Here is a 214307-nt window from a genome sequence, read left to right on the forward strand (position 1 = left end):
TAACCCTTTAAAATACATGCCCCAACATCTTCCCCCCAAAACCCCTTTTAAAATTCCCCCAAAATTTCAAAACTCACCTCAAAAATTCAATCACACCCCCCTCTACCTACTACGTCGAAATTAAAAATTTAAACTGCAATTAACCCCTTAAAACCAGCACCCCTCCAAAAGACCCCTTTAAAAAATTAAAAATCAAAAACTAATCTGACAGAAAAATCAATAAAAATATCCCGAACCCAAATATGCAAAAAAAAATTAAAATCTGATAAACCCCTGATTAAAAAAAAATAAAAAACGCATTTTCACAATTTAAAAATAAATAAATTTAAATTCTGGTTCAAAAGACCCCTTACCTGAATCCCGAATTTCTGCACACATGACGCCTGCCCTCCGTTCTGGTCCCGCTGGTCCTGGGGCGAAAACGGATCCAAAAATAAAAAAACAAACAAAAAACCCTTGGAGCTCCATCCGAAAATTTAGTCCCCGGCTTGGGCCGAAACGGAGCTCCGGTCCGGCGCACGGCCCCGATCCGTGCATGTGGCGCGCACCCCCTCGGGAGCGCGCCCGCACGTTTTCCCTACCCGCTGGCCATCTTCCTCAATCTTCAGGCCTCGGAACGGCCCTCTCCCGCTCTTTGGCGTCCCGCCCGCGATCGGAGTTGGACCCTCCGTGTCCGGGGATGTTTCCAATCATCCCCGGACATGCAGAACAATACCCGCTCACCCCATCTGACCGGGAGCTCAAAAATGACGGCGCCCTCCCTGCAGCGCTCCTATAGCACTGCACTTCTGCATTCAGCCCCAACCGGCCCCAAATTCCTCTCACCCGGGGACGTTTGAACTGTCCCCAGGTTTAAAAAAACTCAACGCCGCTCCCTGCAGCGCTCCTCCACACTTTCCTGCCCCCGAGCAGCCCCAACAAATCCCAGAGCCCAAGGTGAGTAAAAAAATATATATATATTATTTTTTTTCTATTTTTAACCCCATATTACATACACAGGGTACAGTGTACAGTGTGAGGGGTAGGGATGAGAGAGAGGGGAATAAAGGGGGAACAGAGTGCTGGGAGAAAGGAGAGGGTGGAGAAAGACAGCACCTGAGAAGTGATAGGGAGGACAAAGAGAATGGGCTAAGAAGAGAAAGGGAAGGATAGAAAGTGCCAGGATTGAGAAGAAAAGAGAAGAAAAGAGAGGGGGAGAGAATGCACAAAAAGGGGGAGGAGAGTGTATGTTCTAGGAAGGGAGGGAGAGAAAGAGAGCTGGGATGGATGGAAAGGTAGAAAGTGAGGATGAAGACTAAGCTTGAAATGAGAAAGCAAAGCCTGATGTTATACACAACAGGACACCAGCTGGCGGTGGTAGATCAATGGCCATTGTCTACAAGCATCAGGATTGAGCATAGCCATGTGAAATGGACACTAAATCCAGGGGCTGGAGGAGATAAGTGAATCGCATCGTATGGGGCAGAGGGTTGTTAGTATTTAACACAGGCTTGCTTACATTTAATGCATTAGTCTGAATTATAGGTTTTTTTAAAGTAAGTTTGGGTACTTTTTCTCACAGTAGTTATTTATTTGAATGGGTTTTTTTGAGGAACCAATAATTTTTCTCTACAAAGTGAGTTTTTTACATTGGTTTGTTTTTTACCCGGTTGAATAATAAGATTGGGATCAGTGATAAAATTTGCTCCAAATATAGATGGGTTACCATATGGCTCCAGAAAAAGGAGGACGGATTGAGCCAGCCGGGTTTTACTGCCATTGCTTTCCATTGAAAGCAATGGAAGTAAAACCCGGCTGGCTAAATTACTTCCATTGAAAGCAATGGAAGTAAAACCTGGCTGGCTCAATCCGTCCTCCTTTTTCTGGAGCCATACAGCTATTATGTATGAAATTGTCTGGCTTGGAAGCTTTGAGGTCAGTGGTTAATAAATTATCTGTTTTTTTACACACTGTGAGGGAAACAAACCAAGTTCTAACTAGTTTAGATAAATTGGTAGTAATTATAGTAATTACCAGTTGGTCCCCGTTGGCATTATCTGAACAATTATAATATACCATTCATCTTCTAATAGACTAATTTGGTTAAGTGGAATTATCATCTTCCTATCCTTTTTGAATCAAGCTCACCAGTTCATAGTAAGTTTAACATATTCCTGAAAATGGGACTAGCTGAAGTGAGCTCAAATCCAAATAGCAAAGGCCTATAACAATGCACCCCACCCCTTTTATCATTGCTTATCTCAATAATATTCAGGACAATAGCTACACCTGCAACATCTTACAAAAGTCCACAAGCACAGAATCACAGCAAAGGTTGCAAATAAATTTTAATTCTGTTAATATTTATACCTAATCAGGCTCTCAGTGGTTTCAAAAATTTCCCTTCAATATATTTTCATTGGTGCGCCAACCCTGCTTTTTAGAAGTTTAATATGAACTATTGAGGTTGACTAAAAAAAAGGTTAGGAAGATTAATAGACAGGGATTTCATTAGGTAAATTATGCAGTAGAATAATTATTGAAATATATTGGCTGGTGCTTTGTTTTCTCATGTATCATGACTTGAGTACTATTTATGACTTTACATTTCTTATAGGGGTCACTGAATACTTTGTACTTTTTCCGGCTGATATTGGAAACAATTATACATAAGAATGGCTGTCTATGTACAAAAATAACTCTTAATGCAACATAACCAAATTTTGCATGGAGAAAAAACAGTGAAAAGGCACATCAAGATGGAAAATTAGTCGGGGGAATCCAGAAACAATAAGCCAGTGCATTTCTGTGGAAGAAGCAGTTTCCAGCTTCTGCAATATTAAACCTTTGAGATAATGAAATAACATAGTAGATGACGGCAGAAAAAGACCTGCACAGTCCATCCAGTCTGCCCAACAAGATAACTCATATGTGCTACTTTGTGTGTATACCCTACTTTGATTTGTACCTGTGCTCTTCGGGGCACAGACCGTATAAGTCTGCCCAGCACTATCCTCACCTCCCAACCACCAGCCCCGCCTCCCAACCACCTGCTCTGGCACAGACCGTACAAGTCTGCCCAGCACTATCCCCGCCTCCCTACCACCAGCCCCGCCTCCCGATCTTGACTAAGCTCCTGAAGATATAGCAGTTAGGAAACTGCTCCTTTCTAACTGTCTCTCCCTTCCTCTCTGCTGTCCAGGGCAAAGCTACAAACAGAGACAATACACCCACAGAAGAAATCATTCTAAGAGAATACTTCCCATGCTATCCACACATCCCATCTTTCTTGATGGGCTGCCTCCTAGTTACATAGTAACATAGTTACTATGTAGTTATTCAGATGTGCATTTAATTTTCTTTGTTGTACATTCTACTGTGAAACCTACTGATTGAACTGAATAATTATGTGTATTGCCAACTAATAATGGTTGCTTACTTCACCACGGAATGCCAAAGGAGTGAACACAGGAGCAGGTGGTGACAAACTGACTTCCAGCCTGGAAGAAGATATGCAGAAAACCTTTATTCAGGTTGGAAGTTAGTTTGTCACCCTCTAGACAGTGGTACCCTGCTTTGTGATTAATCTGTAAAGTCTATCCCTTTTAAATCTGTTGACAGTGACCTTAATGATATGATATCTTGTCTCACTTATGGGGAATTAATCAAGCAGCGTTAGGGCCTTAACATGCATTAAAGGAATTAATGTGTGCTAAATGCTGAGAAACTCATTTTGTATCTATGGGCTTCTCAACATTTAGCATGCGTTAAGACCCTAACGCAGCTTGATGAATCCCCCCCCCCCTAAAAGAAAACAAAATTTCTTTCCAATCCAACAGTATTTGGAAACATTTATACATAAGGGATTAAAATATGTATCTGGGGTCAAAATAAATTTCTGAAAAATTTAACAATGTAACTAAATTTGGCATGGGGAAAAAATCAGTGAATACAGATCTAGTTCAAAAGCAGGGCAGCCTGGGCCTGGAATTCCAGAGAAATAAGCTCCTCAAAATGTCCCACTATATTTTTATGACAGAAGCAGTTCCAGCTTCTGAAGCATAGAAACTCTGATACAGTCGCACATAGCAGTTAGGGGACTTGCTCTTTTTGTATATATTCTAACTATTAGGGGAACGCTGGTTGTTCTATCCCCCTATTGTTTCTACCCATGAAACAGCGGTAGGGTGAAATGTGGCCACTTTGGATGACTGTCTTAATAAAATTGTTCAGCACTTCAGTATTTCTGATCTGCTTATCTGTTTGCTGCTTACATTTGTTCGCGGATCATCGCCTCTTTTTGTCTGCTGATTGTCTCCCCTCTGTTTATACTCTGTTAGATACACATAGGTGAATAGAAATAATTCCATGAGGCATGTTCTTCATGCATTAACCATTATGCTGCCACAGCCCTATCCCCTGATAGGCTGCATCTTAGTAAATTCAGATGTGTATTTCATTTTCTTTATTGTAAATCCTACTGTGAAACCTCCTCACTGAAACCATACAGCTTGCTTAACAGTTGGTATGTGTACTGCCAACTAATACTTGTTCCTGTGTTCCTGGTACCCTATGTTTTTATGGGAGGAGATCCGCCGACAAGCGGAGAACTCAAACATCCCACGGTAAAAACAGAAGAAAGCAAAAAGTGGGAGAGCGACCAAGGATGCCAGAACCTGGAGGATGTTCGTTAATAAAGAATTTTATTAAAAGTTTTGAAGACTCGACACAACGTTGTGTTTCGGCCGTCAGGCCTGCATCAGGAGTCTGCCGTGCAGAATGCTGCAGAGCAATAATGATGGAGATCCTTTGAAGATCTCACAGCAATCTCTTGTGCAGAGTATTACTGGATGACATAAAGGATGATTCTTCAAAAGGAACGTAGGTAGTCTTTAAGAAGACTGTTGAATAATCCGTCAGAAACACTGCAGGTACTGCGGGTAATACAGCCAGGTTCTGGCATCCTTGGTCGCTCTCCCACTTTTTGCTTTCTACCCTATGTTTTTAACCTGTTTTGAACCTTCCACTTTTAAGTAGATGACAGTTCAAACTGACTGACATACAACCCAACCCCAGCTCCTCACCCCCTCTGTCCTTCACCTGAACTTTTGCCCTCTTTTATTATTGCCCTCCCTATTAGTTCCTAGCATGTCCAGAGTCTGTTAGGGGATAAATAACTCCACTGATAGACTATTTTAGCCCTTGTCACCTTCACTGGTAGGCCAATACAAAATCCACTACACAAGTCCCCTTCCATATTTTAATCCCAACCTTCCACTAATCTACGCAGCCACAAGATACGCTCAAAACATCCATGTTCCCCATGCTTAGAGAAGTTTGGGGTTTTTTTAACACAGGTGTGCCATGCACTTTAGCTCATTATCTTCTAGGAAGCGCAACATTTATTATGGTGCAGTTAGGTTCTGTGTGAATTAACCCTATGCTTTTGGGGTAGCACAGGCAGTTAGCTTCTAAACTGCTGCTGTTCCATGCAGGTCACCCTAATTCCTTCCTGGAAGCCTGCTGTGTGGCTCACCCCATGCTTCTGCTGTCTCTTCACTTTACACAAAGAAGGGACCCTTTCTGTTTATCCCATAACATTTTTTTTTGTTACATTTGAACCCCGCGCTTTCCCACTCATGACAGGCTCAATGCGGCTTACATGGGGCAATGGAGGGTTAAGTGACTTGCCCAGAGTCACAAGGAGTTGCCTGTGCCTGAAGTGGGAATCGAACTCAGTTCCTCAGTTCCCCAGGACCAAAGTCCACCACCCTAACCACTAGGCCACTCCTCCACTGTTGAACTCCATTACCATTTTAACTCATTCTAGGAGGGCATATCAGGCACTTGCCACCTTTTCTACACACCTAGGCGTCTTCTCCAGCTGCTGAAATGACAAAACATCTGCTTTCAAACTTCTGGCATAAATTAGTATTTCTTTTATTGGAGTGATTAGCAAAAACAAGTCATAGAAACTGAGTCGTGAGGCACAAGAGGTGTGAGAAGCTGTCTGCAGCCACTGGCATCATTACACAAGGTGGAAAATCTTGTCTAGATGGCATGAGTAGCATCAAACAGGGTAACTGGCACTACCCACGGCTGTAGGATCCATCCTTGTCTATGGATGTGGTGCTGTGGATATCTCTATGCACATATCTGTGCGAGTGTTTCACTTCAGTACAGGCCTCATGCCTGGCAAAATGTTACCCAGAAGTCCCTAGCCTAGGTCATCTTCCTCTTCACACCTTCTCAGCCAGAAGCTTATCCAGTATCAGCTCGCACATGTAGAGGCAACGAGGCACATGGAAACAGCCTGCAGGGGGAATAAGAGCAAATCCAGGTACCAGAAACAATCAGCCCCAGGTGTAAATAGTAGTATTGAACACGTAACAAACATTGGGAGTTTCTTTCAATGCAGGAGCTAGAATTCCAACTTTCTGGCCCAAGGCAGGGGCGTAGCTACAGGTGGGCCTGGGTGGGCCCAGGCCCACCCAATCACAATTCAGGCCTACCCAGTCAGCGCTCAGAAAATCGGGCATTAAAAAAAAAAATCTGTGAAACTGTTTCGCAGGCAGCGCTTCGCATCTGCCCTGCGTGCATTGCAAAAGAAGGAAATCGCCTCGTCGTCGTCGGGCCTTCCCTCACTGTGTCCCGCCCTCCAGGGGCGGGACACATTGAGACGACGAGGCGATTTCCTTCTTTTGCAATGCACGCAGGGCAGAGTAGGAAGGCCTCAGACCATCTAACCCCAGTACCCTTCTGCTAAATGGAAGCAGTGCCTACTCACATTAAATAAATTAATGTTTCTTTCACAGAAGGAATATCACCAGGTCTCTTTTAACAATGAAAATAAGATGCACCATGTTCAGTCAAGCCAATAGTCTAGCCAGTCCAGCCAGCCCAGGTCACTTGGAAGTACCCAGCCGATCACAATGGGGAAATCCCAGAAGTAAGAAGTGGCAATGTCCCACATCTACCTGGCTAATCATTGTTAATGGCCTGTCCTCCAGTGCTTCAGCCAAACCTTTTTTAATCCCAGCTACACCACTGGTCTTGTAACTCCAGCAACAATTTCCATATTTAATTATGCATTGAATGAAAAACAATGCTTTCTTAAATTTAATTATAAATTTAGTTAGTTTCATGGAGTGTCCCCTAGTGCCAGTTTTATTTGAAAAGTTAAACAAGCATCCCTGCTGATGATTTTATGAACCTTTATCATATACCCTCTTGGATGTCTTTTTTTTCCAAGTGGAAAAGCCCTAATCTGTTTATCCTTTCTTCAAGAGACTGGCTACTGAATAGAAATAATTACTCAGATGGGCGATTTCAATTACTTCTGTACTGATTGAGGAAACTGTCTCATCAGGAGATGCTAGGGAAGTAAAATTTCTGGGTGAAATCAGTGAGTGCTTCATGGAGCAGTCGGTCCTGAAACCGATCAGAGTGGCAAGGACTTTAGATCTAGATTTTACTGGAACACAGTGTCGCGTGCTCGAGGACCTTGGCATACTGTCAGGCTTCTTCCCCGGGAGCACTGGGTTCGTGAGTCCTTGGGCCACTACCGTGGAGCGGCAGGCAAGATCACCTTCAAGGTAGAGATGAGACAAAACTGGACCGGAACTCCGGACTGGAGTTCTACACAGGAATACACGGAACTGGAACGCACCGGACGGGTGCGCACTGGAGTGGAGCCCGCTGGACTGGAACACACTGGAGTGGCCCCACTGGACTGGAACATACAGGAGTGAAACCCGCTGGACTGGAACACACTGGAGCGGAACCCACGGGACTGGAACCCGCTGGACTGGAACACACTGGACCTAGGCTTCACCTACGCTTAACCACCTTTCCCCGAGGGTTGAGCCCTCAGGTTCGAGCGGCCGGCAGGACTTACAGAAAAACCAGAACTGGACCTTGCAAGCCGGAACAGCAGGAATGAGGATCCAGGAGTGCCCCCAGGCACCTAGGCGAAGGCAGGGCAGACAGGCAGGGAATGTCTGGGTTCCAGCAGTAGGCAGGTTAAAGCAATGGTCAAGTCAAGGAACAAGACTAAGGCTGGAGCTTCAGTATCACGGAGTACTGGCAACAGACTGAACAAGGGCTGAAGCTCCAGAAGCAAAAGAAACACACACGGATAACCAGCAGGCTAAACACAATGACTAGTAAACTGTACCCAAGCTAATAGGAAAGCTATGCCCAAGCAAACCAGTCATACACAAGAAACATACTCTAAGCAACTCAGGAAAACTAGTAAAGCTATACACCAGCTAACAACCAAAGCTGTGCCCAAGCTAACAAGTCATACACTGGAAACATACACAGAGCAAACTCAGGAGACTTAGTAAAGCTATACACCAGCTAACAACCAAAGCGGTGCCCAAGCTAGCTAGTCATACACTAGGAACAAACACAGAGAACTAGCAAAGCTACACACAGGCTAACAAGCAACGCTGTGCCCAAGCTAGCTAGTCAAACATAGAAACTCACACAGAGCAAACAATGTAGCAGTGAACAGAGCACTCCACATACCAGGGCCCTTAGACGAAATGCAAAGGCAAAGGCTGTAGTCTCTAAGTGATTAATAAAGCCCTTCCACACCAGAGGCACAGCTGCAGCAATCACCTTGCATCCAAACAGAGGCTTGACACACAGAGAAGTCAGCCCAGCGGGAGCCATCTTGGATACTGGCATAGAGGAGTCGGCGGCAGCCATCTTGGAAGAGGCATAGCCCACACAGGTGAGGTTCAGTAGGGCAATCAGCACACAGAGCCAGAGAGAAACTAAGACAGAGACAGACACAGAGACAAGCAGAAGCCAGCACAGACACTGACTCCCAGAAACAGGGTAAGTCTGAGGGTGGTCACGGCCACAGACGTGACACACAGGAGTAACAGCGGTGGAGGTCACTTAGCAATAGTGATTATAAAATGATAAAATCTGACAATAACTGGAGGGAGGACATAAAGGAAAACTGCTGCAATTAACATTTAAAAAGAGAGAACTATAATGAAATGAAGAAATGGAAAGCTGCAAGAGTTAAAAATCTCCATACAGCGTGGAGTCTGTTTAAAATTACCATTTTGGAAGCCCAGATAAATGTATTTCATTTGACGTTTAGATACCCACTCCCAATCTCCATAAGGTCCTTGTGCAATTTCTCACAATCCACTCTTTAAGTACTGTATTTTTTTTAATAATTCTGTATCTATAAATGTGATCACTTCACTTGTTGCTCACTTTCCAAGATCATAAACAAAATAGATAAAATTCTAGCTACTATTCTAGAAGGACTGTGCTACCTTTTATCTGCCATCTGTTACTATGTTATAATACCAGTCCCAGCACAGATCTCAAGGGTAGGCCACTATTCACTTGTCTCCATTAGGAAATCTGACCACTGAGTTCAATCTCTATTTCTAATCTTAAGTAGTTATCAGTCCACAATAAGACACGGTCTATCTAGCAATTTTCTAATTTCCTCATAAGTCTCTCATGAGGTTATCATATATTTTTTGAAAATCCAGATACACTGTGGGGCTCATTTTTGAAAGAGAAAAACGTCCAAAAAGTGACAAAGCAGCATTTGGAAGGATTTTTTCTCAAAACATCCAAATCGGTATTTTCGAAACTTGTTTTGCAGACATTTATCTATCTATGCAATTCACGTGCAGTGCATCCAAATCACAAAGGGGCATGCCGGGGGCGTTTCAGGATGAGGGCGCAAAACATCCAAAGTCAGACATAGATGTCATATTGAAAATGCCCCTCCATGTCAAGTGTCTCCCGTTTATCCACATGTTTACCAGTTACAGGTTTGCAATTTCATTTCTGAGTTCTTTCAGAACCCTGACAGAATACTTTCAGATCTGCGTGATTTGTTACTGTTTATCAATTTGCTCTAGCACCTCTTCTAGAATCCTTGTGATTTTCTTCACTTTCTTTGAATTATCATCTCCAAAGAATGGCTGCCACATGGATATCTCCCCAACATCCTCTGAAGTAAAAACCAAAGCAAAGAATTCTTTCAGTTTTTCTGCTAAATACCATATCCTGTCTGAGGACCTCTTACTTACTAGTTACCTAATGAGCCGATTCCTTTGAAGACTTGTTTTTGATGCATTCAAAAGGAATATTTTTATTAGTTTCTGGCCCTTAAAAGCTTTTCCTACAATTCTTGTCAGGTTCTCAGGTTCAGAGCCCGTGGGGCCGGGCTCTAGAGCAAATGTGAGCCCTTGGGCTGCTGCTGAGGAGCGACAGCAGCAGGCAAAACCCACCAACCAACACTGGGCAAGCACACCGGCAGGGACTGCAGGCACTGCCCAGTGAACCGGAACACATGGACTGGAATCCCCCGGACTGGAGGACACTGGACTGGAACACACACCGGACCGGAACACACTGGACTGGAACACACACCGGACCGGAACACCCTGGACTGGAGCACACTGGACTGGTCCGTACAGCTTCACCTGCACTTGGCCACTACCTCCCCCAAGGGTTGAGCCCTTGGGTTCGAGTGGCCAGCAGGACTTACCGGATACCGGATGACACAGGGACCAGGACTGGAAACAGAAGTACTCCTAAACTGATCTAAGTGCTCCCAAGCCCTAAACCAGCAGGAGTGTTCCTACCAGAAAACTGACAAAAGGACTTCCTAAGCCCTATACTAAACAGGAGCCCCTAAGCCCTGCTCAACAAAGGGACTTCCTAAGCCCTAAACTAACAGAGCAGGGAACTAAATACACAAGCTAGCAAAGGAGCTTCCTAAGCCCCCACGCTACAGCAGTGCACCACTGCACTAACCTAACCCAGGTGCCACTAAGCACCAAGCTACAGGAGAACTTCTCACAGCGAACTGAAGTGCCTCTAACAGCACCAAACCCAGAAGTACTTCTAACAGCAAACTGAAGTGCTTTCTACAGCACCCAAAACCAGAAGTACTTCTAATAGCAAACTGAAGTGCTTCCCACAGCACCAAAACCACACTCAAAGAGAAAGCAGGGGAGCTACAAGGGAAAGGCAGGGAAGCTAAACACTTAAACACAGGACAAATGTGCACACTGCACCTAAACTAACCTGGACCTAAAGCAAACACAAGCAGGGAAGCCAAACACATCAGAAGAAGTGCCCACTGCACTAACCCTACCTCAAGCACGCGTTGCAAAGGCCTTGAAGGAAAGAACACCACTTCCTTATCAAGGCCCTCCCAGATGATGTCACACTCCCTAGCCCCAGACAGCACACTGAAACACAGAGAGCACACTGAACCCCATAGAGGCCCAACCCACACCAATGCAGCACCGTGAAGCACTTGAAGCCAGTACACCCAAAGAGAGAGCAGAGCAACTCAGGCAACACCCACAGCTGCAGTAAAGTGAGACAATTACAGTCATGCTGCTGGAAGCTGCCAGAACAGAGAGAGAGAGCCAGCTCAGAAAGGACAGACAAAAGAAACAGAAGCCAGCTAAACTGACCACCAGGAAAAAGGTAAGGTTGAGAGGGGTTATGACCACAATCATAACAATTCTCTTGCCCTGCCTTATTTATTTATTTTTTTTTACATTCAATGTCAGTGCTTATGCTCCTGTTTTCTTTACTAGGATCTGCTTTCCATTTTTTTTTACAGGTGTAATAGCTTCTTCACCAGCTGTATCTACTTAGTTTACTGGTTTAATAACATAGAATACAACATTTTTTGCACAGTTGGATACTGCAGGGTGACAATATAATAAGACAACCATGCTGTTTTCTATACTTTCAACAAAAACATTTTTGATAGCTGTTGTCAGGCACCAGAAGAGCGAACACACTGTGGGCTATCAAGAGTCTGAGCTTTAGCTATTTGTAATTTTTACTTTATGCTCTAGTCACTCACTACAGAGGTGTCCACACATAGACCAGAATTTGCCAATTCTACAGACAGAACAAGATTTCAGAAGAAAAAGGTATCAGTATGTGTGATAACAGAGCTATTTACTAGGCAAAATGTCAAATTAAGGACCCCCAGCACAAGGAGATTCACTTCAAAAAATAAAGGAGTGGCTATAATCCTTTCCCTCCTATAGGGCCACCGAGAGGGGGGGACAGGGGACAAATGTCCCGGGGCCCGGGCCTCCAGGAGGGCCCGCCGCCGCCGCCTGGCCCACCCTCTGTTGCCGCCTGGCCCGCCCTCTGTTGCTGCCTGGCCCGCCCTCTGTTGCTGCCTGGCCCGTCCTCCGTCACTCCCGGAACTAACCTTAAGCCTCCTTTCACTTCGCAGCAAGCAGCAGGTCAGGCCACTCCTTCCTTCCATGTCCCGCCCTCGCCTGATGTAACGTCCGCGAGGGCGGGGCACGGAAGGAAGGAGGAGAGGTCTGCTGCTGCCGCTGCTTGCTGCGAAGTGAAAGGACGCGTAAGGTTAGTTCCGAGGGCCCGGCCCGATAGCGGGTGGAGGGGGCCCGGCGACCTCGGGTGGGCGGGGCCTGGCGATCTCGGGTGGCCGGCGACCTCGGGTGGGGGGGGGCCTGGGGGTGGCCTTGTCCCGGGCCCGGCGGCCCTGCCCTCCTTCTCTTGTGCCCCTGCATGACAAGGCCTACTTAGGTGCTAATCCACCCACTATCTAGGCTCATTTGAGGTTCATAGAGGCTTTTTTTTTTTTATTTTATTTTACACTATTGCATGTCTGACCACAACCATACTGTGTGTATTCACCATTTCCTATAATCACCATAAAACTGAAGCTATTCCACCTCTGGTCTCCCTGCCACCCAATCAACTGTGCAGCTAGTAAATTCTACAGAAATGGGACAGGAGTCGCAGTTCACCCCACTTGTTCCCTCAACCCATTTTGTTTGCTTACCTTTAAAAGGTCCTCCTTTAATATTAAGGGCCACTTTCCCTTCCTGGCTCAGATAACCAAACCACTCTCCGTGCTCAGGATCTGTAAACTGTTGGGCAGACAGAGACAGACACACAAGAACATAAGAATAGCCACACTGGGTCAGACCAATGGTCCATCTAGCCCAGTATCCCATTTCCAACACAGGCCAATCCAGGTCACAAGTACCTGGCAGAAACCTAAACAGTAGCAATATTTCATGATACCAATCCCAGAGCAAGCAATGGCTTCCCCTTCTCTATCTCAATAGCAGGCTATGGACTTTTTATCCAGGAACTTGTCTAAACCTTTCTTAAACACAGATAAATTAACTGCTGTTACCACATCCTCTGGCAAAGAGTTCCAGAGCTTAACTATTTGTCCAGTGAAAAAATATTTCCTTCTATTTGTTTTGAAAGTATTTCCATGTAGTTTCCTTGAGTTTCCCCTAGTCTTTGTACTTTTTGAAAGAGTAAAAAATCAGTTCACTTCTACTCATTCTACACTACTCAGGATTTTGTAGACCTCAATCATATCTCTTCTCATCTGTCTAGTTTCCAAGCTCTAACCTCTTTAGTCTTTCCTCATGAGAGGAGTTCCATTCCCTTTATCATTTTGGTCGCTCTTCTTTGAAACTTTTCTATTTCCGATATATCTTTTTTGAGATATGGCGACCAGAACTGAACGCAATACTGAAGGTGAGGTCGCACCATGGAGTGACAGTGAGGCATTATAGTATTCTTGGTCTTATTTACCATCCCTGTCCTAATAATTTCTAGCATTCTGTTTGCTTTTTTGGCTGCCTTCACACACTGAGCTGAAGATTTCAATATATTGTCTACAATGACACCTAGATCTTTTTCTAAGGTGTTATTGACACCTAAGGTGGACCTTAGCATCAGGTAACTATGATTTGGATTCATCTTCCCAATGTGTATCACTTTGCATTTGTCCACATTAAATTTCATCTGATCATCACTAGAACCCAGGAAGTGCCTTAATCGTTTCTCTTTGTATTCCCTTCCTTTACAAGGTAATATGAAAGAGGCCCTGGCTGTCACACACTACAGGGTGTGGAGGGTGGGTCTGAGCAGAGAATGTTGGCAATCACATATCCTAAAGTGAAGGAGTATTTGGACAGGAGTGCTGGCTGTCACGTACTCGGGGTGCAGGTTAGGTCTGGGCAGAGATGCTGGCTGTCACATATCCCAGGGGCAGGGGGAGGAAAAAAACATTTCTCCAGGAAGCATTGGCTGCCTGTTGTGTTACCTTGCTGAAGACAAACTCAAACACCTTCTCGAACTGCTGCAGAAGTTTGGCATCACGTTTCTCAAAGTAAGCCATAAGAAAAGCGATCAAGGCCTCGGTGTGGGGCCACCACATTTTCATATTCCACTCCAGCTAAAAACAAATGAATACACAGGAAGGATTATTTTATAACAAAGCCTTTAGCTGGTGTGGCAGAAATATGCATAAGTTAGTCATACTTGTTTTATAAAGGGAACTTACCTGCTTACCTGTCTTTGTAAAACAATCCCTGAAAAATAGGTGATCCTGTCTATACAAGTGGAGAAGCCGCCTAATGGTTAGAGCAGCGACTGAGAACCAGGGGAACTGGATTCATTCTCACAGCTGCTTCTTGTGATCTTAGGCAAGTCACTTAAACATCTACTGCCACATGTACAACAGATTGTAAGCCCTGTGGGGACAGGAAAAACACCTACTGTACCCGAATGTAACTTGCCTTGAGCTACTATTGAAAAGTTATGAACTAAATCCCTTTCCTTCCCTGCTCTCAGGCCCTTGCAAACATATTGGTTTATTTTACGCACATCTGTGTGTATTTTATATCACACGTGCCGTGTCCTAACACCACTCAAATTCCACCCCTGGAAAGATATTTTATGTGTGTTTATTTCATAAATGCCTATTTCTGCAAGTAAACTGCTGGTTTAAGGGTAAGGGGATTTGATATACCACCTTTCGGTGATACAATCTATGCCGGTACTTTTTCTGTCCCTACTGAGTTCACAACCCAAGTTTTGTACCTGGGGCAATAGAGAGTTGAGCGACTTGCCCAAAGTTACAAGGAGCTGCAGTGGGAATTGAACCCAGTTCTCCAGGTTCTTAGTCCACTGCAATAACCATTAGGCTACTCCTGGTTTAGATGCACTTGAAGCTTTGTAACATCTCTGCTACTCCAGCACATGACTTGCAATGTAGATCAGCAACATCATCCCTACCCCAGTGACATCAGTATTGCTCAATTTACAGAACTAGTGACATAGCAGCAGCAGCAGAAAGGCTGGCTAAGAGCAAATGAAAAGCATTAGCATCCTCTTGAGTTTCCAAATATTTCTTAACGTGTGTTACAGGGGCATAGCCAGACAACAGATTTTGGGTGGGCCTTGGCAAGAAGTGTAGGCACCAAGTGTTCTTCCCCCCCCCCCCCCCCCCCCCCCCACACCAAAAACATATCTCAGCTGGCGGGAAAACACTTCTTTCCACCATGGCAGCCTGCAGCAGGAATGCACTGAAAACTGAGCATGTGCAGGTGCCAGTATCGTGGAAAGCAGCATTTTCTTTACCATCAGGAGGAACTCTTCAGCTGGTGGAGCTTGGAATCCCCACCAGCTACCGCTAAGCTTGTGTTACTGTTGGGTGGGCCCTGGCCCACCCAGGCCCACCTCTGGCTACGCCACTGGTGTGTTAATAGCGCAGACAGCAGAAGGTACATACCTGAGTGGGGCAGTGTCCATCTACATCTAAGAACGAGAAGAGACCGCCGTGCTCTTGGTCCCAGCCCGTCTGGAAAGGCTGCACCATGAAGTTCTGTATGGCTACCTTGCTGAGCTCTGGGTCCTGGTGTTTCACAGCATAGCACAGGAGGAACCAGCCTGCCTCAATTGCATGACCTGTACCCAGATGCAGGAGACAGGAGGAAGAGTTGCAGGGTGACTGGCAGAGAGGAACGGTGAGCACCTAGACTGCACCAAGTTCCAGATATGGACAGTACCTCAATCCTTTACTTACCAGGGTTCTGGTGCCGGCCCAAGGAGCCAGGCAACTCGTTACCATCCTCAGACACGTTCTCCAAAACAGCTTTCCCTTTGCGCTGTGGAGGAAACACATACACCTTAATGATCAACAGAGCAGCACACTCGTATGGAAATAAGCAGGTGCTGTAAGGAACGGCTCTTATGAGATAATATGTAGCTTTCTGTGGGGCATGCGATGAAGCTACAAAGTAGTACATTTAAAACGAATGAGAAAATTTTTCTTCACTCAACATGTAATTAAACTCTGGAATTCATTGCCAGAGAATGTTGTAAAGGCGGTTAGCTTAGCAGAGTTTTAAAAAGGTTTGGACCGCTTAAGTCCATAGACCATTATTAAATTGGACTTGGGGAAAATCCACTATTTCTGGGATAAGCAGTATAAAATGTTTTGTACTTTTTTTGGGATCTTGCCAGGTATTTGTGACCTGGATTGGCCACTGTTGGAAACAGGATGCTGGGCTTGATGGACCTTTTTTCTGTCCCAGTATGGCAATACTTATGTACTTATGTGCTCGTTGGATCCTAGGTGCTCAGTAATAAGGCACTGAGGGACCTCATCTCTCATGGACTGTTCTGTGACACTCTCTAATAAGTTACCAGATGTGGTGGGCAGTATCTAGGGGCAGACTGACAAGTGATCTGAGCCCTCGGGCCAGTGGCGTAGCCACAGGTGGGCCTGAGTGGGCCAGGGCCCACCCACTTTGGGCTCAGGCCCACCCAACAGTAGCTCATGTTTAGCGGTAGCTGGTGTGGATCCCAAGCTCCACCAGCTGAAGACATCCCCCTGATAGTAATTAAAACGCTGCTCTCCATGATACTGGCACCTGTGCATGCCCAGTTTTCAGCGCATGCCTACTGCAGACTGCCAAGGTGGAAAGAAGCGTTTTCTCGCCAGCTCAGATATTTTTCTGGTGGGGGGTTGGGAAGAACACTTGGTGCCCACCCATTTCTTGCCTAGGCCCACCCAAAATCTGTTGTCTGGCTTCACCCCTGCCTCGGGCAAAAAGGGTCCTAGGCCTCTAACCACCTATTAAACATGATTAAACTAGATAGAAGTTAAGGCACAGTGCGCCCTTTAATGTTGTGGGCTCTTGGGCACTGCCCTGTTGTCCCAACAGTCAGTCTGCCCCTGGCAGTATCTCTTCTAGCATATAAGTCATAATGCTGGCTGGTTTGTAGGTGTTTTATAATAAGTTATTAGGTATTGAAATGGTACCAATTATGTTATTAAAAAAAAGATTAGGTCACAGAAGCTCCGCTGAATGGTTCACGTAACTTGTTAGTAAGTTAATAGGTTCATGAAGCGTGAGGAAGCCTGGACCCAAGTGTAAGTATGGGTTTAGATTTGGTTAGATGAAAGACTGACTTGCACGGGGAAGAACAAGAAAGAACACGTTAAAAAAGTCCGAGTATGCACAAGCTCTTTATCTGAACGGGAAATGCATAATTAAACTGAAGAAAATCTATTCCAGTTTGCTTACATTTTTTAATCTGGTCTCTCTGCTTAATAGGAGGCTGAATTGTGAGGAACATGCTATCCTCATACTGGGATGCAGAAAATGCACCTGTCACGTACATACCTACCACAAACATGAGTCCTTTCTTTTAGTTTTGATTTGTCTCTGTTCAGTGAGGTTATGCTCATAACAGAATACCTACACACATTTCAAACAGTGCATGTTTTACAAAAGCAGCACAGACACACACATCTTTATTTTAAAAAAATGACTCTCAGAAGCAGCCCCAGAGACCACAAATTCACACCTGCTCTGATGTTGATGCAAATGTGTGCAGGCATGTGTATGCACTCCTGCCATGCCCAAGTTATGCTTCTGAGAATGCCTGCATATAGTGTACGACAAAGGACACATGTATCCCCACTGCCCAATTTTAAGAGCCAAAGAGGTTTAAATGGCCAGCAGAGGCTCCTGCCCAGTCACTGATATTCAGCTGCATTTAACTGGGTAGTGCTGCTGAATATTACCGCTAACCAGCGGTTCCCTAACCAGCTAGAGACAGAGTTTAGCCAGAGCCACAAGTTAGTTAATTAGTGGCGATATCAGTCTGCTAACAGGCTAAAAATGCACAAAGTTAGAACAGCAAAAAGGCTAACCTAACTTTATGCACTGAGTCAATCAGGCACCAGACTGGTTTATTTATTTATTTGGATTTTGCTCACACCTTTTTCAGTAGTAGCTCAAGGTGAGTTACATTCAGGTACTCTGGATATTTCTCTGTCCCAGGAGGTCTCAAAATCTAAGTTTGTACCTGAGGCAATGGAGGGTTAAGCAACTTGCCCAAGATCACAAGAGCAGTGGGATTTGAACCGGCCATCTTTGGATGTCAAGGCCAGTACTCTAACCACTAGGCCACTCCAGTTAACTTCTGGCTCAACGTGCATACCCGGATATTCAATCCTGAGAGCTGTGTATGCCCCAGCATTAGATATCTGGACTGGAAGTGGTTTACAAGCTGGTTGCCGCAGTGGGCTGAATATTTCCCCCAAGTTACATTATGTTATCATGTGCTTCTATTCCACCAACTCCCTATCAAGGGTTCAAAGCAGATCACAGAATAAGGAAAATAGTTCAAAATTAATGCTAGATACATTTTAAACAAATATGTTTTTAGTAAGAATTTAAAGTTGTTAGCTCACAAGGTAGAGAATTCTAAAACTAGACACTCTATTAAACACATACTCCCCCCAGATTCTATATAGCATGACTGAAAAGGCACGTGCAAATCCAGTTGTATTCTGGCTTTGCAGTGGCGTACCAAGGGGGGGGGGGGCGGTGGGTGCGGTCCTCCCCGGGTGCACGCCGCTGGGGGAGTGCCGCGCGCCTGTCCACTATGTTCGTTCTGTGCTCCCTCTGCCCCGGAACAGGTTACTTCCTGTTCCGGGGCAGAGGGAGCATGGAAACGAACGAAGCAGACAGGCGCGCAACACCCCCACCCCCCAGCGGCGTGCACCCGGGGGGGGGGGTTCTTTTGCCGGGGGGGGTGCTGCATCCAGGGGGGGGCGGGGCGCATTGGCGATCTGCCCCAGGTGTCAGCCCCCCTAGGAACGCCACTGTGGCTTTGCGTGTGGAATTTAAGTACTTAACAAGCTAGTCAGCGCCAATAATTACTTCTTAACAAGCAATTATTGACACTAATTGGCATTAATTAGACTTTACACGCACAACTTGCTAGGCACAGGGGTGGCCCGACATTAGACCACGAGGCAGGGGGCCTCAGGCAGCACTCTTCAGGAGCGGCATCTACCCCCTTTGCGGTGTTTATCTCGTCACATTCCAAACCCGGCAGTGGCAGCGATTCCCATATGCAGCCCTGCCGCCGGCACCCGCCTCCTCCCTTTACTGCAGCCGCCTCTCTGATGTAACTTCCTGTTTTGTCAGAGGCTCAGGCAGCTGAACTAAAGGGAAGAGGCGGGTGCTGGCGGCAGGGCAGCATATGGGAATCGCTGCTGTTGCCGGGTTTGGAACGTGACAAGGTAAATGCTGCGACTGAGATGGAGGTGGGAAGAGGGGCGGCATTCTAGCTCCGCCTCAGGCAGCATTTTGCCTTGGGCCGGCCCTGGCTTGGCATATTCTATAAAGTGGAGCATGTAAATTCTAAAGGGGGCGTGAATTGGGTAAACCTTAGGCGTTCTGAAAATTTATGCAGTGTTATGGAACACACCTGCTCTGCGCTAGCTGTCATTCGCTCTTCTTTCTACCTTTATTAATATGTGGAATACGTTTGGTCTGGGCTTCCAAAATGGTATTTTTAAACAATGTCCATGCCTCATTTAAAGTCCTAACGTTTGCAGCTGAGCCTTTCAGTTTTTTTTAAACCATTTTCCTCATTTTATCTTAGTTACCCTTTCAAAAATTAAATGCTGCTACAGTAGATTTCCTTAGTGACTGCACTCCAGTTATAAAGTCAAATTTGATCATGTTATGATCACTGTTTCCCAGCGGACCCGACATTGTTACCCTTGTACTAAGTCCTGCATTCCACTAAGGACTAGATCTAAAAATAGCTCCCCCCTCTTCTCAGTTTCTGGACCAGTTGCTCCAAGCAACAATCATTTATCACGTGTAGGAGTTTTATCTCCCTAGCCCTCACTGATGTAGTATTTAACCAATTAATATTGGGGTAATTGAAAATCACCCATTATTACACAGTTGCCAAATTTGCTAGCTTTTCAAATTTCTATTTACATATCTTCAGCTGTCTGATTGTTGTGGCCTGGTGGACAGTAGTATAGCCCTACACACATATTTTTTCCCTTCACACATGGCATTTCTAGTCATAAGGATTCCATGTTGCTGTCTGTTTTAAAATAGGTGTTAATATAAGTTTATTCTGAAAAGTTGTGAGCCAGGTAATAATGTGAAAACATTTAATAAGAAATGTGCTTTAAAAAGTTAACTTTGCAGTGCGAGGGATCTCTTATAGGATAGGAGATACAACCTGAGTTGGAGGATTGGTTCACAGGTGCTCTATGATAAGTTAGGAACTATGAGAGCACACTGACTGATCGCCAGATAATCTGATACATCTGAGGAGAGGGCAGGGGAGCTGCAGAGGCTCTCAGATAATACCGCTTCTGGTTATAAGAGGACATGTTAGAAGCCTGGAGTTGCAGAGGCTCTCAGATAATACCTCTTCTGGTTATAAGAGGGCATGCTAGAAGCCTGGAACTGCAGAGGCTCTCAGATAATACCTCTTCTGGTTATAAGAGGGCATGTTAGAAGCCTGGAGTTGCAGAGGCTCTCAGATAATATTTCTTCTGGTTATAAGAGGGCATGCTAGAAGCCTGGAACTGCAGAGGCTCTCAGATAATACCTCTTCTGGTTATAAGAGGGCATGTTAGAAGCCTGGAACTGCAGAGGCTCTCAGATAATACCTCTTCTGGTTATAAGAGGGCATGTTAGAAGCTTGGAGCTGCAGAGGCTCTCAGATAGTACCTGCACATGCTGCACAATCTGCTGCACAGCCCAGCTTCCCACCTCCGAGTATTTCACCGTCATCACCTCATCCGCCTCTTCCAGCTGCTGCACCAGGCACAGGAGCATCATCGGCACTGCCATAGCATTCGTAGGCACAGCACCTGGCAAAGCAGGCCGCCCCAGCTCGGACGGATCCTGCCGCACCCAACGGATGATCTCATCCATCATCTTCACAGCTTCTTCCTGGAAGCCGCAGGAGAGAATGAGGTTGGAAGTACACTGGAGCAAAGCCCCTCTGCAGATACAAGCATCCACCTAAACTACTAGCACTACATCCCATCACCCTGAAGCATTTCTGTGCTTACATGCATCCCTGCTCCTAGCTCATACCACTCCTGCCTTCATACACGCCCTTGTCCCACCACCACCCCATGACGCCTACCCTCATGCATGCATCCTGCTCAGCTGTCTCTTTTCCAAGCTGTAAAACCCTCAAACCTGTTTGACGAGACAAATCTCTCTTGCTCTTTTTTTTCTCTCCAGCTTATTTGAAACTACACACTGACTACTCATTCATGACCTCTGCCTGTGCACACACTCACCTTGTACTTTCGCTGCCCAGTGGCTCTCCAGAGCTCATCCATGGCCATCACGTAGAAACACTCACTGAAGACGGTGCGCTGCACCTTCATTGCTTTCCCATCACGGGTCAGCACAAATGCACATTTCTGGGAGTCTGCAGAGATCCGGGCGTGACGAATCAGGAACTCTCCCCCTGGTGTGGAACAGAGACCCACATTACCCTCCAGCTCATTACATAAGACATTAAGGTTTATAGACAAGCAGAGAATAAATGAATAAAAACAAATCAATGAAATTATACAAAAAGTAAAAACATTAAGTAATATAATACTACACATAATATCAATATTGAAAGCCTCTGCTGTACCTCACACTGGTCTTATACTCATGCCAGCTTCATCTCCCAATAGCCTAAAATAAGCAAGTGATTCTAACTTTATTCATATTTGTGCCTATTTTGCAGAACCCATACCTGATTCAGCCCCAACAGCATGAATAAACAGATGACAGCAAGTGCCCTGTATTCCCAGTACCGGTGGCTTTGCTTCCTGGAGCTTCTTAAAGGGGAACGCTACTGTCTTTTGCCTTGAAAGATATACCTGGGTATTGTAGGAGATGCATGCTGGTTTGGACCAATGGCCTCTGACAGCAGTCAGTCTGGAGTTTTTAGAAGTACCTGGCAGATTCCAACAGAAAAGTCTGTTCCATAGCTTACTCCCAAAACTAAGCAGCAGAAGCACCCAAGTCTATCTGACTAACAGGGGCATCTCAAGCTGGAATTGTGCCATGTGCGACACGCCCCTCCCCCCCCCCCCCTGCTGTGCTCACTGTGCCACGGCCACCACAAAGGAAGAGGATGGACAGGGAGCAATTTTTGTGCCCTATCCATCTTCCTTTTGCCCTGTATAGCTGTACCCCCCTGCAAAGCTCTCAGGATAGTCCTGGATCTGTCTTCTAGAAACTTGTCCAAAACGTTTCAAGCTCAGCTATGCTGCTGGACCTGATTCTCTGGCAATAAATTTCATACTAACGGAAAATAATAATTTTTAAAAATCACCTACTCATTTCATGGTGTGTTCCCTGGCCTAATATTATTTGAAAGGTTAAATAAATTTTCCCTATTAACTTGTAACACCCACTCATGATTTTACAGATCTCTATGATAGCTCTGCTCAGCTGTCTCTTTTCCAAACCTGTTTCTTTGACATGAGTGGAATGGAACAGGTAGACGTGAATCGCTTGTTTACTCTTTCCAAAAATACTAGGACTAGGGGGCATGCAATGAGCTAAAAAGTAGTAAATGTAAAATGAATCGGAGAAAATATTTCTTCACGCAATGTGTAATTAAACTCTGGAATTTGTTGCCAGAGAATGTGGTAAAGGCAGTTAACTTAGCAGGGTTTAAAAAAAAGGTTTGGATGACTTCCTAAAGGAAAAGTCCATAGACCATTATTAAAATGGACTTCGGGAAAATCTACTGCTTATTTTTAGAAGCAACAGCAGCATAAAATGTATTGTACTGTTTTGGGATCTTGCCAGGTACTTGTGACCTGGATTAGCCACGGTTGGAAACAGGATGCTGGGCTTGATGGACCTTTGGTCTGTCCCAGTATGGCAATACTTATGAACTTAGCATACTACCTCGGTCAACCCTCATACTTTTCCACTTTGGTGATACCCCCAGCAGAACTTTACGGTCTTTAGACATGCATCAGCAAGTTCCATAGGAGCCAACTTTTCAAAATTATTGGGGGTGCTAAGCCCAGTGGAAATAACCCTTCCTTGAACACATACAAGGAATTTTCTCAATATTGGGGGTGCTCAAGCACCCACAGAGTCGGCTCCTATGGCAAGTTCTACCAGGCCCAAAGTCCACACACTATGAGATTACGAGAAGCTCACCATTTTATTATCTGGCCTCAAAACTGTGGAATGATCTTCCCCCTTATATTCGTATTGAGCAATCCCTCCCAATTTTTAAAAAGGCTTTAAAAACATATTTTGTTCAATTTGGCTTTTAGAGGCGATTGCTGATCCTAGGGAACCGGTTGAATGTATGATATTATGTAGTTCCCTGTATGAATGTGGGTCTCTTTCTAATCCATTTACCGGCATTCATTCTTTTATATTAATTTAGTTTTTATACTTGTAAACTGCCTAGACCCGCTTTAGTTCCTGGATTACTGTTGTGGCCCTTTCAAAAAACTCATATTACATTAACCATCCTCCAGTCCTCAGGCACAGCAGCATATTTTAACAATAGATACAGATTACCAACAGTTTTGTAAGGGATAAAAACCATCAAGCCCTAGTGATTTGCTGCTATCAAACTTGTCAGATTATTAAAAAAATTATAGGATGAATTGGAGCAATCACTTTTAAGCTATTTAGAGCACATTTTGTGACCATGACACAGTCCCTTAAAAGGGAATATTTCCACTTATGATCTAACACGGGCAAGGTTTTTGGATTATTCAACTTTTGTAGAAAGTATGCGTCAAGCCCTCTTTATACATCAAGATTCTTATTTTATATAGTGTGACTGTTGAGTGTGCCTTTCCTGTCATGAAATGGAGGTTTTTTTCCTTGCTATGTTTTTAGTATTGTAATTGGAAACCGCTTTGACCTTCTTAGGAAAGGTGGTATATCAAGTACCAATTAAACATAATTTATCTTGTTCTCCTTCTTTCAATCTGACACATTATATGTAAACTAGGTATCATGTACAATGTTGTATGTGCTTGTATATTTTTATTGTAATCTGACTGACCTACAAATAAAGTATTTTTTAAAAAACCCAAAAGAACAGTTCCAATGCGTGTACCTCCCCATCTTCCTCCTCAGTAAAGGCCACAGTAAAGAAAGTAGCGTATCTGCTATAGCCTTGTGCATCCTGAGTGCCTCTTTACCCCCCCCCCCCCAAAAAAAAAAAAAAAAATTATTTTCCCCCTTCCCAGTTATTTAGTGCTACAGCCAATGCCACCCTCAAAGGCTTCTTGCTTTTGATTTATGATATACTTGAACATTTTGTACTATTTATTTTTGCTTCTATACCAAGCTTCTTTTCAAATTCTTTTTTGACCCGCCTTATTAATGTTTTACATCTAGCTTACTGCCGCTTATGCTCTTTCCTGTTCTTCCTATTTGATTTTGCTTTCCATTTGTAATTTTCTTTTTTCTGCTTCAATGACTTTCGCAGTACAATTTAATCAGGCTTGAAGTCATTGGTCTTTTTTTTTTTGTGGATCCTAAGGATAGGGAAGAGAATGAGAAGCTGAAAGGTTCCCCAGCTACCTGTAATTGCAGCGTTGAGGATTTCAGGGCGGCAAAACCTTGGCAGGGTCCTGTACAGGCGGCAGTATGTCCAGACCTACCAGTAAGAGAGAAAAAGGAGGGGTAAGAGATGGCAGAACTGCATGTGGGGGTGGGAAGAGAGAGACAAACGGACCCTTTTTCTAAACCACATTAAGTACCTAAGGCTAGATTCTATATATGGAACCTAAAAAACTGCCCTTAGTGCTATTCTCTATATTTGTCTAACATTAGGCGTGGTTTATAGAATACATGTAGTGGTCATCCCTTGACTAAAATTTAGGCGCAGGCATTTACGTAAATGAAAACCTTGTGTAAATGCACACGTCTTATTTAGGTGTGGATTGGGCATATTCTGGAACCCTGCATGTAAAGTTTTGGAACGCCCACAACCCACCAATGTCCCTCCCATGGCCATACAAAGTTAACTATTAGATTGTAAGCTCTTTGAGCAGGGACTGTCTTCTATGTTTGTGCAGCGCTGCGTACGCTCTGTAGCGCTATAAAAATGCTAAATAGTAGTAGTAGTAGTAACTATGTTCAGTGGAAAATAAATCTGTTGGCTCAGGCTGCTTGCTATGTGAATATTCAATCACTATTTTGTTATTGCTACCAAGTATTAAACTCCTTTTATTGACCTATAAGTGCATTCACTCTGCAGCTCCTCAGTACCTCTCCACTCTCATCTTTCCCTACATTCCTCCCCGGGAACTCCGTTCACTGGGTAAATCTCTCTTATCTGCACCCTTCCCCTCCACCATTAACTCCAGACTCTGTTCCTTTTATCTTGCTGCACCATATGCCTGGAATAGTCTTCCTGAGCCGGTACATCAAGCTCCATCTCTGGCCGTCTTCAAGTCTAGGCTAAAAGCCCACCTTTTTGATGCAGCTTTTAACTCCTAACCCTTATTCACTTGTTCAGAACCCTTATTTTATCATCCTCACTTTAATATTCCCTTATCTCTTGTTTGTCCTGTTTGTCTGTCTTAATTAGATTGTACGCTCTGTCGAGCAGGGACTGTCTCTTAATGTTCAAGTGTACAGCGCTGCGTACATCTAATAGCGCTTTAGAAATGATAAGTAGTAGTAACCAAATCTGACGCGGCCAGAAGGGTGCAACCAGGATCACGGTTCCGCAGTCTTGCTTGAGTTTCAGCAAAGTCTTCCCTACTAGAGGTATGGGAGGATACGCATACAGAAGGCCTGTCCCCCAATGTAGGAGAAAGGCATCTGACGCTAGCCATCGTGGGCCTGAAGTCTGGAACAGAACTGAGGGACCTTGTGATTGATCTGAGTGGCAAAAAGATCCACCGAGGAGGTGCCCCATGCTTGGAAGATCTTGCGGACTCTCTTCGTAATTCCCAAATAATGAATCATGTAAACCAAATTGTAATCTCCTAAGGTCACTGACTAACCCACTACTTCCGCCAGAGACCTCTACAGACTCCCGCTGTTATCTCTCGAATTGTTAACCCCACTCGTTACCTGTAACCATTGTTCCATGTAAGCCACACTGAACCTACCAATAGGTGGGAAAATGCGGGATACAAATGCAATAAAAAAAGTAAAATAAAATAAATAGGAGGTAGTAGTAAGTGTTCCTAGTGGCGTTCGGAGGGGCGCTGACACCCGGGGCGGATCGCCGATGCCCCCCCCCGGCGAAGGGACACCCCCCCGGTGAAAGAACCACCCCCCCCCGGGTGCACGCCGCTGGGGGGGGGGTGCCGTGCGCCAGTCAGCGTTGTTGGTTTCCATGCTCCCTCTGCCCGGAACAGGGGCAGAGGGAGCATGGAAACCAACGACGCTGACCGGCGCGCGGCACCCCCCAGCGGCATGCACCCGGGGCGGACCGCCCCCCCCCCCTTGGTACGCCACTGAGTGTTCCCATGTTAACTGCGGCCAAGTACCACCTGCAAAATCTCACTTTAATGTAGAATTAGAAAATGCTGATTGCTGTGTAGAATTTGCATATTCCCGTGTTAAGCTGTGATATAAATTTTACTCTGCTTTAGTAAAAGGGCCCCAAAGAGTGAAAACCAGTTAAAAAAGGGATGAGAATTTTGTGTGTGTGTGTGTGTGTGTGGGGGGGGGGGGCACAGCACCACAGTGAGCCAGTACAAAGCTAAGAACAATGACAAAACCAACCAGTCTCTCCACTCACCTGCCTCCCCTGAAGCCAGACATATTTCACTTCCTCATAAACAGCCCCATCTCTGGCAAGGCATGTGAAGAACCCACTGCACACACAAAAACAAGTCGCGGTTAGGTACACATTAATGGCCTGCCTTCCACACATGCCACAAAGAAATCCATTTAAAGTCACCACATATTTCTCCCACGGGGGTCAGTCCGGATAAAGTTGGGCTTTTCAATCCAGTCCCATCGGGTTTTCGGGATATCCACAATGGATATGCACGAGAGATTGGCATACACTTCTTTCTTGGTATGCAAAATCTGAAACATATCCATTGTGGATATCCTGAAAACCTTATGGGACTTGGTGTGCCCCGAGGCCAGTGTTGAGAAGGCCTGGGGAAAGGTATTTTCAGAGTAAAGTGCAGAATGCAGTCACAGAGTCACTCACCCGTATTCCTGGTCATGGGAATGTCTCAGCCAGAAATCCATGGTTCTGTCCAGCTCCTGCTGGATTTGCTTTCTCCAGAGCCTCAGCTGTTGCTGGTCCATCAGGTCCTGAGCAAAGAGAAGAAAACAATAATAAGCTCCACCATCATGCACACCTGGCTCCCAGCCTGCCCTCCACCTCTCCCTACCAACCCTTTACCTCCCCAAACTACAACCCTCTTCCTTCCATTACTAGATATGTGCAGCACTGTACAGAAACACTTTACAGCTGGTCCCTCCCTGCACCCTGGAGCTTACAGCAGAGCTGCCAAGTTACCCAGTACCAGGAGGGGGGACAGTCCTGGATTCAGACAGCCTATTGCATTATGAGATTTGATTTCAATGGGTAGAACCAGGGATTAGAACTACCACATTGCTCTAGAATATCAGTTCAAACCCAGAGCTAGTAAACCGACCCCCCCCCCCCCCCAAAAAAAAAAAAAAAAAAAAAATCTCTCTACTGGAATTGGAAAACTTGGTATCTCTGCTTACAGTCTGGTCAAGAGGGCACACAGGTTACATGAATAAGAAGCAGGAGGGCTAGTGAGTGAAAATGCTGGAAGAAATACATTTCTGCCCTCTAAAATCTGCCTTTATAAGAAAAGCAAAATACACCTCACGCACTTCCCACCTGCTCGTCCCCCCCGTCCCTCTGTACAAGGAGGGGGGAGGGGAACACTTACAGTGCTCTGGGGGAGGGTAATTAATGAAAGCAAGCTCTCTTCTGCTTGCTCCTGTACGACCGAGCTGCGATGGAGGAGAAGCCTGGCTGTTTGTCATGTGAGCTCTGTCCGTGCCAGCTGATCGCTCACTTCCCCCACGCCAACAATGACGGTAAGAAAATCCTCAAAGCTCAGCAGAACGCTTGCTCGGCTGCACTCATTAGCACTGGGAGGGAGGTGAATTTTGTAATAAATTCGAAGAAAATTAAGACAATATTTGCCCCCCAAAGGGGGAAAAAAAAACAACTAAGGTCAAACTGTTGGGACTTATGCAGACGCCTAGTGACAGGAGTTTAAGCAAAACTTAGAATCAGTTTTGATTCGGATTGAAAAGGATGCTAGTTTACTTCAGGTCAACCGAGTAAGCAGATCTACAGTCCTTTGTGGGGTTTTTTTTCTTTTCAGAAGCAGTGCATGGTTTTCTAGTTTGAGTTTGTTAAGGTAGTTCACAGTGAATGAGATTAGTTCTTTGACTGAGTGACAGAAGCATGAATCATGGACGTGCTATAGACGTAATCTACTTAGATTTAAGCAAAGCTTTTGACACGGTTCCCCACAGGTGGCTCTTGAATAAACTTGACAGGCTGAAGATAGGACCCGATGTGGTGAACTGGATTAGGAACTGGTTGACAGACAGTTGCCAGAGGGTGGTGGTTAATGGAATTTGCTTGGATGAGGGAAAGGTGAGTAGTGGAGTGCCTCAGGGATCGGTGCTGGGGCCGATTCTGTTCAATATATTTGTGAGTGAAATTGCCGAAGGGTTAAAAGGTAAAGTTTGCCTTTTTGCGGATGATACTAAGATTTGTAACAGAGTGGACACCCCGGAGGGAGTGGAAAACATGAAAAAGGATCTGCGGAAGCTAGAAGAATGGCCTAAGGTTTGGCAATTAAAATTCAATGCGAAGAAATGCAAAGTGATGCACTTAGGGAGTAGAAATCCATGGGAGACGTATGTGTTAGGCGGTGAGAGTCTGATATGTACGGACGAGGAGAGGGATCTTGGGGTGATAATATCTAAGGATTTGAAGGTGACGAAACAGTGTGACAAGGTGGTGGCCATAGCTAGAAGGTTGCTAGGCTGTATAGAGAGAGGTGTGACCAGCAGAAGAAAGGAGGTGTTGATGCCCCTGTATAAGTCATTGGTGAGGCCCCACCTGGAGTATTGTGTTCAGTTTTGGAGGCCGTATCTTGCTAAGGATGTAAAAAGAATTGAAGCGGTGCAAAGAAAAGCTACAAAAATGGTATGGGATTTGCATTACAGACATATGAGGAGAGACTTACTAACCTGAACGTGTATACCCTGGAGGAAAGGAGAAACGGGTGATATGATACAGACGTTCAAATATTTAAAAGGTATTAATCCGCAAACAAACCTTTTCCGTAGATGAGAAGGCGGTAGAACTAGAGGACATGAAATGAGATTGAAGGGGGGGCAGACTCAAGAAAAATGTCAGGAAGTATTTTTTCACAGAGAGAGTAGTGGATGCTTGGAATGCCCTCCCGCGGGAGGTGGTGGAGATGAAAACGGTAACGGAATTAAAAAATGCGTGGGATAAACATAAAGGAATCCTGTTCAGAAGGAATGGATCCTCAGAAGCTTAGCTGAGGTTGGGTGGCAGAGCCAGTGGTTGGGAGGCGGGGCTAGTGCTGGGCAGACTTCTACGGTCTGTGCCCTGAAAATGGCAGATACAAATCAAGGTCAGGTATTCACAAAAAGTAGCACATATGAGTTTATCTTGTTGGGCAGACTGACTGGACCGTGCACCCTCTTCTCCCACTATATCCCCCTTTTCGTTCCTGCCGCCTTGCATTTAAATCTTTTATTTTACCTCAAGTCACAGTGGCGGCGGTGGCAGAGGCAGTGAAAGCAGCAGGCTCGCCTCCAGCCTTCTCTTCCCTCTCAGTGTCCTGCCTTCCTCTGATGTAATTTCCTGTTTCCGCGAGGGTGGGTCACTGAGAGGGAAGGGAAGGCTGGAGGTGAGCCTGCTGCTTTCACGTCCACCGCCGCTGCTTGACTTGAGGTAAAAAAAGATTTAAATGCAGGGCGGCAGAAAGGAAAGGAGGGCTGTCAGGAAGCTGAGGGCGGGCAGGTGAGGACCGAGAGCTGCCTGCAGCTGGGACTAGACCTGTGAGCCATCCGACGGTGGTAAGCATGGCTTGAGGTGCCCCTCTGCTCTGCCATGCTTACCGTGTTGCGCCAGCCCTGCAATGGCGAGGGTGGGAGGGAGCGCCATGGGGCCCATGGAGGCACAGGGCCCTGTGCGACCACTCCTGTTCCCCTGCCTAAGACCAGCCCTGTGCGCTTAAGAGTATAAATTTGAAAAGATCTGCATGCTTTACTTGGTAAGTCTAAGTGCTTTGAAAATAGGCCTCATTAAAAAATGGAGGGACATTTTAAAAAATCCAAGTCAGAATTGGGACATTCCGTCTTAGACAGGAAAAACGTATGTATGCTGAAAACGTACTGTAGCTAATTGTGCACCACTACAATAGCCTTCCCTGCAGGTGTCTCCTATATGTAGGTACCAGGGGCGTAGCCAGAGTTCGGCGGGAGGGGGGTCCAGAGCCCGAGGTGAGGGGGCACATTTTAGCCACCCCCTGGCGCTGCCAACCCCCCCCCCCCTGCCGCCGCCACCACCACCAACTTTGACGTCAGACTCACAGGAACAGAATGAAGCCTTGCGTCGGAAGAAGAGGACCTTGGCTGGTGAGGGTTGGGGTCCCCCGCCATCAAAGGTAGCCGACGGTGGTGGCAGGGGAGGGTTGGTGGCAGGAGGGGGTTCGAGAGGGTCTTCGGCAGGGGGGTCCAGGGCCAAATCTGTGGGGGCCCAGGCCCCCGTAGCCCCAAGTAGCTTTAGCCCTGGCCCCCTCTACTTTCGCCCCCCCCCCCCCGCTGACCTCTGCCACTTTTGACCCCCCTCCTGGCAGCAGCGGGGGGAGGGGGGTTGAAAGTGGCGGGGGAGGGTTGTTGGGGGGGGGGTCGAAAGTGGTGGTGGTGGGTCAGCGGCTGGGGGAGGCGGGCTAAAATGTGCCCCCCACCTCGGGCTATGGATCCCCCCTCCCGCCGAGGGGTGGCTACGGCCCTGGCACCAAAGTGTTGTCCAGAGTAGCCCCCACACTCTGGAATGCACTTAACACAAGACTATCTGTACTTCAGGAAGCAGGTGAAAGCTTGGCTCTTCAATCAGGCCTTTACTGGAAGAAGTAAGTAATGTGTTAGACACACACACACACACTCGTGCAACTTTCTAATCACCTTGCTGTCTAACTCTTCTTACTCTCTTGCCTGTTCCATCTTTACTTTACCCTTCACTGTCAATTGAAGTGTTCTATTGCGTGTTCTGTTGACACTGTAAGTAGTATACTAACAGGCTCATTTTCAAAAGAGATAGACGTCCAAAAAGCGACATAAGTCAGCATTTGGACATTTATCTCACAGAAACATCCAAATCAGTATTATCAAAACCTCTGTTTGGATGTCTTTCTCTGAAGTCCATCAGAAGGACGTCCAAATCTCAAGGGGGCATGCCACCCAGCTATCTAAATGCCAAATGATCGAAACACCAACTACAACAGCTGTCCTAATCCTTCCCACCTGGCAGAAGATCCTGGAGGCACATCCTCGTCACCAGAGAATATTGCATCCCCTGGTGAGCAGGTCTTGGCTACAGAATTACTTCTTACTTCACAGGGTGATGCTTACCTTTTAGGAGACCTCCTTCCTCCAAGGCAGCACAGGGGCTGCCAGAGTGAGGTGAGACTTCTGTACAATGTTGCTGTAGTTCTTCCCTATGTACCTCTCTGTCTTCCTCAGCTCCTCCAAGTCTGCTACTCTAGTCTCAAGAGAAATGGACTCGTTCTCTGAGAGCTAGGAGCTCTTTGCATCAGGTGTACACATATAACCTCTTGCCAGCTAGGAGATAATTATACATGTAACACTCAGTGTAAAAGACTGGATAGCAGCCCTCTTGCTGCTGGCTTCACTGCTATTTGCTTCTTAGTATTATTGAGTTTTTTAATAATGTAAAACTTGTTAAGGTACTAGGGATATTAGACTAATATAAAAGAGCCTTTAATTATGTAGTATATTGGGTGATTTATTTAGTGTTCGCTGTCTCAGAAAGTAATGAAATATAATTAAAACTCTGTAACGATGACTCCTCTCTTGTTATCCTAATTAGAATGACTGTAAATTAAGACTATAAATTAAGAGATGTGCTAGGGGTGGGCGAGAATGAAGACTTTAATAGGCCTTGCTGTGCCTTCTAGAGACTCTGTGAATGCTGTAGGCTGTGGCAGAAAGTTAAAGTTTTAAAACTATGGGGAAAAAGGTTTTACACTATGGAAACTAAGCTGTGCTGCAAACTAAAGATAAAAGTCTAGACTGGTTGTTACGTGTGTCTATCAGCTCTATATTGCTTTATTTTTTAAAGAGAAAAACGTCCAAAAAGTGTCATAAAGCAGCATTTGGATTAATTTCTTCTCAAAATGTCCAAATTGGTACTTTCAAAACCTATTTTCTCACAGATCAGCTCGTTCGTACCTAAATCTCCATTACCCAGTGTATAGTGGCTTCAAGTACAAGACCACCTACGCATCCACCTTCTTCTATATTAGCGCTTATTTGTGGAATGGTCTACCTAAATTGGTGAAACTTACTCCTGATCACCCGACCTTCAAAAAACGCCTCAAGACCTTTTTATTTGGAAAAGCTTACGCTCAAATCCCGCCTAGCGTCTCTAACTTCTGACCTGTCTCTGTCACGGCGTCATATTGATCACCACAACTGTCTCTTCCCTTCTTTGCTTTTACCCTTTCTCTCTTACACTTCTAAGAAATTGATTGTTTGCTGACTTGATGTATGTTTTTACAGATTGTTGTAAGCCACATTGAGCCTGCCCGTGGGTGGGAAATTGTGGGATATAAATGCTATAAATAAATAAATTTTGCAGCTGTTTATCTATCTTCCTGACTTCAGTCATATAACTAAGGAGAGGAAAAGACTTCAGACGCTTGATACCACTACTAGATATATTGTAGTGGGTATCGTGCTGCTCAGCGTTTACTATTGAAAATAGATTTTTCTTTATGTAAACATACTGGCGAGCATCCTCACGAGTCTAAAAAACCTCTCCAATATGTGCCTTTCTTATTAGTTATGACTGAAGTTATATGACTGAAGTCAGGAAGAAAGACTTGTAAGCAGTGAAATTTGAATTAGACTTCTGAAGTAAAGATCGAGAGATGTTTATCTATGCAATTCGTCCGTCCGCAGTGCTTCCAAATCACAAGGGAGCATGTTGAGGGTGGTTTGGGGGCGGGCTGAGGGTGTTCCTAACACTTGGACATTTTACAGCCATGATAGAACAAAACAAAACATCTAGGGCTATAACTTGAATGTTTTGGTCTAGATCTGTTTTTAGAACAAATAAGGCACAAAAAGGTGCCCTAAATGACCACTGGAGGGAATCAGAGATGACCCCCTTACTCCCCCAGTGGTCACTGGCCCCCTCCCATCCTCAATCCCTCCAAAAGATGTGAATAAAAACAGTACATCCCAGCCTCTATGACAGCTTCAGATGTTATAGCCAGGTCTATTAGAGCAGCAAGCAGGTCCCTGGAGTAGTGTAGTGGTAGGTGCAGTGCACTATAGAGAAGAGGACTCGGGCCCATATTTTATTCTACCTGTTACACTTGTGGTGAAAAGTGTGAGCCCTCCCACACTCACCAGAAACCTACTGTACCCACATATAGGTGACCCCTTCACTCATAAAGGCTATTGTAGCGGTGGGTTTTGGAGGGCCCAGCAGACAAGATAAGGGAGCAACAGTGAGATGTGTACATGGGAGCTTTTATATGAAGTCCACAACAGTGCCCCCTAGGATGCCCCATTGCTCTCCTAGGATGTCTGTGTGACCAGTCTACAAAGAATGCTGTCTCCTCCTACATTCCAATGGCTTGATTGTCTGAGTTTTTCACTTGGACGTTTTTTTGTTTTTGTTTTTTTTTTTCAAAAATGGACCAGAAAGATAAATGCACAGAGCACAAAAAAATGTTACTTGGCCATATTTGAAAAACAAAAAAAGACATTTTGCTTTTTAAAAAATGGCTATATTTCCTATTCGGATTTGGCGCAAAATGTCCAAAGTCCAACTTCGATGTCATATTGAAAATGCCCCTCCACATGTGCTGCAAAATAAGATAAAACTCTAAACTGGGGTTTCCTGTGACTATCTGCTCTACACTGATGCTGTGCTAAACTCTAGAATAGTCCCTTAACTACTAGTCTATGAAACTGTAATGGAGACTTTAAATGCTAAACAAACAAAACCCTGTTCCTTAAACTGCCTTTGCTAAGTAAGTAGAGTAACTTCAAGATTACCTATTTAACTCTTGTCTACCTTTCCCCAAGTTTAAAAGCAATTTCCTAGCAAATAATTTACCAATGAAGTTCTCTCCTGCTCTGAAAGTCTTCACAGACCCTTATCTGGATGATCCAGATAAGTTCTCCCTGCAAATCACATGGGAATGCTTAAGAACAGTACTTTGGGGCAGGGCCGTGGAGAGACTGAGCCGGGCCTGGGGCAAGGCTGCCCCCGGGGTCCCCCCAATCGCTACCACTGTCACCTCCCTCTCCTGCTCCCAGGCCGCCGGCACCACAGACCTCAGTCTTCAACTGCCCACCCCCAGCCTCGTCGACAGCCTCCCTCCGTCCGCCACTGGGCCTCCTGCATTCAAATTGGCAGCGCAGCGCCAGCGAGCAGTGCCTCACCTCCGTGTGAAAGCGGCAGATCGTCTCCCTTCGGGCCCTCCCTCACTGTGCCCCGCCCTCGTGGAAACAGGAAGTTACTTCAGATGAGGGCGGGACACAGTGAGGGAAGGCCCGAGGCGATCCGCCACTCTCAAACAGACGCGAGGCACTGCACTGCCAACTAGAGACTCTCCCTTTTCCAAATGCAGGGGGCCCAGTGGCAGACAGAAGGGGGCCACCGCCGAAGCCAAGGGCAGGTAGGTGGAGACCGGGGACTGCAGCGCCGGCGGCCTGAGAGCAGGAGGAGAGAGACCCCTGCGCCGGGCCCGGGGAATTTTAACCCCCTGCCCCCCCTCTCGGCAGCCCTGCTTTGGGGAGAACTTATTGGAATAGCAGGGGTGAAAAAGAAAGCAAGACTAGAGAAGAACAAGCTTAGGTTAGAAATAAAACTACTAGAGAGCATCAGATAACGAAAGGGGATGCGGGTGTAGGTTGTAGATGAAAACAAGAATGGGCAGAGTTGGGTGAATTACAGGATGCAGAGATCCATTTTATGATGGATAGAGTGAACAAAAGTATTTTGAATCGGACAATAGGGCCAGTAAGCTATTAGCTCAGAGATAAAAATTCCACAAACACATAATAATATAATAAGTATTAAAGGGGCAACAGAAAAAGTATACACAAGGGAGGAGGATATTTAACAACATTTTATTCAGTTTTATAAAGATTTATATACGCCGGCACATCGGGCGAGCGAAGATGACATCAAACAGTATCTCAGTACTATATCGTTTCCATCTTTGAATGCTGCGCTTTCGAGCGTATTAGATGTGAGTGTACAGAGGATGAGGTATTTCAGGCTATTAAATCTCTTAAGGTAGGTAAATCTCCAGGCTCAGATGGATTCACTGGACTGTTTTATAAAAAGTTTAGTCACTTATTGGTTCCACTCTTTTTCAGTCTGTTTAATTCCTTAGAGGAGGGAGAGCGATTCTATTATTACATGAGGTAGGCTGGGATTAGTATCCTTCCCAAACCTGGAAAGGACACCATTCAGTGTGGTGGCTGTTGCCCTATATCCCTGATGGCGAACCTATGACACGTGTGTCAGCACTGACACGCGTAGCCATTTTCGATGACACGCGGCGCCGCTGCAGTGTGGTCCGCCCTCCCTCCTCGCTCCCGGAAACTAACCTTAAAGCCTCCTTTCACGTCGCAGCAAGCAGCAGCAGGGCAGGCCACTCCTTCCTTCCGTGTCCCGCCCTCGCCTGACGTAATGTCCGCGAGGGCGGAGCACAGAAGGAAGGAGGAGAGGTCTGCTCTGCTGCTGCTTGCTGCAACGTGAAAGGAGGCTTTAAGGTTAGTTCTGGGCCCGGTAGCGGGTGGAGTGGGGGCCCAGCGACCTCGGGTGGGCAGCGATCTCGGGTAGGGGGGGGGGCCCGGGGGCGGTCCTAGTAGCAGTGATTTTTCTCGAAGTGACACACCACCCGAGTTATGCTCGGTTTTTTGGCGAATTTTGACACACCAAGCTCAAAAGGTTGCCCATCACTGCCCTATATCATTCTTGGGCATTGACTCTAAGATTCTGGTGGGCTGGCTGAGTGCCACTGCCAACCTTGATCCATCCAATCAGATAGGATTTACCTTGGGGAGGCAGGCTAGGGATGCCATTAGAAGGGTTTTGAATATTATTTGGGAGTGCAGAAAGAGCACCTACTGGCAGTCACAGTAGATGCAGAAATGGCCTTTGACTGGATGTACTGGCCCTTTAATGCTCCAGGTATTGGAGAAAGTGGGAGTAGGCCTGAGATTTATAGACTAGATAAAAACCCTTTATCATATGTTCAGGTGAATGGAAGATATTTACCTGTGTTTCAGCTGAGTAGCAGCAGCCAACAGAGTTGTCCTTTCTCACCACTGTTGTATGTGCTGATGGTAGAACCTCTAGCATAGATAATTAAGGACTGTTCACACCTCGAAGAGGGGGGGGTCCAGAGCCTAAAGTGAGGGGGCACATTTTAGCCTGCCTCCCTGCTGCTCCCCCCCACCACAACACCATATACCTTGGCTGGCGGGGTCCCCAACCCCTGTCAGCTGAAGTGTTTCGCCAGCGATGTTCTCCTTACATTGCCTGCCCTCCTTCCCCTCATGTTGCACATGCTCGATTTTAATGAATTTGAGCATGCGCAAAGTGTCGTGCATGCTCCTTTTCACTAAAACCAAACATGCACACGATGAGAGAGAAGCAGGGCAGGCAATGTAAGGAGAGCAATGCTGGAGAAACGCTCCAGCTGGCAGGGGTTGGGGACCCCTGACAGCCAAATCAGGGGCCCTGGATCCATTTTTTTTGGGGGGGGGGGGGCCAGGTCCTCATGCCCCCCCATAGCTACACCACTGGTCCACATATAGTGAAGTTGGAAGTTCGGGGCTGCCAACGTAAGATCTCCTTGTTTGCAGATGATATTCTTGTCACTGCTCAGGCCTCCAGGGAGGCATTAGGGGCATTATAACATATTATGGGTGTTTATGGCAAAATGTCAGGCTTTAAAGCAAACCTATCCAAAACAGAAATTCTTAATATCTTAGTTCCAGTGGGTGAAGTGCAACTTTTCAAGCAGGATTTCCCATTTCACTGCTGCCCATCACGATAGGTCCAGACCTGCACGGAACTGTCTGTGCATTACTCAGAATGCTCATTTTAATAATAATGAGCTCCTTGTAATGCATTTGCATAGGGTTTTTGGTAGCTACTAACGGCACACGTTACAGCCACAAAAAAACCCTTTGTGCATTGCTAGCTAAATAATGTTTGCTTTAGACTGGCTAGAATCAGTCTAAAGCAAACTTTAACAGTATGGTAAGCTTTGTACATCAGGCCCTGAGAACTAGAGTTGGGATAGAGGTTCTTACAGTTTCAATTCCCAGCTCTTACACTGATGACCTGGACTACAGGGAGGGAGATTTCTGAACTTCAGCAGCAGAATCAAGAGGATTGGAACCACTGAACAATATTAGAAACACATGGTGCTACAGAAATTATGGAAGACAATGTTGAGTCCTGCACAGTTCATTCTGAGTAAGGAGTATCTTGCCAGGCCTCAGCTCATGGGGCGGTGGGAGAGCTAGGGATCATGCCAAGGAGACTTCCGAAGGTTCTGTCGCATGTTAATCAACTCTTGGTTACGTCCTTTCTTCTTCTGTGCCTCATCCCGCTCTTTCTGCGAGAAAAGAAACAGTTGACTGAAGAACTCCCTTGCTAAGGCAGCTCAATCCTATTCCCCAGCACCCTCTGCTATTCCAATATTGTGATCTCTGCCACACACAGCTCTGCCAATGCACCTCACTCCTGCTCTGCAGCAGCCTCATACAGTTCAGTCAGTGCACCCTTATCCTGCCCTACGTTACCTTTTGCTGTTCAATTACTGAAAACCCCCACAGCTCTAACAATGCACCTCAGTCCTGCCTATCAGAGTCCCTGCTATTCTAGTACTGAACTCCTTCTACACTCACACTCTCTCTCTCACACACACACACACGCACGCATGCACGCACACAGCTGTAATTAATTTTAGTCCTGCCCTTCAGCGTTTTCTGCTATTGTTATAGTGAGATACCCCCTCAAACAGCTCCACCAATATATCTCACTTCTGCCCTTCAGCTTCTCCTGCAATGCCAGGATTGACACCTCCCCCACAATTCTGCCCATGGACGTCCATTCTTCTCTGCAGCACCCTCTTGCTATCGTAGTCCATAGAACTCTCTCTCCACCAGCATAGTACTGGTTCTTTCCCCTGCAACCCACCCCAATACCTCCTCTCTCCTCTGTTGCCATTTCTCAAGCTCCTGATGAAGAGACGTCTGGCTCTGGAGTGTTGCCTCCCCATTTTTCTCCTCGGTCCTGCGCTTCTCTAAAACAAGCAGTAGTTCTGGCTTTCTGTGAAGTGCCAAGCCTCTGCCAGGGAAGAGGAGGAAGAGAGGGATAAATGTGAGTCTTCTCACCCTGTATGTAGTGAATTAAATTAACACCACCACAGCTCTGAACAATATCATATGCGCTTCCCCCCTCCCCCCAGGGATGTACTCTGTATCACCCATCATGTGATCTCTACTAACTAATCAGATTACTCTGTCTAGTGTTGTGGAATCCAATTAGAAAATGTATTAAGAATCAACAGTAGGATCATGCTGGGCATATTAGTGCCATTTGTATATTGTGAGAGTGTAATCTGTACTTAACCTCCCTCTATTGCATTCTTCTCTCATCCAGTTCTGCAGTAAAGTCCTGATATAGCCATAAGTTGTCTCGATATTTTAGGGGGGCCTTCTTTATGTAGGATGAGTTCTTTATGTCTGAAGTTTAGGAATTTTACTAGCATAGGTCTCGGTCGTGCTCCTGGAGGAGTATGTTGGCATGGTACCCTATGTGCTCTTTCCACCACGAGGCTATCTGGTAGGGCCGGGGTTGGAAATAGTTCTTTCAGAAGTTGTTGCACAAAGTCTGGTCCGTTCTTGTTCCTCTGGGATTCCCAGGATTGTAAGGTTGTTGCACCTTGATCTATTTTCTGAGTCGTCAATTTTGTAAATTAGTTTTTGTATGATCAGGTCCTATGTTCCTATATTTTGTCAGAGGGAGCTGTAGGTCCATAGGTGCCCGGTATAAGAGGCTTAGACAGGCTAAGCCTCCCCTGCTGTGCTCTGAGAGGTTTAAATTGTTGATTTACCTCCATCCTCGCAGCAGGAGCTGCAGTGAAAGCCCTCTAGCAGTTGTAGAAATTGGTTTATGGTTTGTTTACCTTACTGTTGGGAGAGCAGGGGGAGGGGGGGTTGGCTGGGTTGCCAGGGAGATATTTAACTAGGATGACTTCCTGACCTGCACTGAGAACAGATAGCAGCAGAATCGGACAACCAGACAACAAAGGTAGAAAAGATCATATTATTTTCATTATAGTGTTTGGAATATGTCCACTTTGAGAATCAGGTGCTCAACATTAAAAGTTTATTTACTTATTTATGGCATTTTATCCCACATTAAACATGAATTCGGGTGTTTTGTGGCTCTACCTGAGAATTGTGATGTTATGATCCCTTGTTTCATATTGTTGACGGTCAGCATTTTCCGTATGGGTGGTATATTGGTGTATTAGGTTCTGCCCAGTGTAATATTTATGGTACAGTAAGGTTCAGAGTGTGTTTTTGCACAAAGTTGTGCAGTGTTTTGCAGTTGAGCGATTGTGGTTAGTATATGCTTTGAGCAACCACTTTATTCTTTGACATATGATACATATCTAATATCTAAATTTAATAAAAGGTATTAATTGTGACTTTTATTTTTATTTATTTATTTTTTCTGTGTTTTATCAGACAATTATGGATTTAAGCTCCACCCCTGGCCCCACCCTAACCCCGCCCCCTTTAGCCTCCCCAAACAGTTGGGCCACCGACCGCCTATGTGTAGGTCGTCTTCTGCCGAGATTACCTGTTCTGTTTGCTCTACCCGGTCCACTATTTCTTGCATCTCTGCTCTGGAGCTGAGGTCTGTTTGTATTTGGTTGAGATTTTCTCAGATGGTCGCATTTCCCTCTTTGATGGTGTTTAAGATCATTTCTGTATCCAGCAATGGCTATGTGTCGTTCGGTGTCCCCGGCGGGGTGTGTATACTTATGTTGTTGCTTTCTGTGGGAGTCGGCGTTGATGAGAAGTTTGGGCTTGAGTGTGCGCCTCCGCCATCTTGGGGGTGGTTTTATTCAATTTTGGCAGGGTGTGAACTGATCTGGATAATTTGCGGACATCCTGTCATGTCTGGGTCATCAGGATTGTTAATTCTGGGTTGTTATTAGCAGTATTTCATTCCTTCCATGGGAGCTTCGAGTCACACATGTCTGCTCCTATCTAGCCATCACTTGAAGTCCCTGTGTTAATTTTGACTGGGCTGAGGCTGGAGCAGCAGCTAGGGCTCCTTCCTACTGTGGCAAGCATGGCCGTCTCTATGCAAGGAAGCCCTAAAGTCTTACCTGTCTAATATAAGCACTAATATGGCAGTTGGAGACAGGAAAATTGGAGCCCAGGAAAGAAGACACAGATGCAGAGATGTGGCTTTTTAGGAATGAAGAGCAGGAGGCTGAGGAAGGCCTCAGCTGTCAGTTCTTTGACTTGAAGTAGTACTGATCACAGTAGTCAGCCCTAGAAGCACCAACGGGGGAGAGTCTGAAGTTTTTGAGACCTCAGAAGCTGGACAGTATCCAGTCTGGCTACTTGCTCCCTGGATGGGAGTCCTCATGCGATGCGGCTGGAAAGGCAATGACATATCCTTAGATTTCTGTTAAGGAAAAGCTCACAGATTCCAGTGAGCTGAGTCTCACCACTAAGTGAAGTGTAAAGGAAGCAGGGGCGTAGCCAGACAGCAGATTTTGGGTGGGCCTAGGCAAGAAGTGGGTGGACACCAAATGTTCTCTCTCTCCCACCCCCACATCAAAAAAATATCTCAGCTGGTGGGAAAATGCTTCTCTCCAGGCTCCTCCTTGGTAGTCTGCAGCAGGCATGCGCTGAAAACTGAGCATGCGAAGGTGCCAGTATTGTGGAGAGCAGCATTTTCATTACCATGTACTACTGTTAGATGGGCCTGAGCCCTAAGTGGGTGGGCCCTGGCCCACCCAGGCCCACCTGTGGCTACACCACTGAAAGGAAGGCCTTATCTTTCTGATGTTAAGCAGCTTCCTTTTTTCCCACCTTTGTCCAGGCAGGCTAACCTTACCTGCAGAACATCCCCAAACTGAGATCAGGTTTCAATTATCTCCACCTGGGTACTACCAATTCAGAGATCCTATGGGCTTACTTCCAGGAAGCAGTTCTACTGCTAGAAAAGCGCTGAGCTTGCCACAAGCTGTGACCTGGATCCTGAACAGACCTAAGCAGTCTAGCAAGTGCTTGGAGGCATTGCTGAGGACGATTCAGGAGCTGGATGGCCTAGGCCAAGGGGAAGCCAGACTTGGGTCCAATATTCATCAAAGTTATCTGCGCTGGGGGAGGCAGGTGCTCATGGAAGCTGTCTGTGTTAGGTTGGGGCCAGCCAGACCTCATCTGTGACATTTGTGCTGAGTGGAAGCCAGTGCTTATCAGTGCTTCTGTGTGGGCTGACATCCCCTATCGCTTTTTATATTTGCATTTATATAGTACAATCAAATAATAAACTTTGAAAAGAAATCCAGAATTTTACAGCAAAACCAAATTAAATTGAGTACAGCAGGAAAGAAATTACAAACTACAGTCCACTTGCAGAGAAAGAGAGAACCAAGGTTTAAAAAAAATCCATTGGAAGCTGGAATAGTCAAAAGAAATAAAGTAAAAAAGAAATAACAGAGAGACCTGTTGCTTACAATTCACAGGACCTAACATCTAGGATGCAGAGGGAGATACCATAGGGTCACCTTTACCTTTGAGAAAATATTGTAGTTGCGTGGGTTCATAAAAGATACTGTAGGAGTAGCCTAGTGGTCAGAGCACCAGTCTTGACATCTAGAAGTGGCCAGTTCAAATCCCACTGATGTGATCTTGGGCAAGTCACTTAACTCTCCATTGCCTCAGGTACAAAATTAGATTGTGAGCCCTCCTGGGACAGAGAAATATCCAGTGTACCTGAATATAACTAACCTTGAGCTACTATTGAAAAAGGTGTTGTAACAGGAGACAAGAGACAAATTGGTTCCAAAGACATGACAATCAGTGGCTTCAGAGGCGTTACTGATGATGCCTATACCAAGTAAGCAAAAAGAAATCATTACAATTGAGAATGTATAGCAATATTCCTATATGGACCACCAGTTTAAATGCTGGCCTAGAGTTTAGCAGTCTATCTAACAAAATGAGTTCAACCAAAATCTCCTTCCAGCATTGGTGCAATCTTAACAGAGTTGTTTTGGGATATAAAGGTTACAGTGTGAGCAAAATCCAAATAAAATAAATATCTATTACCCTGATAGCAACTGAAAAGATATAACTGATTGATGAAAAGCCAGGAACTACTTCTGCCTAAGTCGTGTCCATCTAGAGACATCTGGAAATATGAACACTCTATCTCCCATGAAAAAAAAACATTTTTATTTCTATAATAGTCTCCATCTTAAGTAGAGAAGTGTGGTAGCCGTGTTAGTCCACTCTTAAAGGTTATCAATAGAAATCAAACAAAATAAAACATGGAAAAGAAAATAAGATGATACTTTTTTAATTGGACATAATACATTTCTTGATTAGCTTCCGAAGGTTGACGAAGAAGGGCAACCTTCGAAAGCTAATCAAGAAATGTATTAAGTTATGTCCAATAAAAAAGGTATCATCTTATTTTCTTTTCCATGTTTTATTTTGTTTGATTTCTATTGATAAACCTATAATAGTCTCAAAATCGACTTTGTCTTGAAGGAAAACAAATGAGTCCAATAGAATAGATCTACCAATTTCAGATGACTCTAGAAGCCCAGAATCTAGGCCACTTGCTTTAACTACTCTTCCGTTTCAACCCCCGGAGGAGAAGGTGTGATTGGTCCACTAGAGCTCAACAAAACCTCATTGTCCAAGTTGGGTTCCTTCCGTAGCCCAGTAGCAGATTCGTCCTATCACTTTAATTTGTATTTATTTTATTACATTGAAATGACATTCCTTTCTTTTTAATTTTAATATGTAAACTACTCTGCTATGTGCCCAGGAAGGGCAGTATATTAAATTAAATAAACCATAAACCAAAATGGAAGCTGAAGCTCATCAGTGCTGTCTGTGCAGAATGGAAGCTAGTGCTTATCGGTGCTGTCTGTGGTGGGTGGAAGCTAGCATTCAACAATGCTTTGTGCACTGAGCAGAGGTCAGAGATCAATTGAGCTGGTGGTTGTAACAGGGAAACTTTGAAGATGACCAATGGAAGGGACACATGCTTGTGGAACAGGACAGTACTGGATAAGGACAGCGTTTGTCGGTGGTGCATGGACCATTCAGCTCTCAAAGATAAGCTATGATAGCATCAACTGCTCAGAACAGATTGATGAGGCTGTTGAATGCTTACGGCAGTGACTAGGGGAGCTCCCATACAACTTTCTCCATGGTCTGACGTTTATTACTGTGGATTGGGATGTCCATGGAAGGTAAGAAGCCAGGCTGACACTCCTTAATAGTCAGGATACATCAAAAAGGAGAGAGGGAGTCTCAGATCTTCATATCCTGAGGCTTTAGTTGTCAACAGTAGGCAGGCATGAGGAGATCATTCCACCAAAGAATATTGTCAGAGCCTGCTACTTGGGGGGGGGGGGGGGGTAGCTCAATACTTGGGATCAAAGCTTGCTAATGGGGCTTATATGCCTTGGAGAAGTTGTGCATTGTGCAATAATACAAAAGGCAGCAAGTGTCTAGAATAGATAAGTGGAAAAAAAATCAATAATGGAAGTAAAACATACAGTTGCTCAGCAGGTGGGAAACAAGTTCTTGATAATGAGAAAAACAGAAAAATCTGGAGAATTCTAATAGGAACTTAAATCTCTTAGGTTTTTTAATTTTCCAGTCTCCAGATTAATGACTCCTAAGGAATTTTTTCAGACATTTTTTGACAACAGTTTTAAAATCTCAAGAGCCAAATATACCCCCTGTTCAGAAGATATATTAAAGTACACTGAGGGCCGAGACTGAGACAGCAGTTGAAGTGGCCTAGATGATTCTGGGCTTCTAGAGTCATCTGAAATTGAAATTTCTGGTAGATCTACTCTACTGGTCTCATTTGTTTTCTTTCAGGAGAAAGAGTTGATTTTAAGACTTGATTATAGAACTAAAAATGTTTCCTTTATAGGAGTTAGTTTTCATATTTCCAGATGTCTCTAGTTGGACACAACTTAGGCAGAAGAAGTTCCAGGCATTTTCTAGCTTATTTTTGAAAGGGAAGGACGCCTATCTTCCGACACAAATTGGGAGATGGGCGTCCTTCTCCCGAGGTCGCCCAAATCGGCATAATCGAAAGCCGATTTTTTTTTGCGTCCTCAACTGCTTTCCATCGCGGAGACGACCAAAGTTCACGGGGGCGTGTTGGCAGTGTACTGAAGGTGGGACGGGGGCGTGGTTGAGATGGGCGTCCTCGGCCGATAATGGAAAAAAGAAGGGCGTCCCTCATGAGCATTTGGTTGACTTTATTCGGTCCCTTTTTTGTCAGGACCAAGCCTCCAAAAGGTGCCTGAACTGACCAGATGACCACCGGAGGGAATCGGGGATGACCTCCCCTTACTCCCCCAGTGGTCACCAACCCCCTCCCACCCTAAACAAAAAAATTAAAAAACATTTTTTCCAGCCTCTATGCCTGCCTCAAATGTCATACCCAGCTCCATCACAGCAGTATGCAGGTCCCTGGAGCAGCTTTTAGTGGGTGCAGTGCACTTCAGGCAGGTGGACCCAGGCCCACCCCCCACCACCTGTTACACTTGTGGTGATAAATGTGAGCCCTCCAAAATCCACCCAAAACCAACTGTACCCACATGTAGGTGCCCCCCTTCATCCCTAAGGGCTATGGTAGTGGTGTACAGTTGTGGGGAGTGGGGTTGGGGGTCTCAGCACCGAAGGTAAGGGAGCTATGCACCTGGGAGCAATTTGTGAAGTCCACTGCAGTGCCCCCTAGGGTGCCCAGTTGGTGTCCTGGCATGTGAGGAGGACCAGTGCACTACGAATGCTGGCTCCTCCCACGACCAAATGGCTTGGTCATTTCTGAGATGGGCATCCTCGGTTTCCATTATGGCCGAAAACCGGGGACGACCATCTCTAAGGTCGACCATCTCAACATTTAGGTCGACCATCTCTAAGGTCGACCTAAATGTTGAGATTTGGGCGTCCCCGACCTTATTATCGAAATGAAAGATGGACGTCCATCTTGTTTCGATAATACGGGTTTCTCCGCCCCTTCGCCAGAACGTCCTTAGAGATGGACACCCTTAGAGATGGTTGTCCCCGTTCGATTATGCCCCCATTTGTCAATCAGTTATAGCTTTGGGAGCTACTTTTCAGTTGTAGCTTTGGGAGCTACTTTTCAGTTGTGCTTTCCTTGCAAGAGCTTTATTTCCTATCAGGGTAACAGATACACCTTTTATGAACCTGCATAACTACAATATTTTCTTGAAGGTAAAGGTGTCCCTATGGCATATCCCTCTGCACCCTAGATATTAGGTCCTGTGAATTGTAAGCAACGGGTCTCTGTTATTTCTTCTGACTATTCCAGCTTCCAATGTATTTTTAAACCTTGGTTCTCTCACTTTACAAGTGGACTGTAGCTTGTAATTTGTTTTTGTTATTTTTTCTGCAGTACTCAATTTAATTTTGTTTTACTGCAAAATTTCTGGATTTATTTTCAAAGTTTATTCTTTGATTGTACTACTTAAATGCAAATGAAAAATAAATCTCTAGATTAGTCTGGCAGGGATGATTAAGAAGGTGAAATTTATTCTTACCTGATAACTTACCACTAGACCAGTTCAAAATCCCACCCTGGAAGGCCTAGGAAGTACCAGACACTAAGGGGCCAATATTCAAAGCCATTTAACTGAGCAGGAGAGGCTTCTGAATGTTGAAATCATCTGTGCAGGGCTATCTGCTGTTGTTCAGCACCTTTGTACCACCAACATCACGAGACTCCTGAGGCAGGCGTTTTCATGCTGAAACACAGCAGCTGTGTCGAGTCCATTGTGTTGTTTCAATAAAGATCATCCTTTAACCCACGTCTCTCTGGGTCTTTTGGAAGTGTCTATCTACCCTACTCCTTGGATTCTTTCTAGCTGACGCACGTAGGGACAGCGTGTGCCTCCACCTTGTGTGGTTGCATCAGGCTATTAACAGGAGCCTAATGGTTTAGCTCTGTTTCTCTTGCCAGCAGATGGAGACCAATCTATTTTTCTAGACTGGTCTGGTAGGATTCAAGGAACAACAATTATCAGGCGAGCATAATTTCACCATATTCATTGTGGATAGCCCAAAAACCCATTTGGCTGTGGGGTCCCCAAGGCAAGTTTAGGAAGCCCTAACCTAAATTTTGTATCTGAGGCAACAGTGAGTGACATGACTCTTATGTGGTCACAAGGAGCATTGGTGGGACTGGAGATGCAGGATTTGAACCCTGGCTTCCCTGGTTCTCAGCTGCTGCTCTTCCAATCCATCAAAATAGAGTTTCCACTTATTTTAAGTGCTGCATTGTGTCATGATTGTAATCTACTCTGATGCACAGCGAGGGGATGGCAAATCAGGTTAATACACTAAATCAAAGCCTGATGAATCCAAAAACGTTGATCCAGTCCTGGGTTTCTTCCACTGCATGTAGGGAGATCCGGTTATACTTTTGTTAGGAAACTCAGAACTAGGATTGGATCAGCCCATGCAGATGCCCAACCAAGACCAGTCAGCCTCACTAGTGGCCTGTGTGAGTGAGAGGTCCTTAGAGATCTGAAGATTGGGGTGGGATTGGGGGGTAGTCTCCCCTATGAGTGGCATGTGGCATTCCAATGCAGCCACACCAGTTGTATGTCCATAAACCCAGTCCTATTGGTAATCCTGCATCAGAGTTGTGAGGGGAGCTAATAGATAGGAATAGCAGTTGTCTTACAGCAGAGGGTTCTTACTTTCTGTGGATGAGGAGCAGTTCCTTGTGCAGCTCTTGGTGCGTCCTGGAAGCTTTCATGAGTGCAGATGATTTGTCAGGCCTAGACCATTTTGAAGATGGACCAGGAGAGGCATTGCCCAAGTTCTCATCTACAGCTGCAGAGACTTGAAAGAGAGGCAGGAGTGTGTTATGAGGCTGTAGCACAGGGGGAAGAGGGCATCCCCTTCTGCATTGTGCTCCATTTGTAACTCAGACTCACCTGCCCTTGGGTCCTGCATCACCTTCTCCACACCCTGGGTGGGTCTCAGAGAAGAGAGGACCTGTGCCTTAGCCCACAGCCAGAGCTCCAGAGAAATCCTAGCAGGGGAGGCCAGGAAAGAAAGAAGTAGAGATAGACACAGTCATTTTTAACTTCCCTTCTGTTCTCTTTACTTTCATTTGCCTATTGTTACTGCTCTTATGCATTTTTCTCCTTTTTAGCAGATCATGTATAGATTGTTAGGCTAGGCTAATAGTTTCTTGAAGCTAAAAGATAGAGGCAAGAGGAGACACGCTCATAAAGACACAAGTGGAGAAAGACAGACAGACACTTGCATATACAAACACATGCACACATGTATTCTCACCTGCTCCCTCCCAACACCAAGAGATAAAGATGACGAGGGTGATGGGGAAATAAATGGAAAAAGTACAATTAAAGGTGCAGAGCTGGCAGGTGACTCACTTCTATAAACTGTGGGACAAGTATAGAGAATGGAGATCTCTATTGGGGATTGACTTGGATGCCCCCCCCCCCCGGCTGGTGGTCCCCGTGATATAGACAGTGACTCTGATTCTTGGCACCAGGGGCGTAGCCAGACTCTGGCGGGAGGGGGGTCCAGAGCCCGAGGTGAGGGGGCACATTTTAGCCCCCCCTGGTGCCGCCGACCCCCCCCCCCGCCATCGCCGACCCTTCCCCCTCGCCGCCACCACCACCTTGACCCCCCCCTGCCGACGACCCTCTCGACCCCCATCCTGCCGCCAACCCTCCCCCGTCGTCGCCATTGCCCACTTTTGCTGGCGGGGGACCCCAACCCCCGGCAGCCGAGGTCCTCTTTTTCCTTCGTACTGTTTCTGAGTCTGATGTCCTGCACTTATGTGCAGGACATCAGACTCAGAAACAGAACGAAGGAAGAAGAGGCCCTCGGCTGCCGAAACAGAACGAAGGAAGAAGAGGACCTCGGCTGCCGGGGGTTGGGGTCCCCCGCCAGCAAAGGTAGGCGACAGTGACGGCGGGGGAGGGTTGTCGGCGGGAGGGGGGTCGAGAGGGTCGTCGGCAGGGAGGGTCCAGGGCCAAATCTATAGGGGCCCAGGCCCCGGTGGCCCCACATAGCTACGCCCCTGTTTGGCACCCACCTGAACAAGAACTGGAAATTAACATGCAGTGGCCATATGCATATCATCTCTCATGTTAAGGGAGGGGGTTGGGTTTGGAGGGAGGGAGGAATGGTTGAAGGTTACAATGCTTCATATACAGCTGTATAAGATGCTTTGTTGGATGTGTTTATTTCTAAAATTTTCAATAAAAATAATTTGAAAAAAAAAAAAAAAGGGTTCAGAGCTCAAACCTAGACACATAAAATGGGGTTATATCTTTGTCAGAGAGTTTGTGTTCCTGCCACTCAAAGGGACTAATTATAAGGGGGTTTGTGACTGTCAGTTATTAGAACTGACTGGGTTTAGAGCAGAGCTTCCCAAACTATGGGTCAGGAGGACCCCAAATGGGGTCACAAAATTTGTGTTTGGAGTTTGGCAGGCACTTCATAGCACATCATTATCTTGCACTACCTGAGGGCCACACACTTTCTGAGCTGTGCAATTCGAAGTCGCAGCCGCAGAAAGATTGGTGAGCACTAGTTTAGAGCTTCCTCCAAGCAATAAATGCTCTGAGGCCCTCAGAGTGACAACTAGCCCTGGTTTGTTTTCTCTTTAGCACCAGGGCATTCTGGGACTCTGTCCTTGTGTATAATCCTCACAACACTTGAGCCAGAAAGATGGGAGTGGGGATAGAAAGCAAGTCTGCAATTCTCAGACTAAAAGTGGACTGGATTTAAACTATCAGTTTTTGAAAATCCAGAAAGTAGGGAGCTCCTGAAATTTTTAAAAGTGGCACAGAGGGCAGCTAAGAGTTTGTGGGGGAATATGTAGGACTACGGGGCCTCATTTGCACAAGTTAGTAGGGCAGTGGTTCCCAAACCTGGTCCTGGAGGCCCTCCAGCCAGTCAGGGTTTCAGGATACCCACAATGAATATTCATGAGAGAGATTTTCATACAGTAGAGGCAGTGCATGCAAATCTCTCTCATGAATATTCATTGTGGACATCATGAAACCCTGACTGGTTGGGGGTCCTCCAGGACTAGGTTTGGGAACCACTGCTGTAGGGGTTGGAAATTAGCCCCATGTGTGAAAAACACAGTAACTTCCTGGTCAGGCCAGTCCTGAATATGCCATGCAGCCACCTCCTTGTGGAATGAAGAATTAGTACAGGGTTGGGGGAACCAGCCTGCAGCTGTACCTTTCTTGGGGTGGAACAGAGGTCTTCGTTCTCCAGTGATGCTCCCTCCCATGCCGAAGATGCACATTAGGAGAGAAAGAACCAAACAAGAAAAGGATGACTACAGGAAAGCGGCCAATCAGTCCTCCTGTGATTTAACTGAAAAGTATCCCTCTTAAGGATTTTGTTTATTTATTACATTGGATATGCCTCAGCCACCAAGATCAAAGCTTGTTACAATTAATACACAACAAACATGTTTCTCATTATGGCAATTAAATCAAACCTGCCCACAGCACAACTCAACAATCCCATCTAGTTTTTAAAAAGTAAGTGTGGGAAGCCAAGAATCATATGACATATCTTTCTTCTGAAAAGGTATATAGTTTATTTCATGCCTTAAGCTGAAAGGAAGTTCCAGATTGAGAGTGCAACATAAGAAAAGGCACATTGAGTTAGCGCCCAAGGGACTGGTCCAGAGCAGACACTTGGAGTGATGCCTGCTGAGATAAGTATGTAGGTCATTCAGACTCTCTACTACTACAAATCATTTCTATAGCGCTACTAGATATATGCAGTGCTGTACACATTATATGCTGGCATTTTTGTATGCCTAGAGGGCTCACGGTATAAGTTGTTCTACCTGGGGCATTGGGGGGGTTGGGTGGCTTGCCTGGGGTCACTGGGGGCTACAGTGGGAATTGAACACAGGTTGCCAGGATCAAAGCCCACTTCACTAACCATTGGGCTACTCCTCCATTCTCCTCCCCCCCCCCCCCCCCCGTACCCTCAATAACCACACAACACCAATCTGACATAAGGTCACAGCTTTATTGAGTGTAAGGGTGGGGAGGGGAATGGGATATAATATACCACCTTTCTGTGTTTTTTGCAACTACATTCAAAGCGATTTACATAGTATATACAGGTACTTATTTGTACCTAGGGCAATGGAGGGTTAAATGACTTGTCCAGAGTCACAAGCTAGATGCAGTTTGTAGTGTCAGTTCACATTCTGGGCCTCAACCCGGTGTCCAGGGGCCAGCCAGACTGATGCCATAATTAGTATGACCATCCGTGCCAGCCTGCACCCCTTCCAGTTGTATTTCCACTCATGCCCCTCAGGTAGCACTGACCTCTAATCCTCCCTATGCTGCAATCCCTCTCGGGCCCCCCTAGCTCATATCCTTTTATCCCTCACCTGCAGCCCGCCCCCTGGCTGGCCAGATCCTACCCACAGCCTTCTCCTTTCCCTTTGGTGCACAGGGGTAAGTGACCACTGCCCCTTCTCCAGAAAAAGTGGGAAGGAGATGTTCCCTCACCTCCCCCCTGGTGAGAACTGATGGCCCGTGTTACTCTCAGGGAAGAGCGGAGATGGTCAGGGAGATGGCTAGCAAAATGATACCAGTTGCACCTATGGATTAAATTGTATTGATTGACCTGCTGATGCAACTCCTGTGAGCTTACTACCCATCCCCCTGGCCATCTCTGCTTTTCTCTCTTCTTTGACATCTGTGGAGATTGTTTTTCTTTCTTTCTCTCCTCTCTTGGTCACTCCAATCCAGAGGCTTCCTTACACCACAAATCATACTTGGGGTCAGCTTGATGCAGTGGCTTAAGGGGAGGGAAGGCATTTTAGACCTAGTTTGATCCTTTTTTTTTGTAGTATCTCAAGGTAAGTTACATTCAGGTACAGTGGATATTTCCCAGTTCTTTCAGGGCTCACAATCTGAGTTTATATCAAAGGCTATGGAGGATTAAGTGATTAGATAAGGCAGAGAATTTGAAATTGTATCCTCAAATGAACTTTTCCCATAGGTGCCCAGTATAAGAGGCATGAGGAGGCTAAGCCTCCCCAGCTGCAAGTTCTCAACATACAGCAGCAGGATGGATCAGCGGTTTCTCATTCTACGTCTTTATTCTTCTCCGTTCTCCTCCTCCAGACCAGTCCTGACTCCTCTCTCTTCTTTGCAGTGCTGCCTGCGCCCCGCGGTTTCTCTTCTTTCCCTCCCCCACGCGACTCTCACAGTCACTTCAGCCTTCAGGGCTGGGCTGCTGGCATGATCGAGTCCTCCTGAGTGCTCCCGCCTTAATCGCTGCAGTAGCGGTACTGTATAGCAATCGTCGATTCTGTTAGCGCTGCATTCTCGTCACCTGCTGCAGTGCCTCAGCCAGTCAGCCTTCCCTACGGAGGCTCCCGTCATGATGCAACTTCCTGTTCCGCAAAGGCGGGAACGTCACTGAGTAGGGAAGGCTCAAGGCTGGCTAAGAGTGGCTATCTGAGGTGTTCCCACTTCCTTCCCAGAGTGGAAACAGTTACAAAGAAAATACAAATACAACATCAGACATACCAAAAGAACGTACTACAAAACTATAATAGGACCAAACTATTATAAACTTGTAAACAATCTCCTAAACACCACACGGGTCACCTCGAACAGCATAGACACCCCATCGGCAACCAACCTAGCGAACTATTTCAATGAAAAAATCACAAAGCTCCGACGCATGATACCAAGTAACACTATTGAGTACACAAGCATCCTTGAATGCCTAGACCCCAAACCTGGGGAATACCCAGCCGATCGATCATAGACCAATTTTGACTTGATTTCAGTAGATGAACTCACACACTGGCTCAGAAAATATGCCAAATCTCAATGCAAACTTGACATTTGCCCTACCAGCCTAATAAGAGCCGCATCCAAACAATTCAAAAAAGACCTCACGAACCAAGTAAACTATAGACTCCTAAATGGTCTCTTCCCCACAAAAAATGGAAACATCCTGCTCACTCCGCTGCCAAAAGATGCTAAGAAAAGCACAATGGACCTAACCAACTACCGACCAGTCACTTCTATCCCACTCACAACAAAATTGATGGAAGGCATAGTGACGAAACAACTCACGGAATACCTGACCAAACAATCAATTCTACATGAGTCTCAGTCAGGATTTCGATCAAATCATAGCACTGAAACTGTACTAGTGTCTGCAATGAACTCATTAAAAAAAACAATTGCAACCGGCAAGAACATACTCATATTACAATTCAACATGTCTAGTGCCTTTGACATGGTGGATCATGGAATATTATTACAACTAGAATACTTCGGAATCGGAGGCCCAGTTCTCAAATGGTTTGTAGGATTCCTCACCACCAGATTCTACCAAGTAACAACGAATACTGACAGATCACCACCTTGGATACCGGAATGTGGAGTTCCTCAAGGATCCCCCCTTTCACCAACTATTTTCAACCTAATGATGATACCATTAGCCAAACTCCTAGCCAATCAAAACCTTAACCCCTACATATATGCCGATGACGTTACGATTGATATCCCGTTCAAAAGTGACTTAAACGAAATAACCAACGAGATTAACCAGAGCTTCCAGATCATGCACTCTTGGGCAGACTCATTTCAGTTAAAACTTAACGCAGAAAAATCTCAATGTCTAGTTCTCACTTCCCAATACAACACAAACAACTACCCCACTATAACTACACCCTACTGCACACTTCCTATCTCAGAAAATCTGAAAATTCTGGGAGTCACCATTGATTGAAACCTCACACTCAATACCCACGTGAAGAATACAATGAAAAAAATGTTCCAATCGATGTGGAAACTCAAAAGAATAAAACCTTTTTTCCCAAGAAACATCTTCCGCACCCTAGTACAGTCATTAGTAATAAGCCACTTGGACTACTGTAACGCTCTGTACGCAGGCTGTAAAGAACAGACCATTAAAAAACTCCAAACAGCCCAGAACACCGCAGCCAGAATCATTTTTGGAAAACCTAAATATGAAAGTGCGAAGCCCCTAAGAGAGAAACTGCACTGGCTTCCGCTCAAGGAATGAATTGAGTTCAAGATCTGCACGACTGTACACAAAATCATTCACGCAGATGCCCCACTCTATATGTTAAACCTAGTGGGCCTACCGCCCAGAAACGCCAAAAGATCGGCCTGCAAATTCCTCAATATGAACTTCTCCAGCTGTAAAGGAATGAAATACAAACAGGCTTATGCTACTACCTTTGCGTACAAAAGCACACAGTTTTGGAACGCTTTACCCATGGCCCTGAAAACCATGAACAATCTAACCAGCTTCCGCAAAGCTTTGAAAACACATCTCTTCAACAAAGCCTACAAAAGTCATCCTCAATGAAACAAATCATTCCTTAAACCACCCAAGTACACCAAAAAACACCTGTCACATGACCTTACCTAACACCTTTCCATCTAAATCCTCTTATACCTCAGCTTATGATCGACTGTATTTAAATCATGTAACGACTTTATCATAACAATACTCTGTAAGCCACATTGAGCCTGCAAAAAGGTGGGGTACAAATGCAATAAATAAATAAATAGGGTATTTTAGACTTTCAGATCTATAGTCTTCAACCAGAATATACTAATCATTGACTTCTGTGCTATGAGTCTCTTTGAAAGCCCTATTAATTATACCCCTTTTCTCTTTCTAAAGGCCCTGGGACTTGACTTGAGACTAAAGATCCTCTGCTGGGGACCCTCCTGACTCAGAATTTGAGTTCAGATAATCTCAAACAAACCCAGTTACTCAAAACATCATGGATATTAGAAATTATTTTGGCGCAAAAGCCACAGTGAGCTCTGGACAGTGTTCTGGAAACACTAAGTGCAGCGGGAATGAATGTAGAGAGAATGAGAATGAGATACCAAGTGATTCTGAGCAAGATTCAAGTATGTCATTGGCTGGCTGCTCTAGCAATATATTAGTTCCTAATCCACAGGAAGAATTCTCATCAAATCAGCCTTGAAATCTTGCAATTTCAACTGAAAAAAATCTTGTCCTTACTCCTGTATAAGATGTTGGGTCAACTACAATGGGACCATCACAGCCTCATTTACCTGAGTTTCCAAAATCTGTGTTTGGAAAGCAAAACCGTTCCTTCACATCAGAATATTACAAGACATTTTCATTTTTAGAGTACAGTCAGCAGTTAGATGCAGTTTTCTGCTTTCCTTGCAGACAGTTTTCAAGTTCTAGTGTTTTGAAAGATTCTGCTTTTACTGAAAAAGGAGTCAGGGACTGGAAAAATTTAAAGAAAAAGCTTCAGAAACGTAGATTCTGGTATACAGCTCTCAGCTTCTCACAAGAAGTTAGTAGAAGAAAATAGAGACTATGCTGTAAAAATTACTAATTTACTGCTTTACTTGGCCAAACAAGGAATTGCACTGCGGGGACATGATGAAAGAGAAGAATCAGCAAATCGTGGAAACTTCCTGGAATTGTGCAATTTGTTCTCAAAAATACGATGAAGCATTTGCAAGAAAATTGAAGGGCTCTTTCAATCTACTGGGCCACAGAACGCAAAATGAGCTACTACAGATTGCAGCAGTTTTTGTAAAAGCTAAAATCATTCAGAAAGTGCAGGAAAATGGGTTCTTTACTCTTCTTGTTGATGAAGCACACAGTTTCAAACAAGAAGAAATGACAGTGTGTGTGAGATATACAGAAAATCTGGAAATAAAAGAATGCTCTTTGGGATTTATCGATTGTTCTGAGCGAGGAGATGCTAATGCTATCTATCAGCACATTCAAGACATAAGACATAAGCATTGCCATGCTGGGACAGACCAAGGGTCCATCGAGCCCAGCACCCTGTCTCCAACAGCGGCCAAAAGAACAAGCATTTCGTCCTGCCCATCCCAGAAATAGTGGATTATTCCCACGTCCATTCAATTACATTCTATGGCCTTTTCCTCCAGGAAGCCGTCCAACCTTTTTTTAAACTCCGCTAAGTTAACCGCCTTAACCACTTTTTCCAGCAACGAATTCCAGAGTCTAACTACGTGAAGAAAAATTTCCTCCAATTCATTTTAAATTTACTACACTGCAGCCTCATCACATGGCCCCCTGTCCTAGTATTTTTGGAAAGCGTAAACAGATGCTGCACATCAACCCGTTCCATTCCACTCATTATCTTATAGACCGCTATCATGTCTCCCCTCAGCCACCTTTTCTCCAAGCTGAAGAACCCCAGCCTCTTCAGCCTTTCCTCATAGGGAAATCGTCCCATCCCCTGTATCATCTTTGTTGCCCTTCTCTGCACCTTTTCTAATTCCACTATATCTTTTTTGAGGTGCGGCAACCAGAATTGAACACAATACTCGAGGTGCGGTCGCACCATGGAGCGATACAATGGCATAATAATATCCTAATTTTTGTTTTCCATCCCTTTCCTAATAATACCCAACATTCTATTTGCTTTCCTAGCCGCAGCAGCACATTGAGCAGAAGATTTCAACGTATCATCAATGATGACACCTAGATCCCTTTCTCAGTCTGTGACTCCTAACGCGGAACCTTGCATGACGTAGTTATAGTTCGGGTTCCTCTTTCCCACATGCATCACTTTGCACTTGTTCACATTAAACGTCATCTGCCATTTTTTACAAGTATCAGGGATTGCAGATTTGCCAATTGTAGCACAGTGCTACGATGGAGCTGCTGTCATGGCAGGTCATGTCAATGGACTACAGCAAAAAATACTGCAAGATCACCCCATAGCTATATATATACACTGCATGGCCCATAAATTGAATTTGGTTTTAGTAGAGGCCTGCAAAGCAAACCAAGCAGCAACAGGTTTTTTTTTACACCCTGGAAAGCTTGTTCACATTTTTTTCACAGCCTGGTACACATCATGCATACCTAGAGGCCCAGAAGATGCTTGGTGTCAAATTGGAATTGTCCAGTTTAAGTGACACGAGATGGGCCTGTCGATGGAAAAATGTATCTGCTGTTAAAAACTCACTGGGAGCACTTCTCAGCACTTTATTGGGATTGTCGGAGCCTCCATACCGTAGATTCATTAAAGCATCAGGGATGCTGAAAACTGTGCGCAAGTTAAAATTTTTTGTGTGCTTGATTACCAGGTACTTAGTACAATTCATGTCACACATAAAGCACTGCAGGCAGAAGATACAACACTTTCTCGGGCCTCTAGTGTACTCCAGAGAACCATCGACGTATTGTAGAATATGCAAACAGATGCTAAGTGGGCTGATATTTGGGATATTCTGTGAACTGCATAATGTTCCTGACACAGATGAAGAGCACACTTACAAACGTCGACAGTCAAGACCTGTGAAAAGAACAGCTTCCCTAGAATGTTTGTTTATTACAAGCACACTTGGACAACGAGAATATCTCTCAGAGTCGTCAAGTGAAAATGAGAATGCAAAAGAAAAATGGGGAACACAACTGTATTTCTCTGTGCTAGATACACTATTAGGAGTATGTAGTCACAGGTTTTCACCTCAGTCAATGGAAATCGCAAAGTGTTGATGCAGTTCTGAAATGTGATTTGGAGGGCAGCAATGGGCTACTCAGTAAATATGCAAGTGCTCTTTCTCTCAATACGAAACTTGCTCACACAGAGAGGGAATTGATAAAAAGTGACTTACCAAACACAGAAATCACTCTAGAAGCACTGAAAGCAGCTGCTTAAACACCTTTTCATCAAAATTTTACAAAGCTTTTGAAACTGGCATTTACTCTTCCTGTTGGCACAGCTACCTGTGAGAGATCCTTTTCTGCCATGAGAAGTGTACGAAACTGGCAGAGATCCACAATGAGTCAGGAAAGACTGACAACTTTATGTTTACTGAGCATTGAAAGTGATCTTATTGGAGATATTAACCCCGAGCAGATCATTGACACCTATGATGCAAAGTCTAGTCGCCGGATGTTACTTCACTAATGTGACCTTTTCATGTTGGGATTTTCCATGGATGGAAATAGCAGTGTTTAATAATTGATAACATTTTTGAATAGTATACAATGGTTAGTATATGCTTTGAGCAACCACTTTTTTGACATATGATACATATCTAATATCTACATTTAATAAAAGGTGTTAATTGTAACTTTTATTTTTACTTATTTTTTTCTGTGTGTTGTCAGACAATTATGGATGTAAGCCCCACCCCTGGCCCCACCCCTAACCCCACCCCCTTTTGCCTCCCCAAACAGTTGGGCCACGGACCGCCTGCCTATGACTTTTCCTCTGGTTGTACCAGTTTTTCTGCTTTGCAAGCAGGACACTCTGCTGGGTGCTTGAGCACAGCTGCAGTTCATTCATTTACATGTACATTCTTTCTGGAAAATATTCTTTAATTTAATTTTAGAAATGTAAGTACTACCTTTGCAATACAATGCAAATCACAAACATACAAAACGAAAATACTTAAAGTGGAGATCAATAAGTACAATAAAATATGATAAAATATTAAATAGGCAAATTCTGAGCAGAGACTTCTCTGATTTCTAATATGACCCTCACAACTGTGGTTAAAAACCGTCTCAAATATCATTTTCTATCAAACATGATTTGGGAAAATATCATGCTAGTCTTGCACATGTTTGCACCCTACATGTTCTCAGGACCCACAGGAGCCATGTTCAGCCCAGGGGCATAGCCAGATGGCCAATTTTGGGTGGGCCTGAGCCTAAGGTGGATGGGCATGGAATTCATCCCCCCCCCCATTTGCTCCTCTCTCCACCCCTCCCTGCCCACAAGCCCCAAATATTAAATACTTGAACTGGCGGGGATCCCCAAACCCTGCCAGCTGAAGATTTCCTCCTCCTCCTCATGCAGCCAGCACTCTTCCAAATGGCAGCCAGCAGGGCACCTTGCTTCAAATTGATGTTGCTGCCGGCAGGCCGTGCATGCTCAGTGCTTTTGCATGTGCGAAAACTGAGCATGTGCAGAAGGGTCAGTCTCAGCTTCAGTTCAAGGCAAGTGCTACTGGCTGACATTTGGAAGAGTGGGGACTGCCCAAGGACAGAAAATCTTCAGCTGGCAAGATTTGGGGATCCCCACCAGCCACTGCAAGTGTGTCACAATTATGGGTGGGCCTGAGTGCAAGGTGAATGGGCCCCAGCCCACCCAGGCCCACCTGTGGCTACGCCACTGGTTCAGCCATCCTGGGACTTCCACAGGTCCTCATCACAGAGCACCACTTCCATTAAGAGCCCGCTAAGCCTGGCTGCAGTCGGTTACATGAGAACTGGATAGTCTGTGGCACAAAGGGGCATCCATGGAAGGAAAGGGGTTAAACAGGCTCTGAATATTTTTCACCAGAGACTTTATAGCGGCTGACATCCTGTGAAATTTGGGGGAGGGGAGTGCAAAAATTATGCACCAGAACACCACCCACTGCAAGCCAGATCAAACCTTTTTCTTTTTCTGTCTGCAGTTTGAGAAAAAAAATATATATTTCCAGATATTTAGTCATTTAAGAAACCCAGAAATTTGGCAACCACATCCTGGGTCCTCCTCACTCTAAAAGTGGGAAAACAGCCAAGGAAGAGGTAGTGAAGCAGACATGAGAGAGAGGAAGGAGGAGGGGCAAAGGAAAAATGTAGGTAGGAGAGAGGTAGCAGAGAGGAGGGATTTGAGGAACTGCTCACAGGTGCACAACAGTTGACACAAATGCATCAGTTAATTTTCTCTTACATGGTCCCTGTGTCCGTCTATCTGTAGCACTTCCTGGGCTGTGGCGTGTACCCAAGACACCTGGGCAGGTATAAAGTGGAAAGCACAGATCAGGTAGGGGACTGCTGTGTGCTCTCCGTCTGCGGACTGAATCAGAAGTGTCAGGTGTCTTGCAGCCATTTTCAGCCCTGCTGAATTATTTAAACCTTTCTAAGTTTCTGTCCAAAGGCCATGAGAAAGGAAAGTGAGGAGAGGCAAAGATAGTTTTATAAATCCACTAGAGGCTCCTCTTTCACTGTATTCTCACCAGTCTGTGGAGTCCCCCAGGGATCAATCTTAGCCTCTTCACTGTTTAATATCTTCCTTGCTCTGCTAGTGACCCTTGCACAATCTCTTGATTTTACTGTGTACATTTATACCAACGATATTCAAGTCCTTTGTACTGTAAATGCTTCAGATCCACAAGAGATTAATAATATAAATAATAAATTAACACAAATCACCAACTGACTAAAAGTAAACTCATCTTGAATCCCGATAAATCAAAAACTGTTTGTTTTTTTTTTTTTTTGCTGATCAGGATAGGAAAACTTGTCACATCTATTCTTTGCAACACTCCCATTCCACTAGTTACTGATATTTTAGAGCCTCACGGTAATATTTAAGGCCCTAAAATATAGGTAGGATCCTTGTTTTGGAAGTTAGCGCTGGCATGATAGATTTGATCTAGGTCCTGAGTGACTTGTGTTACTTTACACTATATCTGTTATTGAGATTACATAAGAAACAAATATTTATTTGTATGGTGAGTTTTATGAGGAAATGTCCTAGTTCTGCTCTGCATCTATGTTGGGGGAGGGCCAGGGGTTCTGTGGATGCAGAATACATTTGGCTTCAATACCATATAAGGAAGAGCTTCCCCTTCCCGTGCACTCCGCTCCATGGATAAATCCTTCTTATCTGTTCCCTTCTCCACTATTGCCAACTCCAGACTTCGCGCCTTCTGTCTCGCTGCACCCTACGCCTGGAATAAGCTTCCTGAGCCCCTACGTCTTGCCCCATCCTTGGCCACCTTTAAATCTAGACTGAAAGCCCACCTCTTTAACATTGCTTTTGACTCGTAACCACTTGTAACCACTTGCCTCCACCTACCCTCCTCTCTTCCTTCCCGTTCACATTAATTGATTTGATTTGCTTACTTTATTTATTTTTTGTCTATTAGATTGTAAGCTCTTTGAGCAGGGACTGTCTTTCTTCTATGTTTGTGCAGCGCTGCGTATGCCTTGTAGCGCTATAGAAATGCTAAATAGTAGTAGTAGTAGTAGTAGTAATGTCTGTCTGATTACTGCCTTACATTTTATTCTGTAAGCCACCTAGATGGCTTGTCTGATGGGTGGGGTAGAAAGTTTTGAATAAACTTGAAATTTCCCTTAAGCAGAATGCCCAGATTAACATTTCTTTCTAAATTATTTACTAAAGAGCTATGAAGAATGAAAACAAGCATTCTGGTTTACTGCAGCAAAGGGGTGAAAATCAGGGGAGTCAGGATGCAATTTTCATTTTGTCCCTCAATTCCTTTTGAGGGATTTGCTATCTCCTGCTACAGGAGTATTTATCACTAGCCACATTGAGCCTGCAAAAAGGTGGGAAAATGTGGGATACAAATGTAACAAATAAATAAATAATGGACAGCACTATATAGGATCAGTAGTTCTACAGAGTGTCCACAAGATGGCAATAAAATCTCATCTTTTCACCAATTTTGAGACTGGTATTGATGAGTTACATAAGAAAACTTAGTCTGGGTGGAGGGTTTGGGGGAGGGGGTGAAGAAACAAAGTCAAAGGAAAAAGAGGAGAATCAAAGAGAAAAAAACAGGTGACAAAACTATAAAATTAGTTCAGGAGTGGGGGAGGGAAAGAACCAAAAAAGCACAAATGAGAGGGGGGAGGGGAAAGGCAAAAGTAGTAAGGGGGACAGATCAAGAAAAAAAAAAGAATAAGGGAGAACAATTTTTATTAATTTATTTGGATGTAACGCACATCTTTTTTCACTAGTAGCTCAAGGTGAGTTGCATTCAGGTACTCTAGGTAGTTCCCTGATCCTAGAGGGCTTACAATCGAAGGTGGCGATGCTGAAAGCTGAAAGCTTTCTTAAAAACTTGCCCGTAGGTTGTAGTAGTCCTTGATCATGCAAAAAACAGCACAGTAATCCACAGCTCATTGCAAAATGTCACCCTGTCAGTGCATTAGCGGTGATTGGATTATGCACTGAAGGTAGGGTGACATTTAAAAACAAACTGAATATATTTTTTGCATCAGCTCTGCTACTCTAGCAGCCCCTCCCCAACCAATATCCTCCCAACAGCACCCACCACACCCTGTTATATGTTTTTAAAAACTCCCTGGTGTCTAGCAGCACCCCCTACCCCTGACAAGACTGACCCCCCCCTGACTCAACAACTTGTGTCTAATGGCACCACCAACTCCCCAACCCTTCCTCCAGGCCTCCCTAATCCCCATACCTTGAAAGAGGCAGGAGTGATACCCTCTCTCTCCTGCTTCAGCACTGCTATCTTTCAAATTGGGGCACCTGACCCCACGTGGTGCAGCCTGGGATGGGGGAATCAGTCAGGAGGCAGCAGGGGGGGGGGGGACCACTAGACACTAGGAATCGATGAATAAAGCGATCATGAGCAGGCGGGTCAAGTTGGGTTAGGCAGAAGAAGGGGGTGCCACTAGACACCCATTGCTCTCAATTAACTCTTCTATGTTGCCCTGGACTTCATGAAAAGTTTTCTGCTTGCTTTAATGCATTAGAATGGAATTCTTAATGGTCTCATTACCATCCATTTTAATGGATTGTGTGACCATGTCTTCCACACAAGTTAACACCTGTGCTCAACTGCTCTTTGCATTGCTCTGCAGACAACATGGGGCATACAACTTGCAATAACTCTGCCGTTAGGCTTGTGGTAGCTTTCTGCCTCAGCCTCTTATACCTGAGCTAATGGATGGTTAAGTGACTTGCCCAAGATCACAAGGAGCAACAGCAGGATTTGAACTGGGCTTCCCTGGTTGTTAGCCCAATGCTCTAACTACAGAGATACCAAGAGTGGCCCATCCCAAAGCTGGAGATTTAGCACTAAGAAGCTGGAGAGTTGCAGGCCAATAAATGAGGTTTTTCTCACAGGCTCCAGCCAACACTAGCTCTGGCAGATGAACATTCCAAAAGCTTACATATTCTAATCAATACATTGAAAAACATTTTTTTCCCCTACCTTTGTTGTCTGGTCATTTAATGTTTCTAATGATGTTGGTCCAAGTCTTGGGTATCTGCTTTCTTCTGTCTTCTCTTGACATGACCTCCTTGTCCATTTGGTATTTTTTTTCTCTCTCCATGTCCACAATCCATCTTCCTTCTGCATCCCTATTATGGCCTTGTCATCCCTGAATGTCCCTTTTGCTCCTTCATGATCTAAGAGTCCCACAGATTCCAGCACAAGCTTTCTGCTTCTGATATACCTGAAAAAAGTTGTTACTTTGATTTATTGCCTCTATGGCAAGTTTTTCTTTATATTCTTTTAGCCTTTATCGGTGCTTTGCATCTAACTTGCCAGTGCTTACGTTGCTGCTTATTTTCTTCATTTGGGTTCTTTTGGCCCTAATAGAATCTTTTATTTCACCTTTTTACCATGCTGGCTGTTTTCTCTTCTTTCCACCTTTGTAAATATGTGGAATGCATCTGGTCTGGGCTTCCCAGATGGTATATTTAAAGAAACTCCATGCCTGATTTAAAGTCCTAACTTTTGCAGCTGATCCTTTTAGCTTCTTTTTAACCATTTTTCTCATTTTATCAATCACCCTTTCAAAAATTAAATGCTGCTACACTAGATTTCTTTGTGGCGTCACTCCAGATATTAGCTCAAACTCGATCATGTTATGATCACTGTTTCCTAGCGGATTGAACACTGTTGCCTCTCATATTATGCCCCGCATTCCACTAAGGCAGTGATGGCGAACCTTTCAGAGACCGAGTGCCCAAACAGCAACCCAAAATCTAATTATTTATCGCAGGTGCCGGTACTCATTATGGGCGGGGTCACCACATATGACTCCACCCCTATGATAGCCACACCCCTTACACCAGCCATGGCGCATATAAACAGACATCATTGAAACTATTATACTAGTATAGGAGAAAAAAAATAACATGATTTTTTTTTCATTATAAATTATTTCTGTAAGCTGTTACAGCTCCAGTATACCCAGTGCAAAATAAGACATCAGATGTAAATTCTCAAATTGGACATATTCCAAACACTAAAATGAAAATAAAATGATTTTTTCTACCTTTGTTGTCTGGTGATTTTGTTTTTCTATCTATATTGGTCCTAGTCTCTGATTCTGCTGCTCTCTATCTGTTCTCTTAACTCCGTTTCCAGGGCTTCCTTTCCATTTATTTCTTTACTTTCCTCCTTTTTTCTTCATTTTTTGCCCTCCATCCATGTCCAGCCAACGTCCTCTCACCCTGTCCTCCCCTCCCCTCCAGCCACCCATGTCCAGCCACCCTCCTCTCCCCCCTGCCCTCCCAGCGGCAGGCATCCCTCCCTCCCACCCACCCACCCAGCACCAGGCCTCCCTCCCTCGCATCCAGCATCAGGCCTCCCTCCCTTGCACCCCGCACCAGGCCTCCCTTCCACCCAACACCACACTGCTCCTCAGCTGCCCTCCCTCCCTCCGAGCACCAGGGCCCCCCCTCCTCCGAAATTTAAAAGGCATACCTGGTCGGGGTTAAGGTGGCGTCGGCAGCAGCAGCGAAAAGTGTGTTGTTTCCTCGGCGCACCTTTGGCCTTCCCTTCTGTCTCTCAAGCTCTGGTCCCGCCCTCATTTCCTGTTTCCGCAAGGGCGGGACTAGAGCTTGAGAGACAGAAGGGAAGGCCGAAGGCGCGCCAAGCAAACAACACACTTTTCACTGCCGCTGCCACCTTTACCCTGACCAGGTATGCCTTTTAAATTTCGGAGGAGGGGGGGGGGGCCCTGGTGCTCGGAGGGAGGGAGGGCAGCTTGGTTGGTGGAAGGGCGGGTGGACCAGCGACAGCACGCGTGCCATAGGTTCACCATCACTGCACTAAGGACTAGATCTAAAGTGGCTCCCCCTCTAGTCTGTTCCTGGACCAGTTACTCCAAGAAGCAGTCATTTATTACATGTAGGAATTTTACCTCTGTACTATTCCCTAATGTAACATTTATCCAGTCAGTATTGGGAAATTGAAGTCACGCATTATTAGATGTTGCCCGATTTGCTATCTTTCTTAATTTCTGTAAACATTTCTTCATCTGTCTATTCTGCCCTGGTGGACGATAGTACAGCCCTACAAGAATACTCCTTCCTTTCACACATGGAATTTCTATCCATAAGGATTCCATGCTGCATAGAATGTTTATTTTGTTTGACTCATTTCCCTTTTAAACATATACCACAACCCCTCCCTCCAATTTGATTCCCTCTATCATTGCAATATGATTTATACCCCAACACAGTGGCCCATTGCTTGTCCTCCTTTCAGCAGGTTTCAGATGCCTATTATATGTATCTCATCTGTTACCCCCCCCCCCCCCCCCCCATTTACTAAGCCAACGCAGCAATGCCATCACAGCCCATTCAAAGTGAATGGGCTGGGTTGGCATTAGTGCATGGCTTAGTGCTGTATGCTCTAACACTCCCATCTTTATTTTTTAGGGTTCTGGCATTTGTATAGACACTTCAAATTGTTTTTTCCTTGTATCTACAAGCTGCTTAGAAATTAATGGAGATAATGTGCATCCTTTACCCTGCTCTCTCCTTAAACACTCCTGGCTTTCTTTCACCATTGCTGAAACCTCAGGATTCCATAAATTTCCTGTTTCAATAGTATCCTTAAAGGATAAACCACACCAAACCATGCACTCCTGGGTGCTCCCCCTCCCCTATTTTAGTTTAAAAGCTGTTCTATCTCCTTTTTAAAAGTTAGCACCAGCAGACTGGTTCCATGCTGATTAAGGTGGTGTCCTTTCAGAACAGGCTCCCCCTATCCCAGAATGTTGCCCAGTTCCTAACAAATCTAAATCCCTCATCCCTGCACCATTGTCTCAACCACACATTGAGACTTCAGAGCTCTGCCTGCCTGAGTATTACTGAAAATGCTACCCTGGAGGATCTGGACTTCAGCATTCTACCTTACAGCTTAAATTTGGCTAGAACCTCTCTCCCACATTTGCCTATGTTATGAGTACCCACATGTACCAAGACAGCTGGCTCTTCCCCAGCATTATCTAAAATCCTATCTAGGCAATGTGTGAGGTTCTCCAGCTTTGCACCAGGCGATCCTCACGTCCATCAGCCACCCAGCTATAGCTATCTACATGTCTAATGATTGAATCACCAGCTATAACAGCTGTCCTAACCCATACCATCTGGGCAAATATTCTTGGAGACACATCCTCAGTGCAAGAGGATATTGCAGCCCCTGCTGGGCAGGTCCTGGCTACAGGAGTACTTGCTACTTCCCCAGGGTGATGCTCTCTTTGTAGTAGACCTCCTTTCTCCAAGGCAGCACAGGGGCTGCCAGACTGCAGGTAGGACATCTCTACCATGTCGTTGTAGATCTATTCTCCATCTCCCTCAGCTCCTCCAAGTCTGTTACTCTAGCCTCAAGAGAACAGACTAGTTCTCTGAGAGCTAGGAGCTCTTTGCTTTGAGCACACACATATAATCTCTCACCAACTGGGAGATAATCATATGTAACATTCAGTGCAAAAGACTGGTAGCACCCCTCTCACTGCTGTCTGCATCTTAGTTATTATTGAGTTGTTTAATAATTTAAAATTTAAGGTACTATGGATATTAGATTAATATAAAATATCCTTTAGATTATATGGTATCTTGTGTGATTTATTTAGTGTTTGCTTCTCAGAAAGTACTGAAGTGTAATTAAAACTCTGTAATGAAGACACCCTTCTTATTATCCTAATTATAATCGACTATAAATGAGGAGGGTAGATGAAAGTTAGAGAAGGTGGGTGGGAATGAAGACTGAACTAGGCTTTGCCGTGCCTTCTAGAGGCTATCTGTTAATGCTATAGGCTGTGGCAGAAACTATGGGGAAAAGGATTTTACACTATGGAAACTAAACTGTACTACAAACTGAAGTTAAAATTCTAAACTGGGGTTTCCTGTGACTATCAGCTCTGTTCTACACTGATGTTATGGTAAACTCTAGAACAGTCTCTTAACTACTAGCCAAAACCCTATTCCTTAAATTGCCTTTGCTAAATAGAGTAAAAAAGAAACTCTGCTTGATATTTAGCGCTATTTAACCGGTCAGAATGGATGCTGACCAGTTAAATAGTGCTTAACCAGCTACCGACGGTATTCAGTGGGGATAACCAGCTATGCTCAGCTGAATACCTGTAGGTAGCTGCTGGTGGAAAATCAGTTATATCATGCAATATAACTGGCTATCTGCTGATTTTTAAATCATGTTTGGGCAGTCATATTTGGCCACGGCAAACCGTGGTATATCTTTGGCTGATTTCAGACATACCTGATTATCTTTAATACTGACACAGCCATTTATTTTCAAACCGGCAGAAAACCCCCCAGATATTTAATGCCACTCACCTTAAAACAGGCCGGCATTGAATATCCGAGTTCAGCGTGGACCCCGGGAGACAGCCCGGCTATCTCCTGCAGTCTGAATATCAGGGTCACTGAGATTACCTATTTAACTCTAATTTTAGCTTCCCCCATGTTTTAAAGCAATTTCTCAGCAACTCACTTACCAATGAAGTTCTGTCCTACTGTGGAAGTCCTCACAGCACCTCTTCTGATAGAACATCATCATTCCAGGAGCAATCCAAATGATTGTGTATGAAAGTAGTGATACCTATTAAGAGTTGTTTCTGTATTATGGAATTGACAAAAACCTATTTCATTTGGGTGCAAAACATTTTTCTTAGTAATGAAATTGAGTTACAAAGTGGACAATGGCTTCTACAAGTTTTTGCAAGAAATGGTAGATTGGCTATGGGGTAGTAGTTAGTAGGGTCAGTTGCGGGAATAGATTGATCTTTGCGTTTGGGATAGTAGCTGTTTTCCATGTTTGGGGAAATGTTCCTTCAGTTAGGGCATTGTGGATCATCATGTGAGTGAATGAATGAACAGTAACCAAAAACGTCTTGATAAATGTGGATTGAACAGGATCAAGAGGAGCAGTAGTGGTGGTTATGCTTTTAAAAATGGCCTCTAACTCCGCCTGCGATGGAATGTTGAATCTAACAAATAGGCTACTAAGTGAAGGAGCCAAAGGAAATGTCTCAGGATTCAGAGTATCAATGTAAATTTTGATATTAGAAGAATGGACAGCTGGGTGTAAACTTGATCATAAAGTTGTGATCTTCTGGTGGAAGTGTTTGGCTATAGTCTGAACTGAGAGAGATAATTCAGTAGTGGTGGAAGGAGGATGAAAGGTGGTGAGTTTCTTAATGGTTCAATGTAGGACTGCAGTGTTTGGGGCATTAATAATCTTTGCTGAATAGTAGGCCTTTTTAGCTTGAAGCATTGCATTTTTGTAGGAGCAGGCAGAATTTTTGAAGTTAACGAGTGAAACAGAAGATGCCATCGTTGTTCAATCTGACGAAGCTGTCTCTTGTTGGCACAGGTCCTGTGTATACCAGGGCTCAAGTGTGATTGTGGGTAGTGGAAACAGCACGAGAGGTAAGAGGAGCAATGTAGTTATAAGCAGACTTTAAAGATATTCCATTGATTAATTTGATCCTCTAATGGTAGTGGCGAGAGAGTCGATTTCTAAGGTTGATTGCTGAATATAAGAGCAGTGATAGTAATCTTGCTTAAACCACAAGAGTACAAAGGTATGATTGCAAGTTTAATCTGTGTTCCCACAAACCGACAGGGGAAAAGAATTAGGGAATGGTCCATCCATGGTAGAGTACATAATGCACTTAATTGAAGTGTGTGAAATTGGACTGGTATGGAGAGTATAAAATCTAGTGTATGCCCTCCTTTATGAGTGAGGCTGAAATCTGATAAAATGAGAAACATTCTTCGACATAAGGGGCTGAAAAGTCATCATAGTGTATGTTGAAATCTCCTAAATAGGATACAGAGAAGCTAGGCAATGGTCACTAAGAAGAATTTGTAGTTGCTGGAAGGCAATAGTGGTAGGAGGAGGAGGGTGGTAGAGTAGCAAAAAATCTAAAGAAGGGATGTATTGTGATGGAAAAATAAACAATCGATGGACACTATTGAATTGCCTGAGAAGTCAGATTGTCTGGGTAGATGAGTGCCATCCCTGCCATGGCGATGAACTCAATTATGAAAATGATAGTGGTAATGTGGGGGGGTTGGGGCCTAATTCAGATAGGAAGCATCCACATCTGATAGCCAGTTTTCTGTTAGGTAGAGGGCCTCCAGTTTATGGAACAGTGTAAGATCATGTATAAAAGTATTTACCCTGAAGAGAGCAGCAATTGAGGAAAGTCATGGGTATAGAGTGGGAACTTAATCTATAGGAGTGTGAATGGACTGAAGTGGAAATCGATACCAGCTGTCTTATGTGTGCTTTGGGAGAAGTTGTTCTATGGGATGTGGGTCGGAATTGGGTAGCTGAGGTATATGGTGAGGATGGGCCACAAGGTTGTGATAGGGGTAGTCAGTAGAAATATATTTATCTTCCTCAGTGCCTAGATTATAGTGTGCATGAAAGCGCACCTAAGTGGCATGTGCCACTAAAAGGCTTATTGATATAGCAACTACTAGGACGTTGCCTCTGGGGAAGGAAGGGTGCGAAGGCTGCCATGTTCACAGTGACAAGGCAGTGATTTGGCACAGAGAGACCTAGAGCAGACTGCAAGACAGAGCGGGGTACCCCCTGATTTCAACAGCGCTAGCATTTCTCAGCCCCTCATACATACTGCCTAAAAAGCAGTATAAAGGACGGAGAAATGCTGGTGCTGTTTAAATCAGGGGGTGTTTCTTGAAACAGATTCAGGGCAAAACAGTCTATGTCAGATTAAATAATCCCCTGATTGACTGACAATGACTTCATCTTGAGATGAGTATTCTAATTAGGCTAATTTTATTACAGTAAAAAGTTTGAAAAAATTGAACAAACAAGTTATACTAAGGACCAATGAGGAGGTGGGTGTATAAATCTTACTGGTTCAGATTCTATATTCAGTAAGTGACGCTGCTGAGGTCTATGGTATATCTCAACTAAATATAAACATATCTTAGAAACTAATAACTTAAAGTACAATAAGTGAAGAAGCAGAAGCTGAAAGGAAGTTAGATATTTTATCTTGACAATGATCCAAAACATACCTGAAAATCAACCATGAACTACTACTAGCAAAGAAAGAGAAAGCTTTGCAATGGTCTTCATGCTTTTCAGACTGAATATTACTTTTTTATATTTATTATTTAGTTATAAGTTTTGAAACAAATTCCAAGTCAACACTTGTTAAAGAAATACATAGGAGATAATCATATAGAGGAAACAAAAAACAATATCCAGAAACCATATCTAATTCTTCCTTAGACCACTAAGAAGAGGGGGGTGGGGGGGGGGGGGGGAGAGCAAACAAGATTTTACAAGGAGATAATAAAGGAAATAAAAAGAAAAAAGGCAAAGGCCTAACCGAATAATCCGCAGTCATTTACATAGGTCATAACACTAAGATATCAAAGTCCCACTGGAGATCTTAGTATCCAAGAAAGAACGCAAGTGTTGTACTTTAAAAAATACATATTTAACTCCAAGATACCATACAATGACAATGCATTTACATGGATATGCCAATAAGAATGATGCTTCTAAAGAATGTGTTTCAACTCCATGCATATAGACTGTCACTGAAATTCTTTGATGTTTCACTCATGTATTTCTTTGTCTTTTTGGGTTGCTGTTCTTTTTCTATCAATGATTGGAGTTATTTGTTTGTTTGTATGTATGTACGTATGTATGTATGAGAAGTATTTCTTTTTAATGTAAACCGTTCTGGTTTGCAATAGCAATAAGAAACGGTATATAAAATGATAAATGATATATACTGTCATCTACCAACTTTTGCTTATTTCCGATCTGAACAAGGGCAACCTTCGAAAGCTAATCAAGAAATGTATTAAGTTATGTCCAATAAAAAAGGTATCTTATTTTCTTTTCCATGTTTTATTTCTATTGATTACCTTTACAAGTGGACTAACACAGCTACCACACCTCTCAACTCATAGCCAGAAGCAACTTTCTTCTGTCCTGTGTACTCTTAGCAACATTTGACCATAAAACAAGCTGTGAATTTGAAAAAAGTATCATCATGGAATTCAAGTCCTGCTCGAATACAAAAGAGACCAAGAGCGTCACTTGATCTGTAACATCAGACAGAGTTTTCCAGGATAGCCAGATTGAATATTATTGAAAATCTATGGGAGAACTCAAATATAATGCATTAAAGAGACCCAAGAATACTTTTGAGCTTGAATAGTTCTGCGAGAAGAGTAAGGAAAATATCAAAAGAAAGAACAGAAAGATTAGTTGACTACAGAAGCTATTTCTGCCAAATGAAGTGTTGCAAAACACCGATTGAAAGGTATCCAAGCATCTCTGTGCCTGCCATATTTATTATTTTATTTAGAATCTGTAAAAATTATGCATTAAACAACATCTTTCTGCACATTTTAACAAGTGTCATATTGTTGTGGTGTCAGCATTTAGGGATGCACTGAAAACACACAACTGGTGTTCCTAAAAGTTTGCACACAACTGTATGCTATAATCTGATTAGTTTTGGTACACTGTAGTCTGTATAATGAACTAAACTTGATTTTAGCTCTAAGTTTGTTTATTCCTCACCATTACTAGTCATGTGAATATTTCTCCTCACAAATGTGTGACCATCTCTGGGAAAAGGTGATTAAAGTAGCAAATCCAAAATGTTGAGAATAGCCAGTTTTTCATGTCATGGGTCCATAAGAAGTCTGCAAAAGTTACGTTTGAACTTCTTTAACTTTTAAAAATATTTTTTCACATAAAAGGATGAGGTTTGGACCATTGTATTACAAATTTGTTTGCTCTAACAGAATTAATTAAAACCTAATTTTTTTGTTTCTGGAGACTTGTATCACCTTTTCCCAGAGATGGTCATATATGGTAACTGAGAATAAAAGTAAATATGCCAAAGGGTTTAAGCAGGTAGGAGAGGCTCCTGCCTATTTAAACCCTCATCAGCAGGCCGAGAGGGGATATCCATTGGTATTTAACCAAGCAGCACCACTTAATATCTCCACTGACCACCAGTTAGAGCATGGGTGGTCTGGGAGCGGAGTCTGGGTGGAGCCGGCAGATATGCAGGCACCGGCTGTAATCAGTGCTGGCACCCATGTACCTGACCAGATAAGGCCGCACAAAGAAACAGTCCTATCTTTGCCAGTACTTAATACAGGCTGACACCTGCATAACTTCTAGTCCACAGCTGACACTGGATGTTCAGTGCCAGAGCATGGCTGAATATTGACTGGAAAGCTTTCAGTTCAGTCATTCTGGCTGAGCAAATTATAACCAAAGGTTTACAGAAAATTATATTCAGAACACAGTATTCACACAGAGAACAACATATTTAATTATTTCAACTCTTCTTTATTCCATATCAATACAGATTTTAAATGTGACGATACTGCAGACTGTTCAATTTAACGAACAGGTACACTATAGCAATATGACAGTCAAAACAAAACAGTTCTTCGCCTCTGGAAAGCCATTCCCCACCCCCACCCTCCAGTACTGAAAGGTGGGCAAATGCAGAGTGCAAAGAAACAAGTGCTTATACTATGGTAGGGGTTCTCAACCCGGTCCTTGGGACCCACCCAACCAGGTTTTCAGGATACCCACAATGAATATGCATGAGATAGATTTGCTTACAGTGAAGGTGGTGCATGCAAATCTCATGTATATTCATTGTAGGTATCTTGAAATCAGACTGGCTTGATGTGTCCTGAGGACCGGGTTGATAACTCCTACACTAAGGCAATCAACACAGCCACAACTCCACAAGGCATGCTGGTCTGAGCAAGGCTCACCCGGACAGAGGAAAGCACTTCCACCTTGAAACTTTTAAAAACATCTTTATATAATTTTTAAAAAATGCGTGAATGTAAACACACACACACAATATGTTCCTCCTTTCTTCATGCTGACAATAGGAAGAGGATTCTCACCTGACTGTAAAATTCACTTTGTGACCATGAATGCCACATATAGCTTAAGGAGCCACAGTCTTCATCAGCAAAGAAGGAGTCAGAAGAGCAGCTAGGCTGTTCTCCAGCACTTGGACAGCTACTCTAAATCCGCTAGTCTTTCAGCATGTTGTCTCACATATGATTTATTTATTTGTGCGTATAGAACTAATACTTGCTATTTCTTTTTCACAAGGAGAAAAAAAAAACTATCCATTTGGAGGTAGGGTCTACTCCTCCCTTACATGAAAAAAAAAAAAGAAAATGTAACATGCAGTAAATCCACCCCCATTCATTTCCCCATAAACCTTCATGTGTTTTTATTATTAAAAACAGCAAAATGAAAAAACCACGCAGTTTCTAAATGAATAACCCCCCCCCCCCCCCCCAAAAGGGGGACAGCATTCTGCAGAACACACATCCTCAAATGCGGTAAGCTACGTGGGGCAATCCATGAGGTTGTGGTAGAGCTTTGAGTTGCAGGGCTTTGGCCAAGTCAGATCTCCAGAGTATAACTCCCTCTCCAAACCTATGTGCCCCCTTCCATTGGTACAGTACCCATAATCAAAAAAACAAATTTATAGCTAATTGTGTGCATCATGCTTGACAATAAAGATTCTGCACTTTCTGTAGTAAGTTGCTGGTTCTGTCAAGACTAAATATGTTCAACTTAAAGTTATACTGGCTTCAAGTTCTCAGTAATAGCCATTGTATTTAGCATAAGCTGAAATGTCTAGTATTAGGACCACACCCTTATCCCCTGGTGCTTTATGCAGTCATTAGAACACAACTGTTATGTCATAAAGCAGCTCCAGAAGCCATTTTGCAATACAGATTCCACAAAGCACATGGTCAGAAGTCAGCAGCCATTAGGTATGTATAACTCACCCATTCCCATATATTTGCAAAAGTGGGTGTGGCACAGGGTTGCCAACTGGTTCCACATTTCCATAATAAAGTTGATTCAGTTCTGGTTTTACCCAATTGAATGCAGGACTAGTAGTTCTGATGTCCTAATTTCATTCTCTAAGAAAACCAAGGCTACAAGCCCCCAAGTGCCATGGGGTAAAACCAGGCCTGAATCATCCCTCTCAGGTCAATCTGGAGCCACTTGGCAACCCTTTTGGCAAAACAAGTTTTTATGTGCAGAGACCTTTTACCTCCCCGGTAAGATCAATTTCTCTGGCAATCCTTGAAGTAAGCATATGGCAGCCTCCTCTCTTTAGGCTACTCTGCTCATATTGTTCAGACTCCTGCAACACATTCACCCTGGACGGAATTCTTCTGTGAGCTGTAAATTGGTAACATTGTGCAGTGTTGCTGGTCAAAAAGGGAGTAATTTTTGATAAAGAACTTGAGTGTACAGAACAGTTTTAAGTACTCCAGTAGGCTCATAAAATTGCCAAGCAGTATAAGAACATACAGAAGCAGGCACCCAGGCAGTTACTTTCCAACAGGTTAACTAGGTGCAAAGGCTGCATTGTCACCTATTTTTGGTCTACATGTGTTCATAAAATACCAGGGATAAACTGGCAACAATCATAGCTAAGATTGTTCAGGAGTAGCTGTAAAAAAATGCATGTAAATTGTGGCTCTACTTTAGACATATCTACATGCAGGTCGCATAGAATACATTTCTTCTTATTACTGCGTGTAATTTTATGTACATTAACATCTGTGGTAATTTTTAAAAAGTCCTTTTACAGGCATAAAATGTCTTTATATGCTAAAAATCTTATGAAATGGCTTCTTCCATAGTGCCTACTTTTGCATGACAATATACATGTAAGTATCCCTGGGGGTGGTGAACAGGTGGGAGCAGGGTAAAACTGACAATTAACGCTCATACTTTATGAATACATGAACACCTATTCTTTCCAGCCTATAGACACACACCAGGCTCTTCCAAGTGTAGATAAAGTTAATCCTAAATGGGAATTAGGAGCAGAATTCAGGAGTTACATGACAGTACAGCTCACTACCGGAACACAATGGCTCATCCATTCTTAATTTCATCACTAGCAGTTGACCTATAGGTATACTTTATGTACAATACATATCAATAAAACAGCTAATACTGGACAGCTATTTTGAATGGATGGCAGAAACCTGTTTTTTTTTTTTTTTTTACTGCTTGACCCATTGAAGACAGCATTTAAGAATGTCATTAACACCTGAAAAGCGCAGGTTTCCACTCATACTCTCCTAGTCTCGCACAGAAGTGATCAGCAGCTACTGAAAATTCACCTTCTGTGTCATGTCTTAAACCCTATGTAGTTCTGTCAAACTGGTGCCAAAGCATCAGATGAATTTCAGCAAAGTCTTTAAAAAAAAAAAGGGTAGGCACCCTTCCCCCACTCTTTAAACAGATTTCTGTGTTTCCTAAACTGGAAAGTGAATGACAGTTTCTCCCTCTCTCAGCAGCTGTGCAATCACAAAAGCTAGCAAAGAAGCAAGACACTGCAAAACTCAAAAGGTTATCCAGAGCCAAAAAAAGAAGTTATTCCAAGTAAAACCAGATTAATAAAATTTGGCTTAAATTATGCAAATTACACTGAATACCCAGTGTCACCACTGATTGGTACTTCCTTGGCTGAGGTCCCAGGAGAGTCAAGTAATTACCTCTCCTAATCTTGTTCTGTCCACTTTTTGGGACACTGAGTGCTTAAATTCATACTTAAGACCACCACTCGTTTCCATCCTTGTAACAGTCGCTTTCAATCTAATCTGATTTTCTAAAATTCCGTATATAAAAAAAGTTTTCTTCATGTTTACTTATGTGTACATATTTTTAACATCTTTATGGTCCTGTCACCTGGGACATCTCTTTCATCTGAGCCTGATTATAACGACTTGCTCTCTGTCTTTCAGTCTTCTTGAGCTGAGGTTTGGCTGTTTATCGGATGTGAGCCATGTCCTCCAGGAAAGGTGTCTTCATGCAACCAGTGCAAAGCTGGTCCATCCAGAGGGGAGCCTCGTGCTGCAGCGGTGTCCGGCGGGGAAAGAAAGTGTAACTCAGGTCATAATTCAGCAGACAGCTGATGGATGCCATGTACAGGTCAGAAAAACGGCAGAGTCGGCGGGAAAAGTAGGTGGGGTTGTGGCAAGTGCGGAAGATACTACCAAACTGGGGATTGAACAGGTTCTTTGTCATAGCCCTGGTATGAGAAAGGAAGGAAAAAGACAAGAAACGTTACCAACTGAAACTAAGTTTCACAACTTGAAGACTAGGAAGATAAACAGCCAGTTGCACAAACTTAGCCAATTAAGAAAGGAGCTGGGTCAGCATTTTTGAGAGCAAGATTTAAAAAATGAACCTCACAGCACAAAATTAAGCTGTGTACAACTAAATCTGTTGACAAGGTTGCATAAAATTATGCAAGTATATACATTTTGTGGCACTTTTAACTTGATAAGTGCCACTAAATATCTAGATAAAGAAAACCAAGAAAAATGTACTTATTTTTCCAATTTGGCGGGCTTTTCAATCTAGGCCTTTTTCACTTCAGGAAGAAGGCTAATCAAAACTTTGTGAAGAGCTCATAACACTTGACTAAGGAACTAACAGGAGAAAAACAGTTTTTTGTTAAAAGCCAGAATGAAAAATGTATGTGAAATCTTAAGATGCTGCAGTGTCTTCTGGAAACACGTTTGACTGAGCTGCAAAAAAGTGCAGCCCATGTCTAGTAAAGGCTCAAGATTTACCAAAAAGCTCTTGAATGTTCTATCTACCTGGTGCCACATGTGATCATGTGTAACTTGTGAACCTACTTACCCTAAGAGAAGCTAAAATTCTGTTTCATTCCACAACGGGATAGAGAACGTTCTTGCATCCCCAACCTCCTTAGTGAAATACCAAAGTCCTCAACACACGCCCCACACCACAAACAGAGCTCCCAATACCTCAGTTCGTGTCGTTCTTTCATCCATTCTTGAAGGACTAGCTGGGATTCAGGATCCCGAAACACCTAGAAGACAGGAAGCATTCAGTGAAAGGTTAAACCACATGATTTCAGACACAGACTACCTGCATTGGACTAAGTGAAACAGGCTAAATTTCATCACCTCTGACTAGCAGAAAGCAGTAGATTAAAAAAAGGTAGTAACTGCAGTATAATGTTAAAAAAATATATAGAAAACACTGAATCTGGTGGCAGCAGGAGAATGCATACGAGTTGAAGAGGTCCCATAGGATAGTTAAGTTATGGTGTACACATGTTTCTGCATCCTTGAGGCAACCCTTCCCATACCTGCATGCGCTCCAGTAGACCAGTCAGTGCTTGCAGCCACGTCAGTGCCTGTGAGTACTGCTCTGTGTTGACAATCTTTGTCTCCGTTTCCAACTCAGGCACAATGGCACCAGTCCTCCACCCATGACGCAGCATAAGATCCTGGTGGAAGAAGGTGGTAAGGAAGGAGATGTCAATCTTGCCAGTGCTCATGAAGGGATATAGGGTGTAACTGGTCTGGATACTTACTGCCAGGTCACTGTAGAGGTGGTCTCCAAAATATAACACCTTAGAACCACGCCAGCCTGTCAGCCGCAGGAAGTCAAACAAGTTCCCCTGTAGCACATGGGAGAAAGAAGTGGAACTATACTAGGAACATTTTTGGGAGCTATTCCAGAACTCTGGAATTCCTCAGTCACTTCCACAAAACCTTCCCCAGCATTAAGGGATGGCAGCAATAACTTCCCCTATGTACAGTCTTTCACACTCTTCAATTCTCTAGACCAGGGGTGGGCAAACTGAGGCCCATCATTGAATTTAATGCGGCCTGCGAGACCATGGAAGTATACACAGAAAATGTCATTCACCAGAGTTCTGATGATTTTAAATACTGATTTTGCACATATTTTCAGAATAGCCACTCTAGCAGTTTGCTGTCATCATTTTTAGCTAATGTTTTGCTTATTTATCACAGAAGGTCTAGCGAGATCTGTGCATTTGCAGTTCCAACATTATGTAATGTTGTGGCCCACCAGGGGCCACCCTTGGTCTGAATACTGCAAAGACTAATCAGGTGGAGAAAGCACTTACATTTACATTATTATTTTTATAAATTGCAGATACCTAATTAGGTTCTAAGCAGATAACAAGAAGCTTGGATAAACCCAAGGAAATTACAACACAATAATAATTAGCTATAAATGAACCACTTAAGCTATCCTTACTAAGGAACCCAAAGAATTTACATTAGTTAATTAGCTATAAGTAAATCACTTAAGCTATCCTTACTACAAATAAAAAATTCCAATAATGTTTCTGTACTTAATACATATTTCTGAAATAAAAAGTTTTCAATGCTTTTCTAAATTTTTTTTGAATTGGTCCCCATTCAGACTCTTCAGATTGTACTGAATGAGTCTGTGCTTGCCTTGACTCAGTGGATCTATGTCCATGCCCCGAACAGCATTGAGATACAGACCTAACTTCTGACTCTGGGGAAGCTCTCCCTCCTCCTCCCCCCCCCCAACACCGAGGTAGACACACTGTGAGATGCTGGCATTGAGGATCTCTGCAGCAGCATGGAAGGAGCTTCAAGAAGAATCTGGGCTGGATCTGCAGTTGGCACAAGCGCCATCAGTGCCTGAGCGGTTTGCAACTGCAGCTTCTGTGCCAGCTCCTCCCTGAGCATGGCTTGGAACCGTAGGAAGGCATTGGCAAAGGTAGCTTAAGAAGGTGTCTTTCAGACTGGTAGTGGGAACCTGGCTGCTGGGAGACATGCATACTGGCACTTTTTCCAAGGAGGAGAAGTGCCCCTCCCGGTCACGACACTTCTCAGGTACCTACTGTGTGTCGAGGAGGACCGATGCTTATGCTTCTTGGACTTCCCCTAACGCACAGCATCACGGGTCCTTCAGTGTTGATAAACCTGTAAGTGTTCTTGGTGTCAGTTCCAATGCTGATTGGTCTTTGGGGCCTACTCTCAGCACTCAGTGTCAAGGGAGGTGGAGACCTCCTCGATGCTGGTGCACTCCCAGTGGTTTCTACCCACTTAAACTCTGCTCAGAGGGCTATTTCCAGATATTCAGCACCACTTAATCACATAGTTCTACCAATGTCCCCTCTAACTGCCAAAGCACTGTGCAGTTAATGTTGGGCAGTCCACAGGCAGAGTCTGGGGAGGAACCAGCAATATTCAGTGCTGATACCTGTAGAGCTAGTTGGGCAGATGACAAAATTAGGTCTTACCTGATAATTTTCTATTAGTCCTTCCCATTAATCCAGAACCTGTGGGATAGTTGTGTCCATCAACCAGCAGGTGGAGATACAGAACTGAAAACTGAACAGAGACATCTCTCTTGGCATCCAATCCAGCTTCTCAGTATGTATGTACACAAGCAGTAAGGAGAAACTCAGAATAAACACAACCACCTTAAACATCTCACTAACCTAACACCAGACAAGCAAACATGTGTGGATCTCTGTCATCTCTGGACAACTTGTAGAGTACAAGAGATATGCAGGAAGAACCATGTAAGGTGACAATCATTATTTGACCCATTATTTCGCACCGACTAAACATTTCAAGCCAACTTGGGCAGGCCTCTGGAATAGTGAGAAGGACTAATGGAAAGAAAATTAATCAGGTAAGATCTGATTTCTCCATTACATAGCTTCCCACTATTTACGAACCTGTGGGATGTTTAAAAGCAATCCTTAGAGTGGGTGGGATCCTGGCGCCACCAACCTGAGAACTGAAGCTTCTGAGTGCGCCACTTCCACCCTATAGTGCTTTGCAAAGGTATACAGCATCGATCATGTCGTTGCCTTACAAATATCTGCTGGAGATAGTACGGTAGTATCCACCCATGATGTCGATGAACGCCTCATAGAGTAAGCCCGCAAGACCTGAGGAGCCTACTTCCCTGCAAGCAAATAAGCTGATGCGCCTGTCTTCTTCAGCCATCTAGCAACTGTAGGCTTGGAAGCCATGAGGCCAAGTCTCTATATCAAAAAGCACAGTCTGTTCGATTTGCAAAACTAATTTGTGATTTCCAGATATCTACTGAGAACTCTACGCACATCGAGTAGTTTCAAGGAAGAATACTGAGCTTCTTCATCCTCTCTGCAAAAGGATGGAAGCTCCACAGATTGGCCGAGATGAAATGCTGATATCACTTTTGGAAGAAAGGAAGGAACCGTGTGCCGGGAGACTCTCACCTTCAAAAAGTGAAGAAAGGGATCCTGACTAGAGAGCTTGAAGCTCCGAAACCCTGCATGCCAACAAAACAGCCACCAAGAATGCTGTCTTTAACATAAGATCTTTCAAGGAGACCTTCTGGAGTGGCTCAAAAGAAGGTTTCTGAAGAGCTAAAAGGACTAAATTAAGGTTCCACTCTGGACACAGAATATGAAAGGGAGGCCACAAGCGGCTCACTCCCTGGAAAAACTGAATACCTAAGTGAGCCACAAGAGACGTCTATTGTAGTTGGCCCCTGGAACAGGCCCAAAGCCATAATCTGAACTTTAAGAGAACCCAACACCAATCCTTTCTGAAGACCTGCCTGGAGAAACCCTAGGATGTGCATGATCTGAGTAGAGAAGGGAGATAGTCTGTGCTTGCAACACCAGCCCTCAAATATCCTGCACACCCTCGCATACACCATTGATGTAGAGTGTTTCCAAGCCTGACGCAAGGCAGCAAATGACTGAACCAGAATAACATTTTCATCTCAACTGAGCCCTTTCAATGGCCAAGCCACAAGACCAAAAGGGGCATGGATCTTACATGAGCACTGGACCTTGCTTCAATAGGCTAGGTACCTATGGAAGACCGAGGCAAGCCATGGTTCTTCCTATTCTCAGCCCCGCATCCGGTGAGACCCATTTTGCTGTAATCAGCTCCTGAACGTCTGGATGCATTGGGAAGGTCTTAGAAGGGCCTCTAAGCCCCCTCATGATCAATGAAGATGGAACTCCTGATAACAAAGCACAAAGTTCCTAAAAGGAAAGCACTGCCAGTGCCTTAGAAATCAGAGTACTAAGCTCCTCTTTATGAAACAACCTTAATACTTTCGGATCATCCACCTCCTCCAATGGCTCCTCTGAACAGACCGAAGGTCCCATCAGATAAGAAGGGCAAAGCAGAGATAGCCTCATCTGCCCACTCTTGGAGGTCTGAATGAGATCTCTTAGCAGCCGGAGGGCCAGCGGGGTGAAAAACTGAACTACCTTGCAGCAACTCTGACTCTCTCTGCTTTAGTAAATAGGCATGTGTAAGAGCAATATAAACTCCGGAGAAAACAAAGATCCCAATGCCGCTGAATGCTCTGTGATGGAAGGGAAGTAGTAAATTTGCGGGGCACCAGAGACAGGGATCTGAAGGCCTCCGGATATGACTCTGCAGGCTCAAGCCACCTACAAAGCTCAACTGGGGACCAGTTGACCAATGCACTCAGAACCAGAGGCTGAAAAGTGTGTCCATCTACCTGCTGGAAACAGAAAATACTGAGCAGCTGGTGCCAAGAGAGATGTCTCAGCTCAGTTTTCAGTTCTCTATCTCTACCAGCTGGTTGATGGACACAATTATCCCACGGGTTCTGGAATAGTGGGAAGCTACATAATGGAAACAACTGCACAAAAGGCAATCCTACTGTTGCCCCGCTTAGGGATTGGCTCATACCTGCATAATTTTTGGGTTAGTAGCTGACTTGAATATTCAGTGCAGATGCCTGGGCATAGCCCTAGCATTGATGTCCGGGTTAGATTCAGCCTGTGGTGGTCAGCGGATTTAAAATTTCTAACCACTGAGGGCTGAATATCAGGCAGTTAGTGTAAGGTGGAGCAATTACTAGGGCCTGGAGCTCACTAACTCTGCACACTAAAGTAACAGTCACCAAAAATATGACCTTTCAGGTCAGGTATTTCAAATGGCATGTTATCTAGCTCAAAGGAGCTTTCATCAGCTGGTTTAGTAAAACCTTGAGACCCCATGACACTGGAGGAGGCTTGATGGGATGCTTCAAAAGAAGCAGGCCCTGTATAAAGTGAACAACTGAAGGTTGTACAGAGATATACATGCACCAATAAGCTCCAATTGTACGGAGGTGTACCCTAACATAGTTGGTCTTGAGACCTGCCTCTGTCAAATGTAGAAAGTATTCAAGCAGTTTTTGTAGGGGCAAGTAAAAGGATCTATGGAACTGCCCTCATACAACACAGCAAAACTCTTCCATTTAAATTCATATGTCTTCTTATTGAAGTCCCTTCTGGTAGCCAGAAGGCCCGTAAGATAAATGTGAGTGTACAGGCAAGTTCAGGGGAGCCAATGCTAGCCTCTCAACATCCAAACTGTGAGGGCTAGGGGACTATGCTGGGATCTAGTCTCATAGGGCTAAGTAGGAACAGAAGTGGGAACCATGCCTGACTCAGGCAATAAAGGGTTATGAGAATCATAGCCCCTTGATCTTGACTGAGTTTCAGAATGGTCTTTGATATGCAGGGAGACCTTCCCCCAAAGTATAAGGCAAGTATCCAAGGCTAGTTTGCCATGCATTCCTATCATGGAGCAAAACTGAAGAACTTTCTTGTTGAATGGAGTGGCAAAAAGATCAATGTGAGACAATAAATCCTATTAACTCTCAGTTCAGTTATACCACCCTTTTCAATTTACTCTAAAGTGTTATGTTCAATTATATATATATATATATATATATATATATATATATATATATATATATATATATACACACACACACACACAGTGGATAAAGAATAACAAACTATGCAGATATGCCATCATATTATAAATTGAACATGATACGTTAGACTAAATTGAAAAGGATGGTATAACTGAACTGAGGGATAATAGGATTTATTGTCTCAACATAATTGTCTCGCATAATTAACAAGGTTGGGTTACACAGTAATCCTTCATTCTTTCTATTGTACGTCATCGTTGAGATCTTGTGTTATACAGACAATTTGTGCTTTAATGACTACACAAGGGGCACTGGCGTACCAGTGCCCTGAGTTTCGAGAATGCCAGAAGTGCGATGATGGTTCTCTACTCAGCCAGTCACTTTTATAATGACTGATGTGTGAACTGAGCCCTTTTTAATTTAAATGTAATGTTTATAAATGAATAATTTGGTATATATTTTTTGCTGATGTTTTATATACCTTAGTTTAAGGAATTTGCAAGAATAGGTATATGCTAATTAGTTAAGGTTTTTCCTATATATTTTGTGTATTTTAAACAGGAATATAAATGCATTAAAAAAATAAAAAAAAAGAAAACAACTAAGTTGGTCAACGGATCTTGTCTGAGTGGAGCCCTGACTTTTTGCCACTCACACAAGGATTTATGCCTTGTAGCTTGTAACTTTTCCATCTCATAAGGAGAGGGTAATATTTAACAACCTACGTAAAAGAGGTTCCTTCTAGCCTGCAGCCAACACCAGTTTGGCTGCACTCGAAGACGGACCAGAGATACTTTGGAAATATTAAAGCCTGAAATAGCCCTATTATGTAAGAACAGCCCTGAGTCCCATAAGGAGTTGAATTTTAAACAGAATACTCCAAAATGCTTTAGCCTCAGGGAAGGAACACCAGATGTGTCCCATCGTGCCTCTACCACCACAAAGCCTCCAGCACACAGGGAAAACAGCTGGAAACCATTGACTGAGCCTTTCTGGGGTCAGAAAGCATCAATATTAGCATGGTTTTCTTGAACACTGGTAGACAGCTAATCTTGGCAGACCCAATTCCATCTGGAGCCAGTCTTGCGGCTTCACAGCGAATCTCAAGATCTAGCTCCCACTTATATCTATGGGAAAGGTTGGTGTGGGGGGGGGGGGGTCCAGGTCCCACAGATATTTATGTTCAAATCTGCTTATTAAACTTGGAAGTTATACAGATAGAATACATAATAGACAAGAAATACAATAATTAAAAAAATTATTTGGAATGTTCTTGGAATGTACTTGGAATGTTCTGCAAACAACCTTCTCCCTCCCCCCCCCCCAATAAAACTACAACTGCATCTAGAACCTTCAGTAGTACCAGATCATATTTTTTCATGGGCTGCTAGTAATAATAAGGCAACAAATGCATCGTACGTATTTACCAATAGGTAGAGGAAAGTACAGCACAACAGGAATGGATGAAATGAGGAGCTGTATTGTCCCACAGATATATAAAGCTGCAACAAAGTGTTTTGTTGACTGAAAATCCTCATAAAGCTCCTCTAAGGTGGTGGTGTTACTGATAAACTGATTTTTAACGTCCACACACAAGAGCAAGTGGCCAAGCTGAATGTAAGCAAAATGTGTGTTAGAAATAGGATATATATGGGCTACAGAGTCAAATGTTATCAAGGTGGACATGTCAAATAGTTGGCCCCAGCTACTCAGACCATGTCTCTCCCAGCACTTAAAAACAGGAGAAATTGTCCCAGGCTGAAACAACAGATTATCACAAACAGGTATACATTTGGAAAGCTGGAAATCAGGTGTTCTGCTCATAATGACCCAGACTTTCACAGTATGTAGGGTAGTCAGGCAAGTATCTTAACTCTAAGATTTATACCTCTTGCCTGGTTTTGGCTCAGACTGAAAACTCAGTGTTGGTTGTGTGAATGTGAACCAGTGAGGGCTGTTGGGGATTGTCAAAGTTTGCAGTCTGCATCCCTTGGATAAAATCGGTATCTAAGCCAGAACATAATAATTTAAATAATGAAAGACTGTATTGTACCTCCATGCATAGTAGCCTTCATACACATAGACAGCAGCTAATGAAAACTGAAACTAAAAGGAGGACAAACACAGTGAGGAATCGCAGTCAACTTCCAGAGCCAGGCAGTCTTTGTTTCCACCGGTATGGGTAGGATGACCTGACATGGCCGTGTTGTGGCGGAAGCAGTGCCTGCGTCAGGAGTCGATGGGCTTTAAAAATACATGTTAAAAATCATGTAAGCTGTCTCTTTAGATTGTAAGCTCTCGAGTAGGGACTATCCTTCCCCATGTTAAACTTGTACAGCGCTGCGTAACCCTGGCAGCGCTATAGAAATGCTAAGTAGTAGTAGTAGGAAGCCACAGAATGTGTTGCAAGCAAACTGGTCCAAACAGTTCCTGATCAATAGATACCCAGAGCTTGTGGGAATGGTTTTGAAACCATTAACTCATGGCTGGGCTACCTTGTAATACCCAATACACCCTGCCTTCAGAGCATTTCATATTGCTCTTAGATCTAGGAAGCTTATCTGATGAAATCTTTCCTGAGTACACCACATACCTTATCCTTCTGAGAAAATTTAGGCTTATGATCATTCCAAATATATGTTCATGAAGTGAAACAACGTGTCTAGGGACTACTACAGGGAGGACTGGAAAAGGTAGTAAAACATTCATTTTTAAAACAGCAATGCAACTAAACCAGGAAAGAATAAGGCCTTTCCATCTTGCCAGGTTTCTCTATTCTCCCAGGAGCTTCGGGTAGTTTGCATCAAAAAGCCTAGTTCTCTGAACAGCCAGTCACAACCCAACTGTAAACAAAGAATACAAAGAGGGATCATGGTCAGGTCCCAGGTATTGCAGATATGGTCCTTTTATGCTGGGAACACCTGGTCCGAAAAAATAGCTGCAGCAAAATTAAATGACTTGATAAAACCTGTCTAAGAAACTACCTGGGAACTCACAAAAGAGAACCACACAAAGCAACAAGACTTACAGGAAAAAAAGATGATGTATGGAACAATTTCTAGAAAAAGTTGCTGGGATACTAATTTCCACACCAGGCTCTGTCAGTGAAATCATCCATAAGTGAGAATTTTACAGTCTTGCTTGTCCTCGGAGAACTGACAACAGCCCACAAACTGCCCCAACATCCAAAACTATTTCGCACAACTATCCCTACATACCATGGGTAGGGCCAGATTAAGCTCATGACAAACTTTACACATACTCTGCATCCATATGTTTGATGGGGGGGGGGGGGGGGATATGCTCAGAATTCACGTGGTTAGGATTGCCAACTGTCTGGCTTTCTTCAGAGGCTGGCAAAATTTTAACATTTATGTCCAGAAGTTAGAAGGATGGGTAATAATGTTTGGGCTTTTTATTTATTTTCGTTTGAAACCTCTACCTGCAGTTTTCTAGTAACTCCCCCCCCCCCCCCCCCCCGTCCCGTTCCCACACACCTTATGTGAATGAGCCAGCCCCTGCCTGCTTCCATTTATCTAGCAACAGAGACTGTAGGTAAAATGGGAAGACAGCGGGGAAGGAGGACTGGAAGATAGTTCTAGTCACTGGAAGGGAGGCGGCCAAAGAAGAAACATTTCTGAATCTGGTAGCAGGCAGAAATTAATCCCCTCCAAAAAATGGGAAAAGCAGTTCCAATAGCTGTAGTATATATACATTGATTCACTGTAATAGTGATTAAGAAATTGCACCTTTCCAACTGCCTTCCCCTCTCCTCTCCTGATCACAAAGATAGTGCATACATACATAGTAACATAGTGATGACAGATAAAGACCTGAACGGTCCATCCAGTCTGCCTAACAGTCTCATTCATTCTCAATTCTAGATTGAATCAACAATGAATGTGATATTATATATTTGATCATGTTCTTTCATATCAACACACAAACGCACATAAATAGACACACACCCACCTACCACCAAACTAATACATGCATTTACATGTAGAGGAGTTGGAAAGAATTCAATGAGCTATTATCTGCATGCTTTTTCTACTTGTTAAAATGTTATCATGAGAGCCTATTCCAGCAGCAGTGTGAGACGCCTGTGTCACAGAACCATGGGCTGGTCAAACATTAGATTTTTCCAGGAGATGGGGCTGTCATAAGGCTTGATTAGTCATGTTGATATATGGAGTAGAAATCTGGTTGTTTAGTATCTCCAAAGATGGAAAAACTCAACTTTCTCTGGGCAGAATGAGATGGCCACATCCCAATCAACTTTCTACCCCCAGAACGCCTCTGACTAGGCACCAGGAAAGAGAAGACAGGAGTGAAGGTTGGTTGGTCATACCATCCCCCAAAGAAAAGGTATTCCATTGAGGCATATTTTCAAAGCACTTAGCCTTCCAAAGTTCCATAGAAACCTATGGAACTTTGGAAGGCTAAGTGCTTTGAAAATGCGCCCCAACTGCCTTTTTTTACAATATATTTACAAAATTCCCCATTATACTATCAATGCTTAATAAAAGAACCAATCTGTCATATGGTGACATTTAAATGTTGTAAAAGTGCCTCAAGTCTAATGTTCTAGCAGCTCATGAACACATGCATTTTACAAGTGTAATTATGACCAAGTGCTTCTGGTAGCAGCAGGAAGAAAGGGAAGAGCCTTCATAGATTTTTTTGCCTGAATTCCTTGGCCACGCATGCTGAAATCTGATTTGTTTCTACAACTGCAGAAAAACTGCTGACTTAGTGTGGTTTGATTTTGGCAGCTTCCTTAGCCAAGTACAGTGATCAAAACAAAAAAAAAGAAAAGAAAAAAAAAGCAAAGGGAAGGTGTGAGGGTGGAACAAAGCTATCATTATTACAAGGAAGCCTCACAGCCACTGCCATCACTCAAAGTAGATTATTTTTGGAGCGCTACAAAAGATAGAGGTTTCACAGAGAACTCGACAATAGGAATGACTGACAAAATCTGGCAAGCTCTCAGCAAAAGATATATACAAGCTAGGAAATGGTTATGTCTCGCTCCTCCCTTTATGGGAAAACTAAAATGAAATGTTGTCAAAGACTTGCTTACATAGTTTTCTCATCACAGACTGTACTAGATTTAATTTATTTATACATTCTTGTATCCCACTATTATCCAAAACCAAATTTCAGTTCACAGTGGCTTACAATTTACATTTTGGTGGAGTTGCAATAATGTTGTGCAATGTGGAGAGGGCATCTATAGTTTGTGTGGTTATTCATACAGCTTAAGAGACAGAAAAGTTTAACATCACTCACTATACCCTCTTTCCTCCTGTTGACACAGGCCTCCTCTCCCCCTGAAGGCATGCTGTTATTACTGCCCTTCCTAAACTGAAATTCTGCTGGGTCCTAGAGGCAGAACACAAGACAGCTGCACAACTCATTTTTCTTCTAGCTCAGTCTCCAAGACATCTTAGGTACTGTCACAGGAGTTGGGCAGAATCCCAGAACAGGGTTGATGTAGCACTGATAGACTTTGTGGAAGGGGGACTGACTCTCCCTATTGGTAGAGGCATGTACTAAAAATCACTAGCATTTCTGCAACGACCAAGCACACAGATCAATACTTCCTACTCAGCAGGAATGCTCCTGCCATATACATCAAAACACAGGGTGAAGGAATGAAGGTATCAGAGGCTGGCTGGGAATTCTCAGTTACATCTACAGTCACTACACCCTACTGCAAGCTGTTTGTCCCTGGGTCAGGATGATTCTAGGGCTGCACTTTTAACTATCATGTTCTTAACTGAGTTTCCTGTCCATTTTCTCTTTAGTAGCAAGGTATGGTATTGTTTGTTCAGGCAGCAGAGGGTTGGATCCCCTCAAGACAAATCCTGCTCCCTCACAAGACTTCTTGTATACCAATTAAGAAAACCTTGGTGGTCCTGTGGGACCCCTATTAGTTCCCCCCACAGGCTAACCTGATGGTCTAGTGCCCCCCAAACCCCCTCATACTTGGAAAAGGGAGGGAGTAGCACTTCCTCCCTTCCTTCCTGTGAGCAGCATCCCCTGCCTGGAGCATCCTGGGATACACTAGGCAGGGCTTCACTACCATATAAAGGAGAAACTCTCTTATATGATAGTGAAGCCCTGCCCAGTACCATCCCGGGCAGGCAGGAAGCTGCCATTTTGAGGCGATGCTTGCAGAAGGGAGTGCTACTTCCTCCCTTTTCCAGATATGAGGGGAGATTTGGGGGGGAGGGCAGTAGACCACCATAATAAGAACATAAGTGTTGCCATACTGGGACAGACCGAAGGTCCATCAAGCCCAGCATCCTGTTTCCAACAGTGGCCAATCCAGGTTACAAGTATGTGGCAAGATCCCAAACAGTACAATACATTTTATGCGCCTTATCCTAGAAATAAGCAGTGGATTTTCCCTAAGTCCATCTTAATAATGGCTTATGGACTTTTCTTTTAGGAAGATAGCCAAACCTTTTTTAAACCCCGCTGTTACCGTATTTTTTGGACTATAAGACGCACTTTATAGTCCGAATGTAGCGTACTTGCTCGCTGCGGGGGGCAGGGCCAGTCTTAGGCTGAGGCGAGCGTTGCGACCGCATAGGGCCTCACGCTCAAAGGGGCCCCGTGCGGCACGCCTTAACTCCGCCCAGTGCTTTTTTTGTGAGGTCTGGCTCACCTGCCCGCTCCCTTCCGTTCGTGCACCCGTGCTCCCTGTTTCGAAATCTTTAATTTACTCGAAGTCGTGGCGAACCAGCAGTAAAAGCAGCAGGCAGGCTCGCCTTCTCGTCTCGTCACTTCCCTTCCCTCTCAGTGCATCCCGCCTTCCTCTGATGTAACTTCCTTTCCGCAAGGGCGGGACGCGCTGAGAGGGAAGGGAAGCGACAAGAAGGCGAGCCTGCCTGCTGCTTTTACTTACTGTTGCTTTACCATGACTTCGGGTATGTAAATTAAAGATTTCAAGGCAGGGAGCACGGTTGCACAAATGGAAAGTCGGGGAGCTGAGGGCGGACAGGCAGGCAGGGGTTTGAACAAATCGCTGGACATGGAGGGGAGAGAGGAGAATCGTTGGACATGGATGGCAGGGGAGGACAAATTCCACTGCAGAACCACACAGGTTGTGCAAAACTGCTGTCCCCATACAAGAGTGTTGCACAACCTGTGGTCCTCCAGCAGATCTCCGCCACACTTTTTGCTTCAAAATTGTTTTTCCTATTTTCCTCCTCTAAAACCTAGGTGCGTCTTATAGTCCGAAAAATATGGTAACTGCTTTTACTACATTCTCTGACAATGAATTCCAAAGTTTAATTACACGTTGAGTGAAAAAATATTTTCTACGATTTGTTTTAAATTTACTACTTTGTAGCTTCATTGCGTGCCCACTAGTCCTTGTATTTTTTGATTCACGTCTACCCGTTCACTCATTATTTTATAGACCTCTATCATATCTCCCCTCAGCTGTCTTTTCTCCAAGCTGAAGAGCCCTAGCCGTTTTAGCCTTTCCTCATAGGGAAGTCGTCCCATCCCCTTTATCATTTTCGTTGCCCTTCTCTGTACCTTTTCTAATTCCACTATATCTTTTTTGAGATGTGGTGACCAAAACTGCACACAGTATTCAAGGTGCAATCACAACATGGAGCAATACAAAGGCATTATAATATCCTCATTTTTGTTTTCCATTCCTTTCCTAATAATGCCTAGCATGCTATTTGCTTTCTTAGCCGCTGCCGAACACTGAGCAGAGGGTTTCAATGTACTAACGATGAGACCTAGATCCCCTTCCTGGTCAGTGACTGCTAATGTGAAACCCTGCATCACGCAGCTATAGTTCGGGTTCCTCTTTCCCACATGCATCACTTTGCACTTGCTCACATTAAACGTTATGTGCCATTTGGATGCTCAGTCTCGTAAGTTCCTCTTGTGATTTAACAACTTTGAATAACTTTGTGTCGTCAGCAAATTTAATTACCTCACAAGTTACTCTTATCCCTAGATCATTTATAAAAATGTTAAAAATCAGTGGTCCAACCACAGATCCCTGCGGAACCCCACCAAGGGCTTTTTCTTTTGTTTGTTTTTAATTGTTTGGGGAAGGGAGCTGGGGGTCTGGTGGACCACTGGACCTCCAGGCCCTTGTGTTGGGTGGGGGGGCCTGGAAGCATGAAATGCATGCTAGACAGGGTTTTGCCATTTTCCCCCAATGCCCTGACAAACTAACGCCAGCTCTGAGCTGGCATAGGATTTGCCACGGCAGCATCTCTCTTGTTTGGCACGCTGCCTGCTGAGCATTGGCGAGGAATGTTAATGGCCCTGTTTAGCATGCTATTAGTGTTCAGAGCTGGCGATCTCATTGTTACATACGCACACTGGCTCTGATCCTAGGGCGCACACAAATGCAGGTGCTAGTCTGACGCCGACAGCCTCTAGCACAAGTGTTTGACTTTGATCATTGGGGCCTAAGAGACTGCATTTCTGATCTCACCTGTTTGTAAATCTGTCCTTTCTCCAGATTGGTGATCTTATCCCACTGTAGATCACCATTGCTGTCAAGCCGCCGGAAAGGTCTGCGGAAAAGAAAAGGATTCAACAGAGCGGGTTACAGCTTTTCCAATAAACCTTTATTTCACCCTTGTTTGGAGTCTCTGAATGGATTCTTATTTTTATCATCTTCCATCCTTCCATCTAAAACTTTTCTACTTGTTTGGCCGATTCATGTAACGATACCTCCTCGCACCAAGAGCCCCCTACACATGCAAACACATGAGGGCTTTGCTCACAAGTCGGTACTTACTTCACACAATCATTGAAGAAATGTGGTTTGTCAGCCTGAACAATAACCACGTCAAAGAAATCCCTCCAGTCTTTGCCAACCATATACTTCATGCCTTTATCCCTGCAGGATGAGCAGAAGAGGAAGAAAGTGAAGCAATGAGTGAGGAAAGAAGCATGAGCAAGCAGCGAATTAGTCATGCAGATTACATGATGCTAGGAAGGGAAAGGGGTTAGGGTACTTACACAAAACTGAAAGGGCTGTTGGTGATGAGGAAGAGCTTTTTCCCATGGCTGGACAGCAGATGTAGGACCGCATAGGTCTCATCCCCTCGCAAAATGTACTTCTCTGCAAAGACAAGCAAACAAAACTTCATAACTACACTTGAGGAGTATCTGAAAAACAGCTTAATCACATGTACTTGAAGGAGCGCTGAAGGAAAGAGGAAAGGAAAGCTATATTAGATAAATCTGGGATCTCCAAAGAACCATTAACACACTCATAACTGAATGGTTCTCAAGCAGCAACAATCACAAATCTCATCACAGTTCAATATACTAGGAACGTAGGTGTTCTGGTCAGCAGCAACAATCACAAATCTCATCACAGTTCCTTTTCAATATACTAGGAACGTAGATTTTCTGGTCAGTGCTCTCAATATAAGTCCCTCTACACCAGGGGTGTCCAACCTCAGCCCTCACCAGGTCAAGCTTTCAGGATTTCCCCAATAAGTATGCATGAGATCTATTTGCTTGAACTGTTTCCATTGTATATAATAGATCTCATGCATATTAAGTGGGGAAATCCTGAAAACCAGACTGGATTGCAGCCCTCAAGGACCAAGGTTGGACAATCCTGCTTTACACATTGCACAAACCCAACTCTCTTGGTCAAAACAAAGGCACAACTCATCTGAAGAAACTGCAAGCATTTTGGTATGACTTCTGACGATTATTGAACAGAAGAACTAGTGAATCCTGTCCTTTGTTTTTAGTTACTTTGATACTGAGGAAATCTTTTCAAATAACTGAGCCTTTCCCCAAACTCCTCCAAATTTAAAGTTTAAAATAAACCCTAGTAAGCTCTAACACCTGAATAGTTATGGACTCCTGAGCACCGTCCCTCGACGTGCAACTACCGCTAGACGCTTGGTGAAAACTCTGCGAGCTAATGCAAAGTGAAATGCCTAAATGCGGTACTGGAAGTGACGTGTTCCAACCTGAAATCTGAGGTACTTCCTGTGGCCTGGGATTTGAGTATAGACATCCTTTAAGTCCAGAGAGCACAGTCAATCTTGAGCTTGAATCACTGGGAGAAGGGTGACCAGGGAAACCATCCTGAACTGTTTTTTGACTAGGAATTTGTTCAGGGCCCTTAGGTCTAGGATGGACGCATCCTCCTTGTCTTCTTTTGGACAAGGATGTACCTGGAATAAAATCCTCACCCTTCTTCTCCTGGTTGAATGGGCTCAACCACATGCACCTCTAGAAGGGAGGAGAGTTCATTAAGTACTTCCTTGTGCTGAGAGCTAAAGGAAGACACTATCGGAGGGCAATTTGGTGGTCTTTGATGCCAATGCAGGGCATAACTGAGCCGGACTATTTGAAGAACCCACCAGTTGGAGGTTAAAAGGGGCCACCTTTCTTACAAACAAACAAAAACCTCAGCCTCCCTCCCACTGGCAGGTCTGGAACAGTCACTGTTACGGCATCTATGCTCTGCTGGAGCTAGTCAAGAGCTTGCCCCCTGCTTTGACTGGTAAGCCAACTGGGCCTTTGGCGCACGCTTTTGACAAGAATGAGTGCTGGTGCTGAGCCTGGTGAAAAGGAGCATACCTACATCTCTGAGTAGTAGGGATCCCTCCTCGATTTGCCCAATAACCTCCTGGATGAGAAGGGTGCAGAAGGTGTCCAGTGGGAAAGAGCATCAATAGTATCAGTGTGCTTTTTGATGAGGTCTGCGACCTCCTCCACCTTCTATCCAAAAAAATTATCTCCCCTCCCCCAGCACATGGCATCTACCACGCAGCCATGAGTCTCTGCGTATCGCTAAACTCTGGGCAGAAATCCTGGATGCCACATCAAAAGTATCATAAGCACCCCTAACCAGAAACTTAATAGATCTGACCTGCTCCAGTGGCAGAGAATCCACCATATCAGTCATAGTGCACACCAAGATCCGCAAGTAAAGCCTCATGTAGAGCTAGTATGACTGTATACATCAGATGAGTATTGAGGCCTAATGCATCTTCTGCCCAAAAGAGTCCAGAGCTTGAGCTTGGGGGAGCTGAAGCAAAGTCTCTGGAACTTCTGGCTCATTTTGAGCACAGATTCCACCACCAGGGAATGAGAAGGTAATTGTGGCTTATCAAACCCCAGGGAATTCTGGATCTGATACATGGTATCAATCTTCTTGGCAGGACAGGGACCGACAGAGGGGACTCCCAATTCTTCACCTGAACATCATGCAAGATCTTGTAAAGCAAGACAGTCACAGCCTCTCTAGGAGGAGAGTCGCAATCCAGAACCTCAAACATCTTAACCCTAGGCTCATTCTCTGTCTCTAACTGAACTGGAATGGCAGCTGCCATTTCCCTGACAAAAGCTGGGAAGGAGAGGCTCTCAGGTGGAGACTTGCATCTCTCCTCAGGTGACAGATGAGATATCATTAAACTCCTCCTCTGAGAAGTACCTAAAGTCCTCATTAGATGCCCATGAGCGCTCCTCCTCAGTGTCAGCAAAGAACTCCTCATGGAAGCAATGAGATCGAGCCTGTCTCAAGTAGGAGGAACTTGGTTCTTGCCTGGAGACTGTTGAGACGTAGACTTCACCTTCAACTCCGGCAAAGCATCCTCCATCAATGTTGAGGAGGAACTGACATGGGAGGCTGTCGATGCTGGTAGTACACATGGACCCAGTGTCGGTGACCTCACCACAGGCTGAGGGCCCTGCGAGGCAGCAGGCAGAGGCATGGCTGGCACATGCACCCCAGGTGCCAATGCACTCTGCTGTAGTATGCCCGCATCTCCTTTTCACAAACTGCTTCTTCGGGAGACAACCGACTGTATATTTATTTTTTCTTTTTCAGTGCCTGTTCTCCAATCCATATGTCCTAGTTGCTGGCTCGTTAATAATTTTTACTAGCATTTCACCAAAATTTCTTTCAATTCCTCCACATCATCACTCTTGAAAACCATTTCCGGTATTAACGAGCCAGCAACGAGTGAGGTGATTAAATTTGCAGATGATACAAAACTATTCAAGGTTGTTAAAACACATGCGGATTGTGAAATATTCCAGGAAGACCTTAGGAAATTGGAAGACCGGGCATCCAAATGGCAGATGAAATTTAATGTGGACAAATGCAAGGTGATGTACATTGGAAATAATAATATGAATCATTGGCTAGGATCCACCTTGGAGGTCAACGGCCAAGAAAAAGACCTAGGTGTCGTAGATAATACGCTGAAATCTTTTGCTCAGTGTGTGGCGGCAGCCAAGAAGCAAACAGGATGCTAGGAATTATTAGGAAAGGGATGGTGAATAAGACCTAAAAAACTATAATGCCTTTGTATCGCTCCATGGTGCGTCTGCACCTTGAGTACTGCGTTCAGTTCTGGTCACCATATCTCAAAAAAAGATATAATGGAATTAGAAAAGGTTCAAAGAAGAGCGCTCAAAATGAAAGGGGATGGAACTCCTCTCGTATGAGGAAAGGCTAAAGAGGTTAGGGTTCTTTAGCTTGGAAAAGAGATGGATGAGGGGAGATATGATTGAGGTCTACAAAATCCTGAGTGGTGTAGAATGAGTAGAAGTAAATTGATTTTTTACTTGTTTCAAAAGTACAAAGACTAGGGGACACTCGAGGAAGTTAAACGGAAATACTTTTAAAACAAATAGGAGGAAATATTTTTCACTCAGCAAATAGTTAAGCTCTGGAACTCTTTGCCAGAGAAGGTGGTAACAGCCGTTAGTGTATCTCGCTTTAAAAAAAAAAAAAAGGTTTGGACAAATTCCTGGAGGAAAAGTCTATAGTCTGCTATTGAGACAGACATGGGAAGCAACTGCTTGCCCTGGGATTTGTAGTATGGAGTGTTGCCACGATTTGGGTTTCTGCTAGGTACTTGTGACCTGGCTTGGCCACTGGTTGGAAAACAGGATACTGGGCTAGATGGACCATTGATCTGACCCAGTATGGCTACTCTTATGTTCTAAGAATGTGATAACAATGGCAAGCAGAGTGCTTTGGAAGATCCACACTCTGGAATACATTCCCTGAAAGGCTTTGCTGAACTTCAGGAAGCAGGTGAAAGCTTCACCTTGGGTGAATTTCTTCAAAAAGGCAGTAAATAAATCCTAATATATATTAACCCTATCCCCCAGTCTATTAGGCTGTGTTAAGGGATTAAAGACAGAATGCCACCAAACATAATTTTTGAGGATGATTACATTGTAGTCATAAGGAACACTGCTTTGGAACAGACAGAACATGTTTGACTGGTTCTTCCTGAGCAGATTTCTGATACACATGTACTATTCTCTTGGGAAAGTGAAGTTTTACAACCATAGAGAATGCAACAACACATTTGAGAGGATTCGGTATAGTTACACTCAGCCTTCCTTGTTTCACCTATAAGCCAGGCCCTGTGTGTCCTGTAGTGACTCAGGGGTTAATTCTACAACCAGGGTTAGGAAATTCTGCAGCATAATTTTGTAGCAATGCTGTGGCATTTACATACACTATGTTAGCATCTATTTACAAAGGCAATAAAAAAAATAATAACATAAGGCTTTCACCATTTTTTCTCCATTTGTTTAGGTACATAAAACAATACAGTTAACACCTCTCTATTTTCTGTTTTAACTGACCAAGCCACTATTCCCTTCTTGCCCAACCCTTTTAGAAAAGCCCATCTCCCACTTGTCTGCACCCCTTTCAAAGTTACTTCTTGTGGAAGGGCCCTGACCATGATGACAGCTGTTTCAGAGTAGCGCAGCACTCAAGGTGGAGATGCTCAAAGGTTACCGTGCTTGCAACATTTAATTTAGACTGGTTTTAGCCAGTTTAAATGAAACATTATTGTGTGGCTAATGCACAGAGGCTTTCAGCCACTGCATTATTGTGCATGGAAGCAGTGACTGAAAAGTCCCATGCTAATGAGCCTGTTAGTATTAAAATGAGCTCATTAGTGATTCCGTGAAATGGTGCAGAGAAAACAACTAAAATCAGTTCCAGAGGTGTCAGTAGGTTTTCAGAGCTCCCCTCCCCCAACCAGAAAAGGTCTCCAGTGGTCCCCTCCCGATTCCCCCGCCAAACGTAATCCCTGATGGTCCGGCAGACCCCTCCTGATCCCCCCAAAACCTTATAAACATCCCCAGTGGTCCGGTAGACCCCTCCCAACCTCCCCAAAACAAAATACCCTGGTGGCCCCACCGACCTCGCCTAAGTGAACACTGGCTCTGGTGGTCTAGTACATTCCCATCCCCCCCAGGCTTCCCTTCACATACCTTGAGTTATGTGTTGGAGTAACACCTACTTCCCTCATGCCTCTGAGCCTGCCCTTCTCAAAATGGTGGCACCCAGACCCTGCCAGTGCATCCTGGGATGCATTGGGAGGGGCTAAGTACCATATAAGGAAATAAAACTCTGGAGTAAGGGAAATCCTTTTGCGTAAGATAGTTGCATGCCACCACAATTTTTATAGCAAAAACAGGAGCTCTACAAAAATTATCTGGATGATGGGCAAATGGGGAAGGGAAAGATGAAGCACCACTGTGATTATTTATTCAAGAAGGAAGTCAGCAATGCTAGATTACTGACATACTATCATATTCTTGCTATTACTATAACTTAATTTGCCTATTTCCAAGTTCACCTCACTGTAGGTTTTTTGATGTGATACTTATATTCCGCCAACACCCAAATTAAGGTTCAAAGCGGATTACAAAATAGAAATAAAGATAAAAAGGAATATTTACAGTAAATACTTTTTTTAATAGATAGCCTTTAGCAAGGGTTTGAAAACCTATTTCTTATACCTTACACCTGAAAATAAAGTAAACGTGATTCCCCATCCCGAGAAATTAGGATGGGATGGGATGGAAAGGAAAATTAAGCCAGCTAGATATTCTGAACTAAAGCCATCAAATATTTTAAAGACCAAACATGTCAGTTTAAAACTAATCGCACATTATGGTAACACTGGCTATTTTATTATAGTTCTACTATTACTATAATGTAAGCTACCTATGTCCAGTTACACCAGTTGTACACCACCTTGGCTGAAGTCACACCGAGGCAGTTAATTAATCTTAATAATTAAGTACTCAGCAGGTTCAGGCTTCATGGAGCCAGGACTGACAGACTATTCAGCATAGTAAACCCAGTTGTGCACAAAATGACAACAGCAAAATCTGTACCCAATAATAATTTATTGCAAGTAAAAATCTGGCAACCCTTAGTGCCTGCCCAGAATTAGAAACTAGAGGACACCAATGAAACCAGAGCCTTTCCTGCATGTTAGCACAGAGGAATTCATGCTGATACAGGAAAAAATAAACTGCATTTGCTAGCTCCCATAAGACAGAAAGGTGCATATGTTTACAAACAGAAATACAAGAATTTAAGAAAAGGAAGAGGAGCTCATACCTCCAGGCATTTCATCTATATCTAAGATCAGCTTACACATGCCCAGTAGCACAGTAATACACCCTCTTAGACAACCCTGTTCACATCACTCCACTCAAAGAGACCATTGTGCTTTTATTTGCAAACTGTGCATTCCTATATTCATACAATGCCATTCACCTCCCCCTCCTTGAGTAAGGCCCACAGTAGATCATATCAGTACACTGCATGTGCATTCCAGATCTCTGCTGTGGGTGGGGATGTCCATGTATTTTTTTCTGTTCCCACAAGCACATGAAATTTATAAGCACTGGGTTTTGTTAAAATCTTTTCCTGCCTTCAGGAAACAGCAGCCTGGGGTTGGGTTTGGGCCCAGTCAGCATAACAGCCCTACTACATATTCTCTAATATTTAAGTATTTTAACGTGCTCACTGCTATGGAAGGCACAGCTGCTGCAAGAGCCCTAACCTAGCTACAGCTGCATTTTAATATACAATGGATGCAGCCAGCACCACTCACCCAGGTCCTGCATGATCCACTTGTACATAAAGCCTTTGATATGCACGTCTCGGATGGCATCCTAGAGGGAAGAGGAAAAACAGGGCAGGATTAACATACAGAAAAGAACTCTGTACATGAACATCAGAAAAAAAAAGCCAACAACCAATCAAGGAGTACCATTTCTTAAGCTTTACATGTGCAGTGCAGAAAAACAAAAGTAGTACATAAAACCGATATCGGTACAGATAAGTTATAAAGCAATCACACACCAGACCACATTCTAAGTACAAAATCAGACATGACTCGAGGAATCTTTCCAACCTCTCTGTGTGTGCTTATAGCTGTTTAGGCAGTGGCAAGTAGTAGTTTTCAGAATAGAGGCAGTTTATGGTGCAGTTGCAGGGGCTAGATTTTGCATGTGGTTGGGGTATTTGCAGAGGAGTAGTTTGTTTAAGATGGAGGCAGTTTGGGCCCTGGAGAATAGTGAAGTGTGAAAGAAGAATTCTCTGCTACAAGCTCTTTGAGCAGGGACTGTCCTTCTATGTTATATTGTACAGCGCTGCGTAACCCTAGTAGTGCTCTAGAAATGTCAAATAGTAGTAGTAGTGCTATGTTTCACTGTATATAACTTTCTATGCTACAGAAGCTGGAAGTCTTTTTCCCATAAAAACGCACTGAGGGCCAGATACACAAAAAACTTACTGGAACAGCAACATGCGTTTTTGATCGATTCCAGCCAATTTAACGAGCACAATATTCAGCAGGAAACGCATAAAGGGGCTCTGTGTGCTTTTTACTGTTTGTGGCAGCAGACAATGGGAATCATATGCAAACAAGCCAATTACTATTTAAATATGCATTCCAAGCTTGAAGCACAGAAGCGGCTCCTACCTTTTGGGAAGAAGCTTTTACCGGAGGTCAGGAGTTGTAGAGTAGCATGGCAGTGGCTTCTCAGCAGGGCAGTCTGCTGTAGTATTTGCACAGGAGGAGAGGGCAGAAGAATGCAACCCGGGAGAGTTATTACTGTATGGGACTTTCCATGAATGCCTAGTTTCAAAATTTGCCCCAGGAGATGGAACACTACCCAATAATGGGGTCAGCAGTACCTCATCACCACCGTGCAAGAAAAAAAGCAATACTTTTGTACCGAGTTAATACAAGCAATCATATCACATCCCTTAAGAACTTACCAGGAAAAAACGTTCAACCTACAACGTAGAAAAGTGGCCATAAACAAAGAAGCTCGTAGGGTTTCCATTCCTTCCTCCCAAGCCCAAAATGTCCTGGGAGGCAAGGAGCAACTCCCAGCCGCCTGATCTCCTGAAAACCAGATGCTGAAGCTCTACATTGTGGGAAACATCTGTGGGTGCTATGCCCTCTTCCTGCTTGTAAGCAAAGAACCTTCCCCTCCAAGGGGAAAGTTATATTCCTGTTTATTGGGGAGCTGAGACAGCTTAAAAGTTTTGAAAAAAAAAGAAAAGCTACATACGGCTTTCATACATGCAGCTTGTATGTGTGTATGAAAGCCGTGAAACGCTGTGGAGGTGCGTCCACAGCACATGCTGGCCCGGGCATGTGCATAGCAACCACACTTAGTGACTGGCAGCCCTACTCGCTGAAAGACTGTGTAACGCCTTTGCATATGATTTCCTTTGGGCTTGGTATTTTCAAATCGGTAATTTTTAGCAAGAATCTCAAGGCACATGTTTGTTTCCGGGGACTTTTCTGTATCGGGGCCTGAGACGTCTTTATGGGCTTATTTAACTGGAACGCTCAATCCAATTTAGCCGTTTTAAAACCGGATGTGTCTTTTTACCAGTTTTTCCCCAAATGCCACTTGATCCCTACAAAAAATAGTTCAAGGTAGAGCAGAGAAGGAGTAGGGAGAGTAGGCTCTTTCAAAACAGTGAAGGAGACGTATGGATCATTAAAGTCTTTATTGGATAACATCAAAGATGACGCGACACAGCTGCTGTGTTTCGGCGCCAAAGCACCTACCTCAGGAGTCTTATGATGTAATGTTAGATTGTAATGTTGAGCACGAGAAAAAATACAAGGCTGTATTTTACACAATGGGACTATAGCACACAATCAGAAGAAAACAACTTTAGTGGAATAGTGAGAATGGTCATCCTTTATTCATGGTTGAGAATCCTTTCCACCATACTCCCTAAATGCTTAAGGCTGAAGAAAAACACACCATTATCTAAGACAGCCCAATAAAAGTTGTCTACTGCATTAATAGTATTGTAAATTTTAGGAATACTGTTGCGTACTTCTGTGCTTTCTAAAATTAACTAGGAGGGAGAATCTGATGGGTAATAGCTAGGAAACATTTCAGTGTATTTGGTAGCTATGGGCATTGTACTCATTGATATACAGATATGTGTTTTCTTGATGTTCATCTATCGAGGGTGCCTGTTTGTTGAATTTTGTTGTTAATAAAAATATTTAACATAAAGACGAAGAATACTATAATGCCTCTGTATCGCTTCATGGTGTGACCTCACCTTGAGTATTGCATTCAGTTCTGGTCGTATCTCAAAAAAAAAGATATATCAGAATTAGAAAAGGTTCAAAGAAGAGTGACCAAAATGATAAAGTAGATGGAACTCCTCTCATATGAGGAAAAGCTAAAGAGGTTAGGACTCTTCAGTGTGGCTGAGGGGAGATATGACTGAGGTCTACAAAACCCTGAGTGGTGTAGAATGAGTAAAAGTAAATCAAATTTTTTTACTCTTTTAGAAAGAACAAAGAGTAGAGGACACTCAATGAAGTACTTTTAACACAAATAGGAGGAAATATTTTTTCACTCAATTTAATAGTTAAGCTCTGGAACTTTTTGCTAGAGGATGTGGTAACAGTGGTTAGCATATCTGGGCTTAAAAAAAGGTTTGGACAAGTTCCTGGAGGAAAGTCCATAGTCTGCTGTTGAGATACACATGGGAAAACAACTGCTTGCCCTGGGACTGGTGGCATGGAATGTTGCTACTATTTAGGTTTCTGCCAGGTACTTGTGATCTGGATTGGCTGCTGTTGGAAACAGGATACTGGGCTAGATCGACCATTGGTCTGACCCAGTATAGCTATTCTTATGTTTTTATGTCCCTCTAGTGCCCTCCCACCATGACCAGCACCTTACCACCCGACCAGACAACATTTCCTCCCCCCACTCCAATAGGGCTAACTGACTTAGATAATGGTGGTTTTTTTTCTTCAGCCTTAAGCATTTAGGGAGTATGGTGGAACGGATTCCAGTTGAGGTGAAAGGCAGACACGGAGTAAAGCAAACTAAGCCACTCTTCCCTGCTTCCTGTGTCGTCCCCCCCCCCCCCCCCCCCAAAGCAGAATGGGCTTTGTTTCCAGCATCATGTCTCCGTTGTCTAAACAGAATGATCCATGGCAATCTCCTGTCCTTAACTCCCCCCTCCAGCTACCATATGCCTCTGAGCTGCAATAACATAGGAGACCTCTCAGACCAGTATATTTGTTTCACTTTCCAGTTAGTCAAGCCGAGTCACACAAGGCTCCATTTTATGGAGGCGGGGCTGGTGGTTGGGAGGCGGGGATAGTGCTGGGCAGACTTGTATGGTCTGTACCAGAGCCAGTGGTTGGGAGGCGAGGATAGTGCTGGGCAGACTTATACGGTCTGTGCCAGAGCCGGTGGTTGGGAGGCGGGGCTGGTGGTTGGGAGGCGGGGATAGTGCTGGGCAGAATTATACAGTCTGTGCCCTGAAGAGCACAGGTACAAATCAAAGTAGGGTATACACAAAAAGTAGCAAATATGAGTTATCTTGTTGGGCAGACTGGATGGACTGTGCAGGTCATTTTCTGCCGTCATTTATGTTATGGCCAACCACATTTTCCAAGTGCTGGACAGTTAAGATCTCTGCCAGTATACAAACAGAACTGTGGAACACACAAATATGACTTAAAAGTGCAGGTCACAACTATAATAGACAGGTATTAGAGGGAAAGAATAATTATATGACAACAAGAGTGGCTGCCCAGCCACAGTCTTTCTTAATGTAATATCATCAGGTACTTGGGCTATGAGGCTGTTTTCTCTCTCTATAAAAACACTCCTCTGGTTTGCTTCCAACCCTCAAATTATCATAGGGTCTGACAAGCTCTACAGGGTCTGTTCTGTTATCTGCATCCTCTCATTTTAACTATTTTGTTCTATCCCCTGAGCTCAATGATTTGCAAGATGCAGGGCAAAGAGACCAATATTTTCAAGAATTCATAACAAGATTCTGGGCATAAGATAACCTCGGCCTTCACTCATGGGGCAGTTGGCAGTTGTGTGCTTAGATAAAAATAAAACTTTTTTTCTTTTGCAGCATAACTTACACAATCTCTCCCTACTCTCTCTGGCACAGAATGTCCTTTTAGAGGAACAACGTTCATACAGAGGCCAAGTGGCACAGGAGGAAGGAAACAAATCAGATTAATGCAGACAACTAAAATCCACAACAAACAGCAACTGGCAAAAGGGGAAAAAAAAAGTCAAACTTGTGTAATACAAACTGCTGGCTCAGTTAGAGAACAGGATTCAATTCTTGTCACGCATGACACATTTATGCCATTGAAGCAGCAATCAAAAAATGAACAGTATTAAGCAATACTATTAACTTCTAAGAAAGATTTGAAAGAACTCTCGCTGCACCAGGCTTTACTTGGTTGTGTTTAAAGATTTCTTTGGACTCTTTGCCGGAACTGTATATTATTGCTTTTGTATGTTTGTTTTGTTGCTTTGATTGTGCACATTTTATGTGGATAGGGGCGGATTAAAAATAATAAAATTTTCAATAGTGAGTGAACCATCATCCCTTTATGAGCACTCATCAATCCATGTATGGCAAAAGACAACCTGCAGTCAATGTTCCTATCTATCTGGTTGGGAGACCTCCAGCTCCCTTCTATCTACTTGGCACCAAATCCAACTATTTATTAGTCTGAACTGCACATAACCCTGTAGTTTCACAGGCCCAACCTACAAGACACCTGGTTTTTGGGCATATAGATAGGAATTGGAGGTTCCTTAACCAGGAGCATTGCTTGCAGTCCAATATTAGTCTGTCATGTGACAAGAACACAGAGCAAACCCAAGCTTGCTGCTATTTTCATTCTGGCAAAGGGAGGGAAAAATAAAATCAGCTCCTCATTCCAAACATATAACACATACCTCCAAAACAAAATGGAGTACCAACCTATTGGTTAGAGCAGCAGGCTGAGAACCAGGAAGCCTGGGTTTAAATCCCACTGACACTCCTTGTGACCATGGGCAATCACTTAGCCCTCTACTACTTCAAGTAAAAAGACTGAGTTGTAAGGAAACAAAAAAAATACACAGCACACCTGTATGTTACTCACCTTGAGCTACTACTGAAAAGGTGTGAGCTAAATCTAAATAAATAAATTTATTCAAGAGTGACTTAAATCAAACACAAGGGAGTGCCACAAAGGCTCTAATTTCCCTAATACAAGCTAAGCCAATCCAAGATCAATACCCACAAAATGCAGTGGAAGTAGAACTTAGCCTGGTCAAAGAATTCTAGACAACACACAATCATCTGGTAACCATGTAGATTGTCTTCCAATCACTTACAGCCACACAGAACTGAGGCACAGAGAAGGCCAGGGGACCAAACTCACCGATACATCCTTGTACAGGTGGATAGGATCATACTCAATGTCATTAGTGACAAAAAAGTCATTGGCAACAGCCAAAAGAGTCATCTCAGGGAGGGAGAAGATGTCCATGAACTGCTTCACTGCAGGGCCCTGCAGAAGACATAAAAACAGCCTGGCATCAGTGGGGGCCATCATATTTGCTTGCCTGGATAATGACAGATTGCTTTAGAGGCAGACCAAATTTCGTTTTCGGATTCAGCGCTGAAACAGATTAGAAATTCGGGTTCCGGCTGAAAATGCCTGAGCATTTTCGGTTGGAACTGAAAATGTGATTCCTGCCCCCGCTGCTAGCCCCTCCCTCCCCCAGCTGCCCACCAACTTCCCCTCCCCGGGCCTACCTGGTCTAGTGGCTTCTTCAGGTCAAGAGCACCCCACATTCCTCCTGTCCCCAGTAACTCCATTCTCCAAATGATGGAGGAGACTGCCATGGTGGCCATTTTGGAATAGAGAATAGCATAAGCACGAGCAAGTCCTGGCTGCCATTCTGGAGTATGGAGCAACCGGGGGGGCAGGAACAATGCAGGATGTTCCTGCCCCCCCCCCCCCCCACCGAAGAAGCCACTAGACCACCAGGGCCTTTAGAAAGTAGGCCCAGGGAGGGTGGATGGAGTTTCTGGGTGGCCCAGGGGTTATAGGGCGGGTTTATTTCTCAGGGTGGTGGGAGGCGGGTGGTGGCAGGAGGGGGGGGGGGCCACGGTCCCAGCTTTGTTTTTGGTTCCAGCCAAAACCAAGCAGTGGATTTCCGCCACAGATTCAGTTTCGGTTAAAACCAAACCACTGGTTTTGGTTGGCATCTAGACTACTTCTTCCAAATAGCAGAAGCATCATCGCTACCATATTTTGGTACTGTATCATGTAATGTCAGACACAAATCGATATAAGTATATAACAAGGGGAACCTACAATTGAGTTTGGTTATAGATAAGCTAATGCAAGGAAAATGATGTTACTCATCTGTAGCAGGTGTTCTCCAAGGATAGCAGGACATATATTGCCACATATGGACAATGTCATCTGATAGAGCCCAGCACGGACGTTAACCAGCATTCCAGGACTTTTTGAAGCTTTTTGTAGTGCTGTATTGCACATGCATAGGTGTCTTTTCACCCGACATGCATGGGTGCCTCCCGCCTGACATGAAAGCGCAGGGCCAGCAGTACAGTAAAAGGAATACAACTCCTACAAGAAGAGGAAGGGTTTGTGGCAATATGTGCCCTGCTGTCCTCGGAGAAATCCTAGTACAGGCGAGCAGCTTTGCTTTCTCCAAGGACAAACAGGATATCATTTACCACACATGGGAACCCCTAGTTACCAAGCTCACCAAAAAGAGCAAACAACAGAAAATAGGGACTTGCAACAGTCGAGGCCAACAAGGAACCAATTAACCTAGAACATATATACAAACCTGTTACGCTGGTGCAGCCTGGAACAAAGTGGAGCTGGATTCTAGACTCCAAACAAATTCTGCAGAACTGTATATCCAAACCAACTATCACACTGGGAAACCTGCTCTAGGCAGTAGCAAGATGTGAATGTCTGAACTGAAGTCCACATCACAGCTTTGCAAATCTCCTCAATGAAGGCTGAACTCAAGTGGGCTACCGATGCAACCATGAACCTCACACCATGAGTTGTGATATGACCCTCTAAAGTTAGCCCAACCTGGGCAAAGTAAAGGAGATGCAATTTGCTAGCCAATTGTCTAAAGTTTGTTTGCCAATGCAGTGCTGACAGGGTGCTCCACTCCCGCTCATTGTGGGCAATTTGGCGGAAGTTGTCATCAATTTAGAGCATACCCTTCTCCCTGGACTATTTGAAAAAACCACCAGTTACAGGTTACAAGATGCCATTTTGCTTGAAAAAACGTTTAGGCGTCTGGGACAGCTACTTTTATTGCAGCTATGCTCTAGGAGTCAGTCAAAAGCTCGTCCCCTGCTTTGACTGGGGAGTTGGCTGGGCCTTCTGGGGTGGGGTGGAGTCCTTGGGATTGCTGGGTAGGGCAGGCCAGGGAAGTGCATCTATGCCTTTGAGAGATTAGGATCTCCTTTGGGCACCGCCTGAAAACCTCTGAGAAGTGGAGGTTGCAGAAGGAGTGGGCTGAGAGAGAGACTTCGTGGTATCAGTTCTTTCCTTAATGAGACCAGCTATCACTTCCACTTTGTCCCCAAATAGCTTGTCATCTCAGCAAGGAATGTCCAACAGGTTTTCCTGAATCACTGGCTCTAAGTCTGAGACAAGCAGCCAGGCAATGCATGCCAATACCTAAAGCGGAAACCCTGGACGCCACATCAAAACCAAACATCATAGGTTGTCTCAGCCCAGTGCTTTCGACATTCCTTCTGCTTGGCAACTAACGCACAGAGTTCTGCAGCCTTGTCTGAGGGCATAAGAACATAAGAATAGCCATTGTGAGTCAGACCAGTGGTCGATCTAGTCCAGTATCCTGCTTCCAGCAGTGGCCAGTTCAGATCACAAGTACCTGACAGGATCCCAAAGAGTAGCAAGATTCATGTTTTTGATCCCAGGAACATGCAGTAGTCCATCTCAATAGAAGACTATGGACCTTTCCTTCAGGAACTTGTTCAAACCTCTTTTAAACCCAGATACACTAACCACTGATACCACATCCTCTGGCAACGAGTTCCAGAGCTTAAACTATTCTTTGAGGGAAAAAATATTTCCTCCTGTTTGTTTTAAAAGTAGTACAAGTACTTCCTCGAGTGTCCCCTAGCCTTTGTACTTTTTGAAAGGGTAAAAAAATATCAATTTACATTTACCCATTCTACATTACTTAGGCCCTGTTTACTAAGTTGTGCAAACTTTTTAATGCACACTAAAAATTATCATGCGCTAATACTAGAGACACCCAAAGGAATATAATGGGTGTGCTCTACTGTTAGTACATGTTAATTTTCAGCGTGCGCTAAAGAGTCAGTACGCCTGCAGCGCAGCCTAGTAAACAGGGCCCCCTGTAGACCCTCTATCATATCCCCCGCTCAGCTATCTCTTTTCCAAGCTAAAGAGTCCCCAACCTCTAAGCCTTTCCTCATATGAGAGGAGTTCCAGCCCCTTAATCATTTTGGTCGCCCTTCTTTGAACCTTTTCTAATTCTGTTATATCTTTTTAAAGATACTGTGACCAGAACTGCACAGATACTCAAGGCATGGTGCGCATTATGGATTGATACGGAGGCATTATTTTATTTTGTTACATTTATCCCATATTTTCCCAGTAAAGACCGAGACAAAGAATTCATTCAGTCTCTCTGCTATGCCCCTTTTACTCCATGATGATCTAACAGTCCCCATGGATTCCTTTACAGGCTTTCTGCTTCTGATATACCTCAGAGGTTCTTCATGTTCTCTTGTGGCCTTCTTTATTGATGTACAATTATGAAGTCAAATTTGATCATGTTATGATCACTGTTTCCCAGCGGACCCAACACCATTACCTCTTATCATGCATTCCACTAAGAACGAGATGTAAAATAACTCCCTCTCTTATCAGTTCCTGGACCAATTGCTCCAAGAAACAATCACTTATTACATCTAGGAATTTTACCTCCCTAGTGATCTCCGATATGGCATTTAACCAGTCAATATTGGGGTAAAGTCACCCAAATGTTCCCATATTTGCTACATTTTTAATTTCTGTTAATATACCTTCATCTGTCTGAGTGTTCTGACCTGGTGAACAGTAGTATAGCTCTACGCATATAGTCTTCCCCTTCACACAAGGAATTTCTACCCATAAGGATTCCACATTGCTGTTTTATGCAGAATTTTTATTTTGTTTTATTCGATTCTCTAACATACTGCGCAACCCCCTTCCGATTTGATCCGCGCTATCGTTGCGATAGAATTTATACCCTTTTGTAAGACAGTGTCCCACTGATTGTCCTCCTTCTACCAGATCTCTGAGATACCCATTATATCTATCTCTTCATTTAGTGTTATATACTCTTAATCTTCCTATCTTATTTTTTAGGCTTCTAGCATTTGTATACAGACAATTCAGTATGGTTTTTTTTCCTTGCATCTACAAGCTGTTTAGAAGTTGACAGGGATAATTTGCAACCTTTGCTCTGTTCTACCCTTAAACACTCCTAGATTTCTTTTACCTTTGTTGAAACCCCTCTACTGGGATTTCCTAAATGCTCTGTTATAATAGTATCCTTCAAGGATACCTCACTCCAAACCATAAAGTTGGAAAACTCCACTACACTGTGCACCAAGTTATGCATATAGATACTCATATAGAGCTGATAGGAATGAATGCGGAACACAAGCATAGAGCCCTGATAAACCTTCCCCACAAAAGGTTCTTGCATCTTGCCCCTTGGGTGCTGAAGAATGGGTCCTATAACTCTTAGTTTTTCTGAACATACTAGCCAACTTCCCAAAATGATTGGGTGTGCTAAACCCAACAGAAGCTACTCTTCCATGGACACAATAAAGGAGTTTTCTCAGTATTGTGGGTGCTCAAATCATCCACAGAATTGGTACCTATGCTTTTGAAGGTGGATCTGACTACCACAGAATGGTGTGGCAGCTGTTGCTTTTTGAATATGAAAGCCTTTTATAAATAGAGTCTGCCTTCTGAGGTACAGACTGCACAGAAAGGGCTTTCCCAGTTCCTCATCTGTGCTGCACAAAGGATGCCTTGTGCACAAGCACTGTCATGGCTTCCCTAGGAGGATCCTCATATTGAAGGACATCCAACATCTCGACTCTGGGCTCGTCCTCAACCTCCAAATACAGGATGGTCTTAGCCATCTCCCTCAAACAAAACTGACAAAGGACTAGTGGGGACTTTCTTTTCCTGAGGCAGGGAGGGGTATGACTGTAGACCAAGGGAGCCGCCCTACAAGACCTCCCCCTCTGGTTCATCCTCAGATACCCAAGAGAGGTCCAAGTCAGACTCTGTGAAATACTCCTCCTCAGTAGGCTGAGTCTGTGTCCATCTCGGTCTACTGGACTCACACCCCACTCTAGCAAGAGTGCCAAAGGACAGGTCTCTTCCTGGACACCGGGGAGCTGGAGAGGAACACAGTCTCTTCTGATGCAGCACCCACTGAGGCACTGGTGTCGAACAGGTGAGGAGAGAGCACAGGCCTCCAGGACAGGCTGGAGCGGAGCCATGGTCAGCAGCAATGCCCTCAAAACTTCAATGTCGCACTGAGCCAAGATCTACTCCCACTCCTCCAGCAAGAGGGCCTAGAGACTCTCCTTGAGGGCAGGCACCGGCAAAGGTGGGGCTGGTGTCAGTATGGGGACAACTTGTGAAGATGATGGAGCTAAATTGGAGGACGAACATCAGCACTGAACCCACAGAGGGAGGAGTGGTCCTCTCAGTGTCAACACTTCTCAGGTACCGGTGGTATCCAAGACCCAGAAATTCGACACTGTGCTTCAAGCAGGACCAAGTTCGGTGCTCCTTTACCTTCGCACAGTGCACAACATCGGGATCCCTCAGTGCTGAGGACGATGTTGAATCCTCGATGTCAAGTTCGATGGGACCCTACTGGTGCCCTATGTCAGTCAAGGCCAAGGGAAGACCTCCTGGATGTCCCCAGTGTCCTATGCAGCTCCAGCGACCATGGGGACCAATGCCTCCAATGACAAATGGAACAGACTTAGAAACACAAAAAGGTTTCTTACGTTGGCATCTTGACTTCTTTTGGTTCTTATCTGCATTTTAGAACATTTAGAGGTCTTGTGGTCAGGTTCTAGGCACAGCAAGCACCAATTGTTAGAGTCAATCATAGAGATGACTTTGCTGCACCGAGATTAAAACCACTGGGAAATTTAAAAGGTCAGCGAAGCAAAACCAAACAGCTCAATTTTTTAAAATTATTTAAATAAGAGATACCCAACCGACGCTCAGGCCTAAGAGGACCAACGGCTGTGCAAAAACATAAAAACTTAAACAGGCCAACAAACTAAGAAAATTAAAAGTGGGATAAGGACCAACAATAGTAAACATAAGAAAATGGGTCCCACATATCACGAAGGCACAAAAATCTCAAAATACACACTGAGAGCTAGAATGATGGGTAGTGTCTGTGTTGGGCTCCACTGGATGATGTCACCCATATGTGGCAAATGTTGCCCTGCTTATCCTTGGAGAATAACATTTACAAAGACTGAGACAAGGAATGAATTGTTGCAATCCATCTCTTCACACGGCCCTAAGAGAGAGAATGGTACAAAGCTCCCTTACCTTGCCATAGAACCCGCTGACCTGGTGAAGTGGTATGTGGTGTGTTCCCTGGTACAGCTCTGTTACCTCCTCATCTGGGACCGGCTTCAGACCCCTGGTGAACAGGGAGGACGAAGAGCAGAGATCGGTTACTAATATTCCCAGACTAAAAGCGGGAACACACCACAGCTAACAAAATATCTTCCCTTTTTTTTTTTGTTTGTAGGACAAAAATACAATAAAATCAGACAGCTGTTTGATAAGTTTCACTTTAGTTTGTGGTGTTTAACGTGTTCTCTTCCTTAAACAAGGATAATACACGAGAAAACCAGCTCCACTAGGAAACTCAACAGGCTGTGTGAAGACAAGAAAAACTACTGAATAACCTGCTTCTGTGTGAGGGGGGGGGGGGGAGAGAAAATCCTCTCACTAATTAATCACTAATTGTTCATGCAGCCCTGTTATAAACATTTGAAAACCTTTTCAATCATCTTTCTGCCGAGGGGAAAACACCTATGAAACTTCCCCTTCCCTTCTTTGACTATCTGACTAGTAATCAAAATGAAGTCAGTGGAGAGAACTCACCGATAAACAGTTCCTAGCTGAATGTAATGGAATGCATCGATCTTCATGAGCAAGCCCTGGAAAATTTTCAAAATACAGAAGAATAAACATACATGAAGGGAAAATGAAGTTGCATACTGTAACTGGGCATTTTCTGATAGCAGTTCGCCAAATTCAAAGGTCACTTGATTACACTCAGCACCATATGAACAGATTCTTCAAATATGTTCTGAAAAGAACAGAAAAAAAATCATTGCTCATGCACAGTGATGCTCATGTTGCCACAGTCTCTTCCGAAGAGAAGGTAGATAGTTTGTGTAACGAGTGAATTGCTGTCAGAGAACACTTCCTCAGGATAAAACACAAATAATCACAGTTTATTATTTCAAACAATATTTATACTCCTCTCTTCCAACAATTATCCACAGCTTTTTCTAAGGAGAAGCAGTTCACTGACACACACATCCAGATTGTCTTCAACAAAAACAAGGAAAAGTGGGCAGGATATATTGTTTTGTTGAGTAAAAAAAAATCTATGTTGCAATTACTTTTGCTTAAACAAGAAAAAAATGGATTTTCAAAAGGCGTTTGACAAGGTTCCTCACGAAAGGCTACAGAGGAAATTGGAGGGTCATGGGATAGGAGGAAAAGTCCTATTGTGGATTAAAACTGGTTGAAGGATAGGAAACAGAGAGGTTAAATGGGCAGTATTCACAATGGAGAAGGGTAGTTAGTGGGGTTCCGCAGGGGACTGTGCTAGGACCGCTGCTTTTTAATATATTTATAAATGATTTAGAGATGGGAGTAACTAGCAGGTAATTAAATTTGCTGACGACACAAAGCTATTCAAAGTCATTAACTCGCGACAGGACTGTGAAAAATTACAGAAGGATCTTACGAGACTGGGAGAATGGGTGGCTAAATGGCAGATGATGTTTAATGTGAGCAAGTGCAAGGTGATGCATGTGGGAAAAAAGAACCCGAATTATAGCTACGTCATGCAAGGTTCCACGTTAGGAGTTACGGACCAAGAAAGGGATCTGGGTGTCGTCGTCGATAATACACTGAAACCTTCTGCTCAGTGTGCTGCTGCGGCTGGAAAGCGAATAGAATGTTGGGTATTATTAGGAAAGGTATGGAAAACAGGTGTGAGGATGTTATAATGCCGTATCGCTCCATGGTGCGACCGCACCTTGAGTATTGTGTTCAATTCTGGTCGCCGATCAAAAAAAAAAAAAAAAAAAAAAAAAAAAAAAAAAAAAAAAAAAAAAAAACATCTCAAGAAAGATATAGGAATTGGAAAAGGTGCAGCGAAGGGCGACTAAAATGATAGCGGGGATGGGACGACTTCCCTATGAAGAAAGACTAAGGAGGCTAGGGCTTTTCAGCTTGGAGAAGAGACGGCTGAGGGGTGACATGATAGAGGTATATAAAATAATGAGTGGAGTGGAACAGGTGGATGTGAAGCGTCTGTTCACGCTTTCCAAAAATACTAGGACTAGGGGACATGCGATGAAACTACAGTGTAGTAAATTTAAAACAAATCGGAGAAAATGTTTCTTCACTCAATGCGTAATTAAACTCTGGAATTTGTTGCCAGAGAACGTGGTGAAGGCAGTTAGCTTGGCAGAGTTTAAAAGGGGGTTAGACGGTTTCCTAAAGGTCAAGTCCATAAACCACTACTAAATGGACTTGGGAAAAATCCACAATTCTGGGAATAACATGTATAGAATGTTTGTACGTTTGGGAAGCTTGCCAGGTGCCCTTGGCCTGGATTGGCCGCTGTCGTGGACAGGATGCTGGGCTCGATGGACCCTTGGTCTTTTCCCAGTGTGGCATTACTTATGTACTTATGTTCTCCAAGAGGGATACAATAGCAAAGTTACTTAACTGTAGTAGGTGTTCTCCAAGGACAGCAGACATATATTCTCAAATGTGGGGTGATATCATCTATGGAGCCCAGTACGGACACTGCCACAGTGCAGAGTCCTCACCGCACTATGAGCGGGTGCATTCCTACAGGACACAAGCACAGGACCAGCAGTATAATACTAAAGCTAAGACGACGATAACAAGGGGAGGCAGGAGGGATGTGAGAATATGCCTGCTGTCCTCAGAGAACACCTGCTACAGGTTAACTTTGCTTTCTTCGAGGACAAGTAGGCATAATATTCTCACACGTGGGACTCACTAGCTGCCAGGCTCACAATTACAATAATGAACTTGGCAACTAAGGAGAAAGTGAGCATGGTGGAAAAAAATATAGTTTGGAGGGCGGAGTTGACATTCAAGTAGTAAAAAGATTTTGAAGGATTGCTTGTCCAAATTGGCTATCCTCCCTAGAGTGCTGCTCCAGATAGTAGCGAGCAATGAAGGTGTGGGTAGAAGAAAACCATGTTACTGCCTTGCAAATTTCTTCAATGGAGGCAGAGTGGAATGGGCTACTGAAGTTGCTATGGCTCTTGCATTGTCAGCAGTGACTCGGCCATGAAGGGTTAGCCCAGTCTGAGCATACGTGTAGAAGACAGTCAACCAGCCAAATCGAGACAGTTCCCTTAATCTGTTAGGGTCGAAGGATTTCCTATGAGGCTTTGTACATTCCAGATAACATGCTAGAGCATGCTTGCAGTCTAAGGTGTGCAGTGCTGCTTCTCCAGGATGAGAGTTTGGCTTAGGGAAGAAGATGAAGTACAATGGACCGATTGAGGTGGAACTCTGTTACCACTTTAGGAAGGAATTTGGGGTAGGTTCAGAGAATGACCCTGTCATGGTAGAACCTGTTTAAGGTGGGTCTGCCACAAGGGCTTGAAGTTTACTTACTCTTCTGGCAGGAGTAAGTGTTATTAAGAACAGTACTTTAGTTCAGTGAGGAACTGCAGAGAACAGGAATGGAGTGGTTCAAATGGAGGTTTCATGAGAGCTGTGAGGAATCATCTTCGACTCCTCCCTCTCCTTCTCTGCGCATATCCAGCAGATAGCCAAGACCTGTCGCTTCTTCCTCTTTAACATCAGCAAAATTTGCCCTTTCCTCTCTGAACACACCACCCGAACTCTTGTCCACGCTCTCATTACCTCTCGCCTTGACTACTGCAACTTACTCCTCACCGGCCTCCCACTTAGCCATCTATCCCCCTTCAATCCGTTCAGAACTCTGCTGCACGTCTTATATTCCGCCAGAACCGATATACTCATATCACCCCTCTCCTCAGGTCACTTCACTGGCTTCCGATCAAATACCGCATTCAGTTCAAGCTTCTCCTTCTTACCTACAAATGCACTCAGTCTGCTGCCCCTCACTACCTCTCTACCCTCATCCCCTTACGTTCCTACCCGAAACCTCCGTTCACAGGACAAATCCCTCCTCAGTACCCTTCTCCACCACCGCCAACTCCAGGCTCCGCTCATTCTGCCTCGCCTCACCCTATGCTTGGAACAAACTTCCTGAGCCCTTACGCCAAGCCCCCTCCTGCCCATCTTCAAGTCTTTGCTTAAAGCCCACCTCTTCAATGCTGCTTTCGGCACCTAACTCTTACCTTTCAGGTAATCTAGACTGCCCCTATCGGACTGACTGTTCACTTGTCCTTTAGATTGTAAGCTCTTTGAGCAGGGACTGTCCTTCTATGTTAAATTGTACAGCGCTGCGTAACCCTAGTAGCGCTTTAGAAATGTTAAGTAGTAGTAGTAGTAATTACATTAAAATACCCAGTGTATCTGAATGTAATTCACCTTGAGCTACTACTGAAAAAGATGTGAGCAAAATCTAAATAAATAAATAAACAAACAAACAGGATCCCATGCTACCTGAGGTGGTCTGATAAGAGGTTTGGTATGAAGTCTTTCATGAACCTGTATCAAGGGATGAACCTAGAGTGAAAAGTGCTAATGGCACTCAAGTATACTCTGACTTACTTTTGAGGCCAGAATCAGAAAGATGGAGGAGTTACTCCATAAGGGTAGGAAGAGAGCACCTAGTAGGGTTGAGTGCTCTGGCTGTACATCAAAGGGAAAATCTTCTCCACCTGAAAAAGTAACATTTCTGCATAAAAGTTTTCCTAGAGGATAGGAGTATCCTAGAGACACCATCTGGAAGATTTAAGGTAGATAAATCTATGTTGTCAAAACCCACGCCATCAGGGCTACAGAGTGTGTGTGTGTGTGTGTGTGTAGGGGGGTCTATTAGTGTTAGAAAGGGATTCAACATCAACGGCTCCTTGGACAATAACTCTAGGAGGGAACCAAATCTGACATGGCCAGTAGCAGTGCTGTATAGTAACTAAGTAAATGTAACTAGTTACTGTACTTCAGTAAAAGTAACAAATTATCCTGTACTTTTTTACAAGTAAAACTAAACTTTTACTTAAGTAATAATGTAACTGAGTAAAAGTAGTAAAAATTGGTGACATCTGATGCTTGCAGTTACTACTACTACTTAACATTTCTAAAGCGCTACTAGGGTTACGCAGCGCTGTACAGTTTAGCATAGAAGGACGGTCCCTGCTCAAGGAGATGCTTGCAGTTAAAAGTAAAAGTGGAAGCAAGATGCAAATGATGATTCCACAGCAAACCAAATGAAACAGAAAACAGGATTTTGCTATTGCAAACCTTGTCGCAAGCATTGGATTATCTTATCTTAAATGTTGCTGTTCAGTGAATATAGCCTATAAGGACAGTGGAGGTGCCTGTGGTTGTTGAACTGGTTACTTGTCTCCCGCCAAGCAGGACAGTGATGAGTTCAGTCACTTTGAAGAAGATGAAATTGAAGCTGATTGCAATTCTTGGTGAACAGACATATGTCTATCACAGACTACTGGTCATCCCATGGAAAATTTTACATTGGGGTGCTTACCCAACCTACCATGGAGCCATCCATATGGAGGACTTTGTGATGTGGAAGGGCTGAAATGGAAGTCCCCAAATGAGATTCTAGGAAAACATCCACCACTGTAGAGTGGCATAGCTGTGGAATAACTCAAATATGGACAGACAGCAAACCAGTGGCTTCAGATCACTATGAGAAGAGAGTCCACTGAGGTATTCGGAAGTGAAGCTGAGCCAATGGGTGTTGCATAAACTGTTGAAGCCATGTGGATGAGTAGGTGGAGCATCTGACAAGCAGATACTTGGGTGGATTCGGAAACCTGAGCAGAGATGCATTATGTTGTCTACCCTCAGTTGAGGAAGGAAGTCTTGACCTTGAGCATTGTCCAGGAGAGCCCTGATGACCTGCAAGGTCTGAACTGGTTGAAGATGTGATTTGGGGTAATTTCTCACAAAGCTGAGGAGCTCCAGAAGATGTATGGCAGACAGAATTGAAGTATGTGCTGACTCTTGGGAGGCTGCTTTGATTAACCAGTCGTCGAGGTAGGGGAAGACATGCATGTCACATTAGCAGGGTGTTGCAGCTACCACTATCAGGCATTTTGTGAAGACCAGAGGACCCGAAGCCAAGCCAAATTGTAAGACTTTGTATTGATAATTCAAAGTGCCAAAGCGGAAATGTAGAAACTTCCTGTGTGCTGGGAGAATAGGTATGAGAGTTTATGCTTCCTTAAGTTCTAGACAGCACATCCAGTCATTGAGTTGTATCATGGGGAAAAGTGATCCTAGGGAAACCATACAAAATTTTTCTTTGAGTAAGAATTTGTTTAAATCTTGTAGGTTGATAATTGTTTTACTCCTCCCATCTTATTTGGTATGAGTGTATCACAAGTAAAATTCTCAACCCCTCAATGATGGAACTGGTTCTATTGCATTCTGTGGAAAGGAGGGCAGAAAACCTCCTCAAGTACTAATCATTTGGAGGAAGTTGAAGCAAGACACTTGGTGGTTGGTCAGAAGATCTCTTTTCCCCCCCCCAACAAAGAGCATAACCGTGCTGGATGATACGTAGCACCTAATGGTCGGAGGGTATGAGCAGCCACCTTTCTTGAAAGAGGATCAGTCTGCCTCCTATCAGTAGGCTGCTTGGCACAGACAACTGGACAGTGGCAATGCTCTCTTGGAAGAAGTCAAAAACTGGGTTGTTTACGTTGAGAATGGGTCTGTGACTTCGGTCCTCACTGCTACCTTGGATGTGACTGCTGGGATGTAGTCCTTTGAGGTTGAGGAGCAGCAGGACTATAACTATGCTTAGATGTATAGTAATTAGAGCACTGAAATCCTACCACAAACCTAAAGAGGAGGCAGAAGGATGGACTGGGAGAGTGTTAATAGTATCTGTGTGTTTTTCAATTAGGTTGGCCACTTCTTCGACTTTGTCGCCTAATAAGTTGTCTCCACAACAAAGAACATCTGTTAAGCACTCCTGGATGGCAGATTTGAGGTTAGTAACTCAGCCAGGAAAGACGTCGTATTGCTACTCCTAAGGCAGATGTGTGAGAAGATACGTCAAAAGCATTAAAGGCTTGTCTTGCCAGATATTTACGATAATCCAGATGCTTCTTGTGAAGTTTGAGGAACTCATCAGCCTTTTCAGGAGAAAGGAAGTTGCAAAGGAGAGAGAACTCTGTATTAGAGACTTTAAGCAAATTGTGGAATAAAGTTGAAATGCACTTGGTTAGCATAGAGGCTTGAAATGTTCTTCTGCCAAAAGAGTCTAATGTTCTAGCTTCTCTGTCTGAAGGAGCAGAAACCTGAGATCTCACACTGTGAGTACGCTTCAAAGCAGATTCCACAACTAAGGAATGATGGGGTAACTGCATTTTTCCAAACCTAGTGCATTTCTCTATCCTGTATATTGCATCGATTTTCTTTGGAGCAATTTGAACTGCTAGTGGAGTCTCCCAGTTTTTGATCAGAGCATCCCTTACAACTGTATGAAGGGGAACAATGATTCCATCTCTAGGAGGAGAGTCATAATCTAGTAAATCAAGCAGCTCTGAACGAGGCTCCTCTTCAGTCTCCATTTGAAAAGTATTGTCTGGGCCATCTCACAGACAAACCCAGGAAAGGATATACTTTCTGGAGAAGACTTGCGTCTCTCAGGTGGCGGAGAAGGGTCAGATGCTATGCCATAGCTGGGAGGTCCTGTGGGTCTTGCTTCATCTCCCACGAGAAGTCTGAGTCCAACACTTTAAAGTACTCCTCTTGGGAAGTACGTGGACAAGTGTGTCGACTAAAGCTCTGGCTCTGCGTGGAACAACATCAAGGAAGATGTGTCTCCAAGACTGGAGAAAGTTCCTCTGCTGATGTTGACGCATGCATCAGTCAAGATCATGGTGCCCCTGATGATTGATGGCAAGCTGGATTGCAGGACCTCTCCCGTGACTGTCTCTTTGATGTATCCATGTGCTGGGTTGAGGCTGGCAAGCACCCTATAAGTCTGAATAGACTGTGTATACACTAGCCCTGAGAGTCCTCCTTGAGCATAGCCTGGATTTCCTCCTGTAGAGTACTGGTTGGGAAAGTGGTGTGGAGGCCGTCTGAGTTATAGCCTGTGCAGGCGTGGGACTTGAGGACCTTGCTGGCTCTCATTGAGAAATAAGTTGAAGGCCTGGGAAAGAGATCTCGGTACTGAGCTCACTGAAGCTGCTTGGAGGTTAAAAAAGCCTCCATTTGTGTTCTCATTAAAGAGAATGCATACAAGATACTAAGCAGATGGTACTATACGCCGGACAAAATAAAAACAATGTACCCGAGTGCGACAGATACTTGTTGGAGATGTGAGAAGGGAAGGGAACTTACTTTCATATGGTGGGATTGTCAGGTATTACAGGGGTTTTGGGAAGAGGTAACTAGCCTTCTAACAAAGGCGGTGGGTGCCTTGGTGCCTTGTGATCCTAAGTGGTGTTTGCTGGGATGGGGAAATAGAAGGGGAAAGAAATGGCAGTGTAGAATTAAGTGTATGGGTCTGGCAGCAGCGAAAACAACTGTGGCTTTGAAGTGGAAACAAACAAGGGGCCCCATGGGAAAGGACTGGGTTGAGAAGCTTAAAACGGTGGTTGCCATGGAAAGATGACAGATAAGCGTAGAGGGCGTTTTAATTCCTCTGCTGAAGAATGGAAGCATATAGAGGTTATCATGGCTGAAATCCAAGGGAAATAGGCGGGTTAAATCAAACCATAACGGAGGAAGGAGAGGGGGGGGTAAGGGGGGAGGGAGGATGGCGGGATAAGTGGAAGGGAGGGGATGGATTTATGAAACTTGTTTACTTAAATGTACTTTTGAATGTTGTGGGAGCTTATTGCTCCAGAATGCTGTTAACATGGTTGTTAAATAAAATTTATAAAACAAAAAAAAAGAGAAATAAGTTGCAGAGAAGGAGAGTGGTCACTGGGGCATGGACAATTCCATGCATAGAGGATGTTGATGCAGGGGTGTCAGCACTAAGCCTGGAGGGAGAACAATGGCAATGCTTCTTAAGTTTATTATGCTGCAGCAGCACCAACAATGAGGAGGTGGAGACCTTAACGTGGTCACAGTACCGAGTATAATGCTGGACATTATCAATGCTGCTTCAGTGTCCCAATGTGGATACCGATGTCGGTTCCAAGTCCAGTGCCAAATCTCCTGCCATGCTTGATGACAAATCAAAGTTTTCAAGCTGGACTCTGCAGGATTTAAGTGTCCTAGTTTGCATGCGCAGAGGTCACACTGTACACTGAACATCCCCATTTAGGGGGGGGTCCGTATCTGAAATGGTCCTAAAGCCACTTGACACTCTTACTGACTTGAATAGAAAATGGCCAACGCACGATCAAAAGGCTGAATGACTCGGAGAGTAATTCTGTACCTAAAAATGGTCAATGCTCCCCAGCCAAAAAAGGCCTCAGAGGCCAAAAAAATAATAATAATTAAAAAAATCAATAAGGTAATAAATTAATAAAAGAAAGGAAAAATATGAGAAAAAAGTCCCAAAAAAGGGAAGGCACAAAAATGGAAATAAGTTTGATGTGCTGAGGAGACTGCTGGCCCCGCGCTTGAGTGTCAGGTGGGAAGGCACCAGCACATGGGGGCACTGCACCAAAGTTTTAAAGTGACAGTGAATTATGGCAGTGTACACACCGGGCTCAATGGATGATGTCTCGCCCATGTGAGAATATCATGTCAGCTTTTTCTTAAAGAATGGCTCCTACACCTCAATGATACTATGGACTCTGGACAGTGAAAACCTATCATCCCATTGGAAGACTGTGTCGAGATAAAAATGGGATGAGAATTGAACTCTATCATAGCCTTACAAACATCAACACAGAGGCAGACCTTTTTGCATGTGTAAAACAGTTTTATAAAATTACCCAAGGGGTTACGAGCATAATAGCATGTGTAGTGCCAAGAAAGCATATACTTAAAAGTGACCCAGTGTATGAGTGCTCAGGGGTGCAGCTGGGCAAAGCACAGGCTAAGTCATAATTTATGCCTGTTTTTAAGATGGTGTACGTGCATGCTTTACACACAAGCATTTACATCGGCACCTGAGCCCATCCATGACTTCAATCTAGATGTCATTTCTACTGCTTTGCCCCTAGCATTGTAGACTAGAAAGAGACCTAACTGGCCTTCAAACACAGGCCTATATTACATTACCCTCAATGTGGGTATTCATCATCACCATGATCCAAACATTACGCACCTATGAGGCTTTAAGGATATGCAAGATGCTGTTAGGAAATGTATGTTGTAACTCTATTAAGAACTTTCTACGGGCTTGAGATTTCTTTAGGTGGGAGGCAACAGTTCTTTTGAAATCTATGGAATCAAGAGCTTTTTCATGTTAATGGAAAAGTAACCTAATGTTGGAAAGACAAATGGGCTATGTGCAGAGAACCATTGTATGATAAAACCTGGTAAGAGATGGAAAAAGTGATTAGGGCCTGGAACTCACTGACTGTAGCCAATGTGACCGCCAAAACTTTTTGTAGCAGAGGTACTTGCTCACAGGAGTTCAGAGATTCAAAAGAGACTCTCATGTCTCCATCAACTGAGTGAGAGCCACACTGAAGTCCCATAATACTGAGGAGCTTGAAGCGCCAAGTGAAATAATTTTCACATTAATCTGTCTACAGGCTACACAGCAATCACATTTCCTTCTACAGATTGTGAGCCCACTAGGAACAAAGAAAATACCTGCATATAAATGTAAACTGCTTTGGTTCTACCACAGAAAGGCGGTATAAACAAATTCCTACCCCCTCCCCCCAATTACAGGAACCCTAAGATTCAAATATATCAAAATTATGCGAGAAGTCTACTTTATGAGTGTGCAATCTAGGTAATTGTATGCGAGTCTGTAGTTGTATGCATATTTGTCATCCAAAAATACAAAGGAACCATCAAGATATCAGCAGAAACCCCTGCTGATCTACAGTGGTGGAAATAAGTATTTGATCCCTTGCTGATTTTGTAAGTTTGCCCACTGACAAAGACATGAGCAGCCCATAATTGAAGGTAGGTTATTGGTAACAGTGAGAGATAGCGCATCACAAATTAAATCCAGAAAATCACATTGTGGAAAGTATATGAATTTATTTGCATTCTGCAGAGGGAAATAAGTATTTAATCCCTCTGGCAAACAAGACCTAATACTTGGTGGCAAAACCCTTGTTGGCAAGCACAGCGGTCAGACGTCTTCTGTAGTTGATGATGAGGTTTGCACACATGTCAGGAGGAATTTTGGTCCACTCCTCTTTGCAGATCATCTCTAAATCATTAAGAGTTCTGGGCTGTCGCTTGGCAACTCGCAGCTTCAGCTCCCTCCATAAGTTTTCAATGGGATTAAGGTCTGGTGACTGGCTAGGCCTCCATGACCCTAATGTGCTTCTTCCTGAGCCACTCCTTTGTTGCCTTGGCTGTATGTTTTGGGTCATTGTCGTGCTGGAAGACCCAGCCACGACCCATTTTAAGGCCCTGGCGGAGGGAAGGAGGTTGTCACTCAGAATTGTACGGTACATGGCCCCATCCATTCTCCCATTGATGCGGTGAAGTAGTCTGTGCCCTTAGCAGAGAAACACCCCCAAAACATAACATTTCCACCTCCATGCTGACAGTGGGGACGGTGTTCTTTGGGTCATAGGCAGCATTTCTCTTCCTCCAAACACGGCGGTTGAGTTCATGCCAAAGAGCTCAATTTTGTCTCATCTGACCACAGCACCTTCTCCCAATCACTCTCGGCATCATCCAGGTGTTCACTGGCAAACTTCAGACGGCCGTCACATGTGCCTTCCGGAGCAGGGGGACCTTGCGGCACTGCAGGATTGCAATCCGTTATGTCGTAATGTGTTACCAATGGTTTTCGTGGTGACAGTGGTCCCAGCTGCCTTGAGATCATTGACAAGTTCCCCCCTTGTAGTTGTAGGCTGATTTCTAACCTTCCTCATGATCAAGGATACCCCACGAGGTGAGATTTTGCGTGGAGCCCCAGATCTTTGTCGATTGACAGTCATTTTGTACTTCTTCCATTTTCTTACTATGGCACCAACAGTTGTCTCCTTCTCGCCCAGCGTCTTACTGATGGTTTTGTAGCCCATTCCAGCCTTGTGCAGGTGTATGATCTTGTCCCTGACATCCTTAGACAGCTCCTTGCTCTTGGCCATTTTGTAGAGGTTAGAGTCTGACTGATTCACTGAGTCTGTGGACAGGTGTCTTTCATACAGGTGACCATTGCCGACAGCTGTCTGTCATGCAGGTAATGAGTTGATTTGGAGCATCTACCTGGTCTGTAGGGGCCAGATCTCTTACTGGTTGGTGGGGGATCAAATACTTATTTCCCTCTGCAGAATGCAAATAAATTCATATACTTTCCACAATGTGATTTTCCGGATTTAATTTGTGATGTGCTATCTCTCACTGTTACCAATAACCTACCCTTCAATTATGGGCTGCTCATGTCTTTGTCAGTGGGCAAACTTACAAAATCAGCAAGGGATCAAATACTTATTTCCACCACTGTAAATCAACCATGCACTCATGCTGGGTGGGAAGGCACACACATGTGAACTATAATGCTGCCAAAGGCTTCTTAAATTAACAAAATGCTGGGTAGCATCTAAACAGGCTCCAAATGATATCACCCATATGTGAGAAACAATATCCTGCTGGTCCTTGAAAACGGGTGTGTTCAAATGTAGGATTGTGAAAGCAGTGTAGCCTGGAAGGTGCCTGGGTTCTGTGGGAGTGCATGGGGTAAAATAATGGTATGGATGGGGCTGTATAGGTATATGTATGGGACGTATGGGAGGGTGGGTAATCAGTATGGTGGATGGGGGGAACTATTTCTAAGCTGCCTTTTGGCGGCATCCTTCACTAGCTGCTTGTTATTTTTCCTTATGTGCCTGTGTTTGTTTGGGGGGGGGGGAGCTTTTGGAATGGAAAGATGGTCAACTTCTACAGCTTCTAATAGTTTCCAACAGAAAATTTGTATTTATTTTTAAATGGCAGACCAATTCTCTGAAAATGCTGATCCCATGTTTCTGGTTTTCAAACTCACCTTAGACATTCACATTTTTTCTTGCTTGCCAAATTTGTGAACTCCCTTTTTTTGTAGAGTGAATGTACTTAGATACAATTCTTAGAAAAGCCATTTGTTAGAGGAAAAAAAAAAACACTGGAGTCAGTAACATTTCAATTTCATATTATTTACAACCCGGTGCAGTAACAGGATTAGCCTGGACCTTTTTGAGCAACTGCTAAGTATTTGTTGCTAGCAGTTTTTATCTCTTATAAACTGTAATTAATTGCCTGGCTTAAGTTAAGGGCACTTCCTCTATTGACTTCCAGTTCACATTCAGACAACTGATATTCTTTGTTCTTTGCTTCCTATTCATAAGATTATTACATAACTAGTAAAAAAAGGGCCGTTTCTTGCTGAAATGAAACGGGCGCTAGCAAGGTTTTTGGCGGAGTGTGTATGTTTGAGAGAGTGTCTGTGACAGTGACTGTGTGCGTGAGAGAGTAAATGTGCAAGTGTGTGTGTGAGACAGAGAGTGGGTGCAAGTGTGTCTGTGAGAGAGTGTGTGTTTATGTGAGAATGAGTGTGTGAGTGTGTGTGTAAGACAGTGAGTGTCCTTCGCTTTCCCCCTCTCAGGTCTGAGGACCCCTCTTCCCCCCCTCCCCCGTCTGTGGTGTGAGTACCCCCACTCTCTGTGCTCTGAGGGCCCCCTCTCTCTGTGGTTTGAGGACCCCCTTCCCCTCTGTGGTCTTAGGGTCCCGCCTCCCCTGCCCCCCCCCTGCATAGTTCACCTTCGATAGAGTCGATGCGGGTTGCCTGTACCAATGAATCTTCCTATTTAGCAGCAGTGGCAGGCAGGCAGGCTTCAGAGTAGGCTATAGTAGTGAAGTCAGGGGGTTAAAATAGGTTTGTTGCAGGTTTTTGGTGTGGGCACGTGATTTGCAAGCCCCTTCGCCCCCCCCCTGGCGATCTCACCCGACCCACTCCCCCCCTGGCGCATAACGAAGCCCCTCCCCCCCCCGCCACATGAACCCCCTCCACCCGCAAATGCTAACTCTGTGGCTGCTGCTGCTTCTCCTGTTCAGCAGCAACAGCCGGAACATAAAGAAACATTTTTTAAAAAAGTGTTAAAAGTAAAATGCACCTCTGCAGCTGCTGCTCCTCTCCCTTCTGATGTCGCTGCGCTCCTCCGGGGTCTTCTCCAGGGGCAGCGTCGTAAGGGGAGAGGAGCGGCTGCAGAGAGAGGTCAGCTGTCTGTTCTTTTTTTTTGTTGTTAGTGTGGGAGAGCAGGTCGGCGGTATTCGGGTCAGCTGGCGGCAGGTTCGGGAGGGCGGCAATGTTGGGGCGGTGGTATTGTCCTCAAATGGGCGGTAGTTTCGGGAGGGCGGGAGTGTCGGGGCGGCGGTTTTCTGCTCAGCTGGGCGGCATGGGCGGTTAGGTTACGCGGAGGGGGGACAGAGTGTGGGAGGGGCGTGAGGTGTAACGTCACTGATGGTGCCTCGTAGACCACGGATCCACGGTCCCTGGCACAGAACGTTGGAGGTGAGAATTATATTATAGGACTAGTAAAAAAGGCCCGTTTCGACTCAAATGAAACGGGCGCTAGCAAGGTTTCCTTGGAGTGTGTATGTTTGGGAGAGTGTATGTGAGAGTGACTGTTTGAGAGTCAGAGTGAAAGTGTGAGTGTGTGAGAGAGAGAGTGAGTCTGGGTGTGAGTGTGTGTGAGAGAGTGTGTGTGTGAGAATGAGAGTGTGTGCAAGTGTGTATGTGAGACACAGTGTGAGAGAGAGTGTGTGTATGAGACCAAGCGAGTGTGTGAGTGACTGTGTGGCACATAGAGAGTGAATGTGATACAGTGTGAGAGTGTGTGAGAGTGAGAGTCAGAAAGACATTGTATATGAGAGAGAGAGTGTGAGCCGTGCCCTCCCAATCCATGGCCATCTGTCCCTGCCCCCTCCATTCATCCTTTTCCAGCAATTCCCCTCTCTCCCTGAGCCCTGCCCTCCCAATCCATGGCCATCCATGTTTCTCTGTCACCTGCCCCTCCATTCATCCTATCCAGCATTTCCCGTCTGCCTGAGGCCTGCCCTGCAATCCATATCCATCCATGCCCATCTGTCCCCTCCATTCATCCCTATCCAGCAATTCCCCTCTCTCTGAGTCCTGCTCTTCCAATCCATGCCAATCCATGCTCCTCTGTCACCTGGCCCCTCCATTTTCCTATCCAGCATTTCCCCTCTCTGCCTGAGGCCTGCCCTGCAATCCATATCCATCCATGCCCATCTGTCCCCTCCATTCATCCCTATCCAGCAATTCCCCTCTCCTGAGTCCTGCCCTTCCAATCCATGCCCATCCATGCTCCTCTGTCACCTGGCCCCTCCATTTTCCCTATCCAGCATTTCCCCTCTCTGCCTGAGGCCTGCCCTGCAATCCATATCCATCCATGCCATCTGTCCCTTCCATTCATCCCTATCCAGCAATTCCCCTCTCCCTGAGTCCTGCCCTTCCAATCCATGCCCATCCATGCTCCTGTCACCTGGCCCCTCCATTTTCCCTATCCAGCATTTCCCCTCTCTGCCTGAGGCCTGCCCTGCAATCCATCCATGCCCATCTGTCCCCTCCATTCATCCCTATCCAGCAATTTCCCTCTCCCTGAGTCCTGCCCTTCCAATCCATGCTCATCTGTCACCTGGCCCCTCCATTTTTCCCTATCCAGCAATTGCCCTCTCTACCTGAGGCCTGCCCTGCAATCCATATCCATCCATGCCCATCTGTCCCTCTATTCATCCCTATCCAGCAAATTCCCTCTCTCCCTTAGTCCTGCCTCCCAATCCATGCCCATCCATGCTCCTCTGTCCCCTGCCCTCCATTCATCCATTTCCAGTAATTCCCTCTCCCTGAGCCCTGCCCTCCCAATCCATGCCCATCCATGCTCCTCTGTCCCCTGCCGCCTCCATTCATCCTTTTCCAGCAAGTCCCCTCTCTCCCTTCCATGACCCCTCCCTCGCATCCATGCTCCTCTCTCTCCCATGTCCCAGCCTGGCCGCCCTCTTCTCCCCCCCCTTCGCATCCATGCCCCCCCCTTCGCATCCATGCATCCCCCCCTTCGCATCCATGCATCCCCCTTCGCATCCATGCATCCCTTTTTTTTTTTCTTCTTCGTTTTAACTTTACCTCCGTGGCGGTTCGTGCAGCGAAGCGTCAGGGAAGGAGGCGGCGCTCCCGACGTCTAGCTTTACCTTCGCTGTTCCGCCTTCTTTTGGAACACAGCGAAGGGAAGGCTAGACGTCGGGAGCGCCGCCTCCTTCCCTGACGCTTCGCTTCCGGATTTGTTTGGTTTGAGGGCGGCGGGGCAGAGACGGCTGGCTGGCTTGAAGGCTTCACACCACGAATCCACGAACCCTTCAGCCTGGGAGTGACGTCAGATGGCTTCAAGGCTTCAAGGCTTCAGGGCTTCACAGAACGTTGTCCTCAGAACGTTGAGGGTGGCGTTTTTATTATATAGATGGTCAAGTTTAGCTTGCAGCAACAATACAGTCATTATGGAATTCTTCTAGCAGTCAGTCACAGGTAAGATCCAATGAGCATTATCCAAGAGTAGATGCTTACTGGAACTACTGGAGTAGATGTGTTTGAGCTTAAAAATTCAAACTTTTTTTTTCCAATTCTTGTTTTAGCTTTTGACCAGACAGGCTCAATTAAAACAGGGCTCTACTGGGACCAGAGGGCCTTCATTTTATGGTTTATGGTTATTAGTCTTTATATACCACCTTATCTGTTAACTTAAGGTGGTTTACATCATAAAAATACATTTTAAAAATGAAATGGAACACCACTAAGTAGGAAAGGTAAGCAAACCCATGACACAATCTAGTTAAGGCAAGTTAAAATAGAACAGATGGGAAAGACAAAATAAAATAAAATTGTGTAGTCCATCACTACCAGTGCTCAGACACCTCTTACTAATTTCCTTTTATAGTCATGGGTTGGTCAAGAGGAACAATCTACTCAGAAGTATTAAGCTCAAGAAGTGTGGGTTCAGTTTAAAGAACATAAGCAGTATCCTTCTAGAAACACTTGCAAGTATATTTATTATTTTAATATTTGGATTTTGCTCACACCTTTTTCAGTAGAAGCTCGAGGTGATTACATTCAGGTACACTCTCTGTATACGAGTGACACTTCACAAATGTTCAAAGGTTTATTTTTCAAAACCTCACAACTAAAAGCAATGCATCAAATGACGTATCTCAGGTAATGGTCAATTGCTATAATGCTTTATGTATATTTTCTTAAATTTTACAGATTCTATCAAGAACAAAACTGGATTTCTCTCTGAGGCTTCTCTCCACCTTCCTTTCAACCAACAATATCAGATAATATAGAAGAATATATATATAATGTTGTCATTAACCCTTCCTTATTCCCTTCTCAGTTTACAATGTCAAAATGCTAAATTAGTCTCGTTTTTCAGGATTTCTCATACCATCTAGCTACTACTAACTATTTTTCTGGATGCTTTAACTTCAGATACGTTTCAGGTAAATATAATATTTATTTTCTTTTGTGTTATTCTGTTGTCTGTGTTGTTTAATGTTATTTTGGAGTTGTATTCTGGATTTTGTGTGCGCGCACACAATCTGGTTAGTTAATACACTCTCACATTATCTTCAGGTTCCCAAGGAACTCTCTTGAAGTGGCCAGCATTCATGTCCAAAGATGATACTGATGAACATCAGTGAACTTCCCCAAGTAAGTATCTGTCTTCTGTCTTCCATCTTCTGCCAGCTGACATGGCACAACAGCTACTATCCTGTCTCTAAAACTCAAAGATGAAACCCTATCTACTGTTATGAGTGATTTTGTGATTCTTCCCTATATGTGGGTGAGTGCGCGAGATCTCTTCTCTTTTGGACGCTGTCCTTAACTATGCAAAAGAATGGATACGCCAAATTTCCCTTCTAATATCCCACCCACAATTTGTTTACTTTTCAATCTCTCCCTTTCTCTGACACACAGCTTAATTTTCTGGAAATTGTTCTTCTGTTAACAATTTCTCACAATTATCTTATTTTTGGTGAGAAATCTAAATTCCTTAGTGTTGCTCCACAAAATAATTTCTCTCATATCTCTCATATATAATTTTTATGCTAAACACTGCACCAAATTTTCTCGCACTAGCGAACAAAAATTAATTTTTGTCTAGTCAGTGACATCATGTGGCTTGATCAAAGTTCTCAAGGAGCAGCTTTGTTTTTTCTGTTTGCTAGGTAATGAGGGATAATTACATAGGAATTGAGCTCAGTGACTCAAGTATCTAATCAAATATCCATAACCCTGTCAAGCGGAAAAAAAAAGGAGGGGGGGACAGCTCTATTTCTCCTGACAGATTACCCAGGCAAGGAGAAAGAACTTAGGAAGGAAGCCTGTTTCTACACAGGCGTTTGCAAGTGCTTCAGTGGTTTTATTTCTGTGTCTAGCTTTACAAAGAAGAGGCAGTTCTGAGCAGTTGTTTCCTTAGCAGATCGGGACTTAAGATTATAACAGAGAAAAACAACTTTGAATTGTTATAGCAAGCAGGGCTGAAGTTGGTGGAGTAGAAATTTGAGGAGAGGGGCTTCAAATTCAGTCTAATTGTATATATGGAATCAGGCACTGAGAAAAGCGCTTTGCAGATATGAATTCCATATGCAGAAATTCCTGACAATATACGTCCTGCCTCATGCAGCGTCTACCCAAACCCCCCTCTCACCAATCAGGAGCATGGAATTGAGCGTGAACCACTCAAGTTCCACATTCAAACCCTTAGGGGTTACCTGTTTGAAGAGTATAAATCCAAAATGGTTCCTTGTAATTTAACATTTGTTATAAATGACTGCCCCTCCCACCCTTCTTAGATACATTCTATCACTCACCATCTTAATATCTTGCCATACGTGGTGATGATCTCTCCAATTAACTACTAGAGGTGCTTGTAGATTCTCTGTGAGAATACAAGATTTATGTTCATTAACCTAATCTTTATTGGACTGCTCTGTCCCACATATGTTTGCTTGCATGGACATGTATCATATATACAACATCTACACTATTACAAGATATGTTGTTTTTAGATTTAATTATGTGCCCTGTTGTCAAATCTGTCCAAGCAGGACCTGTTATAGCCAGGGGACACAACTAGTATCACCCATAAATTTCATGTGATCCGCCAAAAGATGTACTATTATTTTCAGTGTATCACTGTTTGGATAGTAGTTCACCAAGTGTCCCTCTCCCTTTATAAGCTATTTCTTGAAACTCTTCAAAACCTGGATATAACTAACAAATGCCAGTGTGATCATAAGGAATGGATTAGTCAAACTAGAAATTGGTAGCACACGTCAATCTTTTCTGTTGAATAACTCTCTTATCCTGTAATAGTAAATGCCGTTGTGCAAACCGTGCTGTTAAAAAGCTTGTCTCAAGGCTTTTTTTTTTTTAAGGATACCCTCTCTCTTTAAATTGCTTTGTTAATAGTTGTGGTTCGAATTCACTTCAAGAAGAACAAATTCGACGAAACCGTAAAAATTGACTGTTCTACCAGTTTCCTATATATCAAAGTAAGTAATTTCTGATATTCTTTAATAACCCCAAACATCCAAAAATTCAATTTTGTGGAACTATATTTCAAAGTAAATTTAAAATTGCAACCAAAGCGTTGATCCATTGTTCAAATTCAATCAATGCTTATTCGGTTCCTCTCCAAATGAAAAAAATATCAACCAAACACACATTTTCAAAGTATTATCAATTGGAATTGAGGAGAACCATATAATTTTGACCGCTCAAAATTGGCCATATATAATGTTGAAAAAGACGGAGCTAACGCAGCTCTCACTGCAACCCCTTTAATTTGATAAAATTCTCCACACCAAAAATAATTTTCCCATAATGACCAAAGTTGTCAGAGACATCAGAAAAGCTATGGATATTCTGTCTGCTGTGATTGATTTTCAAGGGATGTCTGAATTGCATCCAAGCTCCCAATTGTGGAATCACTGTATACAAAGATGTGACATCTAATCTAGCTAGTCAACCATCTTCCGGTAGATCAATTAGAGATTCCAACATATTTTTTAAATGTGTAGTGTCTGGCAAATATGATGGAATTTTCAACACTTCCGATCTCAAAAATTTATCGGAAAAAAGAGAACGGTTTTAACACTGAATCTCTGGTCAATACTATCGGTCTTCCAGGAGGTTGATCTAAATTCTTGTGTATCTTTGGCACAAAATACTTTTTAGGAGATTTTGGTTGTAATTCCATAAGGAAATATGCTTTCTTAAAAGTTATCATGCCTGATTTCAAAGCTGGATCTATAATAGTTTTAATATCTTTTTCAACCGCAACTGGACCTTTATCCAAATTTTTTATATGTTAAGGAGTCTGACAGTTGTCTATAGGCCTCTTCCATATAGGTTTGTCTTGTTTGTACTACTGTGGCACCTCCTTTGTCCGCTCTCATCACAATCAAATCTGTCAAATTACGCAATGTATATACTCCTCTGTTCTCTGCTTCAGTCAAATTTGTATGAAAAGTATATACTGGAGCTTCCAATTCTTTTTTTCTTGGAAATCATGAAGCACTGGATCTTTAAATGTAGATGGTACCAGGTTCATAACCCCTGGTGGGCACCATCTAGACGGTGGATTGTAAATAGATATATCCACAGATGGAGGGTTGTCCAAAAAATAAAATCCTCAGTTGAAGTCTCCTAAAGAACTTAAATGATGCTATCCTAGTATTAAATGGATAATACTTCACGCTTGGTACGTAGTCCAATCCTAGCTTTAGAAGTGCTTTTTGATTGGAAGATAGGGATACAGGTCCAACTGTTATTGTCGATGTCGATTTGTTCATGTATGGGACAGCTGGCATCACTACTTGTTCCTGAGATTTTAATATCCCTTTCATTCTGCCTCTTCCTGCTGTAGCATTTTTCACTGGAGCTCTTTCCCCAATATGGAACTATCATTAGAATCACTGGCCTCATCACTCCCATTTCCAGAATCCTTCGAAGATCCTTCAAAAGCTAATTTCTTCTTCCTCAGAGCTGTTTGTTTTCTTTAGTCCAGCTAAGATCATCACTTTGGTAGTCTCTTTCATCCCGCTTAAACTTTCTTTGCCTGATGCAATGTATTTTTAAAATTGGCCAGCAGCTGATTTGTTTATATTATCTGTTTTTCAAATTCCTCCTTGGTAAATTTGAAAGTTCCGCTTCCAATTCAACAGCTTTAGTTTTCAACTCTGTTTCAATAGCGATAGATGTTTCTACTAACAAAAGCATAAGGTCCTGGCTGCAGCGATTCAGAATCTCTGTCCATTTGTCCATGAAAACTTTATCCATAGTGAAAGTTTTGGGTTCTTTAACAACACGTAATCCCCAGGAATCACAGACTTAAGGAATTGGACTAATGTACTTCTATGAAGGTCAGCTCAAATCAGTCTTTTTTTTTTTTTTGCCTTTATATTTCAACGGTTTTTATTGATGATGTACCACGTCAAACAAAACCAATAAAGTCAAACATTTTGTAAACATTCAGTCATGTCATAATTGTACATATGCATCTTGTCTAACATCATCATCAATATTTTACATCCTTTCCTCCCCCTTCCCCTCAAATCAGTCTTTTTTATAAATTTTGAAATTCAATCCATATGTCCGAGTGGTGGGATTCTACATCTTCATCTAGCAAAGCCAGTCTATGTATTATAAGCTTTGCACTATTCTACAATTTTATAAGTTGATAATAAGTAGCATTTGTTAAATCAATTTTTGAACAACCATGAAGGAATTTTGAAAAGCAACTATACATAAAAGATGATATTGGAGAACTTTGGGCTAATGGTATGAGATATTTCCATCAGTAACTCTCCACTGAGGTCCTCAAAAATATATTTACATATAAGCTTAATTGTTGATTGGAATAAAAAGTGGAGTCACATGATCATAACGCTTGGCTCAGGAAAGTATTCATATCGCTGTAATCTGTATTATTTTGAAGTTGAACCACTGAATCAGGGAAACCAGAATAGATGACATAATAATAGTCCAAACGGCGCAGAAAAAAGTAATCTGAGATGATTTATTTAAGAAAGGATTCACTACGCAGAATTTACAGAGAAAGCTAACCTGGTAAGGTTTCACTACACGTAACTTATAGAGAAAGCTAACTTGCTAGAGACTTGATTTTCTATCTGTACTTTAAAAGACTTCTTGGTCAACGGTGATGCCAAGGTATCTGAAATGAAGAACTAGTTTAATTGTGGAGTCACAGTCGCAGATAGCAGGAGTTAATGAGGTGCTTAAGGATGACCAGTAATCTAGGCAGCTACAGTTTTGTCCAAATTGAGAATAAGGTGGTTCCTGCAATGCCAAGAAGATATTTTAAGTAAAGCATAATTCAGCTGGGTAATGTCAGGTTTGAGAGGGTCCAGAGCTTTGGAACAAATTGCCAGCCCATCTCAGACTTTCAATCTCTCTTCAACAATTCATAATGGATCTGAAGACCATCTTCACTGATGCCTATAACTAATGCTGCCTAGTATTGTGCTCCTAAGGGCACTCACCACCATTACGTATCCCTCTCCATTTGTGTTTTCCTACCCTGCTTTCCTATTGAATATTGTAGTTTACCCACACTTCCCTCCATGATCTATCATTACACTCTCACTCCCTTCTCTCTTATATTAAGAATGTAAGCTGCACAGATATTAAATTTGATGGATAGGATAGAAACTCTAAATAAACTTTGAAACTTGGAATATACCGGTAAAATGTCACTTGCATAGTAGAAAGCATGTACGCCAACATCCTGCATCAACACAGTCAAAGAGCTTAGAAATACATTGAACAGAGTGGGGCAAACACTAAACGCTGAAGGCCACCATAGGAAATTGGTTAACGCCAACAAACAGAGCAGGAGAAAGAAACAGATTTTGGGTATATCAAGAGTGGACAGGTTTGACTGAATTTCCTCCTCTGTGGGGGAGACATCAGGTGTACACAACTGCTCATAATACATTGTAAAGGCATCCCATATACCTGCCGTCCCAGTATGGAGAGTCCCACTGCCATCTCGGATGGAACTCGTGTGATCACTCTGCTCTTTGTTGTAATTTATGAGCCAAGAGGAGGCTTGCTTTGTTGCTAAATTCATAGGGCATCTGCTGCACTTGTTGCAGTTTGGCAGCTATGTCTGTAATCTGCAACACACAGAGCTCCATCCAGAGAGCGTGCAGATCACCCTCCTCAGAAGCAGTCAACCCTCGGTGTTTAGTTTCAGATTTCAGTGTGACTATTCGTGTGCGGAGATTCTGCTCTACAGTTTCCTTCTGTGTCTTTAAATGGACCTGCAATGCAATAATTTTTTCCCACATGATCAGCTTGTGTCCCTCCCACAAGGTCAATGGGTCAACCTTTCCTGTATCATTATGTTGTATATATTGCAAGATGTCTTTCTCCAACTGACTCACATTAGAAGGTCTTTGTAGAATCTCATTTTTAAGATGTCAATATCTAATACTTCACTGTTATAGTTCTAAATAAAAATCCAATTACAAGGGGGAGTGGTCAGATCATGTCCATGGCCATATCCAAAGAGCACTTACTCTCTTTCGGATGAGCAAATCCCCAAACCAATAGTCAATTCGGGAATGAGAATTATATACCTGAGAAAAATAAGTATATTTCTTTCTCCCTGGAAAAAAAAAAAAGCTCTCCACATATCAGACCCCAACGTGCTAGAAAGGTCTTAAAAGCCTGCCTATCTTTTTTGCTATAAGAAAATACCTATAGATGAGTTGTCTAAGTCTGGGTTTAACGTTAGATTAAAATCTCCCCCAATTAGTAGACTGCCTAGAGCATATTTTAAAAGCAGCTGAGATAGGGTTTGTAAAAAAAGATTTTTGGTCTTCATTGGGTGCATAAATGTTAAGCAGAGTGAAAACTGAAGCTCCCAAAGAGTCCACCACAAATAATGTCCCTCTTTATTTCTCAGCACACTGGATTCTATTCATACAATCAAACCTGATCAAATGTGTCCTCCATAGAAGTACAAGATCTAGGTGTCACTCCAGACAATACGCTGAAATCTGCTGCCCAGTGTGCGGCGGCGGCCAAAAAAGCAAACAGGATGCTAGAAATTAAGGGATGGTAAATAAGACCGAGAATACCATAGTGTGTCTGTATCGCTCTATGGTGCAACCTCACCTTGAATACTGCGTTCAGTTCTGGCCACCGTATCTCAAAAAAGATATAGCAGAATTAGAAAAGATTCAAAGAACTCCTCTCATGTGAGGAAAGGCTAAAGAGGTTAGGGCACTTCAGCTTGGAAAAGAGGTGACTAAGGGGATATATGATTGAGGTCTACAAAATCCTGAGTGGTGTAGAACAAGTAGAAGTGAATCGATTTTTTACTCTTTGAAAAAGTACAAAGACTAAGGGACACTCAATGAAATTACATGGAAATACTTTTAAAACAAATAGGAGGAAATATTTTTTTACTCAACTAATAGTTAAGCTCTGGAACTCTTTGCCGGAGAATGTAGTAACAGTGGTTAGTGTATCTGGGTTTAAACAAGTTCCCAGAGGAAAAGTCCTCAACCTGCTATTGAGATAGACATGGGGAAGCCACTGCTTGCCCTGGGATTGGTACCATGGAATGTTGCTACTATGGGGGTTGTCAGGCATTTGTGACCTGGATTGGCCACTATTGGAAACAGGATACTAGGCTAGATGGACCACTGGTCTGACCAAGTATGGCTATTCTTATGTTTGTAGGATGACCCAGGCTAACAATTACAGTCGTAGCTGAATCATGCCAAAGAGAGCTTCCTTCTCGAGTTCATAAGACCCCCAACATGTACAGGCAACCTATCAAAGTGTGCTTGGAAGTTGCTTTTAAATCAAGTAAAGTTTGTGATGGCTCTTGTAAGAATTATTTTTTTCATTCTTTGAAGTTGTCCTTCTCTCCTTGTGATGTGGGCTTTATTTGTATTTTAGAAACATAGAAACATGACGCCGATAAAGGCCATATGACCCATCCAGTCTGCCCAACCTCTGTAACCCCTAATTCTTCCTGTTCCTAAGCGATCCCACATGCGATTATCCCATGCCTTTTTAAACTCTGGAACAGTCCTCGACTCCACCACCTCCACTTGGAGGCCTTCCACGCCTCCACCACCCTTTCTGTGAAATACTTCCTCAGGTTGCTCGTAAGCCTATTCCCTCTCAACTTTGTCATATGCCCCCTCATTCCAGAGCTCTCCTTCATTTGAAAAAGGCTCTCTTCCTGTGCATAAATGCCCTTGAGAAATTATTGTAAACAAATTTTCAAAAATAAAATAACTTAAAAAAAAAAAAAAAGAAGCGTGCTTACTTTGTGGATGTCATAATGCAGTCCCCTCACAGCAAAGTTTGGTTGGTAGTCATATTTCAGGATTCCTTTGGGGTACTAAATAACATTGAAGCAAATAGGTTACATTTTGTAGTCTACTTTTACAAACTTGCTTCAGTTTAAACTTGCTACTTTCCCACCATTCAACTCTTCTGTTATACTGAGGCAGCCATGGGCAAAGAAAGTGTTAACTCTGAGAAATTATATACATAAGAAATGATATTAAAAGCTTGAAGTTTGAATTCTAACTTTTTACCTTGCAACTAAAGTGAAGAAATGCCAGATGGTTCATATTATTTCAATGTCTAGCTTGCCGAGCAAAAGGTTAAAAAGGTCAGAGACAGGAATTTCTTTCACCCTTGTGAGTGATGGATTGCTAAATGCTGGCACAGCTGTAAACTATTATGAATGAATAAAGGAATGAGCCAGACATGCTGTAGTTTAAAGCTGAAATAATTTCAGAAGTTCTTGATATGTAGATTTTGTTATAAGGAGATAGCTTAGATATAGATAGAGACCATTATAAGTATGTAGAATATGTCTTATAAGGATGCTTACTTTAGAATATGCTGTATTCTGTGTAAATTAATAAGTTTGTGTCTGTGTAGAATGTCTGTTAAATTCTGTATTACTCTTTGTCTGCAGTGAAGAGGCCAACATGTGTTTTGAGTTTTCTGTGGTCTTAGCTAGTTCTGTGAAGGAAGCTGATAGGTGAAAAAGGTCAGGACTAGTCAGCTCTCTTCTCCTTGATTAATTATAGGTAAAATGTAGAAATGGTCTTGAAAGTAATAACCTGATATGTATGCTATTAAGTAAGATTGGCCCTTGACCCCTTTAATGAATGCCAGAGTTTAGTTAGCAGTTAGTACTAGGAATATGAGAATAATAAATGTAAGAATATCCATTATCCTCTAAGGGAACCCAGGTTAAGCTATAGATGAGAAATCAATCATAATAACATGCAGGAGTTCTGGAGACCAAATGTCTGGTGTAAGGGGCCCCAGGTCACAGGTCAGTTTAGGATGTCTGGAACCTATGTAACTGATATTTGTATAGAACTGATTGGTTGAGGCAAGGTAATCAATCTATTCCTTAACCAATTGGAGAGTAAGGGGGCTAGGCTAGGCTAGATAGAACTGTATTTAAGTGGGAGAAGAAGCAGGTTACGTCAGAAGGAGCTCAGAAGAAAGAGAAGGACAGAAGGAACAGACAGAAGAAGGAGAAGACAGCATAAGAAGAGAAGCAGCTGAGACAGAAGCCACAAAGACACAGAGAGCTGAGAGAGAGACAAAGAGAGCTGAGAAAGAGAAGAAGAGACTTAATGCTGATGTTCTACTTTGTTTGCTGGCAAATAAAGAAGATTTCTCTCTCATTCTGGTGTGCTGTCTGACTCCTGAAGTATCATAAATTTATGCATCAATTCCTGCAACAATTCTTGGTGGCAGCGGTGGGATTCTGAATCCTGCATTAATCCCAGCACCCAACTGACTGGAGAACATTCGCCGGGTATGTATTCTGTATTCTGTATTATAATTCTAGCTAGAAAGTTGTAAACCAGCCCCTCAAAATTGAGGGAAGGAGAGCCTGATCAACTCTCAGCGAAGGCCCTAGTACCTTCTAGTCTAGTGGAGATTAGAAGCGAAACCGCTTAAGCTTATCTGTATCTGAGAAATTTGAAATTGTTGGGTGGGATTTTCTGTATGGAATGTGTGATGCGTGAATGATTAACTGAGTGCGGACTTCTTATAGCTGCGTTTCCAATTAACGCGAGTTCAATTGGCCAGCGACGGAAGGAAGCGATTGCTGTCTGTCTACCTAGTGTCTCGAGAGTGCGGACCCCTTACTGCACTTTCAAAAATTCCCTCCCCCTTTGTGTGTTGTAACTGTAAGCATTATGGGTGGGACATCATCTAGACAAATTGCTACCCCCCTAGATTGTATGCTTAAGAATTTTAAAAAAGGATTTTTAATTAATGACTATGGACAGACTTTAAGCTCAAGTACTCTAAGAACCTTGTGTGAAGTTGAGTGGCCATCTATGGGAGTGGGGTGGCCCCCTAGTGGCAGCTTAGATATTGAAGTAATCCGGAAGGTCTACAGCATAGTTGTAGGAGAACCAGAATATTCTGAACAACTCCCTTATATAGATTCCTGGGATAGCCTTGTGACTGACCCTCCCTCTTGGTTGAAAACTTATATGGGATCCCCAGTAAAATTCATGTTAGGCCGTGCTCAAAGAAAGATTAGAAAATCTAAACTAGAAGAGGGAAAGAGCCCCAGGAAGCCTACCACTCAATCGGTGGCTTCCGCCCCTACCCTGCCTGAGAAACCCATACTCTCTGATGACCCCTCAGATCTTGAGCCACCACCTTATGGCCCATTGTTGGGGTTCCGTGCCGCCCCTAGAGATCCACGCCGCCCAGCCCAAGCTTCTCCAGTACAGGCTTCTCCGGATAGTTCCTCCCCCACTGTGCGAACCCCACCACATCCTAGGTTGGACTTTTCAGCCAGTCTCTACCCTCCTCTGCCACATCCTTCCCTGTTAACCTCCGAAGACCCGCTTTGGGCTCCACTCCCTGACTCCTCAACTCCTGACAGCCCAGCCTCTCCCTCTAGTACCCCTACCCACTCATTAGGGGCCCGGCATCCCTTTCAATGGACTGACTCACCTGTGACCACCTCTCAGTCTATGAGTACCCCTCCCCATCCCTCAGGGTTTCAACCTACCTCCCCTGAATGGGTTAGACCTGCTGCAATCACCTTTGAGCATGATAGGAGGGTAGCTCCTAGCTCTACCTCAGATTCCATTCCCACCTCCTCGAGAGTTCTGCCACTCCGTCAGGTAACTACCACTCGACCGGATCCTAATAATCAGGGTCAGGTTATACAGGCACAGGCCTACCAGTATGTACCCTTCACAACCACCGATCTCCTGAATTGGAAGACGCATTACCCCTCTTATACTGAAAAGCCTCAGGCAGTGGTGGACCTAGTGGCTAGCATTATGGCCACCCATAACCCAACCTGGACTGATTGTCAACAACTTCTCCTGACCCTCTTCACAACTGAGGAGAGGCGGAAGATTTTGCAAAATGCTGAGGCCATAACGCGAGCGCGTGCCCCCGAGGGGACACAGAACCTAGAGGAATGGGTTAGAGCTCGGTTTCCTCGCGCAGCTCCAGTTTGGGATCCAAATAATGAGCAGCACTATGAACTGTTGTCTGGCTATTGCCGGGACTTGCTGGAAGGTATGAGGAAAGGCATAAAGAGGCCCATTAATCTGGCAAAGGTCTCTGAAATTCTCCAAGGGGCAACTGAATCCCCTGGGGCCTTTTTAGAGCGACTAATTGAAGCCTACAGAACATACACCCCATTTGACCCTGAAGCCCTAGAAAACCAGAGAATGGTGAATAGTGCATTGGTGGCCCAGAGTATGCCAGATATCCGGAAGAAGTTGCAGCGTCAAGAGGGATTCGCAGGGATGAATACCACCCAGCTAATTGAGATCGCAACCAAGGTTTTCATTAATAGAGATCAGGAGGTGCGTCGAGAGGCTGACCGGAAGATGCAGAAGAAGGCCGACCTTTTAGCGGCAGCCATTACTAATTCCACCCTTAATCGAGGTCGACCTCTAGCTAATGGGAAGCCAAAGTGGGACCCCGGACCACCAGCCAGGCCCCGAGATTCCTTCAATCAATCCCGGCCAAGGGGGGAGAATCCCAGACCAAGATTGGAGAGGGATCAGTGTGCCTACTGTAAGGAAAGAGGGCACTGGAAAGATGAATGCCCCCAGAGGCGCCAGGGACTGAGAAGGGGACCAGGAGATCGAGGAAGCCGAGGCCGAGTTCGAGAGGGAAGATATGAGCCTCCTGAATCTGACATCATCGGGATAGCCGAGATGGCAGAATGGGACGAATAGGACAGACCGGGTTCCTACAAACTGGGCTCCCAGGAACCTATGGTCAAGTTAACTATAGGGAGCCGCTCAATTCCATTCATGATTGATACAGGAGCTGAACATTCTGTTGTGACGGAGCGATTAGCGCCTGTGTCTGGAAAAACTGTCCGAGTGGTGGGAGCCACGGGGGTGCAGAACCGGAGGCCTTTCCTGACGACCCGTAGATGCCAGTTAGGCTCACACACAGTCACTCATGAATTCCTGTATATGCCAGACTGTCCAATCCCTTTGTTGGGTCGAGACCTGCTGTCCAAGCTTAGGGCCCAAATTTCCTTTGACTCTGATGGCCAGACTTCAGTCTCCTTTCGGCCCCCGACATCTAGCCCAAAGGGTATATTGAGTTTCTGCTGCCCCCTTGAAGAAGAATGGCGGCTGCATCAGTCACATGGCCAAGTTGACCTACCCCTGGCGGACAGCTTTCAGGTCAGTGGGGTATGGGCAGAAGATAATCCCCCAGGGTTGGCCCGAAATATTCCTCCTGTCCATGTAGACTTACTTCCAAATGCCCGGCCAATCCATCTTCGCCAATACCCAATTCCCAGAAAGGCTCTGGAAGGGATCCAAGCACACCTGAATCGTCTGTTATCCCATGGAATTATTCGACCTTGTCAGTCTCCATGGAATACGCCACTGTTGCCAGTTCAGAAGCCAGGGACTGAGGACTACCGGCCAGTCCAAGATTTACGGGTGGTTAACAAATCCACTATTTCATTACACCCTGTAGTGCCTAATCCATATGTCTTGCTAGGATTGATACCTTCTGGAGCTACCCATTTCACGACACTAGACCTAAAAGATGCCTTCTTTTGTATTCGGGTGGCCCCCGCCAGTCAACTGCTTTTTGCCTTTCAATGGGAAAACCCAGTAACAGGAAGGAAGCTTCAGTATACATGGACCCGCCTACCACAGGGGTTCAAGAACTCCCCCACCATTTTTGGGACTGCCCTAGGACAAGACCTTAAGACTTTTAAATCTGAGCCTTCCAGGCGAGTTTTACTCCAGTATGTAGATGACCTCCATATTGCAGCAGTGACTCAGGAAGAGTGTTTTGAGGCTACCAGAGAATTGCTGGAGTTACTCTTGGATGCAGGCTATAAGGTCTCACGCTCAAAGGCCCAACTTTGTCAGTCAGAAGTGAAGTATCTGGGCTTCTGTATTTCCCAGGGAAGTCGGAGACTGGATGTCAGTAGGAAGCAAGCAGTTGCTGCAATTCCCCAACCCAAGTCCAGAAGGGAAGTTAGGGAATTTCTGGGAGCAGCCGGATTCTGCAGAATTTGGATTCCAAATTTTGCACTGATGGCGAAACCCCTTTACCAAGCCACAAAGGGGGGTGAAAAGGAACCATTTGAATGGGGACCTACTGCTCAACAATCCTTCATTGCCATAAAGAAAGCCCTACTCCAAGCCCCTGCGTTAGGCCTTCCTGATGTGGAGAAACCTTTCTCACTGTATGTCCATGAGCGACAGGGGGTTGCTCTGGGAGTGCTGACCCAGATGATGGGATCCTGGCAAGGGCCTGTTGCATACCTGTCTAAACAGCTGGATGGAGTGGCTAAAGGATGGCCAGCCTGCATGAGGGCCATTGCAGCAACAGCCTTACTGGTCCAGGAAGCTGACAAGCTGACCTTGGGGCAAGAACTGGTTGTTAAAGTCCCTCACGCAGTTCTTACCCTCATGGAGTATAAGGGCAACCACTGGTTTACAAATAACCGCATGGTTAAGTACCAAGCTAGCTTGTGTGAGAATCCACGGATACACCTGGAAACAGTGGCTACATTTAATCCCGCCACTCTTTTGCCAGCATCTGAGGGACCTCCGGATCATGACTGTATCCAAACCATGGATGAAGTGTACTCCAGTCGACCAGATCTTAAAGATGTTCCGTGGAGGGACCCAGATGTAATTTATTTCACAGATGGAAGCAGTTACGTGAAGAACTCTAAGCGATTGGCAGGCTATGCTGTGGTGACAGAAGACAAGGTGATAGAAGCAAGAGCCCTGCCCCAAGGAACTTCAGCCCAGAAAGCAGAACTTGTGGCCCTCATACGAGCTCTGGAGTTAGCAGCAGGACTAGTGACCAACATTTATACTGATTCCAAGTATGCCTTCACAACTTTACACGCTCATGGAGCTTTGTATAAGGAAAAGGGACTCATAAATGCCGCAGGCCAACCTGTTAAGTATGGACCCGAAATACTTCAGCTGCTAGAGGCTGTGTGGGCCCCTAAGAAGGTAGCTGTTATTCACTGCAGGGGACACCAAAGGATAGATACTCCAGTGGCCCGAGGGAACCGCCATGCTGATCGGGTGGCCAAGGAAGCTGCTCGAGGACCCCCAGCAAGTACTGTGACTCCCCTGTTCCAAATTCGACTGCAAGAATGGACACCTATGTATACCCAAATGGAAGAGAAATGGGCTCAAGAAGAAGGTGCAGTAAGGAGACCTGATGGCTGGTTACATCTCCCTGATACCAGAGTTCTGGTGCCACGCCACCTAGCTTGGCCTGTAGTGTCTCAAGCTCATGACCTATCGCACTTAGGGAAAACAGCACTAGCCCGCCTACTCAGTCGAGTAGTGGTGCTGGAAGGATTGGATAGTCTGGTTGCCACTGCCTCTGCCCGATGTACTCTCTGTGCCCAGAATAATGCCCGTCAGGGACCCCGTATTCCACCAGGAGTTCAGTCTAGAGGACTAACACCTTTTGAGTCCCTAGTTATAGACTTCACAGAAATGCCCAGGAGCGGTAGGCTCCGATACCTCTTGGTCATGGTCTGTACCTTTTCTGGGTGGGTGGAAGCATATCCTACAGTCACTGAGAAAGCCACAGAAGTAGCTCGAGCCCTCCTTAGGGATGTCATCCCCAGGTATGGACTGCCCCTTGCCATAGGTTCAGATAATGGGCCCGCCTTTGTTGAAGCTACACTTCAGGCCCTGTCCCGCGCATTGCGCATTACCTGGAAATTGCATTGTGCTTATCGTCCCCAGAGTTCAGGGCAGGTTGAGCGGGCAATCAGAACCTTGAAAAATAGCCTAGCAAAGATTTGTCAGGAAACCCAACTGAAATGGCCACAGGCACTGCCACTAGCCCTCTTCCGCCTCCGATGCACTCCAACTAAAGGAACAGCCCTCTCTCCCTTTGAAATTGTGTATGGGAAGCCCCCAGCCATTTTGCAGGGAATTAAGGGAGACATAGGGATTTTAGGGTCTGCCCAGGTACAGGAGCAGGTAGCCCTCTTGGGCAAGATAATTTCTGAGCTTCAGTCTTATGTGAGAGAAATAAACCCTGTCCCCTTCCAGGCTCAGGTACATTCCTTCCTGCCAGGGGATAGAGTTTGGGTGAAAGACTGGAGGCTCCAGCCTTTGGGGCCCCGATGGAAAGGACCTTTTACTGTTTTGCTTTCTACCCCTGCAGCTGTGAAGGTCGCAGGGATAACTCCATGGGTCCATTGGTCTCGAATTAAGTCTGCTGATCAGACTGAGCCCAGCACGGATCAGACGGAGCCTAGACAGTGGAGAGCAGAAAGTGATCCAGCGGAGCCATTGAAGTTGCGCTTGACCCGAACCAAAGAATCTACTAGCTGAAAAGAAGGGTCAACTGCATACTGCAGGAGCGGCTGAACTTCGGCTTCACACTGAGACTCTTTCTGTCCAGATTCTGGCTTTCTTGGAATTTGAGAGCTTGATCCTTGTCAGTTGAGGGTCTATCCCAACTGGTATAAGAACTCAAAGACTGAGAACATTATATGAGAGTAATCTGTGATTAGCACAGACTGTTGAAATATTATTGCTTAATTAGTTTGCTGTATTTGTTTTAGATTAGGAAGAAAGAAAATGTTAGTAGTTTGGATGCTTTTGTTGTTTTCTACTCCTTGCCTCCTTGTTCCTAAAACCCCAACTCGTTCCAACCTTTGGTTACACTCTGTCCAGGAACTAATTAGCCAGGCAAAGATTACTTCCCCTTGTATTGTGTGTTCCCGATTTTCTCCTTATACCACAGATGTCCCAGCTGTTCCTGTCCCTGTGCAACTCCCAGCTCTTATACCTCCCTACTTTTCGAGTTCAGGCCCTTGGAGCCAGGATTATACTTGGTGGTCCTTTTATAATGCTACTTCCCCCTCTTGACTCTTCTCTAAGGCCAGTTTTTACGTCTCCCTATCCAGCTTCTGGAGTGTTTTGTTTAACAAGAGACATCTTAACTGTTCTTCCCATTCCCTGTAACTATACTAATGTTCTCCCAGAGAAGGAGGAACCTGTGTGGGTAGTTTCTCCAGGTACTCCTATGTGCCCTACTACCATACCTGTAGATTATGACCAAGGTGATTATCTGGCTCCTAACTATACTACTGAGAAGACTATAGTGTCCCATCCTATTTTCTACTTTCATAAGTCCCCGGGGTATGAAGGGGTTGCATCATATGAGCGGTCTGTCACAATTGGGGATTGGCACCTATGGTGTACAAAGTCTCCATTTCTTCTTCGTTCCCCCTGGGATAGGGGCTCGCATTATGGGCATCCTAATCTCCATCCTGTGCCTACATTTATTGGGAACTTTCGTCGCCCTCTCCTTGGTCATTACTGGCTCTGTGATAATGTCCTCCACATGATTCTTCCCCCCACATATGATTTTTGTGTATTGGTAACCTTGAATTATTTTCCTAAAGTTATTCCTCTTCTCAAGCCACCATCCCCGCACCGCTCTAAGCGAGAGGCCTTGTCCTTACCCTCCTCCGTTGCCACAGAGGATGAGGCGATTGAATTAGCCCTCCAGTATATTAACTCTACTTATCCTCTGACTAAAAAGAGACTTGTAGCCCTTTCTGCCACGGCCTGGATTCCAATTGGGGGCCCGGTAGCGGGTATTACTGAACTAGGTATGGCCACCCGGAGACTTCAATCCCTACTTCATGTTCTAGTTCATGAGCTGAATGTGGTAGTCAATGCATTGCAGGATCAAATTAATGAATTAAGTATAGTTTCTCGGTATAACCGTATGGGTCTTGACTATCTCTTTGCAGCCCAGGGTTGTCTCTGCACAGTGCTAAATTCTTCAGAGTGCTGTACTATTGTCATAAATAGGACGCATGTAGTTAGGCATGCCATGGATAAAGTCCTACAGTTGGCCAGCCTTAATGTGGAGGATTACCGAGGAGGATTAGACCTTACCTCCTGGTGGTGGTCATTGACCTCCTGGATACGTCCTTTGTTCATTTCCCTAATAGTCTTAGTTTTAGCAGGGTTGTTGTTTTGTTTCCTGGCCTCATGTGCTTCGGCAGTATGCCGTCGGACCTTAACAAGTAGGGTAATGGTGGTTCATAAGTCTATTCCTAGTTAGGACCACTATAATCTCCAGAGTTTGAGTTGTGAGACTTATCTCTGCATAAGCTGATTTTAGTCTCAAAGGGGGGAATGAGGCAGCCATGGGCAAAGAAAGTGTTAACTCTGAGAAATTATATACATAAGAAATGATATTAAAAGCTTGAAGTTTGAATTCTAACTTTTTACCTTGCAACTAAAGTGAAGAAATGCCAGATGGTTCATATTATTTCAATGTCTAGCTTGCCGAGCAAAAGGTTAAAAAGGTCAGAGACAGGAATTTCTTTCACCCTTGTGAGTGATGGATTGCTAAATGCTGGCACAGCTGTAAACTATTATGAATGAATAAAGGAATGAGCCAGACATGCTGTAGTTTAAAGCTGAAATAATTTCAGAAGTTCTTGATATGTAGATTTTGTTATAAGGAGATAGCTTAGATATAGATAGAGACCATTATAAGTATGTAGAATATGTCTTATAAGGATGCTTACTTTAGAATATGCTGTATTCTGTGTAAATTAATAAGTTTTGTGTCTGTGTAGAATGTCTGTTAAATTCTGTATTACTCTTTGTCTGCAGTGAAGAGGCCAACATGTGTTTTGAGTTTTCTGTGGTCTTAGCTAGTTCTGTGAAGGAAGCTGATAGGTGAAAAAGGTCAGGACTAGTCAGCTCTCTTCTCCTTGATTAATTATAGGTAAAATGTAGAAATGGTCTTGAAAGTAATAACCTGATATGTATGCTATTAAGTAAGATTGGCCCTTGACCCCTTTAATGAATGCCAGAGTTTAGTTAGCAGTTAGTACTAGGAATATGAGAATAATAAATGTAAGAATATCCATTATCCTCTAAGGGAACCCAGGTTAAGCTATAGATGAGAAATCAATCATAATAACATGCAGGAGTTCTGGAGACCAAATGTCTGGTGTAAGGGGCCCCAGGTCACAGGTCAGTTTAGGATGTCTGGAACCTATGTAACTGATATTTGTATAGAACTGATTGGTTGAGGCAAGGTAATCAATCTATTCCTTAACCAATTGGAGAGTAAGGGGGCTAGGCTAGGCTAGATAGAACTGTATTTAAGTGGGAGAAGAAGCAGGTTACGTCAGAAGGAGCTCAGAAGAAAGAGAAGGACAGAAGGAACAGACAGAAGAAGGAGAAGACAGCATAAGAAGAGAAGCAGCTGAGACAGAAGCCACAAAGACACAGAGAGCTGAGAGAGAGACAAAGAGAGCTGAGAAAGAGAAGAAGAGACTTAATGCTGATGTTCTACTTTGTTTGCTGGCAAATAAAGAAGATTTCTCTCTCATTCTGGTGTGCTGTCTGACTCCTGAAGTATCATAAATTTATGCATCAATTCCTGCAACAATACCATGAGGATGTAATGCTTTTTGCTAGGTGCTCAGGTTTTCAGTTAGGCACTTACTGGTTAAATGCCACTGAAAATGAGCAGTTAGACCCGAACAAGAGATTTAACCGGTCAGTAGCCAAACAAAAATGATTCAGCAAAAACTGCAATTCAGGATAGCTGAACTGTAGAGGCAATACGTATGACTGTTAATCAGAACCAAATACTTTGTAGTTCTAGTACACAACCCTTGATATAGAGCAGAAAAATCAAAGGCAGTGGCAACTAAAATTTAATTCTTGACACCATGCAGCAAAGTCTCAGACAGGCCTGGCATCATCAGCACTAACTGGGCATGATGCTAAGATTTGGACAATTCTCCCCCTCTCCCCATCACAATGCTTAGATCCAGACCCAGGCCCAGTGTCCACTGCAGCTCCAAACACTAGGAATTTTTCCACCCTTGCCTCTGCAATCCACAAGAATCCCTGCTGCTGTCAGATGTACAAGTTGAACAGGGGTTTGTGAGTATATGGACAGGGAAGTTTATGTGGGATGGTAAGGGTTTCAGGGATAGGGGAAAGAGCTGGTGAGATCTGCTGTCGTAGTCTGTATTTGTGTTGAAAATAAATGAAAGGCAAAGAGGTAGGTGTGGGTAAAAGAAAGCAAAGGAGGAAAAAAAAAAAAGATTAAAATAAAAATACCACAAAAAATTAAACAAAAAGCTAGAACAAGTAAAGAAAAAAAAAAAAGGTGGAAAAAATGTCTGGCCATTAGTTCAGTGTTTCCTGGGTGTGTTGGAGATGCTGTAGAGGCAACACTCACAAACCCTCAGGGAGGGGAGAGGAGGGTAGGGGAATTAGGCATCATGATCATTCAAGGGTGACACCTAGTGGTGTGTTTCAGGACTCACAATTGAAGGATTCCAGAAGGTGATCACAGGTCCATTGGTGCAATGACCAGACTAGGTAACACTGGGGGAGAATATATAGGCTTATAGTACCTGAATGCTAGTCCAGATTACAACTGAGCTGGAGGCCTAAAGGGGGAGGGTAAAATTACCAGATACAAAAGAAAGAAAAATCTGAATAAGAAGGAAAACACAAGATATTTTCCTATTGTCCCTAACAATTTTGGCTGGTGCCCAAATTTTGTAATCATTTTTCCTTCTCTGCATGTACAAACATGTCAATTCTGAACTCCTGCCAATGCTGGAAAACCTCTGAAGTTGCCCACTGAAATGGTTACAGCTAAGGCTGTCAGCAATCCAGAATGCTATACAAGTCAGTGATATTCCACTCTTATGAGCAAGTCTTCAAATGATAACTCCGTTTTTGTTTTTAATACTGAATCGGTTTGTGCTTGCGTACTGTTTCCATCTGACAGTGACCCACCTACATGCATTTCAAAGGACCCCCCCCCCCCAAAAAAAAAAAAAAAAAAAATGCACTGACCTTGTACTGTTCCACCAGAATATCCCTTGCTGTGTTGTAGATCATAGAGTGCAGAGCACCAGAATATAGGGCAAGTGTATAGTCATAGTCAAAGCCGTAGACTTCAATGTCTGCCAAGCACACCTCATTATTGGCATAGACAGTGGATGGATTCAGGAGGTTGCAGACACCAGGAGGAAGGAGATCTGAAAAGAGACAAAGGCAAACTTTTCTATAAAGTGGCCCTTACACAATTGTAAGAAAAACATACACCACCTAGTCTACTGCCAGAACAACTCGGTTAGATAAAGCATTCCTAACAGCCTGTTCTACTACAGTCATCTTCTCTATACATTTTCCACTCATGGGAGGAGTTTCATGATAGTCCTCACCATACTCCACTATGTTATCTGGTCAAGCATGGTTGTTTTCCTTGATACACAGGCCTTGAAATCCTAGTGAATTGTATCAGTCCAGGTCTATTGTGCTCAACTGTGAATAAACTACTTTCTGTGACCACTAAGCTGATAAAGAACACATCTCTCAAAAGCTAGTCAATATATATTTAGTCCAATGAAAACATGTCACCTACAGCTTAATAGCTGGTGTTTATTTCTGTGTGTCCAAGTAGGTTAGTAAGGCAGCCACACAATCTTGTGATTTGAGAGAGAAAAATCTTTTTCAAGTCCTCAACAGGAAACAGGGAAACCATAAAACAATGGGAGTAAATTACTAAAACCAAGAAAAATATCTGCACAACTGTGTATTGTAAAATATGTGCAGAATTCCCCTCCAGAGCAGAAATTTCTTATTTTGTGCAGAACTTGGTTGCATGAAGGTTTGGGGGTGGGGAGGGGTGAAACAGTAGCATGCATTCACTGGTGACATTATCATGGGAAGGTACAGTTAGGAAGGAGGCCATCATCAGGGCAGTGGTGAGAGAAAGCAGGCACCATTTGAATGGCCTGTTTGTCAGGGTTGCAAGTGATCTTATTTCCTATACATACAATTCTTCATTTGTGGATAAAAAGGAAGCTGGTACATACATATTTAATAAAAGAATATCACTAACAGTAGTACAACTTTGCAACATTACCAACAAAATCTTGGCATGGGGGAGGGGAAGGCACAACACCTATGTCATCAGTGAAGAGATCGTGAAGCTCTTTTGAACACAGTGAGAAATGGAGTGCTTCACTGTGTGGTTCTGGTGCTGCTGTATTAGCAGTTTCTCCTCCTCTCTCCCCCAGTACCTCCTCCTGCCCATGCTGGTTCAAACTGCAAAATGGCTGTCATGACCTCCCCACAGCAGTCTCGTGAGAATGCCACAGAAAGTTTCGAAAGCCGCTGCGATGTAGCACAGGGCCAGAACAAGTCAGGTTTTTTCCTGCCCCCAAAGAGACCATTAGACAACCAGATCTTCTTCCTAAGGTAGGCTCAGAAAGGCCTGATAAACCCACAAGGTGCGTTGCAACAATCAAAACCATCTGTTGGACCACAGAACGAAACAGCCTCCTTCATAAAAGGTCTCAATTTGTAAACTAATGGAAGCTTTACATAAAATTGGTAGAGAACTGCTGAATCTGCCCGTTACCCACTCCACCCTCCTCAACCACCACTGCTATCACCTTCATAAACTCCACAGTAGATAAACATTCTGAGTCCACCATCATAGTAAGGTGGACCATCCATACGCTATCCCCAAAACACAACACAGATGACTCAGCAACATTCCAGACCATCCCACTCTCAGTAAGCTAATTACCAACCTTAATCATACAATCCAATAACTCCTGCTGTCTAACCCCATCACCTTCAATCGGCAACAGCAACTGACTGTCATCAGCACGGGCATAATATGAAAGCCTATAACCTTGCACCAAAGCCCCCCCTCTTCCCGGTACTATCATGCCTAAACAACTTAGACTGAAAACTTTGGTCTCTAGTAAGGATATGTATGCCACAAAACCAGGACATCCGGGTAACAGTCCTTCTAGCCCTGTTATGATACCATCCTCGGCCCCCTCACAAGCTGCCAGTACGGCTGTTCAAATCAAATCATCTGAAGCCATATGGGACCTAGTTCTCAAAGAAATATGGGGGGCCAAAATGGAAATTGTGGATCTAGCGGTGGTGAGACTGAAGGACTAATCTGACGCCCTTATCACTAGTTTGATTTCACTGGAGTCTCTGCTTCTGGCGTTGGAATTGTAAGGAACGGAGAAAAAAATCCTCTAGGAGTGCACTGCAAAAGCAGGTGCACTACCTGATGGATAAACTGGAAGATCAGGAAACAGAAGCCAGAGGTCTAACCTGCGAATTCTCGGAGTCCCAGAGGGCAGAAACCCCGTGACATATGTTCCAAACCTGCTCTGTGCCCATTTTCTTTAGACAACTGCATCCCCGAAGTACGAAATAGAAAGAGCTCATAGAGAGCTGCAGCCTCGACTGGAGCCTACATTTCCCCTGCGTGCCTTTGTGGTCAAACTGTTGCTCCTTTCAAGAAACAGACTCAGTGCTCAGGAGAACGAGACAGTTAAAAGTTTGTACTTACGATCGGACAGAGGTTCGGATTTTTCCAGACCATAGCCCAGAAACTTTATGGAAGCGCAAAGAACTTTTACCATATAAACTGGAGTAAATAAAGGCCTGTGGGTGGGACTATAGCACCCAGCCTAACTGGTGGTGACTGTGACTGGTAAGAGAGGATTCTTATCTACCCCCAAAGAAGCAATGAAGTTTGCCTTGGAGCTCGACAAAGGGATTAAAGTTTCTTCTGACCCTCATCCACAGCAGCCCCGAGGCACAGGGCGTACTACTATGATGATTCAAAGAGATTCACATTTGCCCACAAGGAAACCAATTCCTTGCTTGGGAAGTGGCCATCTCCAACCAACAGCTCCCTCCTCCGTAGGGAGGGTGAGGTCCCTCGACAGTGAGCCCCCAGCCTGGTGCCTGGGATGGAAAGTGCCTCTCAATTGAGTCAATCGGGGGAGGACTCAAATGCTCCATCATAGCATGACTGTTTGATAGCTTCATTTCACACTTAGTGGTTTATCTTCATTTGTGGGCTAGGGCTGATAGAAACGTGGATTCGGATGTAGGTGAAGGGGTTTTAGGGTTTGAGGTAGTAGACAGTGATTGGCAAGAGCCTAGAGGGAGGGGTTGGGATAATGGATATTGTTGGAAGTCTTGTTCCCATTTCAGGAGAAACATTTTGAGAATGGGGTGAGGGAAGGGGTATTTAGGCAGAAGGTGGAGGGGAGGTGGGGTTAGCATCTGACTCAGTGGAACTTGCTATGTTCTCTATGGAAAAGGAAATATCTGCTGAATTTGTATGTGGTAGAACCACTTGGGCTGACGGGGGGGGGGGGGAGATAGGGAGAGCAGCTAGGTCACCCCCCCTCCCAATCTGTGTCCGCTTGGCATAGAAGTGAAGCTATAGGACCCTTACTGAGATGATATGGTTTGCTTAATTTCTTGGAATGTGGGGGGCATTTCCTCACCTATTAAACATAAGAAAATAGTATTTATTTAATGCATTTGTACCCCACATTTTTTCATCCTAGTGGAAGGTTCAATGTGGATTACAATTAACTTAGGAGAAAACAGATTACATGTTAAAAGTTGTAAGGTACAACTGTGCCAAGTTCAGAGCAGTTCACGTTAAGATCAATTTGAGTTTGTGGCTAAGGAGTGTTGACCTGTTAGCTGATAGGCTAGGTGGATTCATTGGGGAAGGCTGCTTTGAAGAAGCGGGCTTTAATGTGTTTTCTGAATTGCAAGTAGCTGTTCATGGCTTTTAGGTCTTTTGGTAAGGAGTTCCAGATTTTGATGCAGACGTAAGAAAAGCTTGTTGTGTGTGTGGTTTTGTATTTCAGGCCTTGGCATCTAGGGAAGTGAAAGGTAAGGTAGGATCTCACTTTCTTGGTTGTGTTGCATAGTGGTAGGATTATTAGGCCGGTCATGTAGGCCAGGGAGAGACCAAAGATAATTCTGTAGGCCAGGATACAGATCTTGAAAGATACATGAAATTTGACTGGTAAACAGTGTAGGTTTTGGAGTTGGGGTCTTGCACTTTCAAATTTATTTTTTCCAAAAATAAGTCTTGCTGCCACTGTTTGTAATTTCTTCAATGTTTGTTCCTTACATCATGCATAGATTCCATTACAGTAGTCTGTGCGTGGGCAAGTATCATGGTTTGGATGAGGAAAATAATTTTTTTATACATTTGAGTTTCCACATAGTCTAGAACATTTTCTTAATAGTGTTTGCTACCTGTTTGTCGAATGATAATTCATGATCTATGGTGATTCCTAGGATCTACAGGTCTTCTGCTATCGGAAGAGTTGTTCTCATGGCATTGATGGATGTGAATCTATCGGTATTGTATGGTGATGTATCAAGCATTGTAGTTTTTCCCTACTCAGCTTCAGTTTGAAGGCTGATGCCCAAGATTCTACAACATTTATACTGTCTGTGATTTTAGAAGTAATTTTTGATATATCTTTTTTGAAGGGGATAAAGATAGATCAGCGTTTATGAAACAGTTAAGGCCTTGATTGGATAGGGATTGTGCAAGGGGGACCATCATCAGGTTGAAGAGTATTGGTGACAGTGGGGTATGCCGCATTCTGCTTTCCATGGGTTAGAGGTCTTCACTTGAAAGGATCTGGTGATCAAGAATCTCCTGTGCCATTCCAGCACCTTCCCTCCTATTCCTGTTTTGTCGAGAATTCTTTGTAGGATGATGTGATCAACCATGTCGCATGAACTAGACATGCCAAACTATAGTAAGAGGATATTTTTCCCCATTGATAGTTCCTGTTTGAATTTAGCTAATAGTGTGATTAGTACCGTTTCTGTGCTGTGGTGGTGCCTGAAACCTTATTGGGATTCATGTAGAATAGAAAAGTTGTTGGAAGTATTCTGTGAGTTGTTTGGCTATGATGCCTTCCATTATTTTAGTCCTTCAGGCTCTCCAGAGACATCGAGCTGATGTAGCCTTTATACAGCAGACCCATTTCTTGATGTCTAAACATGAGAAATTTATTTATTTTATTTATTTATTGCATTTGTATCCCACGTTTTCCCACCTCTTTGCAGGCTCATTGTGGCTTACAATACATTATGGATACTGGAGATAAGAAGAGGATATACATTTGATTTTACAGAAGGATTTTGGTTTACATGGTCATGGAATATAAGATAGTGGTATTACAGGACATGTTAACATACCTTAGTAATACAAGATAGTAGTACAGCAGAAGACATTATAAGACATTAGACGCGTTTCGAAGTTCCTGGGTATAATTGGAGATTTTTACATGCTTTGATCTTTGTGGTATATCTTTTCAAAGAGATGAGTCTTTAGTAATTTACGGAAGTTGGCCAGTTCGTTGGTCGCTTTCAAATTGCGTGGTAGCGCGTTCCAGAGTTGCGTGCTCAAGTAAGAGAAAGTAGAGGCGTGCATTAATTTGTATTTCAGGCCTTTGCAGTTGGGAAAATGAAGATTAAGGAATGTTCGAAATTGAGTACTTGGTGGGTGGGGAACTGTATTGCAACCCCAGCTACTGGAAAGAAGTTGGGGTTGCAATACAGAACTGTATACGGTATCTGGCTCCCGATCAGATACCGTATACAGTTCAAGCTTCTCCTACTAACCTACAAATGCACTCAATCTGCAGCCCCTCATTACCTCTCCTCCCTCATCTCCCCGTACGTTCCTACCCGTAACCTCCGCTCACAGGACAAATCCCTCCTATCAGTACCCTTCTCCGCCAACTCCAGGCTGCGCCCTTTCTGCCTTGCCTCACCCCATGCTTGGAATAAACTTCCTGAGCCCATACACCAAGCCCCCTCCCTGCCCATCTTCAAATCCTTACTTAAAGCCCACCTCTTCAACGTAGCTTTCGGCACATAACCCTTTACCTCTATTCTGGAAACCTATACTGCCACATTTGATTTACTGCATAAGTGTCCTTTAGATTGTAAGCTCCTTTGAGCAGGGACTGTCCTTCCTTGTTTAAAATTGTACAGTGCTGCGTAACCCTAGTAGCGCTTTGGAAATGTTAAGTAGTAGTAGTAGGGTAGCAATTTTGTTGTGGAAGGGGAAGGTGACCCAAATTCAACAGGTACAAGAGGATGCTGAGGGGTGGTTTGTTCTTTGTAAACTCTTACTAGATAGGTGGGAATTAGTGCTGTACAATGTTTATGCTCCAAATCAGTATGATGCTTGATTTTTTTCGAAGACTGTGCAATGCTTTGTTGCGGTTTGGTAATATTCCCATTATTCTGGGCAGGGATTTTAATAGAGTACGGGACCCATCTGTTGATAAGTCAGCTCCCGGTAGTTCTACATGTTTCAATATTAACAGAGGTCTCCCACTCTTGTGCCAGGTATTGGATCTCATAGATATCTAGAGTTTTGCATCCCCAGAAACATGACTACACACGTCCCAGGTGCATGGAACACACTCTCATATTGACTATATCCTACTGTCTTCTTCCTTTATGCCATCCATTCGGGGGGGGGGGGGGGGGGGGGGGGCGGAGGTAGGACACTGTGAAATTTCTGATCAGGCCACGAAATGGGTGGATTGGGCAGAAGTCAGTGCTGAGCAGAAGCCAATGGTGTGGAAATTTCCTTTAGCTCTCTATGGGGATGCTAGATTTATGGATTACATTCCATAAATACAAACATGAAGATAACCCTATTTTATTTTGGGAAGCGGCAAAAATGGTACTTTGAAAAGAAAATCAGGGATCAGGATATTATTCGCCTTGAACAAGTCAGGGATGCTCGCCAACAACATGATGCTGTAGCTACTAATATTACTAAACAGGAACTATTGACTTTGCAGACTACTTTGAATGAACTGTTGCACCAAAGGGCCAAAGGGTCACTGACCTATTATAAGTACCAGCTCTATAAGCATGGTAATAAAGGGGGACGATTATTGGCCCAGTTGGTTGCTACTTGTGCAGGACCCAGAAGGGTGGTGGGCCTTAGGGACGGGATGGGGTAGCTCTGACATTATTTGTCAAGTCTTTAAAGATTACTATGCCGCATTGTATGCCGCTCCTGCGGAGAAGGGCCTTAGGCATTCTATGTATCTAGAAAATATAGATGTTCCTCAACTGTCTTCTAAGGATGAAAACTTCCTGAACTCCTCCTTAACGTCTGATGAAATAGCCTGGACGATTTAGCAGAGCTTCTTAGGCCCCAGGATCTGATGGGTTTAGGGTGGAATTTTATAAGGGGGAGCATATTGTCCAGACCTTCACAGCTATGTATAGAACCTGCTTGGAATCCCAGATGTTACCAGGAGAGTTGAATTTGGCCCAAATAATGGTTCCTCCTAAACCAGGCAAAGACCCCATGCTTGCGGAATCGTACCGCCCAATTTTGTTACTGAATTTTGAAGCTAAATTATTAGTGAAGGTGATGGCAAATAGATTAGCCAGCGTCCTTCCGGCCCTAGTGCATGAGACTCGGGTGGATTTGTTAAGAGCCTGCAAATAGCAAAAAATATTCAGAAAATATTGGCATCTTTAGAATTCAGGGAACGGGCCACAGTTCCATAGCTCTCGATAAGCTTTGATGCCAAAAAGGCATTTGATAGGAAGTAGGATTTTATGTTTGCCACATTATGCCATTATAGTTGTGCAGGGCAGTTCTTGGAAGTGGTCCAAACTCTTTATTCAGCCCCTCGCACTAAAGTATGGGTTAACGGATGTTACTCGGGAGACTTTGAAATACATCGGGGGACCCAACAGGCCTATCCCTTGTCTCCGTTATTATTTGTTTTGACTCTGGACCCCTTTATTAGGTTTGTTCTTTCCACTCCGGCAGTCAAGGGGGTGGGGATGGATAAGCATAATTTTAAAACAGTGGCCTTTGCAGACAATTTGCTAGTACATCTCACTGACAGAACTCTTCTGAAGGGTTACTTAATATGTTCCGGTGGGAATTACTCTGGATTTAAATTAAATCTTTCTAAATCGGAGGATCTGGCAACTGAGGCCTTGGTGCACCGGGCTTGGAGGGGGAACGTTCCGTCAAAGTGGAGCACGGATTCTTTTACATACTTAGGGATTCAGTTGCCTCGTTTATCTAGGACAGTGCATTCACTTAATGTGAGAGAGTTTGTGGAGGCAACAACTGGAGGAATGGTCTTAATTGCCCCTGTCCTTCTCCTTCCCCAAATGGCTTTATATGCTCTAAGTTCTGCCAATACGCCTCCTCAAGAGAGACCTTATGCAGGTGACCAAATTGCTAACCAGATATTGATGGAGTGGGGAAAAAGACGAAACTACAGCTCTCATATTTATATGGCAGTTGGCAGATACGGGCTTGGGCCTGCCAGATTTACAATTATAAAATTAGGGGCAACCTGCAGTTCCCCCCCTGGTCTGAAAAATACTGTATTTTAACCAGAGGCATAGCCAGGTTTTTAAGTCAGGGGGAGCAGACTTTTGTAAAGCAGGCACCGGTTGGTGTCGGCAAGGCAGCAGTACCGGTGCTGTCTCTCAGGTGGGGTGGCTGTGGCAATGATTTAACACAGGCTGCCTCTGCTGCGTCCCACCTATGAGGAAAATAGGAAGTTACATCAGGAGGCAGGATGCAGCAAAGGTCCCAGGACTGGCCAGAGCCTGTTTTCTTAACGACAAGTAAAAATATTCAAATTGTGACCATCACCTCAGAGACAGCACAACCACTCCTTCCACTGATAAGACACTTTTAAAAATCAGATGGGCTTTTGTTTATATGGCGACTCTACAGAACGTTGAGACCACTAGTCCCGAGCAGTTTTACTTTGGGTAACAAGAGCCACCAACCCCAGAGCCTACTTTCAAATAGGGCCAGAAACTTTGTGAAGTAACACAAAATCCCTCAAGACTCTCAAAACCTATACTGAAAACTTACCACACCATAACAGCCCTAACCCACCTATAAAAAGACAGTGACAAATATTATATTGGGCCCTAGAGTACCAATATACCTGCTACTGGGAAACTGGAAAAAGCTGGACTGCTATAGAGTCCTGCACAGACACTACATGCTAGCACAGCGGTGGGCAACCCAGTCAAGTTGTCAGGATTTCCCCAATGAATATGCATGAGATCATTCATTGGGGAAATCCTGACAGGGTTGAGGCCCTTGAGAACTGAGGCTCCCCCCCATCTTTCACCCACTTCTTTACTCATTCCCATCCCCTGTCCTCACCCTCAGCACTGATCTACCTTCTACTGCCTCTCATTTTCTCACCAGCCCTGTAAGCATTTATAGGTGAATAACTCTTCTGGGCAAAGCTACCCAATGAGTAATTCCCAGGTTCCGTTTACAGAAGTCTGGCTAAACCAACTTCCTAGCTCTCTGTCCAGGGGTGGTTATTATAAAGGAACCTGGCTGTTCTGGGCCTACACCAGAACTTTTCTTCTGTTAGAGAGAACTGGAATAAAATTAAGTCACTGCTGAAATATATTAATTTATTATATAGGTAAGAAAATATAAATAATACACCCTACACTACGGCTTAGCTGTACAAATGTAGCTCCCTTATGCTGATAAGCAAACTATAGAATGTATTGTCTAACTAAAATACTGATATCACTGGTTACTAGGTTATTACACAATCCTGATTAGCAATACTGACTAGGTCATGAAGTAATACAGTTAGCAGCACATCTTCCTGATCACAGTTCTGACTAACCCGCCTTTGCTGAGGCAAGAACCTACTAGCTAATCCCCGACTATTAGGAAATAAACCTCTGTAATCCTCACCTAGCTGACCCTGAGTGGTCGCTCAGATGAAGTGGACACCGGTTTTCCTTTTAGACTCCAGCTGTCTTCCACAGCGAGTCCCCGTCTTAGGAAACAGCATAGGCTCCTTGCAGCATGCAGGATTACAGTCCCTCTGGCCGGTACAGCTGAACCAACAGGTACTTTCTTCAGATGGTCAGGTCACAAGGTTGTGGACCACTTCAGGTCTCGCTGGTCTGCTTGCCAGCTACCCTTCTTCCAGTAGAACCAGACAAATTCTCCCTTTCTTCCTTCTCTCTCCTCTTTTTGGTTCCTGCTCTCTGGCCCCTGATTCCCAGGTGACCAGACAGCAACCAATCAGGATCTTGTCCAATTCCTTCCCTGAGCAAGAAAAACCTTTTTGATCTTCCAGTTGTTACATTGTGGTATGCATTCCTGTCTTTCATCAGACTCGCTGGCACCATGGCCTTACCCCCTGTAGCTCATCAGGGAGGTGCAAGGGTCAGGTAGAAATGGCTGCTGCTGTTGTTGTTGTAGCCCACTGCATATCCTTGAGTTTTTCCAGACCTGCCAGTTATTTACCACAAGCAGAGCTCTGCCACAAACAGAAAGTTGAATCTGCTTGGTCACTGAAGTGCAGGGTCTTAGTTCGCAGACTCCATCTTGACATAGTTGTATACACAGGCTGAGACCAGCAGAGTGAGGCTCACAGGGAAATAGCCCTACAGCCCCATCCCTGTCTCTCCTTCCTTCCCTTGTCTTCAGGCCATACTTCCATCTCTTACCCTATACCCCACGTCCTATTACTTCTCTTTTACCATCTTTTTAACCCCATTTCCACCCTCACTGAACCCCTTCAGAAACCCATCCCCTTCCTCGCATACTGGTAACCATAAAATGGTTTGGACTATCAATGTTTTTAATAGGTTGCCTCATGGCCAACAGGTTTCAGTTTGGCTGCCTCCCTCCCTCCACCTGCCATGCAGGACGCCTCCCCCCCCCCCTCTCCACCTGCCATGCAGGACTCCTTCCCCCCTCTCCACCTGCCATGCAGGACATCTTCTGTCTCTCTCATGCCCCCATCCAACATCACTCCAGTGTCTCTTTCACCCTCTCACCATCTATCTCTTCTCCATCATATCACCCTTCTGTCTCTTATCTCCCAGCATCCAGCTTTACCCTGTCTTTCTCTACTTCTCCCCTCTATCCAGTTTGCCCATCTCCCCCCTAGTACTCCTGTCTCTCTCTTTTTTCCTCGATTATCATGCAACATCATCCTATGCCCCATCCCCATTCAGGCCAGGACACACTCCCTCTTTCTCTCTCATGCAGGATTCCCCCTCCCATCAGCTATCCAGGATCTCTTCTGTCTCTCTCTCTCATCTCCACATCCAACATTACCCCAGTCACTTTCACCCCCCTCTCCATCCAACATCACCTATCACTTATCTCTCATCCCTCAGCATTCAGTTCTACCCTATTTCTCTCCTCCTCTCCTTTGTCTGTCTTTCCCCCAATGCTCCTGTCTCTCTTCCCCCCCCCCCCCCCCATTCATCATGCAATCCCATCTATCTTCCTCTCACCCTACCATTGACCCCAGGAGGTTAGATTGAGAACAGGAGAGGGTATGATCCTATCTAGCCCATCATATGGGTTGAAGCCAGTAGGAGGAGCTTGCCGCCATTTTCCTTCACCCAAAACAGCAAAAACTATTGAAAATTGCCAAACATCAGAAATAATGGACTGCCTATGTGTGGTCCATCTGTAAAAAATCAAAAGCTGTTGGATAGGCAGTGCTTTAAAAGGTGGAGGACAAAAGGTTTGTTTTTTGGGTTTTTTTTTACTTATTTGACAGGTTTTTAATTTATTTGAATGTTTCCCATATGTAGATATAAATATCATGAAATAAAAATTTAATATCACTAAAACATTTTAAAACATTATTGTAGCTGGTAGAAACAGCATTAATAAAGTCTGTATTTTGTGCTCATTTTTCTACACTGTTCTATACAATACAGTAATACATGGCCAAATTTCAGTGAGGATATCCTATTTACTAATGGGTTCATCTTAACTGTTGTTGTAATCTGCCTTGGGAAGCCTGGTGTTATAAAGAAAGAATATACTAAAATTAAACTGAATTAAAATTAAACTCTTTCATTGGAGCACATGGAATCACATCTTCACCTCATCTCTTTTGTACAAATGGATTATTCTATTTTGAGCATGTTTCAGGGACAAGTGGTTTTCATAAATCAAAATAATAAAAAATAAATGTTTTCTTTCATGCAGAGCTCTCATTTGTTTAAACATAACTAAATGGGCAATAAGCCCCTAATGCAGTCCATTGGTTTTCTTACATTTTGTTCTTGTGATGGCTTATACTGTGCCAAAACTGGAAATACAGTGAGACAGAATAATAGAATTCAGTAGCTCTACCCTCACTATTCAATATTTCTCTCAGTAATAAACAATATTAAGTGTATTTAATATACCACTGCACTCCACAAAACAAAAGGAGCAAGTTCTCACAAACCATCTTTCTTTTGATCTAGGCACAGGAGAAAAAAAAAAAAAGAAAAAAATACTTTAAATGTCACAGGTTTCAACCTAGTTCAAGTTTAATGTGTGATATGTCAAACAGATAGATAGAAACTCTGAATGTTAATCATCCGATTCTCATAATATGAAGTCTGTTTTAGTGGCCCCTTTATCAGGAGAAAAAAAAATATCTGCATGAATATAACACATGCTAGGGTGTCCCTATAACCAGCCCCTCCAAATGACACACTGATTACAATTTATAACAAATTACTACTCTACCAATGAAAAGTTATTCCATTATTATATTTCCTCTGTGTACATCCGTATGCTTCACAAGCTGGCAAGTTTGAAAATATAAGCACGACGATTAAATAAAAATGCTACCAACAATACATGCCATCTCCTGTTCTTAATTTTAGCTCCTTAACTGGCCCCATTCTCTCTCACTCTCTCCCCCTTTCCACCCCCTCCTGGTCACTCTCTGACAGGTCCGTGGAGGCATGGAAAAAAGAACTGCAAGCTTAGCTTAGCTCCCCTGCCCCTCACTCACTGGTTCGCCCCCGCTGCCTGTCCGGAGCCTTAGCTGAGAACAAAATGAAGCTGTGTGCGGAGTCGTCATAGCTCTATGTGCACCGCCCGCTGCCGGTTTCCCTCCTCCTCCCACTCCCACAATATAACTTCCTGTTTCGCAGAGGAGGGAAACTGTCAGCAGGTGGCGCACATAGAGCTATGACCCCATGCACGGCAGTATTTTGTTCTCAGCCAAGGTGTATGGCAAGCAGCGGGGCGAACCAGTGAGGGACAGGGTAGGGAAGTTAAGTTTGCAGTTCCTTGAGGGGCTGGGGAAGCCTAAGCTATGGTGCATAGGCGCCATTTTTTTAAATGTGTTTGGGGGAGTAACCACTCCCCCTGTGCCCCCTAACTACACCTCTGATTTTAATGCTGGGAAACCCCATCTGCACAGGAAAAGCAATGCCGACGAACCCAACACTTATGATTATACTGCAGGGCCACTATGTTCAACAATGCCCGAAAAAACTGGGAAACCAGGAGCCCTAATCCTGGCTGGGGAGGCAGTAGCTGGGCTTAGTAAACGCTGTCCCCATTCACAGCTGTTGGTAACAAGCCTTTCTGGCCGTCAAGCCGGAAATTTGTATTGAAGTCTTCATTGATTCAGGGGCTGGAGGTAATTTTATTGACGAGGAACTGGTGCGATGGTATCACATTCCCAAGCAGGAATAGTGACATCCCATTCCAGTATCTTCAGTCTACGGACATAATCGAGGAGTTCTCAAAGCAAAGATCGCACCGCTTAGTATCCATATTGGTGTACTCCACCAGGAGACAAATCACTCTGCACATCCTGCAGACTGCCATGAACCCCCTCATTTTGAGCCTTCCATGGCTGCAGCAATATAATCCACAAATTGACAGGGAGCAGGTTCAACTGACCGCCTGGAGTCCTTCATACAGGGAGCAATGCTTGGATGCCACAGTACCTCCCACAAGTCTGCCGCTCCAAGTGGCGCAGGTTGATCTGTCCGTAGATGTCTTTTCTAAACAGCGTGAAAAGCCTCTCTCTCCCCATCGTCCGTATGACTGGGCCATTTTTTAAAAATTATATTTGTACCCCGCGCTTTCCCACTCATGGCAGGCTCAATGCGGCTTACATGGGGCAATGGAGGGTTAAGTGACTTGTCCAGAGTCACAAGGAGCTGCCTGTGCCTGAAGTGGGAATCAAACTCAGTTCCTCAGTTCCCCAGGACCAAAGTCCACCACCCTAACCACTAGGCCACTCCTCCACTCCTATTGACCTGGTACCCGGTAAAATGCTACCACGAGAGAAGATCTATTCCTTATCCTGACACAAGACGGAGGTGATGTCTGCATACATCCAGGATAATCTCTCCCGAGGCTTCATATGCCCCTCCAAGTCACTTGCTGGGGCTGGGTTCTTTTTTGTGGGGGAAAAAGGATGGGGAACTTCGTCCATATATTGATTAATCGGAGCCTCAACACTATAACCATCATAGATAAATATCCATTATTGCTCATTTCTGAACTGTTTGACCACCTTGAAGGGGTCCATATTTTCACCAAATTGGACCTTAGGGGTGCCTATAATCTCATTTGTATCAAGGAGGGAGATGAGTGGAAAACAGCCATTAATACACGTGACAGCCATTATGAATACCTTGTGATGCTCTTTGGCCTGGCCAACACGCCTGCTGTCTTCCAAGCCTTCATTAATGACATCTTTCAAGACCTCCTATAGAAATTCGTGTTAGCGTACCAGGACGACATCTTGCCTTCCAAGCCTTCACTAATGAAATCTTTCGGAATCTCCTATATAAATGCATGCTAGTGTACTTGGACGACATCTTAGTTTTCTCACAGTCTCCAGATCAGCATCAACAGCACATCAAGGTAGTCCTTCAACGGTTGCGAAATAACCATTTTTATGACAAACTAAAGAAATGTGCTTTCCATTGTATGGAGTTACCCTTTCTGGGCTATATTACCTCTGGCCGTGGTCCAAGGAAGGATCCCAGCATGCTTTCAGCAATTTTCCGATGGCCCCAGCCTGTGGGATGTAAGGCCCTTCAAAGATTTCGTGGCTTCACCAATTATTACTGCCAAATCATCCAAAACCAAAACTATTCTATGATTGCAGATCCCCTGACAGCGTTAACCAAGAAGGAGGCAGACCCTCAACTCTGGCCCCTGAGGCCTGTGAGGTCTTTGAATGACTTAAACAGGCCTTTGTATCAGCTCTAGTCCTCTGGCACTCCAATCCTACAAAGAAATTCTACGTGAAGGTTGATGTATCCTGGTGTCATCCTGTCCCAGGCTCATTCCAGAGGCAAGTTTCTTCCCTGTGCCTTCTTTTCCCAAAAAGTACTCCCCCAGCAAAGAAAAATTACACAATTGGAAACCAAGAATTATTAGCTATCAAACAGGCTCTTGAGGAGTGGCATCATGTACTGGAGGGAGCCAGTATACCCTTTACTGTCTTTACAGATCTTAAGAATCTAGTATATCTCCAAGAAGCATGGCATTTGAACCCCCAACAGGCCCGTTGGTCTCTTTCTTCTCTCGATTCAGCTTCACATTGTCTTCTCAGCCCGCCGACAAGAATATCAAAGCACTCTATCCAGATCTATGGAACTTGAAGAGGAGACTAACAGACCTCAACGTATTATTGACCCAGCCAATATCCTGTCTACAGCTGTAACATCGATACCCCCAGGTAAAACCTTTGTGCCTAGACGACAGCAAGAGGAAATCCTCAAATGGGGGCATGAAGCTAAAACCGCAGGCCACCCAGGTATCCAGGGCACCAAGAATCTCATCTCCCAGGTCTATTGGTGGCCGCCACAAGAGGATGCCCAAGAATTCGTTGTAGCCTGTCCAGAGGGTGCCCGGTAGAAACCTGACCATATTCATCCCCAAGAACTACTACAACCCCTACCCATGCCTGAGAGGCCCTGGACCCATCTGTCCATGGATGTCATCACAGATCTATCTCCCTCCGAGGGATACACTACCATCTGAGTAGTAGTAGACCGTTTCCCCAAAATGGCTCATTACGCCACTTCCAGGCCTGCCTCCTCTGAACTAGCCCAACACTTCATCTCCGAGATCTTCTGCCTGCATGGACAACTCATGACTATCACATCTGATCCTCAGGTGCAGTTTGTTTCCAAGTTTTGGTGCAGCCTTAACAGTGCATTACAAGTGAAGTTAAACTTCTCTTCTGGATACCACCTCCAGACTAACAGGCAGACTGAGTGGACCAACCAAAGTCTGAAACTATTCTTGAGGACGTATGTCTCCACCCTTAAGGATGACTGGGCGCAATCACTGCCATGGGCCGAATTCAGTCACAACAACTGAGTTTGCAGCTCTATGGGAGCATCCCATTTCTGGATTGTGTACGGGCAGCACCCACAAATCCCTGTACCAATACCATTAAATCCTGAATTTCCCGTTGCTAGCAAGGCCCTTGCCTACTTCAGACAGATCTGGAAGACTACCCAGGATCTCCTACGACAGACTGCGCTCCAAACTAAATGACAGTAGGACAAAAAAATATATAAAGAGAGTCTAGTTCCATGTTTCTACAAGGGGAACCTGGTTTGGCTGTCCACTCAACACCTCTAATTGAAGACCCTCAGCCCGGTTCATCGGTCCCTATCTGGTATTGAACCAGGTAAATCCTGTTAATCAACTAAAACTGCCAAGCAACTTACAGATACACAGTACCTTCCACATGTCCTTGTTCAAACAAGACAACTGGTGCCACTTACTCCGTCATCTATAGAGTCCAATGAGGAGTATGAAGTCCAAGGTATTTTAGACTTGCGCAGGGTTCGCAGTCAACTACAATACCTCATAGCCTGGAAAGGTTTTGGACCAGAAGATAACTCGTGGGAATTTGACTGCGCAAGTCCATGCTCCTATGCTTCTGAGGCACTTCCATTGCTTGTTCCCCCATAAACCCAAAATAAGGGGCCCTAGAGGAGGGAGTGCTGTCACAGTCCTACTGTGATCCCATGGCAGGACACCCACCAGCAGACGCCATGCGCCAGAACAAACATGCATCCTCTTTATGGCTTTAGGAAACCAACAGGGCCCGTGTGGGTGCACTTCCAACTTCTCTCTGGCCCTAGTGAAATTCATGCATGACATCATATCAGCAGGACATTTAATCATCCCGAACTGGGCTTCTGTGTCTTTACATCTCCTACCTTCCTGTTCCCAAGACGCAGCCTTGTTCCCAAGACATTCGACTTGACTTATTCGCAAGTCCTGTTCCTGTGACACTCTGAGGTTGACTTTGTGTGACTTGTGAGCAGCCCTCCTGCCCAGCTGGAGACTCATCTACCGCAGTTTCCTTCACTGTGGACTAAGGTCTCACTACCCCAATCATAACAAACAGGATATTTCAAGTATAACTACTTACGTTTCAGCCCTCACAATATATATCTCTTTGGAATTCAAACTAGACTGTTACAGCCCATGTCTAAGCCTGAATGCTGCTTCCCTTTGGCTGGATCTTCCCACATCTGTTAGTGAAAGCATTAGAGGCAAACATTTCATTCTGCTATCCTACAGCTTAATTCAAAACCAAGCAAACACAAGAATAGTATTTACCAAGCATTAGCACTGAAAAGAAAAATCCTGCCAAGATAAGGAGCTCTGATGAATAGGTTTGCTGGCTGCATACTAAACAAAGCACACATCCCCTGGTGGGTGATGAACTGAGATAAGTGTCAGATGACTGCTACTGCTTAAATGCACCCTTGTATTTCCAAGTCACAAATAAGCAGGTATAGACAGCTTTCAAACCCACTTACTACAGAAAACTTACTGGACAAACCTACACAACTCTTTACATATTTTCAAAGTAGGTACAGTCTCAACTAGAAAGTTGATACTAATCCACTGTTACGGTTGGCACCTTCTGAAATGTTGCCTGAAATCCTGGCAGACCAATCATATCCGATGCTGGTTGGCACATACACACAGGCAATAAGTGTACCAAGAGGCTCCTACCTAGTACAAACAACTTCACATCACACACAACATAACATAGGCAGGCTGCACACTCTCGCGCCCCCTCCCTCGCTTTTCCCCTTAAGCACACACAAAACAGGCATGAGACAGATTTTGGGAATAAATGGCCACAGCTTTATTGACAACACATTAAACTGCCCCTAGGAAGCACCCGAGCCTTGGGTTGGACATTGCAGATGCTCCAGCCCTCCGCCATGCTTATCCAGCTAGAGAGCCAGCATCTCCGCCCACGCGACGGCCAGCCTTGACTCCGCCCCTTAGCGTGGCCGTGCATCCGCCCGCTTGGGACTGCGCCCCAGACCATAGTCCCACCTGCCATGTATAACCAGCGAGGTGATTGGTCTGCCAGCCGTGAGTGTTCTTGTCCCTTGCGTGAAGCGGGCAAGCCAGCTTGGGACTGCACCCCAGACCAGAGTCCCACCTGCCATGTGTAACCAGCGAGGTGACTGGTCTGCCAGCAGTGGGTGTTCCTGTCCCTTGCCTGAAGCGGGCAATCTTCCTTTTGCCTGTTGTTCCAGCACATCCCAGAGTTCCCAGGCTCGGGTGCCTCCGCTGCTGTGACATTGTACAGATTCTTTAAGCATCCGCCTGTGAAGAGACAACAGTAATCGTAGGCGAGCCTAAATTCCCTGCAGTGCAGTGATATACATATATGGCAAGTAAACAAAAGTGGGCACGTTCTGTAACAAACTTCTATAACTCTACAATGACATGGAGAACTAACCATGCAACCTGACCTTCAAAGGGAACCTTAACAAATGTAATGGCAACGCAATGCCATTCTGTGGGCACATTCGGTATCAACTTCTAGACTCTACAATGACATGGAGAACTAACAATGCAACCTAACCTTATAAGGGAATCTTAAAAATTGCAATGGCAACACAATGCCATGGGGAATGAACCATGCAGCACAACAGACAGTAACAAAACATACAATAGATTCTCTTGTGAGCGGTCCCAATAGTTTGCGGTGGGTATCACAGCCAAACAGGAAAATTGCACTCTGCTAGAACCCCGCTCACCTTGCACAGCACCAGATGAGCCCAGTGGCCATTCTAAGAAACTTGAAGGGGAAGGGAGGGTGGGGAAAATTCCCGCGCCGCTAACCGCCGACCAAGAGACTCCCCTTGTCTCGTCGGCGACTTTTAAGTGGTGCAAGAGGGCATCCCCCGAAGCCCCGCCCCCTTCCGGCCCGCCAGCCAATGACCGGCGAGGTTCTCCTCTACGTCATTCAGAGGGAAGCCGGAAGGGAAGGGATGCTCGGTTCGGGGAGCTGCTGCGTGGCAGCCGCCATGTTATTGGCGGCTGCTCGGCATGCACCTCGCCGGCCTTCTTTAACATAGGCAGGCTGCACACTCTCGCGCCCCCTCCCTCGCTTTTCCCCTCAAGCACACACAAAACAGGCATGAGACAGATTTTGGGAATAAATGGCCACAGCTTTATTGACAACACATTAAACTGCCCCTAGGAAGCACCCGAGCCTTGGGTTGGACATTGCAGATGCTCCAGCCCTCCGCCATGCTTATCCAGCTAGAGAGCCAGCATCTCCGCCCACGCGACGGCCAGCCTTGACTCCGCCCCTTAGCGTGGCCGTGCATCCGCCCGCTTGGGACTGCGCCCCAGACCATAGTCCCACCTGCCAAGTATAACCAGCGAGGTGATTGGTCTGCCAGCCGTGAGTGTTCTTGTCCCTTGCGTGAAGCGGGCAAGCCAGCTTGGGACTGCACCCCAGACCAGAGTCCCACCTGCCATGTGTAACCAGCGAGGTGATTGGTCTGCCAGCAGTGGGTGTTCCTGTCCCTTGCCTGAAGCGGGCAATCTTCCTTTTGCCTGTTGTTCCAGCACATCCCAGAGTTCCCAGGCTCGGGTGCCTCCGCCACAACCCGGGGGACCTGAAATTCAGGGACCACGGGTCCCCCCCTTTTTCACTCCTTCAGAAATGTCTCTCCAAGACCACCTGGAAGTCGTTGAGGAGAAGGAAACCTGCGACTTCCCCGAGACGGCTAGCATCTTCGAGGAAGTATCCGAGAGTGAGCGGGGGAGCACACTGATGCCAGGTCCTTGCACCGCCAAGCTGCTCCACCCACATGCCAATCTGGCGATTGACCTTGGTTAAACCTCTGGACCACAACCTGGAGGCAGATCCATGTCCTCACGGGATGATGCCGGACCAGAGGATAGTGGTGAGTAAGCCCGGGACACTACACATGGTAATGGTGTGTCCTTTGCCTGCCTGATCCATCTTGGCCTGGCGATTCTCAGGCAGACTACTTCCTGAGCTAGAGACGTCAGCCATCTGCAGGCCTATGGACTGCGCAGTAAGCTCGCCTATGTGCATAGCAACGAAGAAGACCGACAAGGTGGCCGCCCCGAACAATGCCGCTTCGCAGTCATCCTTGCATAATCTGCCAAGTGCAGACCATAGGCGAAGAAGGATCTCCTGCGTCACGGGCCGCCTGGTGTCAAGAGACGCGGGGTGGCCCACGCCCACCCTCATAACAGAGTCCTGCTCAGGAAGCTTGCGTGAGGGTTGCCCCATCCGCGGATCTTGACAACGAAGGAGAAACCCGCAAAACGTGGGATGACCACATCCCTGGAGGTGACCCATTCGAATTCGTCTGTGGAGTAGCGAGCAATGAAGTGCTCAGGAACCGCTCCCTCAGCCCACCCATGTCCTTGAAGGTAGCCACAAACTTGATGAAAGGCACGCCGGTACGCCCGCGGCGTGGAATGGGCTAATGAGCTGTTGCTGAGTAGTTGCACGGTATTGAGATTAGCGTCCAAAGTTGCTCAGGGACTGTGGTTGGTTCCTTGTTCGCCGCGGGGGCAAGCTGTCAGAAGAGTGAAATGGAAAACGTGAGAGAGCATCAACTATGCGTTACCAACTCCATGTATGTGCTTCGCTCACGCAGTCAGATTAGGTTGCAGGCAGCGGAGCACAATAATAATGCCGGAGAATCGCTTCTTGCGGGCAACCGGCAGGTTGCTTATTTATGATCTCCCCCACGGCAGCGTTGTCTGACCACAGGATAACACTTCTATTGTCTAGCGCAGGAACCCAAACCTGAGCAGCCGTAACAATGTGGAATAACTTACGAAAGGTAATATTCTTGGCAAGTCCACTGTGCGTCCAGCCCGTAGGCCAACGGACAGCGAGCCAGCCTTCGTTGTGGTAGGCTCCGCACCCAGCAGACCCAGCGGCAGCAGTATATAGGCATGGGTCAGCACTGGCAGTTGTAACTGATTGTATTAGGGGTCCTCCACTGGAGTACTGTATGATGCACGACCAGATGTGCATGTCCTGCCTAATGGGAAGCGTTATGCACGCGTGGTGGTGCTTGCGCGATATGCTCACCATGGCGGCAGCGAGCCTGCAGACAAACACTCTACCCATTGGGATAATCCTGCAAGGCAAGTTGAAGGAGCCAATGAGAGATTGCGTCTGGTAAAGAGTGAGGCGAATGGAGGACATTAAGGATCTTCCGCATCTGTACGTGCAACTTGTCCACTGGGAGTTAGGTCGTCCGGGTTGTAAAGTGTATCTCAATGCCCGAGAAGGTAATGACCGTACCAGGCCCCGTCGTGCTGTTGTTTGCGACCTGTACTCCGAACCCCTGTGCGACAGCGTGGAAGACCTCCATGCGGTCTCTACAGGTGCTGGAGTGATGAGGCCCAACAAGGAGAAGTCGTCCAGGCAGTGCACGATTGCTTTCACAATGGACCGTTGGGACACCACCCATGCTAGGATGCACTGAATGCCTCGAATAGGTTGCAAAGACTGCGCATTCCATGGGCATGCATTCGTCACAATAATAGTGGTTGTCATGTCAGAAACCGAACAGGGGGAAGCACAGCGGCCTTCGGTAGACCAGTTTGCGCGCAGCCTGTATCATGCCTTACGTATCAAACGTCGCAACAGGCTAGTTTAGGCAGTCCCCAGTTCTATAGGGAGATTGACTTCGGCAAAGAAGCCGAACTTCCCAGTCACACAGCCTTATGCAGGTGAACCGCAATAGGTCAAGTGCAGCTCCTAAGCCACTCATGGTAGATTGGCAATACATCGCAGAGGGCAAATAAAATCTAATGAGACAAAATGCAGGCTGGTGTGTATGTCAATGAGACACATATCCGTAAAATGGATGCGAAAGGAGAGGCAAAGGCAGTACTACGTTTTCAAGCGCAACAGGAGGGAATGGATCATACCTTGTAAAGGTCGGAGGTGGTGACTGTACCCTGTGTCATAGAGCAATCCCGCTGTATTTAAAGGATAAAGGACTAGGGAAAATTTAAACCGATGCCACCAATCATATGCCTCCCATCCAAGGGTGGGCCAAAGCTGCTCCTGCATTGCCTCTACTGGTCACTTCTGGTTTGTACGCCTCCTCCACCCATGAGCCTTGAGAATTACCTTGAAATCCCACAGATGTTAAGCTGTCTATCCTTGGGTAGGGAAATGTGGAGTGAAACAGTGGATTCAGGTAATAATGTGAATTCGGAGAAATACCGCAGCGATCATTGCAGCAAACGACGTTTGCCTGACCTGCCCGATGCAGGTACCTCTGTGCATCGGAAGCATTTGGGGCTGCTTGAGAAAGAATGAGCAAGCATTAAAAGAAAGGGGAGAAAGGGTACCAGCTGAGGCATAAGAGGGGGAAGGAATACGGGTAAAGCCAATGATTTGTCAACCGTGTGCATGCACATTACACCGCAGGCAGCCGGGTAATCCAGCCTCTGCCGCAGCACTTGAGGAGGAGACATGTGCGTGTTCTAAAGTGAACAATATCACAAAGAGCCGCAGTGGGATATGAAGCCGCCACCTTTGTACTGCAAGACTTGTGCTCTAACCAATGATCACAAGGAGCAGCAGTGTGTTATGATACCGCTACTTCTGAATTGCAAAGGCCGGTGTTCCAACCAAAAGTCACAAGGAGCAGCAGTGCGCTATGAAACCGCTACCTCTGAATTGCAAAGGCCGGTGTTCCAACCAAAAGTCACAAGGAGCAACAGTGCGCTATGAACCCGCTACCTCTGAATTGCAAGACCAGTGCTAATTGCGAGACCATTGCTCCCACCAAAGGGCACAGGAAGGAATACGTGTATAGCACGATTTGCCAACTGTATGCCTGTAAACCCACAGAAAGCAACTGGGTCACGACAAGCCTCAGGCGTGGCATTTGAGGCGGAAACTGGAGAAATACGTGGCAACAGAACATTTATCCAAGTACAGGAATTTATCCAAGTTGGTAATCAATACAGTTACTTCGACGCCCCTACCAGACCCCAAGGTACTGAAATTTATTATGGCCATCAAGTGGGGAGCCGGCGGGTCGACAGACCTAAGGGCGAGGCCTCATGGCGCCGCATCCAACAAGAGCTCCTGGGCCTTGGGTGGTCACTGCCATCACCGCATCTCGGGAACCGCGAGCAAGGAGGGCGGAAGAGGCGTTTGGCGGGCCTGGCCCTCCACAAGCACGTGCAGGAGATGAAGGCACCAGAAACACAAAACGCAATTCCACTGGAACAAGCAGGGGGACGAAAGCGCGAACCGAAGCAACTACTACTACCTAGCACTTCCACAGCGCTACAAGGCGTATGCAGCGCTGCTCAAACATAGAAGAAAGACAGTCCCTGCTCCACCTCACGGCCTGCCACACATGAGGTGACCCCCCCCCCCCCCCCCCCCGGCCAGGCCCTGCCGGAAGAAGGGGCACGCGGGCGGCCTGTGGCGCGAGCAGGACGAGGCAGGCGGGCCCCAGAGCCAGGTAGGCACACTAGACGGCTGGAAAGGAGAGCTGTAAGGGGAGACCGCTAAAATGCACGCCTCAAACGAATCCACAAAGAAACAGCAAAATTGACCGCAATGCACAAAAGCATTAGTGGGATTTGAGCTCACCACCTGAAAACGGGCCAAAGACGCCTGCGGAACCAGGTAGTCGACATACGCGCCCGTGAAGCCAGCCAAAGTGGGCGGCATTAGGGAAAACGCCAAATGGTCGACCATGCGAAGAAACCGGCCAGTATAACGGCGGCTGCGAAACCAGCAGGGGGATTGCAGCCGTCCGCACACCAAGCAAGAAAGCAATGGAGCAGACCTAATTGCAGGGGCGGAAGGGGAAATCAAGGAATTCCCCTCCCCCCCCCCCCCCGTTATCTCGCTGGGGCTCCGTTATTGTAAAGGAATAATAAAATTAATGCAAGTCCCCTTTAAGGGGGCTCACCTGCGATCCATGAAGGCCACGGCAATTTTGAGCCATCCTGGGCTCACGTGTGGCTGCTCCGAGGCTCATTCGAAGGCTCCCTCCATGCGGGAGGTGGGTCTTGCAGCCGGAGAGACGCTAGACTGCTTAAAGACGGAGCTGAGACCGGCGCACATGAAAGCAGCGCTGGGGGTCAGGCTAGCACCCCATGAAGCCCAGGGGGCTCCGAAGGTGCGGGCAGGGGAACTGGGACCAATTCCGATTTCTTTCCCTCGCCCCCAGCAGGTAAAGACCATCAAGGGGGAAAATTCCCGCGCCGCTAACCGCCGACCAAGAGACTCCCCTTGTCTCGTCGGCGACTTTTAAGTGGTGCAAGAGGGCATCCCCCTAAGCCCCGCCCCCTTCCGGCCCGCCAGCCAATGACCGGCGAGGTTCTCCTCTACGTCATTCAGAGGGAAGCCGGAAGGGAAGGGTTGCTCGGTTCGGGGAGCTGCTGCGTGGCAGCCGCCATGTTATTGGCAGCTGCTCGGCATGCACCTCGCCGGCCTTCTTACCTTTCTAAACACAATACAAGCCGAAACGACAAACTTTCTAAACACAATACAATATGGTGATTTGTTCCGTAAAATTATCTGTCAGGCATAGTTTGACTGTTTGGTGGGGGGGGGGCACAAAGGGTGTGCTGTGATATTAACATATTAATTTGCATATATACATCCCATGCATATTCGGTATGGTCATCTCAAAAAATAGACCAATTAGGAACCCAGTTTATTGGGCAATGAGGATTTTTCTTACACTGAAATGAGTCAGCATCAAGGGAAGTTTGTCTCATAGTGCCCCCACTCACATCCCCATGAACTAGCAAAGAAAGCACACACTGTTACTCTCCTTGCAGACATCTCTTTCTCCCTCTCCAAAGCCCTGCGCTCTCTTCATCCCTCCCTCTTTAGCCAGCACTCCCTCTTTCCCCAGTACTCCAGTATTTTCCTCATTCCAAGCCAATGTGAACCTCTGAAATAAACAGGCTTTAGATGTAGAAATGCTGTATTTGGGAGGCAAATTAGCTGACAATGACAGCAAGTAGTTTTTTTATCTTGCATAATAACATCTTTAGATGGATTAGTTTTGTGTATTCCATAACATCTATAGGAATGAACCTCACTCTTAAATCGTAGTATGTTGCTCGGAAATTCTCTCAGATCCCCCTCCTGCCAGAATCATGCACCAAAAAAAAATTCCATGCACAAAATTTGCAAATTCTGCAGGTTTGTCATAATTTAACCAATACTACAGCCCTCCTCCCTGTACAAAAATACCATCCATATTTTTCCCCAGCGTCCATATTTTTTTCAGCCCCCTCCCTGCACCCACATGTAGCATCCACCTTGACAGCCCCCTTCCTTCCCTCCCTCTACCTCTCCACCCACATATAGAATCCACCTTTTTACAGCCTCCCTCCCTCCACACACAAGCCACCTTTTTTTTGGCTCCTTTCCTTCATCCGTATCCATATATTTTTTTTCAGCTGCAACTGCACTCACCCGTGAGGCAGGAGCAGAACAAGCTGCATGGGTACCTCTTCAGGGCAAGAAAGAACCCCACTCGCTTTGGCTGGTGCAGCCACTTTATCCAAATGGCTGCCAAGACATCCTGCGGCAGTCTCATGAGATTATCGCTTGATGTCTTGGCAGCCATTTTGAAAAGCAAAAGCACTAACCCAAAGCAGTGGTACTGGGCAGGAAAGAGTGGGGTTCTTTCCTGTCCCCAATGAGGCCTCTAGACCAGCAGGGCATAATCAGGTAGTAGGTCTGGGGTGGATGGCAGGACCAAGACTTGGTGGGGGGGGGGGCGCCAGTAGCAAGACCAAGGTTTGGGGGGGGGGGGGCAGGGGAGCCAGCAAGCCTTTACCGCAGGCTGGGAAGGCCAACCAGCCAACTCTCAGAAGGCAGATTCTGTGCAAAAATGTGGAATTCAGCGCAAATTCTGCACTCCAAAGTCGTGCAGAATTCCAGTAGGAGTAAGATTCTCCTCAACACTTTAATTAAAAACAGCCTCCGTCGGAAGTCTGTAGGGTGTAACATCTAGAAACAACACATACGCTTTGATACATGCCGTCCTTTAGTTTATTGTTGGGTTATCAAACATGTTTGGAATATGTACCATCTGTATTAGCTGTACCTAATGGATGGAAAAGCAGGTTGCCAACCAGGGAAGCCAGGGTTCAAAATCCCTCTGCTGCTCCTCGATTTCTCCATTGTCTCAGGTACAGACTGTAAGCCCTCCAGGAACAGGAATACCTATTGTAACTAAATGTAACTTGCCTTGAGCTACTATTGAGAAAGGTGTAATCAAATTCAAATCCAAAATCCAGTAACAGGCATTTTAAAGTAATACTAAATTCTAAAAATGTCACTTAGGAACTATAGAGCAATTCTATCATAACATTAATTTTCAGGAGTTACACAAGAAGGGCCTACCTAAGTAAAAAGCTGCACCGGAAACATTGTGATGGGCACGAGAACAATACACCTATTGGAAAACTAAACAAGCCAGATTAGTACCGACTGATCCTGCATAAACATTCAGTGCTAACAGAATACCAAGGGCCTGTATACTAAGCCGTGCTAGAAGCACTAAGCATTACCATACGCTAACTGTGTAGACGCCAATAATATTTCTATGGGTGTCTACATGCTTAGCGAGTGATCAATTTTAGCATGCACTAAAAACACCAGCACACCTTAGTAAACAGGGCCCCTAGTCTCTTCCACACAAGCAGAAAGCAGAGAGACCCTCATCAAATATAGAATGAGTAACTACAAACTAAAAATAGAAATATGCAGACATAAATTAAACTGAACTCCTAAGAAGCCAGACTGCACACAATATACCAGAGAAACAGTAGCATGTGTCCCCCTATACTGTACAATATATAAAGATAACCGGTGTAAATTTCAAAACTGGACATATTCCAAATATTACATTACAAATTAAATATAGTACACTGTCCTCCTAACCAGAAGAAAGGAAGTTTTGGCCTTTAAAAGCTGACAAATATATTAACTTAGCCCAACAGAAAGCTATCGCCTTATTTTCCAGTTTTTTTTTATTTAATTTGTAATGTTGTATTTATAGTGTCAGGTTTTTTTTTAATTTACACCTGCTATTTTTATATTTTCCACAGTACAGGGGAACACACATTACTGTTTCTCTTTTTATAGTGTTGCATTGTGTGCAGAGTCTGGCTTCTTAAGGGTTCAGTTTAATTTTTTTGTCTACATTTGAATAGAACAATATGACAGACACTATTTTATCCTAAATTAAAAGATACATTTCTTTTTTTCTACACTTAGGTCTGGTCATTTATTTTTTTCTGATTAATATTTTAAATACTAGGGCAACACAATTTTAAAATTATACATGATTCGACAGCCAGTGTAATCTGCATAACAAAAGATACACCAGAAAAGGTGTATTCTACATTATCAAGAGCTTCGCACTAGAGTCAATGATGGTAATCTATATAAAAAGCAGCAGCTCCAGTTCACATCCAGAGTGGAGCTCCACATGGCTGACAGCTAAAAGACTCAACTCTACCACAAGGGATGGAACTCCACTCCAGAACCAGAGAGGAGACGGAGCTGCACCTACAGCGCTCTGTCTCCAGGGAGAAAAATGCACCCTACCTGGAAAGAAGATGATGCATTAAAGCAGGGCCGTGCCGATGCGGTAAGCGAGGTAAGCGCCGCAGGGGGGCGCCCACCTCTGGAGGGCGCCACCGCGGTGCTTACCCTCGCCCCGCCGAGGCCTTTAAATCTTTTGGTCGCCCCGGGTGTCACCAGAAAGGGGGGTGCCGCCGCTCCCGCTGCTCTTCATCCTGGCACCCCCCCCCCGCACCAGCCCTTTAAATTTATTTGCCGACGCGATAGTGAGCGCAGCACCTCGTGTGGAAGTAAAGGAAGCGGATCCGATCATCTCATTGGGCCTTCCCTCACTGTCCCCGCCCTCCTCTGACGCAACTTCCTATTTCCTCTAGGGCGGGACAGTGAAGGAAGGCCCAATGAGATGATCGGATTCGCTTCTTTTACTTCCACACGAGGTGCTGCGCTCGCTATCGCGTCGGCAAACAATTTCTTTTTAAAGACGGGTGGCAGGGAGAAGACGAGGCAGGGTGAGGGTGGGGGAGGACTCGGATAGCAGAAGGGACTGGGTGGGAGACAGATGGGGTGAGGGGGACTCGGATGGGCAGAAGGGACTGGGTGGGAGACAGATGGGGTGAGGGTGGGGGCACTTGGATAGCAGAAGGGACTGGGTGGGAGACAGATGGGGTGAGGGGGACTCGGATGGGCAGAAGGGACTGGGTGGGAGACAGATGGGGTGAGGGTGGGGGGCACTTGGATAGCAGAAGGGACTGGGTGGGAGACAGATGGGGTGAGGGGGACTCGGATGGGCAGAAGGGACTGGGTGGGAGACAGATGGGAGAAGGGGCATGGAGCTGGAACTGGGGTCTGAAAAGTGAGCAGGAGGGAGAATGGGGTCATGCCTGGGGCAGGGGTGGATGGGAGAATCAATGGATCTGGAACTAGGGGCAGCCGCAGGTGGGAACTGGGAGCCGAAAAGAGGGGGCAGTGAGAGAGGGGGGATAGATCCTGGATGGAATGGGGAGTGAGAGGGAGGGCAGACCCTGAATGGATGGGAGGGGGAAAGAGAGAGGGCAAATGGTGAATCGAAGGAGCAGAGAGAAAGGGCAGACAGTGGATAGAAGGGAGTGAAAGAGCAGACAGTGGATGGAAGGGGGCAGAGATAGAGGGCAAATGCTAGAGGGAAAGGAGAGAGAGAGGGCAGATGGTGGATGGAAGGGGGAGAGAGAGATGGCAGACTGGGGCAGATGGTGGATGGAAGGAGCAGAAATAGAGGGCAGATGTGGATGGAAGGAACATTAGAGAGGGCAGACACTGGAGAGCAGAGAGAGAGCGAAGACAGATGCTGGATGGAAGGAAGACGGTGAAAAGAAGATAAGGAAAGCAGAAACCAAAGACAACAAACTGTAAATATATATTTTTATTATTTTGGTTTAGGATATAGTATTTTAGCTGTGTTAATAAATGTTTATAAATAGAACATGTAAATAAGGTAATCTTTTTATTGGACTAATTTTAATACATTTTGACTTAACTTTCAGAGAACAAAACCCCCTTCCTCAGATCAGGATAGGATACTGTAACAGCACTATACTGTATTGACCTGAGGAAGGAGATTTGGCCTCTGGAAGCTAAATGTATTAGTCCAATAAAATGGTATTATTTTATTTTCTGTATATGTTTTATTTCTATTTGTTAATTTGTAAAGTGGTGATTGGTATTTGTTAGTTTTTTCAAATTTACATCTGCTGTCTTTATATTTTGCACAGTACTAGGGGACATTTTCTGTTTCTGTGGTGTTGCATTGTATGCAGAGTCTGGCATCGGGGGTTCAGTTTAATTTTTGTCTAAATAGAAAGTTTATGATTACTTATCCTATAGTGGATTAGGGTGTATCTGTGTTTGAAAAGACATGGCTTTCAGTTGGCATTGACTGTGCAGGATCTACGATCTGTACTATTCTGTCTGGTTTCGTTTTACAATAGGTGAATTGATGTTCTAGTGCTCACTGTAGTGTTTAAGATGCTTTCCTTTTCCTTGTGTGACTCGTAGAAACGACTGCTTATGGTATGGTAAAATTGCTCTATAGGTCGTGAGTGTTTTGTATTCTCGGTATGCCTAGTACTGGATTTGGGGGGGGGGGTGTTAAACAATGACCGGCCCTGGGTGTCAACTACCCTAGCTACGCCACTGCTGCCGACGTCTCCCTTCCCTTGCACTCGTTGGTTCCCTCAGTGTCCCGCCTTCTTCTGACGTCAGAAGAAGGCGGACACTGAGGGAACCAAGAGCGCAAAGGGAAGGGAGACGTCGACAGCGCTCCGCTTTCACTGACGCTGCTGCGACCGGAAGTAAAAGATTTAAAGGCCCCAGGGTGCGGAGGGAAGGGCAGAGAGACATGGATGGGAGGGCAGGGCCCAGGGAGAGGACAAATTGCTGGAAGGGAAGGGGAGGGGAGAGAGGATTGCTGGCTATGGATGGAGGAGGGAAGGGCAGAGAGGGACAAGGATGGACATGGGGGCCCAGGGAGAGGACAAATTGCTGGAAATGGAGGAGAGGGGATAGAGGAGGCAAGGATTGCTGGCTATGGATGGAGGAGGGAAGGGCAGAGAGGGACAAGGATGGACATGGGGGCCCAGGGAGAGGACAAATTGCTGGAAATGGAGGGGAGGGGAGAGAGGAGGCTTGCTGGCTATGGATGGAGGAGGGAAGGGCAGAGAGGGACAAGGATGGACATGGGGGCCCAGGGAGAGGACAAATTGCTGGAAATGGAGGGGAGAGAGGAGGCTTGCTGGCTATGGATGGAGGAGGGAAGGGCAGAGAGGGACAAGAATGGACATGGATGGGAGGGCAGGACCCAGGGAGAGAGGAGAAATTGCTGGAAATGGATATAGAGCAAGAAATGAAGAAGAAAGGAGAAAAGTAAAGAAATAAATGGAAAGGAAGCCCTGGAAATGGAGTTAAGAGGACATATAGCAGCAGAATCAGATACTGGACCAGCATGATTGAAAAAAGAAAGTCACCAGACAACAAAGGTAGAAAAAAATTATTTTATTTTCATTTTAGCGTTTGGAATATGTCCACTTTGAGAATTTACATCTGCTATCTTATTTTGCAATGTATAGCAATTTGTTTCTAAGAATATTGCTGACAATTCCTTTCAGTGTGGCAAGTGGTGAGCGATCATTTTCATGGGGGGGGGGGGGGGGGGCGCCAGAGACCCTAGGCACGGCCCTGCATTAAAGACGATAAGGATCTCCCTGGTAAACCAAAAGGCGCACGTTCCAATGCAGTTGAGGAAAAACCCTCCTAAGGAGGGAGGGATCCTAACTCCACAGGAAGAAAGAAGCCCTGCTGTGACAGAGACTACTGAATGAGGGCAGCGATTCAAACTGAGGCTGCCAGTAGGCCTTGCACCAGGAAGCATATTGCAGAAAGCCTTAACAAGAAAGAAAGACTGTCAAGAGAGAGCAGCTGGCCTACAATTCAAAGAGAAGCTGCAAAGCCCATCGCAAGGATTATAGACAACTGCAATAAGGAGTCAGCTAACCCCAAGAAGCACTGTCAGACACTGCCAAGTTACAGGGAGGGCCAAAGAGACCCCTGAGGAGGATGAAGCTTCCCAGAAGGATCCTGCAACGTACGAACAGCCAGTGAAGCACTCTGGCTGGGTGTTTCCAGAACCCTGAAATGCCACCAAGCCCCAATAATGACCCTAGCAAAGGATATGGCACCGAGGCACCTGCAAACGTGAGACAAACAGCCTGAATCTGCATCAAAGGCAGCCGTCATCACCCAAGACCAGAAAGTCTGTCGCAGGGCAGAAACAAGGCTATTACATAACAATCCTCCAAGAGACACCTGCAAGAATACATCACCGCACAGACCATGCCATACTAATCCGGCAGACACCTGCAGCCAGGAAGCACCAGAAAAACTGCTAAGCAATCCCACTACCCTGAAAAGCCCGAGATGAAAGACAGCTGAAAAGAGCCACCCAGAGGAAAAAAAAAATCAAGAGCTATGAAGGTGCGATTGCAAGAGCCAGCAAGCCACAGCATCCAACTGCTAGCGACAGCGTCATCAGGGACTATACTTGAGCCAACCAAGTCATCCTCTTTTTTTTTTTTTTTTTTTTTTAACCACATCTGAACAGAGTGAGAGAGATAGTTGATAAATGTAAGAAACACCCTGACGGGCACCATTAAAACTGCCAGAAATCCACCACCACAGCATTGGGTGATGCCTCAGAATGGAAAATGGGAAGTTTGGAGAGTTCTGAAGGGATTCCTTCTCCCCCCTCCCTTCCCCGGGATCCCTCTACATTGGGAGAGATGGTATTATAGGGAGCCCATTTTAATTTTTCTGCCTGGGGCCCATTCAGTCCTAGCTATGCCACTGGGCAAAAGAACAAAAAACAATCATGGGACTGCAGTCTTTATGAAGCCATGCTTTGCACCCCAAGATAGCACTATGATCCATATTCACAGATGGAGCCTTGCTGAGTATCCCACATGGAGTCACACCCTTCAGGCGTCATGTTGTACGTGAAGAGGAGGGAGCAAGCTCCGCTAGACATACAGAGAGGAAACAGAGACATTTAGCGACGTAGCCACACTCAACAGGCAGCCATGCAGCTGTGCCCAGTCATCAAAAATGGAACTATGCCCCCCACAAAGGAACAGTGGCCACCAGGAGCAGAGACCCAAAACCACAGACAAAAAACCTCTGCCAATCGAGGATACCAGCGTCATCTGCACCACAACTGCCCAAAAGCTAAAAAGACAGAAGACAAAGAGCAAGCCATTATTACAGCCTGTGACCAAAATGACTGCCGCCGCCTGAAGACAGGTACTGCGAAAAAAAAAAAAAAAAAAAAAAAAAACATACCAAAAATTGCTTCTGCATTGGCCCAATGGTACCGTCAACCCCCCCCCCCCCCCCCCCCACAGTCTACTCAAAAAGAAATAGTGTACTGCCACAGCTGCACTACCCAAACAGCAGAAGACCAAAAGAGTGGAAGAACAAAGGTTCATACTCACAATTTTGCCAGCCTTACTGGTACTCACAAGCCTTCTGACTCCAATCAGGCGGCTAAATCCAGACAGCTTCAGGAGCGCTAACACCTCCTCTCCTCCAGAATGGCACATAAACAGAAATCTGCTCTTCCAGCATGATTTTTTTTTTTTAAGTTCTGTGAGGAGGAGGAGGAAGAAGTGGCAGGAGAAGAGGGAAAGTTGGCCTAGATACCCCCAAACTCAACTGAACCAGAGAACCCAGAGCAGGAGACACAAAAGTAGGAGAAATCAGGATTTTGGGAGAGACCGTCCATCACCTGCTAGAGAAAAGAGTACTAAACTCTGCCATATATAGAATACTGACTGACCATGAAGTGTACCATCCTATCTCCACATGCTGGCAGATGACCATAACTCACAAGTCTCTGGATTCGTTTGCTGCTGATGACAAAGAAAAAAAGACCCCTGGGTCGTCTAAAGGGCCCCAGGTCCCCCTCCCTCCCACCCATCCACATAAATCCCTGGTAGTCTAGTGATCCCTGTCTCTCCTGGTCCCATAAAAAACTCCCTGGTAGTCTAATGGATATTTTTTTTGTTTTATTGGGGGGGGGGGGGGGGTTAATGTCAAGTTTGCTGTCAGTGCTTGAGCCAATCACCGCTCAGGCACTGACAGGAAAGATGACATTCAGCACCAGGCCATAGATTACTGTCACAATTTTAACGCAGCAGTAATCTGCATGCTCATCAGTTTGAGCATGCCACAGTTTGTTTGTTTGGTTTTTTTGCACTAATTATGTGGTAGAGTGAAGTTTCTACCACTAACATTTGACCATCAGCCTCTGATTATTAGGTGAGAAGTAAAAATGTAAGGCTTGATCAGAGAAAAAATGTTATAAATTTACAGGAGAAAAAAAATCGGTTTCACACTAGTATAGAAAGATTCTGCAATCCTGATTGAGATTAGAATCTCTCTTAATTTTACTATGTTCATGAATCTTGGATAAATATCTCATCTTGGAATGTAGGTGGGGTGACATCTATCAAACAAAAGATTTTACAATTTTTAAATAAAGTCAATACAGCAACATACAAGGAACATACAAGATTTCAGAAATGGTAGGTGGGCTCTAGTGGAGTCCCATCTCTCACAGGAAAGCTGTAGTTCTCATACTGTTTAAGAAGTCTTTAAAATGTTCAAATACACTCAGTCACTTGTGGCCCAAAGGGACAGTTTGTTTTGGTCAAAGTAACTGTCAAACATCTCATGGTCTTATGTAATGTACTAGTAAAAAAAGGCCCGTTTCTGTAAGAAAGGAAACGGGCGCTAGCAAGGATTTCCTTTGAGTGTGTATGTTTGACAGAGTGTGTTTGACAGTGACTGTGTGTGAGAGAGAGTGAATGTGCGAGTGAGTGTGTGTGTGTGTGTGTGTGTGTGTGTGAGTGAGACTGTGTGAGAGAGAGAGAGAGTGTGTGTGTGTGTGTGTGTGTGTGTGGGTCGACAGTGTTTGGGAGAGAGAAAGACAGAATGTCGATTGATTGTGTGTGTGTGTGTGTCACAGACAGAGAGACACAGCGAGGCTATGTGAGCGAGAGAGTGATTCACTGTGTGTGTGAGATACTGACAGAGTGTGTGTCTGTTAGAGAATGTGTCTGTGAGTTAGAGAGAGGGTGGGGTGCGGGGTAGGTGATTTTCGAGGAGGGGGGGGGGTGCGACGTGTACAGCGGGGGATCGGCGGGGCCAGTCAGGGGTGGTGAGGGTAGCAGCATGGGTGTAGGCATCGCAAGGAAGTTTATGTGCATGTGTGACAGACATCGTGTGTGTGTGTTCGACAGAGGGGTGGGGTGGGCGTGGCAATTTTGGAGGGGGTGGGTTGACATGCACGGAGGGGGATCAGCGGGGCCAGACTCGGAGGGGGGGAGGGGGGAGTGTGAGAGATGGAGTGTGTGTGTTAAACACCGTAGCAATGTGTGTGTGTGTAAGAGAGAGAGAGAGTGTGTGTGTGTGTTGGAGAGAGAAACTCCTCAGTCAGCAGCTGGAGGCAGCAGCAGTGGAATAGCTCCAGAGTTCGTCAGTGTGAGTGCTGCTCGAGTAGGGATTATGTGCCCGTACGGAAGCACGACATGTGCTCCACGGCGCTGGGCTACACCCTGTCTATGGGGCTCCGGCTTTTTCTCTGGTTGGTCCTACAGTGACCTCTGTAGTCAGCGTGGTGCTGCGACGTCGGTCTCTCCCTGGCCAAGCCCTTGCATACCGGTTGGTGTTTCGTCGGATTGCTCCTCCTGGATGCCTCTTCTCAGCTGCTGGCTCAGTCAGATCCAGTCTCTCCCTGCAGTCTCCCGAAGAGCCCAGGGCCCGAACCAGCAGGGAGAAGCGTGGTCATAATCCATGCTATGCTGGCCATCATTGCGGCGCTCTTGCCACTGCTGCAGTTTGGAGCGCCAGCCATTTTGGCAGTGCCGGCGCTCCAAGGATAGTGCTTCTATTCCAGGCACGGGGCCCAGGAACTCTTGCCACGCCTCCGATGCCCTGATTTGGCCACTTGTGTCCTGGCTCCACCTCCTCCGGCTGGCTGGCCAATCTGCCTTGCCTGCTGATTCCAGCCTGCCTTGAATTGTGTTGTCGATGAAGCTCCAACTCCACCCGTGCCCTGCCTCTTTCGCCCCTCCGCCTCCGGTTCTGATGTCAGCCTGATCTACGGAGCCTAGCAGACCAAGGAAGCACTGTCTCAGTCAGTAAGACGAATAGAACGTTGGAGGTGAGAATTACTATATAGGATATGCACCTAATACATATGATAAAATGTTTTTCAATAGATTGCTCAATGTTCTTTTACCTCATGTTAATAGTGATATCATTGTGGGCGGTGAGTTCAATATGGTTTATGACCCAGCTCAGTCCATATGGAGTCTGACCATGCACTGATTTGGGTATTATTGGATTTTGATCTCTCGGATCACCCTGCATTACAGTGGAGATTTTCCATTGTGCTTTACTGGGATCACTCATTCCAATCCTTTCGTTTGGAAAATTTTAATAGTTATAGGCTTAATAATGCCACCCATGTGAATCAGCCAACTCTCTTCTGGGACACGGCTAAAGTTGTGCTCAGGAGAAAAATAATAGCATATGCAGCCCACGAGAAGAAAATGGGGACAAATAAATCTTACATCTTGAAAAACAAGTGAATCAAGATTGAATTGCATTGGATATTCAGAAATCAGCTAATGCCAAAACAACACTTTTAACATCTCAAGCGGCATTAACACATTGCTACACCAACTCTTTGTACATGGCAGTAAAGGTGGCAAGTTAGCTCATTTAATTAAAACCAGACAGGGCCCCACGAGTATTCTCCAGATGGCTGATGGCACAGGAAGGAACACCACTTCAGATTTGGAGATTAACAATCTTTTTAAGCACTTTTATTAATCCTTGTATGCATTGCCAGCTGAGAACACCTTGGATGGCTCCCTATAACCTGAAAGCATTAGGTTTCCACACATCTTCTCTGCAGCAAATTCTATTGAATGCTCCCATTTGAGATGGTGAGCTAGCTGTGGACATTCGAGATTGTGCCCTTAAAGCGACTGGCCCAGATGAGTTCGGTGCTGAATTTTATAAGATTTTACAGGAACTTACAGGAAAAAATGGGGCCCTTGCTGTTGAATCTTTTCAATCATACGGTTATTCATGAGGTCTTACCTGAATCTCTAAAGACAGGTCAGATGATTGTATTATTGATGCCAGACAAATATCAGTGTTCTCCACATTCTTACCGACCTATATTTTTGCTGAATTTTGAAGTAAAATTATTTGCTAAAATAATGGCAAATTGCCTAGCTAAAGTCCTGCCTTCTTTGGTGGAGAGTTCTCAGGTGGGTTTTGTCCGAGGTATAACAGCCACTAAAAATATTAGCTCTAGGATCTGAATACAAAAGCTGCATCACATCCAACAAGAACCCCTCAATTCCATAAGCAGTTGATACCTTAAAAAGAAAGCTCCAGTAAACATGAACACTTTCTCAGCATCAAAGCTTATTAAAAGGGAAGATAGATTACTCTTCTGTAGCACCTCTAAGGAGGCCAAGATCATGCAATTATGTGGGTTAATGGGGATGGGGGGGGGGGGGGGTCTCAGCCTTTTCAGGCCCATCGAGGCACATGCCAAGGTTGTCCTTTATCTCCTTTACTTTTTGTTTTGACTTTGGACTCCCTTATTAGAGATATTTTAGCAAATCCAGATATTGCAGTGGTGACATTTAAAACATCAGAATTTAAAATCTCAGCCTTTGCAGATGATTTATTGGTGCACTTAATCCACAACAGTTGATTAAGACATTGATAGAGACTTTTGCAGAATATGGTGATTTTTTAGGTTTTCGGCTGAATTTGCAGAAATCCTTGGCATTGGCCTCCTCGAATACAGTTCAGCAAGACTGGATGGGGTCATTCCCTTTACGTTGAGTTAAACGTTCCTTTTGATACCTGGGAATTCAACTATCTATGAAAACATCGGATTTATATAATCTCAACAGTGACTCTACTGGGTTGGCAGCACCTGCCCCTTGGGTTGCATGGCTGGATACATCTCTTTAATATGGTGGAATTTCCAAGGTGGCTTTATACTTTGCAGATGCTTCCCCTTAAGCTGTTGAGGAAGGGCATCTGAAACCTTTATCGCTATCTTTCCCACTTTTGTTGGGAAGGTAAAAAACCAAAAGGTCATATACGATTGTTATTAGGTAATTGGCAGAATGGAGGTTTAGGCCTACCGATCTGTATAAGTATAAATCAAGCTTGGTCTTGCTCACCATTTGGGTGACTGGTTCTTGGATAAAGACGACTATACCCCAGTGTGAGTTGAGGTGGAGCTGTTTACTCCTTGGCACTTCAAATTTTTGCTACAGGTATCTGGAAAAGCTCTTCCCTCTGGTCTACAGGGCAGTATTCTGTTAAATCCTCTAAGGAAATTGTGGCAGGATCTTGCTAGCTATTGGGGATTGTCCCCCCCATACCTCAGCTCTTTTACCTATCCAGGGAAATACAGAGTTTCTACCTGGGATAGAGAATGGAACCTTTCTGAGGTGGAAAGACTTGGGGATCTCGTGTTTGGAACATGTGCTGCATCTGAATGGCTCCTTGTTACCATAACAAGCTTAAGGAGGAGGGGGCAGGGGGAGCTTTAGTTCAATTAGCAGACATCTTTGCTTAGCATCAATTACGCCATTATGTTTCTACCCTGGACAAGATTGCATTATCTGACCAACAGAGCTAAAATTAATTCTTTTCTGGCTTTGAAAAATAGCAATCATTTGTCAGTGTCCATACTATATAAAGCAATTTTTGAGTTCTCCCTCAGAAAAACTACTACTACGACTACTATTTATTTCTATAGCGCTACTAGACGTAAACACTTCCATATTGTCAGACGAGTGGGGTGCAGATCTGCATAGATCACCTGAATCGTTGGATTTGGGTAGACTGATTGCCTGAATTCCTAATTTGGCAAGAGCTGCAGAGTTTATGGAATGTCAATTTAGGGTGCTCCATCAAGCATATATCACAATTATTCAACATGGATGATATTGACACTCCTGTGTCTGAAATGCTCGCAAAAATCTAATCCATTTTTCCATGCTTTTTGGGAATGTTCCAAAGTCTGTTTTTTTTATGCAGATTGTTATTTGGAACATCTATTAGGGTCAATTATACCATTCTCAACTGCAGGTTTTTTGCTACATAAATATGAAGTGGTTTTTATTGCAAAGTGGGAGTGGTAGTACACTCGTCCATAAGGTGGCTTCTGGGTAAAAAGTTTATTCTAAAGGTCTGGACAGGCCCTGACCCACCTTCCTTTTGGAGGTAGCAAAGTATGTCACATCACATTATGTTGATAGAAACAAGAGGTTGGGTTGTCCTTCAGACATGAGAAACACTTTTTTATCCATTTGGGATCTCTCTATATACATTCACTTTCACCAAGAGCCTGAAGCCTGATACTAAATACTCTATAATCTTGGGTAATGTGTGGGGTGTTTGCATTCTCAACCCTTACATGTATGTTCTCCTTTTCTCTCTTGTATGTGTGTGTGTGTGGGGGGGGGGGGGGGTTGATATAATTGCTAAGGGCATCCTTTGATTTGCAGCAGGGTTATTTATTTATTTATTTATTGCATTTGTATCCCGCATTTTCCCACCTATTTGCAGGCTCAATGTGGCTTACAATACATCATGAATGGTGGAAATATATAAGAGAATATACATTTAGTATTACATAGGATCTTGGGTAACATGATAAGAAACCAGGCCCTCCTCTGATCTCTGTTTTCTCAGTGTAACATTATGCCCTGAATCAGGTTTGCTTGACATGTTACTTGATATGTTTGTTAATGCTTAAAAGAAAAACAGATTTAAACATAAAATAAGATTGAGACTAGTGAATTGTGTAATTGGCTAATGGTTAAAATTCTGTCATTATATGACAGCACAAAGAAAAAACATAAAAACACACTGAAAGCTCATATGTGCTATTTAGAGGACAACACTCTAGATAACCTTCTGACCAGATCAAAGCAAAAGGAAACATTTTTAATTTTATGATTATACTTAAATAAGGCAAAGTTATAAAACTCCAAAAAAAACCATCATGTCAAAATGTTAATGGTTTGCTGTGCTTTGCCTTGAGCAATAAATTACACATCATATATCACATCAGTAGAACTCTTTAGATTAGCTTTGATGTCTTCAAAGAGGGACAGCAGTAATGGCAAAATAGTTCTCTGCAACTGCTTAAAAGTGTAATAATGGAGGTCAGAATGACTGCCTGCTGAGAAGCTTGAAACAATGGCAGTCACAGGTCAGCTACTGCTTCCACAGAACAACAGAGAGGTGCAATGGGTCACCAATATCTGTTTAGGATGCTTTGTGCAGCTGGGCAGGCAGAAAAGGGTATACATTATTTTTAGAAAATACAATTTCAGCCAATTATACTAGAACGTGTGAGGCACAACTTTCAAGAATGTGTGCAACAATCTATGCCTACATACACTCACCATATTGGTAATCCAAGATCAGTGCTTCTAAACCTCCTCCTGAAGGCACATCTAGACAATCTTGGTGTTTAAGATTTCTATAATGAATATGCACGAGATAGATTTGAATAAAATATAGAAACATAGAATCATGACAGCAGATAAGGGCCAAATGGCTCATCCAGTCTGCCCTTCCTCAGTAAGCACTAACTCCTTTTCCTAAGGGATCCCACATGCCTGTCCCATGCTTTCTTAAATTCCAACACAATCCTCGTCTCCACGACCTTCACCAGAAGGCCATTCCACGCATCCACTACCCTTTCCGTGAAAGAGTATTTTCTTAGATTCCTCCTAAGCCTATTTCCTCTTGACTTCATCCTATGCCCTCTCATTCCAGAGTTTCCTTCATTTGGAAAACGCTCACCTCCTGTACATTAACGCCACTGAGGTATTTAAACGTCTCTATCATATCTCCTCTCTCCCGCCTCTCTTCCAGCGTATACATGTTGAGGTCCTTAAGCCTGTCCCTATCTGTTTAATGACAGAGACTGTTTATCAACTTGGTAGCCAATCTCTGGACTGACTCCATCTTGTTTATATCTTTTCGTACGTGCGGTCTCCAGAATTGCATGCAGTACTCCAAATGGGGCCTCACCAGAGACTTATACAAGGGCAATATTACCTCTTTTTTCTCTTCTGGTCATCCCTCTCATCCACCTTCTGCCTTTGACCGTCACCTTTTCTACCTGCTTGGCTACCTTAAGGTTTTCGGACACAATCACCCCCAAGACCCGCTCTTCTTTTGTACACAGAAGCACTTCACCCCCTATACTATACTGTTCCCTTGGATTATTGTAATCCAAGTGCATGACCCTACATTTCTTAGCATTAAATCTTAGTTGCCAATTTTCAGACCATTCTACAAGCTTCACTATATCCTTCCTCATGCCATCCACACCGCCCAGGGTGTCCACCCTATTACAGAGTTTAGTATCATCCGCAAAGAGAAACTTTACCAGACAGCCCTTCTGCAATATCACTCACAAAGATGTTAAAAGGGCCGGCCCAAGGACCAATCCCTGGGGTACACCACTGATAATATCCCTTTCCTCAGAGCAAGATCCATTTACTACTTCTGTGTCTTCTCCCATTTAACCAGTTTTTAATCCAGTCACTTTATGTCCCATACTGAGGGCACTCGGTTTATCAGTCACCTGTGCAGAACCGTGTCAAAGGCTTTGCTAAAATTCAAGTACACCACATCTAGCGCCCCTCCCAAGTCCAACTGTTTGGTCACCCAGACAGAGAAATCAATCAGATTCATCTGACATGAGCTGCCTCTAGTGAAGCCATGCTGCCTTGGGTTCTGCAGTCCATTCAATTCGAGAAACCTCAAGATCCTCCGCTTTAGAAGTATTTCCATTAGTTTACTCACCACCGAGGTCAAACTGGCAGGTCTGTAATTCCCAACCTCCTCCTTACTTCCGCTCTTGTGCGGAGGGACCACATCCACCCTCTGCACCCTTATCTCCAGTCTTCAGGGACCACTCTAGACTCTAAGAAGACATTGAAAAGATCAGACAGTGGAGCAGCCAGAACATCAAGTTCCTTGAGTATCCAGATGTATCCCATCAGGTCCCATCACTTTGTCTACTTTTAGTTTAGCTAGCTCCTCATAAACACAGTCTTCTGAGAATCGGTCCCAGTCTACCGAACATCCATACCCTTTAGCATTTGTTTTCTGTGGTCCTATCCCTTGCCTTTCATCCGTGAACACAGAACAGAAATAATTGTTAAGCAGTTCAGCTTTATCCTTATCGGCTTCTACATATTTCACCCCCTCAGCTTTGAGCCTCACAATGTTATTTTGGCACCGTCGCCTGTCACTTATATATCTGAAAAATGTCTTGTCCCCAAATTCTGTATCGGCTATCTTTTCTTATGTTTGTCTCTTTGCTTTCCTGACAGCTTTTCCAGCTTCTCTTAGCTTTTCCAGATATTTTTGCCCATCTTCCTCTTTCTGAATACTCATGTAACTTGGGAAGGCTAATCTTGTTTCCCTTATCTTTTCAGTTGCCACGTTTGAGAACCAGAGCGGACTTCTTTTCCACTTACTCTTATGTAATTTTCTAACATAAAGGTTAGTCACCTTCAAAATAGCTCCTTTCAGTTTCGCCCACTGCTGTTCTACTTCCTTTAGCTGTTCCCATCCAACTCTTTCCAGAGAAATTCCCCCATCTTGGCAAAGTTAGTTCTTTTGAAATCTAGGAACTTCAATCTCGAAAAAGCCCTCTTCCCCTGTGTCTTAATATTGAACCATACCATTCGGTGATCATTATGTCTATAATATTAGCAAATGTACCTCAGACTAAATATGCTTTCAGAACAGGGATGAGAAGCACTCTCCTAGATATTCAGCACTACAGCAAACTAAGGGGCTCTTTTACTAAGGTGTGCTAGAAAGTGTCTGGTGCTGCGATCAGCATGTCTCTAAAATGGCCGAATTTCTATTTGTGACATTAATGGACACGCGCTAATTTCAAAATTAGCATGTGGCCATGATTGCGTGAGCCCTTACCACCTCATATTTAGTAGGTGGTAAGAGCTCACGCATTAATCATGCTATAATGTGGCAGCACGTACTAATGGCCACGAGCTAGCCAATTACGACAGGGAATCGGTACAAGCTGATCTCAGAAATACCATGGGATGCCTCTGAGTGCCCAGAAGTAGTGCTGATTCTGCGTCCCATACCGCAACTTAAAGAGTCCCTAAGTTTACTGCTGTGCAGATTTATTTTTATAGCAATTCCTTGCCAGTCAGTGGAAGAGTACTAGGTGCCCAAAAAAATTCATTTACCCAGGTAAATGGTCTAAGTGACTGCAGCTGCCCTAGGCAGCCACCTAGTCTGCCTAACGGTTAGCAGCCAGGGAGAGAACCAGAATATTTGCTTTAAGGTTAGAAATGCCTATATTACGTGAGCTAAGTAAGATCTGTAATTATTAGTTACACCACAGAATAGAAACTAATTTTCTGTTATTGTATTTTATTATTGCTTTGTTGAGAATCTGTACTTGTAGCTTGCCTAGAGGACATTTGAATGAGTGGAAGAAACTTCAAAACTAGCAGGAGACAGACCATCATGAAGACATGTGCCATGTTCTTTGATTCCTAAACAATATATTAAATTAGCAGAATAAAAATTGTTCCAAATAAACAAGCAAGCTCATTTGTTGCTCAAGAGGATTACTGCTACAAAACAGTGCTAGTAATCAGAGGAAGGAAATGCATTCTTTGACTTCAAATTGCTGCTACTTTAATCTGAATGGAAGTCTTTGATCAGAAGGTACTGTTGTTCACAATGTCCTGAGCTGAAATCTTGAAGTGTTATTTCTGGAATGTGCAACAGGACTGCACAACCCTTTATTGTCATGGGCTCAGCTAAAATAAAAAAACAGCACCACGGGCCTTTAAAATGGAACAAAGTTCTTTAATGAATGAGCCTTGACCCGACACGGGCCGTGTTTCGGTGACTAGCACCTGCGTCAGGGGTCACAGTGATGACGTGGAAAACTTGGGGAATAACTCGAATATTTTCATCTACAATATTCCTTACCCCACGTCTCATGTAGTAAAAGCTACAAAGCACCAAGGCACTTTCACTAGAAAGTGAAAGTGCCTTGGTGCTTTGTAGCTTTTACTACATGAGACGTGGGGTAAGGAATATTGTAGATGAAAATATTCGAGTTATTCCCCAAGTTTTCCACGTCATCACTGTGACCCCTGACGCAGGTGCTAGTCACCGAAACACGGCCCGTGTCGGGTCAAGGCTCATTCATTAAAGAACTTTGTTCCATTTTAAAGGCCCGTGGTGCTGTTTTTTTGTTTGGACTTTAGTTTGTACTTTGTTCCCTCTCTTTTGTTATACTCAGCTAAAATAAAAACATCAAAAAAACCCTCTTTAGAATCAAGTCAGTTGACCAAAAAAACATTTTTTTGTGGTCAGAGTTTTGCTGCTGAAAATATGAGCATTAGACTAGTGGTTAGAGAAAGGCTGACAACCAGGGAAATCAGGGTTCAAAATCCCATTAATGCTCCTGGTGATCTTGGGCAATTTACTTAACCCTCCATTGTCTCGGGTACAAAATTAGATTGCAGGAAATTACTTACTATATCCTGAATATAGCTTGCCTTGAGCTACTATTGAAAAACCCAGAGCTAAGCACATATAAAAAACAATTGTGAACAAATGTTGAGACACTTATTACTAGAGTAAATCACTAATCTACTGGTTAGAGCAATAGACAGAAAATCAGGGAAGCCAGAGTTCAAAACCTGCTAGCCCTTCTTGTGGCTTTGAGCGAGGCATTTTGACTGCCACTTCCTCAGGTGCAAGCTTAAATAGTAAGCTCTTGGAGGGTAGGAAAGCACATGAAGGTAACTCACAGATAAATGGAAAAAAACTATATGAACTAAATCCAGCTACATAAATAAACTACTGCTGACACCTAGTAGCACATCACAAACATTAGCAGTATGTCTTTTAGAGAAGGGATGAAAAATTAAGATCTTGGCTACTCTGCCAGCATAAACTATTCTGTTACACCGGCAAAAAGTCAGGACAAAAAAACCCAGTGAACTAGTCATCGGACTGACAGCCTTTCCTCTAAATCTTCCTAGTATGAAGAATAAGACATACACAAAAAGTGGACAGACTAACCCTCCCCCCCCCCCCCCACACTTTTACAAAGCCATGCCAGCCCATTCACTTTGAATGGGTTCTATCGGTATTACTGCACTGGCAGCTGGGGGGGGGGGGGTATAGATTAATTTTACAACCATTACCTGCTGTTATGTTTCTAGGCTTAGCATGTATGCTAAAGCCTAGAAACATAACACAATGTTTAAGCAGGTTTAACAAAACTAGATGCTTGAACCACCAAGTGAAAAAAAAAACAAATTAAAAAAGCCTGAGGGCTCACAGCTTCCCCTTGCAAAAAGAATAGCACAGTAGACAGCTCATCCGTCACACTAGGCTCACACCCCTGTAAAGCATCCAAAGCTAACTGCCAGCCTGAAGCAAAGTCATCCAGTGCTCCCAAGATGATCCATGCACAGGATGAGGCTGCCAGATGGTAAACAACCAGACTGCCACGTCTTCACCTCTTATCAGGTTCAGTCGTGTGCCCATACTTTTGCAGTCCACAACCCAGTTACTCTGCAGGCTTGTGATAAAAGGAATGAGATGCAGCCCAGTGATGACGTGGGTTTATCAGCAATGCTCAGAGTGTACCCAAATTATGTCGTCATCATTGATGTGATTTCTCAGGAGTCAAGGGTGCAGTTTCAACAGTTTTATTTGTAAAGTCTATGCTGATTGTGAAACTCCCATCCTTTCAAAAAAAAAAAAAATCAGCTTCTAAACAAAGTGTAATTTAACTTATCCATTTCTTATATTCCACCAATACAGGTTTGAAGCGGTTTACAAAAATATAAACCAGGGGCATTCATTTTGGGAAATACAGGATATAATCAATTTACATCTACACAACTAAGTTAACAGTTGCAATTAGACTAAGCAAATTACAAAAAAGATAAAGCAGAGGTATTAATTCTGGAATATACAGGATACAATAAATGCTTATTATTTGAGGGCAGACAGTTGTACTGTAACCTCTTCATCTTCCAGATTTATTCCCCTCCACTCCCCTAGGAGCTTATCTAACGTCAGCAGCAAACTCCAGTTACTTCATCCCACAACTAAATTGTCAGCATGTCTGAAAACAAATGCAGCATTGCAGAGTGATGGGACAGCTTGTTCCATGCTCTTAAACTAACAGGAATACAAACCGAGTGGGAGACTAAGCCTTCCCGTGCTTAAAAAGAATGAGAGAAAAAAATGGATTGGTGGGATGTGGGAAAACTGATTTTATTTCAAATGTAAGGCAAGAGCTTTGTAAGACTAAGGGGCTGATTTTCAAAGCACTTAGGGTTTCTTTTACTAAGACGCTAATGTAGTCCTATGGGTGTCTTTAGAGTTTAGTGCACACCTATTTTTAACACGCGCTAAAAATGCCAGCGCGCCTAAGTAAAAAACCCCCTTAGACACATGAAGTACCATAGTTTACTATGGAATTTTGTAAGTCTAAGTGCTTTGAAAATGAGCCCCTAAACCACTTAAATCCAGTATCAACATCCCTTTCCTGTGTATGTGATACTTTCCACTTCACAATTCAAAGCACCCCTGACATGGTGCAAATCCATCAGCACTGAATTTGAAAGGATTTTCCCCCCTATGAAAGAGGCAGTTCACTATGTGCTGGAAGGCAGGGTGGTTTCCAACAAGAAGGAATGCAGCTGTGAAATACCCGTCTCTTGCAGATTGAGAGGCATATGATGTCAATTTAGCGACTATCTGCATATATAGTAATGTGCTACTATTACTCCAGTTCAGCATTAAAGAGCAACAAGTGAATGGGTGAGGAAAAAGTCTTAAAGATGAACTGAGATTACAGCAAATCCACTTTCCAAAAACAGCTTTGTCCTGTCTTCAAAAAACACCTTTTTACTCGACCAACAAAAAGTTTGATTAGCCTTCTAGACCCATCAGCTCAGAACATAATGAACTAAGAAAGGTCTGGCCTGAATGTACTAAGAAAGGTCTGACATGAATGTACTTGAAGTCAAACATTTATTTTCAAGGGAACAGTCCATTCCAAGAAACCTGGACAACCACTGTGGAGGAGCAAAATGTGTGTGAAGGGTCATTAAATTATTTATCTTCTACAACACTGCCTTGAGTGAATTCCTTCAAAAAGGCAATAAATAAATCCTAAAAAACATGCAAAATAGTGTGCTTAATAGTGGATATTTCCCACTAGAAGACCAGCAAGTGTTTAAGGACTATTCCACACATCAGCATTAGTCTCTGACTGTGCACAGATGTGAGTAAAGCAGTTTTCTTTACTACACAGCATCCAGTGACCATAAAGTATGGCTCTGATTCTTTTGCCACCTTTTCCTCAGGCTTGATGGTGGCATACCTTCAAAACAGTTTCTGTTTAATACCCATATCATGTAGCTCTGGTTGAGTGAGTTATGTGCTTCCCAAAATCTCAATCTACTCTCACAAGACCAAGTGGCACTACAAACAAGCCTTCAGTCCGATATCAACAGGACTGAGAGGTGGCTGGAAAACCTAGTGTTGAATAACACTGAATCCACTGTATATTAAAATATTGCATGTGATTTCCACCCACCATCACACTCAGTGCATTCCTCCCTCCCCCCCCTGAACAGCAGCAGTGACTGCCACCTGCCTCATGGACCCCCACCCACCCTCAGCTACCCCTGGGCTACCTTACCTGGTAATCTATTGGTGTACTAGGGGTATGAGTGATCCTTGGCTGCTCCTACCTTGCTGGCTCTGCCTTCAAAGTAGCTGCCACAAACTCTAGTAGCAATCTTGCAGGATTCTGTTAGAGGTCCTGGCAGCCACTCTGAGATAGTAGCTGTCATGGGCAAGAGTGCACCCCACTCCACCAGAATTTGTAAGGTGGGAAGGGTCTGGGAAAGCGAGCTGCAGCTACTGCTGTCTGGGGGGGGGGGGGGGCATAAGCAAAGGAGATGCAGTCCGCTATCCAATTTGAAAGGGTGTGTTTGCCAATGGTCACTCCCAACCTGTTGGGGTCAAAAGAAACAAAAAACTAGGTGGAATGTCTATGGGCTTTCTTTCACCACAGATAGAAGGCTAAGGTTCACTTGCAGTCTAAAGTATGTAGTACACTTTCGCCAGGATGGGCACAAGGTCTGGGGAAAAATGTTGGAAGAACAATTGACTGGTTATGATGGAACCGACTGAAAATAATAAGAAACAGCATAACGAATGGGAAGTCAAACGCAAAGCGCTGATAAGGAAGGCAAAGAGAAACTTTGGAAAAAAAAAGTCTGCGTTGCAGGCAAAAACACATAGAAAAAACTTTTTTAGGTATATTAGAAGCAAGAAGCCGGAAAAGAGAAGGAGTGGCCTAGTGGTTAGGGTGGTGGACTCTGGTCCTGGGGAACTGAGTTCAATTCCCACTTCAGGCACAGGCAGCTCCTTGTGACTCTGGGCAAGTCACTTAACCCTCCATTGACAAAGGTACAAATAAGTACCTGTATACAATATGTAAGCCACATTGAGCCTGCCACGAGTGGGAAAGCACGGGGTACAAATGTAACAAAAAATAAATAAAATAAAAATCAGTAGGACCGCTGGATGACAGAGGGGTAAAAGGAAGACTCAGGGAAAACAAAGCCATAGTGGAAAGATTAAACTAATTCTTTGCTTCAGTCTTCACCTAGGAAGATATGGGAGAGATAGTGGTCCCAGCGATTGTATTCAAAGCTGATAAGACAGAGAGACTGAATATAAATCTATGTAACCTGGAAGGTGCAATTTGACAAACTGGATGGTAGCAAATCACCTGGACCGAACAGTTTTCACCCCAGGGTACTGATAGAACTGAAAAATTAACTTGAATAACTATTGTTAGTAATATGTAATTTTTCTTTAAAATCAAGCATGGTACCAGAAGATTGGAGGGTAGCCAATGTAAAGCCGATATTTAAAAAAGGTTCCAGAGGTTTATCCGGGAAATTACAGACTGGTAAGCCTGATGTTGATGAACGGCAAAATGGTAGAGACTATTATAAAGAACAACATTACAGAGCATATTCAAAAGTGTGGATTAATAAGACAAAGCCAACATGGATTTAGTGATGGGAAATCTTGCCTCACCAATCTATTACATTTTTTTGAAGGGGTAAACAAACATGTGGATAAAGGTGAGCTAGCTGATATTGTGTGTCTGGATTTTCAAAAGGCATTTGACAAAGACTCATGAAAGACTCCAGAGGAAATTGGAGAGTCATGGGATAGGAGGTAGTGTTCTATTGTGGATTAAAAACTAGTTAAAAGATAGAAAGAGAGTAGGGTTAAATGGGCAGTATTCTCAACGGTGAACAGTAGATAGTGGGGTTCCACAGGGGTCTGTGCTGGGACCGCTGCTTTTTAACATATTTATAAATGATCTAAAGATGGGAGTAACTAGTGAGGTAATTAAATTTGCTGACGACACAAAGTTATTCAAAGTTGTTAAATCGCAAGAGGATTGTGAAAAATTACAAGAGGACCTTACAAGATAGAGTCTGGGCATCCAAATTGCAGATGACGTTTAATGTGCGCAAGTGCAAAGTGATGCATGTAGGAAAGAAGAACCCGAACTATAGCTACATGATTCAAGGTTCCACATTAGAAGTCACTAACCAGGAAAGGGATCTAGGTGTCATTGATGATACGTTGAAACCCTCTGCTCAGTGTGCGGCAGCTAAAAAAAGGAAACAGAATGTTAGGTATTATTAGGAAAGGAATGGAAAACTAAAAAGGGGACAGTATAATGCCTTTGTATCACTCCATGATGCGACCACACCTCAAATACTGTGTGCAATTCTGGTCACCGAATCTCAAAAAAAGACATAGTGGAATTAGAAAAGGTACAGAGAAGGGCGACAAAAATGATAGAGGCAACTTCCCTAGGAAGAAAGGCTAAAGCAGCTACGGCTCTTCAGCTTGAAGAAAAGATGGCTGAGGAAGTCCATAAGCCATTATTAAAATGGGGAAAACGCACTACTTATTTCTAGGATAAACAGCATAAAATGTGTTGTATTGTTTTGGGATCTTGCCAGGTACTTGTAACCTGGATTGGCCACTGTTGGAAACAGGATGCTGGGCTTGATGGACCTTCAGCCTGTCCCAGTATGGCAACGATTATGTTCTTAACTCCGACACAACCGTACGAAGGAACCTGGGTGCATGCGAAGACTACTCTGTTGTGATTAAATATATGGTGGGTGAGCTACTGTGGAACAATGGGCTTCAAGTTATAAAAAAACTATGATTTTATGCTTAACTCCTTTTGCTAAGACCTCGTATTGCTCATCTTTTATATTTCCAAATAATTTTATTAATTTCCAAGAATACAAATAACAGGAAAACAATGATGGAAAAACATAGGAAGCAAGAAACACAAGTGGGAAAGGAACAAAAGAGAAAGGAAAGAAGAGAAAAAAGGAGGGGAAAGCATCCAGGTGTTTAACAAATAAGTCCTTTGTACTGGTTTAAGATGTGGCCTAAATAGTTTGGAGGTAGTTGTCCAAAATAGACCAAATTTTTTTCTTAGATACTAGCATCCGACTTTTTGCAGCCATGGCGAGCTCAAACTTCTGATGTTGCAGGACTGTATTCCACCAGAAATGAATATTCAGCAACTGTGCGTTTTTCCAGTTTTGCAAAATATGCCGTTGAGCAATAGTGAGGAGAATGTCCAATAGTTTTGATTGCGGGGAGGTCAAATCAAAAGTTGCATGAACCGACTTTAAAATTACAATTGAATAAGTCAGGTCATCAGTTATGGGCAAACATTTTTGTATAATATTCCAAACAGCCTTCCAGAATTGAAAGATCGGAGGACACTCATATAACATATGAGAGAAAGTACCCACTTGCAGCGAACAGTGTCAACATTTTTCTGATGCGCTCAGGCCAGCAGTAGCAAGTTTTCGAGGAGTCCAATTGGTTTTATGATATAAAAAAAACATAGACTGTAAAACCGCTGCAGAGGAAAGAGGTTTCATAACTTTAGACCAGAAACAGAACCACATATTTTCATCTACCACAGACTCTGTATCAAGCTGCCAATTATGTTGAAGGGCAGTATTGAAGTTGTGTGTTGCGTTAATAAAAATGTTATAAATAGATGAAGCTGTGTGCCCAGCTAACACTAGTGTCTGGGCGTTGGCAAATAAAGAAGGCAGCCGAGATGACAATGATGCCAGCTCAACAGATGCCTTCACACTATGAGTAAGTTGCATCCATTGAAAGAACATAGTAGGAAGTAGAGAAAATGTGGATACCACCTCAGAAGAGGACCAAAAACTATTATCAGCATTAACAATATCAGCCAGATAGAAGACTCCCTTATCTATCCACTCTTTCCAAAAGAATGGAGCCTTATTTATTAAGATATGCGGATTGTACCAAAGTGACCGATGTGATGACTTACTGAAAGGTATTGCTTGAAATTTGTCGAGGTCCAATAGACATTTGACCGTGGAGACTATAATCTGATCAACTCTGTGTGATGGAAATGAAGAAGCAGTAAGAAGAAGCGGTAAAGTGAGAGGAGCTACCATGGCCTCCTCCAATTGCAGCCACATGGGCTTGTAAACAGAAGTGCGGAAGAACCATCTGCACCCCTGCTTTGAAATGTAAGATTTATGATAAGTGAGGAAGTCAGGAAATAAAACTCCGCCTTTTTCCCTGGTGCATTTAAGTTTCCTCAAAGCAATTTTTGGAGGCTTATTTGACCATAGAAAGGAAGATAATAATTTGTCAACTTGTGAGTAGAACGGAAGGGGGAAGAGGATCGGAAGCATACTGAGGATATAATTAATTTTTGGAGATATCATTTTAATAGTTTCAAGCCGGCCCCACCAGGACAAGTGTACAGGATGCCATGAATGCAGCAAAGCTTTAAGGGTTTTCAGGATTAAGTCGGAGTTATGATGAATAGAATCTATGGAGTTGGCGTGCAATTCTATTCCTAAGTATTTAATTTTTGGGGTGGCCCACACCAAGTTAAAAGACTGAGCTATATTCGGAAGCACTAATGTGTTGAGAGGAAATAATTCCGTCTTCAGCTGATTGATTTTGTAGCCTGAAAATTTGGAGAAGTGAGCAATTAGGTCCAGGAGTGTTGGGATAGACTGGTTCGGATCAGAAATATAAAGTAAGACATCATCTGCATAGGCAGAGTACTTAAATTCTAGATCTTTATAGACAATTCCATGTACACATGCATGAGATCTAATTGCAATTAGAAGCGGCTCTAATGCTATATTGAAGAGGTATGGGGATAATGGACAGCCTTGCCTGGTGCCACGGAGCAAAATAATGTTCTCTGACAAAAGGTTATTAGTGATTACCTTGGCTATTGGTTTTGCATAAAGAGACTAAACTTTAAGCACAAATTCAGAAGGGCAGCCGAACTAGGTTAGCACTTCAAAGAGAGAGTTCCATTCAACCCTCATCTTTTAATATCTGTGGTTTAGATTTTCTATAGGGTTTACTCTCAAGGTGCCAGGAGTACTTTTGGATTCTCATTTAACTATGAAATCTCATAAAGTATTTCTCAATCTGAGACAGTACCAGCGCATTAAGTGCTTACTGAGTAAAAAAACTCACTTTCAAATAGTGGTTCAGGTGCAGGTGTTGTCTCAGTTTGACTATTGTAATGCACTCAATACTGAATACTCACAGTCATCCTTAAAACGTTTGCAAAACTTACAAAATGCGACTGCAAAATTGATCTCTGGAAGACATAAGCGTCATCATAATTTAAGCTCTGTATGTTTGTTCATAGATTATTGTGATGGGGTGTACATCTTGTCACTGGGAAATAGATCCCCCAGACAAGAGAAAGTGTCTCCAGCCAAACATAGGAAAACCACCTGGGTGTAGTCCATTCACATTCTACTCAGGGTAGACCCCATAAGTACATAAGTACATAAGTAGTGCCATACTGGGAAAGACCAAAGGTCCATCTAGCCCAGCATCCTGTCACCGACAGTGGCCAATCCAGGTCAAGGGCACCTGGCACGCTCCCCAAACATAAAAACATTCCAGACAAGTTATACCTAAAAATGAGGAATTTTTCCAGTCCATTTAATAGCGGTCTATGGACTTGTCCTTTAGGAATCTATCTAACCCCTTTTTAAACTCCGTCAAGCTAACCGCCCGTACCACGTTCTCCGGCAATGAATTCCAGAGTCTAATTACACGTTGGGTGAAGAAAAATTTTCTCCGATTCGTTTTAAATTTACCACACTGTAGCTTCAACTCATGCCCTCTAGTCCTAGTATTTTTGGATAGCGTGAACAGTCGCTTCACATCCACCCGATCCATTCCACTCATTATTTTATACACTTCTATCATATCTCCCCTCAGCCGTCTCTTCTCCAAGCTGAAAAGCCCTAGCCTTCTCAGCCTCTCTTCATAGGAAAGTCGTCCCATCCCCACTATCATTTTCGTCGCCCTTCGCTGTACCTTTTCCAATTCTACTATATCTTTTTTGAGATACGGAGACCAGTACTGAACACAATACTCCAGGTGCGGTCGCAGGGGCCCCAGGGACCCTGCTGAGGCAGTTGTAGTCCAGGGTAGAGACTACATGGGAAGTGCAGGGACAGACTAACCCAGGAAGGCAGGAAGTGGATAGTAGCGCAAGAAGAATCTGTGGAAGAAATAACATCTGCATGTGTATTTGCAAACTTAGACGAACCAAGAGTTTGGACAGACTTAAAATCCCCAGGAGAGGGGGAGTTGGACCCATTGGTTTTCAGGGCCAAACTGAAGCCCTAGACTTATCTGGGGTGACCTGGACCCATTTCACTCGGAGGGAGAAAGGGACTTGTTAAGAAGACCTAGCAGCCCAGGAACACCAGGAAAATTGAGTCAAAGAGGTCTGGATTTCATCTTACACTTTGGTAAGCAGTGGATTTAGTTTGCAGTTCGGCAAACAGTGCTCTAGATTTCAGCTTACACTTCGGTGAGTGGTGATGGTGGATGCGGTTTACAGTTCGGCAAACAGTGCTCTAGATTTTGGCTTACACTTTGGTAAGTGGTGGATTTTGCAAACAGTGCCCTGGATTTCAGCTTACACTTTGGTAAACGGTGGATTTGGTTTGCAATTCAGCAACCAGTGATCTGGATTTCGGCTTACACTTTGGTAAGCAGTGGACGGTGAATCTGGCTTGTATTTCGGCAAGCAGTGTTCGGATTTTGGCTTATGCTTCGGTAAGCAGTGGATGATTTCAGCTTGCCTTGTGGCTTCGGTTTGCTCTTCGGCAAACGGTGTTTGGCGGGAAACCCTCAGCCTACACTGTTGGGTAGGCGGTGTGCGCCACAATTATTTTTTGGTTTTGTTCCAGATTATGTTGTGGATTTTTTTTGCAGTAAAAACAACAATTCTTCTCAAAGATCGTTGTCAGTTAATTTCCTTTCTGTGAAACATGTGAAGTATGCATCTTATCATAGTTCTGGCTTTGTCTACTACTCATAGTAACATATAGTAGATGACGGCAGAAAAAGACCTGCATGGTCCATCCAGTCTGCCCAAAAAGATAAACTCATATGTGCTACTTTTTGTGTATACCTTACCTTGATTTGTATCTGTCATTTTCAGGGCACAGACCGTATAAGTCTGCCCAGCACTATCCCTGCCTCCCAACCACCGGCTCTGGCACAGACCGTATAAGTCTGTCCAGCAATATCCTCGCCTCCCAATCACCAGCCCCGCCTCCCACCACCAGCTCTGCCACCTGATCTCAGCTAAGCTTCTGAGGATCCATTCCCTCGGAACAGGATTCCTTTATGCTTATCCCATGAATGTTTGAATTCCGTTACCGTTTTCCTCTCCACCACCTCCCATGGGAGAGCATTCCAACCATCCACCACTCTCTCCATGAAAAAATACTTTCTGACATTTTTCTTGAGTCTGCCCCCCTTCAATCTCATATCGTGCCCTCTAGTTCTACCGCCTTCCCATCTCCGGAAAAGGTTCGTTTGCGGATTAATACCGTTCAGATATTTGAACGTCTGTATCATATCACCCCTGTTTCTCCTTTCCTCCAGGATATACATGTTCAGGTCAGCAAGTCTCTCCTCATATGTCTTGTAATGCAAATCCCATACCATTCTCGTAGCTTTTCTTTGCACCACTTCAATTCTTTTTACATCCTTAGCAAGATACGGCCTCCAGAACTGAACACAATACTCCAGGTGGGGCCTCACCAACGACTTATACAGGGGCATTAAAACTTCTTTTCTTCTGCTGGTCACTCCCCTCTCTATACAGCCTAGCAACCTTCTACTTATGGCCACTGCCTTGTCACACTGTTTCGTCGCCTTCAGATCCTCAATACAATATTGGAATTCCCTTCCTTTGGAGTTGAGACTAATAGAATCGTATTTACGTTTTTGTAAATGTATACCCTGGAGGAAAGGAGGAACAGGGGTGATATGATAGAGACGTTCAAATATTTGAAAGGTATTAATCCGCAAACGAACCTTTTCCGGAGATGGGAAGGCAGTAGAACGAGAGGGCATAAAATGAGATTGAAGGGGGGCAGACTCAAGAAGAATGTTAGTAAGTATTTTTTCACGGAGAGGGTGGTGGATGCTTGGAATGCCCTCCCGCGGGAGGTGGTGGAGATGAAAACGGTAACGGAATTCAAACATGTGTGGGATAAACATAAAGGAATCCTGTGCAGAAGAAAGGGATCCTCAGGAGCTTAGCCTAGAATGGGTGGCAGAGCTGGTGGTTGGGAGGCAGGGCTAGTGTGGGCAGACATATACGGTCTGTGCTGGGGCTGGTGGCTGGGAGGCGGGGATAGTGCTGGGCAGACTTATACGGTCTGTGCCAGAGCCGGTGGTGGGTGGCAGGGATAGTGCTGGGCAGACTTATACGGTCTGTGCCAGAGCTGGTGGTTGGGAGGCGGGGATAGTGCTGGGCAGACTTATACGGTCTGTGCCAGAGCCGGTGGAGGGTGGCAGGGATAGTGCTGGGCAGACTTATACGGTCTGTGCCAGAGCTGGTGGTTGGGAGGCGGGGTTGGCGGTTGGGAGGCGGGGATAGGGCTGGCCAGACTTATACGGTCTGTGCACTGAAGAGGACAGTACAAATAAAAAAAGTAGCACATATGAATTTATCTTCTTGGGCAGACTGGATGGACCGTGCAGGTCTTTTTCTGCCGTCATCTACTATGTTCCTATGTTTGTAAATTGTTAAAAGCTCATTTTCTTTCCATTTACTTAATATAATTTTGGTGATTAATATTCTGAGATATAAATTATGTTCTTTATATATTTACTAGTGATAGCCTAGTTTTATTTTGTAATCTGCATTGATCCTTGCTGGTATGTAGTGGAATATAAATGTTGTATTGTATTGTACTAGGGCTTGGAGCTCAATGATTCTGCGAGCTGAAGTGACTGCCACCAGAAATACAACTTCAGATGGCAGGTATCCAGAGACTCAAAAGAAGTTCTCATCAGCTGGGTGAGGACTATATTGAGATCCCATGACAAAACTGGAGACTTGGTAGGGGGCTTTGTCAACAACAAACCTATCAAGAAGCAAACAACTAAAGGTTGTATGGATATGGACTCACCTCCTACAATCAAAGAACCAATTGCACTAAGATGAACCCTTACAAAGTTGGTTTTCAAACCAGACTCAAGGTGCAGGAGGTACTCAAGTAGTTTTTGTGTAGGGCAAGAGAAGGGATCCGAGGCCTTGCCCTCACACCAGACAGTAAACCTTCTCTCTTAGTGGAGTCTTTCCTGGAAGCCCGCAAGATATAGGAGACACCCTCAGGCAATCCAATCCAAAGGGTTTGAGCTCTACACTCTCAATATCCAAGCTAGAAACTGGAGGTTGGGATGCTGAAGGGACCCCTCATTCTGCATGATGAGGGTCAGAAAACAGTTCAATCTCCACGGATCTTCTGAAGACAGCTCCAGAAGAAGAGGGAACCATATCTGTTGTGGCCAATTAGGAGCGGTCAGTATCATGGTGCCTCGGTCTTGCCCAAATTTCAGCAAGATCTTCTCTATCAGAGGTATAGGAGGGTATGCATACAGAAGTCCTCTTCCCCAATGTATGAGAAAGGCATTTGACACTAGTCTGCCGTGTGATCCGAGCCTACAGCAGAACTGAGGGATCTTGTTGTTGAGATGAGTGGCAAAAAGATCCATCAAGGGGGTGCTGTTTACCTTCCCGGCAAGAGCAACTGCCTGGCAGACAGACTCAGCAGGATATTTCAACATTTGTTGAGCTGAAACCTGCTGGCTGTGCGGACCTGCAAGGCAAGTGCTACCAAGTTATCCACTCTCACTAGAGGAAGGAAGGTACAAGACTGTGCTGTGTCTAACAAAGCTCTTATGTACTCCAGTTGTCGTACTGGATGGAGATGGGACTTGGGATAATTCATGACAAACCTCAGAAGCTCTAGCAACTGAACAATCAAACACATTGACTCAATTGCCCTCTTTTATCATCCAGGTAAGGAAACACATACAGTCCCAATCTGTGTAGATACACTGCAAGTACAGTCAGGCACATGGTGAAAACTCTGCGGGCAGACGTTAGGCCAAATGGCAGAAGCCAATACTGGAAGTGGCGTTTCCAAACTTGAAATCTGAGATATCTCCTGTGACTAGGAAGTATCGAAATATGGGTATAGGCATCCTTTAATTCCAGGGAGCATAGCCAATCGTTTTGCTGAATGAGAGGAATTAGGGTGCCCAGGAAAATCATCCTGAACTTTTCTTTCACCAGAGATTTGCTCAGAGCACCACCCCCCCTTTTTCTTGTTCTCAAGAAAGTACCTGAAATAGAATCACTTCCCTTGGCCTGCAGGAAGGTGGAGATTTCCTGTAAAATAACTTACTTGTGCTGAGAGCTGGTGTAAGATACTCTTGGTGAGCAATTTGGAGGTCGTTGATGCCAATTTAGAGCATACCCACAACGGACTGTTTGAAGCACCCACCGATCAGAGATTATAAGGGGTCTTCTGTGGTGATAAAAAAAAAAAAAAGTGAGCCTCCCTCTGACCAGTAGGTCGTCTGGAATGGATACACTTTGCACGGCTATGCTCTGCTGGAACCAGTCAAAAGCCCATGCCCTGCTTTGATTGAGGAGCCAGCTGGAATTTCTGGGGACAGGGCTGGCAAGGCCTGGGAGCCCTGGGTTGCTTGAGTAGACCAAGCAGAAGGCTGGTACCTATTCAATGCGAAGAAATGCAAAGTGATGCATTTAGGGAGTAGAAACCCATGAGAGACGTATGTGTTAGGCGGGGAGAGTCTGATAGGTACTGAGGGAGAGAGGGATCTTGGGGTGATAGTATCCGAGGATCTGAAGGCGACGAAACAGTGTGACAAGGCGGTGGCCATAGCGAGAAGGTTGCTAGGCTGTATAGAGAGAGGTGTGATCAGCAGAAGAAAGGAAGTGTTGATGCCCCTGTACAAGTCGTTGGTGAGGCCCCACCTGGAGTATTGTGTTCAGTTTTGGAGGCCGTACCTTGCGAAGGATGTTAAAAAAATGGAAGCGGTGCAAAGAAAAGCTACGAGAATGGTATGGGATTTGCGTCTCAAGACGTATGACCAAAGACTTGCTGACCTGAACATGTATACCCTGGAGGAAAGGAGGAACAGGGGTGATATGATACAGACGTTCAAATACTTGAAAGGTATTAATCCGCAAAAAAATCTTTTCCGGAGATGGGAAGGCGGTAGAACGAGAGGACATGAAATGAGATTGAAGGGGGGCAGACTCAAAAAAGATGTCAGGAAGTATTTTTTCACGGAGAGGGTGGTGGATGCTTGGAATGCCCTCCCGCGGGAGGTGGTGGAGATGAAAACGGTAACAGAATTCAAACATGCGTGGGATAGGCATAAAGGAATCCTGTGCAGCAGGAATGGATCCTTAGAAGCTTAGCTGAAATTGGGTGGCGGAGCAGGTGGGGGGAAGAGGGGTTGGTGGTTGGGAGGCTAGGATAGGGGAGGGCAGACTTATACGGTCTGTACCAGAGCCGGTGATGGGAGACGGGACTGGTGGTTGGGAGGCGGGAAATACTGCTGGGCAGACTTATACGTTCTGTGCCCTGAAAAAGACAGGTACAAATTCAAGATATGAGTTTATCTTGGGCAGACTAGATGGACCATGCAGGTCTTTTTCTGCCGTCATCTACTACTATGCCTTTAAGAGTAGTAGGACCTGCATCTCTGCCAAGTTGAAAACCTTGTTGTTGAAGAAGATGCAGATTGAGGTTGCCAAGAGTGTGGATAGTATTGGTGTGCTTTTTTAATGAGGTCAGCAACCCACTTTCTCTCCAAATAAGTTGTCTCCTCAGCAGGGCACTTGCACCAACCTCTCCTGAGAGACATGGTGAAAAAGGAGAATGTGGACGCAATTATCAGAAATGTCATAAGCACCCCTGGCCAAATAATGCAGACTTTCCATCTGCTTATTGGTCAACTGGCAAAGCTTGTTGGCCTGTTCCACAGGGAGAGAATCGGCCAGATTAAGTGTACTAATATCTACAGACTCCAAGTAAAGGCTGCAGGTAATGAGCATCGAGGCCTGAAAAGTTTTCCTCCCAAATGAGACTAAAGTTCTGGTCTCTCACCCCAGGGGTGTCAAGGCATAAGACAGAGAGCTCTTAGCTCAGAGGTAGGCAACTCCGGTCCTCGAGAGCCGCAGGCAGGTCAGGTTTTCAGGATATCCACAATGAATATGCAGGAGATAGATTTGCAAGCACTGCCTCCTTGGTATGCAAATCTATCTCCTGCATATTCATTGTGGATATCCTGAAAACCTGACCTGCCTACAGCTCTCGAGGACTGGAACTGCCTACCTCTGTCTTAGCTCATTTGAGAGTGGATTAGACTACCAAAGCGTGGTAAGGCAACTTGGCCCTCTCAAATCCTGGAGCCTTCTGGATATGATACTGTGTATCCACCTTCTTTGGTGCTACCTGCACCAAGAAGGGAGATTTATTTATTTTATTTATTGGGATTTATTTACCGCCTTTTTGAAGGAATTCACTCAAGGCGGTGTACAGTAAGAACAGATCAAACATGAACAATAGGCAATTACAGCAGTAAAAATATTCAAGTAACAATACAAAGTATGGCATGGTATACTACTTGCAATGACTACACAATATGTAATAGAACATTATAATTGGTAGTGAGATGGCAATGAATGTTCAAACAAATAAAACCAAATATAATTCTTAATCAAAATCAAAAGAAATAATAAGCAGTCATCACAGTCAAAAATTGACTTAATATGTCTATGATCCGGCAAAGACATTCCCAGTTCCTCATCAGTCATCTTTAAGGATAAGGTGCAATGGCACAGTGACCCCAACCTTAGGCGGAGATTTATAACCCAAGACAGATAACATCTCTTTTCTGGGCTCCTCCTCTGTCTTCAACTTAAATGGGATGGCTGCAGCCATCTCCCTGACAAAACCAGTAAAAGAGAGTGCCTCTGGAGGAGATTTTTGTCTCTCTCAAGGAGGTGAGGGATCAGATGGGATAGCACATGACTCCTAAGTAATGTGGATCCTTGTCTGATACTCATGAGCGGTTTCAAGATACTCTTGAGAATCAGGAGACCGATTCTCAATCAGCTCTTCCTCTTGAGAATCAGGAGACCGAGTCAGCACCGGCCACAAACAATCTAGTGGAATGACATCCATGCTCTGAGGAGCGTTGAGATACAGCCCTTCTCTCAGACTCTGGGAAAGCTTCCTTCCCTAATGTCAGAGGGGGTACTGCCCACTCCGACCTTGGCTCTGACACCCTGCAAGGTGCCAGTGTCGATGTTCTGAGCAACGTCATCAGTGGGGCCTCAAAGAGGGCCTGGGGCTGTTTTGCTGAGGGCGCAAGCACCCTCGATGTCAAAGTGGAAGCTCCCTGCAGTAACTATACCAGTTCCTCTCAGAGTATGCTCTAGAACCGCTAATCCAGGGCGGACATCAGCAAAGGCATTGGATTCAGGGCGGAGGCAGCCTGCCAAGTCATTGTGACAAATCAGTGATGGGGACCCGGCTACTCAATGACTTACGCACCGGCACCTCTTCCAAGGAGGGGGGTGTTTCTCTCAATGCCAGCACTTCTCGGGTATCGGTGTCCAATGCCCCGGTGCTCCCGGCACTGTGCATCAAGGAAACCAATGCTTATGCTTCCTGGGCTTCCCCCAGTACCGACGAGGACGCCACCGAATCTGAGCATCTTCCCAGTGTTGGGTCCCATGTTGACCCTTCCTGGGGCCTGATAACAGCGCCCGGTATCGAGGCAGGTGGAGACCCACTCGATGCCAGTTCACTTCCAGTGGTTACTAGTATTGGAGCAGCCATGGAGGTCGATGCCACCACTGCCAAAGACGATGGTCTGGCATTCAAAGAGCCAAAATGTTTCTCCTGTTGAGCCAATCAAACTCTCTATGTCCTGGCTTGCCTATGAAGACAATGATCACAAACAGAGGGGTCATGATCTGGCCCAAGGCACCCAATGCGCCAGTTGTGGGGGTCTGTCACAAAACACTAGCCACCTGCCTGGGGCTACCCCACAGCCACTTAGAGGGTCTATCCCCAGCACAGCTCAGGTCCAACTGCACCTGCCGCTTGTACTCTACACTAGCAACCTCCTCCCACCAACTGGGTCCCAACCACCTCTGGGTGAGTCTGGGTGAGTGGGAGACTCACTTTCAAGGTGTTCCCCAGTGATTTCTAGGTGGTCCCACTTAAGTTCCTAGAAAGCACTCACAGACCAAACACACAAACCACCAAGATTCTTAGTAAGTCCAGACAAGCAGAGGTAATAAACTAAAAATGTTTATTGTCATGAAAAATTAGAACAATTAACTGAAAAGGTGCCATCAGCAGGGGGGGGGGGGGGGGGGGTGATCTTGAATACAACTGTTAAACTTGAATAGAAACTACGGTAGTGAGGGTGGAGGGTGGCAGGAGGTTTTTCACAAAACAAAAAGAGATCATATGTTACCCAGATTTTTGCTGCAAGATGTTTTTGCTTATTATTCTGTTATGCTTGATCACTGTCATGTAACCACTTGATGTCTTTGTTAGATGTTGAGTTTGTTTGATCCTGAATAAAAACCATTAAACCATAAAGGTGCAAACAGTAACTGAATATGGATAAATTATACAATTATCTAAACTTTTGTTTATTATCTAAATTGTACCTTGTAGTTCAGGACATATAGCTGCTCACAAGTTATCAAACATAACTGTTCACAGGGCCTCAGCAAAGAGATCTTTCTCTCTCTCTTTTCCCTGGCTAAGACTGGAGAAAAGGCCAGTACATTCTATCTGAATTTGAACTCCTGGGCCAATCAGAGCCCAGAACAACAAATGTTAAAAGTAGCTGGCCACATCGCTGCAGGTTACTTCTCTGTGTGCTAACTAAAGAAGGCACAATCATTCTCTTTAACAGCTTTAAACAAACATGCACCATGTGCTGGCCAAACTAGAGAAATACACTTCAAGAAATAATACAGTTTACAGGCTTAAAACCCACTGTTTTGTCATAGGATCCGTGAGTGAAATAAGGCAGCAACATTTAGCACACTGCTTGAAGCCACTGGAAGCCTTCTAAGACATCAAAAAATAATTTTGGCTAAATTAAACTCCTCAATCTTTAAAAATTAAGAAAGGTGAGCATTCAAATTGAGGTCGGGGCTATGGCCTAAGAATGCTGCCACTAGCGAACAAGGAAACCAAAAAGAGGTAAAAAAATGAAGAAAAATATGAGGAAGGGAAAACTAGAGACAAATAAAAAAAGATGATTACCCAAAAAGGAAGGCATTTGCAATAGCGAAAAAATGTTTTGAAAATTGCAGCGCATCCTCTCAGCTCCACAGGAAAAAAATAAAAAAACAGACACCTGCACTTGAGCATCAGCCGGGAAAGCACCAGTGCATGCGTGGTGGGACGCTACTAGAACTTTATTTAGTGCTAGTGATTCAGCATCTGTCGGATGACATCACTCACATGTGAAAACAATGCAGCCTACTTGACCTCGGAGAATTGGAACTCTACTGTATAGGTGAGATTAAAAACTGGAGACCCAGTTGAAAGAGGATGGGGGGGTAAAGATAATCCAGAAAGTCAGATAATCAGAACTGTACTGTATAGGGCAAGGGTTCCCAAACTTTTTTGGTTTGTGGCAGCCCCCTCAAGCCACATGGGTCTCCGCGGCACCCCTCCCCCAAGCCACATGGGTCTCCGCGGCACCCCCCAAGCCACATGGGTCTCCCTCTCCCTGCAGCCACCTCCTTTCAGACCAGCACACCTCTGCCTTCCTGCTTCTTCCCCCGCCGCAGTGCTTGCAGCTTACATTTTCTGGCCGTCTGTGATTCACACAGACACTTAGAGGCCTTCACAGTCTGCCACATCCGATCCTCTCTGATGCCACTTCCTGTTGCGAGGGCTGGAGGCAGCAGAGAGAAGTCCCCACAGTGCCTGTGTGAATCATGGACAGCCTGAAAATGTAAACTGCAAGCACTGCGGTGGGGGAAGAATGCCAGGCCTGTGGGAGGGGAAGTAGGGAGCGATGTGGCGCGGCACCCCAGATAATTTGCTGCGGTGCACCAGGATGCCGCAGCACACAGTTTGGGAACCGCTGGTATAGGTTAAGATTAAAAACTGGAGAGGCAGTTTAAAGAGGATGGGGGGAGTGTTTGCCACTTTGGTGACAGCCTTGGCTCTCTCGCTGATTTTTTTTATGACTATTTTGACAAACTGGTCCCTGCTTGAAAAATAGCTAAGACCTATGGAGTAAAAAAAACAAAAACAACCCACACACATTAGCCACTAGATCTTCCATGGAATTCTCAAAGACTCTGTAGGTACCTGTCACACAGCTGATTTTACTGACTGACCAGCTAACTTAACAGAAACTCAAACGTTTCTAGGGAAAAATACAATTCAAAATATGTGCACATATTTATGCCTATAAACATACACAAACAATCCCTTGGTGAACGTGTCTGCATCAGGATTATGTATCTCCTTCAGCACAGAAAACACCCCCAGTCAATCTTCACGGTCTTGTAAACAAGAAGAAATATTAACAGTACAGGTCAGGACTATCCATTAGATGAATTTGGCAAGACTAAAGTACCTAGTGCAGCATGGGGAGGGGGGGGGGGGGCAAACTTAGTTTAAAAAAAAAAAAAAAAAAAAAAGGCAAAGCAATAAGATCCTGACCGTCTCCAAAACTCAAAGAACCAGCAATGCCTACAATGTAGAATTTTTAAAATAGCCTATTTACCTCGCCAAATTCTTTTTTTGGAAACTTTGTCTTCATGTGGAGATATATATATGTGTGTATATATATATATATATATAGAGAGAGAGAGAGATACACACAACAACGTTTAATATTTAAAAATCATAAAGCGTTTAAGAGGGGGGCAGATTTGGAGCCTGACAACTTGGGAAGGGGAGGCAATAAGACTAAAAGTTGGCCTAATGCGCCGAATACTCTTGCACGAAGAAGATTTAACATAAACATTTGTAACAGTAAAGAGACGCTAAGCCCCCACCAACTCAAGACGCTGCCACAGAGGAGCTGGCGATATTATAACAGTGCCGCCCGCCCCCTCTGTCCCTCCCTTGCAGCGCTTGGTGATAACTGAGCCAGTGGCCGTGTCTCTTCTCACCTTGCACCAGTTTCTTCATGTCGTTGTAGCGGCCCCACAGAAAGCTCTTGCCGTCCACCTTGGGGGCAGCGGAGGTGGAGCAGAAGCTGCGGCCGGACACGCTGTCCTCGGTTATGTGAGGAGGCGGCGGCCGCTGCGCCCCTCCGCTCTCGCTGCAGAGGGTGGCGGCTGCGGCGGGAGCCCGGGCTCCTTCTCTCAGGCCGGGACTGAGGCTCCTCAGCAGGAGGAGGCGGCGGCAGTGGCCGCTGGTGACACACACGAGAGGCGCCATTGGTCACCCGCTCCCGGCCTCGAGCTTCCCACTGTAACAGCTGCACCACTCCAGCACCAGTCCAGGACCAAGTTAACTAGCAGCACCAGGCGCGCGCGCCGGCGCCCCCACCACAAACAACAAAAGCCAGACCGCCCCGCCCCGGCTCCACCCACAGGGAGGAGCCGGGCAACCTCAAGCCTCGCCCTAGGCTATCCCCTTCCGAAGTTGATGGCGGTTGTGGTGGGAGATGCCACCCAGTTCCAGGCTGGAGATTTGGGGGACTGTCCTAGATTTCTGAGCTGTCAAACCAACAAAAAGAAGGTCTAAGTCTCCCGCAAAAAAATAAAAAAACACATGAAACAACAAAGAGAGCAGAAGGAAACCAAAATAGCCCAGAAAAAAAACATAGAGAGTAAGAGCATCAAAAACGTTTATTAGTTCCCTACACGGTCCGTGTTTCGGCCAACCGGCCTTCTTCAGGGGTCTTCAAATTGACATATACAGATGTGCCTCCAGAACTGTCTTGGAGTGAAAGGCATAAACGCTGGTGCTGTCCGAAATCGAAAGTAGGGTAAATGCTAGATTTCTGAGCACCCCATCCTTGTGCGTTATAGGACTTGCAACACCGATTTCAATGGGTAACATCAGGCACTACAAAACCCAAACCACTTTGGGATGTAAGCTCAAAACCAGAACTACTCAAATGCTCCAGCCTGGAAGGGTAACTTGGCATCTCTATGTGGTGTTGATGCTATATCACACAAACTGTCCACAGATCATAACCTATTTATAACAGACATTAAATGGACAGAAACACCTTGGACTGACCACTACAAACCGAATTTATCTCTAGACTGGCGGAAGAAGGGATTAAACTACACACCAGCACACACAACTTACACCACAAGAGGGCAAATAGATCAACAAGCATTCTGGCAACTGTTATATGACAACAAATGGAATACCCGAACGGACTCTATACACTGTCTCAACCATTGGGAGGATAGATGCCGAAGCGTACTAAACAAAATCGCACCCTTAAATACAAGAATATCAAGGAGACAAAACTCGATACCATGGTTCAATGACAAATTTAAAAAAATCAAAACACAAACCAGGAAACTTGAACGAGCATGGAAAACAACAAAAAAGATGAACATACACTCAATGCGTGGAAACAAATACACAGAAATACAAATACACAATAAGACAAACCAAAAGGTCCTATTACAAAACTAAAATAGGACCGGATTACAAAGATCTGAAAAAACTATATCAACTTGTAAATAAATTTTAAGACACCACCCCCATCACCACAACTGATACAGACATCCCACCCGCAGACAAACTTGCTAACTACTTTAATTAACAAATAATAAAATTACGCAGCAAACTTCCTCAGCACAACACCAACATTGAAAATGTCTTCAATGACCTGGACCTAACCCCTGATGGATGCCCAGCTGACTGTATCTGGTCAACATTTACTCTCCACACCACTGAAACAGTTAAAAAAGTGACATAGGATTGCCAACACCCACTGTAAACTGGATACATGTCCCAGTCACCTACTTAAATCCGCCCCTGACCGCTTCATAGAAGACCTAACATCCCACCTAAACTTCATGCTACAACAAGGTCTCTTCCCTGAGGAATATGTCAACATCCTACTCACCCCAATACCAAAAGACACCAAGAAAAGTACAAACGATCTAACCAATTACCGCCCAGTCGCGTCTATCCCGCTAGTAGTCAAACTGATGGAGAGCTTGGTGACCAAACAGCTTATAGAATACATGGACAAATTCTCAATATTACCCAATTCACAGTCAGGATTCCGCCCCCACCACAGTACTGAAACTGTCCTAGTCACTCTCCTGGCCAAATTCAAGCAAGAAATAGCCACAGGCAAAAGTATACTCCTCCAATTCGACATGTCGAGCGCATTCGAGATGGTAAACCACAACATACTACTAAGACTCCTCGGCCACTTTGGGTTTGTTGTAAATGTACTTAACTGGATAAAGGGCTTCCTAACCACCAGAACTTACCAAGTAAAATCAAACTCAAACATATCTCCACCTTGGAAAGTCACCTGCGGAGTACCTCAAGGATCACCACTATCACCAATATTCTTCAACGTGATGATGATCCCACTGGCAAAGTCCTTATCCAACCGAGGCCTCAACCCGTTCATCTATGCAGACGACATCACAATATACATTCCCTTCACGCATGACTTGTCAGAAATAACTAATTAAATCAATGACGGCCTGAGCATTATGGACTCCTGGGC

At 44.5% G+C, this 214307-nt stretch overlaps 3 protein-coding genes across 3 annotated transcripts; all 3 read right to left on the reverse strand.

Moving 5' to 3' along the window:
• Positions 1–6192: 6192 nt before the first annotated feature.
• LOC115462409 (N-acylglucosamine 2-epimerase-like) lies at positions 6193–28191 on the reverse strand. The gene is made up of 11 exons (XM_030192425.1): positions 28034–28191; positions 27313–27419; positions 26890–26965; positions 24711–24786; positions 21437–21609; positions 20853–21077; positions 15872–15953; positions 15578–15753; positions 14108–14239; positions 12821–12908; positions 6193–6292 (listed from the first exon to the last, which is right to left on the reverse strand). The coding sequence occupies exons 2-11, from the start codon at positions 27411–27413 to the stop codon at positions 6219–6221; spliced, it is 1203 nt and encodes a 400-aa protein (XP_030048285.1). The 5' UTR covers positions 27414–27419; positions 28034–28191; the 3' UTR covers positions 6193–6218.
• A 9732-nt stretch (positions 28192–37923) lies between these two features.
• Positions 37924–47705, reverse strand: LOC115462412 (actin-associated protein FAM107A-like). The gene is made up of 5 exons (XM_030192426.1): positions 47687–47705; positions 47447–47591; positions 43310–43312; positions 38637–38778; positions 37924–38044 (listed from the first exon to the last, which is right to left on the reverse strand). The coding sequence occupies exons 1-5, from the start codon at positions 47703–47705 to the stop codon at positions 37949–37951; spliced, it is 405 nt and encodes a 134-aa protein (XP_030048286.1). The 3' UTR covers positions 37924–37948.
• Positions 47706–73073: 25368 nt separating this feature from the next.
• On the reverse strand, positions 73074–212120 carry NT5DC2 (5'-nucleotidase domain containing 2). Its single transcript, XM_030194102.1, has 14 exons — positions 211759–212120; positions 147646–147830; positions 135558–135632; positions 110773–110828; positions 110209–110302; positions 103948–104076; positions 98308–98368; positions 91406–91508; positions 91182–91283; positions 90873–90954; positions 77226–77312; positions 76998–77138; positions 76651–76715; positions 73074–75905 (listed from the first exon to the last, which is right to left on the reverse strand). Exons 1-14 carry the CDS (start codon positions 212027–212029, stop codon positions 75644–75646), a joined length of 1713 nt encoding a protein of 570 aa, XP_030049962.1. The 5' UTR covers positions 212030–212120; the 3' UTR covers positions 73074–75643.
• Positions 212121–214307: the final 2187 nt, after the last annotated feature.

Source organism: Microcaecilia unicolor, chromosome 2, assembly GCF_901765095.1.
Source record: "Microcaecilia unicolor chromosome 2, aMicUni1.1, whole genome shotgun sequence".
NCBI lineage: Eukaryota > Metazoa > Chordata > Amphibia > Gymnophiona > Siphonopidae > Microcaecilia > Microcaecilia unicolor.

Excerpts from the sequence above, each read along its gene's own strand:
- LOC115462409 (XM_030192425.1), bottom strand. The coding sequence starts at position 27,413 with ATGGACCAGCAACAGCTGAGGCTCTGGAGAAAGCAAATCCAGCAGGAG. Across the intron at positions 26,966-27,312 it reads TCCCATGACCAGGAATACGG|TGGGTTCTTCACATGCCTTG; the intron begins GTGAGTGACTCT and ends TTGTGTGTGCAG. Across the intron at positions 6,293-12,820 it reads TAAAGGAGGACCTTTTAAAG|GCTGTTTCCATGTGCCTCGT; the intron begins GTAAGCAAACAA and ends TTCCCCCTGCAG.
- LOC115462412 (XM_030192426.1), bottom strand. Across the intron at positions 38,045-38,636 it reads GGCAACAGAGGAGAGAGGAG|AAAGAGCGGGATGAGGCACA; the intron begins GTATTGGGGTGG and ends CTTTTCTCGCAG.
- NT5DC2 (XM_030194102.1), bottom strand. The coding sequence starts at position 212,029 with ATGGCGCCTCTCGTGTGTGTCACCAGCGGCCACTGCCGCCGCCTCCTC. Across the intron at positions 110,829-135,557 it reads TGCATTATGACATCCACAAA|GGCTTGCTCATGAAGATCGA; the intron begins GTAAGCACGCTT and ends AAAATTTTCCAG. Across the intron at positions 75,906-76,650 it reads AAAGAACGACACGAACTGAG|GGCTATGACAAAGAACCTGT; the intron begins GTATTGGGAGCT and ends TTCTCATACCAG.